The sequence below is a fragment of the Pongo abelii genome, chromosome 4, assembly GCF_028885655.2.
Source record: "Pongo abelii isolate AG06213 chromosome 4, NHGRI_mPonAbe1-v2.0_pri, whole genome shotgun sequence".
NCBI lineage: Eukaryota > Metazoa > Chordata > Mammalia > Primates > Hominidae > Pongo > Pongo abelii.
In genome coordinates, this window is record NC_071989.2 from 133,606,150 (window position 1) to 133,894,507 (window position 288,358).

Here is a 288,358-nt window from a genome sequence, read left to right on the forward strand (position 1 = left end):
TGAGGAATCATCACACTCTCTTCCACTGTGGTTGAACTAGTTTACAGTCCCACCAACAGTATAAAAGTGTTCCTATTTCTCTACATCCTCTCCAGCACCTGTTGTTTCCTGACTTTTTAATGACTGCCATTCTAACTCGTGTGAGGTGGTATCTCATTGTGGTTTTGACTTGCATTTCTCTGATGGCCAGTGATGATGAGCATTTTTTCATGTATGTTTTGGCTGCATAAATGTCTTCTTTTGAGAAGTGTCTGTTCATATCCTTTGCCCAATTTTTGATGGGGTTGTTTGTTTTTTTCTTGTAAGTTTGTTTGAGTTCATTGTAGATTCTGGATATTAGCCCTTTGTCAGATGAGTAGATTGCAAACATTTTCTCCCATTCTGTTGGTTGCCTGTAGGTTCACTCTGATGGTAGTTTCTTTTGCTGTGCAGAAGCTCTTTAGTTTAATTAGATCCCATTTGTCAATTTTGGCTTTTGTTGCCATTGCTTTGGGTGTTTTAGACATGAAGTCCTTGCCCATGCCTATATCCTGAATGGCATTGCCTGGGTTTTCTTCTAGGGTTTTTATGGTTTTAGGTCTTACATTTAAGTCTTTAATCCATCATGAGTTAATTTTTGTGTAAGGTGTAAGGAAGGGATCCAATTTCAGCTTTCTACATATGGCTAGCCAGTTTTCCCAGCACCATTTATTAAATAGGGAATCCTTTCCCCATTTCTTGTTTTTGTCAGGTTCATCACAGATCAGACAGTTGTGGATGTGTGGTATTATTTCTGAGGGCTCTGTTCTGTTCCATTGGTCTACATGTCTGTTTTGGTACCAGTACCATGCTGTTTTGGTTACTGCAGCCTTGTAGTATAGTTTGAAGTCAGATAGCATGATGCCTCCACCTTTGCTCTTTTGGCTTAGGATTGTCTTGGCAATGCAGGCTCTTTTTCGGTTCCAAATGAACTTTAAAGTAGTTTTTTCTAATTCTGTGAAGAAAGTCATTGGTAGCTTGATGGTGATGGCATTGAATCTATAAATTACCTTGGGCATTATGGCCATTTTCATGATATTGATTCTTCCTATCCATGTAGCTCCCACTTTATAAATGAGAAGACGTAGTATTTGATTTTCTGTTTCTGAGTTAATTAACTTAGGATAATAGCCTCCAGTTCTATTCACATTGCTGCAAAGGACATGATTTTGTTCTTTTTTTATGGCTGCGTAGTATCCCGTGGTGTATACATACCACATTTATTTTATCTAATCAACTGTTGATGGACACTTGGGTTGATTCTCTGTCTTTGCTATTGTGACTAGTGGGTGTATTTTTAATATAATGATTTCTGTTCCTTTTTTTTGTTGTTATTGTGAATAGTGCTGCAATACTAGCTCAGGCATATTTTTAATATAATGAGTTCTTTTCTTTTCTTTTTTTTTTTTTTTTAGATAGGGTCTCGCTCTGTCACCCAAGCTGCAGTGCAGTGGCGCGATCTTGGCTCACTGCCAGCTCTGTCTCCTGCTTTCATGCCATTCTCCTGTCTCAGCCTCCAAGTAGCTGGAACTACAGGTGCCTGCCACCACGCCTGGCTAATTTTTTGTATTTTTTTAGTACAGACAGGGTTTCACCATGTTAGCCAGGCTGGTCTCGATCTTCTGACCTCGTGGTCCGCCTGCCTCGGCCTCTGAAAGTGCTGGGATTACAGGCATGAATCACCGTGCCTGGCCAATTTCTGTTCCTTTTAGTAGATAGCCAGCAATGGGATTGCTGGGTATAATGGTAGTTTTGTTTTTACTTCTTTGAGAAATCTCTTTACTGTTTTCCGTAGAGGTGTTACTAATTAACATTTCTACCAACAGTGTATAAGCATACCCTTTTCTCAGTATCCACACGAACATCTGTTGTTTTTTGAATTTTTGATAATAGTCATTCTGACTGGAGTAAGATGATATCTCATTTCTCTGATGATTAATGATGCTGAGCCTTTTAAATGTTTCTTGGCTACTTTTATGTCTTCCTCTGAGAAATGTCTTTCTCAGTCTTCCTCTCAGAAATTCTGTTCGTGTTCTTTGCCCACTTTTTAATAGGGTTGTTTTTTTTCTTGTTGAAATGTTTGAGTTTATTGTAGATTCTGGCTATTAACCCTTTGTTGAAACATAATTTGCAAATATTTTCTCCCATCCTCTAGATTGTCCGTTTATTCGGTTACTTTAGCTGTGCAGAACTTTTGAAAATTTAATTATGTCCCATTTGTCTATTATTGTTTTTCGTTGCATTTGCTTTGGGGGTCTTAGTCATAAATACTTTGCCTAGGCCAGAAGAGTTTTTCTTAGGACTTTTATAGTCTCAGGTTTTAAAATTTAAGTCTTTAATCCATCTTGAGTTAATTTTTGTATATCATGACAAATAGGGGTCCAGTTTCATACTTCTGCATGTGGCTAGCCAATTTTCACCACTGTTTATTTTTGTTGACTTTGTCAAAGATCAGTTCATTGGAAGTATATGGCTTTATTTCTAGGTTCTCTATTCTGTTCCATTCACCTATGTGTCTATTTTTGTACCAGTACCATGCTGTTTTAGTTATTATAGCCTTGTAGTATAATTTGAAGTTGGGTACTGTGATGCCTCTGGCTTCATTCTTTTTGCTTAGGATTGCTTTGGCTATTGGGCTTTTTTGTTTGTTTGTTTGTTTCCATGTGAACTTTAGGATTGTTTTTTCTAATTCTGTGAAGAATAACATTGGTAGTTTGATAGGAATTGCATTGAATCTGTAGATTTCTTTGGGCAGTATGATCATTTAAGAAATATTGATTCTTCTGATTCGTGAGAATGGGATGTTTTTCCATCTGTTTGTGTCATCTGTAATTTCTTTCATCAGTGTTTTGTAGCTCTCCTTGTAGAGATAACTTACCCCTTTGGTTGAATTTATTCCTAGATATTTTATTTTTATCTTGGCTATTGTAAATGTAATTGAGTTCCTGATTTTGTTCTCAGCTTGAAAATTATTTGTATATAGAAATGAGTAGTTAGATTTCAAGAGCACAACAATTAAAAAAAGTTTTCAAGTTTTCATATCTAGCTTACAGACATGTATAGAGAGTAAATTAATGACTAAACCCTGGAAAAGAAATTGCGTGAAGGTAGGTAGAGAATAAATAATATAAAAGGACAATAGGGCGAATGTCTCAGAAATTATGTGCACCACATGAATGTTATTGACAATTCAAACCTAAATACCCAATTGATGAAATGATACACACTTTATTATTAGAATTGCATTTAAAATATTGATGGATAATTTTTATGTTGTAGTTAAATTAAGATCAGAAAGCTTGACCACAAAACCTAAATATAAATAATATTTATCAAAATGTTTTTCTCCCACTCCCTAAATAAGTCTACAATTTTCTCTGGTGTTGAAGTAATCTTTTGGTAAAATATTAAACATCCTTGAAGTGGTTGTAACTCTTTCAGACCATGCTTGTATTATGTAGTGTATTTATAACTGCTTAAGTTATTTATTCTGACTAAATTATATCCTACTACCAAGAGTTGACTTAGTGACTGGTAACTAGTGTGAATAGCACCCATTTTACGTATAACAGCTTTCTAAACCCTTCATATCAACAAGCTTCCCAATAGTAATAAATATTCAGGAATCACCCATATCCATCTTTCTCCAACTTCATTGATGGAAGACTCACATGAGGTATTTGCTAAACAAACAAATTCTCAAGCCTCAACCTGGACCTTCTGAATAATAATCTCATGTGTAATTTGATGATCTCCATGTTTAATGATCACCTCTGGGAATTCTCTTTTTTTTTTTTTTTTTGGAGATGGAGTCTCACTCTGTCACCTGTCACCCAGGCTGGAGTGCCATGGTGCGATCTCAGCTCACTGCAACCTCCACCTTCTGGGTTCAAGCAATTCTCCTGCCTCAGCCTCCCAAGTAGCTGGGACTACAGGCACATGCCACCATGTCTGGCTAATTTTTGCATTTTTAGTAGAGATGGAGTTTCACCATGTTGGCCAGGCTGGTCTTGAACTCTTGACCTCAGGTGATCCACGCGTCTCGGCCTCTCAAAGTGCTGGGAATACAGGCATGAGCCACTGCGCTCGGCCGGAATTCTTATGATTAGGGGAGTATGGGAAGTCCTAACCTAGGTAATACATTTGAGATTCATGGAGTACATATCTTTATATTCTCCCACCACATATAACAAAGAGTCTTGCAAATGTTTTAGTTATGTTTGAGATGATTAAAAACCACCTAATTAATACTTGTGAGTATATAGTAAACACTCATAAATACACATCTCCATAAGTCAAGATTATGTTGCTCTCCAGGGAAATATATCAGAAATTTAAACAACTGCAAGATTCTGATGACCGTTTGCTCAATTTAGAAAGAAAAAGGCTATTTGAAATAAAAACAGGTTTTACAAAAGAATTTCAAAAATATGATGCTATATCCTCTTAAAGTCATTGTAACTAGATTAAAGATACAAGGTGATACACTGTATATATAACATTTTCCCCCATTTTTACCATGACTTACACTTCCATGAAGATTAATTTGAAATGTGAATTTTGATTACTTGCTTTGCACGGAAATTCACTTAGAAAAGCTTCAGCAGGTTGAAGCACAAGTAAATATAAGGAATTACAGTACAAGAATAGTCTTATGATTTTAATAAAAATTATACAAATGTATTATTTGAATAATTAACACCAAGTAGTCAAAAATAGCTACCTATATCAAAAAATACATTAGAGTATTAATTTGCTGAAGAATTCTGGTGGGCAGGTGTACTGTTTGCAGATTTAAGAAAAAATGCACACACATACACACACACACATACACACACGCCATCAGACACAGATGCTCCTTGACTTACAATGAAGTTAAATCCTGATAAAGCCATTGTAAGCTGACGATATCAAATTGAAATGCATTTATTTAATACAACCAAACTACTAAACATTATAGCTTAACCTAGCCTAACTTCAATAGGCTCAGAGCAGCTACATTAGACTATAGTTGAACAGAATCATCTAACAGAAGCCTACTTTATAATAGAATTTGAATAACTCATTTAATTTATTGAATATTATACTGAAAGTGAAAAACACAATAGTTGTATGGGTACTTGAAGTATGGTTTCTACTGAGCATATATCACCTCCTTACCATTGTAAAGTTGAAACATTGTAAGTCAAACCATTGTTAAGTCAGTGACTCACTCTATGTGTGTGTGTGTGTGTGTGTATTACCTGCTTGCAACAACTAGCTAATAGTCTAACTCAGGGGTTGGCAAACTTCTGAAAATAGCCAGATAATGAATATTTTAGGTTTTGCTGGCCACAAAGTCTGTCACAACCGCTCTACTCTGTCATTGTAGCCTGAAAGCTGCTACAGTCAATATGTAAACAAACAAATGTGTATTCCTATAAAATTTTATTTATAAAACAGGCATTCAGCTGGATTTGGCTCACAGGCCATAGTTTGCCAACCTCTGATCTAATGGGGTAAAAAATTATAAAGTACCAGATAAAGCTTACATAATACCTATCTTGTAAGTTTATTCTCCTCCCTGTCTGTACATACCATTTCTCAGATCAAAAGGTAGAGCTCACTTTCCTTCTCTTTGAATTCTGACTTATAACTGAATATGACTAAGAGAATAGCAATTTCAGAAGAAGAAATGATGTTCTGAGACCTTGAAGTCCAGGCTTTAAGAGGAGTGGAAGTTTCTACTTTTGGCCTTTTGGAACGCAGTCACCATGCTGTGAGGATCCCAGATCATATGGAAAGACCATATAGAGGAGAACAGAGGTGCTCCAGTTGGCAGCCCTAACTAAGCTCCTAGTGGACAGCCAGAACCAACTGTAAGCCATTTTGGATGTTCTGGATGTCCAGGTTGAACCCTCCCAATGACTGCAGCCCCAGGGAGTATCACATGGAGCAGAAGAACTGACTGAGCCTAGCCAACTTGCAGTGTCATGAGAGATAATATAGTCATTGTTTTAAGTAACTACATTTTGGGATGGCTTGTGATACAGTAGTAGATACTTAAAATGTCTCACTATTGGTATTATTTGTGTCCAGTTATTCATGCCTACCAATGACTTGGAATCATAACTATAAGAACAAACTAGCAGTGTTAGTGAATCACTAAACAGCTCATGAATTTTTGTCCTCAAATTTCCTAGCCTGAGTCATATTATTCAAAATTCCATTCCGGGTATCTTGTATAACACATTCCATGAATATGTGTAATATATTCTAAGATTCTCTGAATGTGTAACTGGAGGATTCTTTAAGAAACTAAGATTACACATATTTTAAAAGTTGAAAAGTCAGAGAGTCTGTGATCTGATATGTCTGGGTCTCTCCCCATCTGCAGAAGACACAAATGAAAGCTAGACAATCTGAAATTATCCTCCTCTCTCTTACATCAAGAAGCCTAGAAAGTATAATAAAAAGACACTAATAATTAAAAATTTTGGTTGTGATAAAAAAGATACAATATATTTATTATAGGCTTACTATGTCCTGGTTGTGATTCAAGGATTTATCTGGAATATCTCATTTAATTCTCCCAACAATCTTGAGAGATATTATATTCCCATTTTTCTGATGATGAAGTCAAGACTTGGTCATTGTATACAACTATAATGAACACAGCCAAGATTCAAACCTAGACTGTTTTTTTCCAGAGTACAGATACGTATTAGTCCATTTTCACACTGCTATAAAGATACTATCTGAGACTGGGAAATTTATTTTTTTAAAAAAGATTTAATTGACTCAAAGTTTCACATGGCTGGGGAGGCCTCAGGAAACTTACAATCATGGCAGAAGGTGAAGGGGTTACAATCATGGCAGAAGGGGAAAGGCAAGAAAGGCACATCTTACATGGCATCGGTAGAGAGAGAGAGTGTGCAGGGGAAACTCAACAAGATCTTCTGAGAACTCCCTCACTATCATGACAGCAGCATGGGGGAAACTGCCCCCATGATCCAGTCACCAGTTCCCTTCCTTGATATGTGGGGGTTATAGTTAGAGATGAGATTGAGATTTGAGTGGGTACACAGAGCCAAACCACATCATTCTGCCCGTGGCCCCTCCCAAATCTCGTGTCCTTTTCACATTTCAAAACCAATCTCGTTCCTTCCCAACAGTCCCCCAAGGTCTTAACTCATTCCAACATTAACTCAAATGTCCAAGTCCGAAGTCTTATCTGAGACAAGGCAAGTCCCTTTTGCCTATGAGCCTCTAAAATCAGAAACAAGTTGGTTACTTCCAAGATAAAATGGGGGTACAGGCTTTGCCTATGAGACTCTAAATCAGAAACGAGTTAGTTACTCCCAAGATAAAATGGGGGTACATTTACATGATAAATGTTCCTATTGCAAAGGGAGCAATTGGCCAAAACAAAGGGCCTGCAGGCCCCATGCAAGTGTGTAACCCAGCCAGGGTTCTTAAAACTCCAAAATCTCTTTTGACTCTATGTCTCACATCTAGGGCATGCTGATGCAAGGGATGGGCTTCCAAGGCCTTGGGCAGCTCTACCCCTGTGGCTCTGCAGAGTACAACCCCTTTGGCTGCTTTCAGGGGCTGGTGTTGAGTGCTTGCAGCTTTTCCAGGTACATGGTGCAAGCTGTTGATGGATCTACTATTCTGGGGTCTGGGGGGATGGTGGCCCTCTTCTCACAGCTCCACTAGGCAGTGCCCCAGTGGGGACTCTGTGTGGGGGCTCCAATCCCACATTTTCCTTCTGCACTGCCCTAGCAGAGGTTCTCTATGAGGACTCTGCCCCTGCTGCAGACTTCTGCCTGGACATCCAATCCATACCTCCTCTGAAATCTAGGCAGAAGCTCCCAAAGCTCAACTCTCGTCTTCTGTGCACCTGCAGGCCAAATACCATGTGGAAGCTGCCAAGGTTTGGGGCTTGCACTCTCTGAAGCAATGGCCTCAGCTGTACGTTGGCCTGTTTTAGGCAGGCTGGAGCTGGAGCAGCTGAGACATACAGCACCGCATCCCAAGGCTGCACAGAGCAGTGGGATCCTGGGCCCGGATCATGAAACCGTTTTTCTCTCTTAGACCTCCAGGCCTGTGATGGGAGGGGCTGCCATGAAGGTCTTTGACATGCCCTGGAGACCTTTTTCCCCATTGTCTTGGCTATTAACATTCAGCTCCTTTTAACTTATACAAATTTCTGCAGCTGGCTTAAATTTTTCCCCAAAAAATGGGGTTTTCTTTTCCACCACATGGTTAGCTGCAAATTTGCCAACCTTTTACACTCTGCTTCCCCTTTAATCGTAAGTTTCAATTTCAAACCATCTGTTTGTGAGTGTATATAACTGTATGCTTTCGGAAAAAATCAGGTCACCTCTTGAATGCTTTGCTGCTTAGAAATTTCTTCTGCCAGGTACTCTCAATCATCTCTCTCAAGTTCAAAGTTCCACACGTCTCTAGGGCAGGGACCAAAATGCCACCAGTCTCTTTGCTAAAGTATAGCAAGAGTCACTTTTATTCCAGTTCCCAACAAGTTCCTTATCTCCATCTGAGACCACCTCAGCCTGGACTTCATTGTCCATATCACTATCAGCATTTTGGTCAAAACCTTTCAACAAGTATCTAGGAGTTCCAAACTTTCCCACATCTTTCTGTCTTTTTCTGAGCGCTCCAAACTGTTCCAACCTCTGCCTGTTACCCAGTTCCAAAGTTGCTTCCACATTTTCAGGTTATTTTTATAGCAGTATGCCACTATTCTGGTACCAATTATCTGTATTAGTCCATTTTCACACTGCTATAAAGAACTACCTGAGACTGGTTAATTTATGAAGAAAAGAGGTTTAATGGACTCACAGTTCCACATGGCTGGCGAGGCCTCAGGAAACTTACAATCATGGCAGAAGGCAAAGGGGAAGCAAGGCACATCTTACATGGCAGCAGGAGAGAAAGAGAGAGCACAGGGGAAACTGCCACACACTTATCAAACAACCAGATCTTATGAGAACTTCCTCACTGTCACGAGAGCAGCATGGGGGAAACAACCTCCACGATCCAATCACCTTCCACCAGGTCCCTCCCTCAATATGTGGGGATTACAATTTGAGATAAGATTTAGGTGGGGACACAGAGGCAAACCATATCAAGGTGCCTAGCATCAGACCAATAATACCACAATGCATATCTGTGCTTAGCCCAAACTTTTCTGCTGAATGTGACCCCTGCATTTTGTGACCAAATGACTAGCCATGGTGGTTGGCTAGCACAGCAGAATGGCTAGAATCAGCCTAAGAAGAGCTCACTTTCATCCATACACTCACTGTTTCTAACTTGGAACCCTGATTTACAGGAGAGTTACAGTGAGAATTCCTATCTTTAGATAAACTGAGTGGGGAAGGAGAAGAGGTGCTTTTCTGGGTGCCTCCGCTTCTGACTATTTCATCTTTGTACTTGGGCTTCAGTATTCAAACTGTCTACGTGAACAGCCGTTAATTCAGTCGACCTCAACACTCATCAAGTAGTGTATCATAAAACCCAGTTTATGCTGAAAATCCTATTCATGTGAAGTTTTGAAAATGGAACATTGGAGTTTCAGAATGGCCACTTTTGGCAAAAATAGGGCTAAACCATGAAAGCAAATGAGAAAAAAATTTAACATTTTCCCTTCATACCTGAATTTATGTGTTCCTACTGATGCTGCATTCCTGCATATGAACTCAAACTCCTCCATTACACACAGCATGCTTCTGCCGGGCCCCATCATCTTTTCAGGCCCATTCATAATTTTTGTTATTGCTTTCTTGCCATTACAAAGGTTAGTGCAAAGTACGCATCTCACAGGTCTATGGCTATAGCAAAGCTGAACAAATAATGTTCAACTTTCATTGAATACTGAATATTAAAGGGCACAATGAAAAATTCTCATCTTTTCATCCTCTGGATGGAAACAACACCAGTGTGTATAGAAAAGAAAGCTATCTTTTCTTGCCTTTCCTATTTGACTTTTATCACCTCTTCTTGATGTTTGGTAATTATTTCTCTACAAGTGCATTTTGCATGGTTCCCAGGTCCCTCCTTCAATCTGTGGCTAGTACAGATTAATGTTGTCTCAGTCTAGCTTCAAATTGCGTGCTGGTATGATTTTCAGATTCTCACTCTTAACTAAAAGAAAAAGTTTCAGAAAATTTCTTAAGCAACATTTTTATATATTTCTTGATTTGTGGTTCATCACAGGAGAGGCATAAAATTTAATACTTAAGAAAGGGTAATTTCACTAAACCACAAAAAATTAAACATGCATAAAACTTACACTCTCATAAGATAGAAATACAGGTTTACAATAAATACATATTTATTGATCGAATAAATTAAGTGTGAAAATACTTCAGTTAGCTAAAGGATTTCAAAAGTCTCCTTCTAGGCTTATGGAAAGTACATGCATGACATGATACATAGAAGTTAGAGAAGTCCTTATTTTGCCCCTTTCTTTTCTTTCTTCTTTGTGGTCACAGTTTATTGACTCTTTAAAATGATGGGATTTTACAGAATTCATACTTTTACCTTTTTGCCTACATTGTATAATATAGACAAAAGCTAAATAGTTAGTGAAGCGAAAGGCTGAGGATAGAAAGGAAACCTCATTCTTTCACTGTTATTTTTTCCTCATGTTTGTGTTTTTCTTGTCTACCAATATAGGTCCACAATGTAAAATCAATAATTGGTCAGTTTTTTTAGAACCGGATGGTTGAATCAAGGCTAGAACAATATGAATAGAAAAAAAAAAATCAGAGATGTTACCTTTATAGATAGAGCATTTCCTAGTTGTTTTAAACTGTGGTAAGCTGCAAAATCTGTTCAAGACATTTCTCATAAAAACTGCTGTAAATGTGGAATGTTTACTACGTGCCAGATATTACACTAAGCACTCACAGATGTATTTCATTTAAAACACAGGACCTCCTGAATCTATTTCTCAAATGGAGAGTCCAGATCCATTTGTTAAAACAGTTTAGTGGATCATGACTAGCATTAAAAAAAATAAATTAGATTGGAAAATAACATTGTGCATCATATATAATAATTGCAAATACTGCTTAAAATGTTTGTTTCAGTGTATGTACATGTATGTGTGTGTACATGTGTATGCATGTGTGCACATGTACTGAATCCTAATGTAAAATGTACTTTTTACTGATAGACACAATTGAAAAACTTCAAAAGTCCTGCCCCATAATGTCATAGTATTATATTAATTTTTAGAGGAAAAATAAGAACAAAATAAAAAAAATCCAGCTTTATAACTCTAACTTCCACAGTTTCCAAATGAATTAGTTTCCGCAGAGTTTTTAATGGAGACTAAGATAATGTTATTGTTGCACGTTGCTTCCTGTCTGTCTCATGGTTTGCATTTATTTAGCATCAAGGCAGGCCTAACACGGGGTGATTAAATCTCCTCCTCAGATCAGGCCATCTGTGCCATTGAGTAAGTGAGATACTTCAAATAAGTGAATGATGAATTCTGTTCCAGACTGTCCCATAAAATTATAATAAAAATAATAATGAAGTGCTCTATAATAAAAAGAAAGTCATTACAAATACCGTGCTATTGATTTCAAAGGGCAGTAATTTTAGAGGAGCTCTTTCATCTGTGTTATAAATCTCGGCAACCAGCGGAGAAAATGTCAGGATTTTAAAAGCAAACAAATAGAAAAAAAAAATGCCTTCCTGCTCATCTTTCATGCTGTTGTGAGTAAAACTAAGGTAGCACAAATATTTAAACAGATGGCTCAATGATATGCTTTTTTCTTTACTAATCATAGTTATTAAAGCACTCACTTTATTTTTATTGTGTTTTAAACGAGCAGAAAAAATCTGAGTCTGATAATGACCTTTGTACATCATGCTGCAAATTGATTTTGATGACCTTTCACTCTCTGATAATTAGGCTGGCTTCATCTCCCTCCCTCCACTCTCCAAGTGCGTGGTGCGGTGTTTTTCCTGCCTGCCCCTCCAAACCCTATTCCCCTCCCCCTAGCTTTGTCTCTCCCATTGCTGGCTTGGGTTTCTTTCTCCTCTCTGAAAGCCACAGATTCTTGAATAAAGAATGAATAGAGGTATTTAGAGGCTGACAAAAAAGAAGAATAGTTATTTTACTGATGTTTTGAATGATCAAATATCTGAATTGTCATGTAATTATGACCATTACAATGATGTCATTGCCATAGTCATTTGGCGATTGTGTACATTGTGTTGAAGACTTATTACCACATTGAATTATAACTCAGTAGTTTAATGAATTTTATAAGGGTGTTTCTTTGTGACTAATGTGAACAGATGGTAGAAGTGGAAAAGAAATAAACTATGCCTCATTTTCCTTTACATTTTCTTTGTATTATGCTCTGAAATTAAGAACACTAGACTAACACACATTTATACACATATTTTAAAATTATAACCTTTAAAAATGCACTTCATCAGATACCTCCAAACCCAATATTTACTTTCTTTAGTCTTTTTTATTTTTGCTTTTTTATTGTGGTAAAAATATAATATTATTTATTATTTAAGCCATTTTTAAATGCACAATTCAGTGGCATTAAGTACATTCACAATATGATACAGCCATCACCACTATCCATTTCCAGAACACTGTCATCATTCCAAACTTTTAGACATATTTTTAAACAACCACACATTTTTAGTCCATTAGGAAACATTTCTGTCTTTTTTACATGAGGTTCATTAAATCATATTCTTAACATAATTGTTTATATATGAATCCCTAAGCCTGAGGTTCATTATGAATGTATTTTCCTCAGGATTCAAGATTTCAGAGAACAGTTTATTGAGGAATAGTAAATACATGAAACTTTATAAGTGATAATAATATCTAACATCTCTTCTGAGAGAAGCACTAAGCTAATTACTGCACATGTTCAGGGGAAAAATTAGATAATAAAAGGTCTCTTAAAACATTCTGTAAGGCAAAGTTGCTGTTATTATTATTATTATTAAGTTGATGTTTCCTACAAGTATATATTGTGAATGTGCACCAAACCACAATAATAAGATCATAACCAGACCTAGTCTTAAGGGTTTGCAGTTGCCAGTGTTAACTCTGTTTTTTCCCCTTGACTATTAGGATTGAACCCGGGAAACTGAAATCATACTATGATTTTTAAATGGAGGGAAGCCAGTGCAGGAAGTTGGGCATACAAGTGATAGAAATCCTGAAAAGCTGTCAGGAGACCCTGAGGCAACCCAAGTATTAGCAACAACAGGAAGCCACTACGAGGCTGAAGGACCAAAGTGGTGGTGCTGTGTTATGGGAGCCCAGGAGTGGAAGTCACTTCTTGCAAACTGAGGCCCTGAAGGAGGTGTAACCATGATGAGAAATGCTTCCACAGAGAGAGAGGAAGAGAAATAATCCTGACTTCTCTCTCTGCCTCGTATGTTTTAATCTTCCTATAATTTTTTCCATTGGCCAGACCTAATCAGAAGCCACGTGATGAGGTAGCCTGGGACACACAGTCTAGAGGGAGGAGCAACTCTTTCCTTCCCAGTGTCACAAAGAGCAGAGCTGGGGAAGGGCAAGGAAGAGATACTGGGTCAAAGACCAGCACTAACTTTCCAAGTCAGGAAATACCCTCCTTTAACAAAGGCGAAAAGAGGAAAATGTAGAACGATTAATGGAAGAGATGATGAGCCGTGCTTTGAGAAAGCTTCTCAGGGAAGATGACACCTGTCACCTTTCTTATCCATGAATCTTTTCTTTTCCTCATTCCTGACATCCAATCCATAGACAAGTCTTATCTGTACACTCCAAAACATGTTTCACAGCCAACTACTTCACGACTTCTATTGCTACCATGATCGTCTCTTACTTGGATTTCTGCAATCATCTCCTAAATGTTTTTATTGCTGTTGTTCTCTTTTTAAAATTGAAGTAAAATTTACATACAACGATATGCACAGATTTTAAGTGAGTTTTGACAAACCTATCTGCCCATGTAACCAACACCTTGATCTCCTATGTCCATTCAATTCAGTCACATTCCACCCATTATGGGCAACCACCATTCCAATTTTTAACACCACAGATTTATTGTGTCTGTTATTAAATTTCACATAAATAGAATCGTACAGTGTGTATCTTTGCACATCTGGCTTTTTTATTCATTATAATGTTTTTGAGATTCATCTAGGTTGTTATATGCATTATTAGTCATGTTTTTGTCAATTTCTGATTAGAATTCCGTTTTATGAATATACTGTAATATGTTTATCCATTCCCCTGTTGATAGACATTTGGATTGTTTCCTACTTTTTGCTATGAGTAAAGCTATTATAAACTTTCAAGTACAAGTGTTTTGGGGCAATTAGATAAATCCTTAAGAGTGAAATTCACTGATCGTATGATAAATGTAGCATATAATAAAATGCTCAACTGTATTCGGAAATGCTTATACCATTTTATACTCTCACCATCATCAATATTGAGCATTCAGGTTGCTCCACTATCTTGACAACATGGTATTGCCAGTATTTTAAATGTAGCTATTTTAGAGGGTGTGAAGTGGTATCTTACTGAAGGTTTAATTTGCATTTATCTGACAATAAATAATTTTGAGATTTTTATATGCTTTATGGCCATTCATATATTTTCTTTTGTGAAAGGTCTGTTCAAGTTTTTCTTTCTTATGTACTTGTCATTTAAGTGAGTTTTAGTAGTTCTTCATATATTCTGAATATAAGTCCTTTATCATTTATATATATATAACAAATATTTCTTCTAGTCTGAGCCTTGTATTTTTATCTTATTGAAGCTGGGTTGTTAGGTTTAATTTTGCTGAAATCAAATTTTTCTTTTTTTTTCTTTCTTTTTTCTTTTGTCTTTTATGGTTGGTGCTTACTATTTTCTTTTTCTTTTTCTTTTTTTTTTTTTTTGAGACAGAATCTAGCTCTGTTACCCAGGGTGGAATGTGATGGAGCGATCTTGTCTCACTGCAACGTCTGCCTCCAGGGTTCAAACGATTCTTCTGCCTCAGCTTCCTGAGTAACTGGGATTACAGGTGCCCACCACCTTGCCCAGCTAGCTTTTGTATTTTTAATAGAGAAGGGGTTTTATCATGTTGGCCAGGCTGATCTTGAACCTCTGACATCAAGTGATCCACCCTCCTTGGCCTCACAAAGTGCTGGGATTACAGGCGTGAGCCACCGTGCCTGGACCTATTTTCTCTTTAAGAAACCATTGCCTACCCCAAGGCTGTAAGGATATTCTGTTATATTTTCCTCTAGAATTTTAAGACTTTAGCTTTTACATTTAGGTCTATGATTCATCTTGATTTAATTTTTGTGTATTATTTGAGACAGGGGTCAGAATTCATGTTTCTTTCATACGTTTATCCAGTTGTTGCAATGCTACTTGCTGAAAAACATTTTTTTCATATTAAATTGCCTCGATCTTTTGTTGAATAAAAAATAGACCTGTACGTATACACATCTATTTTTGGACTCTGCTGTTTTATTGAACTATATCTCTGTCCTTATTTCTCTGTAACTTTCTTGTTGGTGTACTGTAGCTTTGTAATAAGTCTTGAAGTAAGATAGTGAATGTTCTCCAACTATCTTCCTCTTTTTCAAAGATATTTTAGATTTTTTGCATTTCCCTGTATATTCTACAATCAGCTTGTCAATTTCTACATAAAGGCCTAGTTAGATTTCTGATTAGACTTGTATCACACATTAATTTGGGGAGTAATTGACACTTTTTCATCACTGAGCCTTCAAATCCATTAACACAGCATATGTCTTAGCTAGCTTGGGCCGCTACAACAAAATACAATAAACTGGGTGGCTTATAAACTATGAAATTTATTTCTCACAGGTCTGCTGGCAACAGGTTCTTTCAGCTTTTGTTTATCTAAAAATGTCTATTTCATGTTACATTTAAAAAAATGTTTTATTTGGAATACTTTGTACTATTTATTTGTATTTTCTCACATTAGAATGTGAGCAGTAGGAGGTTGGAAGCCTTATCTTGTTTACTTCTCTATTCACTTTACCTGGAATTGTGATTGCCATGCAGTGTTGGCCAATTTGTTGGAAGAAAAGAAGGAAGGAAGAAAAAGAAAAAAAGAATGGAAAAATGAAAGATGGAGAGAGTAGGGAAGAAAAGAAGAAAGAAAGGACAGAAGAAGGGAAGAAGGAAGAAAGGACGGAAGAAGGGAAGAAGGAAGAAAGAAAGGAAAAGGGAAAGCAAGAAAATTAATTGGCATTGCTATTTATGGCCTCTGTGAAAATGTTTGTGTTTGGCAGTTTCTTGAAACATCAGTTGTATTCATCTGGTGTTTGAGTGCCACAAATTAGTTTGCTTAAAATAGCAATAAAAAATATCTGGCAATGGCTGGGCACTGTGGCTTAAGTCTATGTAATCACATCGGGAGGCTGAGGCGGGAGGATCCCTTGAGCCCAAGAGCTCAAGACCAGCGTGGGCCACATGGCAAAACCCCAAGTCTACAAAAAATACAAAAATTAGCTGGGCATGGTGGTGCACACCTGTAGCTCCAGCTACTAGGGAGGCTGAGGTGGGAGAATCACTTGAGCCCAGGAGGTGGAGGTTGCAGTGAGCTGAGATGGCGCACTACACTCCAGCCTGGGTACAAAGCAAGACCTGTTTAAAAAAAAAATTATATATATATATATATATATATATATATATATATATATAAAATATATACACATACACATATGGCAAAAATAGGTAAAGGAAAATGCCAAATATATATAAGCCTTTAAAATTTATAATTCGTTTTAAACTACAAAATGACAATTTATGTCAACTGATCTGTGACAAAGGTGCCAAGGTCACATAATGGAGAAAGCAATCTCAAATAAATGGTGCCAGGAAAATGGAATATCCACATCTAGAAAAATGAAATTGGGTCTTATCTCACCCCATATACAAAAATCAGCTTAAAAATGGGTTAAAGACTTAAACACAAGACCTGAAACTATAAAACGACTGGAAGAAAACACAGAGGAAAAGCTTCTTGACGTTGGTCTTGGCAAAGTATTTTTTAAAATATGACCTGAAAAGTGCAGACAACAAAAGCAAAAATAGACAAGTGAGATAACATCAAACTAAAAAGCTTGATGGAAACAATCAACAGAGTGAAGAGACAACCTACAGAATGGGAGAAAATATTGCAAATCATACATCTAATTTGGAGTTAAGATCCAAAATATATATGGAACTTAATATAAAAAAAATTAGGAAATGGTCAAATAACCTGCACAGACATTTCTCAAAAGAAGACACAAATGGCTAGCAGGTAACGGGAAAAAATGCTTAACATCACTAATCAAAAGAGAAACACAAGTTACAACCACAATGAAACATTACCTCACACCTGTAAGAACGGCTTTTGTAAAAGCTTGAAATGCAATTTCCTTCTTTTCTCTCTAATTTTCTTTAAAATCTCTTCACTCTCTAAGAGTCACCTTTTTTGAATGTTTATAGCTAGAAATAATCTATCATTAGCACCTTTTCACTTTATGGTTCTTATCACTCTTTAAAATGATTTAAATATTTGGTTAAGTGATAAAATGTTTCATATTACTCGGATCTACTCTAATTTTTTAATTGGCTGGGTTGTACATTATTACACTATTTAGATATACCATGACTTAAAAAATCTGAGTGATATTTAAGTTATTCCCTGTTTTAAAATTATCATGTTTTAATATATATCATTATGTTTTTATGTAATTTGTATTTGTTTTTAATTTGTATTTGTTTCAGGGTCAGGAAAGTTAAGACATTTTCATATGCTGACTAGCTATTTGTTTCTTTTCTTATAAAGTGCCCTCTTTTGTTCATTGATGTTTGTTTTTTGTGAGTTTGTTCTCTGTTTTAAAAATTAGTTTGTAAAGCTTTTTCCCTAAATTTAGGTAACTAGCTGTGGGTCCTGTGTTTCTTGTTTGTTAAATGCTTTTTCCTTTTGTAATGTTTTAAGCTTTGCTGAAAGAGTTTTTTTTTTTTTAAGTGTTGTCTAAATTATCAAATTTATGGTTTCTGAATTTTGTGTCTGCTTAGAAAGACCATCTCTGCCCTAAGTTATAAATAAATTCAGTCACGTTTTCATCCAGTTCTTTAATGGCTTCATTGTTTACTTTAAATCTTTGATCCATCTGGAGTTTATTTTTATCTAAGTAGTGATTTGGAGATGTGGCTTTATTTTTTCCAAATGACTATATAGTTATCACAGATTTATTGAAAATTTTATCTTTACCCACACTGGTTTGAAATGCTCTCTTCATGGTAATTTCCATATGTATTTGGGTGTGTTTCTGGACTTTCTTTTCCATTGATGCTTTTGTGTATTCCTGGCCTATTACTAAAGTGATATGAACTGCAGCTTTATCGTATGTTTTATTATCTGGTACAACTCCTTATTCTTCCTCTTTATAATCCAGCTAGTTTTGTATGTTTACTTTTCAGGCTACTGTAGTGACAGTTTTATTTTGTAGATTTTAGAGTGTTCTTTTTTTTTTTTCCAAAAGAAATGATAATTTAACATTGAGCTCTTATTTCTAAGAACAAGATAAATTGCAATTTATTGAAGGCATACAGTATGTCTTTCCATAGATTCTGAAAAATTTTCACCTTGTAATGTCCTACACATTCCATATAAAGTTTGTTTTTGCAAAGATCTTTCTGTTTGGGACTGTGATTGAGATCTTTTCTTCCATTATATTTTTAAATTGGTTATTATTTATATATGAGAGTTTATATTTATTAACTATATAAATATCATAATGTCTTCATTTGTAACAGATTTCTAGTTCATTCCATTTTTTCACATATGCAATTATATTATCTGTAAACAACACTTTATCTTTTATTTTTAAATATTTATAATCTGTTTCAGATTAGTATAATTGTTTGTAGTACTGCTCATCTGGGTCCAAAATCAGATATTGCCAAGTTAGCAAAATGTTCTGATCCTCAGTTTCCTCGTCTGTAAAATGCTGAGAAGGGCAGTACTTACCCCAAAGGGATAATATAATGATCCAGCTAGTAAATGTATAAAGCAATTAGCAAAATGCCGAGAACATAATAAGCATTTACAAATGTTAATCATTGTTTTATTTTTTCTCAAAGTTAATTGCAGAGTCTAGTCTTTTATTATCATCATTAAATAATATTAATAGCAATTTTAAATGACTTTCAATGTTGATATGTGGAATGGCCTAATGGTCTATGTGCAGAGTACTGATTATAGTATAGTGAACATATAGTCTAGATTTTCCAGAGCTACTGCAGCATGTAATTTTATTATTTTAAATAAAGACAATAAATTATTATGAATCTAGATGGCACTTAATTTTATGTTTCCGTGAGATATAAATATAAGTGAATTCACAAATTGGAAAAAGAATGGTGATAGTAGGAAGCTTTGATTAATATTTCATTCTTCAATGGAAATATTTATTACTTTGCATTTATAGCCTAAGTATTTATTTACACTTTATCTTTCCTGATTTTAAAAAAGTAGGCATCATACTCAGTTGACTGATCTGCAACGTCAGTTGAGAAAATTGACAGAACCTTATATGGTGTGTTGCCCCAAAAGGATATTCAATAAATATCATTTGAGTAAAGGCACAAATAAATAAACCCAATGATTAAGAAATAAATGGACTCAGAGAGTATATATTTTTTTCCAGATTCCACAGGATGTGAGCATATGCAGTGGAAATATTGTGTTTTTCCATCCTCAGAAGAAAAGAGACAGTAGTATACTTCATCTCTTGCTAGTACAGGTAACATTCTTTATTAAGACAAATATATTTAATCAGGAGTCACTATGTGCGAAAACATTAAGTAGAGGCTTAAAATGTTAAATACTCTTTCATCAAGGAAGGTTTTTTTTTTTTTCCTTAATGCACATGTGTTAAATCTTAGTCTAATCAGCTAGTTTTTTTCTTTTACTCATGGTGGAAATTGCGGATATCTTGTTTTTACTGTAAAACCTGATTTATATGCTTCAGCTAAATGCAGAGATTTCATTTGTGAATGCTAGTCAGTGATTTATTTCATTGTTTTCTTCTTTGGACAAGTCACTGCAAAATTTTTTTTTTTTCAAGCAGGATGGCATTAACCTTTTCTGATTGCAAAGCCACTCTCCTAGCAATATCAATAATACTTTGTCATTTCAGTCAGTTACTTTACTACGTTTGATAAACAAATAAATACAGCCCTACATATCAAAAAACGAAAATGACCAGTTTGAGAATCAGCCCTTTGATAATCATCTACAACAGATTTTGGAGCCTCTGTCATATTTCAAAGAATTGGCCTTTTTCCAGTTGCTGCTGATATTGGGATTTGAGTTAATTGCCGATGCAGCTCAAACAACAGAGCAGGTGCTAGTAGAAAGAACATTCCCTGTATTTTCTTTGTTATTTATAGTCAGAGCTCTTCTCCACTAAACCCTTGAGCTGGCTTTTTAGAGCCCACTGTATAACAATTTCATTCACTTTCATGTCAACAAGCTTTGGCTTGATAAATTAAAATGGAAAAATGCTGGCTAAAGCACCACAGCCCTACGTGATTCATTTTGCTGCAAGTTTCTGGCAGCTGCCCAAGAATGACCTACTATCTTTCTAGTGTCCTTATCATTTTCCCATCTGGAAAGGGCTAAACCTTACTGTACACTGGGGAGTTAAGGGCCTGTGCAGGCTGCATTTGAAGGCCATTAACAATCATAACTCTAAAAATCATCACCCTCTTCCAGGCAAGGTTAGGACTAGACTATAGGATAGTTAGGAAGGTCAATATTTTACTTTTATTTAAATAAATACAAAAAAGGGCACAATTTCTTTAATTACCTAGGACTGCATGCTAACTCGAACTGTTATATTTTTAAACATTTTGATCTGTCTTATAATTAACCAAAGGTAATTTAGAGGAGCCCATCCTAAATTATGTAACTTCTATATTAGCTGTGAATTTACTATTAAGCAAAATTATTTATTTATTCACTTAATCTTCCTTTATACAAATGGATTTTCTTTATGGAGTCATAGGTAGGATGGCTATTTTAGTGATTATTTTAACAATTAACTATCAAGTTGCAAAAGCTATTAGGGAAAAATACCTTATTTTTGAAAAGGGAGGCTAAATGATGGAAGAATCATTATAAACTCTAATTACAAGCTTGTCCATCCAGCCCATGACCCACAGGCTGCATGCAGCCCAGGATGGCTTCGAATGTGGTCCAACACAAATTCATAAACTTTCTTAAAACATTATGAGATTTTTTTTTTTTTTTGCTCATCAGCTATCATTAGTGTAAGTGTATCGTATGTGTGGCCCAAGGCAATTCTTCTTCCTTCCACACTCCTGTTAATTACAGCAAGTTTTATCATTTATAAGTAGGGACTCTTAACTAACACTGTATGTAGATTATAAGTAAATTAAGTTTAAAACCTGATACTAACTGAGCATTTATCACCCAAGAAATTGTCGAAGCATAAATATAAGGCTGTGAATTCTAAACAATTACAACTTTTAGGAAATGAAAGCTCCCTCGTTACTCGATATTTAAACTAACAATTTAAGGCTTTCAGCAGTGAACTTATAATGCACATTGGTAATTGTTGGTCTTGTCTCTAAAGTGGAAAAAGATGTAGAGATGGCCAGGCTCTTTGACCAGCCATCATTGCTAGGGTAATGAGGAAGAACTAAACACAGAGGGCAAAGCCAAGCAAAATGCTCACTCCTTTTTTTTTTTTTTTTTTTTTTTTTTTGAGACGGAGCCTCACTCTATCATCCAGGCTGGAGTGCAGTGGCACGCAAATTATCTCCCTGCCTCCCACCCCAAACTGGTCATTTCTTTAGGAAATGTAACCACTTGCAGGGGCTGCTGGGTGGTTAGAAAAGTCCAGAAACTTGAACCTTGAATCCTGTCTGGCAATTGAAACACTGGAAGGCTGCGGAGAAAAGGAAGGGAAGAAAATGCAGTTTCAAAATTAGTGTTCCTGGTATTGAATTCTGCCTAGAAAGATGCTTATTTGGGGGTGGGGTGGAGGAGGTGGCAAAAAACTTCCAATGGGATTTTGTTTTTATAAAGGTAAACTCAAGATCTAATCCTGGAATGGAACCTGAGAGTTAAATGTCTGTGAATAATAATGAAAGAGGTAAATGTCACAGTGAATAGAACTGAGACAGTAGGGTAATTCTATAACTGTGTGGCAGATCTGAGAATGGCCTATCAGCACCTCTGTGAGGCTTGAGACTCAGGGTAGGGGCAGTAACTCCAGGCTAAGAAGAATATAGTCAAAGACTCTCCCACTGCAAGGGAATTTTCAACTTTTCATTCAGTCATTTAATTAATATTCATTCATTGGGCACCTACCTTACGCTGACATTGTCTAACTGGGCAATGGTCATAAAGAATCCTTGGGATGGGGTATGGCCCTGAGACTGTAAGAGCAGGAATGCTTACCTAATTTATTTCTGTTTGTTTCTTTTCCTTTTCTTTTTTTCATGTCCCTTCTGTACTCTTAAGCTGTTACTAAAGCTTTATTAAACCCCACAGCCTTGTTGTGGATTGTGGTTAAGAATTTGAGTGGAATGTTTTTCAGCTTAAAAGCAAAGTGACATGACAATATAAAATTGCCGATATTAAGAGAAAAAAGAGAATCATTTTATGTGATAGCAACAGATGGCCAGAAAGAATGGGGCAAGACACCAGCTTGCTAGAGTAACCAACAACCACAGAATAGAGTTGTGACCCATATTAACCCTCCTCAAAAGAGTCTCAGAAATGCTTCTAAGGAGTGCCTAAATGGCCAATACTGCCCTCAGATTTAAGCAAGTGAGGTCTTTTTGGTGCCTGGGCCTGGTTAGGCCAACCATTCCTTTGGGACGAGGTGACCTGAATCTGCACCAGGGACACATGACGCCTGGTCCATGTTTTTTTCTTTCAGGGTGTTCTCCCACCATTTTACCCCCGCCCCACCTTTAACAAGGGTTGATCAGATGCTTCTAAGGAGCATCAAGACCCTCATCTATGGGACATCCCAGGGGCCTGTGTCCAGGACCCAGTTTCTGGATGGTGGAGCTATGCAGAGTGCTTTTTTTTTCACTGGCCAGCCTGCTTTTTCCATTCAGGATCATGCAGAGTTGGGCCTAGAGAATGGTGTTGACAAGCTGACACATCCTCATTCACATGAGACACAGAACGATTTCAGCGTTCTGTCTTGCCTACCATCTACCGTTGACTTTTAAGTTTAAAATGCATGTGAAGGCCATGTGTTGGCTCTTTGAGTTTTCACCACAGCATCACCTCAAGTCCGGCACACAAAGGTGGTGAGGGGCTGCCATGGTGTTATTTACTCTGTATGTACCCTCAGTGGCACCTAGGATTATCAGTCTACCCCCTCACCAGGCAGTCTTGGGGGACGCCTGAAGAGACCAGGAGTCTCTTCAGAGGACAGAAAAGTGCTATGCAAAGCCAACAGGCCCTTCAGTTGATATCCTCTTTTGCTTCTTATTGATACAATGATGTTTTACTCACCCTGGTCTGTCTTTAGCTGTACCACATGAGGAACAGACATTTCTTGTGAGAATGAGACTGTTCTGTCCATCCTACCTAAGGGCTTTTTGCCTATTGTCTCTGCTGGTTGTGGTATATGGAAGTCGAGGGAGCAGTCAACATTGAAAATAATCAAATTATAGGAATGCTATGATTATGGCCTACTCAGTTGGGAGATGTGTAGTTCTATGTTTTTACAATGTAAATTTTTGTATGGTAAATTTAACATGCCCAGAAAACAAAAGGTGGTTTGCATTTTTTTCTGCATACCCTGGATATTCTTGTATTGTGGTCGTCATCAACAAAGCTCAGTAACAACTGTTGAAAGGGTCATTGGAAGCCATTATCCACAGAGCGCAGGATGGATAATGCAATGGTATGACTAATGATGGAACCAGCAGTAAGTGAATGGTATTAGATAATTACAGAGGCAAGAAGGTCTATATTGTTTCAATACAAGCAGTTTTTAAAGAGCGTGGCGTTATTGGTAATAATGTTGTTGCTACCTCTTTTCTCCCAGCAGGAGATATGAAATTAGACAGGGATGGCACACTTGGCAATAAAGGGACACAAGAGATGGTTCTTGTGTCCTAGCTCACCTTGGACAGCTATTATGGCTGAGGATTCTTTTAGTTTGAGCAAGTGGGCCTAAAATCTTTGATTTCAAGTCAGTCTCATGTGTACCTTTTCCTCAGTCTAATTCTTGACCATGGTGCTTGAGGCTATCCAGTGGGCAGAATAGATGAAGAAGGAGGAAAAGAAAAAAGAAGAAGGAAGAAGAAGGGAAAAAATTAAAAGAAGGAGGAGGAAAAGATAAAGGATATACCAAGGGGGAAAAAATGGTTCTTCCTAAGACAAAGGTCAAACATTTGAGAACCTTCAGGGGCCTCTGCAGGCTGCATAAATGAGTGTACAACAGATGGGCTGAGATAATAAGGAGTGGTAGGAATTCTGGCTTACTTTACATTGAGCTCCAAACAGTTATTACTATGAAAGATGCTGGGCCCAATTTTGCTAAATCTTTCAAATTTTCAGGAGAAGCTAAAATCAAATTGTTAGGTGAAATACTACTAGTTTTAAATACTGGTAACTAATTAAGACACTAAAAGTTCTATGTGAACTTTAGGAGATGTCTGGCTCACCTACAATCAGTTTGCCAGCTCAGCCCCAAGACCTGGAGAACAGTATAGGTTAGCAAGCCAATGACACCCAAGCCTTCCAAGAACAGGGAAATGCCTGTCAAGCAGGAGATACAGCAACTTTTGGGAAAGGAAATAGGAAATGATATCAAGAAATACAATCCAAAGAGAGTTGAAAATCAAGCATTCTTGATTAGTTCTCTTATCCCTTCTAAATCCCTGCTCCCCAGCACTATGGCCCTGGATAGCTTTTTGCTTCTTCCTGGATGGGCAGATGGGAATGCTGGGGTTTGGTCCCTTTCTGGGATAGTGAAAGATGGCCTGTGACCTTCAGGATGTTGTGTTAGAGACAGGGATTGAATCTAATTGCAAAGACATAATTTTTGAGGTTTTGGATGAAGAAGGATTTGGGGGAAAGTCCCCAAGGCAACTGGCCTGATGTGGACAGAAACCATTTTAAAAGCACCTCTCTTCAAGCATATGCACTCAGTGGGGCCCTGGGAAGGGTGAGGGGTCAGGTTACATTGCTTGGACTAAACCAGCCATCTTAACTACACGTCACTAGCTGGAGATATATATGTATATACACATCTCCAAATACACATACACACGCACACATACACACACACACATATATACATATACATATATGCATGAAAATTAACTATGAAATAGGTTTAATAGAGACCCTTGGGAAATCATAGCCAAAATTGATGCGGCATTTACTATAGGTTCTAAGGTCTTTTGCATGTATTAACTCATTTAAATTTCACTGTAGCCCTAAGGGGTTGGTAGTATTTTTATACTCCTTTTTCCAGGTGAAAATACTGATGAAAAGAGAAATTAATCACCTGCCCATGGTCACACAGCCAACAAACAGGGAACCCAGAAAACCCAGGCAGGTTGGCTGCAAAGTCTGGGTCCATAACTAGATGATTTATCTGTAAGAGTATATCTATCTTTTCCCTGTCGATTTACTTAAGTTGTAAAATAAAAATCAACTGCTACTCAAGGGTGAAGAATATTAACTAGGGTTGGTAAATCAGAAGAAAAATAAGATCACCAAGTTCTCTTTCTCAGGTTCAGATTGTTTTTTTAGCCAGCACGCAGAGGCGCTCTAGGGGAGCAGAGAGCAAAAGGACAAGTGAAATTCTTGCTATGGGAAATAATTCAGTCTTTCCTGTGTTGAGGGAACAGTTCAGGGAAACTCTTGGTCACTGTGGAAGTGATAAATTGGCCAGGAAAATTAAACTCTTCCCTCTTATGAACAAAGAAGAAGAAGCTAGTAAATTGGGGCTGAGATAAAGTTTGGGGTAATACTGAGGGAGAGAGAAAGTCAATTTTAGATTAGCAGATGTCACATTGGTTGAATTTAATATTTTCCTCTTTGAACTCTTCTTTTTCATAGCACACTGTGATAAACATTAAACAAAATATAGTTTTTCAGAAAAACTTTATTGGGCAACTCTATTTGCCAATCTCTGCACTGGCTTTGTAGGTGTGCTGTGAATCCTCATATGTTATTATTATTCATTTTATTGAGGATGAAGATGAGACTAAATTTAAATGACTTGCTTAAGACCACAGCTAATAAAGAGCTGAGTCAGAATTTGCAACTGTTTATTGCTACAAAATCTGCACTATTTTCATTGAATTAATTTGATTCACTCAATCCTTATTTATATGAAATATATTGAGCAGAGGATGTGCTCCAAAGCTATTCTCTAGTTTCCCCTTCTTATGCCTCTAGCTACTGAGCCCATGCACTTTTGTTATAAACCTGAATTTTCTAAGTGATAAGGATGGTTTCCCAGCAAAATAACAGTGTTTTTTTTTTTTTAATTAGGAATGAGTTTACAATTACCAGACCTTCACTAGACTAATTATCTTCTATTTAACATGCTGTATCACAGTTTTTGTAGTGGGAAATGATGACAGATTTTAAAAGATTATCTTAAAATTGCAATTCCTCTTTTTCTCTCTATAGAGCATGGCAACTGGCAACTAATCAGCTCACTAAACATGTGGCACTCAGATTCTGCCTTCTTTAGATATTGGCCACCATTCAAAGCAATGAATAGGAAGATTTTTCTTACAAGTGACAGAATGCATATTTTAAAAGTATCCATAAAGACTTTATCCAGAAAAGTAACTTGCTGAATTGATAATTTTTTTATAGTCATGCAGTGAAGTGTATTAAACATAGAGTATTTGTACATTTTGATGATAAGATTGTTCTATACCATGTCTTTTTAATGATTCTTCCAAGTGCATCAGTCTGGTTGTAAAGCTAATGGGTTGAGGTTGTCTGTGAAGAACTGGTCCAAACCCCTAGAGAAATTCTCTGACAGCACATAGTTGAAATCCTATTATGGCTGCTCCATAGCCAAATATTTGAGGCACCAATCAATGCTGGAAGTATAAGACAGAAAGAAGTGCAGAATGAGATTGAGGGCTCTTCAATACTGCCTGTTGCTCTTTCACTTTTATTTGGTTGTATGAGCATTAAATAAAATTTTAAAAAGAGGAAAAGAAAACCTTGAGCCTCAAATTGAAAAAAAAAAAAAAAAAAGCGCTTCGTCATAGGACTACTTCATCTGTCAGCATCTCTTTTATTTCCCCGTAGTAAACCGAAACATTAGCACAGTCTTGTAGATACAAGCTACAGATTCCTCGGGGCAAATTGCACACCTTTAACTCTTTAGGGAAAAAGAATTCTGTCCCGTAATTATTATTGTGTGTCAAGTTTGTTATGAAGGAACATGAACTATGTAGCTTCTCATGAGGCACTTGAAGATTAAGACCCTCAGTCAAAAGGGAAGAGAAGAGAAGAATCAGAGTTCGCAAACTTTAAACAAAATAGAGACATCAGTATTTATTACCTGTGCATCAGTGAGATTCACAATTCTTAAAATATGCAAGCTAAACAGTTGTGAAGCAGATAAAAAAGACTACAAAACATCCAAAGAGATCGCTTATATTTACATATAAAAGAAATATCACATTGATGCATGTTAGCACTAATGATTTAAAATACAGAGCACATATTTTCTCAAAACTAACAACAATCGTTAGAAATTTTTAAAGTCCTTTAAAATATGCAGTGTCAAGGGTTATGGAAACAGCACCATAAAAGTTAATATCTTGCATATATGCAAGGATTAAATTAAAAGTATTTGGTATTTGGAATGAGGCTAATATAACCTGAAGCTTAGGAAAAATATGTTTGAATACATGAAAAATGAATGTAGAAATGAAGCCAGTGGAGGTGGAAAAAAGCCAGGGCACAGGAAAAAGAAAACAAAATAGGAGAAGTGTGTCATGTAAAAAAATAAATGCTCCTGTATTATTTGGCAGCTACATAATTCACATTCATTTTATTGTTTGCAAGCCAAAATATGAATATTTTGATTTTACACTGAAGGAGATGCTGGTAGAGCAGTTATAAATAAGAAAACCGTTTAGAGACTTTATAGTCCATGTAAAACCTTACTGAACTTTTAAATACCGTTTTTAAAGGACTCAGTCAACCTCCGATTGTTCTTGTGCCAGTTTTACCCAATCATGTAACCAGTGGCTTTGGGAGAAACTCCTTTAGAGATGTATATTTTGCAGATCAGTGACAGAAAACAAACTTTGCTTTTCTTTCTTGTGGTCTGCTCCTCTTCCTCATGTTGTATTAGTCAGGGTTCTCTAGAGGGATAGAACTAATGGAATATATATATATATATATGAGTTTATTAAGTATTAATAAATATATATATGAGTTTATTAAGTATTAAGTCACACAATCGCAAGGTCCCACAATAGACTGTCTGCAGGCTGAGGAGCAAGGAGAGCCAGTCCAAGTTCCAAAACTGAGGAACTTGGAGTCCGATGTTCAAGGGTAGGAAGCATCCAGCACAGGAGAAAGATGTAGGCTGGGAGGCTAGGCCAGTCTCTCTTTTTACATTTTTCTGCCTGCTTTACATTCTAGGCATGCTGGCAGCTGATTAGATGGTGCCCACCCAGATTAAGGGTGGGTCTGCCTTTCTCAGCCCAGTCATTCAAATGTTAATCTTCTTTGGCAACACCCTCACAGACACACCCAGGATCAATAATTTGTATCCTTCGATCCAATCAGATTGACACAGTATTAACCATTACACATGTGTTAGAGGACTCTGCAGTTATCCAAAACACAGAATGAGAAACAAAGCAGTGTTGCAGATGGCGGCATACTGAAGGGGCAGCATATAAGAGCAATGAATATAGACTGTACTTATTACAGGTTCGCTTTCAGGGCTGAATTTCCAAGAAAGATGCGGATATTGTTCTCTACTTTGGGGACTGTTATTTTCCCACTTTTTTCAGAGGTTCTTCATTGTTGTGCAGATTCAGGTTATTAAGGTCAGGACTCTTCTCCTTGACTGTGAACACCACTTTGCAGCCAAGCAAGGTTTGAGGAAGACATTGACAGGCATTTTTTGTAGGGAGAAACTGTCATTTCTTAGGAGCCAGACATGCCAGGGACTTTACATGTTTTAGCAGTCAGGATCCTAGAAAGAAACAGATGGCACACTCAAACAGGGGTAAGTGAGGAGAATTCAATAAAGAGATGCTTTACAAAGGTGTGTGCAGGGTTGTTTTAGGGAGACTGGCAAAGGATGTTGCAGTGCAGAACTAGCAAAGGTAGGGAAGCCTTAGAGCACCAAAGCACCAGGAGATGGAGCAGCTGAAGTAATCCAGAGAGAGAAGGGGCTTCTTAACAAAAGCTATGACCTTCAATAGGTTGGCACAGTTTACCTAGAGAAGACCCAGCAAAAGAATGGGGGAATTCAATATCCTGACTGCTTTCCTGTCTTCTCAAAATCCTTTTGGTCTCTTCTATCTGCCACTCCAAGCTAGAAGCCAGAGGGCAAGGTTGCCCATTGGCAACCTTGTGCTCAGCTATCTAGAGCACAGAAGAGTGTAGAAGATGGGCAAGTAGAGTTGGAGAAGGAAATGAAGAATATCTAGAATAAATGTTGCACAGGGGACATAACATCTCACTTACCCTTTACCATATCCTAATAAGAAACACATTACTAATATCTGCAGTTTATGCTTAGGAAAACTTAAATCCAGAAGGTCAAGGAACTTTTTACAAGAACACACAGGTAATAAGTGACAGCACCAATATTGAAATATAGGTCTTCTCAATCTAAAACTTTTTTTTTTCTTTTTTTAAAAAAAACTATATGAAGTTTCTCATAGGAAAGTGAGAGGGTTGGTGGGGGTCGGAAATAAAAGCCCAAGAAACGGGAGAAAAACAAGACTAGCGCACAAATTTAACTATATTTATCGAGCACTGGCCATGCCTCAGGCACTTGTTTAAGCTTTTTATATTCAGCATCCCATAGATCTTCTCAACTATATGGACTAAGTACTGGTATCCCTGTTTAGAGAGGAGGAAGCAGACCCTTAGAAGACTCAGTAAGTCAACAGGGTCACTCAGGCAGAAAGTAGTAGACTCAGAACTGGAACCTATGTAGATTCTAGAATTCATACTCCTAACAATTAAATTATAGAGAATGTGGAGGGGAAAAAAGAAAAAAAATGTCCTAGTGTCTGGCAAAATTGTCCCAAACTCTCAGGTATCCTAAATGCTTTTTCTTAATATAGTAAGATCACTCTTTTCTTTCTGTTTCTATTCTGTTCACTTTGCTATTTATGTGTAATAACATCGAAGGTGATGATGGTGGCAGAAAGAAGGACATAAATGCAACTTGGGCCATTTTTTTATTTTGGGAACAACTGTGCTTATCTGAAAGGCATATTCAAATCTGAATTCACCATATTCCCTCTTAAATGTATTCCTCTTTATAAATGCTCCCTCAATTAATGGCATAATCTACATTTTATTCTTACCAAAAACCTGGAACTTTCTCATGTTATTATATTGCTATTATTATTTACTAGATTCCTCTGAATGATTCTTTAAAATCACTTTCTATTATTCTGAAAGCACTGCATCCCTTTTTAGAATATTTGTTGCGCTTCTTTGAAATCGTTTAGTTATATATGTCTCTTATCAGGCACTGTATCTTTTGCAGCTACTTTTCAGTCCCCAGTATGATGCCTGGTACATAGTAGTGCTTCAATAAATGGTTTTTGAATGACCAAATGGAAATTGGGCCTCTGTGACTTCTCTGTGTAATAGAAAGTGTCTGACTGGCAGTGAACATATTGAGAAATGGATGTCTCAGATTTTCCAACCTTTCTCTCCTAGCAAAGGCCAGATAAGGCTGTGATAGCCTGACTTCCTTTTTGTTGCTTTTGATGTCTCACCTGATGTAAGCCCTGCTGTTTTTCAAATGTCAGACTGACTTGGAGTCAACCCTTTGATTTGCTATTTCGTGGGGTTTGCAGATCCTGAGTTAGGTGCATTTTGATTCTGTCTGTTTTTATTTCCATGAACTCTTCCAGAGGACATGGGTCAGGAAGACTTCAAGGTTAACTGATGACTAACTGGCATTTTCAACCAACAAGACTATATTTTTAAACTTGCAAATACATTGGACAGCTAGTCAAATGTTTTGGCACTTGTCCCTATTATTAGTAATGATTTAAAACCAGAGGTGTTGGCAAAGAATTCTTGAATTCAAGCTACCAAAGTAGAGTTTCTTTAAGGTCAATGAACATAAAGCAAAAGCCTTTTGCTTCCAATGGAGGTGTGCACAGCTTGCACTGAAGAAAGAAGCATGTGAGACTACACTCTCCAGGCTTTTAATGCTACTTAAAATGTCTTTTCTGCCACAGAGGTAGATGCATTCCAAATCTCTCTCTGTTTCTCTCTTTCCTACAATGATAATTTTCATTGGTGCTCAGCTTATCTTTTTGCTAGCCATCTTGCTGAGAAAAGAGCCCAGCCCCTCAGCACTGCCTGGGCACTGTAGCTTTTGTTTCTAGTGGATTGTTTTCTCTGATGGCAACCTCTTGTCTTGAACTGACATTCTGCCCTGCTCACTGCTCCCGGTGTCCTCTGTTATATCAACATCTGTAGCAGCTGCTGCTTCTTTGGCTGAAAAGTCTCAATGTTTGCCTTTAAAATGTCATTCCTTCACCTCTCTCGGCACTCAGACTTACTCATCAGTTTGTTTCCAGTTGTCCTCAAATGTGTTCAGAATAAATGATGCACAAAGGACAGTTTTAACATAGCAAAGCAGCTGTAGGCAAGGCATCTCCAGCTCACCGGGCTATTCTTTCATAATAAAATGTGTCACATTGTCATTTGAATGTGTCTCTGGCACAGAAGACACTGGCTGTGTATCTGCTGTGGCAATAACAACATGTTTAGTGGTTGCCAAGCAAAGAGGGAAAAAAGATTAAATGAAGAAGGTGTAGAAAGATCAGTTAATGTGAGTTGCCTTCCTTTGCTTTTTCCTAAATTTAACTTTAAAAACTGTTGTTTATAACTGACACATGATAATTTATTCATTTTATTTTATTATTTTATTTTATTTTTATTTTACTTTAAGTTCTGGGATACATGTGCAGAATGTGCAGGTTTGTTACATAGATATACATGTGCCATGGTGGTTTGCTGCACCTATCAACCTGTCACATGGGTTTTAAGCCCTGCATGCATTAGGTATTTGTCCTAATGCTCTCCCTCCCCTTGTCTCCCACTCGCTGACTGGCCCTGGTGTGTAATGTTCCCCTCCCTGTGATAATTTTACATGTTTATATGTTTTTTTTTACATGATAATTTTACATGTTTATGGGGTACAATGTGATGTTTTAATACCCCTGTATATTGTATAATAATTGAGTTTGGGTAGATAGCCTAGCCATCACTTCAAACATTTATAATTTCTTTGTGGTGATGACATTCAAGATCCTCTTTTTTGGCTGCCTTGGAAAATACAATACATTTTTATTAACTATAGTCACCCTACTATGTAATAGAACACTGGAATTTATTCTTCCTATCTAACTGTAACTTTGTACTCAATCACTCTTTCCTCCACACCTCCTAAGCCTCTGGTAATCACTCTTCTATAATCTCTACTTGCATGAGATCAACTTTTTAAGATTCCGTCTATTAGTGAGATCATGTGGTATTTGTTTTTCTGGCTTATTTCACTTAACATAATGTCCTCCAGGTTCATCCATGTTGCCACAGATGGAAGGATTTCATTCTTTTTAATGGTTAAACAGTATTCCATTGTGTATATAGACCACATTTGCTTTATCCTTTCTTCTTTTGAAGAATATTTGGTTCCATCTCTTGGCTATTGTGAGTAGTGCTGCAATAAACATGGGGGTACAGATCTCTCTTTGACGTGCTGATTTCATTTCCTTTGCGTATATACCCAGAAATGGGATTGCTGCATCATGTGGTAGTTCTATTTTTAATGTTTTCAGGAAGCCCTATTCTATTTTCCATAATAGCTATACTAATTTACACTCCCACAAAAATGTATAAGAGTTCTCCTTTCTCTGCATCCTTGCCAGCAATTTTTTTTTTTTTTGTCTTATCGTAGTAGCCCTTCTAACTTTGAGAAGTTGGAGTCTGATGTTCAAGGATAGGAAGCATCCAGCACAGGAGAAAGACATAGGCTGAGAGGCTAGGCCAGTCTCTCTTCTCACGTAGTAAGATGATATTACTATCTCACTGTGGGTTTGATTTGCATTTGCCTGATGATTAATGACGCTGAGCATTTTTATATGTGCTGGCCTTTTTATTCTTCTGAGAAACTTCTATTCAGATCATTTGCCCATTTTTAAATTAGATTATTAGTTGTTTCAGTTCCTTATATATTTTGGATATTAACCCCTAATTAGATGTATGACTTGGAAGTATTTTTTCCCATTCTGTAGGTTGTCTTTTCACTCTGTTGATGACTATTTTTGCTGTGCAGAAGCCTTTCAGTTTGATGTAATCCCATTTGTCTATATTTGCTTTTGTTGCCTGTGCTTTTGAAGTTGTATCCAAGAAATCCTTTTCCAGTCCCATATCACAAAGTGTTTCCTCTGTGTTTTCTTCCAGTAGCTTCTAGTAGTTGTAGTTTCGGTTCTTTCTCACTGTCCTCATTATCAAGTTGGCCTTAACCATGGCAAAAAGCTAGTAATTTATCTCTTGCCTGCCGATACCTTCACCATTTCTCTCCATGGCATGTTTGCACCTTAACCACATTGAAGGCTTGCTCAGACTTCTCAAGTTCAGTGTTTTACCATCTTGGAAATTAGAATATGGTAAGATCAATGGAAAAGTTTTTTAGTGAAATATCAATTACCATACAAATATGAGGTATTATCATGCAGTAAACATGCTGAAACCTCACTCAGAATTCAAACATGGTCTCTTCTTCGGGCATAAGAACAATGTAGATCAATTTATATTTTTTAAAGCATTAAGTTAACTTACGAAAATGACATTGCTACCTCACTGCTACTAGGGCATGATTTTGAATTATTTTTCTAGTGGCTAATTGAAGAGTAATATGGATACATTTCCACTGTGTTGTCTGCCTCTTTCATGATCTATTTGCCTCATGGTTAGCTAGGGTTAAGGGTTCAGTCTGTGGCCAAGAGTAGGGTGAAGCCTCATGACCCATTTAGGTTTTAAACCTATCACTTCAATGTCATAAAAAATAACTAACCACAAACATAGGCATTAGAAAGTCAAATTCCCATCCTGGCATGTTCAGTCTTAACTTTTGAGATCAAGGGAGTTGCAAAATAATAATTTTTTAAGCCTAAATCACTCCACAAAAGTTGTCTCATGCTCTTTGTTAATATGCTTCAAATAAGAAAACATCAGCCTGCCTTTTATTGCTATAGAGCAAACATTGTGTATTGCTATGTACTAAAAGCTTTACTTAAATGCCCTGTGTTAAATTGGTTATTCCCTACAAAGCTCTACGAAATAGCTATTATTCCAGTATTACAGATGGATAAACTGAGGCATATAGGGATTAAATAACATGATAAGTGGTAGAACTGGTATTTAAGCTGAAGCTGTAGCTGCAAAGACTATGACCACTATGCAATCCTGCTCTCCACCCCCAGTGATCTTGAGCTACTGCCATCTGCAACAACAAGCACAGACTTGCTTTCTCCTTTTATTTTTCCTTTTTTGTCATGATTCTATGTATTCATGGTCCAATTCAAATGTCAGCTCTCTCAATCACTTTGCCTGGGACCCTCACCCAAATAGTAATTATAATAGTTTATCAGTTTTCCAATAGTACTTTATTCTTTCTTTTATCTTGACACCATATACTAATGCAGATATTCATCTATGTCTCTTTCTTTCCTAGCAGGCTGGGAACAACAGAGTTGTTACATCTTATATTTCCAGAATCTATATAACATCTGGCCTATAGTAAGAACCCAATAATGGTTTATTACATTAAATTGAAATAAAATAGTTGATACTGGGCCTTAGTATGAATCTGAAACATAACTGAAACATATCTGAAACACAATTGTAACATATCTGAAAACTTCATTAAATGTTATTTCATTTTACTTTGCCAAATGCCAGTCTGGTTACAAGCTGACACAGTTATACCATAGAGTTTAAAGTTGAAAGCAAAATGATTTTGTGTCTTCCTTGATTATGGCTTCCTCAGTGAACTGTTATGAAAAAAGTCGATTGTATGTTTCCTGCTAGCCTTTTTCCCATGTGCATGGAGTGGGTCACATATGTCTTCTTCTCCATGGTGCTGGTATGCTTTGGACATGGACATCATCATGAGTAGTATCTGTCTCTCTAGCTATCCATCATCATCTCACATTAGACTTTAGTAAGTCCTCCCAAAGGCGTAGAAAAGAAAAAAAAAAAAAGCAACCCCATCTCCTTGAAGAGAAGATTTCATTTATGCTTGAGGATGTAATTGACAGTTACCCTGTATTGGTCAGTGATGGGCATTCAACTTCCTCTCTTTTAATCATTTTCCACATCCATTCCATCACCAAGATATGTCAGCAAAACCTTCATGATATATCTTAAACCTGACCAATTTTGTACTACTACCACCCTAGTCCCTCTCTTGTCTGAACTTATATTTGTTATAAAATAACTTTTCTAACTTGCCGTCTGGTTTTCATTCTTGGTGTCTATTCTCCACCTGCAACCACAGTGAGAACTTGAAATTGTAAATTAAAGCGTGTCACTCCTCTGTTTTCAAACCTCCATTGGCTTCCTTCCTCCCTCCCTCCCTCCCTTTCTTCCTTCCTTCCTTCCTCTCCTTCCTTCCTTTCTTCTTTCCTTTCTTTCCTTCCTTCTTTCCTTCCTTCCTTCCTTCCTTCCTTCTTTCCTTCCTCTCTGTCTTTCCTTCCTTCCTGCCTCTCTGTCTTTCCTTCCTTCCTTCCCTTCTTCCTTCCTTCCTTTCTTCCTTCCTCTCCTTCATTCCTTCATTCCTTCCTTCATTCTTTTAAAGCTTTCTTTTTTTTGAGATGGAGTCTTGCTCTGTCACCCAGGCTGGAGTGCAGTGGCACAGTCTTGGCTCACTGCAACCTCCACCTCCCAGGTTCAAGCAGTTCTGCCTCAGCCTCCTTAATAGCTGGAATTATAGGCAAGTGCCACCATGCCCGGCTAATTTTATATTTTTAGTAGAGATAGGGTTTCACCATGTTGGCCAGGCTGGTCTTGAATTCCTGACCTCAGGTGATCCACCCGCCTTGGCCTCTCAAAATGTTGGGATTACAGGTGTGAGCCACTGCCCCTGGCCTCAACCTCCATTGGCTTTCATCACACTTAGAATAATGTCCAAAGTCATTACCATAGCTCTACATGACTTGACCCTGGCTGTCCCTTCAAACTCACTTTCTACCACTCTACTACTTGCTCACACCACGAAACATAAACTGGCTTCTCTGATGTTCCTAGAACTTGTCAAAGACATTCTTAACCCAGGGCCTTTGTACCTGCCATTCGGACCCTCTGCCTGAAATACTCTTGCCCTGCATATTCAGTGTTCGCTTCTGTTTAATTTGTCCCTGTGCCAGAAAGTAGCTTGTCTAAAAATATTTCTCTCAGACTTACTCTATTCCCTTACTTACTTTATCTTTCTTCACAGTATTTTGATTTGTTTATTATGTGTTTTCTACTAGAATGTTAATGCTCTGAGATCAAGGACTGCTTTGTTCATAATTTTATTCCTAGCAGATACATATGGTACATAGTAGATAGTCAATAAATATGTGTTGAATAAGTGCAATTTAATTTAGTTCTAGACCTAACATATGGGCTCTTAATAGCATCTTTGCTTAAGTGTTGGAAAATTTGAGTTACTCAATTTCAACAACTACTAGTAACCTTTCAGGAAAATTGTTGCAAATATTTAGTTCTTTAGTTTTTGAAGAATGTTACCGATATAGGAATAAAACAAGATTTACAGACAGAGCAATGGAGAGAATAATTGGAAAAGAGAAAGATGGAGTTCTTATTGTTTTCAACAATTTAAAGTGTGAATACTGTGTTGAACCGCTTTGAGTATAAAGATCCATGGAAACCTTGTTAATATGACTGATAAAAATGATAGGAATAGGTATTTAGATCTTTTTAAGCCTCAGTTAGTAGTCAGTAGATTTGAGGTAATGCTTTAGACTTTAAACTTTGCCAAGGTTTGCCAAATTTGCAATCCTTTTGGAAAATGTTATCTGAGCCTGGCTGGGTACCTGGGAAAGATTTATGGAAGGAGTTGAACGTTACAAATAGGAGGAGGAATTCATTGCATTCTTTGTGGGTTGCAGTTGAAGCATACTGGAAGTTACAAGCCTCTGTGTCTTTCACTTTGGATACTTGGCTGCATTTAAACTCCATAAGCAAAAATTTGTATAAGAGTAGCATCAGCTGATAAAGCCTAGACTCACATAGCTCAAACCTTTAGTTTGAATGACTCAATTGCACTGTTACTCAGTGACTTTCTAAAGGAAACTATTTAATATGCTTAGTATATCATAATACTTCCCATGTCATCTATTTTAAAACACAGCTCATATATAAGTTGACAGCATCCCACAGCTCTGACCCCAGTGGTGGTGCTGACAATAGCTGGGCAATTCACTGAAAACCACAAGATACATTTTGCACTGTGGATTTGATAATGGGTTGTATGTAGCCTTTCACTATTGGAGAAACAGAGTTACATAATTTTGGAGAAGTAAGAGACTTTACGTGGCATCTACTCAGACTCTTGCTCTTTACAATTACCAGAAACTAGTCCCCAAGCAGGGACGTGGAAACCCATTTTCATCAGCAAATGAGCTGGCCATAGAGCTGAAACTGGAACATGGTCTTCTGATTGCTAGTCCAGAGATCTTTTATGTTGGTGGGGTTGGGGAGAATACTTTATTGTAAGTTTCACCAGTGTGGGAGGCATAATTTTGGCCCCCATGGCCTTCATCTCTTGATGTTATATCTATAAATATGGTTTCTCACATGCGGAATGGGACTTTCCAGATGTAAGTAAGGTTACTAATCAGCTGACATTATCATAGAGAAATTATCCTGGATTATCTGGTTGCAACCAATGTAATCACATAAACTCTTAAAAGGAGAGAAGAGAATAGCAAGATAGGAAGTAGAAGAAGGACCAGACATGCCACTGACAGCTTAGAAATGGAGAGTTCAGGAGCCAGGGAATGTGGTCAGCCATGAGAAACTTCAACCAATAGCCAACAAGGAAATGGAAACCTTAGTCCCACAGCCACGTGGAACTAAACCTGCCAACAACTTGAATGAGCCTTGAAGTGGATCTTTCCCAGAGCCTCCATAAGAGAATGTAGTCTCAATAATACCTTGATTTCAATTTCAGAATTCAGCTGAATCATGAAAGAACCAATGGGTGTTGTTTTAAGCCACTAAGTTTTTGGTATTTATTTTTTTACAGCAGCAATAGAAAAAGGAAGTAACCAATTTGTTAAAATGCTTCTCCCATCTTTTCTTAACCTTTGACAAGTGTCCTTACAAGAGTGACAACATTTCCTTCCCTACATAGGGAAATGTTTATGAAAATATCAAATTGCATTATAACCTTCACCCATGCACTAACAGGGCTTCACCCATCTGGGGAAAGTGTCCTTCAGATCTTTCTGGAGGTCTCCAGTGGGATGGATTACTTATGTCCTCTCACCACTTGCCCCTTTCTCTCCTTCTCTGGCCCCTCTTGCCCATTTCCAGTGCTTAGTCAATGTCCCAGTACATCATGAGGTGACTGACATGCAAGATAAGGGAGATGCTGCAGGATGCTCCCCAAGCTTTGAATTCCAAGGAGCAGGAGCCTGGTTGGTTCTGCTTCTGCACAGAGGCAGGGAGAACAGCCTTCCCTGTCTCAGAGCCACTCATAGTCACTGGGCTCCAAAGCAGCTCTCCTGGTGCTTGGGGGCCTCATGAGGTCTTTTCTGCTTTCTGTGAAGAACCTCACGAGATTCCTTCATTGCCTTCCACTTTGTAGCATCTCTTTCTAGAAGGAGAATGAAAACCACTTTATAAGACATGATATAGGAATACTGCCCTCCTCTTTCCCTTGGCTCCTCACCCACTGAAACATCTCTTCTCTCAGTTGTAAAACAAAAACTCTCACCTACTCTAATGAATACAAGCCAGAGAGTAGGCATGAGTGTATGTGTGTTTGTGTGTGTGTGTAATCACTAGTGGTAACGAGCACAAATGTTCCCTATACATCTATGAATATGAGTCATTGCCACCTGATTAAAATAAATCAGACAACCTTTACAGTCTCTCCCAATATATATTGATAATAGGCATTGTAGTGGGCTGAAGGGTGTTCCTCAAAAAGATATGTCCACCTGCCAATCACCAGAACCTGTGAACATTGCTTTATAAGGCAAAAAGATGTAATTAAGTTAAAGATTTTGAGAGGAGGAGTTTGTCCTGGATTATTTGGTGGGCCCCAGATCCAATGGCAAGTGTTCTTATAAGAGTGAGGCAGAGTGGGGAATTTGACAGACACACCAGGTGGAAGACAGACAGAAGAGGAGGCAACATGGCCTTGGAGGCAGAGATTGAAGTGATCCACCCTCAAGCCAAAAAAAATGCCTGGAGACAGCAGAAACTGGAAGACAGAAGTACATGATTCTCCCCAGGTGTCTCTGACTGGAGGGAGTGCAGTCCCCCTGAGACCTTGATTTCAGACTCCTGGCCTCCAGTATGATGAGAAAATAAATTTCTCTTGTCTTAAGCCAAGGTTACAGTAATTTGTTATGGCAGCTGCAGAATACCAATATAGACAACACACTGTTAGCTTTTAAAATTGTGTAAAACACACAAAACTCCATCTGTTTTAGACACTTGTTTGTAAACAGAGGAACTTTACTACATGCAAATTAGTGTTAACACTATCAGAAGTTGTACTTACAAGATTAGGTGTAAGTATTTGTCAATGAGATCGCTCCCCTTAAAAGCCTGTAACGTTGTTGTACTGGGTGTTGCTAATCAATTTATAGTATTGAAAGCTTACTCTGAGTAGATCAAATCAATATGCCAGAAACCATAAGGGAGGGGGAAACAGTGAATACAATGAAATAGTAATAGTAATAATAATGATAATATCTGGCACTATTCTAAGTGCTTTGCATATAATACATTTCACCTTTACAACATCCCTGTGAGGCTGGAACTTTTATTATCCCACTGTACAGCACACCAAGTCACTGAGAGGTTAGGCAAATTGCCCAGGGTCCTAGAGATGGTAAGTGGCAGAGCTGAGATTCAGTTTGTACTCATTTGACTGCCACTAACCTTGGGTGATGGAGAGAAGTAGACCTCAGAGGATAGAGAAACTTTCAATTGCTGTCATGCCCACCTACGAATAAACTTCAAAAAAGTCACCACCATCTGATAATGTACTTCCTTTGTAGGATAATTTCTGCAGAGTGTGTCCAGATTCTTAGCAGACCTGTGATAATATTAATACCTTGTTCTAAGTGTTCAGTTTTCTCCTTAGGGCTGGGTTCACTCGTGGAGGACTGATGAGAGAGTGGGAGAATATTGCACCTAAGCTCTGTTTTTTCTTTCCTGTAATTTAGATATATGCAGATCTCAAAGTCTCTGACAATCAAGGCTCTGTTTCTACATAGGGCTCATGGGAAAGAATCACACACCCAGGACAAGATCCTTTTCACTGGAAGGATCACTCGTCGGGGAGGCGAAGGGGGAAAGACATGGTAATGCCTGTTTGTTTGACTTCTCCCAGACCCTTCTTTGGAGCACTTTGGAATTTCTTGGCTCGGCTGCCCCATCACAGGCAGATGTTTGAAGCTCTTGTGCTCCATGAAGGTGAAAGAAGCAGACAACCGCCTCTTTTGTTTCTCTTTGTTAAGTGTTTTTTTTTTCTGACAGTCTCACTCTGTTGCCCAGGCTAGAGTACAGTGGTAAGATCTTGGCTCACTGCAACCTCTACCTCCCAGGTTCAAGGGATTCTCTTGCCTCAGCCTCGCGAATAGCTGGGATTACAGGTGCATGCCACTATGTCTAGCTAATTTTTGTATTTTTAGTAGAGATGGGATTTCGCCATGTTAGCCAGGCTGGTCTCGAACTCCTAACCTTAGGTGATCCTCCCACCTTGGCCTCCCAAAGTTCTGGGATTATAGGTGTGAGCCACTGCACCTGGCCTCTTACTTCTTTTTTTCACCAAGCTGATGGACAAGAGGCTGTGAACTTTGATATACCAAAGAATCATGGGGTTTGTGAGGGTTGAAACTGCAGCAAACAGATGCCTTCTTTATAGCTGGAGAGGCTGTGAGCAGAGACTGTCTTGTGGGCAAGAACTCGGGATGTGTGAGACAGTGTGCCAAAACAGTTAACAGAAATTATGAAGCAATTTCGATTTATGTTGCAGCAAAAAGAAGAAGGAACAGAGGAAATTGAACTTCCAGTGAGGTCTGATAATTAAACTCAGGCATACTGACAGGGTAGCTGAACACAACAGATAAATAACTACTTTCCGGTAATTATAAGGCAGGATGGTAACATATTAGACAAGCTGGCTTGCTCGGTATTTTCAAGGCTGACATTTCGATTCTAGGGGATATTTGGATCTGTGCTAACAGATTTCTTTCTTTTTCCATACTTGCTTTTCCTTTTGCACTCCCCATTGCTTGCTGAAAATAAAATGTGATTTTAAAGTGCCACTGTTCAGCATGTTTCATGCGTCTGCTTCACCTCACATAGCCGACCTCAAAACCCACTGCTGCTGGACACAGTTGCTGAAGTGGTGTCTGCTTTTCTAAACACTGTAATTATTTAAAACATTTTAATCAGATGTCCCCTATTAGAAGAATATGGTGCAAATCACATAGTCCATTTACAATCCTTCCTTGGCCATAGACTGCTAAAGCTTTTAACAAATCATTTCATAGCACAAACACTTCTTTTCACAAAAAGGAAATGGAGGCAATGGGTTCTTGTCTAAGATGCACTGTTTTCAACAGAAATAAAGCAGACACTTCAGTCAAGGGAACAAAACCATTCTCTTTTGTGAATAGGGATCACACTCAGACATCCAATTTTCCTTCTGTCTTTGAGAATAATGTTACAATACTTTTAAAAGGGGAATTTACATAATAGAATACAGATGTTGCCCTTTTCCATGTGATGTGTAGACTGTAGATTGTATGGTATATAGACTTGATTTTCAGGCAGAAGTTTTAAAATGAGTGTTTTTTTCATTGTCTGTCCTATAATCAAACCATCTCATGAAGAATGAAGATCTGTCCCTGTGGGTCTCTAGCCTCAAGGATCTGCTGTGTCGTGACTCAAATTCCAGATGGTGTAGGTTTACTTTGTTGACCCAAACCCCATGTTTTCTTTCTTTTTTTCCCTTTTAATTTAAAAAAACTGTATCATAATTTATTAATTGCTCTTGGGGAATGAACTTCCAATGCCCATCTTGTGGGCTGGCAGGGAGAAATTTCCCAGTTCTGTTTGAGCGAGCTGTCCACTCCACTTGGCACTTGAACAGGCTAAAACGGAATGTCTTTTGTTGTAAACACCTAATTTGTTCATTTTGAACTGTCTGAGTAACTAGATCAAAGACCAGTGTCAAATGCCCAAAGCAGTGTTTGTCAGCAGTGGACTTTTTATTCTTCTTGTTCTATAGCAACTGAAAGGGAAAAAGACTCGTACTGTATTTCCACAAAAGCGTAGGGAAGCTCGCGTTGGCAGCCTCTTGCGACAGAATGAATACATGCTACTGAGTACAGACCATTTGTCTCCTGATTACAACAGACCCCAGGGGAACTGGTGTTGGCTTTGAATTCCACCTCTCTTTTACTGAGCGCCTCCTCGCCGTGATAGTTCCACCCCCAATCCTCACAGCACAGAGCGCCAGGGACTCAGATCTCTTCTCTGCTGTGGGTTTTAGTCGGCTTTCTAAATTCAAACAGGGCCCTCTTGTTTGAAATGTGTTGACTTGTCTTGAACAGTAACATAGATTTTTAAACTATTCTCATTTGGAATTCAGCGATGGCCATAATGAATGCCTTTAGTGCTCCTGTGCATTTCATATGCATGATAACAAGGGCTTCGGTGTAGAGGAAGGAAGCAGAGAATGACGACCTAAAAAGTCACCCAGTTCCTAATATTAAAAATGGTACAAAAATGGTAGAGCATATGATGGTCTTACTAGTTATGTGTGAACCTACCGGATCATTTTTCCCATTGATTTATAAGGGCTCACGTTGTTTTTCTCCCTACAGTATTGTTGTTTGGAAATGGACGAGAATGTGTCTTTATCATGCTAAGAGTACAGCTTTATTATTAGGCAGTCTTGAGGGCTGCTGGGATGCATTCTCCTTAATTACACCTATTTTCACTGATATTCCCTAAGAACTGCTCTGCTCATATTTCCATTGGAAGGCCAAGTTCAGCCTGAAAGGTTCACTTCCTACTTAACAGCAGTTGCAGTCATTAACATTTTTTTTCTTGTTCAGTTTTGCTTTATTGTTCATTTCCTTTAAAGGAAAGTAGATGATAAAACATTCGTGAAAGTTTCCTCTATTTCAGATTATCTGAATTTATTTTACACGTTCGTCTCTGTTTTTTCTTATATTCTTATTCACTTTATTTTCCACCTTTGCAGTTATTTTTTCTTATATTAAGAAAGAGGAAAGAAGCGAGCTGTCATTTGGCAGTCTCTTTTCCATTATGTTTGCACTGCTGGGAAACGCTGGAACAAAGGCATTCAAAGTGTTACTGAATGGGGATCAGCATTTAGTCCTGCTGGTGAGGCTGCAATCAGTCTGACTAGGATGAAAATGCGTGCTTTTCAACACTGGTTGGAGATGCTTGTATTTATCTTTGGAATGCATGCCTGGTCCATGCAGTCATGTGATGTGTTTTTGCCATGTCCTTATGTGTCCCAGCTTTTTCTGTGGTAGAATGGAAGAAATGGAATGTGACCCATTAACCCTTAGTCGGTATGAAGTAGTCCAACAGATACTTCTCAAACACAGAGTCCCTGCTCATGTCAAAGTCAATTTCTAAAACACGTTTTCATCCGGGATTTAGTTCCTGTCCTGTTCTAGCCAGATGTGCATGTGGAGAAGCTAGCTATGCCACTTTTGCTGACACATTGGTAGTGAACAGTTCTGGGGTCATAAATAGCAATAATGGGATGAACCAAACAGGCAGTAGGTGTCCTCAGGCCTGGAAAAGGCATAGGAGGTTAGGGTGGTTATTGAAGTCACACTATTTATGTCTCCCATATGCCAATTAAGATATGGAGCATTTCTACCACCCCCAAAATTGTATTGTGCCATTTCACAGTCAGTTTCATCCCCAGCCTACAAGTATCCCTGTAGATTAATTTTTCTGTGAACACATTTTCTTTTGAATTACCAGACCATGTCATATAATGTATATGGCACATCAGAAAAACAGATAGTACTGCTTTTGGACTTGAGGTCTTAGGTCTAATTTATATTAACACTTGAATTCATCTGACAATATCAAATGTAATCTCTGTGTGTTAAAGATTTGTTGCAAACTGTTCTTTAATTTTCCCCCCTAAACTATTTAGTACTAATGACAATTCCTGAAAAATAAAGAAACTCAGTGGATGTTATAAGTATTTGGTTTATAAACTACTAAGCAAAGGTCTTTCAAGTTAAAGTTTGAAATGGGCACAAAGGCTCCAAGGGTCCTTAGAATAAAAGTTTCATAGCACAGTTGCAACTCTTTTAAAAGCCTCTTTGAGGCTGAGTGCGTTTACGCCTGTAATCCCAGCAATTTGGGAGGCTGAGATGGGCAGATCATTTGAGGTCAGGAGTTCGAGACCAGCCTGGCCAACGTGGTGAAACCCTGTTTCTACTATAAATACAAAAAAAATTAGCTGGGTGTGGTGGTGTATGCCTGTAATCCCAGCTACTCAGGAGGCTGAGGCAGAGAATTGCTTGAAGCTGGGAGACAGAGGATGCAGTGAGCCGAGATCACGCCACTGCATGCCAGCCTGGGCAACAGAGTGAGACTCCATCTCAAAAGAAAAAGAAAAAACAATAACAAAACAACAATAGCAAAATAAAAAAAAAATCCACCTCTTTGAGAGCTTGTTTGAAGTTTCTAGCAGGGGAGGGTAGCTACTCGTATACCCTTGATGGAAGGCCGGCCCTCCTCTATGAGGGATGGTTATCCTCTTTGACTGAGCATGCAGCTTCGGGAGGGATGCACAAGGAGCAGTGAGGAAGGAAGGGGACACCCGCCTAGCCCGCCAGATCAGCCAAATCAACCCTGGCGATCAGTGGGGTGACGTGTCACAGCCAGATCACCCTCACATCCATTAACTCTTTTAAAAACCTCTTTGGATTAGCTAAAACTCTCCTTCTCTCTGTAGAACACAGTGACTAATGTCCATCATTCTCTCTCTGCAATAATCCAGCTAGTGGGCTGTTCTCAGGGGGGTTGTGCATTTGCCTCACCTGTTGAATTGGTGCCTACCAAGCATTTATTATGTTTATACTACACAAGTTTTACTTCCTGTTGTTATTATTTAATTTAATAAATATTACACCAAGTGGCAAAATATGAATGTCAGGAAAACAGTTTTGGGTTTCTCTGGAGAGAAATTTATGTCAAGGAAAGACAAAGTTTTTTTTTTTTTTTTTTTTTTTTTTTAAGAAACCCCCAAAACTTGCTATCAAATTAAGTGGATAAGACAACTATAAAAAAAAAAAAAGAGGAAATAATGTCTCTTTAAATTCTAAGACATCTAAAGAAACAATCGGAATTCAAAGCTGATGCGTCATGGAAGTTGTCTGTCTGTCTGTCTTCTCTTTCTTTCTTTCTTTCTTTTCTCTCTCTTTCTCTCTCTCTCTTTCTTTCCTTCCTTTCTTTCTTTCTTTCTTTTTTTTTTTTCCGGTTCTCCCTTTGTCGCCCAGGCTGGAGTGCTGCAGTGTCATAATCATGGGTTACTGCAACCTTTGCCTCCCAGGCTCAGATGATTCTTCCACCTCAGCCTCCCAAGTAGCTGGGACTACAGGCATGCAGCACCACACCTGGCTAATTTTTGTATTTTTGGTAGAGACGGGGTTTCACCATGTTGCCCAGGCTGGTCTTGAACTCCTGGCCTCAAGCAATCAGCCCACCTTGGCCTCCCAAAGTGCTGGGACTACAGGCGTGAGTCACTGTGCCTGGCCTGTTTATTTCTATTTAATAAACAACTATCTGGCACTTTCAGTGAGCCAGTGCTGTTCTAAGGATTTTTCATCCTCCTAACTACTGTGTATGGTAGGTAATATCCCATTTGACATATAAGGAAACTGAGGCACAGAGCAGCTATGCAACTTCCTGAAAGTCACACAGCTAGCAAGTGGCAGAGCTGAGATTCAGAACACAGGAGCTTTGTCCAGAGCCTCTTTCCTTCCCACTGTCCTATCCTGCCTCTTTTTATCCACACAGTTTATGGAACTGTCCAACTAGCACATCTACTTGCGAGGTGGGGAAGGCTGTGGTCCTTCATCAAAAGACTAAAAATAAATGAATGTCTAAACCAAATTTACACTTTAGTTAAGCTAAAATGCTTACCTTTCTTCCTTTTTAAAAATTATTTCAATAGTTTTTGGGGAACAGGTGGTGTTTGGTTACATGGATAAGTTCTTTAGTGGTGATTTCTGAGATTTTGGTGCACCCATCACCCGAGCAGTGTACACTATACCCAGTGTGTAGTCCTTCATATCTCACCCCCTCCCCACCCTTGCCCCCAAGTCCCCAAGTCCATTAGATTATTACGCCTTTGTGTACTCATAGCTTAGCTCACACTTATAAGTGAGAACCTATGATGTTTGGTTTTTCATTTCTGAATTACTTCACTTAGAATAATGAATGGTCTCCAACTCCATCTAGGTTGCTACAAATGCTGTTATTTCATTCCTTCTTGGGGCTGAGCAGTACTACTTTTTCATGGGAATTTTTTTTTTTTTTTTTTTTCTTGCTGGTTTGTCAGAGTTCCTTGTAGATTCTGGATACCAGTCCTTTGTGGATGCATAGTTAGCAAAGATTTTCTTCTATTCTGTGGGTCGTCTGTTTACTCTGCTGATTTTATTTTGCTGTGCAGAAGCTTTTAAGGTTGGTTAAGTCCCACCTATTTGTCTTTGTTTATGCTGCATTTGCTTTGGGTTCTTGGTCATTAACTCTGCCTGAGTCAATGTCTAGAAGAGTTTTTCCAATGTTATCTTCGAGAATTTTTATGGTTTCAGGTCTTATATTTCAGTCTTTGATCCACCTTGTGTTGATTTTTGCATCTGGTGACAGATGAGGATTCAGTTTCATCCTTCTACATGTGGCTTGCCAATTATGCCAGCACCATTTGTTGAATAGGGTATCCTTTCTCCACTTTATGTTTTTGTTTGCTTTGTCAAAGATCTATTTGCTATAAGTATTTGGCTTTATTTCTGGATTCTCTGTTTTGTTTCATTGGTCTAGATGCCTACTTTTATACCAGTACCATGCTGTTTGGTAACTATGGCCTTGTGGTATAGTTTCATGTTGGTTAATGTGATGCCTCCAGATTGTTCTTTTTGCTTAGTCTTGCTTTGGCTATGTGGGCTCTTTTTTTGGTTTTATATGGATTTTAGGATTGTTTTTTCTAGTTCTGTGCAGAATGATGATGGTATTTTGATAGGGATTGCATTAAATTTGTAGATTGCTTTTGGCAGTATGGTCATTTTCACAATATTGATTCTACCCATCCATGAGCATGGGATGTGTTTCCATTTGTTTGTGTCATCTATGACTTCTTCCAGCAGTGTTTTGTAGTTTTCCTTGTAGAGATCTTGCACCTCCTTGGTAAGGTACATTCCTAAGTATTTTATTTTTCTTGGAGCTGTGGTAAAAGGGGTTGAGTTATTGATTTGATTCTCACCTTGGTCGTTGGTGGTGTATAGCAGTGCTACTGATTTGTATATGTTGATTTTGTAAAGTGGGCATCCTTGTCTTGTTCCAATTCTCAGCAGATATGCTTTCAAGTTTTCCCCATTCGGTATAATGCTGGCTGTGGGTTTGTCATAGATGGCTTTTATTACTTTAAGATATGTCCCTTTTATGCTGATTTTGCTGAGGGTTTTAATCATAAAGTGACGCTGGATTTTGTCAAATGCTTTTTCTGCACCTGTTGAGATGATTATATGATTTTTCTTTTTACTTCTCTTTATATAGTGTATCACATTTATTGACTTGCATATGTTAAACCATCCCTGCATCCCTGGTATGAAACCCACTTGATCATGGTGTATTATTATTTTTTAATATGCTATTAGATTCTGTTACCTAGTATTTTGTTGAGGATTTTTCCATCTATATTTGTGAGGGATATTGGTCTGTAGTTTTCTTTTATGTTATGTCCTTTCCTGGCTTTGGTATTAAGGTGATACTCGCTTCATAGAATGACTTAGGGAGGATTTTCTCTTCCTCTATCTTTTGAAATAGTTTCAGTAGAAATTGGTACCAATTCCTCTTTGAATGTTTAATAGAATTCAGCTGTGAATCCATCTGGTCTTGGACCTATTTGTTGGCAATGTTTTTATTACTGTTCCAATCTCGCTATTTGTTATTGGTCTGTTCTGAGTTTCTGTTTCTTCCTGGTTTAATCTAGGAGGGTTGTATATTTCCAGTGGTTCATCCATCTCCTCTAGGTTTTCTAGTTTGTGTGCAAAAAGGTATTCATAGTAGTCCTGAATGATCTTTTGTTTCTGTGGTATCAGTTGTAATATCTCATTTCATTTCTAATTGAGCTTATTTGGATTCTCTCTCTTCTTGTTTAATTATTGATTTAACAGCTTTTTGTTTCATTATCTTTTGTATTTTTTTTTTGCTTCAGTTTCATTTAGTTCTGCTCTGATCTTTGTTATTTCTTTTCTTTTGCTGGGTTTGTGTTTGATTTGTTCTTGTTTCTTTACTTCATTGAGATGTGAGCTTAGATTACCTATTTGTGCTCTTTCAGGCTTTTGATGTAGGCATTTAATGCTATGAACTTTCTTCTTAGCACTGCTTTTGCTGTATCCCAGAGGTTTTGATAGGTTGTGTCATTATTATCATTCAGTTCAAAGAATTTTTAAATTTTCATCTTGATTTCATTGTTGCCCCAAAGATCATTCAGGAGCCAATTATTTAATATCCATGTATTTGTATAGTTTTGAGGATTCCTTTTGTAGTTAATTTTCAGTTTTATTCCACTGTGGTCTGAGAGAGTGCTTGATATAACTTCAGTTATCTTCAATTTATTGAGACTTTTTTGTGGCCTATCATATGGTGTATCTTGGAGAATGATCTAGGTGATGATGAATAGAATGTATATTCTACAGTTGTTGGGTAGAATGTTCTGTAAATATCTGTTAAGTCCAATTGTTCTATTTTATGGTTTAAGTCCATTGTTTCTTTGTTGACTTTTTGTCTTGATGACCTGTCTAGTGTTGTCAATGCAGTATTGAAATCCCCCACTATTATTGTGTTGCCATCTACCTCATTCCTTAGGTTTAGTAGTAATTGTTTTATAAATTTGGGAGCTTCACTCTTAGGTGTGTATATATTTGGGATATTTTCCTGTTGGACTAATCCTTTTATAATTGTATAATGTTCTTCTTTGTCCTTTTTCACTGTTGTTGCATTAAAGTCCATTTTGTCTCATATAAGAATAGCTACTCCACCTCACTTTTGGTTTCCATTTGCATGAAATATCTTTCTCCATCCCTTTACCTTAAGTCTATGTGAGTCCTTACACGTTAGGTGAGTCCCTTGAAGATAGCAGATACTTGGTTGGTAGAATTTATCCACTCTGCCATTCTGTATCTTTTAAGTGGGGCATTTAGGTCATTTACATTCAATATTACTACTGAGATAGGAGGTACTGTTCTATTCATGCTAGTTATTGCCTGAACATCATTTTTTTTTTCCGTTGTGTTACTGTTTCATAGGCCCTGTGAAATTTATGCTTTGAGGATGTCCTATTTTGATGTATTTCCAGGTTTTGTTTCAAGATTTAGTACCTCTTTTAGCATTGCTTGTAGTGCTGGCCTGGTAGTGGCAAAGTCTCTCAGCATTTGTTTGTCTGAAAAAGACTTTATCTCTCCTTCATGTGTGAAGTGTAGTTTTTCTGGATACAAAATTCTTGGCTGGCCATTATTTTGTTTGAGGAGGCTAAAGATTGGACTCCAATCCCTTCTGGCTTGAGGGTTTCTATTGAGAAATCTGCTGTTAATCAGATAAGTTTTCCTTTAGAAGTTACCTTTTGCCTCACAGATCTTATGATTCTTTCCTTTGTCTTGACTTTAGATAACCTGATGACTGTGTGCCCAGGTGATGATCTTTTTGTGGTGAATTTCCCGGGTATTCTTTGAGCTTCTGGTATTTGGATGTCTAGATCTCTAGCAAGCCCAGGGAAGTTTTCCTTGATTATTTCCTCAAATAAGTTTTCCGAACTTGTAGATATTTCTTTTTCTTCCTCATGAACACCAATTATTCTTATGTTTGGTCATTTAACATAATCTCAGATTTATGGAGGCTTTGTTCATTTTTTAAAAATTTGGTTTTCTTTGTCTGTGTTGGATTGGGTTAATTCAAAAGGCTTGTCTTCGAGCTCTGAAGTTCTTTCTTCCACTTGTTTGATTATATTGTTAAATTTTCCAGTGTATTTTGTATTTCTCTAAGTGTGTCTTTCATTTCTGGAAGTTGTGATTGTCTTTTCTTTATATCTATTTCTCTAAAGACTTTTTCAATCATATCCTATATTGTTTTTTGAAGTCCTTTAAGTTGATTTTCACCTTTCTCTAGTAATTCCTTGAGTAGCTTAATAAGCCTGCTGAATTCTTCATCTGGCAATTCAGAGAGTTCTTCTTGGTTTAGCTAGTGTGATCTTTTGGGGTGTTATAGAACCTTTTTTTTTCATGTTATCAGAATTACTTTTCTGGTTCCTTCTCAATTGGGTAGACTGTTTCAATGGAAAGATTTGGAACTCAAGGGCTGCTGTTCAGATTTTTATGTCCTAAGTGGTGATCCCTTAATGTGGCGCTCTCTCCCTTCCCCTAGGGATGGTGCTTCCTGAGAGCTGGACTGCAGTGGTCGTTATTGTGCTTCTGAGTCTACCCACCCTGTGGGGCTACTGGGCTCTGGATTGTTGCTGCAGAATGTCTGCAAAGAATCCTGTTATATGATTCACATTTGGATCTCCCAGCCATGGATACCAGCACCTAGTCCAGTGGAGGTGGCAGGGGAGTGAAGCTGACTTTTTGGAATTCCTTGGTTGTAGTTTTGTTCAGTGTGCTGGTTTTTCTCAAATGCTGGTTATGCTAGCAGTCAAATTGTCACATGGACAGACTCAGGACCTCTGATAAGCCAGGATGTTGCAGGCAGTGAAATTAGCTGTTGTTTTCTCCTTCGCAGGGGCAGGGTTGTTCTTGTATGAGTTGCTGTAATGGCTTGAGTTGATTGGCCTCCAGCCAGGAGGTGGTGCTTTCAAGAGAGCACCAGCTGTGGTAGTAGAAAGGAGATACAAGCTTACCCTATGTTGGCTAGAGTAAGTATTTGGGTTTCTCAGGTGATGGGCAGGGCCATATAGCTCCCAAGAGTTTATGTCTTTTGTCTTTGTCTACCAGGGCAGTAAACCATCAGGTTGGGGCAGGGTTAGGTGGGTCTGAACAAAAACTCACCTTAGGCAGGGCTTGCTGTGGCCACTGTGGGGGATGGGAGGTGCTTCTCAGGCCAATGAAGTTATGTTCCAAAGGGGTTATAGCTGCTTCTGCTGCATCATACAGGTCACCAGGGATGTGTAGGAAAGCCAGCAGCGACAGGCCTCACCCTTCTCCCACACAGCCAGCAAGGCCAGTCTTTCTCCTGCTGTGCCCCACCAGGAAGCTGTGCAGGGCTGAAATCTTGCCCCAGGCTACAAGCTTCCCCACTAAGAAAGCAAGTAGGGCTCTCAGGCCTCTCCCCTCCCTAACTTCCCACACTGTCAGCTGTGGCTTCTGCACTCCTATCTGCACTTCCCATTCACTCCCCTGGATGCTGCTTAGAAAAATTTGTGCTCAGTCAAAAATTATTAAAGCTCAGCTAGAAGTTTCCTTCACTCTGTGGCCCCTCCCCTGTTCTGCTGGCTTCCTCCCCAAGGGCTGCTGTGAGATAAAGCCAGGCATGGCTTCCCTGGGCTTGAGCTCAGGACCAGGAGTGCCTACAGGGCTCTTCCCGCTGCTTCTTCTACTTTCATATTTTGCTTGGCTCCCTGAATCTGTTTCAGCTGTAGGTAAGGTTACATCTTTCTCTCATGATCTGGATTTTTAGGTTCCCCAGTGGGGATGTGTGCTCAGAGGCAGACTTTTCCCCCTCTTCACGCTTTGAGAACTCACGGTTTTTCAGCTGTCTTGAAGTTTGCAGCAGCAAGCCTCTTCTTTCAAAGGGTCTGTGAATTCTTTCAGTTTTCCTGTTATGTTCCTGCTGTAGTTCTTGGAGCAAAGGTTCATGATGTGAGTCCCCACATACTGTTCTATTTGTCCAAGTGGGAGCTGCACATTAGTCCTGTCTCCTATCTGCCATTTTCCTCTCTTCCTTTTTGAATACCAGCTTTAACTCATTCTTATGTACTGATCTAATTCTGTTGGATAAGTGAGCTTCTACTCTACAAATAATGGCTCAATATCTTCCTTTACCATCAAGTTTTTTAAAAGCACCTCTGTTTATTAAATTTGTTAGCAAGGCCAGTGTTATCTACAAAATAAAAAAATTTGGATTGGATAATTTATCAGACCATTTTTAACTCATATGTTTTGTGGTCACATATGTTTAGCTTCTGGGTGGCTTTGTTAGCTTTACTTTGTTTTATGAGCACAGATGTACATACCATTGACTTTGCTCATCCATTTCATAATTGGAAAACAGAGAAACAGGTAAGTTAAATAGACCCAAACCATCTCCACTATTGGCAAACCAACTGTTGATAAGTCATTTTCTCCTGTGAAGGAGAAAAATCTCCTTTTTATTCTTATTTTTTTTTTAATTAAGGAGTAATTTATATACAGTGAAATGCTCAGATCTTAAGAAAACAGTTCCATGAGTTTTGTAAATATATACACCCATGTAACCTATACTTCAATTAAAATATATGTATCATTTTTATCACCTTAGAAAGTACTTTTGTGCCCATCTAGTCAATTTCCATTCCACCATACAGGCAACCAATTTTCTGATTTTTTCCTATTGATGAGTTTTTTTCTAAATACATTTGTTTTTAAATTGCCATGCAATATTGTACAGAACATCAGAAAAACAAATAGTATTGCTTTTGGAGTTGAAGATTTACGTCTAATTTTATAATGCTTGGATTCATCTAACAATATAAAATTTAATTACTAGTCAAATAATACTATGCCAATTTCATTCATCTGTTGAATATTGATTTTTAAAACATCTTCTGAGAGAGGAAAACATGAGTCCAAAGGCCTTGGGTTTCCACGGTTTTTCACAAGGTTTGTATGAATTTCCGTAAATAATGGAATTTCTCATGCTCGCTCTCTCTCTCTCTCTCTCTCTCTCTCTCGTTCCTCATATGCAAATTGAGAAAATCAGACTAATGGCTTCTAAGAAAGGCATCTTACAGATTTAACACTCTTTGATGCTGTATTGTTTCCTCAGAGCACTACATCTAAAACACATTATAAATCCAAAATAAGTTATTACTTTTTTAATATCCTTTGAATTATGTGGATGTTTATGTGGTTGTTGTAGAATGTGATACCTATGAAAGAAAAAAAATAATTTCACAGTCCCTTGTTCAGTTGGTATCCATTTATCTATGTTTTTAATGCTATTGCATGCCTTTAAAAAATAATGGGTGTTCTGGACATCTATTGTTGTGTAAGAAACTTCTCCAAAACTTGATGGCATCAAACAATAATTTATTACTATCTCAGTTCTGTGGGTTGACCGGATTCAGCAGGGCAGTTTTCACTAGGGATTTCTTATGTGGTTGCCATGAAATAGCAGCTAGAGGTGGCCGAATCTAGAGTAATCTGAAGGTGTCTTCATTCATAGGTCTTGGGTTGGGGCTTGGCATGGCTGGAATAGCTGGAAAAAGTTGGATATTTGTTTGTCATCATGCAGCTTCCCCACATGGCTCATTGATCTTCCTCATGGCATGGGGATTTCAAAATGCTTAGACTTTTCTTTTTCCTTTTTTTTTTTTTTTTAAACATAGTGGCTAGCTTTTCCCCAGAGTGAGTGATGTTAGCTAGAGAGACAGAATCCTGCTGCTAGGCTTCTGTGGGTCTAGCCTACGAAGGAGCCTAGTCATGAAGTATATCTTATCACCATCTCAACATTTCATTTATAATTTAGTAACTACACCTACCCTGATACAAAAGGATGGGAATTAGACTTCACTCCTGGATAGAAGGCCGGGCGCCATGGCTTACGCCTGTAATCCTAGCACTTTGGGAGGCTGAGGCGGGCAGATCACAAAGTCAGGAGTTCAAGGTCAGCCTGGCCAGCATGGTGAAACCGCATCTCTACTAAAAATACAAAAATTATCTGGGCATGGTGGTGCGTGCCTGTAATCCCAGCTACTTGGGAGGCTGAGGCAGGAGAATTGCTTGAACCTGTGAGGCAGAGGTTGCAGTGAGATGAGATTGCACCACTGCACTCTAGCCTGGGTGACAAGAGCAAGACTGTCTCAAAAAAAAAAAAAAAAAAATTGCAGTCATCTCTAATCTAACATAAAGAAGTTTATATTTTTAGATCTGTAGCCCGAGTCTCTCTCTTTTGTATGCTTAACAAACTTTAATGTATAATTAATCATTTAATAGTTAACTCATCTATAAGTCAAAAGCTCTCATAATTTTTAATTATGGAATCTTGACCAAATTTTAAACTTGGACTTTTTATCTGTAAAACATGTCCTCTCTCCCTTTCAAAAGGATTATATGAGTCAGATGTGATAACATATGTAAAAGTATAAAACTATGAAAATCATGGAAAATGTAAGTTACCATCTTGGTTATTATTAAAATAATTTTGACTCCATTTTTTTCCCTGCAAAACAGTGAAACAAAATAAATGTCTTCTTAAAGTAGTTGAATTTCCCAAGTCGGTTCTAGATACATCACCTTTTTCCTTTGCCATGAACGGCCATTCTCGCAGAGCCCTTTCCTGAACTCTGTACTTAAAATGGCCTCTGAGGCCAGGTTCAGTGACTCACCCCTGTAATCCAAGCACTTTGGGAGGCTGAGGCAGAAGGATCACTTGAGGCCAGAAGTTCAAGATCAACCTGACAACCTGAGCAACATAGTGAGACCCCATCTCTAAAAATTTTTTTTTTGAAAAAGTAGCCAGGTGTGGTGGCATGAGTCTGTAGTTTCAGCTACTTGGGAGGCTGAGGTGGGAGGATGGCTTGAGCCCCGGAGGTTGAGGCTTCAGTGAGCCATGATCATGCCACTGCACTCGAGCCTCGTGACAGTACAAGAGCCATTCTCAAAAAAAAAAAAAAAAAAAAATTAAAATAGCTTCTGACGATTGAGCTTACCATACTTTTAAAAAATAACACTAACTCTAATCTCCACCTGAAAAAATATTGCATATTCATTCATCTACCTATTTGTTTTCCATCTTTTCTAGAACATGAGAGCCTGTGGACAGAGACTTAGAGTTTCCTCAGTGCTGATAAGAAACTGGCAATTACCAGACAATTAACAAACATTTTTGAATAAATGAATGACTGAATAAATGACTGGTGTTATTACTGTTGACCCGTCTGGCATCCTAGTTTTGAAGTTTCTTTCCCTTTATAGCTCTTACAGCTTTCACTTACTTTTGCCTTCAACAATATATTATAGTTCATCTTGAAACTAGTCACTTCCTAGAGTGACTCCTTTTCTCAGTCTTCCCTGTCTAATTTTGGCCTCTTACAGCTATGATAAAACGTTGGCAATCCTTTTTGTGGCGTGTCTCTGAAATATATCTCATTCTTTCCATTTTTACTACCATTGTCTCAGGCCGGGGATTTATCATAATCTCTTATCTAAATTGTTACAAAAATACCCTAGGTAGTTTTCTTCTTCACTGTTTTCTAAAGCATTAGCATCCTAAAACGTTGATTTTTGTAATATTATTTTGCTCTTCACAAAACTTTGGGTGGTTTACCCATGGCTATGGGATGAACTTCAGGCTTCTAAATATTGTAGTCTTGTTGTGTCCTTATCTAGTTTCTGTCCACCTTTTCCAGCTGCATGGACTTCCAACCCTCCAACAATGAAAGCCCTCTAAACTGGTGTGTTTTCATCTCAAGTGGGCATACAAATCACCTAGAAATATCGTTAAAATGTAGATTCTGATTCAGAAGTTCAAGGATGGAGCTTGAGATTCTGCATTTCTAGCAAGCTCCCAGGCGATGCCAGTGCCTCCACTCAAGCCTCTGTTGGAGTACTAAGGCTCCGTCATTGAGCATAGATGCCACGTGCTTCTGCCTGTCTGTCTTATGCTGTTTCTGGGCTTGGAGGTTCTTCACTCACCTCACTGTCTGATGAATTCCTATATTCTGAAGATCTAAATCAAACACGATCTTCTTAAAGCCTTTTTTTTTTAAAACTTTTTCAGGAATAATTGATCGTATGTTTTGTTCTTTTAATATGTTTAATTTTTGTGGGTACATAGTAGGTATACATATTTATGGGGTACATGAGATGTTTTGATACAGTCATGCAATGTGAAATAACCACATCATGGAGAATGCGGCATCTATCCCCTCAAGCATTTATCCTTTGTATTACAAACAATCCAATTACACTCTTTTAGTTATTTTAAAATGTAAAATTAAGTTATTATTGACTATAGTCACCCAGTGGAATCATCTGTCTTCTTACAGTACTTTGTTGATATTTAGTTGTATATGTGCTTTTTTTTTAAAAATTGTACATTCCTTAGAGGCAGTGATGGTGCCATCACAGTTTAGTTGGGAATAAAAACCTCATACCCAAAGAAATTATTATATCATGCATAGAGTATGTATTATATAAAGTATAAAGTATGTCCACAAAATCCCCTGGAAATACAGGAGTACCTGAAACAATTGCCATATGTCTACTATGTGCTAGTTTACCACACTATATTTAGTGCATAGCAGGTATGCAATACAGATTTGTTGAAACTGTTTTGAAGAATTAAGTCCAAAAATCGACTACAAAAAATGCAAGTCTGGTTGTCCGATATTGTGATTTTCTGTTGGAAAATTTGTTAGGCCATAAATTATTTTCCTGAAAAATGTATAATATTTACTATCTTATTTAATGATCCAAAAATCTGTACTGAATCAGAAGTAGAAATGTTAAAGTAATTACATTGAGAAGTCAATTTAATGAATACCCAATATGTGAAAGCATTATTTCTATAATCTTTTTTATTGCCCAATTTATCACTTTTATTGTTCATTTACTTATGTTACATAGTTTCAGAATGAATTATAATATCTATTCCTCTCCCCCATTTTTTTCCAATATGAGCCCTTACAAAGCCACAGAAAGCTTTTGTTTGAACAGAGTTTTTATATTTGTTAAAGTGAATCTATTTGATTCTTATGTGCTTTGGATAATTTCCCTAGAGTCTTTCCTTAATTATATCATACATGTGTTAAGCAAGCACTTGCTTTCTTGCAGTCCAACTCAACTTGATCATCCAGAGTGTCCACAGACTCAAAATGTGCTGTTTACTATCACTTAATGTCTGTGGTCTTCTAAGCACAGAATTCTGAGTAGAAAAGCAAAGCCTTTGCATGATATAAATATTTGTATCTCACAAAAAGCAGGAGAAATGTACAACATGGCTGGCACAGGTCATGACATGACGTTGGCCACTCCCACCCCCTCTTCGGATGCAAAACAGGAAATAACGAATATCATTTGTTACTATTACAATGAAGTAATTTTTCCTGTCAGAATATACAGAGAAAACTCTATAAGAATGCAGTGTATGATTAAAACAACAAGAAATCTGATTTAGCTTTAGCCTCATACCCTATTAAGAACTCCCTGCACAATTTTGGCCTACATTTTAGTACATTATATATTTGTTATGAAAACCTTTAACTGAAGCTTTGCAAAATGCTTCCAAAATAGGCTTAGATCATCTAACAAATCATACATGCCAACAGAATAATGTTACTTCATAGTTCCAAGTTTATTGTGTTACAGAACTTTAAGGATCAAATGAATATAAATTTACAAAGACACTACCAATTTTCTACTTGGAGCATGAACTGAATAATTTAAAAAGAAATATAATAGTAATCCATATATTGCCCAAGGTGTTCTTAAACCTATTAAACAGAGATGAGTAAGAAAGATTGATAATGTTGAAGAGAAAGGGAGGCTTTTAAAGTAAACTCCAGCAAAGAGTGAAACATTAATGTATTGGTTTGGTTGGAAGAGATCTGGAATATCAAGCAAACTCTACTTTGTAAGCTTATATTGTATCATGATGGCAACTGCAAATTATAAATCAGACAGGTTTGTATTTCCATAGGCAAATGGAAATTTTCCTTCATGAATTTGGACAGTGTGAACCAGAGTCAATTCAACCCTGTCTGTGAATAAGTAGCTCAGTTTATTGAAGCATGATTCTTTAGTTTAAGCATAGAGATGGCTACTATCTATGCTGTGTGGGTAGCTAGCTAGCTTTGGTGTTTTTCATGGTAATGGGACACCCCATTCATGAACAACCATCCTAAAATTGTCCACAGTTGTTCTTTGCAAGGAACCAACAAAGAGGACTGTGGTCTGATTAGCATAACACATCTAGGCTTCTGTCTCTTGAGAATAAAAGCATGTGCCCCTTTTAGATGGTGAATCAGAGGCTTTATCTTTTTTTTGCTTCTAAGGGATGGTAATAGTGAATATTATCATTATAAATGGAAATCATTGGATTTTGTCTCTCTTGCTTAGATTTTTATTTGGATAATATATTGAGGGTAAAGTACCCTGAAGCAAAGAAGAATGTCTATTCCTGCTTCCCAGCCAAAGGGTGTTAAAGAGAAGGGCTTCCAGATCTGAAATACAAATAACTAGAAAATTGCAGTTTCCCTTGGGACTGGGGGTGGTGATTAGCCCGTGAGACTAGTAACAAGAAGAAGGCAAAAGAGAAAAATGCTCTGCTTGGGAGTGGTTTTGTTTTTTGTTTGTTTTATTAATTCATTTATTAATGTAACTGCAGTATGGGAAACAAAGAGCTATTTCCTTTGCTAAGATTAAAAGTTTTAAAGGAAAACTCTGCAGCCATCTAAGAAAGTAAAAGGAGGGGAGTAAGAAATGACCACCACATGGCCATCTAAGGCACCAGGAGAGTTTTCTATGTCAGCAGGTAGAAGAAAGTGTCACACAGCAGAGGCATTGCTAATGTAGGGAGAAGAATGTTCTGTCACCTCTAGTCATTTAGAGACCCAAGAGATTGAGGCATTGTGAGATATTAACACAGCATATTTGCACTGTATGGTTAATGCTTGTTGCTTTCAGTTAGATTTCTTCCAAAAGTACTGCATAGTGTTCTTTTCAGTAGGAAGCTTTGACCTATCCTATAGAAATTGTTTTGCAGTTGCTGAGTGGGGGCTTCATGTGAAAATAAAAGCACCTTAAAAAAATCACCCAGTCCTTTGGGCCAAGGTCTTCTTAACACTAGAATTAAATTATGCTAATATTAATTGAAATTCAAGGTGTTTGCCCTATATAATCCACTCATCTCTCCACTTCACTTTGCCTGCAGAAACAGTCAGACAGTAATTTTTATTAAAGCACAAACTCAAATGTAGGGTTCACTATAAAATAATTCAATGAGATTACAGAAGATATCTTATGACTAATACAAACGAGTTGGTCTTTGAACTTGTTTGATTATGAGTAGAAATGCTGACTTCAAATTCCCTTGAGATGAAAGTTTGCTAGATTGATCTGTTTTCTTTATTTCTCTTGTCTTCTCTTCCTTTTCCTTTCAGTTCCTTCTTTCCTTCCTTTCTTTCCCTCTTTTTTTTTTCTTTTTTTCTTTTTTTTGAGATGGAGTCTCTGTCACCAGGCTGGAGTCCCGTGGCACAATCTTGGCTCACTGCAACCTCTGCCTCCCGGGTTCAAGTGATTCTCCTGCCTCAGCCTCCTGAGTAGCTGGGACTACAGGCATCCGCCACCATGCCTGGCTAATTTTTTTGTATTTTTAGTAGAGACGGGGTTTCACCTTGTTGGCCAGGGTAGCCTCAATCTCTTGACCTCGTGGTCCACCCACCTCGGCCTCCCAAAGTGCCGGGATTACAGGTGTGAGCCACTGTGCCCAGCGCTTTCTCTCCCTTTTTATTTTTCATTTTCATTCTCTTTATTCTAACGTCAAAGTAAACACCAGTTCTTGGTGACTTTTTTTAAATAAAGATTTTTTTTTTTTGCCTAAATAAGACATAAGCAACTTGATCCCTCACACTTAATACATCCAGTCCTAACTTGTATTGGAGTGCTAGTTCCAAGGCCGGTGTTTTGCATATATGGTGAGCCTAATACCACAGATGGCCTCTGTGTGGATGCAGGGACCCTACATTGTAGATTATTCTGAAAGTTCTACTATTAATAGCCAGTGTAATAATTGAGCACTTTCTTGATTAGCTTATTTTGTGGAGTGGGGGGAGTGGAACAGAAGACAAAATGATTTCTTATGCCTACCCAGAGTATGGAATAACTGCAAGGCATTGCTTAAAGCTATTTAATTAAAATGACCAAAAAACACATGAAACGCTAGCAATGTTATGAGTCAGCAGTAGAAATGTTCCTTGTCAGTCATGGGAAGAATGCTGAGCTTCAACCATCTCAAGCGCATATAACCCCATTGGTTTTTCTTTTTGGCAGTCTTGGTCCAAAAAAAAAAAAAAAAACAAAACCACACCAAAAAAACCTCAAAACATTGATCATGCCAGGTTAGATTTTTACCAGGGATTTAAAGTCACCACCTCCTTCCACAGCCCTCATTCATGCTCAGCTGCTACAAATAATGGCCTAGCACGAATTGGTTTACAATCCTGGTGGACTCCTACAGAGCTAATAAATCCAGAAATACTACTTGGATGGAAACATATGATAATCACATGATGATTTTTTAAATACATTCCATAGTCTCATGTATAAAAATAAAAAACGTGCAGGGCTTAGATATCCCTTCATTGTATCAAATTAAATTGGATTTAATGCCTGGTGGTGTGTCATCCAGCTCAGACCCATTTGCACAAGGCTGTGGAGTGCAGAGCTGGTTCAGTTGAATGAATAGCTTTCTCATGACTTCACCCCCACTCTGCTGTCTCTTTTCCTGTCCTTTGTATTGTAATGGAGGACAGCTGTGGCAGTGAAGTGAATATTAACTAACCCCAATGCCTCAGCAGATTGTGACTTTAATCCCGGCAAATACCACTAAAATCAAAATTTAATTACACTCAGAGTAGCTCTGTTAATGCCTAAAAAATATTTAACAATTAGTGGTTGGCTTAATTAAGCAAACTGCCTTTCACAAAGCAACCTGAAAAGTCCTCCCAAGCCCTTCCCCCACCCCCCCTTTTTTTTTAATCCCTTAGACTAATTAGTCTGATGTAAACTCACAGCACTTCATTTACTGTTACTGAGTCTGCTGTTTAGCTGATCTAGGCTATGAGCTTAACAGCTTGTAATAGAAGGGAAGTTGTAAAAAGAAAGAAATTAGGTTCACTGCACACAGCTACTTAATAATAAAAAAAATCCTTTTAATAAACCACCAATCATCGCTAGTCATTTCCTCATTCGTGTACATATATATGTATATATCAGAATGGCTTATTTCAGTTACAATATTAGTTATGGGAGATTCAGGAAAGCCAAATAACAAATATATTAGTGAAGAATCACTTCTATCAAAATAATTATTCTGTGTTCATATAGATTAAAAAATATTATTTACATATAAATTTGGAAGAGACAGATACTTTTTTGTAAACTAAACAACCAAAGAAATAAAATAAAAAACAAATGAAGAATGATGGAAAAGTTATTAAAATTTAAATCCCATTCTCTGATTGATGCATGATACTACCTGACCTAGTCTGTTACATGTTCATTCACTCATCCAAACATCAAACGTTTATTAATGATATAATGTGACTCGATGGGATGATACAAATACATTATTGTAAATCTTTACATTGACACCTATAGAATGTTTTAAAATGCCACAACAGGAAAGTTTATATGACCTATCTACTGAGTATCATTTTCTACTTGAATTCTTAGAAAAGACCTTGCCATTAATAATTGCAAGAATAAAACACAGTAATACTTCAAAAGGTCTCTTATTCAGCAAACTAAGAAAAGAAACAAGAATCATAAAATAACAACAAAAATATTGCCATTGAGAACCAAAACAAGTCCCAGAGCTATTAAGGAGCTTAAAGACCACTGAGTCCAGCTCTATATTTTACAGAAGAAAAAAACTGAAATTCAGAGAGTTTAAGTGATTTTCCAGGGCTATATGAAGAACTATTATCAAGTTCATCAGAAGGTCACCTGAGGCCCCTCTAGGCCCCCATTCCAGACATGTTCCCTTTTATCTGATATTGGATACAATTATAGCAAGATGCATTATTTGATTTCCCAAACTGCAGCAGATTAGAAGCCACAAATTAGAGGCTGAAAGAGAATTTCTAGAGGCTTAGTGTTCAGATGCTGTGAAACATGAGAACACATGATAAAATTTGGAACCTGCTAAGCAAAAATTAATCTGGGCAAGATGGTCTCTTGGTAACACTCAAATCCAGGGGACAAATAAATGTCACAAAAAATTCTTAATTTTACAATGCAGAACTGTGCTGCCTTTGATCATCCTATTTTATTGTGTATGTGTAGTATTTGTGTGTGTGGGTGTGTGTGTGAGAGAGAGAGAGAGAGAGAAAGGAGAGAGAGAGATTCCCTCCTTCAGGGCTTTTAAGACAATACTGAAAAAGATTGAGATAATAAGCTAATTTAGTGATTTTCTTTTTGAGACTATCAAAAGAAAAATATTTTTCTCTGCTCCTAGAAAGTACCTACTGAGAGTTTTAATGTAAGTGTTATGTTCATTTTTCAATCTAGGAAATAAAAACCTGTAATCTCCCCCATATGAGATGGTTTCACCTGTATGGATTTCTTTAGGCCTTCCTTTTGTTTCATATTTAAAACTAGTTTTTGAGAATTTTGGTTGTTGCCTTAATTCAACAATTAGGAGACAGAAATGAAGAGAGCAAGTATCATTCATGTGTATGTGTCTAAAAGGATGTTAGGTACACCACACCTAACTGCCAGCACTCTGCAACCCGGTACAATTCTGTACATTTCCATTTAATTGGCAGGCTATGTTTCAAGTCTCATGGTTGGTTGAGGATGAAGATGAAATTGCAGTTCATAATACAGAAGAGGAAGTACATATGGTTTGTGATTGAGATACTTGTATTTTGACTGAAGAATTATGCAGCATCTGGCAGGTGTATAAATCCTTCAGTGGCAGCTATTTAACTTTTTAATACTAGAGGAAACAGCATATTATATTTTAAAATTGATAGCTTTGAAAAATGGGTATTAACATGATGATATAAGTGGATACAAAATCTTCTTATGGGTTTTCCATGAATAATTGTACCTTAATGGTATATGCAACTTATGTTTCAAATTCTTTTGTCTATTAGTCACATACATATATCTTTATTTCTTCTTGAATGTATGCTGCATAACTATTAACCAAATGTTCATTCACCATCAAATTCTGTTTCTTCAGTGTGTTTTCTCATTCAAAAGCATGTAACAATTCTCCTTAATGATACAAATAACCCACTTCTAATGGACTATTATGCCTCTTTTCCATTCTTGAAAAGCATTATTGCTTTCAGGTTTTTAGTTAAATGCTATACAATTTCAGAATAGTATAATACACTTAAATGATCTTTAAGTTTCTCTTTAAAAGAGCAGTAGTAAAAGCCAAACAGAAAAATTGCCAAAGTCAATTCACCTCAATTCAACTGTCAAAACTTTTCATGTGAAAAATAAATGGAAATGTTTTTCTATTTCAAGTAAGCAAATTTGTGGGTACGGGTACAGCATTCTCTTTTGACTCTGAAAATCATTTGAAAACAAAAAAGCTTGTCCATGTTTGTTTTCAATTTGCAAAAAGTCAGCTGCCTCCGTGAAACAGGCACTGAGCCTCATTATCTTGGCTAATAGAGAAAGAACTGCCCTCTCTTGGAAGGTGCAATAAATCTTTCATGTTCTTAAGTATTGCTTCACGTTCATCAGCAAGAATTTATCTAACAGTGTGCGACTAACATAAACATGTAACATCACCTCTTTCCTATTTCATACATTGCCTACGCATGCAAACACACACTCACATTCAAACTAATGTGTGCACACACACTGTCACTCCCCCAAGCCTCTACCACTAATGCCCTAAGAATGAGAAGAGAGGCCAGGCACGGTGGCTTACGCCTGTAATCCCAGCACTGTGGGAGGCTAAGGCAGGCGGATCACTTGAGGTCAGGAGTTCCAGACCAGCCTGGCCAACATGGTGAAACCCCATCTCTACCAAAAATATAAAAAAATCAGCCAGGTACGGTGGCATGCACCTGTAATTCCCAGCTACTTGGGAGGCTGAGGCAGGAGAATCGCTTGAACCCGGGAGACAGAGGTTGTAGCAGTGAGCCGAGACTGTGCCATTGCATTCCAGCCTGGGCAACAAGAGCGAGCCTCTATCTCACAAAAAAAAAAAAAAAAAAAAATGAGAAGAGAAATATACCCAACTAAATTCAATATTTGTTTTGATTTAGATTGCAAGATGATCTGTGTTTAACTGTATGGATTTATTTCATATTTGATCATGGCACAGGGAAAAAATCTTAATAGATGCTTGTAGTTGCCTAAAGTAAATAAAACCTTAACTTGTGCTTAAGATCTATAGAATAATAACTTTGGAAGGACACAAGGATCTCAACCTTTCTACTTCAGATGAATTTTACCATTCAGAACCAGTAATTTTCAACCTTTCTTAAACAGTTAACAGCATAGTGATACTTAGTTGTTTCTTGTGTCCACTTGAAACTGTTTCTATTTCCTTCTATGAGATTGTCCATGGTAGTCAAGAACAGCTTGACACTTCCTATACAATAGTGATTGAGTTACCCCTTCTCTCTTGTAGGGTGAATGGCCAGGGTTCATGTAATTCTTCCTTTTGGGACTTAAATGCTTTCCAAATCAGATGTCGCCAACTGTTCTTTTAGGAGTCATCTTTCCCCATAATGATCAAATAGTGTTTTCAGCACCAATTCCATAGAATACAGGATGTCTGGTCTTTACCAAGTCTCCTTCCCTGCTGAGTTTCTGGCTGTCTCTGAGGAATAGTTCCATTAACTAAGTCTGAATGATTACTTGTGATTTTTAAAAGCTTCCTAGCTCAGGCCACTGCTTTCTGGAGCACAGCAGCCTACCTCTTCCAGGCTGCTAGTCTTCATCCAACAACTTTTCACTCTCTAAGTAGAATTTAGGTAGTATTTCCAAATTCCTGACATCATAATCTTCAGGATTCTGGAACTAGAAATAGAAATTCCTGGAAATTCTAAGACAGTCCTGAAATAATATGTTTTTTCCATTTTTCATAATACTTTTCCTGTGTTCATGAGTGGTAATGATAATCTATGAACTATTTTTATATAAAAATTTAAGAGTTTTTATGTAAGATATAATAATAAAAGCATGATTTTCACAGCATTGTATCTTTCAGTAACATAAAAATGATCTCCACCTGGTATGGAAATTGGATAATAAAACATTAAAGAAAATAATATTTATATGAAATAAGTGACAAAAGCCAGTTAAATAATTGAGATGCCACATATATTTAATAATTAGAAGTTATATTTCTTAAGATGAAATTTTAAAACTCATAAAGCATTAATTGCCTATTTATAGTCTTGGTCTTTTTTTCATTTTTCCATTGTCAGTTTTCACAAATATTCCAGTCCAGAAAAGTTTCATGTATTTTTCAAAGACGCTGATCAAATTTGTTAAGAATATGTCCACAAGCTTCTTAACGTTACGCATTAGGATATATGTTGCTTCATGAATCTCATTTTTGTAATAATGTAAACATTTTGTTTGCTTGACATTGATTTGGATATTGTCACTTAAATTAATACTGCTTTTGTTAATAGAGATTTTAGGTCAATTTCTGAATTCCTGCTGTAATATTCCACAATAACATCTTTTTCTATTTGCATTTTTTTTCTGTTTAAGTATTTACAAGAAACTCTACCATAGCACTTACCCCATTTCTGGGGAATGCCAGAGAATATGATTAACTAGTATTCAAATAACATAACATTTAGATCTTCTAGCAAGGCTAATAGCAACACATAGAATGGTATATCAAAATTACTAATTTAAGGACTTATTTTGGTTCTAAAGCTTATTTCTTGGACCACCATTGATAGGATTGGTATAAAGTATATTATGTGAATAAGCTCATTAATATTTATATTATTTGTGAAAATGACTCACTGTTTGCAGCAGTCAGAGCCAGGAACACACTCCAACTACAAGTAAGAGTGGCTAGATGAGAACTACTTCTCTCTTATGTGCTCTTCTCCTATTCATGAAAATGTCAACCTTAACTGTTGACTCCCATGTCAGCATTCCCAGCTCTTGCTTTCAACTTGACATCAGTGATTTCTTCTAATCATACTGTCCTTATGTTGACTGTCAAGCTCCAAATCTTATAGGAGCATTGAAATGCTTGTCTCCTGTTTTCCTGATTTTTTTGACTATTTGTTTTTCACAATTTAGGAGTGTAAAAACATATACATATTCTGAGATATACTGGGAAAGCGTTTCTACATGGGAAAAGTAAACCCAAGTCATTTACATACTTATTCCAAAGCTGTAAAATAGTGATGTTGTACATGATTGTTCATCTTTTTATTTTTTTATTTTTATATATTTAAAGTGTCAAATATATAAAAATTAGAATAGTGTAATGAACCTCTGTGCATATATCATCCAGTTTCAACAATTACCAATACATGGCCAATCTTTTTAAACTTACGTATTTACTCACTCCTCCACCCCCATTATTTATAACCCATTATGGGTTATTTTAAAGTAAATCCTATACATTGTTTCATAGGTGCTAGATATATGAAAATCCACATATAAAAGATTGAAGTTGGACCCCTACCACATACCATATATAAAACATTACTCACAATGTATCAAAGACCTAAGCATAAGAGCAAAACTCTAAAATGCTTAGAGAAAAATTTTGTGACTTGGATTAGGTAACAGTTTTTTCAGATGAGACATCTGAAATACAAACAACAAAAGAAATAATAGATAAATTGGACTTCATCACAATTAAACATTTTTGTTCTTTAAAGGACACCATCAAAATAGTGAAAAAAACACATAGAATGGGAAAATATTTGCAACACATATATCTGATAAGGGTACAGTAACCAGACTATATAAAGAACTCTTCCACTTTGACAATAAAAAAGATGCTGAAAGTTATTAGTTATTAGATAGATACAAATCAAAATCACAATAAGATACCATTTCATACCCACTAGGATGTCTATAATGAAAAAGATGAACAAGTATTGACAAGGATGTGGAGAAATCAAAACTCTCATACATTTCGGGTAAAGATGTAAAATAGTTCAACTGCTTTGGAAAACATTTTGTCAGTTCCTCAAAAGATAAACATAGTATTACCATGCAATCCAGAAATTCCACTCCTAGGTATATGGTCAAGAAAATGGAAAACATATGTGCACACATAAACTTGTACATGAATGTTCATAGAAGCATTATTCATAATAGCCAAAAAGTGGAAACAACCCAGATGTCAATCAACTGATAAATGAACCAACAAAACTTGGCAAAACCATGCAACATTATTCATCCATAAAAAGAAATGAAGTATTGATACATGCTACAACATGGACAACATTTCCAAATATTATACTAAGTGAAAGAAGGCAGAATAAAAGGCCATGTGTTGTGTGATTCCATTTACGTGAAATACCCAGAATATGTAAATCTCCATAGAGATAGGAAGTAGATTAATGGTCACCAGAGCCTGTGAGGAGGAAGGAATGAAGAGTGACAGCTGTTGTGATGAGAATATTCTGGATTTTATCTTTCACAATGTTACAAACTATAAGTTAGTACTATATATACAGGGTTGAGATTATATATGTGTGCACACACACACACACACACACACACTTACACATACATGGTTAAGCCTTGAACAACATGGGGGTTAAGAATGCTGACCCTCCACATAGTCAAAAATTTATGTATAATTTTTACTTTCCAGAAACTTAACTAATAGCCTACTGTTGATCAGAAGCCTTACCGATAACCTAAACAATTAACACATATTTTGTATGTTGTATGTATTATATGCTGTATTCTTATAGTAAAGTAATCTAGAGAAAAGAAAATGTTATTAAGAAAGTCATAAGGAAGAGAAAATGTATTTACTATTCACTAAACAGAAGTGAATCATCATGAAGACCTTCAGGCCAGGCACAGTGGCTCAAATCTGTAATCCCAGCACTTTGGGAGGCTGAGATGGGAGAATTGTCTGAGGCCAGGAGTTCAGGACCAGCCTGGGCAACATAGTGAGACTCCTTCTCTACAATTTTTTTTTAATTAGAAAAAGAAAAAGATCTTTATCCTCATCATCACATTGAGTAGGTTGAGGAGATGGAGGAAGAAGAGGGGTTGGTCTTGCTATCTCAAGGGTGGCAGATGTAGAAGAAAATCCATGTATAAGTGGACCTGTGCAGTTCAAACTTATGTTGTTCAGGGGTCAACTATATATTTATAAATAATTTATGGGCTAACACAGTGAAATCCCATCTCTACTAAAAAAAATACAAAAAAAATTAGCCGGGCATGATGGTGGGTGCCTGTAGTCCCAGCTACTCGGGAGGCTGAGGCAGGAGAATGGCGTGAACCTGGGAGGTGGAGCTTGCAGTGAGCCAAGATCATGCCACTGCACTCCAGACTGAGCGACAGAGCGAGACTCCATCTCAAAAAAAAAAAAAAGAATTTATGTTACATATACATATATATTTTAGTTTTTCATCTCTGTTCATTAATGAATTATATAAATATGTACTGGGTGCTTATCCTATGTGACATGTGTCCATCGATATGAAAATCTGGTATATATAATTCTTCATAAAATATCCAATCTTGAGTATTTTGTTAGAACAGAAGAAATTGACTCAGAGAGAAACTAATACTAGAAAAATGATGCTGTTGCTATAACAAATACCTGAAAATGTGGATGTGGCTTTGGAACTTGGTAATAGGTAGCGGCTGAAACAGTTTTAAAGTGAATGGTAGAAAAAGCCTGCATTGCCATTAACAGAGCATTAAGTGTGATTCTGGTGAGGTGTCAGGAGGAGAGGAGAACTGCAGAAAAAGCCTCAGTCTTAGAGATAACTAAGTGGTTGTGAACAGAATGTTAGTAGAAATATGGACAATAAAGATCATTCACATGGTGTTTTAAATGAAAATGAGGGACATTTTGCTGGAAACTGGAGGAAAGACCATCCTTGTTACAAAGTGGTAAAGAAGATGGCTGAATTGTGTCCATGTCCTAATGTTTTGTGGAATGCCGAATTTAAGGGCAATCAACTAGGATATTTAGCAGAAAAAATCTCTAAGCAAAGTATTCAAGGTACTGCATGGCTTCTCTCAACTGCTTATTGTAAAATGTAAGAGAGAAGTAAGTTAAAGACAGAATTTGAAACAAAAAGGAAAGCAGAATGTAAAGATTTGGAAAACTTTCAGCCTGGCCATGTAAAGCCTAAAAGAACGTGTTAAGGAAAGTAAACCAAGGTCGTGTCCAAGCAATCCGCTGATAAGATTAGTATGGATAGAGGGAAGCCCTGGAAGACCTTTTGGAGATCTTTGAGGCTGCCAGTCTTATCACAGGCCCAGAGTGCTAGGACTTTTAGGGCAGAATTGTTATAAACGAGGGGCTCAGGGAGTTTGTAGAACCTCAGAGCTCAATGCCCAGGACTGTCTTAAGTCTCTGCTCCCGGCAGTCTGGTACAGGGCTCCTTGGCTGCCCAAGTTGTGGCTTAAGTGGGCCCAGGGGTATAGAGGCCATAAATTACAGTGGTGTTCACCTAGTGCTGATTCTGCATGCTCACAGAGTGCAAGAGCTGTGCAGGCATGGCTACCTTCACCTAGATTCCAAAGATGCCACAGAGAGCTGTTAGTAGGGCAATGCTTAGTGAAGCTGTGGGGGAAGGGCCTCTCCTAAGACTTCAGAACTGTAGAGCCACCAATCAGCAACTCCAGCCTGGGAGAGCTGAAGGTGCAAGACTCCAACCAGTATGAGCTGTGGCATGTGCTGTTCCTAGCAAAGTCCTGGGGATGGGACCCCCTAGGGATGTGGGTATCCAACCCAGAAGATGGGACATGGAGTTAAAAAAGGTTATTCTCAAACTTTGAGATTTAATGTTTGTCCTGTTGAGTTTTGAACTTTGTAGGGATCTATTATTGATTTCTTTTTCCAGTTTCTCCTTTTTGGAATGGGAATGGCTATCCTATGCCTGTCCCTTTATTGTATTTTGGAAGCACACAACTTACTTGATTTAACAGGCTCTCAGCTAGATAGCAATTTGCCTTGTGGTGAATGACACAAAGTTTTGAGTCTCACCCATAACTGATTTAGATGGTGTGCAGATGAGACTTTGGACTCGTTAATTAATTTTGGATTAATTCATCCAATTAATTAATTAATTAAACTAATTTGGGGATCCAGGGGAAGAGTGCTATGGTGGGAATATTTTTATCCCCTTTAAAATTCATGTTTGAACTTAATCCCCAGTGTAACAGTACTAAGTGGTATGGCCTTTAGGAGGTGATTGGGTCATGTAGGTTTTGCTCTTATGAATGGGATTAGATGCTCTTCTAAATGAGCTTGATGGAAGGAGTTTGCCATTTCTTTAAATCCCTTCTGCTATGTGAGGACACCTACTTGGCACCATCTGTAAGGAACAAGACTTCACCAGACACTGAACCTGCTGGCACCTTTATCTTGCACTTCCCAGCCTCCAGATCAGTGAGAAATAAACTTCTATTTTTTAAAAAATAGATTACCCAGTCTCAAGTCTCTTGTTATAGTAGCATAAACAGATGAAGACAATAGTTAAAGATGGGACTGTGATCTTTTTGTAGAGGAGTATAAGTTCATGCAAGGAACTCACTACAAAGGTTAGTACTTTATAGGATCAGTAAGTCACTGTTGAATAATTAAAGGCAGTATCTGGGTAGCCAATTTCCTGTGTCATCACAAAGATAGGCTTAGCTGTCACCATGACATCTTGCACTTGCCCATATTTTGGGGACTATTGGCTATTGAACAAACTGTGCTATTGGTAAAGTCCATTTATAGCAGGCAAGTATTCTTTCATTTGTGAATTTATTCACTCTATATTTACCTCCTCCAACTTTGGCTTCTATTTGTTCAAAATTGGTAGACAAAAGTTGATATGACTTATTCTGTCACCTTTTCTGGAGATATTATTTACAGTTCATTAGTAGATTTGTAGATGACACAAGTTTGACATACTAAGATATAAATTCCCAGTAGTAGTATTACAGACATTTGGTTGAATAGTGTTTACGTTATTTTCTCAAAATCATTATCTCTGATATTTTCTCAAAATCACACATCAAAGAGGATGATTTACTTCTGGGGCAACACTGCAGGTAGTTCTGCCCTGTCTCAACAATAAATACAAAAAAGAAACAACACCAACAGACTCCAAAATTACCAATATTGCATCATCAGTAAAAGTCACTGTTTGTGCAGTTAAACTGCCCTCGTTAAATTCTAGCTTCTACAAAAATGGAAAAATTATCCAGGTGTGGTGATGTGTACCTGTAGTCTCAGCTACTTGGGAGGCTGAGGTGGGAGGACTGTTTGAGCCAGAGAGACTGAGGCTGCAGTGAACCATGATCGTGCCATACATTCCAGCCTGAGTGATAGAGGAGACCCCCATCTCAAAGAAAAGAAAAAAAAAATTTCTGGCCTCCACTACCTTCTTGCTTATGCCTCCTTCAAGTTACTTAACTTCTTCACACCACAGGTTCCTCATCTATAAAGTGAAAATAATAGTAACATCAATTTCATAGTGTTGGGAGGATTTAACAAGTGAATAAAGTTAATATACCAAGCATTTAGAAGTGTCTAGCCTGTATATACAAAGTGCACAGTAAATATTGGTTTTGTTACAGTTCTTTCTCTCTTTATTTTCATTTAGGAATTAATATCTTTCTCATAAAAAACGTTTATTTCACTCTGCTCACATATTTAGGACACTTTGAAGTTCTTACTTCTCTGAGAATGATTCCAATCTTTGCTTCTGTGCAGTGACCAGCATTTTGAGTGAGAGTCCATTCTGTATTTAATAAAATATTTTTACGAAATAGTCAGAAATCAGAATACTTATTTCCAGAAATTATTTTTTAAGTCACACAAGTGTGAAGTCACAGAGACAATTCAATACAACTATGGTGTTAGGGTTAAAAATATGATGTTTGATTTGAGTTGATCAAAATATGAAGATGAAATTCTACTACACATGTAAAAAGAGTGTCTTCTTGGATTAGTCCACAAATAGCGTATGCAAAATAAGTTTAAGAAATCTAAAAGAAAATGAAACATAATAACTTTTATAGCAATTTATCTTCAAAATTAATTTTAGTAGCTCAATAGGAAAATGGAAGTTGTTTAGTTATCACTAATTGCTTACCATGTATCAGGCAATGTGCTAAGCACTTCACATGGATTATTTTATTTAATCATCAGAGTGAGCCTTTGAAGTAGATGCTATTAAAGCCCTATTATATGTGGAAAGGGAGCCCCAAAGGGATAAAGTCTCAGCCAAGATTCTAAGCAGAGTCATTGACTCCTGCTTCTGGCTTCTAAAGCAGTTTGCTATAGTGCCCTGACAATTTTTTTTTTTTTTTTTTTTTTTTTTGCTTATTGCAATATAGTCAAATGTATCCACTTTTTCTTTTATACTTATATTTTATTTCTTGTTTAATAAGACCTTTTTGATCCAAAGATTATACATGTGTTCACTTTTGCTTACTTAAAAAAATTCTTATTTTATATTTAGGTCAGAAATCCATCAAGAATTTTGTATGTGTGTTTGCAGTGTGTTGTAAGGATCTATTTTTTTTTTTCCATCATCAGTGAAGAACCAATTGTCCCAACAAGATTTTTTGAATTGTTAACCCATTTGTCAAATTCATTTAAAATGCCATTTTAATCTTAAATGTGTACATGTGTGCTTGTGTGTGTGTGTGTGTGTGTGTGTTTCTGGACTTATTCCATGACTCTAGTTGTCTGTCAGTATGCTTTTATTGTACTATTTTAACTGTAGTTTTTAAATATAATTTGCTATCAAGTAGAGGAAGTCCTTAGCATTGTTCTTTTCACATTTGTCTGGACTGTTCTCACACATGTTACAACCAGATATATTATGAGAAGCTACTCCTTGAAGGCAAGAGACCAGTCAGATTCCTCTTTGGATTTACCCACAGTGCTTGTTATTTATCTATTGTTTCTCTGCTAAAGCCCATCCTTTTATATTTTGTGCTGTGAGGTAAAATACATTTTCTAGACACTATATGAGTTTAGTTGGCTCCCTGTTTGTGGCCATGAGGCACTGGAGGGTCATTTTCCACTTGGGTTTCCAGAAGCAAAAGACAGTGAAGGCTCTCATTTCCTATTTCACCTGGTGCTCCCATCATGATCTGGTCCATGCCGTTCAGTGATCTGAGCACCAACTATGCCATACCTGCTCAGTGGCTGATGTACCATTTGTGCCTCCAACCACCCCACTCTCTGCCTTCTGAACACCAGCTGTGCCCTAATATGTTGCAGACTGAGCATCCATCGGGGGGTGGTCTCTCTTAGAGATCCCCATCCCCACTGCAGGCATTTTCCTCAGAAGTAGCCATGAGTCCACTCTCAGAGTTTCAAGCACCAATCCTATAGAGGCTTCCCCTTTAATATTCTGCTTTCTGATAACATTACAACTTCCATTTCATTTTCCCAGCCTAAAAGTTGCTGACAGCTTCCCATACTTTCAATCTCTTGTCACCTTTCCTCTTTGCTTTTTCAGAATTCCAATACCCATGTAACTAATTATCCCTAATAAATATTCTCTATCAGTAATACCTAGTGTAGTTTTTGCTTTTCTGCCTTGTCTTTGACCTATTTACCTACAGTTCCTATTTCAATGCATATTAGTAGTAAATCTGATATGTTTAAATTGAATCCTAAATCTAATTATCTATTGTAAAATTTTTCCTTGGTTCAGTATTTTGGGTAACATTTTGAATACTCAAACACTTTTATTTCATTATTTTTAATGTAATAATTCAAATAATTACAAAAACCTTTTTTTTCTTCCCTCCCTAAATTTTAATGATTCAGGATAGACTTTTTTTTTTTTTTTTTTTTTTTTTTGCACTATAGCCAGGCCAAAAGTTAAAATGGAAAATATTTGTTATTCAAAAGTATTTTTTATGAATGTCAAAGTTAATTTTGTATCTCATCTTAGAATAAGACAACATAAAAAATGCTTATTCCTTTTTTAGATAATGGTTCAAAAAAATCTTCTTGGTAGTACCTACCAACCAGACCAATTAAACTTTGGCTTATGTATATTTATGAGGCAGGCACTTTAAAAAAAAGAAAATAAGATATCTGTATGACTTAATGGGGTTTAAATACCATTAAGGAAAACTGCTTTTAAGTTTAAAAAAGAACAGATGGGAAAATTCACGTGGTATTTTGAACATAATTCCAGCACAAAGCAGAAATGTAAAAACAGAAAACAGTACAAAAAATTGGACTGAAATGTTAAAAAACAATTATGTGTACTGCACAAATTCCAGTAGTTTTACAAAAGTAAATAGTGTGGCATTAAAGGGTGCATACTATCATATAATACATATTTGTATGTTTTATCTATATCTTAAAAAGATACATATTTGCATATATACACAGCCAATCACCCACTCGACAGATGTGTTAGCAGGTTTTGATGACTTGTGCAAAACATTAAGAAGTAATTAGGAAAGCATCCAAAGCTAGTCAGCACATTAATAGGTACAGAAAGTTCATACTGGATTTCCTTGTATTTGCTAGGTACTCTCATTTTCTGAGAATGGGTCAATTCTTTTAACAGTTACAAATCAGCTTAATGTATAAAATAATCACACAGTGTCATGGATTCATGCAAAAAAGCCCTTCCTTCATTCTTTTGCTTCTTATTTGTAGACTATTTTGGGTGCAGTGATTCCATGCCATTTAGTATTTTTCGTAAATTTGCACATTCAAAAAAGCAGGTGATTAATCTCCTTTTAAATGTTTGAGTCCCAAAATGTCCAAAATGATGTATACCCAAATCTTTTCCCTGACACTAAATGTAATAAAAGCTTGTGGCTTAAGCCAAGTGAGTTGACATATTTTTTTTTGAACGAAAAATATTATTTTACCTATGGAAATGTAGTTATTAATAGAATAATAGTAGATTCTTCATTACATAATCATTTGCACTTGCTCACAGCACAAAACACGATCTTATGATACAGGATATTATGAAGAAATAGAAGGAACAAGAGACACAGAGTGACTTCTTGAATATGGTTAGTATTTCAAAACACTTAAGAATGGAATGGAGCAATTTCTGGTTACTGTTATAGCTGTAAAATCAGCTCAACATTTTAAATTGATTTGCCATTCATTTCTTTAAATTTCTACTAAAATTTTAAACAAGGTAAAGTTTAAAAATGGGTAAAAGAGATGTTTCCAAAAATTAACATGTAAATCTCTGCATTTGGAAATGCTAAAGTCAAAATTGTATATGATTATAAACGTGATCTAAAACATTCATATTACTTGGCATATTCTTATAGTCAAAGTCAAATTGTTTATTAATTAGCTATAATTCAGTTAAAGCACACATTTTTTTGAAATTGCTTTACTTCTCCACTGATCACTAGTGGTAGAGAAAGGGTCACAATTTGAGAAAACCTGTCATGTCTACCAATGGCTCATAACACCACAGAGCACAAGCAGCAATGAGATGGGGTGATTGTCTGGCTAATTGTATCATTGTAGTCTGCAGACAGTAATTCAGAAGAGGAAAAAACCTTTAGGATTTAACATATTGAGTTTGTCTCTCTATTGATCAAATTAATTGGATGATTTCCAAATCTCCACTTTACTGAGTATTTTATTGACACAACCTTTGACCGAGAAGCATATAGATTTCAAAATGCCTGTTCTTATAGCCAGAAAATCAATTTAGTTATTTTAATAAATATAATTATTTGAGCAAAATAGTTGGCTGAACAATTAAAGGATAGCTGCTGTCATTACTGGGTATGTATAGGACAGGAAACTGGAATTGAACATGGAGGAAACAGATTTTCAACACTGATGGTGCCGTGAGGGAATGGTGTTAAAGCAAAAGAACCAATATGATAATTTTGCATTTATTCAGGAACATTACATTATAAAAACAGTAGACTTCAGATGTTTATTATACATTTTTATGTAATTCAGTAACAGATAAGACAAAATATGAATTTTATACTCTTACTTCAAAGAAACATTTTCTTGAGAAGACAATGATTAAGTTATCATTAGAAGACTGTATCAAGGCTATGCTGACTTTTTCAAGATGGCATGGGTTAGTCATAGAGAGCCAGACTTCTTATGCTGGAACCTCAGCTTTACCTCTTACTACTCATTTAGCTTCTCTGTGTCTCAGTTTCCTCTTTTGCAAAATTAGAAAAATAATGGCACTTCTCTTATAAAGTGGCTGTGATGATGTAGTAAGTTAACAGCTAGAGAAGTAAGTTAACACATTGAAATAAACACTTAGAGAAGAAAGCACTCAATAAATTTTAGTGATTATTATGTTCTCATCTTGAAAGAACAAATATATCCTGTATTCATTTCCTAGTGAATTATCACGATGTCCTAAAAGCAACTTTCTAGGACATAATTTTAAGTTAAAAATGTTCATTTGATAGTTTTGATCATTTTAGCATTCATTTCTTTTACTTGATTAGAAAAATATTATTACAATACTTCCATTAATGGCATGATTAGAAGTGAGAAAAATATACATAAACATCTCTACATTAGGACAAAGGAGTAATGCAAAAAAATGTAAGTTTAACTTATTATAATCCCTGAAACTACACTGTACACAGATGACAACCATTAAGTATGAGCTTATCCAAAGATCTAACTTTAAATCTTTTAAAAGCACTCTAAAAAGATTAAATGAATTTTCTGACTACTTCTCTTATGGTAGATGTGATTCAACTACATTCAAGTGCAATAAAAACAGCATATTTCAAAAGTAACCTTTTGAGCAATATCTGGAAATACTTGCTTTTAAGTGTAATCTGAGCATTCCTAAAATGCACAATCTAAACAGTCATATAAATTTGAACATTTATTTGAAAGCTTGGTTGATTACGAACAATAACATTAGAACTAAGCCAATGTTTTTAAATTCCATGTCTCCTCAAAAATAAGCATATTCGTTCCACTGATATTTGTTCTGGGCACTGGTAATTCATATCATCATGTAATCTTTTTTAATGCCCATATGTAGATATAATATAAACTATTTGCTATTTAGTAATGCTATTTTACATAATTAAGTCATCATGGCTTTATTTTTTCAACAGAAGAATGAAAGCATATCTACACTCTATAACAGATGACCAAACTGTATCAAATTTTGTTTCCAAATGGGGACAGAAGCATTGGTATGTGTACATTTTTATTAGAGCAGAAGTGAATCCAAAATATAATCTCTTGAGTTCAATTATAAAACCCATATGCTTGAGTGAATGCATGGTAAAAATGTGCAACTTCATTACACATTAGAGGCACTACAAATTTCGGCTTTGATTCAAAAACACTCAGACTGCTAATGTGGCATATACTACTAAAAGGCTAATATCATTGCTGTGTGGAGTGATGTAAATCGGCAAGTGGAAACATCTGTATTTTCTCTGCTTTAAGAACATGGTCTTTTAATCCAAGGGCATATCTGTGTAGAGGATAAAGCCTATAATAACAAAGAGTGCTTGTATTTTGATTCCTAGTGAAGAATGATAACGAACAAAAAATACACAGGGCCATTGGAATTAGAAAAGTCATAGCTTAAACACTAGTGCCAATATAAACTTACTCTTATGGTCTGAAGTGTTCTTGCTGCTTTTCTCAGATGAATTAAAGATGAACATCTTTAGGTGGGTCTTCAGAAAACTGAGATGAGTACTAAGTGAGAAGAGCAGCCTCAAGTACCTGTAAAAGAAAAATGGAACAAATTCTACAAAATCTTTGGGTTTATAAATCTGAAGACTCAGTGAGACATCAAGAAATGTCAAGATGAAAATGTATTTTAATGGTATACAAATGGTAACTAGAGGACTAGTTAATTCTCAATAATTAGCTTATGCTTAAAAGATATGTATTCAGTAGTTCCTGTACTTAAAAACTATCTCCAAGAACAAAAGTTTCAACTTTTGTTCTTTTGTATTTCTAGAGGAAGCTAATATGAAGCAATAAACTAGAAGATGAAGTTTGAGAAATCCAAGTTCTAGCTCAATTAGCTGGCTTGGGAATCTGAAAAAGTTGAAATTCTCATTTGCCTATGTAGAAAGCAGACATACACTACCTCAAAGAACCATTGAAACTTACTGATATATGCAAATCGTTTTGAACTCATTAAAATGATTTTTTAATATGTCATGTATCACTTTATATTTTTTCTGTATTTATTCTTTAAGAGACTGTGGTGGACAGACTTGAAAGCAGCCCCATGATCATCACCTCCCGGTGTTCATGAATTTGTATAATTCCCTCCCCTTCATATGGGCAGGACATGTGACTTGCTTCTAACCAATGGATTGCAAAAAAGGGCAACAGAATAAAAGTGATTACGTGTATGTGATTCCACAAGAGTGTAACATTTGTCTTGCTAGAGACTCTACATGACTGTCTTTGAAGAGGCAGGTTGCCATGAATCCTACAGCTGCAAGGAAATAAATTCTGCCCACAATCTGAGGGTTCTTGGAAGTAGGCTTTTCTCCAGGTGAGCCTCTGATGAGACCACAGTCCTCATCAGATGGTGTTTGGTTTTTTGTCCTTGCGATAGTTTGCTGAGAATGATGGTTTCCAGTTTCATCCATGTCCCTACAAAGGACATGAACTCTTCATTTTTTATGGCTGCATAGTATTCCATGGTGTATATGTGCCACATTTTCTTAATCCAGTCTATCGTTGTTGGACATTTGGGTTGGTTCCAAGTCTTTGCTATTGTGAATAGTGCCGCAATAAACATACGTGTACATGTGTCTTTATAGCAGCATGATTTATAATCCTTTAGGTATATACCCAGTAATGGGATGGCTGGGTCAAATGGTATTTCTAGTTCTAGATCCCTGAAGAATCACCACACTGACTTCCACAATGGTTGAACTAGTTTACAGTCCCACCAACAGTGTAAAAGTGTTCCTATTCATATCTAATTATAATTATACTCCTTTTTCAATGGGGATCCGAAATTGTATAAGCTTCAAGTTCCATAAAATCTAAATTCATCTCTGCATGCAAAGAAAGAGTATTTTTAAATGACACTAACAGCTACAGTAAGATGAAGGCAGATAATGGTCCACTAGAGTAGGCAACATAAAATCACTATTGATTAGACAAGAATGATTTTAGAGGGGTGGTATGGCCAGAAAACAGAGGAAGAGAATGGAAAATGATGAGAAGTGCTATAGCATGGTGACAGTGGGTATCCACAAGTTCTGTGAACAGTTTGGCACTGAGATTTGGCAAATAGAGTAGGTGGCAGATGGAAGTGAATGTGAGGCCATTGGAGTTTTCTTTTCTGTTAGAAGTCTAACTTTGTATGCTGCTAGGAATGCTCCAATAGAAAGAGAGAAATTTATAATTTAGGTTACACAGAGGTAGCTGCATGTGGTAGCCATCCTCCAAGGTGACTCACTCCCAAGGATCCAATCTCTTGGCATTCACAACCTTGTGTGGACGTCTTCTAGTTCCATCAGGGTTGGTTTGTGTGACTAAGACTATACAACAGATGTGATGGGGTAGTAGCTTCCAAAATTGGGTTATAATAGAATATAGCTCCCACTTGGTCTCTCTCTATTTTTTTTTTCTCTCTCTCATTATTTGTTCTGGGGAAAGTAAGCTGCTATCTTGTGAGCAAGCCTATGGAGAGGCTTAAGTGGCGGAGAATTGAGAACTGAGACCTCCAGTGAGAAACTTACCAATGGTCACGTGCATGAGCTTGGAAGTGGATCCTCAGTCCCAGCCCATCAGTGCTACGATGGAAGTCCTAGCTGATAACTTGGCTGCAAACTTGTGAAAGATCTCACCCAGATTCATTCCAATTAAGCCATTCTTGGATTCTTGACCCTTAGATACTGGTGATAGTAAATGTTTGTTATTTTGAGCTGTGGTATTGCAGAATAATCATTTATGCAGCAATAGATAACTAATGCACCACAAGAGTGAAGTCCTTAAGAAGACAAACTAGGAAGTGATATACAGCATAACTGGATACACTGGGTGTTAATAGAGACAGGGATCTGTCTTTCTGTTTAACAGGAGAGAAGACAGAGCATATGGGTACGGATATACCTAAGTTGGTAGATATGTCTGCTACATTACTAGAAAATTTTATTTTTATCATTTTCATTTTCTCAAGTATGAGGCAAGATTTTAAATTGTGAGTAATTTGAAGGGAAGGTAGAAGGGATTATATGCTTAAGAACTGTAGAGGAAAAAAAAAGAAATAGTCACCATGGAGAATCAGAAAGAATACTCAGTAGAAAAATATAATAGGGCGAGGTTAGTGTTGAATCCTGTTTTGAGGTTTGTGTGTTGTATTTAAAACAATTTCAGTCAACCAATTTTGTGATTTTTTTCCCCCAGCAATATTTAGTTCCTTGGAGAAAGCATAGAGAATATCTGGGTTTAACTGAAGTCACTGTTTGCTAAATGAATGCAATGAAAGAAGAGAGGACAGGGAATTGAGGGTATTTTGCAAAGAAAGCACTTCAATGTTGGCTCTTGGAATCTCACCCAGGAAAGAGAAGGAAGAACAAGAGGACAACAGTGAAAGGGTGGTGGTGTAGATGATGAATTGGAGCTCTTGCTAAGTGTGGTTGAACAAGGTAGTACCTGAGAGGAGGAGGTAAAATGAGGTAAGCTAATGAAGGGGTGACTAATTTGAAGACAAGAATTCAGGATGTGGTAATGGAATGTGTGGCTAAGGTGGAGTAGGGCAGGGTGGGGAAATGTATTGAGGTTTTGATTAGGAGAGACTGATTAGTGGAATTAAATTAATAAGTTCAAGAGAAAAAAAAGCAACAGTGAATTCTTGAGCAGAGAATACTTGCAGAAATGTGGGATGATAGACATTAGTTAACCACAAGAGTGAGAGGGCCAAGGCTATTGCAGTGGTCTGAGGAAATGGAATTCAGAGTCTCAGTGGATGCCAAACCATCTAGAAAATGGTTCTTGTTACCTTGGCAATGGAAATCAAACCTTAACTAATGATCTTTTACTGAGAAAACTCACAAGCAAATGAAGTGAAGAGTAATTAGAGTCAGGCCATACATTGCTTCCTTAGTTTCAGCTTGCATGACAGCTTGGAAAGCAGTTTGGACATAAAAAATGGTTATCTCAAGCCTCCATGCTTGAGAGTTCTGGGGGCTGCTGACCAGAGGTTTTCCTTATTATTATTATTTTGGATTTTTTTTTTTTTTTTTTTTTTGAGACGGAGTCTCTCTCTGTTGCCCGGGCTGGAGTGCAGTTGTGCGACCTCGGCTCACTGCAACCTCTGCCTCCTGGGTGCAAGCAGTTCTCCTGTCTCAGCCTCCAGAGTAACTAGGACTACAAGTGCATGCCACCATGCCCAGCTAGTTTTTGTATTTTTAGTAGAGGTGGGGTTTCACCATATTGGTCAGATTGGTCTTGAACTCCTGACCTCAGGTGATCCACCTGCCTCAGCATCCCAAAGTGCTGGGATTACAGGCATGAGCCACCGTGCCTGGCCATTATTATTATTTTGAGTAAGCCAGTGCCATTGCATTCAGCAGCAGCCCTAAGCATAGCATAAATTTGTTGAGGTTTGTAAAATCTAGCCAGAAGCTAATTGAAATGCTGCCTCTCCTAGCCTTTACTATTTCCCAACAAGTTTGGGCTCTCCTAGAGGTAGGAGTGAACACAGTGGTCAACAACATAATTCAGCACTTGTTTAAGCCCATAGTAGGCACTTAAAATGCTGTTGGATAATTAAGTCAATAGTAAGTGTGGATTGACAAAGCAGATTTTCATTCTCATTGGGGACATATCAGAAGAGTCTAGGGATAAAAATACATATAATTTGAAAAAACACTTTGAATCTCATAATATAATTTTACATTTAGAAAATAGAAATGTGTCTATTTTTATTATAAAATAAAGTGATGCAAAAAGTACCAAAATAATATAACAAATAACCATGTATATATTGCCCACATAAGAATTAAGGAAAACAGACATAATTGAAACACTCTGAGCTTGAATCCAATCACTTCTTTCCAAGAAGTAGTAGTTTTCTCAGTCTTATTTATTATCCTCCAAGCCCTTTTTATAAGTTTTTAAATTATACATCTAAAAACAAAATATTCTCTGGCTTTACATGTTTCTAAACTATGCAAATGGCTTCATACAGTATGCACCATTCTGCAACTTGTTTTCATTGCTCTCATTGCCCTCATTATTATGTTTTTAGATTTATTCATGCTGTTGCATATAGCTCTGGCTCATTCATATTGATTGATGAATAGCTGCTATGGTTTGAATGTGTCCCCCAAAATTCATGTGTTGAAAACTTGATCCCCATTGTGGAGGTTAGGTGAGGCCTTTAAGAGGTGTTTAGGTCAAGAGGTCTCTACCCTCACAAATAGATTAATGCTGCTGTCAAGGAAATGTGTTTGTTGCAAAAAGATGAGTTCGGCCTCTGCTTTCTCTTTTGCCCTCTTTTTGCCCTTCTGACTTCCACCAGTGATGATGCAACAGGAGGGCTCTCACAAGATGCAATTGTTTGCTCTTGGACTTCCCAGCCTCCAGAACTGTGAAAATAAATTTCTGTTCATTATCCAGTCTGATATTCTGATATGGCAGCATGAAATGGACTAAAATAATAAATTTCTACCCTCTGCATCTATCATAGGGCATGTATCTGCTCTCCTGTTGATGAATATTTATTAATAGTTTTTCAATACTAATGGGGAGGCTGCAATGAGCACTTTTAGAATTTATCTGGATGAACATGACTGATAGTGAAATTGCTGGGTCCTAGGTCATGAATATCTTAAACTTTTTGATATTTTGGTAAACTGTTCACTAAAGTGGTTGTATCACTTTACACTCCCCTCCATAAAAATCTTTGTTTCTAGATATCCTCTCCAGTATTTTACAAATTTTAGTCTGATGGTTCTGAGATGGAACTTCATTATTTTAATTTAAAGTTCCCTGACAACATGTAATTTTAATAAAAACAAACTCTGGAGTGCCAAGTTCAACAAACTTTTTTTATTTTAATTTTATTTTTTAGCTGGTAGGGTAACTCAATAGGCTGTCTCTGAGGTTCTTACTGTACGAGTGAAGTTGACATGCTCCCCTAGGGAGATGTATGGAATCTCCTAAGGTGAAACATGAGGTGTTTTGATAGCTAAAGATATCTTGGTTTTAAAAGGTAGAGAAATGCTGGGTAGGAAAAGCAAGGCCAAATGGAATCATATTACTTCTATTAGTACAGGATAAAACAAAGGCAAGATTGGGGCAATTAAAAAGTAAGAAGTGATTTAAGATGAAGGGGAGAGAATGAGAATAAAACAAGCTTCTTGAAATTATGGGTGTTACCTTGGTTTCTTTTGAGTCTGCCTATTTACAGCTTATTCTTAGTTTACCCTTTAAAGTCACTGGATTATGCAATTATATCTTACTTAGGGCAAGCGGCTGCTGATAATAATCACAGAATCATAGGATTGTAGAATGGGTAGAAATCTTAGGCATTGTTTCATTTTATAAATGAGAAACTGAAGTACAAAGAACAGTTGCACAGTCATAATAAACAGGTTTTAAATAAAATTATTGGAGGAAGAGACAACTAGGGCTGTCTACTTATTGGTCCATGTTTATTGTGGAATTAGCCTGATTACCAATATTGATGAAAGAAACCCCTTCTACAACTATAAAACGATGGTTGAGAGCACAGGCTTAAGATCACAGATGCCTGAGCTTGACTCCCAGCTCAGCAAATATGAAATGTATAACCTTGATCAAGTAACTTGACTTCCCCAGCCTCAGTCTTCTCATTTGTAAAACAGGGAAAATTTTCATTCCTACTTTTTCTGGTATCATGAAGAGTAGATGAGATAATATCTCACCTTCTGGTACACAGTAAGCAATGAACAAAGGGTAGATATTATATTTTTATTTTAACACCTGAGTGTTTGAGACACAATTTAGTCATTTCATGTCCTGACATGAACTGCCAAGGGCACAAGGGGGAAGGTTTCACTAGAGCTAAAGAGGTCAGCAATGGCTAGTCTCCATCGTACAATGGCATGGGATGTCTTTAACTATATTTTTAACCTGAATTTAGTCAGTTTTTCAATGTAATCCTCTGAAAGGTTCTCTATTTGCTTAGCTATGTATTTCTCTTCTAGTGAAACTATCTATTATACAATACTTTGGAGTCTTCAGAGGAAATGGAAGCAGAGTAGTTTGTCTCCCTATGTCTCTAGTGTATTTCTTTATGGCTGGATTTAGATGATTGAATTTATCTATTTCCTTTCTACTCAAACCTTTTATTTCTAAACTGTAAAATATGCCTACCTCAAATTGTTCCATTATTTTTGAAACTGGAATGGTAGCCACTTAAAAAATAATGCTGAATCTTTTTACATATGCCATCTCTTTTATGTACCTCAAAATGCCTTAAATTTTAATAATTAATCTTACCATTATTTTATCTTGCTTTTATGTCTATTGCCAGCTTCTGTTTCAAGATAGCTGACTGAGCACATGTATACACATAAGTTAACCTTTTCTCTCTCTCAAAATCCTTCTGAAACAAAAACATGAAAAATAATAAGTCTATAATCGGTGCAGAAAAAAATGAAATATTTCATCAGTGGAGAACTATACTGAGAAAGTTGTAAAAGCTCTAAAGCTGACAGATGAGATTTTTCCCTTGACCCAGCAAAACTAAAGAACCACTCATATGGTACAAATATAATGTAGTACTGCTAAAATGGTAGGTTTTCTCAGGAGGACAGTGAGCCAGAGCCAGGACTAGGGTGAGCTGAATGAAGTGAACTGAATATAAAATTTGAGAGGGTGTCCCCCAAAAACTTGAAAATATTTTGAAAAATCAAAAGTAAGACCAAAAAATCAGTACTACTGATTTTTTGTTTTGCCTCATGCTCTGCTGTGGCTTGGCACAATACTATCAGTGATTTTTATCTTTATATAAGCTTTTGATATTTTGCATTACTTTTGGATCTTTTAAAGAATTGCACCAGAATATTATTTATGGTGATTACTGTGTGTTTTAGCTTAAGTTTTGTGCCTGAAGCAAGAACCTCACTCACCTCATGAATCTCTCGTTGGTCTGGGCTATATCAGGAGTCCCCTTAAGATCAGAGGCAGCAGAAGTGGGCTCTGAGGCCATCTTTGGATATTCATTTAAAGGTTTGTAAGTCTCTTTATCAGAGCCCACTCTTAATGTGACTGACTCTGGTGTTTGACTTCAGGATAAAGCTTGGAGATAAGTTATTTAAATAACATGACAACTTGTCCATGGGGAACTTACAGAATGGGCTTCGAGCTTAGGAAGAGAAACAGAGGAGGGGTCTAAATACCTTTTGTAATATATGAGAATCACCTGTATGACAAAGAAAATATCCCAAGTACCTTAAGAGAAAATCAACTGAAAATATTCTCCCATCCACCAGGCCCTTTCCTGCTTATTTGCTACTGATTATTTGCTACAATCAGATGGCCTGTGAACAGAACCCACATACCTTGCCTGGGGAACAGTGATATTTACTTGAGCTGGGGAAGCCTCATTTAGTCCTTGGTATAGATCAATCACTATGAACATGAGAAAAGTCAACATATCATAAAGATATACCTAACTATATAAAATGATAAACTCTCACCTTACAAAGTAAAGTTGATACCAGAAATGGAAGAAAAATTTAAAATAGATGTTCATATCCTCAGAGATTTGAGAGGATACCAAATTCATAAAATAAGAATAGGCTGCTGCATGCAAATGAGATAGTCAACGTTTGGAAAAGCTTAGTGCAAATTCCAGATAATTTCAATACAAAGCCAGAAGAGCAGTGAAATAGGTAAATCACAACCTGAGTTTAAGTTTCATAAAAAAAGGATAGTTTTATTCCTTATAGTATCTCTAACACTTGGATGAGCTCAGTGCGTGTTGATCTTATCTTGTCAGAGCAACAGGGTATAGTTACTGTAGTACATAGTGCCATCATTTTCAATTATTCTCTACCCTCTCTGTTGCCATGTGACATAAAGCACCATCTTATAGGGGGAGCTTATGTCCCAACCCCTTTGATATTAGGCTTGGCCATGTGACTTGCTTTGGCTAATGGGCAGTGAGTAAACATGAAATATACCACATTCAATCAGAAGTTTTGAGAATCTCGAGTGCCTTAGTCTGGTATTTTTCTGTTGCAAAAGAATAGCCTGTCCTTTTCAGATCTGCTCCTGCAGCCTAGATTCTGGAATGAAAAAAATATATATATATGTCATAGAGCCACAGTCAACCCGTTAAAGCTGACATAAAACCTAAGAGAGAAATGGGCTTTTTGTGGTAACCCACTCAGGTCTGGAGGTTATTTGTCATGAAGCAAAGCTGATTAATAAAGTTACTGATTGATTTTGATGTTGCTAGGAAAATTTATCCAGAACTTTTAAAATTTATAATATATGGTACTAACTAGAAAAAATATAGTTAGAATTATGTATTTCAAAACAACAAGAATCAGATAAAATGTGACCAAACAATAATTAGGAAAGGAAAAGCTAAAGAAGCAAAATAATAAGAAATAGAAAACGGAATAAGAGAAAAGTAAGGGAAGCTAGTAGAAATAAGAACGACCATTTTAGAAATAATATAAATACATTAAAATTCCTTATTTAGGTTATTGAGAAATAAAAATTAAAATCTGGTAATGTAAGCACTGAATTTGTTGGTTTCAGATTGTAACTCTTAGCATTGCAAAATTAAGTTTTAATGAAGATTTAAACATATTTATGTAACATTTGAATGCTTTAAAAAGTGCTCAACAGTAGTCATTTTCATTATCCCAATCTATTTGCTTAAGAAAAAAATAAGCCAGGTGTGGTAGCTCATGCCTGTAATCCCAGTACTCTGGGAGGCTGAGGCAGGAGGATTTCTTGAGACCAGGAGTTTGAGACCAGCATGGGCCCAAAGCAAGACCCCATCTGTACAAAAAGTAAATTTGCCAGGTGCGGTGGTACACACCTGTAGTCTTAGCTGTTTGGGAGGCTGAGATGGGAGGGTCACTTGAGTCCCGGAGTTCAAGGCCGCAGTGAACTATGATCATGCTACTGCACACCAGCCTAAGTGACAGAGTGGGAAGTCATGTCCAAAAAAAAAAAAAAGACCAAAAAAAATGTGTACAAATACACATACATAAATTTATATCTTGGAAAATCTCTGAAGATGGAACGTTTTCTCTATGATTATCTTTCATACTATTTAATTGAATGTGGCTGATTAACCAGAATAACGCTTTCAGAGATATTGAGAAGTAAAGAGGAAACAAGTGCCTTGTCTTGGTTAAGAATGAAATTATGTTCCTCAAACACCTCTTACTCTGGCAAAAACAAAACACAAGCAAAATTCACATATGCATAAGAAAAGGAAGCTCTCTCTTCTGGGAAAACAAAAAGAAATATACACAATTTTTTTTTTCTCAACAGTTTTCCAATCTCTCCTTATATTTAGAGTCACTACATAAGGTCCTGACATAATCATTAATAGCGTCCCCGTTCACTCTCAAAACTGCCCTGGTTAGGTTGATAAATTCTTACAATTCATGTGCCAGCCATACAATGATTTATTACCCCATATGTAATACGTGGCAATATAACCACAGAGATTTTAGCCAGAGAACTTTACTCTTATTCATAATAGTGTGCTATAGAATCCTGGAGGATTCAGAGAGGAAAATGGTAGGTACACAAAATGAGTCATTCATTGACCTATAATCTAAACCTATTACTGTCATTAAGTTTCTGTTTTAGTTTAGTCATCTATAAAATAGAGATAATACATAATTTTAGTAACTTCCTAATGTTCCACTAAAAGTTGGATAATATAGAAAAGAGACCATTTTGAGTATTATATAGTGCTTTAAGCATGTTAAGTACATTATAATTGCCTGATAAGCATTTTTTATGCAGCCGTAAGGTACCATTTGGTTCCCTGATCATCTAAACATTGTTTAGAGCATTTGGAGTACTTAGCATTGTCTTTTTTCTCTTTGATAACCCTGTATATAGATTCATCAAGATAATAATGTCTTGAGGCAGTAATGTAATCTACCATTTACATAGGGTAATATTATCTTTAAAACTAATTTTTGAGCTTAATTTTTATAAAAGGAGAAATCACATGACATTATTTCATTCCTATGATTTCTTTACAACATCTTTCTTCAGATATAACCTGCAAAAAGTCAGTCAGACCATTTTACTCCCTTTAGTCTGTTTCTCCCAACATAGATATAGCCTACAAACAGCTCAAAGTTTAGTTGCCAACAAAAGACATCATGAGAAATTTCTCTATTTTCCTAGAAATGAATTGTTTATGCTATTCGATAAGTTCTTATAATGATGAAATATACTCCATCTTTATTAATGACTTTTAAATTAGAAATATGCAATAAAAGCCACAATGAGGATCAGATTTTAATTTCAATTTCCCTACTATGCCTAATCTTCAAAGTCTTAAATTTTTACAGTCTAACTTTCCACCTACCCACATAGCATGGCTCTATAAACTTAATGAACAGCCTGTTTTAACATGAGTTTTAAATTATTTACATTTTAAACCCAGAATATTAGCATCTGAGGTGAGAGTTGATTTCACCGGACTCTGTCTTTGGTAAGACCATTTCTTCTCTTATTTGAAGGGTATAGTTCTTTCAGTTTTGTCTCATCCTGAATACTTTTGGAAGAAAGTAAACAGGGCATAAATATGCAGAGATAAGTCATGTTTACCTTGTTCTTACCCTGCGCAGATCACTGGTTTTACTAGTTACAAAAAACTATTTGTATTATATGAATAAGGATACTACTTTTTCAACATAATTTTTGAGACTGCTATACAACAGGACACTTTAAAGAATACCATTGTGTGCAATGATAGCTATTGGCATTGATAAGACACTCCAGAAAGTCTGAATTAACCATCTTAATTGTTGATGTATAAAGAGAAAGAGAAGAATCTTTCCATGTGGCATCAGCTCAAAGGAGCACAGAGCCAGATGGAAATATTTCTATTATAAGATAGGCATTTCACCATTTAGGAAGGTCAAAGAAAAGGCAACAAATCAGCCACCAACAGCAGGACAATTTTTCAAAAGTAGTTAGTCCTCAAGAATAACAATATGAGCAAATCGTCTACAAAACTCGAGCTCTTCTCTGGTAACTCTATGGCTGAGAACAATATCTCTGAACTGTCTCTGGTGCACTAGAGACTTCTTTAAAGCATGGCAACCTTAACAATAAAGGGTGTTATTACATCATTATTGCTGCAGTGCAGCTAATGAGAGGAAGGTAAATGTTGCTCCTGAAAGTGTTAATTCTGCATCTCTCCTTGCACCTAATTAACACCAAGAAGGCCTTAGGCAAAAGGGAAAATAGGACTCTTGGGATTAAGTAATCTCATCTCTGACTCCAAGTAAACCCAAAGATTACCTGTCAACCAGATAGAAGAAAGTAGCAGTTAGGATTTGCAATCTGATATTTAAGCCCTTCTGTGGGGAAATAGATGTAAAGGTAGAAGAAAAGGAATTTGCTTCAGTTAAGCTTCATATTTCTAGAGGGCTGTTAAATCAAATTCACAACCTCTAAGACATCTAACAAGTATTCGCTTTTGCATTTAGTAAAATTTCACATTTGGACTAAGAAGAAATAACATAAATTTTGAATTAAACAATATCTTCAAAAAAAAAAAAACAATGAAGACTTGCAACCAGATAAATAGAATGTAGCCTCAGAGGATTTAAATAATAATGGCTTATAGATAGTTAGAATCTCAATTTATGGTTAATTTATTACTTGTTTATAAAGGCAAGAAATGAGAGCTTATCTTCAGCTTTGAGAAGGGCTATCATGCAGAAAAGAGAGCCAACCTGTTTTACACGGCTCCAGAAGGCACCATTAAAATCCTTGAGTTGAGGTTTCAGTGAGCTGATGATTTTGGCTCTATACTGAATACGAATTTACTGTTTCCCACGAAGAAAAGAGCCTCCTGTCATGAAAAGTAGTCCAACTACCCATTGACCATCTGTAAGGGATGCTGTGTAAAGAATTCTTTCATTTGGTAAGATTTTGAATTAAATCGGTACTTTTAACTGTTTTTGGCAACAGAAATTTTGAAAAATTGATATCTTTCTCAGATGAAAAAGATGAAATGATTTCTTGGCAAGTAAGAATTTTTCACTGTTTGGAAAGAATATATTTCCACTTCAGCACCTATTGGGGCCCTTATGCTTCACTCAGAGCAGAGTGAAAGCTTACTCTCTGATTGAAAATAATGATCTCAAAGTACTAGAGAAGATTATTTAGTTGAAAACAAACAAAAAACCCAAAAACCTAAGACTTACTGAAAATTTCCTTCATAAACTTATAGATTCATTCTTCAAAGTAAAAAAGCTGTCAACTTCAGGTTATTATGGAACTAAGTGAGCATTTTGAACTGATGATTATGTCACAAACTGGATTCCCAGATGTAGAGATTTTCTGAACAAAGGCTTGGTCATCGTGGCAGTCAGCTCCAAGGCAGTCCCCAGTGATTTTCACCATCTGATATTTATGCCCTAGCTTGGTCTCCACCATTGAATCAAAGTTTATCAAGTAGAATACTATGGATGAGTTCCTGTGTTTTTTTCTGAGGCTAGGTCATAAAAGGAGTCACAGCTTCCAACTTGGCCTGTTGGATCATTTGCTCTGGGGAAAACCAGTGCCATACCATGAGGCCACTTATGCAGCTGTGTGGAGAAGTGCACCAGCAAGGAGCTGAGGCCTCCCACAAACAGCCTTGTGTCTGCGTGGCCTTGGAAGCAGATCCTCTAGTGTGGCCTAACCTTCAAAAGATTACACTCAGCCAAAATTTGACCAAAACTTCATGAGACCCCCAGCTAAAATAGCCCAGCTAAGCTGCTCTGAAATTCCTGACCCACAGAAACTGTGAGATAATAAGTAATTATTATCTTAAGACACTATGTTTTGTGATGATTTGTTATGCAGAAATAAAAACCAAAACACTAATATATGAGTTTCACCTAGAAATTTTGTTCTAGACACATTCACCACGTTCATGATGATTGAGGCGAGATGGCCTCAAAGATTTATAAGCTCCATGACAGCACAAGGTTACATTTGTTTTTTCACCCTTATATTCACAGTAGCTACCATAGTTCTTAGGAAAAGTTTATGTAGATTCAATAAAATTTTGTTGGATAGATGAACAAATAAACAAGATATATATTTTGAAGAATTTAAAATGAATGAGGTCAAATTGAGTCATTTATTAGTTGTTTTATTATAAATATCAAATTTCCATTTGTAAAAAACAAATACTTTTTTGAGGAAAGAGGTAGAGAATTTTCCTAAATGATTAATTGTTTTTATAAAATATAAATAACATTTGTATTATAGTCAAGGAAGGCCTTTTTAACAGGATGTGATTTAAATCCAAAGCTGTATACCAACATGTGCTTTTCCCTCTGCCTGAAATGAACCTTGCTTCCTTTCTCCAGGCTAAATTCCCTTATCCTTCAAGACTTAGTGTGGTTGTAACATCCATCTGCAGACTTTCCTGATTCCTTTTGACCGTATTTGGTATCATACTGCATTTGAAAGAATGGCATACTCAACTTTCTTTTTCAAAATAGCTTTATTATTTTTATAAAAATAATATATGCTTACTTAAGAAGAGTGAAATAATATGTTATATGACAATGACTATTGTATTAGTCCATTCTCCCGCTGCTATAAAGGACTGCCTGATACTGGGTAATTTATAAAGGAAAGAGATTTAATTGACTAAAAGTTCAGCATGGCTGGGGAGGCCTCAGGAAACTTACAATCATGGTAGAATGGGAACCAAACACATCCTTCTTCACATGATGGCAGGAAGGAGAAGTATAAGCAGGGGAATGCCAGATGCTTATAAAACCATCAGGTCTCCTGAGAACTCACTCAGTATCACAAGAACACCATGGGGTAAACTGCTCCCATGATTTAATTATCTCCACCTGGTCCATCCCACGACAGATGGGGATTACGGGAACTACCATTCAAGATGAGATTTGGGTGGAACACAGCCAAACCATATCAACTATTAAATTATTTCTTTCTGTTACTAAAGTACTTAAATAAGTGATTGTCAAATTTGAGTCTCACTCCAACAGGTCTAAAAGCAGAAGAAGGTGCAGCTACAGGTTCTTGCAAACATTTATGCAAAAAAAAATCACATTCTAAATACATAATAATAGAAGACATTTTTAAGATAAGGACTCACCTAAATACAAAGATTTGTTTCTTTCTTTGTGCCTTGTAATCTTCCCTTCTACTGCTGGTATATTGATTTAATTCTAATAGGTGTATTATTTTAATCATATTTTAGGGAAATCTTCATTTTTGCAATATGAATGACATTTCTGCCCCTGAACCTGTGTCTAGCCTCAGGTGAATTCACAAACTGGACATTCTGTAAGTAGAAACGACTATTTTCCTATACATGTAGGTTGTACACATTGATTACATGACTCATCTCTCTACTACCATGGAGTAAAGAATGAATATTCAGGATGCCATAATTATCTAGGTCAACAGACATTTATTGGACATTTGCTAAATGTGAGGCATTGTGCTAGGTAGTCAGATTGGAAAGATGAAGAAGATAAATTCCTTACTCCCAAAGAACTTAGAATTTAAGTAACTGAAAAGGAACATATCAACCAAGGCTGCTTGGCCTTTATTTTGAAGATTCTTTAGATACTTGCACATTCTCTAAGATATAAGTCCAGGACAGGAATTCTATCTGCTCAGGAAAATGCTCAGAATATTTTCCAGCTAGATTATGTGAACTCATTGACAACAGCAGAAAAGTCTCGACTCGGGCATAGTAGACTATTTGAATGCTTTGAACTCATTCTGCATACTGATGTAAAAACTTACTTGAACTCTTTCAGGTATTTAAATGACCATTTATTGAAATAAACATGAAAGTTTGATAGCAAAAACCAGTCAGACGAAGTCTGTCCTTGTATAATATAAATAGCCAAGACCATAATAAAGACCAGAAACACTTGTACATCCTTAATGTGTTTCTAAAATGGTCATTGTGAGCAACCCTGCACACATTTCAATTCTGAATGGACTTTATCAATATTCCACACATTTGGCCTGAATAAGTGGCTCCTTCTTTTAACTGGGGCATTCCTAGGCATGGTATTATAAAGTAGACAGTTGAAAGGTAAAGTCATCATAGCACGGTTGTCCGTCTGGACAAGGTCAGAAGTCAGAAATAGGCAAAGAAAATGTTAGAACTGTGAGCAGTGTGAAATGTGTATTTCTCTTGGAAGCACTGGATGAAAGGCAGGGCAGATAGGGAAGCAGGTAAAATAAAGCACTGCTAATAATTCAATTTGGTGTAACATCTACATTTTAAAATAAGCCAACTGCCAGGACTCAGGACCATTACAAACTACAATTTAAAAAAATTCCAAGTGTGTTTCTAACTAAAACATATGTAATTAAAAAATATTTCCATTTGTTCTGTGGAACTGCCTATCGAACACATATATACAGGTAAGAGAAATGCTACAGGAGACTGTTTCTTCTTTAGAAAACTGTGTTTAGCAGAGGAAAAGAAATCAATGCCTGTATTTTCCATTATGACAAAGCTCATAATTGTCCTTAAATGGACTTTTTGTACTCAAGGCTTATGATTCCAATTTGTCATTAGTGATAACTTGCATCAGTATCTAGAAAAGAGAAAGTTTCAGAGAAGACAAAAAAGTCTTCTATCGTAATTTTCACAGCCATTTATTGATGTGCACATTACTTTCATTCTTTCAACCTAAATTGAATGTAATATGCAAAATAGACTATCCGAATAAGTAGATTATTAGGAAGAAAAAGATAGCATGAGTCCTGTTCACTATAAGGGAAAGTATATTAAACAAATTATAAATAATATAATTACAAACCATTGTAGATCTACAAAGTATTTCTTGTGTGGTTTACTTAAGGATAGTATAGTCATTTAAGTTGCAAAGAATAGCCACAGAAGGAAGCATACCTATTCTACCTAAATTCTACAGAATTTCAGTAACAAAAAAAACGACAGATTCCCTTTCTAATGTTCAATGTGGAAATAAAAAGCCTCGTCCTTTGAGCTATTAAACACCATGTCTTTTGATCACTGAGTCTTCCTCTTTTATTTATTTATAGATGTGAAAGAGCAGGTAGAATTATGCACTGCAGGTATCTGAGAATTTCAGTTTCAGAAGGAACAATAAGGATGGTGCCATCCAACCCGGCTATGCCACAGGCAAGACTCACAGAGGTAAAATGAGTGTGCAAAGTCAGGAGCAAATCCGGGGCTGGAATCTGGGGCTTTTCCCATTATCCTAGGCTTGATCTAAGGTCAGCACTGTCTAAGTTAATGCACATACAGTTTTGCAGTTCTAGCAACAGAGCTCGATAAAACTACACTTGTTCTAGTGCACACCAATGAGACCATCCGAGGTCATTATTTCTGTCTTCCAAGCTCTGCAGATCAGCACACTACTGAAACCCAATTAAACTGCAAGGGGTGGGGAAACATTAAAAATGAATCATTGACTGTTTAGGGGGAAATAAAAAGACAAGGCTTTCTGAGTCAGCTGAAACTTTCATCAGCCACTGGGCATACCCTGTGAGGAAAGGAAGTCACAGGGGCCCAATGAGATACCTCTGTCATATTTTTTCTCCAGATTGTGCTTTCTTGAAGAGATACTGAATTTAAAATGGAGCTGTTTGGCAATGACAGGAGTTTAAAGGAGAGAGTTGGGAATTAGACCTTGCACCAAATAATCTACATCCCTGCAACTGGGTGCCCCGTATTTCGAGCTATTCTGGTTGGCTGAGCAAGGTCCTGCATTTTTGTTAACTCCCTTTAATTAATCTTGTCATAAGTCCTATAGTGAGGTGGATGAACTTTCAAACATTAAACAGTGGAATTACTCACCGGGTGGCTTTTCCCAAACACTCCAACCCCAATTAAAGAGCTGTATTTGGTTTGGGTTTCCTCAAATGGCGCTCCTGTTAACACTCATCAAACACAGGAAAAATAAAACAGCAATTTAACTGTGCCCGCGGTGTGAAAGGCTTGTGCAAATAATCAGCACATTTCTAACCGGTTAGTAATAGGCAGAGTGCAAAAAACAAATGACCAGATTTATACCACTGGGCAGGTCTGAAAGCAACGTTACAGCTGAAATATATTCATTTACAATTTAAAGCAAGCCTTTCAGTGAATAATTGTTTACATAATAGTGAAGAGTGCTTGTGCTGCACAACTGGGATCCATTTACAATGTGTTAACCAAATAATGCATGTTTACAAAAGATTTAGAGTTTGTTTTTGGAGAAAAGAATCGTGGTACCCTTGCCAACAAAAGCAGAGCAGTATGTACAGTTAGTAAATCTTTTCTTAGCAGCAAAATTAGCGTCAAGTTGCTTGAGCCCGTAAACTACGTCAGCATAAGTCACTCTCATTAAATTGATGTGTGAAGGTAGTATTCTTAAACAGCAGGTTGCTCCATTCTGATTTTTTTTTTTTTTAATCAGTCAAATAATGAGGTGGGGGTAGAGTTGCTTAACCAGGCCAAGGGAAAAAGAAAGTGGAATCATCTTAAAACGGCCATCCCGGATTTAATAGCCTACAACAAAACCCTAAGCAGGTCAACTTCATGGTTCAGCAATTCCTAAAAGCCTTGTCTACTTCTCCAAAGCTTATCGGTGACGGCTGGTGTATAAGAGCTCCCAATGAGGACTGATTTATAGCACTGAAGGGCTTTGCAGTGACAAAGGAGGGCCAGGGTCCTCGAGTGCTTTCTGTATTTTTAAGATCCCAGAAGATGATGTGGTTCTGTGATAGGAATCTCTTAGACTTTACCATTGACATAAACAGGTCACACAGTGCCTGCAAAAGCTTAAGCAGGAGTCAGGAGCAGTCTCTCTCTCTCCTTTTTTTCTGGGTCAGAGTCAGATTTTATCGAGTCAAGCTATCTAATTGAACACAAACCATGTGATAGGACCCAAACAGAGTGCATTAAAAATGCAACAGAAGGGGCCAGGTTTGTCCCAGGCTAGTGCTGTTACACGTGTAAGTTTCAGACATCCCCTGAATACAAAATGATATTTTTGCCCCCTGCATTGATAAAAGTCGGTCTTGCAGGGGGAAAAAATAGTAGAGAATAAAACAAACAAATCCACACAAACACACAAATCTAGGTTCTTGCTAGATGTATCTGTTGTGGAGCAATATGTTGGCTGAATAGGGAAAGTCAGGTGAGTTAAAGTCTTGTGGCAGCCTGATTTAAACAATGGCTACACAAACCAGAGCCCTGTCCAGATCTCAGGAAAGTGAATTATATATAATAACACTTACAGTTTCCTACTACTATTAGATTTGCCTTCTTACATAAATGCTTAAGTTATGATAAAAAACAGGGCCATGTCAGTTCCTTTCAGTCTCAGCACATTTGCTATTAGCATAAGAAATGCTGCTTATGGCAGAGCTAGTCGGGCTTGAAATTTCTGAATTAATGGATTTGATTTCCTCTTGAGACAAACCATCAGCCTTGCAGTAATGGAAATAGATATAGTTGGTAAAACAAATAAAAAGCTGGCATGCAGATAAAATGGGTTTCGGTTTAAAATAGTAATGTTGTAATTGAAGTGAACAATTACAGGGTTGCTCCTAGGCACAAAAGAAATACCATGAAAATGAAGTAATGTTTTTGTTAAGTATAGTCATTTCATGAAAATGTAGAGCTGCAGATGTCATTGTCTGCCAAAGGGAAAACTATACTTATTCTTCTATACAAAGATCATTTAATAACATTTGGCTAATTTTAATAATAATTGCTAATATTAACCCTATATTTCACTGGGAGTTTGAGGACAAAGGCTCCCTCCCCCGTCCTGTTCTTTCCCTGTCTTGGTAGTGAGCCAGGGAGAGCAAGTTCCTGTAAAAAGCCATTGGCAATGTGCTATCAAATCCCCACCCCCAGCAGCAGCCTACTCTTTTTTAATGTCTTATTTCTCTTTCTTTGTCAAGCATCTGTTATCAGGAATGGAGCCTGTTAGCTGGCAATTGGAGGTGCGGGAGGGACTGGAATAAAGAGGGGAAGGAGAGTGGGAACGCCAGGCAGGACAGGAAAGTGGGCTCTGGAATGTTCACATTTGATCCCCTGCACATTCTTTCTTTTTTTTTTTTTTTTTTTTCCTTTGGTCTGTTGCAACTTGTCTGTGAACCATACGAAATTCAGAATAGAAACTTCCATTTTTAGAACTTGAAATCTTTTCATGTTCATACACACACAAACGGAGGCAGCCAAGGCCACAGGATATCACAAGAAACATAAGTGTCTCATTGACTCTGAAAAGACAGTGACACAAATACACTTTCACAAAATGCTCAGCTGGGTCCCAGCCTGCCACTTGGCCCTTTCTCCCACTCCTCCGTTTCATTGCATTGCAGGAAGAGACATGCACTGTGTTTCCTCCTCAGGTTTTAGTAATTAAAACAATATTGTAGCTCTTTGAAGTTTTATTTGGAAATATACTGCGCTTTGTTCCCTCCAATGCTGCCTGGCTCACACAGCCTATTTGGCGCATTTGGCATCTCTTTATCCAAGGGAAGCGCTTTTCCCGCGGTTGCTATTTTTTTTTTTTTTTTCTTGGCATGACAGCATTGAAGAAGGCACAGAGGAGTGAGAAAATGAAAGTCCCCCTTAACAAAGGATTCAGCTGTGACTTCTTAAGAGAAAAGGTTAAATCGACCGGCTGTGTGTCTTGGAGTGAAACAGGAGAAGGGCTGCTTCCCTTTTTACTCACCGCCAGTTAGAATAGTTCATTTCCTAAGGCAGCCTACCTGTGACAGTCACAGGTGACCTCCCAGCCTGCTAAGCTCGGATGATTTCCCCTTCCCATTGCCCGAGTGCAGCTCCTGCCAGAAGACAAATGTACTGCAAGCCGAAGACATATCTGTAGTGCGGAGGAAAAGCAGCCTGTCTACATATGTCATTTTAAAGCCTCGCACGGAGATTTTACTGCTTTCTTCACACTCTCACACTTACATAAATACACCCACACAGTACAGGCAAGTTCCCCAGACTCCCAAGCATTTCTCTCCCATTAGGAGACATTTTAAAACAAATTAGCACCCTCCCCAAAAGCCTATTGGCCTAAATGTGTTTATTACTTTGTTTGCTGTTTTAAAAACTCTTCCTAAAGGCGTCAAACAAGGCTGGGGAGTTCCTACAGAATTAAGCACACCCTTCGTCTGTTGAGGAGTATACACATCTGACAAAGACTGAAATCTCTCCTTTTTTTTTTTTTCCTCTTGACACAGCGGCTGGTGACACATAAATGTACTTTTTTTCCTTTGACAGAGTAATAAAAATCTCATTATCTCTGAATAGGCAGCAATTTCGTTATCTAATCTTTTTACCAAAAGGTTAGTTAATTAATCAGAAACAAATCCTGATGATTATTTCAATAGAATTAGAAAGACAAATCACCAGAGTACAGCTAAATAGGGCAGGCCTGCGGTTTCACCTGCTCATTGCCATGCAGGCCCCGTGACTGTCAGGGCTCCTCCAGGCAGACAGCCTCCGGAACAGCAGCCAGCAGATGGCTGCGCCGAGCGGCCAGCCTGCCTCCGCTCCAATGCCTGTGATCCCATTACCTCACTGAATCCGTTACCACGGTAACTGTTAAATTGCTGTGAAAGGCATGGTAATAAAGTAACCTGTCACATTGGCAATAAAAGGAGCAGAATTTTCCTGTTCACTGAACTTTGCAGCTCATCAATACTCACTTGATGGAGAAATTCACCACTACTCCTGGGTCAGCCACAGGAATCTTTCCATAAGGCTTCTGAAATGCAAACGAAAGTTTATGTAAACACAAGAAAAGATAGAATTAAAAGCTGGATTCTTAGCTGCACAGAGCAAATGCTTCTTTTTCTGTGCAAGGGCTCTGGGAGCTTGAAGAACATCAGATTGCTCCCTTTGTTGTTGTTGTTTTTTAATTTAAAGCATGCTAGATAAAAATAACCTTTGCTGGGGAAAGACAGCTGTGATTAATTCAAGACTGGGAAAACAAAGCACGAGGAAAAAAATCTTTTGTTCCTAAAATCTGTCTTTCTTTTTTCAGATGCTACCTTACTGGCTCTTTTCATTAAAGGGTCAGGGTGCTTTAAAAAATGATTTGGATTTGAGAGTTTTTTTGTTTGTTTGTTTGTTTTTTAAGAATGGAGAGCCTTGGTTTTCATAAGCATAAGGAGTTGAAAACAGCAAGCCCCCTTCCTCCAGCCCACCCTAACAGTTAGGGCTCATCACTTCTAACTGCAAAGAGATGAATGTGTTCTGAATGTATGGTGTGGTTCTGTCTCCCCCTCCTTCTATAAATGCCCTTCAAAGATTTCTATGTCATGGACTCTAGTGGTGACACTACCAGGTATAAGATTTACTAGAGTTAATTGAGTGCGGTTCTTTGAAGTAAGAAAGGAGAATAGCCAAATACTTTCTCAGTATTAAAGAATAAGCAATAAGTAGAAAACCCTATTTACCTCAATTACATTTTGCAGCCAGACCTACAAACATACATGGAAAGTGGGAGTGGGGTATATCTATGCAGCCCTCATTACCAGGCATTTGCAGACTTCACGCTTTTGGCTCCATTTGGTGCTGTCATTAATTAGTCAGTATTAACCTTAGAATACTTTAGAGCTTGCCTATTGAAATAACTTTGGGCACAATCCTTTTTCTCCCTCCCTCCCTTTCACTAGCAAGTGCTTACAGCTTGTTAATAAAAAACTGACAGTATTTCTTTGACCAGCCGGCAGCAGACATAAACCGTACTTCTAGTTGTAGCTGCAACCCATGAAAAGAAATGCCTCCAAACAGGAATCGTCCTCATTACAGGGTGCCCAGCATGGAATTACTGCAGAGCCTCACTGGCTGGCCACATCAGATAGAGCCTTTGATTGGCATCTTAGACAGGATGGAGCTTTTAGGAATGAGGTGGCAGTGTGCTGCACATTAAAAAGTAGATGAGTTAGTTTTCAGTTAAAATCAGGAAAATGAAGGCTATGGCTTCATGGTATCCAAAATTTGTTTAAAAATGGAAAATATTTTCTATCCTGTTGAAAGCAATTCTTAAATATAAAGTCACAATACACATATATACATACACAAACACACAATGTGAATTGAATTGTAAAATGTGTATTCTACTACTGATATTTAAAGTGTTCCCTGTAATTATACTTCTCACCCTTCTGCATTTTCATACGGTTACAAGAAGGAGAGAAAGAAGTAGAATTACAGAGGTAATTACTTGTGAACAACCTCCCCTCCCCCCAGTCATATGCTGCCATCACTATGAAGGTTTTCCATGGGTGTCAGGGAAGGAGGCTGTCTTTTTCTCCACCAGAGATTGTCCAGCTAAATTTGGAAGAATAAGAACTAGTTTATATAATAGCTAAAAAATGAGCTAGATCTTTAGATCAGGTGCTGTAAATACCAATGGTGCCACGAGAGTTACATAAATGTGTGAGGTGGGTTGGATGTGAGAAAATGGAAGATGGTGGCCTTGTCATCCACTGGATAATCTATTCCTTCTTTAAAGGGGACAGTATTATTTAACTGCCATCTACTCTTTCCATGTAGCTAAGGGGAGTCTCCTGTCATCACATCTCTTGACTTTTCAAGAGAGTCAGGCCCAGATAAAAACTTGAATCGAATTATATTAGTTTGCTGGAGCAGCAATAACAAAGTATTACAACTGAGTAGCTTAAACCAGTGGTCTCCAACTTTTTTGGCACCAAGGACTGGTTTTGTGGAAGACAATATTTTCGTGGCCAAGGTGGGGGCTGCCAGGTGGTTTTGGAATGAAAGTGTTCTACCTCAGATCATCAGGTATTAGATTCTCACAAGGAGCACACAACTTAGATCCCTCGCGTGCACAGTTCACAGTGAGAATTCAATGCCCCCACTGATCTGACAGGAGACGGAGCTTAGGTGGTAATGCTTGCTCCCCCTGCCACTCACCTCTTGCTGTGCAGCCACTTCCTAACAGGTCATGGGGACTGGTTCAGGTCCATGGCCCGGAGTTGGGGACCCCTGCCTTAAACAACAGAAATTTATTTTCTCACAATTTTGGACGCTGGAAGTTCAAGATCAAGGTGTCAGCTGGGTTGGTTTCTTCTGAGGCCTCTCTCCCTGGCGTGCAGATGTCTTCTCTCTGTGTTTTCACATGGGTTTCCTTCTGTGTCTTTTCCCTGATCTCCTCTTATAAAAACACCAGGCATTTTGGATTAGAGCCCACCCTAATGACCTCATTTTAACTTAATTAATTCTTTAAAGACCCTATCTCCAAATACAATAATGTTCTGAGGTACTGAAGGTTAGAACTTCCAATAAATTTTAGGAGAACACACAATTCAACCCATAACATCAGTGTATGCCAGGCAAAACTTTGTTCCAGGGTAAATCTTGGCAATGATAATAATTACACAGTACTTAACAATGTGAAAGGCATGGTTGTGGGCCTTTTAAATGTATTAACTTACTGAATTCTCACAGCATCCTTATGAGGTAGGAAATATTATTATTCCTATTTTATGGTGATACATTAAGGCACAGGGAGATTAAATATTTCACTCATGCAGCATCTGGTGATGCTGGGATTGAAGTCCAAGCAGTATCTAGTTTGTAGTTTGTGTTTTAGCTGGGTCAGAGCTTTCATGGTGACAAAAGACCTACTATGACCTTGAGGCTGTACAGTAGAGGCACTCAAGAGCTAAAAGTTAGAGTTTTGCAATTGCCAGAAATGCAAATAATCTTTTTCAAATCAGGTTTACATAAAGGTTCTGTGGATGCACACCTATTCTCACAGAATGGGTTTGGCCATTCTGATGAATCAACTGGATTTCTGCTGAATCAACTGGATTTGAAGTAACAAAGTACTCTTTATCGTCTAGAGAAGGTTCAGAGACTGAAAGAAAGCAAAGTTCCTTAAATTAATGCTTTGGAGCCAAACATATCAATAGGAGTCTCTGAGTATCTGAGATAATTACTAGGACAAAGTTTGGAAATTTCTGGAAATGCTGTAATTTGTGTTTGTTTTGGTAAGTGTTGTTGCTACTTTTCTTTTCAGCCACCATTAGTATAAAAATTAAAACTGAAAAAAAGGTTTTCATCTATTTTCCAGATCTATAAACTAAGAATAATCTGGAGAGGTCAATTCCTAATTAGAACCTAGTTTGGGAGACCAGGATCCTAAAACTCAGTGGTAACTCCAAAGAGTAAAAATCTACCCCAGAGTTATACATGAAAGATTGGAATTTTACAAGGAGGTTTGCATTTTAAAACTGGTAGCTGAGATTTTACCAGGTGAGGATACCTCTGTGCATCTTTCTGACATCTTTCTATTTATTTTTCCTCTATCACTCTTTTTCTCTCCTTTCTCTCTCTCTCTCTCTCATAGTTATGTGGAAGGGTAAAGCAATAAGAAAAAAATGGATTTATTCACATTTTCTCTTCCTCTTCCAATGAAATGAAGTAATTTCTCCACAGGGCCGATTATGCCCAGTTAATTGATTTTCTTAATCAGATATTTTGGAAAAACAATTGAGCTTTGTGAACTTCTGGATGTTTTTCTCACCTGAGATTTGAGAGGCACACACCCACTGTTCTTTGTATTTCTAGACTATGTAATTGGAGCACATATCAAGGCAATCTTTTCATACCTTCTATTTGCATGTAATTTTCCTCCTTGAGTGATTTTTTTTTTTCCTCACTTCTTGTGTGCTTACACTAAGGCATTACAGGGAATGACAATTCTGTTTGGAGCCTGTGAAACATAGCAATTTGAGGCTGTAATGCCTAAAACTGTTATCGCAGGTCCAAATGGGACTATATTATATAATTGTGATGTGTACCAACTTAGAGCAAACTCTCTTTTTCTTAATGTAAAAAAAGACATTTGATTTGCTAACCAATTATGCGATCATCATAATCAGCATTTATTTTAACTTGGCTGAAATCATGTCCAAAACTGAAGAGAAGCAAGTATGAAGAGAGTGGGGATAATGAAGGGAATAAATAAAACAATTTTGATAGGATGTATTAACCTAAGAAATACAGAGATGTTTTTGAATTACATTTTTCCTTCAAATTCTCCTTGAATCAAGATGTGATTTTAAAAAACTATTTGCTAGCACTTAATATATTTAAATTTCCAAGAGTATTCTCCTAGTCTATTCTTTTTCCTCCTAGTTACTATTACTACAATTTGGTGGCAATTGTAAGGTGACAAATTAACTCTAGTGCTTTGGAACAATGGTGATACTAAAACATCTCAGCTTCCCTCTTAACCAGTTTTCAAAATAAAATAGTTATGCTATGCAAGGAAGTGGCTGAAAGAGCACATTTATGTATGTATTTGTGTATGATAAAAAGATTGGGGCGTGTGTTATATTATTCAATTAGTTATGGGTAGCAGGATCCTGGGTAATTTTTTAAAACTCTGTTTGTTATTTTCAATCACCAGATATAGACATATATATAGATGACTACTCCATCTCTGTCTCCAGCTTCAACATCTTGAAGCCATCAGCTCTTACTGTCTCTTATTTAGATATTCTTAAATTGGAGTTTAGGTAAACTAAAAGATTCCAAGCTGAACTGATTATAATATCCCCAGATTCCTCTAGTTCCCATATTTCTACTCACATAATTATTTTCCTTTCAGCTACCCAAATCTAAAGCCTGGCAAATCTAACTCTGGGTTTCTGGTCTCTTGTTTCTCACAAGTAATCAGTCAATTCTAATAGGTACCATCACCTCACAGTCTATAGATCACAGACTTCCCCTTTGTTATCTGTAGGACTAATACCCAGTTCTCTGTTATTTCTTATGCTAACTGTCGTAATAAGCAATCAATTAATTAGTCAGCTAGCTCTTAAAACATATTTTCCCTCTCAAGTTAAGACATTTGTAAAGTTTTAGACACAGTTCTGTCACAACCTCACTTGAGGGTAAACATATTATCAGATAGAGGATTTTTCTTGGATGTGCTAACTAATGGTAAATAATTCTCCAATCTGTAAATTATTTTTGTGGGAACTATAGGCATTTTGAGCCATAATCTTCATCCAGGATGATTAAGCCTGCATAAAAATTCCAAGTAGTGCCAATTTGCCATACCTGGTATTCTAAACAAGCTTTTTTTTGGTTTTCATACCATTCACTAAAATGTAAGATAATTTAGTGAAAGATTAAAAGAATTATTTTATAAAGCTTACCAATACAGCCAAATCTAGTAAGTATTGTAATGGAAATCATTTTGATGTTCAATGGGCTTGATAAAGGAAGATGAATTTGTTGAAACTCAACCATGGATGAAAAATGAATTGTGACATGGCAAACATTGCCCACATGAATTTCTAGGGTCAGCTTTGTAGCTGAGTACCTGATCAATGAAAGTTTTACTGTAAAGAGCCAAATGGATCAAGTCATGGATCGCTTTCTTCACCTCTAAGCAGTTCACGACAAGGTATTTTTTAAAAAATTTGTTTTATATGAACGACACAATCTTTCTATTAAGAGGAATATTAGGTCATTGAATTATTCAGAAACTGAATGGTTATATAATAATCAAATGTAGATATTCTGCTCACTTCCTGTGTCTCTGGTGGCTATTAAGAAGGCAAGGAGAAACTTATTCTTCCTATGGGATGCACTTCCAACTTTCTTAAGAAAAACATCAAAGAAACATATACCTATTTTTCTGCTTCAGAATCCACCAACATCATCTGAACTCAGCAAAGCCACAAACCATAGGAGATCTTCCACACTGATTAAAACTTAGCTAAGGAGGTTATTACTACTGAATTCCATTCTACCCAAAATTCTCTACATTTTGCATGGAAATTTAAACATAAACATTATTTACAAAGCCATTAAAATATTCAAATGCTATTTATGTTCTCTTTTTCTGCTTCCAACATAGAAACAAAAATATTTAAATTTTTTGAAATTCAAACCAGTGATGATTATTGAATTAAAACCATGTTTAGAACTTTTTAAAACTTTAGTAACATTTTTTGTTTCTGTTTTACAATCAAGAAGTCCAGAATGGGAAAATAAGTTGTTGTTGGTTTTTTTTCTTAAAGAAAAAAACCAACAAAGCATATATGGGCCTTCTGAGAAAATAGCCTTCGTATCCTTATTTATGAAGAATTTTTTTGAAAGAAAACGGTAGGAAACCCTAAATGATAATTTGATCTTCAGGCTGTCAACTAACTCTGCCCAGACTATCTTTCATTTATATATGTGTGTGTGTGTATATATATATATATATATATATATATATATGAAATGTATATATATGTATATATGAAATATATGTGTATATATATGAAATATATATGTGTATATATATAAGTATATATGTGTATATATATGTGTGTGTGTGTATATATGTGTATATATGTATATATATACACTCAGCCTCCTGAGTAGCTGGGACTACAGGCATGTGCCACCATGCCCAGCTAATTTTTGAATTTTTAGTAGAGATGGGGTTTCACCATGTTGGCCGAGATGGTCTCAATCTCTTGAACTCATGATCCACCTGCCTCAGCCTCCCAAAATGTTGGGATTACAGGCATGAGCCACCACACCTGGCCTCCATTAACTTATATTTTTAATTTTACATTGTAAGGATGCTGACAACAAAGCTTTTTATCTTGAAATGTAATGTTATCTCACAGAAACCTAACTTGAAAATTTATGGAGACTTTGGCTGTGTTCAAGTAGTTCTTTCTCTGTGTTAGCTTTGGAAAATATTGGTTGGCAGCTATATTTTTACAATCTTATTTATATGTAATAGAGCAAGTAGAGGGTCATAGAAATCTAAGCTTGGAGCCATCTCTACCTGTATGGAGGTATCTCATATATCCCTTGAATTAAGGTAAGTATTATGTATTCTATATGTGTTAGTAAAGCAATTAAAAACATCATTTTTCTACTTTTGACTTTTTATTTAAAAAGATGATTAAGGAAATAATCAATAGCAAGATCACTGAAGGAAAAAAGTCAATAAACCCTCTAATGATTTTCAATAAGTGGTTTAATTTTGAGTGTAAATACAAAATACATTTTAAAATCACATACTTGGAAAAGTGTCCATATTTCATATTTACTATACTGTGTTAATTTATATTTGTGTTTTCATTCTAGGAATGAAAGTACATACAAAGCCTCAGGCTGAAAAGTTCTGATTATTAGCAATGATAGTAAGGATTGTTCATAATATACAATATTGAACAGAGAAAAAAATCTTAGATTTTTATTGGCTCTGCTGTTTTGCAATACAAATGCAAACTCCCTAAATAAATGAGATGTGTCAAGTAGTGCTTTAAACACGGCCTCTTACAAACATAGGGAATGATTATTTCTGCAAGTTTCAGTTTGCAGCAGCACCATATGCAGTGGCAGCTGAGCACTGGAGCTTGGAGACCAGGGATCTTTTGGAACCCAATAAAGAAATTGTGACTTGCATGCAAAGTGCTAAAGAATCACTTTTCCTTAGTTCTAAATTATGCTGAGACTTCAAGGGGATAAAAAAGACAAAGAAACATATTGCATTTCCAACCTGATGATCTTTAACAGAGAGCTAAGCAAATTAAGATGAAATTAATTATATGTAAAATATCCCCCCACCCTAAATTTTTCAAATAATATTGAAAAATCCTTCTTTTCTGCAGCAGGCAGTGTAGTGTCAGCTACATGTCTTTGCTCATTAAAAAAAAAAATCATTTTTTTTTGTGTCTTCTCAACATTATCAAAAGATTCAAAACCATGGTGAAAGATGAAGGAGAAAATTTATTCCTCAGGTGTTGACTCTGTTTCCAAGTCACTCAAGCATTGCTCCATTGCTCTGTGTCAGCCTCAGAACACTCAATTCAATTATAAGCTGCAGCCATGAGGGATCATGTTTTAATCTGTGTATAAACAAAGGAATAAAATAAAAACATCACATTTACAAATTCTAAAGATGCTGCTTTTTATAATCTGAAACCAGGAATTATTGCAATCATATTACTTGATTCCCATGATGGGAAGAAATAGGGCACATCTGCGTGTAAAGCCAGGCATCCCTACTACAAATGACGTACAATTAATGTGAAAATCACCACCCACTAGAAGCAAAAGGAAGACATCTAAGAATGCCATATAGTCGTGTATTTAACAATACCTGTCATGTATTAAAAGACGCACATTTTCACATTATTGCTTTTCTAAAGAACCTGATTCATTTAGTTTCCCGAAAATAGGAAAAGAATCAGAAAAAGTAAGCTCAGTTTTCTAGCCATAGTCTAGCCCCTTTTAGGTACGTTTCTGGAATTTAAATGCAGGACCATAATTCTGCAGGATTTTTTTTTTTAAATAAAAATTGCTTTGGGGAAGAATGGTTGCCACCGTCAGTGAGCTAATATCTAGATGTAAATAAGAACCCATAAAATCCTCTCACAATCTAATGACTTGTTGTAACCCACCTGCCGGCTACCTGAATCATTTGGTATACCTCAATAAAAACTGTATTACTTTAACACTAAATGTGATTAAGACTTTATGCTGGCACTTAATTATAGCTCTCTGCACTTTGTTTTTGTTGCATTTCCTTTGAGCATCAGTTTTGCATATTTTGAAAAACAACAAGCTAACATCCAGGAAGAGATATTAGAAATAGTATAACATAGCCCAGGGGTCCCCAGTCCCAGTGGGCTGGTAAGAACTGGGCCTCACAGCAGGAGGTGAGCAGCGGGTGAGCATTACTGCCTGCGCAATGCCTCCTGTCAGATCAGCACTGGCATTAGATTCTCATAGGAGTACCAAACCTACTGTGAGCTGTGCACGCAAGAGTTGCCTGCTCCTTGTGAGAATCTAAACTAATGCTTGATGATCTGAGTATCTGAGGTGAAACGGTTTCATCTCTAAAGTATCCAACCCCCAGCCCCCACCTCCCACCCCCACCTCCCTCTGCCTTCTGTGGAAAAAATGTCTTCTACGAAACCATTCCCTCATGCCAAAAAGGTTGGGGACCACTGACATAGTCTATAAATAATGAGGATTATTTTTTCAAATTGTGGGACAAACACAAAACTCTCACTGGCTTCTATTTCCCTGCAACATTCCAAGTGAAGGAGAATTCTTCTATCAGAAAATGATCAGTCTGCAGTGTTGGCATACTGGTATTTGACCATAGAGGACTGAGGAGTCTCATTTTTACATGACCTTTATTTCCAGAAGGGGTATATTTATTTAATTTCTCATAGAAAAAAGTCTCATAGAAAAAAGTCTATATAACCAGATAGCTGCATAGCCAGATGACCTTTTATTTCTCCTTCAAATAGGTCAAAATGAGCAGTGATTCCTGTTATTGGGAAATAATCAATCAGTGTTTTTTTTTTATCTTTTTTCTTTTTTTTTTAAGAATAGAGTGTTATTGTGAACTTTTGTCTGTAACAGAGAAGTGATATTTCATTCATGTTTGAAAGATATTCCCTCAATGTTTAAATCAATAATCAGCCAAATGGGAAGATTGCAACCATGCTTGGTGCAGACTTCCTACCATTAGTGCCTATCTTTTTGGACCAGAAGAACTTAACTGTGTTGGTCACAGTTGGTAACTGTGTTGCTTAGGGTTGGTCAAGCCATTTAGCTGGGCTGTATTTACTAAAGTCTGATAGGCAATAGAACGAGACCAATACATGTCAAAAATTCACGTTTGAAGTGAATCTCAACCATGGCTGAGGCTTACATTTGGTTTCTTCCCAACTGTAAAGAAATGGAACAACATCTGGGGAGATTATCCAGATACACATTTTGATATTCCACTGCAACGTACGGTATTAAAGGAATGCACTTTAAACAACTGTGTTTAAAAGGGGGGACAATTCAGTTCTCTTCGCTGTGTAGAAATGGAAAATATTTCACCTCAGTATTTCTCTTATATGTGTATGAGATAATGCTAATACTTATACTCAATAAATAATATGAGTGACATAAATTAATATGGGCATAAATGAATACTAATGCCTAGAGAAAATGAGTGATTTGCCTTGCTTTATTGATTGGTTTACAAATTATGTTTACTGTCATATAGAAATTGTGGCTGCCTTGAACATGGCTAGTTAACTTGCTACATTAATCTGATGGTAACAGAACTTAATTTCTCTGAGTCTTATCCAAAATAAACATGCCTGAATTTCACCATGGTGGTAGTTCTGAAATGTTCCCACTTCAGCAAAACTATTAATATCTACTGCCCAAAAACATAATTATAGCAATAACTCTCCACTAAGAAATTTAATTAGTACTTCTAGGTAGAGGAGAGTACAACTTTAAGCATAACTTAAACTTTCAACATGGCTCAAAAATGTCAAAAATCACTGCTTAAAGAAAACCATATAACTCAAAAGCACCCATTCAAGATCTTGCTATAAATAAGTGCTCTATATCTGCCTTATCACCAAATAGAGTTAGGATAGAGGTGTGTTGTTGTTGAAGTGTGGTATCAAATTGACTCCAGTATTTGAAAGGCAACTTTTATTGAAAATTGAAGATAACCTCTGAAAATCTTGAGTTATAAACAATCTGAGACCTCTGCCCTTTTTGTTGAAAACTTCTGTGTTATATGCACCACAAGAGACATATTTACATCAAAAATGGAAACCCTTGAGCCTTGCTCAGTTAGTACAGAAAATGCAATCCAACTTCCTTTGGTTGATGTTTTATTAATAAAAATTGAAAAGAAACCTTCCATGAACTTGTAATTAGTTTACCATGCAAAGTGTTGACAAAAGCTCAAGTTGAACGCTCTGGATTTCCCCCATGCTTGGCTGAATGAGAACAGTTCCTGGTGGCAATCATGCTGGGTCATGAAACTAATTGTGCTTTGTGAGGGTGAAAATTCTCAATTTCCGAGCAGGGGACACTGCTGCATGACGGATGAATGTTAGAAATGTGGGATGCTGTGCTCTTTCATCTCTGTCACTGGATATTTATTCTGACTCGGCTTCTAAATTATTCATTTTCTTTAAGCAATCAATATTAATAATCTGATTTGCTCCCTGGCATTTTTAGTCACACTTCTGTTTAACTGACTGTAAATAAAGGTCACTTGGAGGCTTCCTGCTGCTGTTCAGAAGGTCCTTGCCTAATTAATTCCCGACACTTTTTCCCTATGACTGTGATTAGCAGTTGCAATCAGGTTGAGCAATTAGCTGCCTCCTTGCACTGTGATTTGCTCAGTACGGCCCCCAAGATGAGGTTCCATTCGGTCATTCAGTCTTTACTCTAAAAAGTAGCTTGAGTAGGGAGGATTTATTTTTCACTTCAAGGTTTACAAATTTGCAGATAATTATAGAGGAGATCATTAAACCCATCTGCCAGCTGCTTTAGTCATCTTCCTGTTTAGGGTCCTCAAATCCTGAGCACCTTGGGAAGAGTGCAGCTTGCTGGTGTTCTGGAACCAGAAAGGTTGGGGCTGCAATCCAGGCCTCCCCACTTACAAGCTCTTTGACCTTGGGCAAGTTATTTACTATCTCTGTCAATTAAAAGAAGCCCTCCCTCAGGGTTTGTAGTGAATATTAAATGATGCTAAATTCACAAATGGATTCAACAAATGTTTATTAAGAACCAGAAAGTTCTGGGTACAGGCTGTTTTGTAGAAACATGGTATGATGGTGGTAGAGAAAGAGAATGAATATGTAAGCAAACAAGTATATCCATAAATTGTGACTAACCTTGTGAAGGAGAAGAACTGAATGCTATGGGAGAGAGCATGTAACTTTAGATTGGGTGGTTCAGGAAGGGCTTGCTGAGGAAGAACATTAAGTTGTATGTGTTCCAGGAGCAGAAAGAGTGTGTATGTCTGCAGTGCAGTGAACTCTAGCTCAGCAGGTGGAGGGCACGGTAGGAGACAGAATTGAGGTGGTATCTTTGGCCAGCTCATTCATTCAGGGGACAGAATGACAGAGTGGTTGTGACTGGATTCAAATCCCAGGTCTGCCATTTATTAAATTCATGACACTGAGCAAATCATTTAACCTCTTTATGTTTGCTTTTCTTACCTCATAGGATTGTTGAAGGCACTAAACAGGATTAGATGAAATATTCAAACAAGCTTTGAAAACAGTAAGCACCTAGTGATGCTAAATATTATCATTGGATACTGATAAAAAGTTTGTATTATGTTGAGTATGATGAGAGGGCTCTGGTGTGTCTTTAAATTTTTTTAAAAGTCAGGGTGACTATAGCATGAAAAAAAATATTGAAAGAGAACAAGGTGAAAATGAAGATTCTGATTGGAAGGCTATATTCTTGCTCTAAGTTGACAAAGTGGAAATGGAAAGATGCAAAAAGAGATAACACAGTCGATGTGTCCAATATACAGTAAGAGTTCAATAAATATTAGTTATCATCACTCTGATAATTCACTCACCCACTAATTGCCCTTTATGTTCTTGTGTCAGGTAATGATAGGTACTTAGCTTTTACTTAGATTATACATTGCTTAATATACGAGAAGTGTAATCATTCATCTAAATTATTTGTTTTTAGTTATCCTAGTAGTGTCACATATATGTGAGAAAATGGGTTATATGAGCATTCATTTTGGGCATGTTTCTAAAAATATGAAGAAGCTGGGAAGCAGCCTAAAAGGACTATTCCATGTGTTATGCCAAGTTGTGGCTTGTAATGAAGTAGCTCAAAACCGGCAGAACGGGAAGTGGGTGATAAGTAGGGGTGAGAAGCATGAGGTCTGAAGTGGTGAAGGACAGTGATCCGGGTTAGGATGGAGGCAGGACACACTATGGTTGGGAGCAGGTAAGATTCAGGAATCAGGAGGATGCAAATGAGGGGCAACTCAGGTTAAAGCAGTCAAGAGGTAGGATTCACTTATATTAATATTCATTCATTTAACAGTTATTTGTTAAATGCTTACTCTATGTCTATTCACTTTTCTGGGACCTGGGGATTCAGACACAAAGGACAAAAATCTGTGGCCTCATGAAGCTTACATTCCTGAAAGTGAAAGCAGATAACAGGTGGTAAATTAGTAAATTGCTATGTCAAAAATGATAAGAAAAAATACAGTAGAAATAGACTACTATTTGATGGCTTTCACATACGCTGATGAGGTAGAAGCTAATGGAGGGTTCTGAGAGGAGGAGTGACATGATTTATGTTTTAAAATGATTCCTCTGGCTCGGAATAGACTGTAGGATCAAAGATCAGTTAAGAGGTTGTTCTAAAACTCTGATGAGAGAAGATAGTGACTTGAACATGAATGATAGCAGCAGAGGGGCTGAGAAGTGGCAGGATTCTGGATATAGTTTGAAGATAGAACCAATTGGATTTACTGCTGAATGGGATGTAGGATGGGAGAGAAAGATGCAAGTCTTCAGCAGTGTGCTAGAACCAGCTCACACCAGTTAAGAAGAGCTGATTGTGCCATCTCTTCTTAATTCTACTCACAGTGAAGTCATAGTTAGCTTAAAAACATAAAATGAGAGAATATTTACACTATGGAAATCAGTAAGTACTCTCTCTCTCTCTCTTTTCATATGTGTGTGTGTGTGTGTGTGTGTGTGTATATATATATATATATATATATACACACACACACACACATAGTTGACCCTTCAATAACATGGATTTGAATTATGCATGTCTACTTACATGTGGATTTTTTTTCAGTAAATATATTGGAACATTTTTTGGAGATTTGCAACAATTTGAAAAAACTTACAAATGAATTGTGTAGCCTAGAAATATCAAAAATTCAGAAGGTAGGTATATCATGAGTGCATAAAATATATGTAGGCATTTTTCTATTTTATCTTTTACTATCATAAAATATACACAAATCTATTTTAAAAAGTTGCATTTTATCAAGAATTACACACACACAGACTTTACATGGTGCTATTTAGTCAAGAGAAATGTAAACAAAGATAAAGAGGCACTACTGAATTATAAATGCATAAAATTAACTGTAGTACATACTGTACTACTGTAATAATTTTGTAGCCATCTCCTGGTGCTATTGCGGAGAACTCAAGTGTTACAATATCTGCTTAAAATACCCTGTAATGCTAATGATCTCCACATGAGCAGTTTGTCTCTCTGGTAAATTGCTTATTGCCATAAAAAGTGATTCTCGTGGTTCTCACATATTTTTCACTGTATTTAGTGCAATACTGTAAACCTTAAATAACACCATAGGACCCATATGGAGTGCCAGTAGTGTTGCTGAAAGTGCTCCCAAGAAGCAGAGAGGAGTCATGACATTACAATAAAAAAGTTGAATTGCCTGATAATGCACCACAGAATGAGATCTGTAGCTGTGATTGCCCACTATTTCAAGATAAATGCACCCAGCATATGGGCCACTGTAAAAACAGAAAAGGAAATTCATGAAGTTGCCATTGCATCCATACCATACAAGAAAACTTTGCACCTTTTTTGAAATATCATTTTATCTCATAATGACAATGCAGCTTTTATGTGGGTACAGGAATGCTATAAGAAAGGCATATATATAGACTCCGATATGATGTGAAAAAAGCAAAGTCATTATATGACAACTTAAAGCAAAAGGAAGGAGAAGAATCTAAAGCTAGAGAATTTAATGCCAGCAAAGGATGGTTTGATAATTTTAGAAAGAGGTTTGTCTTAAGTAATGTTAAGATAACAAGAAAAGAAGCTTCTGCCAACCAAGAGTCTGCAGACAAATTTTTAGACACCACTAGGAAAATCATTAAGGAGAAAGGATATCTGCCCGAACAGGTTTTTAACACAGACAGGAATGTTCTATTTTGGAAAAAAAGTGCCACAAAATACATTTATTTTTAAGAAAAAAAAAATCAAGCATCAAGATTTAAGCAGGAAGGGATAGGCTAACTATACTCTTCGGTGTAAATACGTTGGCTTTATTATCAGAACTGCCCTATTTACAAAGCTGCTAACTCCTGAGTTTTGAAGGGAAAGATGAACATCAGATGCCAGTCTTTGATTGTACAACAAGAAGTCTGAACAATGAGAATACTTTTTCTGGATGGGTTGTGTTGATGCTTTGTCCCTAATGTCAGGAAGCACCTTGCCAGAAAGGGTCTGTCTTTTAAAGTTCTGATATTGAACGATGGCCTTGGCCATCCAGAACACCATGAGTTCAAGACTAAAGGTGTCGAAGTGCTCTATTTACCCCCAAAGACAGTATCTCAAATTTAGCCTCTAGATCAGGGGCCACGGATTTTTAAGGCTCATTACACAGGGTACTTATGGAAAGTATTGTCAATGCTATGGAAAAGAACCCTGACAGAAAAAAAATCATGGAAGTCTGGAAGGATTACACCGTTGAAGATGCCATCATTGTTATAGAAAAAGCCGTGAAAGCCATCAAGCCTGAAACAATAAATTCTTGCTGGAGAAAACTGTATCCAGATGTAGTGCATGACTTCACGGGATTTATGACAGAGCCAATGAAGAAAATCATGAAAGAGATATGGCCAAACAGGTGAGAGATGAAGGGTTTCAGGCTATGGATCTTGGAGAAATTTAAGATCAAATAGACACCACACCCAGGGGAATGAACAGAAAGTGGCTTGAGTGACTTGAGAACATTGTACTTTTCTAAGAAAATCTTATCATTAAATGGCTGAAGAAGGTACCCATTTTTACTTATGGCATTGGAGCTTCCTCTTTTCCTGACAGCTGCAAGCCGAAGTATGTGTCCCTCTGCAAGAGCAGATTTTCTTTTGCCTTTCTGTTCTGTTGAGCTGTTCATTTAATCTTGCAGGGGATCTGACAGTTTTCTCTGGCTCCACAGCACTCACTGAGAAGCCCCAAAAGAGAGAAGAAAGAATGCTGATGGCAGCTCCCATGAAGAGATCTGTTATGGGCTGTGTGAGCAAAGTCTGCCTGTTTCCCAAGTGTCCAACACTCAGAGTTTAGGACTAGAAGTAGCAATTCCAACATTCTGTCTTTATGACAGTTTAGCTAATGACTGTAAGTGTTCAGCATAACCCGTTTGCTGGACAGTGGATGATTCATATCATTGAGATGTGCTATAGAAAATGTCAAGTGCTTTTAATTTATGGACTGCCTATATAGTTCATGTGGCTAAATTTTCTTCTTGACACAGAGAACAGGTGATGGGTATTCTCAATATACCCTATGTGAATAAGAAAAACATATTGACAGTATACGCAATATTGCCCTCAAATGAACTGATTTTCGTGCACATTAGATAAAAGATTCTATTCACCCAATTGGACTTCTTCTCTAGTGACAAAACAAGACAGAAGACCTGCTAGAGAAGTTGCTTCCACATGGGACCCTGTCACTAATGGAACTTATCACCACTTCCTCACAAACACTGTTCTTAGAGCTCATTTCCAGAGGGCCCTCCTTTTCTGTTCCAATCTCTCAGGCATTGACAACTTGATCCTGTCCATTTCAGGTCTCTCCTGTTGGCAGACATCTGCTTGGCCTCTCTAATGATACCCACAAATATCCTATAATCACAGGTAAATAAGAGGCTAATGAAGATTCTGGATCCAGGACTAATAGGAGTTCTTTGTCCTGCAGTATTTTCTTTTTTTTTTTTTTTTAAAAAAAGCATATTATTTTATTTTATTTTATTATTATTATACTTTAAGTTTTAGGGTACATGTGCACAATGTGCAGGTTAGTTACATATGTATACATGTGCCATGTTGGTGTACTGCACCCATTAACTCGTCATTTAGCATCAGGTATATCTCCTAATGCTATCCCTCCCCACTCCCCCCACCCCACAACAGTCCCCAGAGTGTGATGTTCCCCTTCCTGTGTCCATGTGTTCTCATTGTTCAATTCCCACCTATGAGTGAGAACATGCAGTGTCTTGTTTTTTGTCCTTGCAATAGTTTGCTGAGAATGATGATTTCCAGTTTCATCCATGTCCCTACAAAGGACATGAACTCATCATTTTTTATGGCTGCATAGTATTCCATGGTGTATATGTGCCTCATTTTCTTAATCCAGTCTATCGTTGTTGGACATTTGGGTTGGTTCCAAGTCTTTGCTATTGTGAATAGTGCCACAATAAACATACGTGTGCATGTGTCTTTATAGCAGCATGATTTATAGTCCTTTGGATATATATCCAGTAATGAGATGGCTGGGTCAAATGGTATTTCTAGTTCTAGATCCCTGAGGAATCGCCACACTGACTTCCACAATGGTTGAACTAGTTTACAGTCCCACCAACAGTGTAAAAGTGTTCCTATTTCTCCACATCCTCTCCAGCACCTGTTGTTTCCTGACTTTTTAATGATCACCATTCTAACTGGTGTGAGATGGTATCTCATTGTGGTTTTGATTTGCATTTCTCTGATGGCCAGTGATGATGAGCATTTTTTCATGTGTGTTTTGGCTGCATAAATGTCTTCTTTTCAGAAGTGTCTGTTCATATCCTTCGCCCGCTTTTTGATGGGGTTGTTTGTTTTTTTCTTGTAAATTTGTTTGAGTTCATTGTACATTCTGGATATTAGCCCTTTGTCAGATGAGTAGGTTGCGAAAATTTTCTCCCATTTTGTAGGTTGCCTGTTCACTCTGATGGTAGTTTCTTTTGCTGTGCAGAAGCTCTTTAGTTTAATTAGATCCTATTTGTCAATTTTGGCTTTTGTTGCCATTGCTTTTGGTGTTTTAGTCATGAAGTCCTTGCCCATGCCTATGTCCTGAATGGTATTGCCTAGGTTTTCTTCTAGGGTTTTTATGGTTTTAGGTCTAACATTTAAGTCTTTAATCTATCTTGAATTAATTTTTGTATAAGGTGTAAGGAAGGGATCCAGTTTCAGCTTTTTACATATGGCTAGCCAGTTTTCCCAGCACCATTTATTAAATAGGGAATCCTTTCCCCATTGCTTGTTTTTCTCAGGTTTGTCAAAGATCAGATAGTTGTAGATATGCGGCATTATTTCTGAGGGTTCTGTTCTGTTCCATTGATCTATATCTCTGTTTTGGTACCAGTACCATGCTGTTTTGGTTACTGTAGCCTTGTAGTATAGTTTGAAGTCAGGTAGCGTGATGCCTCCAGCTTTGTTCTTTTGGCTTAGGATTGACTTGGCGATGTCCCGCAGTATTTTCTGTGAGGATAAACATCTATATTTGCACAGTCTAATGTGACTGTCGCTAGGCACATGTGGCTATTGAGCAATTAAAATGTGGGTAGTTTGACTGAGGCTATGAATTTTTGTTATATTTTACTATAATTAATTTAAATTTTTAATGACCAAATAGGCCTAGTAATTATCATATTGTATTGCCAATAGAGAGGTAAGGCCTCCTGGGCCTTTTTCCTGAGCCTGAGAAATCTATTTCAGTTCTTAATGGAAACTCGCAACATTGAGATGTCCTCTAGGAGTTGCAGTAGACAAGACCCTGCTCAAAGAGAAATTTATTGGCCCAGCAGTTGGACTTTGAGGACCCTGTATCCACTCCATCTCGAAGGTACCAGCCCATTTATACATCTTAATTGTCCTAATATTAGGTTTGGAGTTTAGGACTTGAAGTTGTTTGACTCCAGGGAGCCTCATTTTTTGTTCTATTTTAGGCCAATTAATCCCTGGGGTGTGATCTATAAATGTGAATGAATGACACCCTCTGAAGTTGTGCGACATTGGTGTGTACACAAGATATTTGTCAATTATCTAGACTCAAGATAATTTGCTCTCCAGCTTTTTGGGCTCTCCTGCTTTCTCACATAGTCATGAGTCAGGGAAGGGGAAACAGTGCTAGAGGCAGAGTGAGGTTGTGGTATCCCATCTGAACTGTGACTGCACCTCATCTTGGATAAGTTGCTTTTTACCCTCCCTGTGTGTGTACATCCTGTCCAATTGTCTCATCCCACATGTTTCTCAAGATAGGGGAATATCTGAAAGCCAGGAGTGATTTACTGTGTAGTCCAAGGCCAGTAACTCAGCTTTCTTAAGCCAGCACCTCTCTTGTTGAGATTTCCTTTGTCTATGGACTTATGATAAAGAACACTGGCTTGGGAGCCTCATGTTCTGAATTCCCTAGTCCTGGATTTTCCATCTTTTTGGTAACTCAGCTTCTCTGAACTTCAAGTTGGAATAATCAAATAAAATGATGGATGTGCAATATTACTAAATATGTTATTAGGAGCAGAAACAAAACTTTCATGGCTATAGGCTTTGATTGCTCTCTTTAGGAATAAAAGTTTGCTTCTGGAGGTCCATGATATAAGATATAGGGTAGGGTCCAGAGACTGGAATGGAGCCAGGATGAACTATACTGCTTCCTCTCTCCACCACTTTGGAGAGACGAGTGGTGGCTCACAAGTGGCTTTAGTGTCTACTCTCACTACAACTGTGAAACAGGTTCACTGTGAACTGGTTACTAACTTATCTGAGGCCAATGAGGCAGAACACCACCATACACAACAAATTAATGAAGTGGGTTTATTAGTTACAGATGGGCAGCAAGAGACAACAGAAGCCTAGGACTCATTGTGAGCTGATCCTCAAGGCTCAGGAAAGCTACACCAGGGTGGTTGGAGATTTGACTGCATGTGTTCCACTTGCACAACAGCTGACTGACTCTGAAAGGTAGCCTATTCTGGGTGTTATATCTTGGTGGTCACAAGACCCACTTGGCTAAAGCATTGAAGGACAGACTGTTATAGAGTGTGGGGGGACCAAAACAGAGCCCAAGTGTATTAGTTCATTCTTATGCTGCTAATAAAGACATACCCAAGAGTGGGTAATTTATAAAGAAAAGAAGTTTAATTTATTCATGGTTTTGCAGAGCTCAGAAGGCCTCAGGAAACTTACAATCATGGTGGAAGGGGAAGAAAACACATCCTTCTTCACATGGCAGCAGCACATCCTTCTTCACATGGCAGCAGTAAAGAGAAGTGCACAGCACAGTGGGGGAGGGGGAAGCCCCCTTATAAAACCATCAGATCTTGTGAGAACTCACTCATTATCATGGGAACAGCATAAAGGTAACCGCCCCAATGATCCAATTACCTCCCACCATGCCTAAAGACAGCCATGTAGATGTTGTTTTCATGCTCAAAGAAAAGCCCATAAACACTTCTGCCATGATGGCACCAGTGTGCTCTGTAGTCATGATATGGTTTGGCTGTGTCCCCACCCAAATCTTACCTTGAATTGTAGTTCCCATAATCCCCACGTGTCCTGGGAGGGACCTAGTGGGAGGTAATTTAATCATGAAGTGGTTACCCTCATGCTGTTCTCATGATAGGGCATGAGTTCTCACAAGATCTGATGGTTTTATAAGAGGCATTTTCCCCTTTTGCTCAGCTCTTCTCCTTCCTGCCATCATGTGAAGAAGGACGTGTTTGCTTCCCCTTCCCACCATGATTGTAAGTTTCCTGAGTTCTCCCCAGCCATGCAGAACTGTGAGTCAATTAAACCCCTTTCCCTTATAAATTACCCAGTCTCAGGCAGCTCTTTATAGCAGTGTGAGAACAGACTAATCAGTAAATTGGTACTGAGAATAGTGGGGTGCTGCATTAAGATACCCAAAAATATGGAAGTGACTTTGGAACTCGGTAACAGCAGAGGTTGGAACAGTTTGGAGAGCTCAGGAGAAGACAGGAAGATGTTGGAAGGTTTGAAACTTCCTAGAGACTTGAGTAGTTTTGGCCAAAATGCTGATAGTGATATGGACAATGTTGTCCAGACTGAGGTGGTCTCAGATAGAGATGAGGAACTCGCTGGAAACTGGAATAAAGGTGATTGTTGCCATGCATTGGCAAAGAGACTGGCAACATTTTGCCTCTGCCCTAAAGATCTGTGGAACTATGAACTTGAGAGAGAAAATTTAGGGCAGGGATCTGGCAGAAGAAATTTCTAAGGAGCAAAGCATTCAAGATATGACTTGGATGCTGTTAAAAGCATTCAGTTTCATGTATTCACAAAGATATGGTTTGGAATTGGAACTTATGTTTGAAAAAGAAGCATTCCACAAAGAATCTCCGTGGAATGGAGCATCCCTTGATCACTGGAACTAGATCACTCAGATATTCGTTTAGCTTTTGAGTCTTTCCCGGATAACTGACTCTCCAGATGTTGCTTGATTGCAGTTAAAGAGATAAAGGGGTCCTTGGACTTCACTCTTTCCCTGAACAGTTATCTTCTCTCACAGTCTTATCCTCTGGGGCATTGCTAATCTATGGCCAAAGTCTCTTGGAGCAAAACTCCTACTCTCATCTCTCAGATCATTTCAAGTGCTCAACTTGTTGTCAGCTTTGGGCTGCTCCTATAGATTGAGAATTCTGCCAGGTTTTGTCCATGATGCTGAGTGTGAGCAGCTGAAAAATTTGTTTGCAATCTTCTTCAGTTTGAGATTGTTTTATGAACAAATGACCAATATCATGTCAAGGTCATCTAGCCTTCCTATCCCACGGGAGGGGTAGCAGGGGAAGTGTGAAGACTGGGTCTCTATCTCCATGACCTACTTTGGTGTTTTCCCCAAGGAGCTTGGCAGTCTCATCTCTAGAGTCAGTCTCATCTCTAGAGTCAGTCTTTGAAACATGGGTGGTTAACGAGAGAATGGCAGACTAGAGAAGAGGCCAGTAACAGTTTGAAAAATTTGCAGCCTTACAATGCAGTAGAAAAGAAAAACCCATTTTCTGAGGAGAAATTTCAAGTCAACTGCTTTCCTGGGGAGGGCCCAGGGACCCCCCCCTAATCTATGCAGCCTTGGGACATGGTGCCCTGCATCCTAGCTGCTTCAGCTCCAGTCATGGCTAAAAGGGGTCAGTGTAGCTCAGGCCATTGTTTCAGAGGATGCAAGCCCCAAGCTTTGGTGGCTTCCACATGGTTTTGAGCCTGTGGGTACACAGAAGCCAAGAATTGAGGTTTGGGAACCTCCACCTAGATTTCAGAGAATGTATGGAAATGTCTGGATGTCCAGGCAGAAGTTTGCTATAGGGGTGGAGCCCTCATGGAGAACCTCCGCTAAGGCAGTGCAAAGGGAAATGTGGGGTCAGAGCCCCCACACAGAGTCCCCACTGGGCACTGCTTGGTGGAGCTGTGAGAAGAGGACCACTGTCCTCCTAACCCCAGAATTGTAGATTCACTGATGGCTTGCACTGTGCAACTGGAAAAACTGCAGACACTCAATGCCAGCCCATGAAAGCAGCTGGGAGGGCGGCTGTACTCTGCAAGGCCACAGAGATGGAGCTGCCCAAGGCCATGGGAGCCCATCTCTTCCATCAGTGTGCCCTGGATGCAAAACATGGAGTCAAAGGAGATAATTTTGGAACTTTAAGGTTGAGTGACTGTCCTATTCGATTTTGGACTTGCATGGGGCTTGTAGCCCCTTTGTTTTGGCGAATTTCTCCCGTTTGGAACAGGTGTATTTACCTAATGCCTCTACCCCCCTTGTATCTAGGAAGTAACTAACTTGCCTTTGCTTTTATAGGCTTGTAGGTGGAAGGGGCTTGCCTTGTCTCAGATGAGACTTTAGAGTTGGACTTTTGAGTTAATGAGCTAAAAGACTTTGGAGGACTGTTGGAAGGGCATGATTGTGTTTTGACTTGTGAAGACATGAGATTTGAGAGGGGCCAGGGGCAGAATGATATGATTTGGCTGTGTCCCCACCCAAATCTCATCTTGAACTGTAGTTCCCATAATCCCCACTTGTCGTGAAAGGGACCTGGTGGGAGATAATTTAATCACGGGGGCAGCTACGCTCATGCTGTTCTTGTGATAGTGAGTGAGTTATCACGAGATCTGATGGCTTTATAATGGGCTTTCCCCCAACTTCACTTGGTCTTTATCCTTCCCATCACGTGAAGAAGGATGTGTTTGCTTCCCCTTCTACCATGATTGTAAGTTTCCTGAGTCCTCCCCAGCTATATGAGTCAATTAAGCCTCTTTTCTTATAAATGACTCAGTCTTAAGGAGTTCTTTATAGCAGCATGAGAGCAAACTAATACAATTGACTTGATAAGACACAAGAAGACAAGACCTGAATCAGGGTTTGTATGTGTCTGAGGGGCAAGAAGGGTGAATAATAACATTTCTATTCTTTCCTACAATCTGGGCCATTCTTTCCCTTTTTTACTGTTTTGCCTGTTTTCCATTTACTCCACATCCAGCCTCTTCTTGCCCTATGCCCTATCTTTCCCCAGGTACTGTGTGTCTTCACAATAGACATTCTCACTTTTTATGGTTGAGAGAACCTTGTGCTCTGCAATGATGTCATCAAGCCATGCTCCAGGAGGAAACTCTGTGGAAAGGTTTTCCACCTCAAGGTACCCACCCAGTGGGGAGAAATAATTGTCTTTTACAGTTTCCTCCCAGACAGATTAACATGAGACATCTCTAAGCAGCATCTGCCCTGTTCCTAGGCTATGCCCTCACTGGTCCAGTATCCATCACTGCAATATCCTCCATATTCCCAACACATACACACCCCCAACCAATACCTGCCCTGTTCTGTGTTCTCTGTGTCTACTGGCCACCAGCTCCTAGTATAAATGTAAAAATCACTGTTTGCAGGAGAATGTTCCTGTCCCTAATTCCTTTCAGGGCTGCACTGTCATGGGATGAGAGAGCACACCTTGGCCACAAATCAATGATCATGGTTGTAGTTTTGAATCCAGTTTTAATCTAGTGGCAAAAGAATTATCTACATCCTATTTGAGGACATACAGGCTTTTTGTTGTTGTTGTTTTGCCCAAGCCTATAAACAGTGAGTTCTCCTTTCCCTCCTGTCTTTGCCAGGATCTTTCTTCTGCTCCTTTTCTTAGGCCTTCTGCTCCATTTCTTAGGCCTTCTGCAATCTGGGCAAGAAAAAACAGAAAAGGGATATTGCTCATCACCACTCCCTCCCTGGGTTCCTAATGGCCAGCAGTTGGCTAGCCCAGGTAATCACACACATATTCATGCATATGTTCCACTCGTGCAGAGTCCGTGTCGTTGCTGGTGTGGAGATGGAAGGAGAAGGGAAGTAAACCTGTGACCAGGGTCACTGAGCATGAGCCACTTTCATTTGGGTCTGGGAGGTAAACAGGCCAACAGAAGCCTACTTGAGAGTGTCCCTGCCACACACACAGAAAACTGCAGCTTTTGTGTTCTCCACTTCTCTAGGGCATATATAAGGGTGGAACACAGGTGAGTGGTTGGCCGCAGCACATTTTCATTAAGGCAAAACTAAGAGGTGGGGAGCAGGTCCACCTCCCATCTTCATCAAGAAGGAAAGGGGCTCTGGGAGGAGCCAGCTAATTCTTATCACAAGATATAAGGCCATGGAGTTCTCCCCATAGTCATGAACTTATGCCTAATCACCCCCAAACTCTCAGTTTCCACACTTGTGATATGTAAAGCTACTTGGTCTCCTGCCCTTTCTAAAGTCTTAGTGAAGAATTGCTGGCCCTATTCTATCTGTGTACCCCCACCTTCCTCCTATAGATGTTCGAGGAGTAAGAGAAAGTCTGGTTTAGCTAGATTTGTGACTAGGTCTTATTTAATTTTCTCACTTCAATAAGCCCCTAAATGCTTTTATCATAGACTTTAAAAATAATTCTTTTGGGAAGCGATGATAGTATTATAAAAAATAAAGTAGTTAAAACGTGATGTTTGATCAGATGTAAATGAAAGAACCAAGAATGGAGGATGTACATACATTGCTGCCATTAAGCTACCTCCATGACCTTGGTAACATTTTAGAAGCCAAAGCAGGCACTCAACAGAAACTAAAGCTGATCCCTTCCTTTCCCAAAGCACAGGCTCTTAGATATCCCAAAGCTAGAATCCAAACACAGCACAGACAGAAGACACCACTCTCCTACAGGAAAAACCAATCTGTTTGGAAAGAATGAACATCCTTGTTTATGAGAAACAAGGGAGGTGCTACTCTGTGAACTCATGTATTTTCTGTAACTGAACTGAAATTTCTTTTTGAAATTTCCCTCTTAAGAGTGAATGAAGAAGATTTTTCTGGCTGAGGAGAAGAGACTCATCCCCAAAGATAGACCCTAGGGTAGTGGTGAGGGCAGCCTGAGATTCTCAGCATTCTTGTCCCTAGCTGGCAGAGCCTGGCTGGGAATATAGGCTCCCAGGAGGGCATGGAAGGAGATGGCTCAGGCAAAGTTGCTGATCCTTGGATTTTATTATTTTTCTGGGGTATCTGTCCTGGTCTTTGTCCAGTTGTCTCTGCCATGGCAACTGTGGTATCAGAGCCTCTCTGATGGCTGCAGACTGTGGCATTGATCACTTTCCCCTGCTCAGGATAGGCAGAAGCCTGTAATCACAGGAAGGCCCCTCTATGAGTTCTTACCTGAGCGTAGAGTTTTTCCTTGTGCTCACTTTCTTCCCTTATATGAAGTCCATGCCTCAGTTCAGTTTGGTCTCTAGAGTCAAGCATGTGAGGGCCAGAACCCTGCACAGAGACTGACAATGACATGAGTTTTTCACAAGAGACTTTCTTGTTCTTTGTTTTCTTCCCTTAAGGTAAAGCCACTGAAACATGGACCTCATGCTTTTTCTGAGTTTATTATTTAGAGATGCCTATTCCTTCTGCAGCAAGAGTTGGGGTAACTTCTGATAAGGGTCTTTGCTAATTCCCCCCCATGTACATATGGCTCTTCCCTCTGGTGTGAGTGGCTTCCAACCCTGCATCCCCTGCTCAATCTTCTGCTTTGAGTGTTCTGGGATTCTTTGTCTTCCACTGTGGCTAAATACTTATCCTAGCTCTTCCCTGGTGCCTGAGGCTTAATGATCTAGGGCTCATGCTTCCCAGGATGGTATTGTTCTCCATGTGCCCCTAAAACATCTAGGAAGCTGCCATATTTACACAGGAATGCAACTCTGAAAACGTAGAAGCCAAATTATCTGAGGTCAGGGTTACTTCAAGGGGACACTTCCAAGTGCCACTGAGGCTGGCACTGCTGCTCTACTTTCAACTCACACACTAACTCACTGACAAATTGTCTATGAGGTATGGCTCTCTGGGATCTTCAGCAACCAATCTCTTTGTGGAATGGAGCATCCCTTGGTCACTAGAACTAGATCACTCATATATTCATTTAGCTTTTGAGTCTTTCTCAGATAACTGACTCTCCAGATGTTGCCTGATTGATTGTAGTTGAAGAGATAAGTCCTTGGCCTTCACTCTTTCCCTGAACAGTTGTCTTCGCTCATATTCTTATCCTCTGGGACATTGCTAGTCTATGGCTGGAGTCTCTTGGAGCAAAATTCACCCTCTCATCTCTCAGATCATTTCCAACCAATGCTCAATTTGTTGTCAGCTTTGGGCTGCTCCTGTGGATTGAGAATTCTGCCAGGTTTTGTCCATGACGCTGGGTGTGAGCAGCTGAAAAATTCGTTTGCTATCTTCTTCGGTTTCAGATTGTTTTATGAACAAATGACCAATATCATGTCAAGGTCATCTGGCCTTCCTATCCCATGGGAGGGGCTCCAGGGGAAGTGTGAAGACTGGGTCTCTGTCTCCATGACTTGCTTTGGTATTTTCCCCCAAGGAGCTTTGCAGTCTCATCTCTAGAGTCAGTCTCTGAAACATGGGTGGTTAGAGAGAGAATGGCAGACTAGAGAAGAGGCCAGGATTGTGTCTCTCTCATCTGAAATAGTTTTATGGATTCAAGGACCTTAAAGGGCAAAGCCTGCCTCTGCTGCCCCCAAAACTACATAATATGAGCTTCTAAATCAGCTGAATCCTTGGATTGGGGAAGAAATCCTCCCATAAGGAATTCACATGACTTTCCTGGCCACTGAGTGTAATATTTCTGGTTTCCATGTGAGTATGAGACTTTCCAGGACTGGGCAGTGGATAGTAGGCAGCAAACTGAAGACAACCCACATACAGGCTCTCTACCCAAAATGGTCTACCCCAGTGACTTCCCAAGTTTACTTGGCAGGTATATTTTTTTGTTTGTTTCTATTCCAGGTTTTTCTATGAGCGTTTTGATCAGCCATTCCCTGCGTGACTTACTTACTTTTTTTTTTCCTCAGAGTTTTCCTTCAGAACCTTCTGTGTTTAGCTTCTGAATCCCATGGCAGGTTATTTTTTGGTCCCTCCTCAAGGTATGCCTCATACATCTCTCCAGGTCTTTCCCTACCTGGATCCTCACTAGCTGGGACCCTTATATGGCAGCCTCCTGGGTGCTTCTATTAATATACAATCTTGATCTTTCAGTATTTGAATACAGAGGGCTGTGAGAGCTTTCCTTGGTTATTTCCCCCAAGGCTGCATCAGTGCCAGAGGTGCTTGGATGATGTAGGGCTGGCCTACCTGTTGTTGAATAAATTGTTATTGAAGGTAGTTCTCCAGCTGCTTCTGGATCTGTTTACTGATTGATTGTACATTCTCCATGAAGGGTGCAGCCTGCCACATAGGCCTAAAGACAGGGCTGTATGGGGGAAGGTTGGGCACTGAAGAAACAAGGACTTCCGGAGGTCCATGGACCAGAGAAGGTAACAACATGAACTTCCTAGGTTCTTTTGCAACAAGTGCCATTTTAGATGTTGAATTTTCATTGAGATGAGAGACTATCTATCTCTTTCTTGGTGCTAGAGAAGGATATGTCACACCCGAATCCATACTGATCTGGAGAGTGGGCAAGGCCTTCCCTTTAGCTAGATCCAATCTCTTAAGAGAGCAGTTGGATTTATTTTAAACAATATTGTTTGTTTTGAATCACTCATTTGATGACTTCTTCTATGATAGGCCTCCTGATTTTTGGCACTTACTTTCTCACTTTCACTAAAATTCCTCATGGCCTCTCAAATCCTTTAAAAAATCAATAATGAGGCCATATTTTTGTCTTATCTACCTAGGATAACCAGGCATTTAAGAAAGTTGTAATACAGCTTCATTATTAAGATTATTAACTGCTTTAATTAAGCACTGTGTAATTTCTCTACCTTCTCAATTCTTTCTTTCCTCAATTCTCACTTTTTTATTTCCTTCCTCAATTCTCCTTTATTTTCAATTCAATTCTCATGAATCTGCCTTGGCTCAGGACACCCAGACCTTTTCCATCCATATATGTAACTTTACCAGAGTTGACAGCTCCTTTCTTTGCTAGTTTTCTTCTGTAGCAACAGCTTCTCAATCGTCCTCTACTTCCAAAGGGCCTATCCCTCAAGTCTCACCTCCCATCTTCTTTGTCTTCACCACTGGAGGCCTTTCAGTTTCAAAAACTGCTTCCATATACCCTAGCATTATTTGTATGGCCATTTATGTCTTGATTCTAGCCCTGACTGACCCTAAAGGCCATTTGCAAAGCACTCTTCAAAATCTGAATAAAGATGAGGTAAAATATTTTAAAACAGCATTCCAGGTGAGAAAAAGAGACTATGAAAATGGTTCATTGCTTTAATCTTCAAAAATGTCAATATTGTAAAAGAGACACAAAGCTGACAACTGCTCCAGATTAATGGAAACTATAGATATGATAACAATACAGTACATGGTCCCAGACTGCACCCTGAGCTGGAGGAAAAGAAATTTTATGAAGTATATTACTGGGGAGGTAAATTTATAAAATTGAAGGAGTCGACACATTAAAGTTTCATGTTAACATTGAATTTAATGAATTGTGTATTGTCAGGATCACTGAAACTTATGCTATTTGCATATGATATTCAAATACGCACATTATAATATTACAACCCACTATAGGAAAAAAAAATTATTCAAACTGAATCGATCCATTGACACCAACTAGATACGCCTAAATCTTATTTGATTGATGATGCATTTATGTGTAATACTAGAAAGGAGGTACAAGTCCAACATGCATACTAAAATCCAACAATACTATCTTACAGGAAGCAAATGTTGAAGTGAAATAAATATGTCTTGAAATTAATGAAGTTTCATTTAATTGAAAATATATTTTACACTAGTTCAATGTTCACATTTAAACTTAAATTAGTAAATTTAAAAATTTAAAACTCCATTCCTCAGATACCCTCTCCACAATTCAAGTGCTCAATGCCACATGTGTCTAGTGGCTGCCATATTGAACAGCTCAGGTCTAGAAGAAAGCATGAAGACTACTGCCTCATCTGTCCCTCTTCTCATTCTCCTATGGTGATTGTAGTCATGTTGGAGAGATGGAAAAGAAAAGATCGTGGAGTTGTTCCTTATGCTTTAATTCATAATTTCTGATAAACAAGAGAAAAGGAAGCATCTATTTTGGCACAAAAAGGAATGGATGAGTTAGTGTGTTGTCCATTGCATCTCTTTCCTGTAGGCAATTTCTCATGCCTGATGTGTTTCTGAACCTTTCTTGATGAGAGGAGTGCTGTTATCATCATCACATGGTAAGGCAAAAAAACCCACAAAAAAACTGGCTTTTCAAAAACTAATAGTTGCACTAGGTTGCTTAACCTCTCTCAGCCTCATTTTGCTTATACATAAAATTATTAAACCCTTGTCTTATTCATGTCCCAGGTCTGTGTATGTATGAGGTAATAATATTTTGAAAACAATCAAGCGCTCTAAATGTTAAATAGAGCAATAACATTACACCAATATACAATATATAGTTTTTATTTTCATGGTTACCTCTCTTAGCCGACACAAGGCCCGTTTCTTATTCATCTTTTTTTTTAAAAATTTCAATTCATTGCTTATTTTAGACATAGAAAAATTAGAAAAAATTAATGAAAGACACCTAAGAGGAAGCAAATTTTAATATTGTATTGCATGTGCTAGAGGTCTGTTTTCTTTTTTCTTTAAAAAAAATAATGTGCTAGACATAGAGTAAAAGCCCTTCCATTTATACCATTTTTCTTCGTCCTCCTTGAGGTAACTATCATTATGAAGTTGGTGAATATCCTGCCTATCAAAAGTCTCAGGCTTTCATGAGGCAGTATAGCATGGTATTGAAGATCATAGATGCTGGGGCCAGTGCTGCCACTTTTTAATCATGTGACTTAGAGCAAATTACTTCTCAGTTCCTTCATCTGAAAAATGGAGATAACAGAGACTAATTCATCCAGTTATTATGAGGATAAAATTTATTCATGTTTCTAAAAGTTCATATTAAGCTCTGCGTCTTAGCTATCATTATTATTATTACAAATATTTTTCCATGTGTATGGTCTATGTTTATATAAAAGGTAGCAATGGTTTTTCTTCAGTCAACATTACGTCTTTGTGATGTACCCATGTTGATATATTCAAACAGAGTGAATTAATCTTTACTTATTTATAGCATTCTACTAAATGTTTATATCATAGCTTAGATTCTTTTCTCACTGACTGATAATTTTACTGTGTCTAGTGTTTTCATTATTATATCTGGAGAATCCTTGTATATAGTTCCTGGGATACATACACATCCTATTCATCTTTGTATTGCAGAAATTAGTGTCTTTCCAGACATAGTAAGTGTGGATGAGTCATTGTTAAAGTGAATTGACTTTTTATGTATTTACATCTTGGCTAAGCCCATGGTGAGTTCTCTGAGATAAGAATGATGGGCACAAACTGGATGCTCAATAAACTGCTGAGATCTGGGACGCATGAGGTCAGGCACATGGCTGGCACAGCCAATCTTCCATACGTGAGAGGTTAACATGCTGAGTGAAGGACCTATGTCAATTATTTGAGGAGCATGTGACAATGAAAGTCTACTTGAGCAAAAGAGGGTTGTTTTTAAAAGATAACCTGTAGGTGACACTCATATTGACATGCCATCATTCTTGGCCTTCTTTAAAGTAGATTTTGATTCTTCAGCTTGGAAAGACAGGGATATTACTCTAATTTTCATGATGAATTGGAATCGGCAAGCCTCAAAGTTCTAACGAAAGAGGGATGCAGAAAGAACTCTTTGCAGTTTCCCAGTGATATCATGCCATTCCATGCCTCCAAGGCTTTGCCCGATTCCTTCTGCTTAAAATGCCCTTCCTCCCTGGTGAGCCTCTAAACATCTGTAAGAAGCCTTCCAGCCTGGCCTCAGGTTTCTTCATATCATAATGCACTTTTCATATTAATAAATAGTTAAATATTGAAAGTAATTCTGCCTCTAGAATTGATGACTAGCTTATATTGAGCCAACTGTTCTATCAAGAATAACAGGAAGAGTTAGATTAAAAAAATACCTTTTGTTTTAAGACACTGTGGAGCGAGGCAGCAAGGACTGGCAGGGTAAAGGGACTCTGGAGAAGGAAAATCCATTAAGGTGAACATGACATTTTGCACTGCTTTTCCCTTTGGAACATTTGCCAATTTATAGGTAATAAAGCTCCACAAAAAGTAAGGAGATTATAAATACAAAATTAATGCTATTGGTTACCCTTGAGGAAAAGGCAGGGTGTCTTGAGATAGGGCACAAAGGAGGTTTTTAAAGAACAGACTGTATTTTATTTTTTAAACTGGACTGTGATTAGATTGCTAATTGGTTCATTATTTTTCTTTAAATTCTCATATTTATGTAATATATATGTGTATATATACAAGTATATAATATGTTCTGCATCTGCATTTAGCAAAAAGAAAAAAAAGAAAGTAAAAGAAAGCAGGCCCTCAATTAATAGCTGTTATCCACAGAGAACATATTCCAGACCCCAGCACAATTGTGTATGTCAGCAATTGCCTCTGAGAGTTGCCAGAAAGCCTGCTTCTCACACCCATCGTTAGTAACTTCTGTTATTCCCCAGTGGTAATAGAAATCTCTAGGGCTGGAAGCTCCAAGTTGCTAATTTGTAGGGTTCTCATCCTTAAAAACTGTTAATCAGAAGCACAAGTATTAAAATTGCATGTATGGGCTCATTTAGGGGAGATTATGATATAATATCAAGAAGGTAATGATTAGGTATGGAAATAGAAGAAAGCATGAAGAGTCCAATTGTTCAGAGTCACCAGCATATACAAATTCTTACATCCATATAGCTTTCTACATATACACAGATAATGATGTGTACATACATAAGGGATTGTGGGTGTGAAAGTTAGGAAGAACAGATAAGAATAAAATTTGATTAGGAAAGGGTATGCAGATGCTCATTAAGTTTATGAAGAGATATACTTTGAGTTAAAGACAACATAAAGAAGTAGACAACAATGAGTAGGGAATAAAATGTAGAGAAGGAAGGAATCAAATAATCAATAAAGCTTACATTGCTTTAGGGGAAAAACTCTACATGAAACAGATTTCTTTTGGAAATGAAAATAGAAGAGGCTGTGGTTTAAACTACAAATTTCATCTTGCTTCCAGATTTCCAAGAGTTTTTCCTTCATACCCTGTGATATGGTTTGGCTGTGTCCCCATCCAAATCTCATATTGAATTGTAGTTCTGCGTGTGTTGTAGGAGGGACTCAGTGGGAGGTAATTGAATCATAGGGGTGGTTATGCTCATGCTGTTCTCATGATAGTGAGGTAACTGAATCATGGGGGTGGTTATCTTCATGCTGTTCTCATGATAGTGAGTTCTCATGAGATCTGTTGGTTTTACAAGGGGCTTTTCTTACTTTGCTTGGCACTTCTCTCTCTCCTGCTGCCATGTGAAGAAGGATGTGTTTCCTTCTCCTGCTATGATTATGTTTCCTGAGGCCTCCCCAGCCATGTGGGACTGTGAGTCAATGTAACCTTTTTCCTTTAAAAATTACCCAGTCTCGGGCACACTTTATAGCAGCATGAGAATGATGAGAATGGACTAACACATCCTGCCTTATGAAATTGGTAAAGAATGGCCTTGGGAGAAAACTGTTACCACCAGACAATTGCCTTTTGACTGGGCACACACCTTTGTTGTCTCTATGGTTCCTTAAGGTCAATATTGCTTAATATATAATGCTTCAACTCAGAGAATGAGTAACTCCAAGTGTAACCACATGGCAGAGTTATGGATATTACCTTCAACAATTGTTAAGAAGGAAGAATGCTTGATCTTAAATCCCTAGAAAAAAACATAATATCTAATATTTCAGATATTTGTCAGTAACCCCTAGTTAATTCGATATTTAACTTTGGTGAAATAAATATTATTCTTGGAATAATATTGGAATAAATATTTTTACTGAATCTGAGAAACACAATCGAAATCATCCAAACCAAATGTCTCTTTTTTTCTTTAAAAAAAAAAAAAGTGGAGGAGGGGTCTCCTAAATGAAAATGATGTACTAAAGATTACATAAAATACAACATAAAAATTTTGTAAGGGGTAGACAGGAAAGCAATGAGCCTTTTGGGTCAGTAGTAAAAATACAAGCACCCATTATGCATACAAAGAATCTATCCACATAATAAATATATAAAAATGTACATGTGCATGCAAAGGAGGAGCTTCGACAAGTAATTTCTAAAGAGAGAGATTCACATCAGAAAATCATTCTTATTATGTTTCTCTCATCAGACCTTTGCTGGCATTTTCTAGCTGAAGGATTTATTTTTACACATTATCATGTATGTTCTCTCCTTGTTTTCTTAGAGACCTTAGGCAAGGTCAAAGAATTAGCATTACCCACTAAAATTTGGTAATTCCTTACTGTGTGAATGATTTCAAGAGGTGTTGCAAATTTTTTAGCAATTTGAAACAAAATTAATTAATTAGCATTTACTTTAATTTTTACAAGCACTTAAAATATTTGCCATATGATTTTTTAGGCAGAAAATAAGTTGTGCTATTAATTTTAAAGGTAAAAAAAGCCTGTTGCAACCCATTAAACCACCCTCCCATCTCCATTTAACAGCAACTTCAAAAGCTAGTGCTAACAGAAATATCCTGTGTCCATCTGATATTTCCACTTCCCTAAAACATAGTGGCTTAATAAAAGTATTTATTATCTCACAGTCTCTGTTGATCAAAAATTTGTGGGTGATTGTTAGGGTGGCTCTGGCTTGGAATCTCTCATGGTGTTGCAATTAAGATGCTCACTGAGATTCCAGTGGCCTTTTGAACCTGTAAGATCCACTTCCAAGATTGTACACTCCTATAGCTATTGATAGCAGGCCTTTCAGTTCCTCCTTGATTGTTCATAGAAAGCTTATGTTCCTTGCCACATTGCCTTCCTCATAAGGCTTCTAAGGCTTCTTGAGTAGTCTCATGTCATGGCAGCTGGCTTCTTCAGGGGCAGGTGATCCAAGAGAACAAGACAAAAACTACAGTGGCTTTTATAATCTAGCCTCAGTACTCATGCAATATCATTTCCACAATATCTTATTAACTACTGTTTTAGTCTGTTCTTGCACTGCTATAAAGAAATCCCTGAGATGGTAATTAATAAAGAAAAGAGATTTAATTGGCTCATGGTTCTGCAGGCTGTGAAGGAAGCATAGAGGTTTCTGCTTTTGAGGAGGCCCCAGGAAGCTTCCAGTCATGGCAGAAGGCGAATGGGGAATGAGGGGGGAATGAGGCTCCCATGGGGTGGGAGCATGAGCAAGATAGAATAGGGGGCGGGTGCTACGCACTTTTAAACAACCAGATCTCATGAGAACTCTATCATGAGAACAGCACCAAGGGGATGGTGCTAAACCATTTATGAGAAATCTCCCCCATGATTCAATCACCTCCCTCCAGACCCCACCTCCGACACTGGGGATGACAATTTGACATGAGATTTGGGTGGGCACACAGATCCAAATCATATCAACTACAAAATCAGTATTACTCAATGTGGGAAGGTACTACCCTTTTTGGATAAATTAGAGGTCATCTTGGAGGCTGCCTTGCACAGTGTGCCCTCTGTCTCACAATGATTCACATATTTCCTACATCCAGTATACACTGAACCCATGGTCAAGACCCCCCTGAAAGCCCCATTTTATTATACCACCAGCTCAAATTCCAGAATTTGTCATCTAAATAAAGGCCTCATAACTAATGATACTTCTTAGATATAATTCCTTGAATACAGCTCCTCTAGTATGGTTTCTTTTGATCATAAGATCTGTGTACTATAGAAATAAGTTATCTGTCTACCTGTACACCCAGCACATAATGGTCATGGGATAGTCCTAGGATAACAATTAAATATACTTTCATTCAAAAAGGGGAAAAATGAGAGGCATACGGGTGTCATTGAAATCCCAACAAACCAACGTTGGAAGTTCCTTCATTAGGACTCAGTTGTATTCCTGTCTGGGAATAACTGTATGGCTCTTCGCTCTGCTCTCTGGGCTCTTGGTTCCATCCCCTCAATTATCCTTCTTCTTCCATGAAAAATAGTCTATGTTTACAGCTGCAATGCTTTCTCAGCCTTCTAGTCAATAGAATCTTGAGAGTCTAGAGGCATTTGTAAAAATTTTATATTATCTCTATTCCTTCCGGTCCAAGCTGGCAGTGTTTCTGTCAATCTAATAATTAAAAAACAAAACAAAACTCTGTGGGCCCATTGTGAATCGTTTGGAATTTAATCTTTTTATAAAAGCCACACCCACAAACCTATTTAAGATCACCCTTTCTCTACCTCAGCCTTTTCTTGAGACTGTGGAGGGGCAACACTTTCAAACTTCTTAAAAGTCTTACTGTTTGATTGAAGGTTCTCTGAGGTGCCACCTTAACTCTTCCAAAGGTGTTAACAATGATTTTTACTGCTGCCCCCTTGGCTTTATCCTTAGATCATGTTTGCCTGACAGGCCATTGGGTTTCATCTTTGCCGGGAAATCATTTCTTAATTTTAGTATTTTTGCCATCTGGAAAAATTTTCAGGACCATCAAGTCTTGTCTATTTTTTGTTTAACGATTTTTTTAGGTTATCTCTTACCTCTTTCATTTTGCTGTAATCAGGAAGAAGTTTGGGAAAACTCCTTAGCACATCATTTTCAATTCATTAACCACATTTCTCCTTTCCACATGACTGCAGGTAATGGTGTTGGTAAACTTTCTACCAATTCATAACAAGAATTCCTTTTCCCTCATTCTCCTTTAATGCCTCCTCAAAAGCCCTCAGGCTTCCCCCTACAGTCTGCTCAAGGACTGTTTGTTAGGTTTTCACTCTCCTCCCTTCAAAGTTCTTCCACATTCTTCCCACTGCCTGGATTCAGAGCTACTTCCACATATTTAGGTATTTGTTACAGCATTAGGTAGCTATTGTTGCTTAACAAATTACCACAAACTTATGGGTTTAAAAATAACAAACACTATTTCTGATTTTCTGTCATTCATGAATTTAGAGGTGACTTAGCTGGTAAGGTCTGGCTTGATGTCTGTCTTATAGTTGCTGTCAAGGTGTTAGTGTGGGCTACAGTCATCTGGTGCTAGAGGGTTCATTTCCAAGATGGTTGATTCACATGATGATTGGCAGGAGGAATCTGTTTCTTCTTGACTCTTTTCAGGAGGTTTTAATTGAGGAATTAAAACGCATATGGTCCTACCCATGGGATTTCCACAGGATTTCTTGAGTTTCTAGCAATATGGAAAGTGTCTTCATCAACAATGATGGTCAAGGAGAGTAAGATAGATGCCTCAATATCTTTTATGACATAGCTTCATAAATTACACATCATCATTTCTTCATTGGCCTGCTGGTTACACAATGTTCAACATGGTAGGATACCTCACAGGCTTAGGTCTCAAGATGAAGGAATCATTACAAGCACAAGGATAATTGTTAGCACAAGGATATTTGCATTTGCTTTTGCCTCAACTTGGGCCACCTTTTCATCAGATCTTTGCAAAGGTGATACCTCACCATTTAGGTCTCTGATCAAATGTCACCTCTCAAGACATTCTTTCTTTCCCACCGTATTTTATATTTATTTTCTCTTTTATATTATACTATTTTACTTTCTTCGTAGCTTTTATTGAGATAATGGCTCAAATGTTTTTGATTACTTATTTATTTTTCTTTTTTTTTGGGTTTGTTGTCTGCCAATAGAACTGTAAGCTTCTGGAGTGAAGGAACTTGTCTATCTTTCTCACTGTTCTATCATCAGTGCTTAGAATAAGGCTAAGAGTTAATAAATATGTGTTCAATGAATGAAGAAATGCACTCCACATGAATTATAAATTACGTTTCTCTTTATAATAGTCTATTTCAAGAAATAATTGAAGCCAATACAGAAAGACTATGGCATTATCCAATATGGAACAATATACCATTAACAAGGAGCAAGTTCTGAGCTGCTTGGGCAGCTCAATGGAATGTTTTATAATTATTTAGATTCTTTTAATGTTTTCAAAGTGGAGCCACATGAGAATGAATTTTTTTAACTGAGCAAGATTTGAAAGGCCCTGCCTGTTTCTGCAAGAACCTGAGACTCATGCTAGAGTCTTAAGGCACAGACTACGCAGGTTACAGATCAATGTAGAATACCATGGGCATAGTGATGTGGACATGGTAGAGGGCCAACACTTTTCAGAAAATATTAAGAGACCATCTGGCAGAGTCTCATAGAATGTCTAGCAATTGGGAATGTAAAGGAAAGTAAAACACTGGAAACCACTGAATAGCTATGTAATAACATCAAGAATCTACGGATGAGAATCAACAAAATTGAGCAATATGAGGATAGAAAAATTTAAAATTGTCTACTTGTTATTTCTTCACCCTGCATTCTGTCAGATAATTTTATCAACATAGACGTTGAGTTTTACATATTAGTCAGGATGTGTTAAATGGAAACCACAGATACACAACTAAAACTAGATTAAACACATACAATTGTTTTTTGTATGTAGCACATCAATCTTCATAATAAAAACAACTGAGAAAAACTGGAGAAAACACAATAAACATCTGTTGGAAATGTTAAGCCATCAAAACAGCCAGCCCTTGATAGGCCAACATCTTAGTGAGAAGAGGAATTCACTGAAGTGAACATGACATTCTATGCTGGGTTATTTTGTTGCTTCAATCTATTTGCTGATTCATAACCAGCATTGCTGACAACTAATAAATCAAGCAGAAAGAGTCTACTGAGATGTACAGAAGCTGAACATAGCCTTCAGCAGTCTCATGGGCTTAGGGAGAAAAATTTTGTCATTCAGGGCTAGCAAGGCAGCTCAAGGTTGGGAGGGGGCGGTCACAATTTTGAAGAGCAGAGAAACTCAGAGAAGTAAACCTGACAGTGTGAGATGCTTTTCCCTTAAAGAATCTGTCATTCATAAGTGAAACAGACCAAACATCTGGGGAACTGAGCAGATAACAGTTGCTAAGTGCCTAAAGATCTAAGTATACTTATCAGTAGTCCAACTGTGATGAGAGATAAAAATTGGAACTAAAAGCCTACCCAAATTAAAAGATCCTAGTAAACAGTCCAGGCTCCCATTGAGACTTCTGAGCTATAGATAGATCAATCCTTTAAAAGTTAATTGTAATATGCTGTGGGTCTCCTATTAGGTGTGTGTGTGACTCCTATTAGGCATCCATTGAGTTTCCTGGATCTGAATTTCTATTTCCTTCCCCAGACGTGGACAGTTTTCTGCCATTATGTCTTTGAATGTATTTTCTGTTCCTTTCTCTCTCTCTTCTCTTTTTAGTAGTCCAAAAATATATACATTATTTAGCTTGATGGTGTCCCATAAGTCCTTCAAGCTATCTTCACTCTTTTATATATTTTTCTTTTTACTCTTCGGATTGAATTATTTCCATTGATCTGTCTTCAAGTTTTCCTGTATTTTATTTTGCTTGGTTTAGTTTGATTTAGAATCAGAATCCCTCTATGGAATTTTTGAGTTCAGCTATTATATTTTTCAGCTTTATGATTTCTATTTAGTATTTTTAAATATTTCCTTGTTGTTGAAATTCTGTTTTTTAAGCATTGCTCTTTATACCTCAGTGGCCATCTATATGACTGATTTTTGAATTCCCTGTTAAGTAAATCACATGTCTCCATTTCACTACAGTTAGTTTCTAGAGATTTATTTTGTTCTTTTATTTGGAACATATTACCTTGTCTCTTAATTTTTTTTGATTTTCTTGGTTATTATCTGCACATTAGATAAGACAACCACCTCTCCCAGAATGAAATATGATCCCAAATCAACTTAGGGTAAGCCTGGATAAAGCTGATTTATTCTAACATCCTGGGTGAAGCTAAAAAGAATCTTCTCTTGGAGGAAAGCCACATTTCCCAAGAATTTTAATTTTTCTTTAAAAAAAATCTCACAAGGCATAAAATTTATTAAAAATTCACAAAGCATACCAAGAGATAGAAACAAGCGGAAAAGCAGACAACAGAAACAGTCACATAGCTGATCCAGACATTAAAATTATATTGACTGCATTTTAAAATAACTGTGACTATTATGTTCAATAAAGAGATAAAAAGAGAGAAAAATGGTGAAGAGGAGGCAAGATTAACTTGCAGCTCCTACTTGGACAGGCAGAGCAGCATATGGAGACTCAAATTATGAACTTTTGTTCCCAGAACTACCACAGAAACATACCAGGAAAGCTGGGAGAATCCACAGATCCTTTGGAGGAAGTGGCTTGCTGTTGCAGTCTCCTTGAGACAGCCAAAAACTGTGAGTACTCAAAGTGTGAGAGGGGGAATGTCTACCCCAAACACATATTCTCACTGGGGAACCTGAAGGTCCAGATCATGGGAGAAGGATTTGACCTTACCTGGAGTTGAGATGAATTTAGAGAGCTGAGCGAAATGTAGGGGTACAAGAAGCAGCAGGAAGAGCTCTGTAGACACTATTGGTCCCCAGGGAAACAATTCCTGACTTTCAGGGGTCCTTGGGGAGGGCTGCCAGTGGAACTGTGGAAAAACCACAGGGAGAAGGAAACTTCCACATAAATTTTGTAACAATTTTGACCAAATGCATGGTGTCCTGGACAGAATCCGGGGCGGGGGGAGGGGTGAATGGGGAGTGCAGATACAAGCACAGAAACTGCTGCAGGTGGGAGGTGTGAAATCTGAAAGCCCTGCTTACCTTCTCAGTCAGGAGGCTTGTAGCCTGGGGCAAGTTCTCAGCCCTGCTCACCAGTTGCCTGGAAATGAACTCGGTACTATTGAGGGGGGACAGTGGGAGTGAGACTGGCCTTTTGGGCTACATGGGAGCTGGATGAGGTCTGTCACTTCTGGCTTTCCCCCATTTCCCTGGTGACCGCTACGATGCAGCAGAGGCAGCCATAATCTCCCTGGGGACATAACTCCATTGGCCCAAGAACCACACCCCCTTCCCCCATAGCAGCTACAGCAAGCCCCGCTCAAGGAGAGTCTGAGCTCAGATACACCTAACCCTGCTGCAACCTGATGGTCTTTCTCCACCCACCCTTGTAGCTGAAGACAAAGGAAATAATTTCTTGAAAGGTCTATGGTCCCACCTACTACCTGAGAAACCCAAATACTTATCCAGGCAACCCTAGGGCAAACTTGCATCTTCCCTATACTACTGCAGCTGATGCTCTATTGAAAGTGCCGCCTCCTGGCTGGAGGCAAACCAACACAAAACCAGCACAGTAAACAAAACTACAACCAAGGACCTTCACAGAGTCCAGTTCACTCTCCTGCTACCTCTACTAGAGCAGGTGCTGGTGTCCATAGCTGAGAGACCTGAAGATGGATCACATCACAGGACTCTTTGCAGACACTTCCCAGTACCAGCCTGGAGCCTGGTAGCCCCACTGGGTGGCTAGACCCAGAAGAGAAATAACAATCAATCACTGAAGTTAGACTCTCAGGAAGCCCCAACACTAGGGAAAGGAAGAGAGCACCACATTAAGGGAGCACCCCATGGGAAAAAGGAATCTGAACAAAGCCCTTGAGCCCTGGATCTTCTCTCTGACATAGTGTATCCAAGTAAGAAAGACCCAGGAAAACAATCCTAGTAATATGACAAAACAAGGGTATGAAACACCCCCAAAAGATCACACTATCTCACCAGTAATGGAGGCAAAACGAGAATAAATCTCTGAATTGCCAAAAAAAGAGCATTTAGAGGGTTGATTATTAAGCTACTTATGGAGGCATCAGAGAAAGGTGAATATAAACTTAAATAAATTTTTAAAAAGATACAGAATATGGACAGAAAATTATCCAGAGAAATAGATAGCATACGTAAAACACAATCACAACTCCTGGAAATAAAGGACACACTCAAAGAAATGCAAAATACACTGGAAATTCTCAGCAACAGAACTGAACAAATAGAAGAAAGAACTTCAGAGCTTGAAGACAAGGCTTTTGAATTAACCCAATGAGGCAGAGACAAAGAAAAAAGGATTAGTCCAACAGCAAAATATGACAATCCTAAATATATATGCCCTTAATGCTGGAGCTCCAAAATTTATAGAAGAATAACTACTAGACCTAAGAAAGGAGATAGACAGCAACACAACAATAGTGGGGGATTTCATTACCCACTCACAGGACTAGACAGATCATCAAGACAGAAAGTCAACAAAAAAACAATGGACTTAAACTATACCCTAGAACAAATGGACTTAACAGATATATTAACAGAACATTCTACCCAACAACTGTAGAATATACATTCTATTCATCAACACATGGAACATTCTTCAAGATAGAACATATGATAGGCCACAAAACAAGTTTTAATAAATTTAAAAAAATAAACATTATATCAAGCACTCTCTCAGACCACATTGGAATAAAATTGAAAATCAAATTCAAGAGGAACCCTTAAAACCATGCAAATACATGGAAATTAAATAACCTGTTTCTGAATGACCATTGGGTAAACAATGAAATCAAGATAGAAATTAAAAAATCCTTTGAACTGAATAATAGTGACACAACCTATCAAAACCTCTGGGATACAACAAAAGCACTGCTAATATGAGAATTCACAGCACTGAAGGCCTACATCGAAAAGTCTAAAAGAGCACAAATAGACAATCTAAGCTCACACTTCAAGGGACTAGAGAAACGAAAACAAACTAAACCCAGATCCAGCAGAAGCAAAATAACAACAATCAGAGCAGGACTAAATGAAATTGAAACAAACAAACAAAAATACAAAAGATAAATGAAACAAAAAGCTGATTCTTTGGAAAGTTAAAATTGATAGACCACCACCAAGATTAACCATAAAAAGGAGAGAAGACCCAAATGAGCTCGATTAGAAACAAAATGGGAGATATTGTAACTGATATCACAGAATACGAAAGATCATTCAAGGCTACTATGAACACCTTTACGCACACAAACTAGAAAACCTACAGGAGATGGATAAATTCCTGGAAACATACAACACTCCTATATTAACCTGGGAAGAAACAGAAACTCTGAACAGACAAATAACAAGCAGCAAGATTGAAATGGTAATAAAAAAATTGCCAACAAAAAGTCCAGAACCAGTCAGATTCACAGCTGAATTCTATCACAGCGACCTTTAAAGAATTGGTACCAATCCTATTGACACTATTCCAAAAGATAAAGAGGGAATTCTCCCTAAATCATTCTGTGAAGCCAATATCACCATAATACCAAAACCAGGAAAAGACATAACAAAAAAGAAAACTATAGACTAATATCCCTGATAAATATGGATGCAAAAATCCTCAACAAAATACTAGCTAATCAAATCCAACAGCATATCAAAAAGATAATCCACCATGATCAAGTGGGTTTCGTACCAGGGATGCAGGGATGGTTTAACATATGCAAGTCAATAAATGTGATATACCACATAAACAGAATTAAACCAAAAAATCACACAATCATCTCAATAGACACAGAAAAAGCATTGCACAAAATCCAGCACTTCTTTATGATTAAAACCCTCAGCAAAATTGGCACAGAAGAGACATACCTTAAGGTAATAAAAGCCATCTATCACAAACCCACAGCTAACATTTTACTGAACAAGGAAAAGTTGAAAGCATTCCCTCTGAGAACTGGAACAAGACAGGTATGTCCACTTTCACCACTTCTATCCAACATAGTACTGGAAGACCTAACCAGAGCAATCAAATAAGAGAAAGAGATAGATAAAGGGCATCCAAATCAGTAAAGAGGAAGTCAAACTGTCACTGTTCACTGATGATAAGATTGTATAGCTAGAAAACCCCAAAGACTCATCCAAAGTGCTCCTAGAACTCGTAAATGAATTCAGTAATCTTTCAGGATACAAAATCAATGTATACAAATCAGTAGCACTGCTATACACTAACAGCAACCAAGCTGACATTCAAGTCAAGAACCCTTTTTACAATAGCTGCAAAAAAAAAAAAAAAAAAAAAAAGAACTTAGGGATATACCTAACAAAGGAGATGAAAGACCTCTTCAAGGAAAACTATTATTAAAAAAAAACAAAAAACAACACTGTTGAAAGAAATCATAGACAACTAATTGTTTGGCTCTGTGTCCCTATCCAAATCTCACCTTGAATTATAATCCCCATAGTCTCCATGTGTCAAGGGTAGGACCAGGTGGAGGTAATTGAATCATGGTGGTGGTTTCCCCCATGCTGGTCTTGTGATAATGAGTGAGTCTCATGAGATCTGATGGTTTTATAAGTGTCTGGCATTTCCCCTGCTTGCACTGCTCCTTCCTGTCACCTTGCTTCCTCTTTGCCTTCCATCATGACTATAAATTTTCTGAGGCCTCTGCAGCCATGTAGAACTGTGAGTCAATTAAACCTCTTTTCTTTATAAATTACCCAGTCTCAGGCAGTTCTTTATAGCAGTATAAAAATGAACAAATGCAATGACACCAGAAAATGGAAACACATCCCATGCTCATGGATTGGTAGAGTAAATATTGTGAAAATGACCATATTGCCAAAAGCAATCTACAAATTCAATACAATTTCCATGAAAATGCCACTACCATTCTTCACATAACCAGCAAAAACAATCATAAAATTCACATGGAACAACAAAAAAAGCCCGCACAGTCAAAGCAAGACTGAGCAAAAAGAACAAATCACATTACCCAACTTCAAACTATATTATAAGGAAACAGTCGAAAAAACAGCATGGTACTGATATAAAAATAGGCACATACCAGGCATTGTGGTGGGCACCTGTAATCCCAGCTACTCGGGAGGCTGAGGCAGGAGAATCTCCTGAACCTGGGAGGCAGAGGTTGCAGTGAGCCAAGATCACGCCACTGTACTCCAACCCGGGCAACAGTGCAAGACTCTGTCTCAAAAAAAAAAAAAAAAAAGGCACATAGACCAATGAAACAGAATAGGGAATCCAGAAATATAGCCAAATAATTACAGCCAAATGATCTTTGACAAAGCAAACAAAAACATAAAGTGGGAAAAGGACACCCTATTCAACAAATGGTGCTGGGATAATTGGCAAGCCACATGTACAAGAATGAAACTAGATCCTCATCTCTCACCTTATACAAAAATCAACTCAAAATGGATCAAAGACTTAGATTTAAGGCCTGAAACCTTAAAAATCATAGAAGATAACATCAGAAAAATTCTCCCAGACATTGGCTTAGGCAAAGACTTCATGAACAAGAACCCAAAAGCAAATACAACAAAAACAAAAATGTATAGATGGGACCTAATTAAACTAAAAAGCTTCTGCACAGCAGAAGAAATAATTACAGAGTAAACTGACAATCCACAGAGTGGGAGAAAATCTTCACAAACTATGCATCTGACAAAGGACAGTTATCCAGAATCTATAAGAAACTCAAACAAATCAGCAAGAAAAAAACAAACAATCCCATCAAGAAGTGGGCTAAGGACATGAATAGACAATTCTCAAAAGAAGACATACAAATGGCCAACAAACATATTTTTAACAGCTCCACATCCCTAATTATCAGGGAAATGCAAATCAAAACCACAATATGATACCACCTTACTCCTGTAAGAATGATAATAATAGAAAAAAAAATAGATGGTGTGGATGTGATGAAAAGGGAACACTTTTACACTGCTGGTGAGAATGTAAACTAGTACAATTACTATGGAAAGCAGTGTAGAGATTTCTTAAATAAATAAAAGTCAATCCACTATTTGATTCAACAATCTCACTTTTGGGTATCTACCCAGAGGAAAAGAAGTCATTATACAAAAAAGATACTTGCACATGCATGTTTATAGCAGCACAATTCACAACTGCAAAAATATGGAACTAGCCAAAATGCCCACTGATCAATGAGTGGATAACTACTACTCAGCCATAAAAAGGAACAAAATTATGGCATTCACAGCAACCTGGATGGAACTGGAGAGCATTATTTTAAGTAAAGTAACTCAGGAATGGAAAACCAAACATCATATGGTTCTCATTTGTAATTATAAGTGGGAGCTAAGCTATGAGGATGCAAAGGCATGAGAATGATATAATGGACTTTGGAGACTCTTTGCAAAGGGTAGGAGCAGGGTGAGGGATAAAAGACTACACATTGTGCACAGTATACACTGCTAGGTTGACGGGTACCCCAAAATCTCAGAAATCAGCACTAAAGAACTTATTCATATAACCAAATATCACCTGTTCCCCAAGAATCTATTGAAATAAAAAATTTAAGTAAAAAGATAACAAGATGAAGGCTTTCTGCAAAGACAGATCTATTTTTAAAAGAAAATTCCAGATTTAATAAATGCTATAATTAATGCATTTTAAATTTCATCCATTATTAATCTTATTCTGGATCTATACTACTATAATGTAATATGATTTCCTATTATAGTAACAACTTGTGGTTTTAATTTTCATTTAGCTCACTGCATTGTGAGACTATGGAACAGTTGGAGAAGCCATGCAGTGTTTGTATATCCACTTTGGAAATTTCTGGGGTATTTTGTACATTTTATTTTTTTAATTTTTAATTAAAAATTTTTTTGTAGATACATAGTAGGTGTATATATTTATAGGGTACATGAATGCTTTGATACAGGCATGCGATGTGAAGTAATCACATCATGGAGAATGGTGTATCCATTCCCTCAAGCATTTATCCTTTGTACTACAAACAATCCAATTACATTTTTAAAGTTATATTAAAATATACAATTAAGTTATCATTGACTATAGTCATGCTTTGGAAATTTGTCTAGAAGTATCTATTAAGCACTTATGTACATAACCTATGACCAAAGATTTCTGCTCCCAGGCGTTCATCCAACAGAAATGCACAAACACATGCACCAGAGGGAAGCTCAAGAATGTGCATAGAAACACTTTTTTATTGCCAAATGAAAAACAAGCTAAATTCTCAACCACAGTAGAATGGATAAATCGTGGTATATTTACACAAAGGAATACTGTGTATGAAAACAAATAAAACTACATGTATCTTTATGGATAAATCTCAAATAATATTGAGTGACAGAGGCAAGGCATAAATGACTATGTATTATATAATTTCATTTAAATTTAAATGTATTTCCAAAGTGGGAAGAGCTAAGTTATGATGGAAGAAGTCTACCTGTAAGGAGGAGAGGGCCAATGACTGGGAAAAGCTATAGTGGGGCTTCTGGCCATGGGTACTGCTCTATTCATCAATCTGTGTAACGATTTCACTGGTAAATTCATTTTGTAAAAACTCATTGAACTGTACACTTATGACTTTTATGTATATGGAAAACTATTTAGAGAGAAAAAAGGATGAGTGGAGTGTGACAAGAGAAGCAAAGATTCAAACCCAAGAAAGTCCAGATAAGATCTGGACGTGATCCTTGGCTCCTACTATCTCCCTTTGTCTTTGCTTTCATTTCTCTGGAGGCTAGTTGTTTCTCTTGCCTTTGGTTTTCTGAGGTATTTTCCAATAATCCCCCCGCCCCCTGTATTTCTGTTGTTGTTGTTGTTATACTATCTAAACAAATCTGGAAGGTGTTTCCTTAACTTGGGGCTTTTTGAAAGAAAAAAAAAATAAACAAGGATTTGCTAAGAATAATCTGGACCCACACACTGAAATAGAGTTATACATTTTTTATTCTACCTACTAGTTACCAGAAGTGACAAACTCTGTCATCAAACTCTGACACATAATCCCTGAACAAAACAATTTATGAGAAACTTTAATGGAAACATAGCACCAAAACGAAATTTTCACAGGTATTTTAAGAGCAATTTAATTACTTTTTAAGGGCAGATTAACTGAAGTATATTTAACTAAAATTACTATATTATCTGAGCTTTTTTCATTCAGAGAATCAATTCAAAATAAGTAAATGTTCCATTGTCCAACCCCTAGAAAGAACCTCTGGAGATTTTGTTTTAAAATGAAACAATGAGGCTGATGAGAAAACAGATAAATTAGGTATATACTAAAGTGGCTAGATGTATGTGTTTATGATGCAAGGCTGTTAACAGTGACATTAGAATAGTTCATGGTTTGGGAGGATTTTCAGAGTCAAATGATCAGCTACATTCGACTACCTTTGGCCCCACATGTATTTAAAATAATTTAATTTCAAAGAAGCTTTCAATGGATTAAGTTTATCTGAGAGAGTCTTAACTTATGTGGCTTTAATACAGGTGACTTTGTTGGCAAACCTCAGTTGTTTTGTCTGTAATAGATAATTTACAGCAAGGCACTAACCCCAGTAGAAAATAAAGATACGCAAAAGCATTGCTACCTTGAAATTCCTGAATACTAGGTCTTTTACTTTGTAAAGGGATTAGTCTGCTGAGTTGTAAGAGGCTTATTTTGGCTTGTTATTAATTTAACATTTCAAAGCATCTATTCACAAGATTATATTTAATTAAATATTAATGTGCAAAAGTTTAAGCCACGTCCGCATATAATATCTCTATCAATCCTCAAAAATTGCTACACAAAAGGAAGAATGGATGTTATGCTTACTTTTTCAGAAAGAAAAGTGAACACTTGAAAAACTTTGGGTACTTGGTTTACGGACATGTTTTTTGTAATGGGCAGGACCAGGGATCAGCTGCAGGTTTCTTCCCTTCTAATAAAGCACTCTTGTCAGTAGATAGTTTTGCTATATATTAGATAGATAAATATTGTACAAATTGATTTAGATCCAGTCTCTTTATAAGAATGGACTTTTCTCCATGTAACCCACATCTGTTATTAAAAACATTTTAATACAAATTCATGCACAAATTTTATTCATATTCTTTTTTATTATTAGAATTTATAACCTCAGGTCAACAAGTAACTTATGTCATTTATCTTTCTACCCAGAAATAGGGCAACTTAATATTTTCTATATCAATGGCACACAAATTTTCTATTTGTCTGCTTTATTGGTCCCAAAGAAGACCACTAAAGTGTGAAACTTCTATTGTGTGCAGAGTGAAACGACTGTAGGATATCCCTACTATTATGATTCATGGAGTGAAGAATATTAGAATGTGAAATGTTGGTTATTTCCTTCACACATTTTCTTTTTCCTCTTTATTCTTTTTCTTTTTTTTCCAACCCACTGGATCATTTGAAGCTTCTATTTTCAACTGTCAATTTGTAGTTGATTTTATTGGATCCCTGAGTTTCACCTTTCCCTACTTTTTACTGAACGCTTTCTTCCTTCCCTGGTCTATGTTGCACCCAGTACACAAGGACAGGGGAAAGAGTCAAAACAACCACCTCGATAATAAGTTAATACTCTCTCTTTAGGGCAAACAGCCCAGTTTTGAAACAATTGTCTTGCTAACCCTTTCTTCCCATTTCCCACCCCTGTGAAGAAGCTTTCCCAACATTAATAGTGTGACACTCTCTTGGTTAGATTTGGTCTACCTTATATTTCACTTACTTATATTTCCCATCTCATTCTCTTGGTGGTTCAGCACCTGAAGGCAGAGTTCTTGTCTTGCTCTACATCTAGCAGAGTACCTAAGAGAGAAACTTGAATGAAAGCTTCTTCTGTAAACCTAATTGTTCAAGCCCTGATGAGCCAGTTTTTGCTTTCTCCAAATATTTGTCATTGTTGCTCGCTTTCTCTCAACTCCTTCTCAAGTATCTGGTTCAGTATTTCTTATTGGTCAATGAGAGTGGCTTGAACTCTTACTATGTAATTCTTCTCCACCAAAGAATTTTATTCTGAGATTTGGAGGTGGGGTGGGGAAGAAGGCAGACTAGACAGAAATCATGCACCCAAAAATGTTTAAAGGTTTGTTGCTAAGAGAAAATTGTAACTATGTCATATTCAAGTGTATTTTTAACCTCCTAAAATGTGTTTCTCCTTTTCCTAATCACAAAAGCCAGTGTAAACTATTTAATTCCACAATTACAGGATGAAGAACTAAAAACAGCATAGCCTGAGGCAAGAAGTGAGCATCCTCACACTCCATCCTCATTAGTGAGGATAAATGTGTCATCACTGGGCAGCCCATTATGTGTACCTCATTTGTGTATTAATTAAACAGAAAGCTTGGTGGTAGCATGAATCTATATAACAGAAAACCATACAGTTGTCTAACTTCAAAAAACAGTAGTAAAAAAGCATTTTTATGTTCTAATTAAAAAGGCCTATATTTTAGTATTGCGCGCCGTCGCACATTATGTTCATGGCTCTCCGTCTCCCATGCTACCTCTGAACCACGTTACTACTGTTAGAACACTGGTTTTTGGATAGGAATTGAGGAGCAGAGGGAGGAAGGGAAGTTTTTCAAGAAGAAAAGGGATTTCCATTGTTTCCAGGAAACTGCTAAAATATGTATATGTGTGTGTTTTCTGAGCATTTCTCACACGTTTTCAAGGCTCAGTTTCCCACCTCTGATTTTTTTCTCCATTTTCTGCCTAGCCTGCTCATTGCTAGCGTCAACAGATGGGATCCCCCAAATGTGAGAAAGTGTGATTAGACAGTGACTTCATGGGACAAATGGAGGACTTCTTTGCAAATGGGAGAGGAAAGTATTCCTATATCCATTTCAGAATGCGAAAGCAGAGTTTTTGCTCAGATTTTTTCTCCAAAATTATGGGAACTGATTCAAATGTAAAACTTGGCAACATCTTGTTCTTAAGATGATGCATAAACATTGATTGCCTCATATGCTTAAAGGAGACGTTAGGAGTTTTTTCCTTAGGACAATGAGAAGCTAACCAAAAAGCAACGTGTTGGAAATGTACATGTTAAATTTCCATGGTACCAGAAAGGAAGACATATAGAATATTGGCTACTGCCCAGTGACTCTCTTTCACATGCTTTCTGCTCCTTGTTGTGAATTTAGAAAAGGTTTTCATTTTTGTGTGGTGTGGTGTATAGTTGGGCTCTGCCATACATATGATTTGAGACATAAAGGACAAAGGGGGTTCTTCCTTCATATGAGGTACATTTTAAAATAAGAGAAAGTGTGAAGTATTGTTCCCTTATTCTTCCAGGACCATTACTTACTTCCATCAGTACAGCAATTTTGATTGTGTCAGGATATGAACCATTTTGGGAAATGGGAGCTAAGTGCTTTTTAGGTTTAAATATTTAAATAAATAAATGGAAATCAGGAAAAAGTCATAGTTTCCAAGTGAATAAGATCATTTCTTAAAAAAAATGTAGAGCTCCTTAGAACTACAGCTGTAAAACTCAGGCATTTTCATATTTATGGTGTCTTTTGAGACAAATATTTTCATTTTACTGTGAAATTTGTACAGATAATTAAAACTTCATGAAGAAACAGTGATTTCTATCCAAGTTCTCATACTTAGAAATGGAATTGTCCCCTCACTTCCATTCTTACTCCATTCACTCTAGAGAAGAAGTGAAACTAGTACTGCCAGCCATCTTTGACATCCAGAATTCCTGGAAATCAGCTTAGCTTTCAGTCTACACATGACTGAAGATCTCAGCCAATAAAATTACGTGTATAATTGTGTGTTGTGACTTGTGAAAGTCATTTTTTATGACCTTTAAACTATATTCATGGTATCCCTAGAAGAATACTTCTTTCAGACTAGTTATACATGAATCAGCAAAGTAGACAAGGTAGGATATTAAGTTTAAAAATAAATGTAAGGCTAGAGGGAAAAATATTTCTTCTCCCACAGAATTATACCCATTAGTGACCTTTAGAGTCATCATCTCCATCTTTTTGCACCTATCCTTCACCCCACTTTTGCCTAAGGTGTTTTAATTTGATCTTTGTTGTACATGCTACTCAAAGCCCTCAGATGATGACAATAATCAAGACAAATGAGAGAAAATCTGAAGCCATAGTGGGCTCTTAACTGTCCCTCCACCTGTGTGAAGAAAAGAAATGTGGTTGAAAATATTCTATTAGTCTTTCATATTTTCTTTTCTTTAAAACCCACCCCACTCCCTTCCTGGGAATTCATTTGTCGGAAAAATACTGTATCTTCTAAGTATTGTTTTTAGATAAACTGGTTTTTTTTTAATACAGCTATTAAAAAGAAATTCCACTCCCCTTCTATCCTAGAGAAATGATTGTTGAATTTGAGTAGTCACACTGGGTACATTTAAATGGAGGCTTCCAATTCAAAATATTGTTTTTCTTCAAAACATATTAAAATTACTTGCTACAGACTATATGTTATAAAAGAAAAGTTAATCAATAAAAATGGCCACTTTCATTTCAAAGCAAAGCTTGCTGTTCTGGAAAAAAACCTCTCAGTGAGAAGTAACACACTGCCAAATGGAAAGCATGAGAATCATTATTGTCATTTTACCATTTCTCTCCACTCTTAAAGATTCTCTGAAGCAACAGGCAAACCTGATTTACTTTTCTATCTCTTACCACAGAACTATGGGGAAGAACTAAACTCAACTACAGTCTGTTCTTTGCCTTATGTAAGCTGTTTTACTCCCATCGTAATCACCGATAGTGACCCTCTTTCCCATCTGTTGATTTTTTTTTTTCCTTTGCTGAAACAGTGCTTTGGTTTCAAAAATACAGATCTCAAAATCATTAACCTAGAAAGAACCTGGCCTTCATTCACTTCGTTTATGAGATGTTAAAGCAGTCTCAAGGGTTTGCTAAAATAAACTAACGGGCTGTAGAGGAGAGTAACACACCATCTGGCCAAGGCAGTGAGGCTGAGAATGGATAGCCTAGGTAATTACTTTAGGTGAATCTATTACAACACATGGAAATGACAGAAAGGTTGGATATTTTCTTTCTTTGCCCTGTGAATCTTCCTGTGGTCTGAACGATGGAATAGTCAGCTGGAACAAAGAGGAATCCAGGGATAATGTAGAGAAATGATAGTATGAGTGATGGGACCAGTAGTAAGAGACATCAATGACTTACGATTCCACTAGACCTCTGCTGTTCAATGAAGATGGAAATTTTCTGTTTATGGAAAAGACTCGCGGAAAGAACTTTGTGTAAATATGCCTATATACATTGAATTACACAGTACACTAAAGAATCCAGTTAATGTAAAAGGAAAACTGTATTGGAATAGATTTATGCCCCATTAATCTAGATTTTATAAACATGGATACCTTAACTGTCTCTGAGATCTCTTCAGAAAGAACTTGCCTTGACTCAGACCTACATTTTATTAATTAAGAAATGCCTCTTGAGGCAAACCTGCTTATAAATGGGCCACCTGCTCTCCATCTTTCAGAATTAGGACATATCTCTATCCATACTACCTCCATCTTCTCATTTCCCCCCACTTATCAGCCCACTCTGACAGAGCTTCTGCCCCAGTCATTCTACGCAAATAGTTGCTTCCTGTTTGCCAAATACACAGTCAGGCAATGTTACTTCATACTACTTGACTTCTCAGCATCTTCCAACGCAATCGTGTCCTCCTTCTCAGGATATTCTCCTTATGTGTGCTTTCAGGGTGCTGTACCTTTCTGTAACAGCTTTTCCAGGCATTTCCCCCCTTTCCATCCCCTAAATATCGATCTTCACAGAACTCAGTTTATAGGCCCTCTCTGCACTCTCACTAGGTAATCATCTTTTCTGATGACATTAGAAACCATCATTATACAACACTGAAGAGGTTAAGTAAATACCCTAGGGTCCTGAACTGAGAAGGGAAACAGCAGTATGAAGGTGTGATGCGTCCTCTAGCTGTATCCACTGACAAGACCTAGCACCAGTGATCAACCCAAAATCAATGAGTAGCCAGATTGTATTCTTTAAATGCCATTTTTCTACTAAAAAAAACTGGGGTTCCCAAGAGAAGTGGTTGACTGTAGGTATAAGGAAGGAAATGTGTTAAAATTGTCCGGAAACTAAATTAAGAGGCTTTTTGAAACACCAAATGAAATAATAGACCTAAGCAATGATCCTCAATGGCTGCTAATGTCCGAAAAAGCAAGAAAACCAAACGTTTTGTGCCAATATGAATGTTTGTGACCAAAAATAATTAAATCTGAGCCTGCTAAAAATCTACAGATGTAAGTACAGTGGTTCTGCCTTATCTGTGGTTTTGCTTCCTGAGGTTTCAGTTACCTGTGGTCAACTTTGTTCTGAAAATATGGAATAGGAAATTCCAGAAATAAACAATTCATAGGTTTTAAGTTGCACATCATTCTGAGTACCATAATGAAATCTCACACCATCCTTCTCCATCTCCATCCAGGACACAAACTGCTCCTTTGTCCAACGGATCCACCCTGTAGATGCTACTTGCCTATTAGTTACTTAGTAGCCTTCTCGATTCTCAGATTGTCACAGAATCACAGTGCTTGTGTTCAAGTAAACCTTATTTTACTTTATAATGGCCCCCAAGGCATGAGAACACTGTAGCTAATTTCTAAATGAAACCTTATCATACATATGCATGTGTAGGAAAAAAACACAGTATCTACAGGGTTGTGTACTATCTGTCATTTCAGGTATCTACTGGGGGTCTTGGAATGTATTCCCCACAGATAAGAAGGAACTACTGTACTAGTTTACAGAAAGAAATGGAGAAAGACAAAATAATGGGAAAAATGACTCTATGGTGATGCAATCAGAAAAAAATCCAGTTTGTAAGACTCTCTACCAGACCAAGAATTTAGTTTATCCACAAATAAATTGCAAGAGAAAGAGGGAAGCAAAAGCCTATAGATCAAAAGAAATGTAAGAAAAAATAGACTAACTATAATGTAAGCACTTTATTCCAACCCTGATTCAAAAACAATCTGTAACTAATAATTTATGAATAGTTAAGGGAATTGTGACACTGACAGAATATATAATATTAAATAATTGTTACTTTAGTTGTTATAATGATATTGTGACTATATTTTTATAGAGTGCTCAACTTTTAGAAATCCATACAGACTTACGATGCAAATTATATATCCAGGAGTTTATTCAAAATAATCTAGTATGTTAGCAGCAGTGGTGGGGAAGAGAGGATAGGGAATGGAGGGTGCAGTTTAAACAAGACTGGCCATAAATCAATGATTGTTTAAACTGGGTGAAGGACACATTGTATTGGTGTCTTTTGTGTGCCTTTTAATCTATAAAAAAAAAGTTTTTTTAAAAGACCATATGCTCTTGTTAACTGAACTTATATAATTAGTCCTGCTCTCCTCTGACCACAGAAGTTGTATATGCTTATACCTTGACATCTCAGTATCACTGGTTTATAGAAATCTCAAACTTACTATACGCAAAACACAACCCAAATTCTCCAAGGTCCACTGAAATAACAAGAGCAATAAAACCTGTGTTTGTGTGTGTGTGCAGAACATGCAGGTTTATGACATAGATATATGTGTGCCATGGTGATTTGCTGCACCTATTGACCCATACTATAAGTTCCCTCGCGTCACTCTCCACCCCCCAACAGACCCTGGTGTGTGTCATTCTCCTCTCTGTGTTCATGTGTTCTCATTGTTCAACTCCCACTTATGATTGAGAACATCCAGTGTTTGGTTTCCAGTTCCTGTATTAGTTTGCTGAGGATGATGGCTTCCAGCTTCATTCATGTTCCTGCAAAGGACATTATTGCATTACTTTTTATGGCTGCATAGTATTCCATGGTGTATATGTACCACATTTTCTTTATCCAGTCTATCATTGATGGGCATTTGGGTTGGTTCCATGTCTGCTATTGTAAATAGTGCTGCAATAAACATATGTGTACATGTGTCTTTATAGTAGAATGATTTATATTCCTTTGGGTATATACCCAGTAATGTGATTGCTGAGTCAAATGTTATTTCTGGTTCGAGATCCTTGAGGAATCTCCATACTGCCTTCCACAATGGTTGGACTAATTTACATTCCCACCAGCAGTGTAAAAGCATTCCTATTTCTCCACATCCTCACAAGCATCTATTGTTTCCTGACTTCTTAATAATCACCATTCTGACTGGCGTGAAAGGGTATCTCATTGTGGTTTTTATTTGCATTTCTCTGATGATCAGTGATGTTTAGCATTTTTAAGTATGTTTGTTGGCTGCATAAATGCCTTCTTTTGAGGAGTGTCTGTTCGTATCCTTTGTCCATTTTTTGATGGGGTTGTTTTTTTCTTGTAAATTTATTTAAGTTCCTTTTAAATTCTGGATATTAGACCTTTGTCATATGGGTGGTGATATGGTTTGGCTGTGTCCCCACTGAAATCTCAACTTGAATTTTATCTCCCACAATTCCCACGTGTTGTTGGAGGGACCCAGGGGGAGGTAATTGAATCATGGGGGGGTCAGTCTTTCCTGTGCTATTCTTGTGATAGTGAATAAGTCTCACGAGATCTGATAGCTTTATTAGGGGTTTCTGCTGTTGCTTCTTCCTCATTTTCTCTCACTACGGCCACGTAAGTAGTGCCCTTCACCTACTGCCATTATTCTGAGGCCTACTCAGCCATGTGGAGCTGTAAGTCCAATTAAACCTCTTTTTCTTCCAAGTCTTGGGTATGTCTTGAATATGGACTTATACAGTATATTTGTACCAGGAGAGTGGGGTGCTGCTGAAAATATTTCTGAAAATATGGAAGCAACTTTGGAACTGAATAAAACGTTTGGAACAGAGTAAGAGGTTGGAACAGTTTGGAGGGCTCAGAAGAAGACAGGAAAATGTGGGAAAGTTTGGAACTTCCTAGAAACTTGTTGAATGGCTTTGAACAAAATGCTGATGGTGATATGGACAATGAAATCCAGTTGGTCTCAGATGGAGCTGAGGAACTTGTTGGGAACTGGAACAAAGATGACTCATGTTATGTTTTAGCAAAGACACTAGTGGCATTTTTCCTCTGCCCTAGTGATTTGTGGAACTTTGAACTTGAGAGAGATGATTTAGGGTATCTGGTGGGAGAAATTTCTGAGCAGCAAAGCATTCAAGAGGTGACTTGGGTGCTGTTAAAGGATAAGGGAAGGAGAGAATAAAAGTTTTAAAAATTTGCAGCCTATGTGATAGAAAAGAAAAACCCATTTTCTGGGGAGAAATTCAAGCTTGATGCAGAAATTTGCACAAGTAGCAAAGAGCCTAATGTTTATCCCCAAGACCATGGGGAAAAGGTCTCCAAGCCATGTCAGAGACCTTCATGGCAAGCCCGCTCAACACAGGCCCAGAGGCCCAGGAGGAAAAAGTGGTTTTGTAGGCTGGGCCCATGGTCCCCGTGCTGTGTGCAGCTTAGGGACTTGGTGCTCTGTGTCCCAGCTGCTCCAGCCTTGGCTGAAAGTGGCCAATGTATAGCTCAAGCTGTGGCTTTAGAGGGTGGAAGCCTTAAGCCTTGGCAGCTTCCAATGCTATTGAGCCTGTGGGTACACAGAAGTCAAGAATTCAGGTTTGGGAACCTCCACCTAGATTTCAGAAGATATATAGAAACACCTGGATGCCCATACAAAAGTTTGCTGCAGGGCTGGGGCCCTCATGGAGATTCTCTGCTAGGGCAGTGTGGAAGGGAAATGAGGGGTTGGAGCCCCAACACAGAGTCCCTTCTGGGGCACTACCTAGTGGAACTGTGAGAAGAAGGTCACCGTCCTCTAAACCCCAGAATGGTAGATACACCAACAGCTTGGACTGTGCACCTGGAAAAGCCACACATGCTCAAAAGCCAGCCCATGAAAGCAGCTAGGACGGAGGCTATACCCTGCAAAGCCACAGGGGCAGAGCTCTCCAAGACAATGGGAGCCCACATTTTGCATCAGCGTGACCTGGATATGAGACCTGGAGTCAAAGGAGATTATTTTGGAGCTTTAAAGTTTGACTGTCCCACGGGATTTCAGACTTGCATGGGGCCTGTAGCCCCTTTGTTTTGGCCAAATTCTCCCATTTGGAATGGCTATATTTACCAAATACCTGTTATCCCATTGTATCTAGCTTGCTTTTGATTCTACAGGCTTATAGGTGAAAAGGACTTGCCTTGTCTCAGATGAGAATCTGGACTGTGGCCTTTTGGGTTAATGCTGAAATAAGTCTTTGAGGGACTGTTGGGAAGGCATGATTGGTTTTGAAATGTGAGGACTTGAGATCTGGAGGGGTCAGGGATGGAATGATGATATGGTTTGGCTGTGTCCCCACCAAAATCTCAACTTAAATTGTATCTCCCAGAATTCCCACCTGTTGTGGGAGGGACCCAGGGGGAGGTAATTGAATCATGGGGGCCGGTCTTTCCTGTGCTATTCTCGTGATAGTGAATAAATCTTACGAGATCTGATAGGCTTATCAGGGGGTTTCCGCTTTTGCTTCTTCCCGATTTTCTCTTGCTGCCACCAAGTAAGAAGGCCTTTTACTTCCTGCCATGATTCTGAGGCCTTCTCGGCCATGTGGAACTGTAAGTCCAATTAAACCTCTTTTTCCTCCCAGTCTCAAGTATGTCTTGAAAATGTACTAATACAGGTAGATTGCAAAAATGTTCTCCCATTTGGTAAGTTGCCTGTTCACGCTGATGATGTTTCTTTTGCCATGCAGAAGCTCTTTAGTTTAATTAGATCCCTTTGTCAAGTTTGGCTTTTGTTGCTTTTGGCATTTTGTCAGGAAGTCTTTGTCCATGCCTATGTCCTGAATGGTGTTGCCTAAATTTTCTTCTAGAGTTTTTATGGTTTTGGGTTTTACATTTAAGTCTTTAATCCATCTTGAGTTAATTTTTGTATAAGGTTGTAAGGAAGGGGTCCAGTTTCAGTTTTCTGCAAATGGCTAGCCAGTTTTCCCAGCACCATTTGCTGAGTTGAAGATCCTTTCCCCACTGCTTGTTTTCATCAGAATAAAACCTGTTTTTTTCCTAGTCTCTCCCTACTCGTACTTTTTGCAGCATACACTCAGTTGCTGGGTGTCATCCTTAATTCTTCCCTCTTCCAAGCCTCTCCACCCAATCCAACATCATGATTGTTAGCTCCACCATCAGCAATCATTAAAATAAGTCCAAATCCATCTCTTCTGCCCCTTCATAATCTAGGCTACCATCATCTCTCACATAGACTACTGCCATAGCCTATTAATTCATCTCTCTTTTCTATACTGGCCTTAAATATAATCATTTTCCACATAACAGACATAACGATACTTTAAAAATGTGAATTGGATCATGCTTAAAATCTCTTAATTGCTTCCCATTACATTTAGAATAATATCTAAATGTACCCTGTCGTCCAAGGCCATATTTACCTCTTATACCTCACTCAGTGGCAGCTCAATGAGCTCCAGCCATGTGAACTTGAATGGTCCAAGTCCCCTCACATATGGAAGCTTTCAGCACATGCTATTTCCACTGCTAAGAATGCCACTTCTATGATCTGTTCACCCTGGGACTTTTAATTCACAAGACCCTAAAATCTTTCCTCTTCACCCTTTATTTGCCATCAGAGCACATATTTCATTTTTCATTGTACTTATCTTGATTTATAATTACACACGTATTTGCTTATATTTTAATTACCTGTGTCCCACTGAACCATGAATTCCACAAGAGAATCCAATTTCAGTTTAGTGCATCAATATTGAGTGTTGTCTAGCACATAGTAGGAACTCAATAAATATTTGTTAAATAAAAACAGAAAGATGGATAAGTCCTATTACAAATTGAATATGATGCTTGTGTTCCAAGTTTTAGAAAGCAGACCATTTGGAAATGTAAATATTTAAGTATTAATGTTCATTTTTAATGTGGTGAGAATTTTAAAGAACAATCTAATTGGTACATGAAGTTAAGTCTAACACTCATAGTAACTCACGATTTAATAATTCTGTTCAGGTATGCTCAGGTTGAAATTGAAATCTTATTTCCCATGTTCATTTTTAAAATCTCACCTGCACCTCAAGGAAATAGTTATAACAGAAAAGAAGCTAAATGCTATTTGAAGCTTAACAATTTGCTTTTTTTCAGATTTTGTGTAAAAGTGCCTCAGGGTAAATGGAAAATGTTTGTTTCCTCATCTTAAGTCATGTAGCTCTACATTATTTAAATGTGTTTGAAGTGTAATTTAATCTATATTTTGAAATAAGATTTTTACATATTTACCATAAGAAGCAGCACAGTTCTGAGAATGTGGGTTCAGTAGAAAGCAGTATGTGTGGTCATAGAATCATCATCTTAAGGACCTTTACTTCAATTCTTTCTGTGACATAAAGGAAGGAGCCTCTCACAGACATCTGAAATTCCTGGCACAGGCCATGTGAAGTAGGACTGTACATCCTAAGAGCAGAGGTGCAACTCCATGGAGATAGTGATCTAGAATTGGGGAGCAGAGGGTAGAATCTAGTAAAGGTCTTGAGCAGCTCTATCTCAGACACTTGTACTGGAAGAGGATGGAAAAACAAGCAAAAAGTAGAGTTCACTTGAAGAGTTTAAACTCCCAATGCAATGCATACATTTATAGCACATTCAATAAGGAAAGATAATATATGTTTCTGTCTTTTAAGTTATACCATTTTGTTCTAGGCCAGTAGTTCTTAATGTTGAACACGCAATTGAGTTGCCTAGGCAGTTTTAAAATTCCAATGCACAGACCATATTCTAGACCTATCAAATCAGATTCTTTGGAAGTGGTAAGAATTTTTTTAAACTCCCCAGCTGATTCCAACGCATAGTCAAGATAGCACTGTTCCAGGGTTTTCTCAGAGAAGGAGATGATGTAGATGATTATAAAATTCACACACACACAGACATTTGCTCACATGATTGTATATTGAGAATACATTCGTTATTGTGTGTGCAAAGCCAGATGCAGAATATTAGCTGATATATATTCTTTTATCATTCTCCAAAATCCTAAAGAATTATAAATCTTTATCTCCCTCAACATACCTCCCTAATGAGAGAAAAGTAGAACAAGTTGTACTAAAATGTTTTAAATATGTATATTTATCTTCCCAAATTTAAACATCCAAGTACATAGATACATTGATACATAAGTCCAGTGTACCTCTCCTGGCAATAGAGAAATCTCCCCACTTTGAAATGTCTTCATCTCCCCCTTTCCCTTGTGGCCTCTGAAGTTCTTTGACCCAGCTCCCCATCTGATGGTGGAGTAGGAGAAAGGGGCTAGGTTTTGATTCCACTGCGTAGCAACAGGGGTTAAACAAGGGCCACTCTGTGGTTTCGCCTCAATGTGGTACGACTTCAAGACAATAAAAATCCTACACACTGACAAGATTCATTGCCTTTGGCCTCTCTATATGTTCTGGGTTTTGTTCGTGCCAGATCTGAGGACAGAGAGAGTGTGAAAAAGGTAAAAAAAATCTTAGGCCACCATACTCAAAGGTGTAATTATGTATTTAATTTCTGCCCTTTTCACTTGTTTATGAGTTTATGAAAGGAAAGATCATATCTGGTTCACCACTGTACCCTGCAGTTGTGTGAGAGATTGGCAGATAGCAGGTCCTTGATGAATAATTGCTGACTGAGTAAATGGAGGAATAATTGAGACCAAAAGAATTCCACTTTAAAAAAGGAAGTGCCATATTGAATACTACCAGTACGTTATGTAATAATTCAAACACAATTCATGCTGTTCAATGTATGAATTGATACATAACTGCATTTCCACCTTTCTGGTAATATGCCATCACTTTGATGATCTTTTTATACAAATCTAATTTGTATTATAGTTTCAGTACATATTTAAAAATTTGGTTCATTTTTGTTTCTAGTAAATACGCATAACCTAGTTTCTCTATTTTTTCTTTTTGTATTTATGAAAAAAATTAGTTTTCTGACTCATTTGTGTGGTCATTTTTGCTACATTCTTTAATCCAAATTTGTATTATATATTCCTTTGGTCTTCCAGTGACACATTATACTTTTAAGTATTGTTATGTGGTTGAATTAGATTAAGAAACTCTAGGTTAAATACATTATGGCACATTAAGTGAGCAAATATGCGATAGTCATTAATTTTGTTAATTTATGGCCATGTAATGACATAGAAAAATGTTCATTACCTATTAAATGAAAAACGAAAAATGAAAGAACAGCATCTAGAGTATAATAGCATTTCTATAAATAAATACATTCTTATGGAAAATTAAATGACTATAAAAATATACCAAATATACCAAAATTCTAAAAGTAATAGTTTTTAAGTTTCATCATTTTATCAATCTTACCTATAAGTCATCTGTAGCACTTTTCAATAATAAAGAGAAAAATCAAACTATTACTTTAAAATTTGTCAAGGCACAGTGGCTCATGCCTGTAATCCTAGCACTTGGGAGGCAGAGGAAGGTGGATCGCCTGAGGTCAGGAGTTCAAGACCAGCCTGGCCAATGTGGTGAAACCCCCATCTCTACTAAAAATACAAAATTTAGCCAGGTGTAGTGGTGCTCGCCTGTTATCCCAGCTACTCAGGAGGCTGAAGCATGAGAATCTTTTGAACCTGGGAGGCAGAGGTTGCAGTGAGCTGAGATTGCACCACTGCACTCCAGCCTGGTGACAGAGTGAGACCCTGTCTCAATAAATAAATAAATAACAATAAATAAAATGTATTGCAGATATTATAGTTCATTCCACCATGCTAAAAGTAATAAAACCTCATAATCAGTCATTTAAATAAATGACGTACCTAAGGCATTTTAAAAAGTTGAATAAAAGGAGACATAAGGCAGTTAAAAAAGTTGAATAAAAGGAGATTATCAAAATCACCATATTAAAAATGGAGAATGCTCTGCAATCCATTGCCAATATTGGATAATTTGTCCACTGACAATGCAGATAAAAAAATAAAAATATGTTGGCAAAATATGGGCAGATTTCTCTCTATAGGCATTCCTGGATGCAAAGAATTAGGTGGCTTCTCTTAGATTAAGTATATTGAAGAGCTGTTGTCATCTAAGGAGATACATGACAAATTAGGTTACTTCTGAAAATGTCTACACACACACACACACACACACACAAAATTGATTTAAAAAGAAAAAGCCCTATAGGAGAGGTGGGCAGAATGACAAGGGAACCAGGCTTTCTGCCAGCATTTCCTAGACAGGAAAAATACCTCTTGAAATATTCATGAAACACTTCTTATCCAAGCAATTGGAAAAGATTATAATACATGTTTTAGAACAAGAGTCTTTCAAAATGAACCTTTACTCCACAGAATGAGGATCAGCAACTTGCAAAACATTCCAAAGATAACACATGCTTTGATTTTCTTGGGCTGTCTGCTGCTACCGTGTTTTCTCACTTAAGCAGACCCCAAGACACCTACCATGACTGTCATCCGGTACAACCACTGGCTTGCAGTCATTCCTCTTATCCCCAAGCTCCCAGAAATCATTCATCAATATTTTGTCAGCACTTCTGTGCCTGATCCACAGGATGCATAAAGCCCTTGACACACCTCCCTGGAAAAGTCTCATCCCTAGACCGTGGCACCTTTCCTTTGTAATACTGAACACAATTACAACTTTACATAAACATGTCTAATTGTTGACGTAATATTTATCTTCCCTCTAGACTGTAAACTTCATGAGGGGCAGTGTTGTGCCCAATTTTGTTTATCATTATGTAATGATATCCTTCATAGGGCTCAACCTGCAGGAGTCACTCCATAAGTGTTTGCTGAATAGTTAAATAAATAAATCATTCTGAATGAAGGGGAAAAATGTGGCCCCCCAAGCAATGGTGCCAGAGTAAATTATATTTGTGATATTTGTAACTGTCAAGAATGAGAGACCACCAAAAGAAATTATCACGTTTTTATAAAATTATCTGAGCAGTGAATAATTTTTATCATACGAGACAAATTATGAGAATATATAGCAAGGTTATGAGAGGATTCTAATAAAAGGCATTAGGGCTTTGAAGTGAGCAAGGATGAAGCAATGCATCTGGGGGGAAAGTTCTAAATTTTATAAATAATGTACTGCAAATTATTGATTAAGTCCAGGAAAGAAACTATGTGTTAAGAACTGTTTTATAAAGATGAGAGGGCAATAGTATATGACTACCAATCAGGTCAAAGGAGGCTGGACTAATAGATGAATTATACTTCCTTAAACATAAGAGCTATCAACAAATGTCAAACTATCAAAGATGTCATCAACAAATGAAATGCAATATATAAAATGGGAAAATATATTTGTAGTACATGTAATTGACAACAGACGCATATCCAAGAGTACATAAATAACTCCTATAAATCAATAAAGAAAGTGCAGAAAATACAATTAAAAACTGAGATAAGTCCCGAACAGGTAGTTCACAAACACACACAAAGCTCTCCCTATAATAGATAAACATCGGCTATCTAGGGGGAAATTTTAGAATGGATAAAGTTAAAAAGATTGACAATGCCAAATGTTGACAAGTATGCAGAGCAGCTGGCATTCTTATGCCTATTTTTGGAAATGTATCTGAACCTAGTCATAATCCATGACTCAGCAATTCTACTTCAAGGTATACACCCAACAAAAATGAGTACACGTGTACAACAAAATGCAGATACAACAGACTTTATGGTAGCTTTGTTTGTATTAGCCCTAAACTAAAAATAACCCAAAAGTCTATAAACAGAATGGATAAACCATGTTACAGTCATACAATGAAATACTATGCAGCCATGTAAAAGAAGTTTCTGCTACATGTAATAATATGGAGGAATTTCAAAAGCATAACATAGATCAAAGAAGCTAGACACAAAGAGTACATGCTACATTAGTCCATTCATGCCAAGCTAAGAAACAGTCGAAAATAACCTCTGTCTTCTGTGTTAGAAATTAGGATAGTTGTTCCCTGTATGGGGTAGTGTCTGGAGAAAAGGATAAGAAGAAGCTTCTGATGTTTTATGGGTGTTTTTTCCTTGATTTGGATGGTGGTTACAAAAGGATGTTCACTTTATGAAAAATCAATTGAGCTGCACACTCACGATGCTACAGCTTTCTGTGGATTTATTATAGTTCATTAAAATGTTTATATTAACAAATAATATGCTAGACTGTATCACAGATGCCATAAGGTAGTGCTTCTCCAGCTATGCTTCAAAAATAAGCTGCAAGACAGAAAATAACAAACAAGTTGGGAAAATTGTCTTACTAAAAATCCTGTGGCTTATTCAAATCATGTTTTCACGCTCACTTTATCACAGATCCTTAATAACAACTATTTACATTTCTCATAGTTATTGTTCTCTTACTTAGGAAATCATGACTATAAATACACCAGAATTTGCAAGGTTTCTACAAGAACGGACAGGCTAGAAACTAGGACCAAAGACTTCAGTGAAACTAGCAGTCAGGAGAGAGCAGCCAGGTGAGCAATTTAAATGCCAAAATTCAAAATATAATGGGGACAGTGCAGCTTATCAGGTGTGACTGCAAGCAGCTCAAGTAGCAGAGAATTAGAAAAATGGAGCAAAAAAAAAATTACTTCACTTGAAAATTCCTCTGAATCATCAGGCAGGGCTAAAGGCTATGGCCAATATTTTCACCAACAAGAAAGTTTAACATCAGAGTGGTGCCCATTACTCCATGCCAGTTTGTCTTTGAATTCTTTGATGAACTATAATAAATCCACAGTCCACTGGAACCCTAATAGATATGATAAACCAAGACCTGCAAATAAAAATCACAAAACACAAAACCCTATGATGAATCAGGGCCTGTAAATAAAAATCAGAATGACAGTTATTCTTTTTTCAATTGACAAGTAGTCATTGAATGCCTACTCTGTGCCAGACATGGAGTGTGCAGTAATAAGCCAGAAAACTTGGTTCCTTGTCTTTATAGAGTTTTGCAGCAGTAATGCATATTAACAGAATAATTGCAAGTATATATTAGCAAAAAGAAATACTGGATGATATGGAAGCCTCGAGGAGTTACTGATACCTAATTTGTTGTCAGGATAAAAGTTGGACAAATAATTGTATTATACTATGCATTGCAGAAGTTTCAGAGAATAACAAATTACACAATGAAATAAAAGCTAAGCTTTTAGGACCTTGGGAATACATTTCTATATGATTAGTGATTGTTCTGTATTTTTAAAGCTATGTTGCTCTGCACTAAAGGATTTGGTTTTTGGTAGGCTAACACATATTTTTACCTTGGGGTCAAAAGCAAGAAAAATATGCATTAAATTATTGAAAAAGTGAGGAGTGTGTATGGGTACTTGAATCCCAGATAACGTCTGTCCTGGCCTCTTTCAGATCAGAAGCAGCACCAATGAGGACAGGGGTATTGTAGATGACATGGGATACACACGGAAGTAAGAAGGGACAGAAAATGGCCTAACTGTTGCGTAACAGGTTTGGGGGAGCCTTGGAACATGAGTTAGAATACTCTAGCTCCAGTGTCCCAGTAAGAGTCAAATGGATGTTCTTCTGAGACAGCTTCTCTGGTCTGTGTCTCTTGGGTTTTTCTATCTTGCTCCTACTGTGTTAGTTACTATGACTTTCACTCTCCACCTCACGGCATGTACTCCCTCATTGCTATTTTCTCATGTCTTCTACTTACCACTTTCTATCTGCGTCTCATTTTCCATTCCACTCTACCCTATCATCAGATCACTTCTTCTTTGTGTTTCACATTCAAACATACCAAGAAAGAATTGTACTGGGACAGTTCTTCACTCTCCAGAAGAAAATTTACCTGTTGACCAAGTTCTCCAGCCAGATTACCTCTCTGATGCTAGTTCAGCCCAAACAAATAGGAGGAGGGGAACCGTTGCCCAAGGACAAAGCATGGTGGTGCCTGCTGGAGGAAGTATCAGTGTTAGGCTCTGCCTTCAGAAGGGAATAGCAGTGTGGCACACAGTCAGAGCATTCAGGCTTGCCCAGGAAAATGCCATTGTTCACCAATTAGGTAATAGAAACATGATTTCTGTTACTATAGCCATTGGTCTGGAGAGACCTGAGTCAGGACTCAGCAGGGATGAACTGCAAATAAACATGGCAATAAGTCTGTGTGACCTCTTTAGTGTGACTTTACCTTTCACCTTGAGGAATATGAGGCTGCTTAGCAAAAAACATAACTGACAATCTCTGGATTAAATGGATAAATGTGTTAAGCCTATTATGTAAATCTATTTACTATAACTTCTATGATAAAATATGTAATCCGTAAGAAAAATCACAAAAGGTGATAAAATGAGTAGAGGCAAAGTATGCTTAGAAATGACTTGGATGTAGCAGTTTTAGGAAAATATGAAGGCCTCCCACTGCAATGAATAGTACAGAAGTATGGAATTCTTGGAAGTAGCAAAATTTGTACATATAGGTAAATTCAATAAATTTCCAAGTTAGCTTGAGGAATTAGGATAAGAGCTAGAACTATCCTAACCGGTTCATGAAATTTTATTTATTTTTTGAAAAGGTGACTTATAAGTTGGTTGTAATGAACAGAGAAGTAGATGGATGAAAATGAAAAAAAACTGGCTCATTCTCCATTCCTGGTCCTAAAAGAGGATAAACTCCTTGTCCTGGCATTCTTCTTGGTGGAGGTGGCTGGCATTAGGGTCTGTGTTATAATCTTTGTTAGCCCCTAATTGCTCTAGTCTGGTCCACGTCACTAATTGATTCTTTTAATAAGAGAAGACAAGGATGCTGGGTCAGAGCTCAAATATAATCTGAGCAAATACTTCTGTGGTTCCATAATTTGACCAGGGTTCAGGGTTTTTACAATACTCAGTTCCTACTCCTTTCTATCAGAGTAGATCTTCACCAGTCCTTCCTCTAGAGTTTTATATTCTCAGAAACAGAAATCCGAATCTTATTGTTTCCGCTGCTGTATCTTGCTTAAGCAAAATTTTACTTAACTAATGTTGAATGCCAAAAATACTCATGGCCAGATTATAAACCAGTAAAAAGCATATCTAAGTTCTCTGCTCAAAAGAGCATATTAAAAACCCTAACCTACTCAGTATCTTGACATGTACAAATTTAATATGACTCATCTTGCCTTTCTTCACAAGAAACGATCACATTCTTCATTAGGGAACTGCTTATACAAAGAATCAGTAGTTAGAATTATGAGCCACAAATCCTTAAAGGGTCATCATGAGATATTGAGCAGTCTCATACTAAAATCCTTAGGACATGGGATCCTACTCCAGCTCTACCAATTATATCTCGATGCATTTAGACAAGTCAGGACTCAGGAGTATAAATACTCTTTGCCTCTATTTTCCCAATCATAAAGTGAAAATAATAATAAAGCGAATTCACAGGTTTATAGCAAGTATTAATTAATGAAGGTAGAATGCTCACACTAGTGCCTATCATCTAGTAAGCACCCAATAAGTGTTTTATTAGTTGGAGTACAACCTTAAAAGTATTTAAGAATTTTATTAGAGAACAAACATGACAGTTCATGAACTATCTCTGTTATCATCAGAGACAAAATAATTGATTGGACCCAAGGCCTGATATGGTACAGTGACTCATGCACTATTAAGTTTCCAGACCAGAGGCTTAACATAATTCAAGTTGTCTGTGCATTCTTGTCAAAGAAGAACCTAGCACTGTCCACCTAGCTCAGCAGCAGATACAAAGGACCCCTTACAGGGAAGACACGATTTGGTGTTTTCAGAGGTGAATAAAAATGGCATTGCTTATATATCCACAGAGACATGAATTCTCCTTTTGGGCCACCCCAAAGATGAAATGACATGTACAAAGCACGTTGCATAGCTTCTGATGTAGAGTAGGTGCAGAATACAAGGAGGGAACCATCATTTTCCCATTCACTTACATTTTCTGAAGTAAATGTATGAAGAGACTAAATACACATCTTGTAGCATTTTTCAAAACATGTTCTAAGAAACATTTTCCTCTAACCCCTGAACCTCCACCTCAACCCTTACCCTCACTGGCGAAGATTTCAAAGTTTACTTAGTTTGGGAAAAGTTGTGTTTTCATGTGTAGGATGGAGTTTACAATGCTCAGAAGCATCTTGAAAGAAAGCTATTTTAATCTTGCTTAGATTATCTGTTTATCTGTTGGCTTCCAGCAGCATTCACTGCTTTGCTGGGAACTGCATTTACCTGGTTTTCTTGCCAAAGGAAGGAACTATCGAAAACTGGAAGGTACAAAGAGAGAAGAATCCAGTATGTTCTTATTTCACTTTCAGTGGTGTCTCTTTCAGGGACTGTATCTCCACAGTGGTCCCCTCTGGTTCTGAGACCACTGGAAAACTCTTCCCTCCATGGTCCTGGCTCCCAAAAGACAGCCTCAGAAGGGGTCTACTATCTCCTTCTGAAAGCCTGTGGCTCTGGAAATACCATTTGATGGTAGAGGCAGTTTTTGCTTTTGCCCATCTCTGGGCTGCTCCACAGGTCTGTGTGTCTTTTCAGCTCTTCTCAACTTGTGTTAACAAGTTCCTAAGTTAAAATCCCTCCAGTTTTTCCTGTGATAATATTAGAACTCTGATAATACCATGAGTATAACAATGCAGAAGGTTTTGTAACAAAAAACTATTGTCATCATTACTGGGGATATTTTGAGCTGTTGGGACATGTCTAAGTCACTCAACAGACAAAGCAGATTTGGATGGGTCAGACAATTTGAAAAAATACATACTTTATATTTACATGATTTTTTTTGGTTGACTATTTCCCTTGATGAAACTAAGCAGTTGTTAAATAGATGCCATCCCACTTTGTCCTATGTAGTCTGAGCCTTCATCTTATTTCAAATAATGACTTTTCCCAAAGGAAGTGTCTCCTTTCAGGATATCATAATAAGCTAATGGACATAGTGATCAATGTTGTGTGCGGTGGAACATTAGAAATGTGCCATAAAATATGGAAAACAATTTAGCCACTCTCTAATGCAGGCAATTCTTGTAAAAACTATACATGAAAAACATGTACCCAACCATTTTTTTCATGCCTTACGACAAGATTAGATGCAATAAAAACCTTGTCTTAGCAAATCAGCATGTTAGAGGATGCTGTCAGCAATAACTTTGCAAAGACATGTCCATTACCAAAGAGGGGCATTATCCTAAATTTACTCTCATTGAAGATTGATGTCTGCTATAAGCCACCATCTGTCTCTAGATTCCATGGGATTATAATGCTGCCACTCTGCACAGTGGGGGAGATCTGCGGCTTTTTTTCTTTCTGCTTTTTCTTTTCAAATTTGAAGATGGACAGGCAGTTGTCAGAACAAAACGACAAAGTACGACTGACCATGTGAAGTGTAAGGATCAAGCCCAGAAAAACACTTTTTCCTCTTAAGATGCAGAATGCATCAAATGAGTTTTTGAATGTGACTACCTCACAGTGATTTATCCTAGTGAATTATCAGCTATTTTGTAATGAGAAGGTATATTTCAGCACATCTGATCAATTTCACAAACTACCCAAACTAAATAGCTTATAGTGACATTTTTACCAAGCAAATAAAGATTTTCTTGTTTTGAGTATCTTGTTGTTGTTGTTGTTAAAGGAATAAAACTTGTTAAAGCTTTGTATCAAAGCTACTTATCTATTGAATAGGAGTCTCCCAACTTTCTCAATTACTCTCCTTTATCAGCAACGTTTAACTATTCAGCTCCAATAAATGTTTACTAATAAATTATATATAAACTATATACATATATATGCTATAATACCTATGTTATATACATTATAAAATATATGAAGCAATAAAAATACAGAACAATGAAATACAAATAAATGTACATAGAAGTTTGAATATTTTTACCCGTAACCCATGAGCCGTCTCTACTAGACTGCTGGGTTAGAGCTCACAGCAGGCAGGCCATGTCGAGAATTCAGTTTTGATGCAGAGGTCCATTTAACTTGGATCTTTTGAGGTTAGGGTTACCACATAAAAATACAGAACACCCAGTTATATGTGACATACTTAGACTACAATTTTATTTATTTTTCACCTGAAATTCAAACCTAATTGAGCATCCTGAGTTATTTATTTATTGACACCAACTCTAGTTACTGTCCAAATGCCTGTGTTTCCTCCTAATCCTTTTCCTGCTTCTTCCTGCCTATTCCCTTCCCCAACTCCCTCACCAGGTCTGCAATTGTTGTCTATTGGCACAGGGCTGACAGGTATAAGCCATGTGCTTTACTATAATTTCTTTAAATGATATTGTCTGCAATGTGTTCTGTTTTGAGGTTTATCTCACCTGGTACCTCCCTAAACAGGACATTGCAAAGCCAGTCTTTGTATATCATTTAAGTTGATTGTGTGCATGCACATGTAGTTCTGCCTGAATTGGTTCATTTATCAATTATTTATTCAAAGCCTAATATGTTTTAGGCAATGAGCCCAGTACTTGTGGCATTAAGAAGCATAGGGCATGATTCTATTTCCCTCAGAATAAAATCCAACATCCTAAAAATGATCTATGTGGCCCTACATGTCTGGCCCTGTGATGGCCATGAAAATGTACCCTCAACTCTCAGGCCATATCTGCATGGCCCATCTCCTCACCTTCAGATCTTATTCTCAAATCCCAATTTTTAAAAACGGGATTTCCACATACACACGTGTGTTTATTGCGGCATTATTCACAATAGCAAAGACTTGGAACCAACCCAGATGTCCAACAATGATAGACTGGATTAAGAAAATGTGGCACATATACACCATGGAATACTATGCAGCCATAAAAAATGATGAGTTCATGTCCTTTGTAGGGACATGGATGAAACTGGAAATCATCATTCTCAGTAAACTATCACAAGGACAAAAAACCAAACACCGCATATTCTCACTCATAGGTGGGAACTGAACAATGAGAACACATGGACACAGGAAGGGGAACATCACACTCTGGGGACTGTTGTGGGGTGGGGGGAGGGGGGAGGGATAGCACTGGGAGATATACCTAATGCTAGATGACGAGTTAGTGGGTGCAGCACACCAGCATGGCACATGTATACATATGTAACTAACCTGCACATTGCGCACATGTACCCTAAAACCTAAAGTATAATAATAATAATAATAATAAACAAAAACGGGGTTTCGATTGGTTACCTTTCTAAAATGATACTACTTCTTATACTTAACATTTCTTTTTATTACTTTATTTTCTCATTAGCATTTACCATTAACCACCTCTATATTCACCTGTTTACTGTCTTTCTACCCTACTGGAATATAGATCCCACGAGGACAGAAAGTTTCCGTTTTATTCACGGCTGTAGAATAATGCCTGTAAACAGCTTAGTTAGAACAGTGCCTGGAGCAGAGTAAATGCCCAATAAATACTTGTCAAATAAATGAATCTCTGTCCTCAAAGAGTCAGAGGTCCTATGGAGGAGACCCACAGCCATGAGATATTAATACCTTACTCCAGCATTTTAAGGATGGGAGGGCAGAAATACAAGGCAAGGGTGATGCTTATGCCGAGTCATAAAAGTTCAGTCAGGCAGAACTTGGGGGCATGCCATTCAGCAAACAGGTCACAACAAGGGGGCCAAAGACAGAGGTAGGGAGTGTCAAGAATGGAAAAAGAATGAAAGTGAGAAGGAGAAAAAGGAGAGTTTTTCAAAAGAGGAGATAGGAAAGTCTCCAAGAACAAATTGCCTACTGAATAAATTAATCTAGAACCAATCTAGTTCTCATGGCTTCTGAAGGTAATAATTATAATTATATATAATTTTAATTTAATGTTTGTTACATATCAGATTTATTACTCTATTTTGAAAAATTTATCCCCCATATAGAGTAGGTAATTCCATATTTAGAGGTGAGAAAATGGAGATTTGACAAACCTCAGAATAACTTGCAAATAAATATTAATGAGTGACATAGTAGGATTCAGAACCTGAGAACTTTGAGTGTTTTCCTTTATACTACGCATTTCCCCCCACCTGGATTCCCAAAGCACCCTATCTGTACCTTGCTAAGCACAGTGTGTAACCTCTTTCTTATTTGTCCTCTTTTTATACAAAGATGAATTGCATAAATTCTGATTTTGATATTATAAAAGGGTTAGTATGCTTCAACACAGGTCACCAAAATTGGATGAATAAAGCATGCTTCTGGATCCCAACTTTCTGGCTTAATTCTAAAAACAAATTGAGGTTGAGTCTCCAGCACTTGCATTCAGACATTGTTTTATTAACCTCCCTAAGGTCCTGACTATGGACCTTGGTCCAAAGTAGCGTTTTTTCCACCTTTTTTTCATTATCACCCTCAGGGAGCTTTTCTAGACATTCTCTTCCTAATCCTGCCTTCTCCTGTCACCCTGGCCCTGCCTCAGAAACTTTGCTACAGATATACCGTATAACTGATTATATACTGTGGTCCTTTGGAAGCCCAAGCCATTGTAATATCTAATATTTAAGATCATTTTGGCCCCCAGAAACTAATGTTCACTCCTTTAGGGCTGATATAGCTCCTGTTGACTTTCCACAGTGTAATTGATCTTTCATACCTAAAAACATCTTAAGAGTATAAAATTATTTTAGCAACTGACTATTGCTATAGTGGACAGGCTGAAGTCAGGTGTCCTGAGCTCTTGTTCTGGCTTTGCATCTAACAATCTGTGTAATCTCAAGTAATTTCAATTTTCTGGTTTTTGGTCACTTTAATTGTAACATAAGGGGCTACACTGAATTAACTCCAAAATCTCTTGAGTTGAGAAACTTTATACACTTATGTAATGATGTTATGAATCCTGTTTGATGGCTACTTTTCTAGTTTGATTTTGGAAACTACGTAGTTCATGGAGTTAAAGGCATATATTAATGGCTTCATTATGAGAAATCCATGGTACTTTTTGTGTGTTCTGTGTTTGCATTATAGGACAGCAATATTGTATTTTCATAGATGTCTTGATGAATATTATGAGATTTTATTTCCTTGAGGGCCTATGCAATCTCATAGATGGAGGCCTGCATAATCTGGCATCATCAGAGAGATGATTTCCTTCACAGTTCTGGGTCAGAGGTACAAGCATTCATGAGATCTTAGCTGTGTCGCTACATGAATTAAAATGGAGTAATGAATTTGTGCTGTGTTCCATGGCTTTAAGTTAGACTTGACCTTTGAATCACATTTAACAGAGTACAATCATAAGTCACAAATCAGAAAGGTTTAAGTAATGTTCTCTTCTATGAAGGAAAACTGATTTAATCCAATTTGATTTTATATAGTGCTCAGAATTTAAGGAACTCTAAAATATTGCTGTGAGTTACAGAAATCTATTACAATGTGAGAATGTTAGAATTTGGAGCATTTCATAAAATTTTAGCATGCACATATACAAATGAACTTTATTTGTATACATTATATAATGCATTCCTATTTTGACAGGTGTAGCTCATTTTAGTAACTGGAAATAGCAAGAATTAAATAATCAGAGAATTAATTTTGAGTGCATTAGGGAGCTTCTTTATTCAAGAGAACGCTACTAGAAATTCTTTATAATAAAGAATTATTTTATATTATAAATAATTTACTTTATTCACTGTTTCACAAATTTGTGTTCTGTGGGACGTGTATTTGGAGAGGGGTTCCTGCTTGAATTTATCCAGGTCTTTTCTAACTCCTCTGCTCCCTTCTTCATTTCCTGCTTTATCAGAAAGGGGGAAGTTGCTTTTTACAATATTTCTTGGAATGATTTAGATTTTTAAGATTATTTAGAATAACATATACACATGTGAAAAACCTTTTTTAGACTAATATTGATTAAATATTTTAGTAGAAAATCTTGATGCTTTGATGATAACAAAGTCTCTGTCTCTTTACTGGGCTGTACTGAAGAACATTTCATCAAAGGTGAGAAGAAGAACAAAATAAGTGCATGAAGAAAATACGATACTTCACTCTTCCACATGTGTATTGAGATATGCTCACAATAAGTCTGCAGTATTTGAGATTTTCTTTTAACTTATAGTACATCAATATATTCTACTCATCACAAAAATATATTAATTTACCAACCCACTTTGCACAGTTGAATTTGGCAATGTGTTATTTATGTTTGACATTATTATGTGTTATGTGTTATTTAAATGTCAAATGAAGACAAAAATTTTCCCAGAAGATTATTCTTATATGCAAAAGATTAGTTAAATATATTCACCCATTAGACAGGATTAACTTCTTTTGGTTTTAATCTGATGAACTAGTTCTTATCAAACTTAACCATTGCTTATTTTTGGAGAACTGTCAACTGTAAGGTTTATTTCAAATTCATAACACGGTGTACTAAATAGCATATTTGCATCTTATAAAAATTAATGTAAAATATAGATCAATCATACAAATCTAGTAAAGTAGTTTGACACAAAAAGGATGGCACAAAACTGAGTGGTTATTTGGAGGTAGCAAGACTAAGGGGAGACTTTATTTATTTCATTTTATGTGGTGCAAGGTAGACCTGAACAAATTCATAAAGAAAGAGGTATGGTCAGTAGAAAGAAAGCAATTAGGGATTCAAGCGAGAAAACAAGTAATAGTTGGGTCAAGTTCCTTTACTAATTGGGATAAAGATGAGATCAAAGATCAAGGAGGAGGGTTAGATCATCAAAGGTGAGAAGAACAAAATAAGTGCATCTTTAGATCTCATCTAAAGATGACATCATCTTTAGATTTTAGGATACTAGATAAGGGGAAGAGAGGGATTTGAGCTGGAAAGGAAGTCTGGCTCTAGCACAAGTCTTCTCAATAATGGGCTGATGACTGAGTTTGAAGTTTATGTTCTGTATGATCCTCAGAGCACAGCAGTAGGATCTGTTGACAGAAGATACAGGGCACATATTATACTGCATCCCAAGAAAGAACTGTCTAGCAATCCTTCCTGTCTATAAATAGAGAGTGATCTCAGAAATTATTGGGTTCTGACTCTTGCCACATGCCAGGGAAACCTACTTGGCAGATTGCTATAGGGAAGATTCAAACATAAAGCAAGAAAGGTGCATGTCAGGCTGAAAGAATAAAAGATTTCAACCACCAGTAAAGACACCCAGAAGGCCAGTTAAGGAGCACCTAGTCTTCTTATGATGAATAACTTTCTTCAACAGACTAGAAAAAAGAAGCAGAAAGTAAGTAGAATGGTGAATTTTTACAAGAATTATTAGAATAATGGCAATTGAATACAGTAACAATTAGAAGGGAAAACAACAAAACTAGAAGTAAAATAATGACCTGGAAGAATGTGGTTGGAAGGGTTAAAAAACCAAACACCTCCAGGATGAAAAAGTTTATAAAAATTACCTCTCTGAAAGGACTTTTCTCTTCCTGGCATCTTGTAATTTCTATTCTTAAGCAGTTAGTTATTCCCTAACCTGCCTGATCAAGTGTTGTCCAAGAATGTACATAATAAATTTATCTAAAACCAAACTGGAATAACTCTAGTTATGAACAAGTCAGTACAATTCTGTTTAGGAACAAGCCTTTAGGAGCAGCAATCTCATTATACTATCATGGATAGGGTCAGTGGGTTGAAAAGATATCCCCACCCCCCAAAAAAATCTGACATATTTCTTGACAAGTTTTTAATTTAAGATTTATTATCCTTTGCAAGTTAAATGAAACTCTTAAGGAAAAAAACAACCTGAAATAAAGTGACAGTTGCATAATAATTAAATTGTAAATATACTTGAACCATGTCTAAGTTTAAATTCCTTCTCAATTGCCCTGATACTTATTTTTCCCCTTTAATTTAAAACAAGATCATTACATTGGAATGTGCTAAAAAAAATGGATAAAATAAATTTGTATCAGTTATTTCTTCCATTACTGATGCACCATTCAAAAATATTTTGGATTTCGACTGAAGACAGAAAACTGGAACAATAAAGTGTGGGCAGGAGGTGGCGGCAGGCATACTTCATCAAAGGAAAAAGTCTATCAAGGACTTTCATTAAGAGCATACCCTCCTCAAAATATTTGCCTGCTGAACCTGAGATGACATGTGGAAACAAAACTCAAGATAAGACAGGCTCTTGCCCACTTACAACACTAATAAGAATTTAGGCAGGTACTCCACCTAAGAGAGCCATACTTTTACTCCCACGGAGATAAAATTTGAGATTGTACAGACCTCATCACTCAGATTTTGCAAATAAAATATCATGGTCCACAAGGCCAAAAACTGTAGATAAATCATGTCTCCTATAGTATATGACCCTTACATCTGCAGCTCTATAGATACCATTTGTCATTTTTAAAACAAATGTTTTAGTGTTTGGATAAGATAGGAGGAAAACCAATTTCTGTGATAGTAATGTACTGGGATGTCAGCACATAACCAACCAATGACTAATACAAAGAGAATGGGGAGGGGATGTGCTGCTAATTTGTCTTGACTAGCTGTAGAAATAAGCATGCATTTAAATCATAAGGTGACGGAATTTTATCAAGACTGCAAAATCATGGTCTTTTCCTTAGAAAGTACATATATACCTGAGTAAAAAGATGAGCATTTGTTTTAGGAAAAATTGAGAATTGTTTCAGGGGCATTCAGCTGTCACCCTCATTGAGCTCCTTTGTTTCTTCTTTTCTCTTCTTCTGAAAAGCCATTATTAACCCAGTAAAAATAAGGATATTGGTACTTATCTGATCAACTCAATAATGAAAAACTTTCTGTCTCCCTCCAGGCAATGGAGGATTTCAATGGGAGGTGAAGAAGAAAGGAAAGAGGTAGTTGAGCTGGGTAGCTATTTTTCTTACCACACTTATCAGATATCACCAAATGTCCATCTTATTAAATATTGTTTATATACAATTACTACCACAGGTTTTTTAAAAGGAAAGAACTGCCTGAAGTAAGAATTGACTCTCATAACTTGTTCAAGGAAGCACACTTTTCTTCAGCTAGATTGTAAACCCTTCAACATAAACATCTAATTACACATTTCTCTCTATGGTCCAATACAGTCTTGTTCATACAAAGAAAAATGCTTGAAAAATCCTTGTAAACTAGATTACAGAGTCTGCCAAACCAAACTCCTTCTGATCACTGTTATCACTGCTATTTCTTTGGTGTCATTTTTTTTTTTTTTTTTTTTGAGACGAAATCTTGCTCTTGTCCCCCAGGCTGGAGTGCAGTGGTGTGATCTTGGCTCACTGAAACCTCCGTCTCCCGGGTTCTAGCAATTCTCTTGCCTCAGCCTCCTGAGTAGCTGGTATTACAGGTGCCTGCCACCATGCCCGGCTAATTTTTGTATTTTTAGTAGAGACGAGGTTTCACCATGTTGGCCAGGCAGGTCTCGAACTCCTGACCTCAGGTGATCCACCCACCTTGGCCTCCCAAAGTGTTGGGATTACAGGCATGAGCTACCGCACCTGGCCCCAGCCTCTCTTTATGCTATATTTTGAAGGCCAGTTCTTTGCAGCCTATTAGGACAGCAGTCCCCAATCTTTTTGGCACCAGGGACCAATTTCGTGAAAGACATTTTTTTCCATGGACTGGAGTGGGGTATGGTTTCCAGAAGAAACTGTTGCACCTCAGATCACCAGGCATTAGATTCCCATAAAGAGCGCAAAACCTAGATCCTTCACATGCGCAGCTCACAACAGGGTTCGTGCTCCTATGAGAATCCAATGCCACCACTGATCTGACAGGAGGTGGAGTTTAGGTGGTAATGCTTACTCGCACACCACTCACAGTGTTGGGGAAATGCAGCTCCAGAAATCTTGGTGTCTACCTTACAGGTACAGGAGTTGGCAGTCTATAGCACAGTTAAACCAGATTGATGACATTCTATAACGAGGAAGTGTTCATCATCTGAACTTGGCACAGAAGCCACATTTCTGTTTAATATAATATGTGACATACTTTTACTCATACATAGATTTATTCTACTTTAGAATGAATTATTTTCAAAATGGTTTCAAAATAGTTTTCTGTATGAAGGGTATGTTGCCTTGCGGAGTCTGACCCCCCTGGGATCCCCAGAGGGATCAGGTAAATCAGGTCATCTAAATTGGCCACCCATGTGAGCACTCAATATGCAATTCTTAAACATAAAACACTCTTTATACTTTTTCTCTAAATTATATACAGAATATATTATATGATTACCCTAATTGAAGGTAATTCACCATCTAAAACCGTAACTAATGATCTCTTTGAGACCAGGCTATTCTGGGGTAAGAAAACGTTTTGAACTTGGACTCTGGTAAGATTTGCACAATTTTGTAAAAATGTGCTAAAAAGCCATTGAGTTGTATACTTAAAATGATTGGATTTAGTGATACGTAAGTTATATCTCAGTAAAGCTGTTTTTAGAAAAGTAATTTGATATGATTTCCTACTTAAGTTCAATATTAATGAGGTTTTCCAAGCAGATTTTATGCTCAGCTAAATTTCATGTCTATGTTAAATATAGGTAGGGGTTCAGTAAGTGCCTTTTATGATTAAGCTTCCTTTCACATATCCCATCTCACCCAATTTGGAGGATTCCATATAACAGACCCCCCCAAAATCAAACAAGTTCATAGTTTTCCAAAGCAACTTGAGTACTACAGAGAATAAAGTTTTAAAATTAACCCTAAATATTTATGTAGCATGGTGATGAGAAATCATTCCCTATTTAATTTGATAACTCCACAAAAGGAAATGAGGGCAAAATCATTGTTTCAAAGAGAAGAATGTTGATATTTCTGTGTATTAGGATGTATAAACACTTACATAGCAGAGTAAGCCTAGTTTAATGGGGCAGACTACATTGGATGGTAGACCAACCTGTAATGCACAGACACACATCTGCACAGGAGGTGGTCATCAGTGGATTCTGGCCACAGGTAATAGGCAGATACCCAGACAGACAAGTAGTTGTGTTAGGTATGTCCCAAAGTTGAGTTCAAAGCAGTATTGTTGGTATTTAGGAAAGAAATCTAAGACTAACAAGACAGTTTACTGAGATAGAGAAATGGCTGCAATAATAAAAAGTAGGAAGTCATTCTTAGTGGATTAAATACCACATAGAGGCTGACTACCAAGAACAATGGCAAAATCTAAATTCTAATACTAAGGCAGAAGGTCAAAGTGAGCTAAACCACAGGCTGACTTGAAGTTGATTTGCCTAAGATATTTACCTAGCCATTCTTAAATTCATCCTGATTTGGTCCAGAACCCTGGCTGGGGATTCAGGTAGGGGCTAGGTGGCCCCAGCTGTAGGGAATAGAAAGCCATGAAGCTGGGAGCCCGATGAGTTATCATAGCATCTATAACTGGAATGGGCAACCACTCAGTCATAGATTAACAAGACATGTAGGTTGATTGGGACCTGCTTACTTCTCTGCCCTTCCTGTATGGCAGAAATTGTGGCTTAATTCTTCTCTTCTCTCCCTTTTTACACATGCTTTGTGGAGTTTGAAGTGGATACTTTCTAAAATGTACTTGACTGCTATAAAATTTGGACTGGGCAACACCTGTCTATAATGTCCAGCTGAATATGCTCACCACTTTCAGATATTTGGAAACAAACGTTCTATGACATGGTATTCATATTTATATCCAAGGCTTAAACTTAAAAAATTTAGAAAACCATAACATGGAGCAAATAGTTTGGCGATTCATAAACTACGTTAAAAAACTGTCAATCTCTCTCACTCTCTCCATGAACTTAGGTCAGATAATGATAATCAACTCCAACCCAGTACTACTGTTCAAGCAGACCTGTTCATGCACACAAACCCACAGAGACTCTACAAAATGAATTCAACAGTTCACCACCCTACCAATATAAGAAAAACAAAAAGAGACAAACAGAAAACTAAAATCATAGTAGAATGAAAATTCTACATACTTATAGGCTATGAGTCCCCCAAACCAGAATGAAAATATGTAGCGTGAGTGTCCAAAAACAATTCTGTGAGTTAATAATACAATAAATCAGGCCCAGATGTCACAAACACAATAAATCAATTGAAACTGCCAAACCACTTCTCTCAACCTACTGGATTTAATTAAAACCACCACTTGGTTCATGAAAGGCCTTCTAATAGAGCCGATAATATCACTCTGGCTCAACCATCCACCTAACCTGATGTGGGAGACACAGCATGTTAAATTTTAATCTACAGGCCTGTTAAACATGGCAGGGCTTAATACACATCTGCAGTGATGGACTGTCATTCTTCCAAGCCCTCCTCTCATCCTCCTGAAGTACTCATTTAGAATGCTATCCATCTGCCTTTGCCCTTATAATATGGTAAGTGCCAGATAAACACTATAGGAATATTGACTTTTTGGTCGTTGTTTTTTTGTTAAAAATACAGCACAGTCATTGAAAACAGACCAGCATATTTGATCAAATGTATGAAACAAAGGGTGGCACTGTATTGGTGGTTTTACATTTTTTAGTGAATCTTCCCAAGACATCCTAACTCTAGCTTCATGTCTATAAAGATCTGTTCCCAAAGAGCCCATAAATGCCACTCAGGAGAAGGACAGAAAGAATAAGAGAAAACAACAACAACTACAATGAAACACTCACAAACTATTATGAATTCATGAAGCTGACAAAGGGCACAGGCTTGAAGGCATCTTCTAGGACTGGAGGTTAGAAATCTCACTGGCCCCTAAATAGAAAAGATCCCTTGAGTTTACTGCAGAAAAGACACAGAGATACCCACTCACGAGGTTGTTTTAACTTGAAGAATCACGTTATTCATCATGAACAATCTCAAAACGCAGTCAACAGAAGCCTTCCTGGCAGTTTCCTTGTGTATACTTGGCTCCATTTTATAAAGACAGAACAGACTATGTTTGGCATTTTTGCCTTGAGTTATTGACATGTTTTAGATTATGCTGTTTTATGTCCATTCTTAATAGAACAGAAATCTGCTACAAACGATCTTTATTAACAGACTGCCTCAGGTGCTGAGCAGACTCTCGATTTAACAACATCTCCGAACAGACAGGCAGAGAGCTTGCTAATAGGCTTTTCCAACCCTTTGGCTTCTGTGAGATGTAAGTGGATTATGGAGGTTTGTTTGTCAGGCTATCTTTTTACATCACTGTCTGAGTAATTGCCACAAAGGCCTATTGCTTTGCCCTAATTAACAAAATGTACAAAATCCTAAGCATAGAACTTTTATTGATTAGCCATCTTCATGGGAAGCTTATGAACCCCCATGACTCCTGGCCCAAGACAGATGCTCTTCATCATGTCACACACTTGACTCCAGTCTGTTAATATATCAGGGACTTGTCTTAGCATTTTCAGCTACTCAGAAAGTGCCAGAGAAAAACACATTTATTGGTTGTGGTTTAAAAACCAGTAGCTTTGGCATAAGACAACTTGTTAAGCAAATTTCACCATTTGTTTACTATGAAACTGTTTTAATACTATCAGTTCTACTTTTTTCCATGAAAATTGATCCTTGAGAAGGTAATTTCAATAATAAAAAATACATGGTTAATAAGTGAGAAAAAAATAAGAACAAAACGTGACTTGAAGGAAGTAAAAAACACAAAGAAGAAATAAGAGTTAATTTATTGTTCAGCCACTTTTTGTTAGCTCAACAATTATTTTGGCCAGGTGCGGTGGCTCACGCCTGTAATCCTAGCACTTTGGGAAGCCGAGGTGGGCAGATCACAAGGTCAGGAGTTTGAGACCAGCCTGGCTAAATATCATGAAACCTCGTCTCTACTAAAAATACAAAAATCAGCTGGGCGTGGTGGCACACACCTGTAGTCCCAGCTACTCGGGAGGCTGAGACAGGAGAATTGCTTGAACCCAGGAGGCAGAGTTTGCAGCGAGCCAAGATCATGCCACTGCACTCCAGCCTGGGTGACAGGAGGGAGACTCCGTCCCAAAAATAAATAAATAAATAAAATAAAATAAAAAAAATAAAATAAAATAAAATAATTATTTCAACAAATATTTCAGGGCATGTGTGCCAGAGGACTATTTTAGGCACTCAGATGAACTAGGGAGGAAGAACTAAGGAGACAGTCCTTGCTTTTGCAGAGCTTTTAATATTGAAGATGAGACATTCTTTATACTTAATTTTTCTTAGTAACTCAGTAAAAAATCCATAGGATAAGAAATTCTGCTTGAGACTTAGAAGGTAAAATTGACCATGGAAAATTAAGCCACATATGTCATTTTGTATGCAACATTCACTAGGTACATGTTGTAAAAGGTGCTATAGACACTTTTTGGAGTTTGAGAAGACACAGGACCTGCTTTTAAGGAACTCTAATTTAAAATGGGAAGCAGAACAAAAACATATTTTAATGTGCTTACACACATAGATGGATTAAAAAGTTTTGACAAAATTTGCGTGTGTTTTTTAAAAAATTTAATATCAACCAGGTAACCAGGTAATGATTGCATAGCAACAGATACATTAGATCCAAACAGTTAAATGGGTTTTAGTTGAGAACTGAGCTGGAGCAACATACGTAGGATTGAACTAATTCAGAAAACTTAAAGGCCCCGAGGCTAGATTGTATTTATTTTCCTTTTTGTTTTTCCGGGATTAAAGGGTACACAGCATTTTTTTTCTAAATCTGAAAAAGATATCATTTATCTAATCTTAGGAAATTGTGCTGAATTTGGGGGAAGTTTTATCCCAAAGTTTAAACATAGAGCTTTAAGCACATCCATAGGCATTCATTAACACAAAATTGAATTCAGGAGAAATGTGATGAGAACCTGACATGTGTCAAGCCTTTCTGCTGTATGCTAAATATTTATGATAAATGTCATAGCAGCTGTCTTCAAACATAAAAAGCAAACATCAGAGCAGTGTAAGCCTAAAGGGTTAGGCAGGTCAAGGTCAACGGGCTAAACAGAATATGATGAGTGGCTATTGGGTTTTCTTCCATCTACAGGGAGAGATTATACCAGGAAAAGGTAACCTCTACTGTACCAGCAGCTCCTTCCATTAGCCACTGGAGAATTAAAATAAAAGGTAAAGATGGCCTTCTTTTGGATCCACAGCAGTAATAAGAGCAACACCAATAATTAACACAAGCTATTGTTTGTTGAGGGCTAACCTTGTTCCTCATTCCCTCTGTTAATGGCTTACATTCATAAACTTCTTTAATCTTAAAAAGAGCCCTGCAAAAGTAGATATTACCACTCTCTCCATTTCATATGTGAGGACACAGACAGAGAGTAGCAATTTGCTCAAGATTGCCAAGCCAATAAGGATTCCCTGAGTATTTAAACCTAGAAGTAAGTCTGAAGCTTAGCCCCTTATTCATGGCACTACATTTCCAGGGACTTGATTGATGCATTGGCATTTTTGGTGGTTTGGCGGGAGGGAGGCAGTGATTCATCACTCTTTCCCCAGCCCGTTGTTTTCCCCGGGTTTTGCAAGAGATCATGTTTAAGGTAAACTGGTTATCACCTGCCCTAGACGCTAGTGATTTACAATTATTTCTTTATTAAGAAAATGCTTGGTGTGTGAGTGGTCTCTCTCTGAAAAAATGCCAACAGAGAGGCCTTGTCAGATTTTTGGCAGAGACACATTTAAACACATAAAAACAAGTTTAAACACTATCATTTATGCATAATTCTTTCTTGGCATCATCTCTCACTTGCCACAATTTGCAGCCAGAAAACATTTATTTCTACTTTTCTTACTCTAGAAATAATCCAGCCTTAAGTGGATCTAATTCCTTCCCAGAAGAGAAACAGCCTTGTCAGGACTTGGTTGTGTGTGCTGTGTTTGAGGCATCAAGGTTTCCATTTACGGCACAGCTGCACGGACTCCGAAATCTGGTGCTAAGCCAGAGCTCTGTACCCACTGAGATCTGTAGTCTGGAATGATAAACACACAGCTGCCTGTGGCGAGGGCCACAGGCATAATAGATGGCCACATCTCAACCAGAGTCAAGTGAAGCCTACACAAATCATTAATCCAACTGCTTATATGTTAAATATCACAAAATGTGTACGAAATGGTGAGCTATCTCCGTGGAAGGAGGGGAAAATGGCAGAGGCAATTTAAGGAAACGGGAGAGTAAGTGGCTGTAAGTCCTCTGCAAAGTCCTGCTCTAGAGCTGATTTACTGCCACCAAGCCCTCTTGCTGCAAATAGTTCATAAAGCCTATGACCTGAGTACTTGCCCACGGGACCACAATAACATTTATCTAGCATAAATTAATGTGTTTCAACCACTAATTCAATTTGGCTGTCTCATTCTTCTGGTTTTGGCAAAGCCTAGCCTTGCTATAAAGTCACTCCGTGACTCACACGAATGGCTGTGTTTGTTAAGGAGTCACACACCACTAGGAACAAAGAGTGCTATTAGTTGAGTAGTCATAAAATATACCTCCCGAGCACATTTGGAGCTGTGCTAATTGAAACTTCCTCTTTAGAGGAGCCTGATCAAAACCAGCTGTAGGAGTCAAGCAGGAACAGATTTCAACATTACATTAAAAGCCCAACAAATTCAGTAAGAGCAGCCTCTGAGAGAAGAGAGCATTCCACCCTGAACAAATGCTCTAATTGCCTCCTGACATGCTGCAAAGAAAGCTTGTGACCTGAGCCTGGAGAGCTGTGGAGAGAAACTTCTCCATAAGATTTGAAAAAAAGCAACCTCTAGGGCAGTTCTCCTCATAAAATTCCAGATCTGCCAACATTCTCAAGTAACACATGTGAAAACCCATAAAAGCTGAGTGAATTTAGGAAAATGAAGTGATATATTGTTCTGAAAGGGGAAAAACAGAGCTTAAGTATTTTCAATGGTAATATGACCTTTTATGGACATCCCTTTAGTATTAAAAACAAAAACAAAACCTCCAACTCACAGAGGAACAAACACACAAAATACAAATAAGAAACAAAAGCCTGGATGAATCACAAAGAAAAGACACAGAGTGTATTTAAAGACAAAAAGTGAGAACTGTCTCTTCCTTTTTGGCGGCTTGTGAATTTCCTCTTCCAAGACATAAGGGCTGCATTCTGCCAACGTGTATAAAATCAAATGCATCCGTAGGTTTGCTGAAAATGTGGAATAATCGTGCATTTTCTGTGTTTGCTTTACTTGAGGGTGGTTTAGCCATTTGTAAAGGAAGCAGTCATTGATATATAAATATAAATAGCAAATCTATCCATCAAATATGTGAATTATATTTAATTTAGATGAGTGGAATGCCTGGAAATGTTACAAGCAAGTTTTGCATTATAACACCTTTAAGTAGCATATAAATTAGAAAGGATTGCTGATCTTTATAATTTATTTACTCATCAATTTAATGGAGTATCTAATTTTGGGGCTATGTCACACTGATTCTTAAAGATACAGGGTGGGGGAGGTTTATTTACATAGATATAGAAAGGACCATTATGTTTTATGTCATAAAAGAATGAGTGACTTATATGTAGTATATGAATTATAATGATTATTCTGGAGGATCTAATTATAGTCCCACAAATAATAACCATGAAAGATGAAAGATGCTCCATTTTTGTCCTTTTTTGGGGACTGTGTTAAGAGGCTAACCTGTCCTTTCTCCTTTTTGTTTCTTTTATCCCAACAGAAGGTATTAAACTAGTAATAACTCACTGGGTTTAAGGCAAAACAAAAACAAAAGCACCCACACAAAAGAAGAAATTATATGGTTACATAGTCATGTAACTCCCTGTTTCATTTTTATGTTAAAAGCTTGTATTTAGAGTTTAACAGACTAGCATAAAATGTGGCCTTTGGTGCGTGTGATGTGGTCTTTTGAATTTGTGAAGATACCAGTGGAAAGTATTTCTGTTGCTGCTTTAGTATTCATCTGGCTTGTCAGATCCTGAATCATTCTCAAATGCATAGTGCAATTCACATTCCAATGCTATGCCCCTGATTTTATTTATCTTGCTTATCCAAGTACTATAGACATTAGGAAGTCTTAAATTTAGTGATCTTAAACTGGATAGAGAAGGTTGAAGAGTTGGAAAAAAAATTCAAAAGATAATTCAAAATTAAGTGATGAAAAAAAAACCATGTAAAATATGGCCAAACATAAAAATATTCTGATTTAAAACAGAGTGAAGAAAATAGTCATTATCCCAGCTTATCTCAATTTTACCACTAAAATATTATTTAAAAACTCAGAAAAGTTGAATTCTCGTGTTGCCACCAAAACTAGACTCAAAGTTAACTAATACCACAATGAAGGAGCTTTCAATTATCTTAGAATTAAAACAACAAAAACTAAAAATGACTTTCAGGTTCCATATAGTTAGAAACTGTGGAGATCAGTCCACTCCAAAATGGTTTGAAGACCTTTGCTTCTTCCCTACTGCTTTACCTCTGGTTCAGAAAATTGTCCTTACTAAAACCAGTTAGGCAGCTGTTCTCAGGACTGAGGGAGTTTCATTCTGAAACAGCATAATACTGTCTCCTCCTTCCTTTCACAACATCTGTGATTTCTGACTGTGAACAGAAAGAGATTGTCCACTAAAACTCGCAGAAATCCAAGCCGAGAGTCAGTGAGTTGCTTTGGGAGGTGGTGTTGAACATTCAAGAATTAAAACGCAAAGCAAATGCAGGGTCAGGACCAAGCAAAAAATTCACCTCAGGCCAGCAGGATGGCAGAAAGACAAAATTTGATAAACTCTGGGAATTAGATTAGGAGTTAAACATGATCTTCTCTGTAGGAGGAGGAATAGGCCAGAAGCCATGAAGATGTCCAAAGGGTAAGCCCAGATAGATATTTCTTTATTATAAGACACATTATTAAAATCAATCATGAAGTAATTACCAGAGAAATGCAAATCAAAACCACAATGAGATACCATCTCACACCAGTTAGAATGGTGATCATTAAAATGTCAGGAAACAACGGGTGCTGGAGAGGATGTGGAGAAATAGGAACACTTTTACACTGTTGGTGGGACTGTAAACTGGTTAAACTATTGTTGAAAAGAGTGTGGCGATTCCCCAGGGATCTAGAACTAGAAATACCATTTGATCCAGCCATCCCATTACTGGGTATATACCCAAAGGATTATAAATCATGCTGCTATAAAGACACATGCACATGTATGTTTATTGTGGCACTATTCACAATAGCAAAGACCTGGAACCAACCCAAATGTCCATCAATGATAGACTGGATTAAGAAAATGTGGCACATATACACCATGGAATACTATGCAGCCATAAAAAAGGATGAGTTCATGTCCTTTGTAAAGACATGGATGAAGCTGGAAACCATCATTCTCAGCAAACTATCGCAAGGACAAAAAACCAAACATCGCATGTTCTCACTCATAGGTGGTAATTGAACAATGAGAACACTTGGACACAGGAAGGGAGACATCACCCCTTGTTGTGAGGTGGGGGGAGGGGGGAGGGATAGCATTAGGAGATATACCTAATGTAAATGATGAGTTAATGGGTGCAGCACACCAACATGGCACATGTATTCATATGTAACAAAACCTGCATGTTGTGCACATGTACCCTAGAACTTAAAGTATAATAATAAATAATAATGAAAAAAATACTGTAAAACAAGAAAAAATATTTGTAATCTTAAGGATACAGATGAAGAGCAGACCTCTGAGTCCATGAACTACAAGAACCAAAATATTAATTGAGCATATTGTTTGGGAGCTTCATGTGACAAAGGTAGTTGGTGTCTCATTCTTCCTGGGCTGGGCATCTGTAACTGTATTACTCAGACTCCCTTATAGATACATGGTCAAGACTAAATTTCTTCGGTGGAATGTAAATGAATGGCTGTTACTGGATTAAAAACTACAACAAACAAACAAACAAAACCTCCCAAAAACTCTTGCCCTGGACATCCACTTTTCTATTGATTAGAAAAAGTACCCTTGGAAAATAAAAAAGGCAGAGCTCTCCTGCATGATGATAGAATAGGTAAATAGTTCTGACAAGGAGACTGACTATTGGAGTAGAGATGAGGGTAGAAAAAAGCAGAAAAAATAATTAAAATAAAAGAGAATGTACAATCTGGACATTTTAAAATAATTATCTTTGCTTGAAGATATCTAATAGCTAACAAAACTGTGAAGAATTTTAGGAATGAGATCAATGAAAAAACAAGAAACCCAGATAAGTGAGCCCAGTGCTTGGAGACAGTTTCTCCCAATAGCAGCTGCCAATTCTAAAAGTCAAGTGAGAAGCTAAGAAGCTAAGCAGAACAGTGACTGACTTGCAAAATGATAGGGACAAAAATTGAAGTCCGGGGATCATGAAGGGTTAGGATACCCACACACTTTGTGCTAGAACTCTGAAGGCCCTCCTCCATCCCCTAGTGTGGTAAGGCTGATGTAGTTGGAACCCAGCTGTCGCAGGGACTTACACCAGCCTCCAGTCACTTTGATCCAATTTTAGTGACCGCAATGATTCCAGATTGCTAGTGCCACTAGTTGTGTGCTAAAAACAAACGTAAAAAATTACATTTGTCCTTAAATGATTGATTTTTTTCAAATGAAGCTTATTGAGGTACAATTTACATTCAGTTAAATTCCCCCTTTTCATTGGACAGTTCTATAAATTTTGACAAATGCATACACTAATTTAACTGCCGCTATGATAAAGATATGGAACACGTCTGTCATCTCCCAAAGTTCCCTCATGTCCCTTTGTGATCAACCTGCTTCCTCCACACCTTGCCCATGGCAGTTACTGATTTGATTTTTGTCACTATGGTTTTGTCCTTTCTAGGAAGTTGTATTAATGAAATCCTGCAGTTGTTGCCTTTTGAATCTGTGTATTTTCACTTAATATTGTACATTTGAAATTCATGTCTGTGTTTGCATAAAGCAATCATTTGTTCTACTTTGTCACTAAGTAGTATTCAGTTGTATGGATGTACAACAGTTTATTATTCATTAGCTTGTGGATATTTAAATGCTTTTCAGTTTTTGGTATTTTTAAACAAAGCTGATAAATTTGTTTTTGTACAGGTTTTTGTGTGAACACATACTTTTATTTCTCCTGGGTAAATTCCTAGGAGTGGGATTATTGAAGCATATTATATGTTTAAATTTAAACTGTTTACTGTTTTTCCAAAGTGGTAGTATATCATTTTGCCTTCCTACCAATAATATATGAGAGTTCTGGTGGTTTTGTATACTGGCTAGCAGTGGGTGTGGTCAGATTTTTTTTTTTTCTTTACAAAAACAGAAAAACAGCTATTCTAAATATGTAGTGGTATCTCTTTGCAGTTTTAATTTTCAATTCTCTCATGACTAATGATGTTGAATTTCTTTTCATTTGCTTATTTTCTGTCAGTTTATCTTCTTAGGTGTTCAAATCTTTTGCCTATAGTTTTAATGTTTTGCTTGTTTGTTTTCCTATTTGGATGTGAGAGTTCTTTATATATTCTGAAACAAGTTTGTTTTTTTAATCAGATATATGCTCTGAAAATATTTTATCTTAGTCTATGGCTTGCCTTTTCATTGTCTTTTCAAAGCCTTTGAAAGAGTAAAATATTTAATCTTGATGAAGTCCTATTTATCACTTTTCTATGGTTTCTGCTTTTTATTGCTCTAAGAAATCTTCACCTAACCCAAGGCCACTAAGATTTTTTCTTATGCTTTCCCCCTCAAAATGTTACAGTTTTAAGTCTGTGATCCTTCCAGTTAATTTTCATTCAAGATGTGATATATGGGTTGAGGTTTTATTTGCATATGGCTGTCCAATTATTCCAATAACACCTATTGAAAATACTAATTTATTTATTGAATTGCCTGGAACCTTTGTTGCAAGTCCATTGACCATATATGTGTGGTTCTATTTCTGGACTGTTTGTTTAGTCTGTTCCATTGATCTTTTTCTTTGTCTTTTCACTTTGTCTCACTGTCTTAATTGCTGTAGAGTTTCAGTAGGTTGGGTACTATTAGTTCACCCACTTTGATTTTTTCCATTTTTTGGTGGGGAGTGTTATTCTTTCTTTGCTTTTTCCATTCAAGCTTTATAATTAGCTTTTTGATTTTCTCATGAAAAAGTGTGTTGGTATTTTAATTGGGATTACATCAAATCTATAGAACATTTTTGGAGAGAATTAGCTACTCAACAATATTCATTTTTCTAATCTATGAAAATTGTTATATATATTTTGTTAGATTTCTCACAAAGTATTTCATATTTTGATGTTATTGTAAAAGGCACTGTTTTAATTTGTTTCTAATTTTTCATTGCTAGTATATTGAAAATAATTGATTTTTATATATTAACTTTGTCCCCAGTGATCTTTTGAAACTTACCCATCAGTTCTAGGAGCTGTTTTATACATTCCTTAGGATTTTTAATGCAGACTGTCATGTTATTTGTGAATGGAGGCTGTTGTATTTCTTCCTTTCCAATCCAGATGCCTTTTATTTCTTTTCCTTACTTATTGCAGTAGCTAGTAACTGCATTGAACAGAAGTGAAAACAGTAGACATTTTTGCCCTAGTATTAATCTTATGGGGAAAGCATTCAGTATTTCACCCTTAAGTATAATGTTAGCTGCATGTTTTTAAAATCAATGTTTTTTTAGTTGAAGAAGTTTTCTTCAATTCATATTTGACTGAGAAAATATTTTTTCAATATCATTAACATATTCAATTTTGTCAAATACTTTTTATGCCTCTGTTGAGATTATATAATTTTTTTTAGCCTGTTGATATAGTAAAATATATTGATTATTTTAAAACATTGAACCTACTTGGCAATGTATGGGATACATTCCACTCGGTCCTGATATATTATTTTTTCCTATGTTTCCAGGTTTGATTTGCCAGTTGTTTTGTTGAGAAATCAATTAAAAAATAATTGTTCATATACAATGTCTGGTATTTAATAAAAATAACTATACTCATAAAGAAATAATTCAGCTTGAGTGAAAACTAAGACGAATTACAGACAATGAAAATGCACTCAAAAGGACTCTTAAAGCATTAACATATACATAATTTTAAAAATCTACACATAATATCTTCAAAATAAATGAAAGACAGGGTTTGAAATTTTGGCAGAGAGCTGAAGGGTTGTGAATCTGTACCATTTCTCTTAGCTCTTTACCCAATAGCTTGTTTGTGCTAGCCTGCTAACATTCCTCTAACACAGGCGAGGTGAGCCTGATTTATGTGAAGATGAGGCTAGCCAAGACTATTCCAAGGCAATGCGGGAAAGAGACAACAGCAGAGCTTAAAACTTTGCTTCTCTGACAAATCCCCTCCTATCTCCTGACTTCTACTCCCGCGTACTCTATAACATCCTGCCACTATACACATAATCAACACAAATAGATGTTAGTGTCCCTAAAAGACTCTGAAGATTTTAAGATTTGGTGTTATCTTTCAGTTTCTATTTCCCTTCAGAATTGGTCTTGGCGGAGACAAAACAAGATGAGAAGTGTACATTTTGTAGTTCCTGCATTTTCTGCACATATGGGCAGGAATACTTTTTGTGCTTTCACTAAAAGACAATGGGAGATATGGATGTTTTATTATCACAATGATTCCTCCTCTTTTCTCTTTATTATTATCTTTCATACTTGCAAATTGTTTGCTGAGAACTTTTTTTTTTATTTTATGAAATTCAGGTTGAATATGCCTGATTGTAAGAACTCTGTTATTTGAATGTTTGTTCAACTTTTATTTCTACATCCTTGAAAATGGGAAAAAAAATCTAACATTTACTGATGGAGAAGTGTGCTGTGTTTATAAAATTCCAGGAAACTGAGATTGAATACAGCACAGTAAACTAAAAACAGAAAAAATAGAAATGAAGAAGAAACAGTAAGAAAAAGAGCATGCATAATGATCAAATAATTCACGAAGTAATCTAGATAATCAATAATCTAATAACCAGATAATTAGTTGTGGTGTTAATAGCAGTTTTAATATCAAGTACAATATCAGATATAGCATTTGTAGTATAGCATGTGTAATACACTACTTATATATAGATGTTCCACTGCTACTATCAGACAAAAGGGAATTTAGGCTCTGTGACAGTCAGGAAGTTATGCCTTCCAGATTTTCCTTCAAAAGAACTTGCTGCCAGGGGAAGAGGTGAGATAATTGACTGCCAGCCTACAGCTGTTGCATCTTCAGATCCCTCATGGGATTCATGCCAAGGCCATTCATTCTGAACTGCACCCAGCTAATGCCTGAGCATGGTGAAGGTATTAGGGCAAGACTATTTCTGCCCAGTATGAAACTCCTCTAAAGGATGCCCTGGAGAACATCACATGAAGCCGTTTCATCGATAACATCATGCTGATCAGGTGGATGAGCACAAAGTGGCTGGTGCGCTGGAGGCCAACTGCAGAAAATGATATTCTAGCTCGACTGCTGTGGCTCTGAATTTCTCAGGTCTCTTTATAATTCTACTTCTACTTCATACTTTGAAATTCTATGGGTTTATTACTGATTATTTTCTAGGTAGATCATTTCTATCTGAGTAGCTTACAACCTTGAGCACCACAGCCCACCCCTTGGGCCATGCAGATCTACTTCTCCATGAGAGTTTGAAGAGCAGTAACTCTGTATTTACCTTGAGCCCCTTTTCCTGAGAAGGAAACAAACTGCATATTGAAAGCTGAAGGATTTATAGAAAATTGTTAACAAACTAAGTAATAGATCATTCTTACTTTAAATCCGTTATTTCAGTGACTAAAATAAAAGGAACACAAACACTACCAGTATTAATAAGCATTAGATTCAGCTGTATATGCCTAAAAACCTTAAAGACACAGCAGCTTAAACAAGATAGCAGTTCATTACGTACAAATACACATACACTTTTCATGGCTGGCATGCCAGGTCAACTTTAGAGTGTCTTCAGACAGCCAGGTTCTAATCTTTTTCCACCACCATCTTCAGTATATGGGCTTCCATTTTCAAGTTCATATTATGGCTCAATATGGCTGGCGGAGCTCTAACAATCATATCCAATGTGCCACACACAGAAGGAAAGGAGAAGACTTAAAGTCCACACCTTCTCTTTTAAGAGAACTTCCTAGAGATCTCTTGTAGCACTTCTGTTTATATCTCTTTGACTAGACCCAAAGCCATCATTTCACGCTTCAATATTGTCCACGCATAACGTCATGAGAAGCATTTCACATGAGAGCACAACAGCCCTCCCAGAGCTAATGGCATGGTCACACCTAGGTAAGAGTGAGCAGAAAATATGCTGGAATATCATCAGAGATCTCCTATCAAGAAAGAAAGAAAAAATATAGATTGAGAGAGATATTATGAAGTAAGTAGATGTCTCTGCTGTACTAATCAAATTATTTTCTGAAACTAGTAAAACTTTGATACAAAGTTGATATTACTTAGTTGTTAACAAAATCAAAACTGAACAGGACATACAAGAAAAGAAAATGTAGATACATTACACTAATGAAAATGCATGCAGATAAAATATGAGGAAAACAAAACTATCTCAAAATAAATAATAAATAATATGGCTTTACCAGTGAAGGTTTGTCCTAAGAATTCAAGCACCAATAATAAAATTCACCTCATTAAGTGATTAAATGATATGAACCATGTGATAATTTTAATATATACAGAATTTTGGGGTTAAAATAAAAGTGATTAATCTTTAAAAATATTTGCAAACTGTGATTAGGAAGTGTTAAAGGATCTCTATTAAGAACCTATAACAGACATTATACTTAATGGTTAAACTTGAACGCATCCTCATTGAAAGACAGATAAAATTAAATATACCAGTTGACACAATTCAACGTTTTTACAAAAGCTCTAGCAAAGGTACAAATATGAAAAAGAGGAATAAGAATTTAAAAGAGAAAATGTTTAATAATTTCTGTTTGATATGATTATATACATATGAAATAGAATCCCAAGTGAAGAAACTCAGAAATGGAAAACCAAACACTGCATGTTCTCATTTATAAATGAGGACTAAGCTATGGGTATGCAAAGGCATGCAGAGTGGTGTAACAGACATTAGAGACTCAGAAGGGGAAGGGGTGACAGATGAAAAATTACTTATTGGGTACAACGTATACTATTTACACTAGAAGCCCAGACTTCCCCTCTATACCATTCATCTATGTAACCAAAAACCGCTGTACCCCTAAAGCTATTGAAATGAAAGAAAGAAAGGAAAAGAAAGGAAGAAAGAAGCTCTAAAGATGAGTTGTGAGAACTGAAGTGAATATTTAGTAACTGTGCTGGAATCTAGGACCAACATTCAAAAATCAAGGGTACCTCCTTAGGAACCCATTAACACCCAATATGATAATTTATCAAAGAAAGCATACCATTGATAATAGCAACATATATTTTAAGATAAATATAACTAAAGATGCATAGTACATGAATAAATTATAATATTTTATTTTTAAATCATAACTTTTTAAAAGCCTGAATTAATAAAATATAAGATGCTCATGATGGGAAGACTTAATATTTAAGGACTACTTTTTCCCCAAATTAAACTATAAAATTAATGGACTTCAAGGAAATACCCATGTATTTCTCTTTATCATTAACGTGACAAGCTAATTTGAAAATTCAGATGGAGGAGTAAGGGCCAAGGCAATCTTGAAGAACAATAAGGAGAGATAATTTCCCTAGGAGACATTAAGACATATCAAAAAGTTATAGCAGTTATGACATTCCAGATGATAGCATAGACATGTAGACAAATGGGTCAAAATAGAGGACTCAGAAATAGAATCATACTTAATTAGGAAATTATTATTTGAGAAAGACAGAAAAATTATTATATATTCACTAATTGATGATGGGACCATTGTCTATTCATATTGAAAAATTAAATAAATTCCTACCTTGCATAATAACAAAAATAAAATTAGGTAAAGACCTAAATTTGAAAGGGAAAATTTTGAATTTTTTAGAAAGAAACAGAAGAGAATGTCTTTATGACCTTCGGATGGAGAACGCTTCCTTAGGTATGGTTCAAATACCCCTTACACAAAGAAACTTACTGATAAATTTTTACTACATTGAACTATTCTTCAGTATGGCGCCAGAAGCAAAGTTAAAGGTAAGTTACATGCTGGAAGAAGGTATCTGAAAAATGTAGAAGCAACAAAAAGACAGTATTTAGAATATAAAGAATAAAAATGGGTGAATGTTATAAAAAACATTAAAATTAAAAATGTTTTAATTTTAATTAAAATTAAAAATGTTTTAATTTTAATTAAAATTAAAAATGGGTAAATGTTATAAAATTAAAAATGGGTAAATGTTATAAAAAAGTAGTTCACAGAGCAGACAACTAGAATGATTCCTATATATATACTCATATGCATAGATAGATCTAACCTCATTTAGAATCAAATAAAACTGAAGCAATGATGTCATACCCATGATGTTAGCATATATCTTAAAAGTGTGAGAACACTCCAATCGTTTGCAAGGATGGAGGAAATTTGAGTTTCCAGATGCTGCTTTTGGGAATTTAAATTGGTACAATTATTTGAAGAGTATTTTGATAGTATCTAACAAAGTTGAACAACAGATGAATGCTTCCAATCCAAGAATTCTACTTGTTGGTTTACATCCTAAAGGAGTTTCCTATTGACACTCCAGGGTGCAGGACCATGCCTTTGTTCAGTGCAGGATGTTCAGGTTTCTTGGCCCTTGGCCCCTGCCCTTCTAACCAGTAGCAACCTGTGTTGCGGGGTCCATTGTATCCCTATCCCCTAATTCATATGGTGAAGTTGTAACCCCCAGTACCTCAGAATATGACTGACTGTATTTGGAGAATGGGGTCTTAAAGAGGTATTAAGTTAAACTAAGGTCATTAGGGTAAGGTCTGATCCAACATGACTGGTGTCCTTATAAGAGGAGGAGACAGGCACAGACATATTACAGAGGGAAGACCACGTGAAGACACAGAGAAGACAGCCTCTACAGCCACAGAGAGAGGCCTCGAAAGAAACCAATCCTGTAGACACCTTGATCTCAAACTTCTAGCCTCTAGAATTGGGAGAAAATAAATTTCTATTCTTTAAGCTACCCCAGTTGCAGCACTTTGTTATGGGAGCCCTAGAAAACTAATACTTTGTCATCGAAAGAATGCTTCTTGCCTTTCCAAATGCTCCTGGGGTGGCACTGCCGTGCTTGAGAAACTCTGCTATAAATGATTCCTATCACAGCACATGTACACTAAAAAAACATGATTTTTATTACAGCTGTTAAAATGAACAAACTCAATTGTATATGTTTCATAACTGAGAAATCATCCAAACATAAGATTGGATAAAAAAAAATAAGCTGCAGTAGTATAATATACATAGCATATTATCATTTATGTAAGGTGTAAACATGAAGAAAAACTGTATGTGTTGTAAATCTATAAACATCTGGCACAATATAAACACCTAGGTGAGGAGTACTTGCACCAACTCTGGATTTCTGGGATGAGAGAGAAGAGAATGGGGTGAAGAGCAGGCTTAGGAGGACTCCAAAGTGGCCTAACTGCTTCTGCAGAATTTTATTGCTTTTAGAAAAATATAAAGCAAATATGGCAACATTTTGACATTTGCTAAATCTTGATAGTAGGTAAGTGAGTCTGTGTTAAGTTATTCTCTTTAGTTTTCTGAATGTCTTAAATCTTCAAAAAAAACCAAGAAAGAGGTAATTCTATATGTTGTTATTATAAAACAATCCAGATTTAGAAACACAGCTTCCTTCCCATCGAGGAATTTACTTTTAAATTATAGGTAATAGCTGGGAAATTTTGCAAGTTATTTGGAGGATATGGTTTGTTGCATCTCCCCTCATTTACTCCTTCCCCTTTGTTTGAACTCCAGCTAATCCAGCAATTCATGTGCTTGCATTCTCTGCAGCTGTGCACTAATTCTAGACTAAACCCCTCAAATTAGCAATGGATAATAATACACTAATTAAAACTGGAACACAAAGCAGTTTTTCCAGAAGCTATGTGAAAAAACTCACTGATTATTATCTGTGTATACTATAACAATTTTAGAGGCTCATTACTGACGCTTAGAAGGAAATACACTGAGATAAACATGCTCAGAGTTGCTTCTTGAGTAATATTGATTTTACTTCTCAGCTTTGGAATGTGCACAAATGTCACTATTTCTGTATCTCCTGCCTCTTCCTACCAAAAAAAAAAAAAAAAAGCTCCAGAACAAATACCTCAAAACAACATAATAACCACAACAAAGTAAAATAGATAGTACATTTAGAAAAAACTTGGTATTTGGAGTACAAAATGATCTCCTCAAGGCTATGTACTTATGGATTGTAAACCAATTTGATATTTGCCTGGTCCCAGGTAGATGAAATAATATGAGTTTCCTTCTTAAAATTAAGTAATTCTAAGTTGCATTAGTTCTTTAAATTATTGAGCAATAAAGATAACTGAAAGTATGTATTTCTCTGTCTTAAGATAGACGAATAACTCTGAAAGCCCTTAAATATTTAGAATTATGGAGTGTTTATATCCTTGCTAAACCAAAATAAAATGACATATGACTCAGCCATATAATATTATACTTAGCTATCTGATCATTATAACAGAACAGACTTAAAAATACTGAGAATTAACAAAGTTTATGCTTGTTATTATGTTATATAGAAGAGTTTCCAGGTTCGCTGAACTGTACCTCAAGAAACATATTGATGCATTCTCTAACTCTACATTTAAATCACTGTGTGTACAAAACACTTCTTATTCTCTGAGCTTTAATAGCTATCTGTAAGATAAAAATGTTAATATGCCTTTTCCACTATTATTTTTTCTGTTCAAAACAGTTTAGGAGACTGGCTTCATTGATTATAAAATGATGTACAGGAGCTCTCTGTTCTTGAAAGGAAGGGGAGAAGAGAGGAGAGAGACGGAAGGGGAAAGAAGAGAGGAAGGGAGGAACTGGACCAGAGCTATTTGAAGGAGTCCAGGTAAAAGAAGACTGTAGCGGGTACCACATTGTTAGTAGTGGAGGTGAGAAAAGCGAACAGACTGAGGGATAGGATGGAGAAAGAACCAACAGGTCTGTGTGTTGCTGATATGTTTGTGTGGGTGTTGGGAAGTCAAGAAGAAAGAAAATACAGAAGCCTAGGATTCTTCTGAGACTTGCTTTGAACAAGTGGGTGGATATAAGTTATTTACCAATTTAGGAATGGTGAGTAAAGAGAAGTTTTGGTAATGTGTAAATAAAGAGCTGTGTTTTGACTCATTTGACACTCATTTGAGATGTATTTTAAGCATTCATGTAGCAAAATCAACTAAGCAATTGGGTATTTGGATTTGGAGTTATAGGAACAGGTACGGCTAGAACTCTAGATTTGGGAGTCATCAGTACAAGATGATATTTAAAACATGTGCTACTCATTAGGTCACCCACAGAAAACCTGTAGATAGTGAAAAGAAAGCTCAGTATGTCAAAGAACTATAATGTGACCATGCCGTGCCTAGATGAGAGTGGCTAAATTGGAAAGGAGTAAGATTGAATGGATCATATAGTGTGGCTTGCCCATTTAGCCACAGAGTCAGTGTCTAAACACCCTGACTTATTGAAGCAATTAGAAAAGCATGGCTTTTCCATAAAATGATATTTATAGTCTCTCAATACAGAGGGGAACTTTTTTCCTGGTGGACTTTTAATTTCCCTGAATTACATAACACCAGAGATCAGTGGTCCTAATTTTGAATCAATTTTGGCAATAATTTAGATGGATCTTGTACTATCCCTTTTCTGGCTTGCAGGAGACTTTGTGCCTTTTGAAGTAATATGGCTATTATTTCTCTCTTGTCAAGTGTGCAATAGGTATTGCCACACATCAGTGAACCACTGAACCTAACCCATTGTATCTTTCTGTCATGTTAGCATTAATGGCAAGTGTGAGCAAGACCCCTGGGGAGGACAGGCTTTGAGGACAATTTGGATTAATATGCTAAATTATCTAAAATAAATAGGGACTCCATGTGTAATTTTCATTTCCTAAGCCCTGCAACAATTATAGTTATTCCACTGAAATGTCTGTAGCAATGAGATCAGTGACAAAAATAGTGCTTGAAAAACAAGAGCAGAAATGGCAAACATGTTATTTATTTGCTTAAATCTATTATAATGGGACTGGCAGTGTTAGTCTCATTAACAGAGGGACCTTTCTTTCCACACGCCAGCTGGAATAATAAAGACAGCTATGTGACATTTAAAATGCAGTTGCTCTGCTATCTGTAGATGATTCTGTTTCTGATACTTACTGATCACAGAGGAAAGAGATCTGAGTAGAATGTAAACCATCTTGTTCATCATCTGCATTCCCAACAAAGATAGCATTAGGGTTAAATGCTATAATATGGCAACAAGGATATGCTGAAAAAGTATTTATGTCAAAATGCTTGAACATCTATTTGAAGCAATTCATGCAATTGTTCTTTTGCCATGTGACCATCCAAGAGTTGGTAGAAATACATCTGTTGTGTTTTTCTTGAATAGGCAAAAATAAATTATAATTAGGGGGATACTGCTTTGTGCACATAAATATACTGCATCTTTTGAAATTAGTTGTTCCAAACAAGTGAAAAGATGCAGATTTCCCTCTTTGAATACTTAGTGAATGCAGGCTCATTTTGATGCCTTTGTTTTAATGATGAAGTGATGATCTTGAATTGAAACATACCTGTAGAGGTTAGGCATCATATGACAAAGTGAGTTTTGGGATAAATTTAAGAATCTGTTTTATTCAAAATTCTTTGCATTAAGGATTTGTTTTAAACCTCAAATAGGCAAATACTACTCAGTGATTTTCAATCCCTTCTTAAGTGTTCCAACATGGATTCCAAAATGAGGGGTTTTAGGGGGGATTTTTGAACCTTCCATTTTCTCGGTCAGATGAAAAAATTAGGAAACTCAGAGGCAAATAATGGCCTATATAATATATCACTTGGGTGGCCAAGCTTCTCCAGACCTCCAAGGTTCAGGCTAGAATTTTAATGGGTTCTAATCTTACTTGACCCAATTCATCTGTTTCCACTAGATATCTTTATCCTTTACACACTAAAACCATGGAATGAACTGTAAATCATCAGATTATAAATTTTTATTCTGACGTTTTTAGGAACTACATTTATTCCACTTTTCTGCGTATGTAATGAGGTCTTGCTAGTTTTTTATTTTAGAGGCGAACAGCTATGCAATTTTGACTCATATGCATAGTACCAAAGCAGGAATATAAGTCCAGTTTTCTATGTAAAAAGCTATACTCCAATATTATTAGGATTATGAGGAGTATATAGTTTTTTAATCCCTCTCTCTCCCCTCTGATATATATACATACACACACAAATACACACCACTTACACTCAGTATTGCTGAAATTAAAAGTTAGATAGAATGCCTCAAAAGTAAGATAAAAAAGAAAAGCAAATAGCATTATTAAGAAATGAGCAGAAAGAGACTATCTAAAAGAAGAGAGTGTCTCTCATTCTCCAAAGCCTTTCTCTCTCATCCTATCTCCATACTAACATTAAGAGATCATTAGGGGTGCATTTCATTCCCTTTGATGGATCAATTTCATTGGTCCAACAAATCACATACAGCTGACCCTGGATTGAAAAGCATCTGCTGGAGCCAAATTCCTGAGGCTTATTTTCCCAGAAACTGGTTGGAGAGGATGCTTCCTACCATAGAAAATCACAATAAACTATGCTCCCCTTGTGAATATTCACAACACGTAGCTACTAAAAGCTCTAAGAAGCTCTGCTGTAAACCCTTTTAACTACTTCTAACATAGAGTTTCTTAAATATGTCTCACCATAGAGCCTTTAAAAAATTACTCCTTATTAACATCTACCAAGCTAAATGTTGGACTGGAATCATGATTCTCAAACTTTAAATTAGGATAAGAATCAACTGGGCACATGTGGGGTACTTGTTAGAAGTTTAAATTCCTGGGGCCTACTTTCGCAAAGTCAAAAAGCCTCATTTCCAACAAGCATTCAGTTGGATTCTGATGAAAGATGTCCATAGACCACAATTTAAGACTTACCATCCTGAAAACTAAACTGAGGTACTCTTAGTAAAAGTCAATGCTGAGGTAGGCTCTGACCATGTAACCACACTGGTCTTTACCGGGCAATATGGGAGCCATTCTTATTCTACTCAGAATTACACTCTGTGTTACAAAGGGAATTGTCATTCCTGATGCCAAGAATGTACCTTCAAGAAATGGTGGCCTCCCTTAGGCTGGTTGGTCCCGGCCCCCAGTTATGCTTTCAACAAACATTTGTCATTTACCTTCAACGTGTTTTACAGTTTACATATTCAATCAAATTGTACTTGAATGGCATTGTACATGATCAGTAATATGCAGGAGATGCACAATGACAGAGAAAAGCAGAAATGGCATGCCGCTTCTGGATATGGTGTGATAAAGGAAGTCTTTACAAAGGAGGTAAAATAGAAACCGTCTTGATTTTAGCAGACTGAGCTAAGATGAAATGTCTTCAGGGCTAGGGACTATGTGAGTGTATAGTGTGTACTAGGGAAAATATGGGTCAGGGCTCATTTAGAGTAACAGTAGATGTGAGAGAAGCCTGGAAAAGCAGTTTGATGGCAGATTGTAGAGAGGCAATAATTTTCTCTGGAATATTTGCTAGACAGTGAGAATTTGGTAGAAGACGGGATTTTAGGTCTCTATTGAGATTAATTTGAACATTGAATTTAAATACAGAGATTTATGAGAATTGTGCGGAGCATTCCTAAGATAAAGGGGATAGTTACTCTGTATGTTACCAAATGACACTGTTCTCGGTGATTTAAAAGAACAGGAGAAGGAAAAGTTAGACCACTAGTATTTTTCTACTCAGGTTTAAATTGTAAAACTATGGATTAGGTAACTCCTTGAGAACCTTTCCTGTCTCTTTGGCATATGAATAGCTATCTTTATGACGTGGTTCTTCTTGAGGATATGAAATGTCTCTGATATAGCAGATTAAATGTCCTCTGAATATTTATTAAAAACCTTGTGTGCATAAAGAGTGGGACTCAATACAGAACTAGCACTGCAACAAATGATCTACTAAAATTAAAGACTTTTAATTTTAGCCACAGTGAAGTGTTACATTCTGCCTACTGTGTTTTAATTTTAGGAATTTTTTTTAATGCAGTGAATTTTTCTACTGTTTGAAGATCTAAATATAAAATTCAGTGATATTCATGAAAATCTAATTCTAAGGCAATGAATATAGTGGAAATGCGAAGTATAATAAAAGTTGGTAGAAAACTGAAACACAGCCATTCTTTTTAGAGAAGATATGGAATAATAGTGGACCATATTTAAAGTATAATCACTAACACAGCTTGGTGTACTAAAATCGACAGTTGATTAGAATGAACAATTAGGAAATACACTGACTTTTATTTTGCAAATAAGACTTGGGAATTATTAAATCATGGATTCATATTTTGGATACTAGAACATATATATTTTATGATAGATACAAAAAAGCAGAGTTTACATCCTGGGAAATGAGCTAATGATGTGTAATTAAAATAATACCTATCAATATAGCTCTAGCTAAGTGGCTGATAGTTTTTAGCTATTATGCAGTCTACTGCTGAGAAATTGATTAGGTAATTGCAGAATGGATCTAATTCAATTGCTGATTGAAATAATAAAATGAACTGTTTCCTGAGCTGGTCATACTAGTTATCTTTTAACCAAATTAATTGGGTTATGCATTAATTACCAATTGTTTCACACTCCAACCCTCTACCTCCATCACATACACACAATAGATCTGCTTGTTTTTCTAGATTCAGTCTTGGTTCTTAGAAAATATACTTCATCTTGAAAGAAGATATGGCATATTTCGAAATATAGGTGGGCCTTGGAGCCCTGCATAATAAACATGGATATGATTATAAAGCACTGAGCTTACCACCTGTTACAGATTGAGAACAATCATTATTAGCTATTGCTATTAATATTTTCCTTAAAGAAAAAGTAATGTGACAAAACAAAGCAGTTTGGTTAAATCTAGAAAATTGGATTTTAAGAGCCACCTACTCTAGGAAACCTGTTCGGCTTGTTCACATCTACCTTCCTTCCAATTCCTTTATACAACACAAATAAGAAAAACCAACATAGGTCAAGATCAAAGAATCCCACTAACACACCCAATCAGTGCAAGTATATACTCAGCAAACATTTCTTCTCCCTGTGTATGCGATGGTTTGGCTGCTCATTCACAGTAAGACAGTAGAGGGTAATGGTATAAATATGGGTTCTGGAATCAGACTGCCTGAATTTGAACCCTGGCTTCTCTGTTTACCAGAAAATTACCTAATTCTTCTGGGCTTCAATTTCTGTTTTTGAAAAACAGAGATAAAATAGTACCTTACATGATGGTTGTGAGGACTAAATTAAAATTAGCCTTGGACATAATAATTACTCATAAAATGTTAACTTATTATGTTTATTATTATTATAATGCTTTTTCTTCAGAAAATGTATGTTTGGAATATGATGTTATGAATCCATAGTATTCATGAATTTTCTCTTCGACCAGATATAAACATTCCTTACTCTTCAAATTAGATTTTTATCAAGGAAAAGTGAAGCTGAGGAATAAGCAAATTCTGAATGATTTTTGTTCCCGTAATTATTTAACATTGCTAATTCAAAGAAAAATTTTAAAACTGGAGCCTGAAATAAAGGTATTTTGAGAGGTCTTTCTAGGAAGTATGTATGAAAGTCTCAGGAAAGGTAGAAAAAAACAAAATGTGAAATCAACATCAAATACCCACAACTTAGAAAAATTAAACTTTCCATGACTAAATTCTAAAAATTGGCTTTTATTCATAGTTTAAATATTATTAAAAGAAATGCGTACTTTACAATAGATCTTTTCTAATTTTCCTTTGACCAATGTGACGTTTTGAGCAGTTACTTTGATATGTAGATATCTCTGCATATAAGGATGATGGGAATGCGTCACCTATAATAGGATTTGATTATTTCAAATACAATTTCAACACGTACACATTTATCCTTTAGATTACTTCAATGAAAATATGAGAAAGAAGTACGTAATTTTGTCCTAAAGAACCAGTAAAAAATCCACCTCAGCTTGCTTTAAAATCTCTCTTCAAGTTATTTTCTTATTTGACAACTAAATCAAACAGCCAGTGCTCTTACTTTCTTTGATCTAAACAATTTTACAGAGGCTACCTTGCAAATGTCCCAAGAGATGAGCCTGCTCACAGTGAAAAATGTACTCAGCAGGAAATTCACTTAATGATAATGATTATTCTTCTATGTAATGGACATTTCATTGTCAGTAAAGTGTAATATTATTCTGTTGAAAGCTTTACATATGCAGCCAGCTCCAAAGACACACTAGTTTAACCTGCATATCTCATTTTCCAGTTCTATCAATCATTTGTCTTTTTGCATATTCAGTGAAAACCTTTCATGCTTGATACACGGATTGCTTTATGCTAATGTTGTTGCTTTTATGAAAAAATCTCCATAGTTTGTATGGATATATGGATTCATGAATACATTTCACATGATATCTGGTGGTAGAAGGTGGCATCTATTGTTTTGCCATGTATGAGTGTATAGCTAGAGATTACTACTTTTAATTAAGCAGTGAATTACCACATTTCTACTTCTTACAATTGCAAAGTTTTAACATGGGCGTTTTCCAGTCAGTAGTGGTTCAAGACACCAGTACAGTATTTGGATGGCTGACTAAAAGGTCTCTCTTAGACACACACGCAAAATCTCTGTATAGGTTTTACAGGATCTGCAATGCCACAAAGCGTCTTTGTTTGTGTGTTTAGTATTAATGGCCTGCTTTCTCTTCAAAATATAAATACTCTGGAACACAAAATTGTATCACCTCCACTTTCAGAAGTTGTTCCCCCAAAGCAAGCAAGCCCCAAGCTACATGACTGTCCGCTTCATCAGTCACAGGCACTGAAATAAGGCAAAAGGCTAAAGGAGAATTAATACGTGAGAATCCCTGAGCCCCGAAAGCAAACCTAGAATTCTTCCCAATGAAAACGTTAAGCAGAGGGGTACACTTAGGACCCGATTAAGAAATGGATAATGTATTGCTGTGTACAGTAGCCCCCCCCCCGAATCCATTTACTCCTGGTTTCATTTTCTGTGGTTTCAATTTCTGCAGTCAACCACAGTCCAAAATTCTTAAATGGAAAATTTCAGAAATAAATAATTCATAAGTTTTAAATTGTGCACCATTCTGGGTGGAGCTAAAATTTCACGCCATGCCATGCCCCATCCCGCCCAGAACGTGAATCTTCCCTTGACCAGTGTATTCACATTTAGATGATCCCCACCCATTAGTCACAGTTATCAGATTTAAAAAATATAATATGTATAGGGTTTGGTACCATATGCAGTTTCAGGAATCCACTGGGAGTCTTGGAATGTGTGCCCTGCAGACAAGGGAGGGACTATTGTATAAAGATAGACAAGGGAAATATAGGCAATTTATTAGTGTGTAAATATACTACTCAAATCAGTATTTCTATTTCAGTAACATATAACCTCATGGGGATATACTTACATACAAAGTGCAAATATGTGAAATGTTCTTACTAAAGCACAGATTTCATTATAACTTAGATACACCTATATCCCATATTTATGTAATTGTATTTTAAGTCTCTACTGTTTAGTGCACATACATAATGGGGTCATATATATATATATATGTGCATGAACATGTATTTTACATACACTACTGTTCAACACACACTATTGATTCTTTTTTTTCATTTTTTTAATTTTACTTTAAGTTCTGGGATACATGTGCTAAACATGAAGGTTTGTTACATAGGTATACATGTGCCATTGTGGTTTGCTGCACCTATCAACCTGTCATCTAGGTTTTAAGCACCTCATGCATTAGGTATTTGTCCTAATACTCTGCCTCCCCTTTCCCTCCACCCCCAGACAGGCCCTGGTGTGTGATGTTCCCCTCCCTGTGTCCATAGTTCTCATTGTTCAACTCCCACTTATGAGTGAGAACATGTGGTGTTTGGTTTTCTGTTCCTGTGTTAGTTTGCTGAGAATGATGGTTTCCAGCTTCATTCATGTCCCTCCAAAGGACATGAACTCATGCTTTTTTATGGCTGCATAGTATTCCATGGTGTAAAACACACACTGTTGATTCTGTGATCTCATTTTCAAGGGACTGTTTTTTAGTTAACAGTTACAACTTCTTATAGATATCTTAGCATTATCATTCTCATTTTTCAAAGTAAAAAAAACATTCTAAAATAATTTAAAAACAAAGTAGTCACATTCAAGTTTTTAAAAAAAATTTTCACATGTTAAAAAATGATAGCAAGCTGTATTAGTTCATTTTCATGCGCTAATAAGGGCATGTCCAAGACTGGGCAATTTATAAAATAAAGAGGTTTAATGGACTTACAGTTCCATGTGGCTGGGGAGGCCTCACAATCATGGAGGAAGGTGAAAGGCACATCTCACATGGCAGCAGACAAGAGAAGAGAGCTTGTGAAGGGAAACTCCCTTTTTAAAACCATCAGATCTCATGAGACATATTCACTATTACGAGAACAGCATGGGAAAGACCTGTATCCATGATTCAGTTACCTCCCACTGGGTTCCTCCCACAACACGTGGGAATTAAAGATGAGATTTGGGTTGGGACACAGCCAAACCATATCACAAGCTATCTTAGAAAATAGTCACTATTAAAACCTTTTATGACAAGATCTAAATCTATAAAGCTCTTAAATGGAGGAATTGGTGGAAGATGAAAGAAATAAATGAATAAAATGCTACGGTTAATAACAAAGTTTGACCAAATAGAGTAATTGAAGGGAAACAGAAAACATAATTTTGAAAAGCCATTAAAGAAACTTAAACCTGCACAATGGATAATATTTCCCACTAAAGATACTGAATAAATCATTTGGCTACAAGTGGGATTTGAGTGAGATAATGGAAATTTGTGTGTGTGTGTGTGTGTGTGTGTGTGTGTGTGTGTGAGAGAGAGAGAGAGAGAGAGAGAGAGATTGGAAGAGAATACCTTAATAAACGTGATAACCTTTGGAAGAACTTTTAATATCTGTTATATCGCAGGATCTAAGAGGGTAGATTTCAAGTGTGGCTACTCCCAATTTTTATAGGCTACTATTTGGAAAATTGAGTAACACTGAAAGCTTTTACACTAGTGATATTGTATATTTCAGGACATGGGTTCTATTTTCTAAAATAGAGCTACCCAAATGCATTTCACCATGGAATCTCTTTAAAAACACAATACATTGCTGAAATACTAAAGGAGATGATGAGATATGATCTACTTTTGGATTAAAGTTGCAAGTAAAATAATGGTATCAGAGATAAATTTATTCTGTGAGTAATGCTCGAAAGCATTTCTATTTTGATAACATCAGATAATGTTACCAATATATGCTGAAATAAAATAATTCATATAACAGTGACCAGATCTTACCAAAAAGATTACAAAGTAAATGCTTCCTAATTCACAATGCCTAGATTGAATATCATGTATCATATGCTCCCTTGTCTGATTTTCTGGCATTTGAGGGTTAAGTACAAAATTTTTAAAGGTATATTTTAGCACAATATATATAAATATCATTAGCAATTTTTTACATTTGTTCCAAAAGAGTATTGTTTTTTATGAAAAGATATATTAGGAAGAATTCAAATAATGCAGCAAAATATATACAGTTTAAAAAAATAAGTCCTCAAACTATGCTATCCAGAAATGACTATTAACCCTGCGTACACTTTATTCAGACATCTCTCCCAGCACATAAACCTGAAATATTAGATAGGTAGGTAGATAGGAATATCTACATGATTATATAAAAATGGGATTATGCTATTTTTATAATTCTTACTAAGGTATAATTTATATGCAATAAAATTCACCAACTTTGTACACTTTTATGTGCTTTGACAAATATTTAGGGTCATGGATCTCCTACTACAGTCATGATATTGATCACTTTTGTCACCCTAAAAAAGTTCCCTCGTGTCCCTTTGCTGTCAGTTCTATCCACTGTCCACTCTGTTCTGTTTTCTGCCACTATCGTTTTGCCTTTTAGGGATATTCACAAAAAGCAAATCATAGAGCATGCTGGCTTTGTGTCTGGGTATTCTACTTAGCAGAATGCATTTCATAATCATCCATGTTGTTGCACGAATTCCTAGTTCATTCCTTTTCACTGCTAAGCATTATTTTGTTGTATGGATATCTCACACATCCGTACATTCATACAGCAGTTATGGAAAGTTTGCAGGTTTTTCAGTTGTTGCAGTTGTTTTCAGTTTTGGCTTTTTATAAGTAAAGCTGCATTTGAGAGGATTTTGAATGGATATATATACATGTATACATATGAATAATTCTTTAAGTAAATACAAAAAAATTGGTATTTCTGGGATATATGTTATAGATCTATTTAACTTTTAGGACACTGTCACATTGTCTTTCCAAGAGGCTGTAAAATCTGGCATTCTAACCAGCAATATATGGGAATTCTATTAGCACCACATCTTTGATAACACAATTAAATTTTCATTATTCTGGTGAACATATGGTAGTTTCTCACTATGGTTTTAATTTACATTTCTATAATGACTACTAATTTTGAGCCTCTTTCTATGTGCTTATTTGGCATTTGTATAATTCTTCGGATGTGGCCATTTTGTTGTTGGGTTATATATCAGTTTTCTAGGGCTACCCTGAAAGTATCACACATGGTTGGGCACGGTGGCTCACGCCTGTAATCCCAGCACCTTGGGAGACCAGCCTGGACAACAAAGTGAGAATCTGTCACTAAAACCAAAGTTACTAACTAGATGTAGGTTTTACAAATATTTTCATCTAGTTTGTGGCCTGCATGTTGATCTGCCTTAACATTATATTTTGAAGAGCATACGATTTTAATTTTGATGAAGTTTTATCAGTTATTTTATCATTTCTGAATTTTGAGTCCTACCTAAGAAATATTAATATTTGCTAAAACAAGAACACAGAGGTTTTTTTCTACATGGTCTTCCAGAGGTTTTATATTTTCAACTCTCACATTTATAAATGTGTAATACATTTGGATATGTATAGTGACTTTTCTGAACCAATTCTGTGAAGTCTAATTTTCAAAATTGTGTGTCATTATGGAAAAGCCTCCAGGAGAGAGACCCTATTCCCACAGGGCATACACATGTAGAGGGGTGTTTTGGGGGAATGCAGTGCAGAGGACATCTACATAACAATAAGAGTGGAGTTTCCTGTGTGAGTAACGTGGCCTCGTTAGGAGGGCACACGCCCCTAGTTCAATGTTTGTTAGGTTATCATTCTCTTCTCTTAACTCAAACTGCTAAGAGACCCCCTTGCTTAGCTACTGAAAGAATATGGCAATTTACAGCAATTAACAGGACTGACCTAGTGTCTCTTCTTTTTTGGTAATGTTCCACACATAGAGCTCATTATTTCATTTTCACAGTAAAAGGACCAGAGTAAGCAAGGCCAAAATCTCGTGGAGTTAATTAGACTTCTGCTCTTTATTATTTGACAAATTTCCTCTTTTATCCTCACTTCCTTAATTTTACCTCTTATAGTTTATTTTCACATGAAACATTTGTTTCAAATGAAATCATCTCAGTTAGAGAAGTGATAAGCAAGTGGGAAATGGAACTGTATTTCAGTGGCTCCAGAGGCCAGCTCTCTGAGTTTGCAGTCACTTTGAGAGCACAACTTCATACAGGCAAATAGAACATTTCTGTTTAGGAGATCCCAACAAAGCAAGCAAAGTGTTGCAAGAAAGAATTTTCTAGCTCTGCATTCCCTGAAAGCTTCCAGTAAGTGGAAAAATTGTTTCTCAACAGATGGCATTCAAAAATTTTTCTTATGAAATCTGTGTGATCAAGGATTAAGGAAATGTTGCAAGGTTCTGTTTCTCTATATTTGGATCCTAAATACTGAATAATGGTTTTGTTTGTTTGTTGTTGCTCTACTTGTTTTAATTAGTCCATATTTTTGACTTAAGTCTTTTAAAGCAAATTTCATTCATCATGTCATTTCTACCCTTTGTTCTTTAGCATGCATCTCTAAATTTAGGGACATTTTCTCATATAACTGCAGTTTATGTTACATCTTTCAAGACAAATTAAGAAATGTTTCATATTAAAATTTCACTAATTGTCTTAAAATGTCTTAAACTGGTTTGTTCTAATTGAGATTCAAACAAGGTTCTTATGACTCTTGGATCTCTATAAACTATAATGGGATTTTCGCCTAATGTTTTTATATTAGGTTTTGAAGAAATCAGGTCAATAATTTTGTAGCTTTCTATTCTAGGCATTTAATATGCACTGGATATTAATACTAAGGCTTGATTTAATTCAGGTTCATGTTGGACAAGAATATCATATTTCATTGGCGGTTCTCTGTTCTTCATAACATATAGTATTAGGAGGACAATATGTCTGGTTATCATATTCATAGGACATACTGATGATACAACTATGCAGACTATTTGTATATTTGTATTCTCCCCACTTTCTGCCTCTTGTTCTTATCACTTAATGATATATTCTGGAGAGCAATTACATAGAAACCACCCATATTTCCTTGTATGATTACATAGTATCCCACTGTAAGAACATATCATGATTTACTTAAACAGTATCCTCTTAAAAAATGTTGAGGTTATTTCCTGTATTTTGCTACTGCAAATAATACTGCAATTAACTACCTAGTTCCTTAGTAGTTTTTCTGGTGTATTTTTGAGATAGTCATATAAGCGAGTTTTGTATTAAAGAATAAACCCATATGCAAGTTTGCTAGATTTTGCCAGATTTACAGAGGGGTGGTAATATTTTGCATTTTGACCAGAAATTCATGAGAGTGTGTGTCACTCTGTAGTCTCACTAGCCAAGTATATTGTCAAATTCTTGGATATCTGCTAATCTAATATGTGAGAAATGGTATTCCAATAAAGTTTGAATATATTTTTGCTTATTATATGTTAGGTTGAAAACATTGTCATATGTTTAATAGCCATTTTTATTTTGTCTCCTATGAATTGCCTGTTCATCATGTTTGCACAATTTTTTTTACTGGTTTCTTGGCTTTCCTCTTCACAATCTCTAGGAGCTCATGGTGTATTAGAGACATTAGCCCTTTGTGACATATGTTGCAAATATTTTTATCTGCTTGGTATTTGCTTTTGACTTCACTGGTTTCCTTTTGCCATACAAAAACTATTTTTTAAAATAGATGTAGAATGTATTAATCTTTCCTTTTGCCTCTAAATTTTATATATTCTAGTGAGAAATATATTCACTCCAGATTATAAATATATGTACTCAACTGTTGCTGTAGTTTTTATGGTTTAAGCTTTGTTTTTTATATCTTGGTCCATTTGTAATTTAAGATGTAAGACATGAGGCACTCAGGCAGTTTCATCTCTTTCCAAACAACAATGCAGTGTTCCACCATCACTCATTTAAAAGCCCATCTTCTTCCTGCTGACTGGAGATATAACTTTTTGTCATATGTGAAATTTGTATAAATAAGTCCTTCCTTCCTTCTCTCTCTCTTTCCCTTTCTTTCTTGCCTTTCTTCTTCCTTCCCTTCCTTCCTTTCCTCCCTTCCTTCATTTTTCTCTTTTTTTCTTTTTCTTCTTTCTTTCCTTCTTTCTCCTTCCTTCCTTTCTTCCTCCTCCTCGTCTTTTCTTTTCCTCCTCTCTTCTTTCTTTTCTTTCTTTCTTCTCTCTCTCTGCTTCCTTCCTTCCTTCCAAAACTGAGTACCTCTTTTGATATTTAGGATGTTTTTATTGTTCTAGCATTCCCTTTATGCTATCGCACTTATATAGTGCCTTAGTTTGCTCTATTATTTCTAAATAAAGCTGACAAGTGTAAAGATTACCAAAGCATCAGCCATAGAGCATTTTTTTAAAGCTGTGACAATTTTTAAGCAATCAAAAGATTTTCCGGACAGAAGCCCGTATTGGAAATGTTTATTAACAGTTTTAGAAGGTAATCACTGAGGAGTTATAATTTTTACCTTTTGCTTTTATAATGAATTTTTGTAAGATGTTTGTAAGTTGTAATTAATCACATTAAAATTATATTATTCACTTTTTTATATTTAACTACATAAAAAGCTTTCTTAGAAAAAGGATAACAATCTAATTTCACATATCCCTTCACACGTCAAAAACATTTCTGTCTCTGCATGTGATTGTGCGTAGCGCATATAATCAGATTTATTCCTTCATACAGAATGTCATACTTTCCTAACAGATTTTTATACAAATTTTTGTATGTGGAAAAGCATTGCTTTCTATTGACTGTCTGGAACCTTCACTGTAAAACAAAATTGTGTCATCTTAATGTAATTAAATTATAATTGAGGGCACAATAATTCTAATTTCACAATCCTTTTATGGTGAATCTAATTAATAGCATTTAAAGGTCCTTAAGCTTGTATTATGTTTTTATTATCACAATACTCCCACAGAGCAATAGTAAGCCCCAAAGCCTTTGAAATATGATGGAGATTTTCAGTGACCTCAAACTGCCTTAACACTTGTAATTTCATATCCCAGGTAATTGCTTTAATGCTCTCTGCTAGTACTTTTGATACCATTTACACACTGTGGCCTCTTCCACATATGTTTGTCCAATGACCCTCACTAAATCATACAGTCACAGTGCCTTGAGAAAAAGAGAGGACAGTAAAGCTGAGGATTAAAATGAAAGCCAGCTTAAGACTGATGAGAGAAGGCACAGCTTTGTGTCCTGGGCACCAAGATCCCGACTGAAGAGCTACTTGGTGGTAGTGGCAGAGGTCTGGAGTAGAAAGCCTTGGTGCCACAAAGTCAGAAGGTTTCAAAAGCTACATTTATTTTCTCCTCTGCCGTACCATACAGTGGTAGGCCTCATGAGAACAGCTCTGGAAGACCAGCCCTAATTTGCCTGTTAGTTGCAGTCCTGACCACACATCAGAAGAGATCCAAGAGTAGCTGCATTTAAAATTAAAAGTAGTTTATTTGCAGTAACATGTCATTTTTAGTAAATAAGCCAAGCAAAGGAAGACAAACATTGCACGTTCTCACTCATATGTGGGAACTAAGAACGCTGATCTCATGAGAGTAGAGAGTAGAATGATAGTTACTTGAGACTGAGAATTTACCACTACTGGGAAGTTGTGGGGAGAGAATGAAGAGAGGCTGGCTAATGGGGACAGATATACAGTTAGATAGAAGAAGTAAGTTCTAGTGTTTGATAGCATAATAAGGTGACTATAGTTAACAATAATTTATTGTATATTTCAAGATAGCCAGAAAAGAAAATTTGAAACATTCCCAACCAAACATGATAAACTTTTGAGGTGATGGATATTCTAAATATCTTCATTTGATCATTATACATTGTATGCATGTATCAAAATATCACATGTACCTCATAAATACGTATAATTATTGGCCAGGTACATTGGCTCTCACCTATAATCCCAGCACTTTGGGAGGCCAAGGCAGGTGGATCACCTGAGGTCAGGAGTTTGGGATCAGTTGGGACAACGTGGTGAAACTCCATCTCTACTAAAAATACAAAATTAGCCAGGCATGGTGGCACATTCCTGTAATCCCATCTACTTGGGAGGCTGAGGCAGGATAATCACTTGAACCACTTCACTGATCATTAGAGAAATGCAAATCAAAACCACAATGAGATACCATCTCACAACAGTCAGAATGACTATTAAAAAGTCAAAAAAATAACAGATGTTGGTAAGGTTGCAGAGAAAAGGGAACACTTATACACTGTTGGGGGGAGGGTAAATTAGTTCAGTCATTGTGGAAAGAAGTATGGTGATTCCTCCAAGAGCTAAAAGCAGAACTACCATTCATCCCAGCAATCCCATTACTGGGTATATACCCAGAGGAATATAAATCATTCCATCAAAAAGTCACACGCATGCAAATGTTGATTGCAGCACTAGTCACAATAGCAAAGATATGGAATCAACCTAAATGCCCATCAATGACAGATTGGATAAAGTAAATGTGGTACATATACACCATGGAAGACTACACAGCCATAAAAACGAATGAGATAATGTATTTTGAGGGAACATGGATGGAGCTGGAGGCTATTATCCTTAGCAGAATAATGCAGGAACAGAAATCCAAATACCATATGTTCTCACATATAAGTGGGAGCAAAGTAATGAGAACTCATGAACACAAAGAAGGAAACAACTGACACTGGGGTCTACTTCAGGGTATAGGGTGAGAGGAGGGAGAGGAGCAGAAATGATAACTATTGGATACTGAACTAAATACCTGGGTGATGAAATAATCTGTTCAGTGAACCCAAGTGACATGAGTTTACCTATGTAACGAAGCTTCACATGTCCCACTGAGCCTAAAAGTTAAAAAAAATAATAAAAACTTTTCAGTGACCAAGTATATATGAGAAACATAACATGTCCTGTACCCATTGTAGAGTAACAATGTACATTTCATTATGAAGACCTATGCTAAAGAAATCAGGGTAGCCAATTAAACCTATGGACTAATTTTAAATATAAAATTTAAAAGAGATGTCTTTTCTCTCCTTTATTATACTTTTTATCCTCCTGTGGAGCTAATATTACACAGAGCATATTCTAAAAAATGCTGGTTGGAAGATTTTCCAAATTTATACTGTACTAAAGTTTGTAGCTGCATCACATCCCTTTGGAGGTGTAGGTGGGTGTAAATCAAATCTATAAACCTTTGCAGTTAGTCTTTTGAGTGCCTCAAAAAGTGTTTCTGCAAATATCAACTTAATAAACAGACAGCAACATCTGAGTTTTCATTACGATGAAGTCCATAAAGTCAGTCTGTAGCCACTAACTAAGCCACACATATGGTTAATTAGAAGCATCATAAAGCTTTATTGAAAAGCGTAATATTTACATCAAAGTTAACATTTGAGTTATGCTGGATTTGGGCTACTGTGAAGGCTAAGATTTAATGGTAAGAATTAGCATGTAGTGGAGATTATTACAAGATTTTCACTCAAATTATTAATATCCAGAAAATGCTCGCAACAACCAGAAAAGGGAATAAGATGATGGTATTACTCTAACTTTTAAAAACTAATATGCTATTTTTTGACATTGAGAACCCTATGCATTACTTACATTTGTGTGTGCATATGCATATTTATATTTGTGTATAAGTGGGTGTGAAGTCACTCAGTACTTCAAGTCCCAATGTTTTCACTGGGCATGCTCCTAACTTGTCATAATGTGGATAATAAACGCTGGTTGGAAGATTTAACTACCAAGTACTTTTGAGGTTATTTTCTAAAATGTAAAGTTGAAATCATGTTGGCTATTGTTATTTGCTCCTTGGGAAGTACATATAGTCTCATTTAAATATGGTATTTCCTTTTGCTGCCTTTTTGGACACCATTGACAATTGTTAAAGATACTTAAGTCAGTTTTTGTCTTTCAAAAAATCTGTTACTATCTTGGGAATAAGGTTTGTATTTTTTTTTTTTTGAAAGACAAAACTTAAGACGGTTTTGTCTTCCAATAAACTTTGTTACTATCTTTGGAATAATGTTTGTCTTTTGTTTTGTTTTGCTTTGTTTGAAATTTTCTCCCCCAGTGCAGCATTGATTACAAAGAAGGAATTTCATAAGTTCTATGACTTCTTGAAGGTCCCAGGGCTCATGGGTCTCTCCTAAACATAATAGAATTTGCGGAAATATACAGGCAACAGCTAGAAGATTGAACATTTTACTTTTCATTCAGTTGATAGATACTCTAGGATTTTTATTGAAATGTAACATAGATAAGTACACGAATACAACAATAAAACTTGACTAATTTTCACAAAGTGAACATACTATGTGACCAAGACCCAAAACTTGAATATTATCAGCACAAATCCCTCCATGTCACCATCAGTCACTATCTCCACCAAGTAAACCATCATCGTGACTTCAGCATATAGTTGCATCACAGAATTATATAGTATATTCTCTTCTGGGAGGATTTGGCTTCTTCAACTAAATACTGATTTTTTTTTTGAGATTTATCCGCAGTATGTGTACCATTGGCTTATTTTCAATGCTGTGTAACACCATTCCTCTGTAATTTGTTTATCCATTCTTCTATACATGAACATTTGGATTGTTTACACCTTTTGGCTTTTACAAACAGTCCTGCTGTAAACATTCTTGTGCATTTTGGGGGGCATTCCCTTTGAAGTAGAACTACTAGGTCTTAGGGTATGAAAAAGGCTGGGTAGAGTAGATACTGTGAAATTCTTTTCTGGAGTGATTTTATCAATCTACTCACCAACTTTGTAGGAGAATTGAAACTGCCCCATGTGGTCACCAACACTTGATAATGTCGCTTGAACAATTTTAGGCAGTATGTTTTGTCAGTTCAATTATTGTAATTTTTGAAATGTAATTCTCAATCAATTTTAATGAAGTACAATTTAGATACAATAAAATGCATGCATTTAAAGTGATGTTGATAACAAATTTATACATCTGTGTAATTATCATATCAATACAAACAGGGAACATATCTATCACTCTCGAAAATTCCTTTGTGCCCCTTTTTAGTCAATGCCCTCAACACTCACTGCAGGAAGCCATGACCTGATTTATGTCAATGTAGAATAGTGTTGCTTAATGTTAGACTTTACATAAATTTAATCATACAGTATGTACTCTTTCATATCTACTTCTTTTATTAGAAATAAAGTTTTTAGTTAATCTATGTTTTTATGCATATCAGTAATTCATTTCTTCATATAGCTGAGTAGTATTCCATTATATAGATACATACCACAAGTTGTTTATCATCCACTCACCTATTGAAGAACTTTAAAGTTGTTTCAAATATTTTTGTGTTAACAATAATGCTGTTATGAACATTCACATATGCAAGTCTTTGTGTGGTTATCTTCATTAAGTGTATCATATGACAAGGGTATATTTAATTTTACAAGAAAATTCTAGCCTCTTTTCCAAAGTGATTATACAAAGTGATTATAACATTCTAGACACTCAACAGCAATATATGAGTCATAAGTACTCCACACTTCTGCCAACATTTGATATTGACAATTTTTTAATGTTAGCCATTCCAATTGTGCAAATTTGTGTTTTGTTATGGTTTTAATTTGCATTTCTTCATGAGTAATTATGCTGAACATTTTCAAAGTGACTTTAAACATTCTACTGGTGATTTGTTAATCTTCTCTTGTGAGATGTTCTTTTTAATCTTTGGCCCTCTTTTTATTGGGTTGTTTGCCTTTATATTATTGACTTGTAAGAGCTCTTCATATTGTCCTCTTAGAAGTCCTTATTGGATACATGCACATGTAGAGTAAATATATCTTCCCAGGTTGTAAATGGCCTTTGGGTTTCCTTTAGCAGACTTTTGAAGACACAGAGGATTTTAATTTTGAGGAAGTTCAATTTATATTTTCTTTTTTGCTTAGTGCTTTTTCTTACCCCCAACACAAAAAAAAAATCTTTGCATACTCCAATGTATGAAGATTTTCTCCTGCATTTTCCTCTAGAATGTTACAGTTTTACCTTTTATTTTTAGGTAATAAAAATAAATAATCTAATCTATTCACCAATGACCTATTTAAAATTAATATTTATGTAGAGTATGAGATAGGGGTACATGTTTTATTTTTTTTTCATATGGCTATACAGACATTCTGGCATCATTTATGGAAAAGACTAATTTTATCTCATTAACTTATTGGTGCTTGGTTAAAATTTAATGAACCATACATGGCTTTACTTCTGGATTCTATTCTGCTCCACTGACACTCTATGTCTTTCTACCAATAATACTTATCAAGATTAATTTAACTTTAGCTTTATAGAGATCTTCAAATTAGAAAATGTGATTGCTTTAACTTTATTCACTTTCAAAACATTGTTGGCTCTTCTATGTCCTATGCTCTTACAAATTCTACAAATATGTCTGCTTACATTTTGATTGGGACTGTGTTAAATCTACATAGACTTTTCGTGGGAGAATGAATTAGTTAACAATGTTGAATCTTCTAGTAAACTCTTGAACAAAGTAAATCTCAGCATTTATTTATGTCTCATGTAAGTCCTCTGAGAAATGTTTTCAGTTTTCAGTATAAAAATTCTTCGTATTTTTGTTAAATTTGTTCCAAAATATTTTGAACTTTAGTGCTACTAGACATGATATTTCTTTTTGAGTTTCAATTTTATTTAATAACTTCATCCCCATTATTTCTTGCTAGTAAATGTAAATACTATTGTTCATTGTATATTAGTGTTTGTTCTGTGATTTTTACTCAATTTACTTATTTTTTCTAGCAGGGTTTTTTGGTAATTTTTAAGGATTTTCTCTGCACATTATCATATCATTTCTGAATAGAGACTGCTTTATTTCTTCTTTTCGAAGTTTCTAACTTTTATTATTTTTTTCTTTTTTTTACTATACTTTCTAGGACCTCCAGTACAATTTTGAAGAGAAGTGGCAAAAATGGACATCCTTTATTTTTTTTCTCAAACAGCACGGTACTGGTACAAAACAGACATATAAACCAATGCAACAGAATAGAGAACCCAGAAATAAGAACTCATACCTACAACTATCTGATCTTCGACAAACCTTACAAAAACAAGCAATGGGGAAAGATTCCCTAGTCAATAAATGGCGCTGGAATAACTGGCTACCCATATGCAGAAGATTGTACTGTACAAAATTTAGCTTATACCATGTACAAAAATTAACTCAGGTGAATAAAGACTGAAATTTAAAACCCCAAACCATAAAAACCCTGGAAGACAACCTAGGAGATACCATTCAGAATACAGGCACAGGCAAAGATTTCATGATGACGATGCCAAAATAACTGCAACAAAAGCAAAAATTGACAAATTGGATCTAATTAAACTAAAGAGCTTCTGCACGGCAAAAGAAACTATCAACAGAGTAAACAGACAACCTACAGAATGGGAGAAAATTTTCCAAACTATGCATCCAACGAAGGTCTAATATCCAGCATCTATAAGGAACTCAAACATATTTATAAGAAACAAAAACAACCTATTAAAAAGTAGGCAAACGACATGAACAGACACTTTTTAAAAGAAGACATACATGCAGCCAACAATCACATGAAAAAAAGCTCAACATCACTTATTATTCGAGAAATACAAATCAAAACCACAATGAGATACCATCTTACAGCAGTCAAAATGGCTATTACTAAAAAGTTTAAAAAATAACAGATGCAGGCTAGGTTGTGGACAAAAAGGAATGCTGCGCTGTTGGTGGGAGTTCAAATTAGTTCAGCCATTGTGGAAAGTGCTATGGCAATTCCTCAAAGACCTAAAGACAGAAATACCATTTGACCCAGAAATCCCACTACTGGGTATATATCCGAAGAAATATAAATCCTCTATTATAAAGACACATGCATGTGTATGTTCATTGTGGCACTATTCACAATAGCAAAGACATGGAATCCACCTAAATGTCCATCAACGATAGACTGGATGAAGAAAATGTGGTACATATACAGCATTTAATACTATGCAGCTATAAAGAAGAACAAAAGTATGTCCTTTGCCAGAACTTGGATGGAGGGGGGAGGCCGTTATCCTTAGCAAACTAGTGCAGGAACAGAAAACTAAAGATCACATGTTCTCACTTATAAGTGGGAGCTACATGATGAAAACACAAGGACATAGAGGGGAACAACACACAGTGGGGCCTATTGAAGGGTGGAGAGAAGGAGGAGGGAGAGTCAGGAAAAATAACTAATGGGTACTAGGCTTAATACCTGCGTGATGAAATGCTCTGTACAACAAACCCCCATGACACATATTTACTTATGTAACGAACCTGCATATGTACCCCTGAACTTAAAATAAAAGTTAAAAATAATCAGTCTTTTATCCCTAAGTATGATGTTAACTGTAGAATATTTTATAGACTCACTTTATCAGGTTGAGGAAGTTTCATTTTATAACTTTTTGAGAATTTTTATCAAATAGGATATCAAATTTTATCACTCTTTTCCTGCAAGATTGAAACAATTATACGATTACTTTGCTGAATTTTGAGTTAGGCTGATTTTTTTTCAGAGCTTGCACTAAGCTTGCATTCTTTAGATGAAACCCTTTTGGTCGTGATTTCTTAACTGTTTATATATTGCTCGATTTTATTTTCTAAAATTTTAAATGATTTTTACACCTTCATGCCGAATATTGGCCTGTAATTTTATTTTCTTGTGAAATTTTTGTCAAGATTTTATTTCATGGTTACACTTCCTCATAAAATTAGTTTGGAAGTAATCTCTTCTCTATTTTTAAATATATTTTGAGTAAAATTAGTCTTATTTCTTCCTCAAGTATTGGTTAACACAGTAGTAAAAATATGTGGGGCTAAATTTTTTTATTGTGAAATATTTTGATTATGAATTCGAATTTATATTTTTTCGCTCAGTTTGGATTAGTTGTATTTTTCAAGGAATATGACCATTTCATCTCAGTTATCGAATTTATTCACATGAAATTATTTATAATATTTTCTATTAACATTTTAATGCCTGTGAAATTTGTAGTTATGTTACCTTTTATTTATGATATTTAAATATGATTTCTCTCCTTTTTGCTTAATTAATCTTGCTAGAAGTGTATGAATTTTTAAACTTTTCAAAGAACCATCTCTTAGCTTTAATTTCTCTATTATCTATTTTATTAATATCTGTTCCTATTTTATTATTTCACTGCTTCTTCAAATGGATACTCAGGTCATTTGTTTTAACCTCTAATACATTGCTATGGTTTGAATGTTTTTGTTCTCTCCAAAACTCATGTTGAAACATAATGACTGATGCAATGAATGAATTAATGCCATTACAAAGGGCTTGATGCCAGGAGTTTGCTTATTCTTCCTCTGCCCTTCCACCTCCCGCCATGTGATTACATGGTAAGAAGGCCCTTGCCAGATGCTGGCACATTGATACCAAGCTTCCCAACCTCCAGAACTGTGAGCCAATATATTTCTAGTCATTATAAATTACCTAGTCTGCAGTTTTGTTATAGCAGCACAGAACAAAGAAATACAGATCCTCCCTGATTTAATGTTGAGGTTATGTTCTGATAAACTCATTGTAACTTGAAAATATTTTAAGTTCAAAATGGATTTAACAGATCTAAACTACAGAACTTGATAGCTTAGCCTATCTTAAACATGCTCAGAACACTTACATTAGCCTACAGTTGGGCAAAATCATCTAACATCAAGCCTATTTTCTAATAAATCTTAAATAATTTTCAAATATTTCATGTAATTTATTGAATACTGTACGGAAGGTGAAAAACAGAATGGTTGTGTAGGTGCTCACCATTAATTTACAGAGTTGAAAGTCCACTGGACTTGAAGCTTGAGACATTAAACTAAAATCTATTGCTGGATGATAAGGATGCTACAGCAACTGGGTTATCAATTTCTTTCTCTTCTGATGAAACTTCAGAATAGTTGGTAGAAGGCACTGATTTAGCAGGCATAGTGTTCTTTAGAAAGACATCGAGTATTGGTTATTTATCCTCATGATTGCTTAGCTGACTGGAAACTATAGCTCACTTGCACCGCCCAGCATCAGGAGATAGTATTATACCACATATTACTAGCCTAGGAAAAGATCAAAATTCCAAATTTCAAGTACGGTTTCTACTGAATGTATATCACATTTTCCCCATTGTAAAGTAAAAAATTGTAAGTTGAATCATAAGTTGGGGACCATCTGTACATTAATTCAAAGCTATAAATTTCCCCTTAAGCACTGCTTTGGCTATATTCCACAAATATTCATATAATTATTATTCAAGTCAAAACATTATAAGTCCCCTTACGATTTCTTCTTTGACCCATGGATTATTCAGAAGTGTATTAATTTTCTTCCCAATACTTGGGTCTTTTCTGTATATAGTTAACTCTTGAACAATATGGGTCTGAACTTTGTGGGTCCACTTATACATGGATTTTCTTCCACCTCTCCCATCCCAGAGACACAAGATTAACCTCTCCTCTTCTTCCTCCTTCTTAGCCTACTCAGCATGAAGATGACAAAGATGAAGACCTCGATGATAATCCACTTCCACTTAATGAATAGTAAATATTTTTCCTTCCTTGTAATTTTCTTAATAACATTTTCTTTTCTGTAGTTAACTTTATTGTAAGAATACAGTACATAATGTTTTTGTGTTTTCTGTTGGCACATTATATATTTTTCCAATCACTTGGTTTCAGCTTACTTTTGTATTTATGTTTAAAGTGCATCTCTTGTAGGAGAGAGATAACTGGGCCCTTCTTTTAAAAAAAATGCTGACACTGTCTTTTATGTGGAGTGTTTAAGTTATTTATATTTAATGTATTTTTATATGATTAGGATTCAGTCCCACATCTTACTATTCATTTTCCATTGCCCTTTATGGGTTTTCTTTGTTCCTCTATTGTTTCCTTCCTTCCTTATTTTGAGCAAAATAATTTTTTAAAGTTTATTTCATTTTCTTGACTTCCCTACCTCTTTATTTTCTTAGTGGTTGCTCTTGGGCTAAGCTATACATCCTTATTTTATCAATGCGCATCTTGGTAAATATTTCAGCACTTCACACTTTCACCACTCTATACTTCACATCTGACACTTCATACTCCACACTTTGTATTTCTCACTTAATATTTCACAAATATTGAAATAGCGTAATTTTATTCACCCTACCCTTTGCCCTTTGTACTACCGTCATGTCTTTTGTTTCTACTTACCACATGAACTCTGTGTTATAATATTATTTTTGCTTTAAACCATTAGCTGTTTTTTAAGTAAATTACAAAGAGAGAAATCAGATTTTAAAGTTTCCACACTTATTCAGCATTTTCTTGGTATGTATCATTCTTTCTTGTTAAATATGAGTGAATTTCCATCTGGTATCATGTTCATTCAGACTAAAAAATATCTTTTGTGTTTCTTATATCACATGCTGCTAAAGATAAATTGTCTCATCTTTTTATCTAAAATGTCTTTACATCTTTTATGTTTTTGAAGAATTTTCATTCTAGTCTCTATTGTTTATGGTAAGATAGCAATCATATCTCATTTATATTATCATTGCCCTCTATTTAATGTGCATTTCCTTCTTCTGGTTACTTTCCATGTTTTCTTTTTAATTCCTATTTCCAGCAGGCTGAATATGATGTGCTTAGGTATGATATACTTTGATCTCTTGCTTAGGGTATACTGAATTTCTTGGAACTGTAAGTAGATTTTTCTTCCACCAAATTTGGTAATTTTATTTTCATTTTTTAACTTTTATTAAAAATTCAGGAATACGTGCACAGACTTGTTCCATAGGTAAATGTGTGTCATGGGGTTTTTTGGTACAGATTATTTCATCATGCAGGTATTAAGCCTGGTACCCATTAGTTATTTTTCCTAATCTTCTCCCTCCTCCCACCCTCTACCCTTTGATAGACCCTAGTGTGTGTTTCCTTCTAAGTGTCTGTGTGTTCTCATCATTTAGCTCCGACTTACAAGTGAGAACATGCAATATTTGGTGTTCTGTTCCTGCATTAGTTTGCTAAGGAAAATGGCCTCCAGATCCATCCATGTCTCTGCAAAGGACCTGATCTTATTATTTCTAATGGCTGCAAGTTTCATTCATTATTTCTTCAAAATTTTTTGGTCAGTCCTTCCTTCCTTTCCAATATTTCTGACTCAAATATTACATATTTTACATCATTTGTTACTTCTCCCATATTTGAGTCTTTGATTATTTTAAAAATTTTTGTCAAAAAGAAATGATCATCAGATTAGAGAAGATCTCTGCCCTTAAGTTCACTAACATTTACCATCTATACTTTGTTAAGATCATACTGTAAACATTTTTATTCATTTATTATACTTTTCAGTTCTAGCATTTTCATCTTTGTTTTTTTACAGTTAACATTTCTCTTTTGAAATTTCCTCTGTTGACTCATTAAAACTATTTTTTTCCATATTTGGCCTGATTTGGTTTTTTGTTGCTCTGTCATTGTGGAGAAATTGTTCCCAGGAAGATAATGTCATCTCTGAATCACGATATATTAGTCAGTTTTCATGCTGCTAATAAAGACACACCTGAAACTGGGTAATCTATAAAGAAAAAGAGGTTTAATGGACTCACAGTTCCATGTGGCTGGGGATGCCTCACAGTCATGGCAGAAGGCAATAGGCATGTCTTACATGGCGGCAGACAAGAGAAAATGAGAGCCAAGCGAAAGGGGAAACCCCTAATAAAGCCATCAGATCTCATGAGACTTAATCACTACCATGAGAACAGAATGGGAGAAACCACCCCCATGATTCTATTATCTCCCACCAGGTCTCTCCTACAACATGTGGGAATTTTGCTGCGTGGCTAAAACTTACACTAAAATGTAAAGAGAAATGATAATGCCAGGCATTCTTGTCTTGTTTCTGGTCTTAGGGGAAGGTTTTAATAGTGCACAGTGAAGTATAATGTTTGCTGTAAGTTTTTTTTTTTTTTTAAGTCAGATTAAAGATGTTTCTTTTTGTTTCAAGTTTGCTAAGAGTTTCTATCTTGAATGGATAGTCAGTTTCCTCAAATCATATTTTCTGCATCTTTTCTCTCATTTCATTATGTGGCAAATTACACTAATGGTATTGTGATGTTAAATCAACCTTATATTATTAGAATGACTATGTTTGACATGAGATATTTTGTTTAGATTTTTTTGCAGCCATGAAATGCCCTATAATTTTGAGTAACGTCAAGTAACTCAAAGTAATATCTCGTCAGATTTTAAATGTTGAGGTCATGCTGGTGGTAAAGATCATCTCTGTGTCTTTTTCTATTATTTTTTCCATTTTTGCTTTTGACCTTGTGTTTGTTTTTTGCATACCTGGTAAATTCTGATTGAATATGAAATATTATACATGAAATTATTGAGGATCTTGATGATTAGACAGATAAAGTGAGGTCAGATTACCTCAGTCAAACCAGGAGCTATGTTGGCACCAGGCTAGATTATATTTTTTGTAAAAACTGTGTCTATCATTGGTTCACATTGTCCCCTTGTGTATTACATAGTACTCTGGATTTCAACTGAGAGCCTGGGTTGTTTACTAGGGTCCCTTCTACTTGGAAAAGTCTAATCAATATATATTTTTTTTTCAGCATGTTGAGACTACAGAAATCTCATTCTGCTTTTCAAAAGCTTTCTGCTTACCTTCTCAGCAATTTTCCCTGTGAGGTTTATATATTTGGAAAATGTATTTTGAGGAAAACCACAAGTATGAAGCTCAGTTCTCCACATCTTCCTTCCCTCTGGACCTTAGTCCCTTAAGTCCTAACTATATTGGCAGTCCTAGACTTTAGACTCTAATTTTTATCTCCCTAGCCCTGTGAAGTTGCCAGAGGTATAGCTGGCTGCTCAGATTCTTATCTGTGGGCCCATTCGCATGTCTTTAGCCTTTCCATCTTTGCCAACTATCAACAGATACAACTATGAGAAAAGTGGCCAGCACAATGTGAGTTTCCCAGTCTTTGATTCCTTTAAATCTATAATCTTGGCTCTCTAATGCTTGGTTGCCTTAGCATTTCTCTGATGCCTTCAAACAGAAGATTTATACTTTTTTTTTTTTAAATCTAAGCAGGGAAAAATCTTCTGCTGAATGGTAATTCACTATATTTGAAATTGAAAGTTGTTCAATCCAGGAATTTAATATTTTGTCGATAAGTCCAAAGAATTGATTGCTATAGATTTATTGCTATGAATGAGATTCAAAAGTGTCTTTGAGGGAACTGTCTCATATGATACATTCTGTCTTATAGTGGGGAAAAGAAAGTTTTGGGACCCCAAAGAGCATAATTTTGCATTAATAGAATTACAGTATTTATCAGAACTTGGAAGTATTTACATGCATTTTTGTTCTCAATTGTGCAAATACTTTTTCCCTCTCAGTTATAGACAGTTACATAGCAACATGACTATTTCAATATTTCTTCCTACATTGGGGATGAGATAGTTTATTAATAGTACTTTAATTATTACCATCAAATGAATACATTATCTTCTCTTCCATTCCCTCTCTCATGTTTTCTCTGTAGAGACTGATTTTTAGACAGAAAACATCATCTCTGCATATTCATACTGATACATAAGTGAGTTACACAGGAGAATGAAATGTAAATGAAGATAATGAAACCTTTATGACCAAGAAATGGCATAGTATTTATGTCGTAGTTCTTGACAAATAAGCAAAGTAGGGTGTTTGTTTAAGCAATATATCCCAGGAATCACACATCATATCAACAAGAGGTTAACTTATTTTTGTATTAACTCAACACATAAGAGTATAAAAATTTTTGAAATATATGGAAATATTTAAAATTCTAGCTTTAAATTATGGAAACAGTTCCTAGGTATATTAAGAAATTGTTTATTATGGTAGCTAATAATGAAGTGTGAGTTATAATGCTATCCATACCACAAGAAAAACTACATTAAAAGTAGTGGCATTGTAAGAGTACATCAAGAATCACTTTAAAATTGGATCCATAGGAATGCAGAATTTTTTTATATCTTTGTGGTATGCATTATTTTTTATTTCATTATAATGATTTACCACTACAAGGGTAGGGAAAAATAATTTATTTCAACATTCTTACTCATTAAAGTGTTGGGAATAAAAGAATCCAATAAACATCGGCTTTTTAAAAATAGTCATAAGAGGTTTTTTTGTGTTGTATCATCTATGAATAATTTCTCCTTTATATACACAAATTCTATTTAACTGAAAATTAGAATAATTAACAAACAGCTGACCAAAAGTTTTGATTTTTCATATTTAAAGTGTAAACATTTTCTTTTCTTAGAAAATGATATTTATTAGACATTAAAGGCTCCTAAACAATGTTAAAACAATTTTTAAAAATTTCCAAGCATAGCTCACATCCTTTTGTAAATATTTTGATTCTTCCTTGTACTCAAGATTACATAAATCTCTAAAGGTGGCATTTTCCTAACTTTTGAGTATGCTGCTACTATAACTTGGATATATACAGCTTTGTATATTGTGATTGATGTTGAAGCAGTTTTCCTAAAGGAGCACTCTATTTTATGGTTTTCAAATTGTTATCCTACATATAATTGACATTCCCAAGCACTTTATTCCTTTTGTCTTGGTTGACTACCCCTAAAACATTTATTCAACAAAATTTTTTTTTTCAAAAAAGAAGAAAAAGAAAATCCTGATACCCTTGTCTAACTGAGAATTCATAATCAATTTTATTCAGAAATTGTTCACGTGAAAATTTCACACTAGCAATTTCTAAGGGGTATTTGGGAGGGCACATCCAATCTTCCCCAAAAATAATGCAACCTGCAAAAATAGAATAAGTTAACTTGGCATGAAACAAATGAAAGCAACTTCTTGGTAGCTGATTTTGAGGCATTGAGAGAAGTATTTTATAATTATGATTCTGGTTTATTTAAAAGTCAACTTTTTTTGTGGAAGAAATAATGGATGTTGTATTTACGAAGGACTTTGCTGTTCACTTTTATTAGCATAAGTCTTGTATTCAAATTGAAAGGATACTCCTAAGAATATCAAATCATTAAGTTTAAATAAATTTTAGTGATTTTTTTCTGCACAGCTGAAAACATTAGTAGTTTAATGTCCGAACAGAAATTAAATTCAGGAGCAGAGAGCAAGATCAATTATACATGATTCTAAAAATACTTAAAGGTATAAAAACAAACTGGAATTTCTAGTTTAAAAAGGCAGAAGAACATTTTTCCTTCCTCTGCTTCTTCAACTTTCACCACAACAAAAAACAACTAAATAAAGAAGAAAATATTCTATCACAAGGGAAAGAAGCAAATTTTTAAGAAAAAAAAATTAAGATCAAAAATTGCCAAATATTGTTAAATGATAATCAAAATGAGGGATCACAGACAGTGTATAGACTTCCTCAAAGTTAGATGATACAAAAAATCATCAGGATTAACTAGATCGATTATTAGATGAGACCTAGGGTTGTCTCTAAAAATGAAAAATCATCCCAGTAGAGATCCAGTTTGATATCTCAGAATAGTGAGGAAGCTAGAAATAAAAGATTAAAAAAAAGTGTACCAAAAAATCCCAACATCAAAATAGAGGCTGCAGACTTCTTCAGATTTTCAAATTCTTCCTGATCCCTAGTCCACTCCATGCCCACTTTGACCCCACATGTCTTTCCATTAGCAGCTATTAACATTCAAAGATAAGTAATGTCATGCAAGAAGGTCACAGGCACACACAAAGTGCCACACAGTCCTAATATAACATAGCATTTACTAAGGAAAATTTTACAGCTGGAGAAATAGCAGGGTGACTGCAGCCCCCAAAGTCCCATTTTTCTCTACCATAGGGTGGGCATAGATATTCTGTATACATTAAAACCAAGGTTCTAGGAGAGAGGGTGTGACCTGATCAGCACACTGGACATGCAGCTGAGCACTCCGAGGCTGAGTACCTAACACTATGGTATGTGTTCATGGATGTGCCTAAGATGGAGACTACAGAACACTTTGTTTCTCTAAGTCAGGAAAGGACACATTTTTAGGTCAAGGGTCAGATAGCATATATTTTATATGGAGAGAGTCTTCACTGGCCATATGGCCTCTGCTCTGTTGCAACTACTCAACTCTGTTGTGGTAGCACAAAAGCGGTCATAGACAGTACATAAAAAGTCGGGCATCGCTGTGTTTCAAATAAACTTTACTTATGGATACTAAAATTTGAATTCCATATAACTTTCATATTTCAAGAATTATCATTCTTCTTTGCATTTTTTAAAACCATATAAAAATATAAAAACCATTCTTAGCTCAGGTACCATGTAAAAAACAGGCAGCAGGCTGGGTGTGTTTCATGGGTTGTGGTTATAGTGTTTCCTGATCCCTTTACTAAACAATAAGAAATATATCAAATTATCTCTAGGTCCGGAAACTTCACTAGGGAATATGCATAGTGAAGTCCAAGTCATACAAACCAAAAGCCCTGGAAATGATCTTACATGTCAGGAATGCTGACATGAGCCAAAGGCCTTGGCTCTCTGAAGGCCAGTTCAGTCTACTGAACTAGTTCTCAGCTAAGACATCAAAAGGTAGAAGGAAACGAGCCTCTAGAGCCGTCCAGACTGTCTCTCATCAGGTAATAATCACAAAAGCTCCAGAATAAAAACCACTCATTAAAACATGTTTGTTATAGAGGATAAAAAGGAAAATTATGAAGCACTTAAAAAGAAAAATGAAGGAGCAATATCATAAAAAGAATTAAAGAAACACAGGTAAAGTCAGAAAAATAGAAATAAGCTATAGATGAGATAATACTTTAAACAGTGGGAAAAGAGTTATACATGTTCAAAGTAAGGGATATAATAGACAGAAATGGTTGAAAATGAGCCTATAGATCTTAGGAAAGAAACGCAAGTGAATAAAAAATATGATGGTTCTAAAAGTCACTTTAAAAATAATGCACAAAAATAAGCATCACTGAAAACAAAATCAAAAGTGTAGTAGATGGAGTGTAACAAATTACATAAATAAAACAGTAGAAAACAAAACACGAACATGACTATGGAGAAAATTATGGATACAGCAAAGGATATTGAACTATATATAACTTGTGTTTCTAAGAACAGAGAAAACATTACAAAATTCAAGTATGCAGTTAGGGTAAACTTCTCTGAAATATGGCAGGCTTAACTCTACAGATTGAGTCTCATGATGTTGCAGGAAAAATGGATACAGAGGGACTGATATAAGTGCATGCATTTTGTAAATTCCCTGGTCTTTAAGGATAAAGGAAGAATCGTATGGACCTTCATAAATGAATGAACAAGCAAGTCATATACAAAGAGGAATATCAAGTGGTCTTTAGAGGTCTCCAAAGAAATATTCAGTTGCAGAAATAGTGTAGTGATGTCTACACGTTTCTTTAAAAAGTTAACTATTACCACAAATTTATATCTGAGGAAGTTGTCCTTCATATTTAAGGTAAAAGGTATAACTTCTCACTCTTATATAATAAAAAATGCCAAACAGGAAATGACAGAAAATTTTTAAAACGTAGAAAAATAGAAACTGTTGAAAACAAGGCTCGGGGAGAGTTGAATCCACTTATGCTAACATTGAAGATTAGAGAACTAAAGTATTCACAGTTATACAATCTAATGTGCATGTTACACTTTTGGAAATGTTAAGATGACAATATAATTAAAAGTGGAGATTAAAAGAGCAATGTGGGAGGAAGTATGAGTGGTATTTTCCTCATAGTTCTAGCAGGGAGTCAAATATTTTTCAAATTTGAAATATATAGTTAAAAATAACTCTTTTTAGACATACAAGTGCTCAAAATTTTACCTCTCATGTACACTTTCTCAGTAACTATTATTGGATATGCTCCACAAGAAGGAAGAAGTAAAACATGAAAAAGAGAATTATCAGATCAGGAAACAAGAGACATGGAATGGATAACTGTCACATATGACAGCCCAATCCTTCACATTCTAATGATAGCATAAGTTCCCACATTCTGAATCCTATCTTCCTGGAGGTGGAATGCGGAAGCCTTGCTTTTCTAGCCACCTGGCAGCTAGAGTGCAGGCACATGGCCCAGGACTTACTAAACAGAAGCTTTCCTGGGAGTCTTCTATTCCAAAGCAAAGAATGTAACACACCCAGCTGTATTTAGCTGTGTTGTTATTGTCACTGTTATTGTTGGGTTGGTTTGTTTTGTCTTAGAATGATGGCCAGAGATATGTCCAGCTTTTACTTACAAGGTTATCAAGTAGTATTTCTGACATTTTAGATGTGAATGACAGCAGTGCTGGTACTCACTTCTTAATCACATTGGAACTTGATATGCTTCTGTGTATTTTTCATTGGCTATTAGCCATAAACCTGGTCCTCCGGCTCTCTCAATTATTCTGTATTATCTTTTAGTATACAGAGAAAACTTGTTAAGATAAAAACAACCCAAATGTTATTATTCCCAATAAAAAGCTGGCTTTAAAAGCTACTTCTACATCTTGCATACATACATGTGTATGCAGCACGCACATGCACACGCACACACACACACAAGCTTCAGTAATTCTTAGGTCTCAGCTCAGTTTCCTTTTCTTCAAAGTCAAGTAAAATTAAGCTTAAGTTCACAATACTTTACATGATACTATTTCATTGTCTAACCTATTCTTTAGGCTGTTTGTTGAGTGATGGTTGGTGAGATTTACAGTAAATTTTTGTCATCTTTTCTGTAACTTTCCATTTTACTTTTTCTTTTTCTGGATTTTTAAACATATGAGTGGATATTTTTTATAAAAGGCATAAAATACTTATACGACATTTTACGTAAATGAACAGTTTCCTTCAGAATATTTATTGCACATTTAAGAAATATCTTCCCCTGTGCGAGCAATTCATCATATGTGGGTGCAGGCTTGCGTGTGAGTGTGAGTGTGTTCGTGTTTGTATGAGTGTGCTTTTGTGTCTATGTGTTAGTTAAGGATCATCGGAAACTAGTCCGCTATTAGACTAGTTTTTTTTCCATTCTTTATTATGTATTCATAACCTCATCTATGTACCTGAACAGAATTTGAGAAATGTAGAGGTCATAAATTCATATGCCTATTTCTCATCACAGCAAAAATTTAAACCTGTATATACACATATATTTTTATATGGCACATATGGCATTTCAGAAAGAAGATAAGACAATTTTATATTCATTATTCTAATATGCCAAAGTTTTTCTCTTCATAAAGAAACTAGAAAAAAAAGAGAGAAAAACATACACATTTATTTTCTTCTCAGCTCCAAAAAGTCATGAATATCTACAGAGGCTTATCTCCCATAGTAATATGCAATGCTAAGTACTCCATACCCAAGAACAACCTGAAAGAGAGATTGCACTCTACATAATTATGCAAATCGATCTTTTTTTAAAAGTAAAAAGCAGAAATGACAATATGCTAATATGGCAGCAGCACTGAATATGATGAGGATTATTAAAAACAAAGTGTTTGTTCATGCCCAGAGTCTTTTCTTACTTAATATTCTTTTATAGCACACAAACCTCCAAAGGAAATATTCAAAAAAGGCTCCCAAATCATAATTACCATAATTATACTTTTTCATCTTAAAATCCTTTACACACCCCTGGAATAAATATTATATGTCGTATATAGTATCCTAATTAACGTAAATGTTCGAAGAAATGATGCTTTGATTGCTATTTGCTACATATTTTAGCTAATGAGCCAGAACTACACAGTGTATAAGTGTGGTATGTGTCTATTTATTATTATTAGCATAGTGACTTTGACTAGCCTTAATTAAAAATCTGCATAAAATGATTCTATCCCATTGTATACAATACACCACAGGAATGCCTAACAAAAATTAATATTGGAAGCAGTGAATGATTTAGACTACTTACCAAAGAAATGTTTTTTTAAAAAAAGCTTTCAAAGGAGAGAAGCCTTGTAAAAGTACATCTGAGATGAGCAATAGCTGCAAGCTCTTTGCTCAGCCATGTGAGTGTGTTGTTTAATTATGGATCAAGTTCAGTCTTTAGCTCCTTGACCACTGTGGATTACTCTTTCCATTTTCTTCTATGAGATCATGCTGAGCTGGGGTGATACACAGATAAAAGTTTGCTGTCATTCATTTGCCTATATTCTCTGGAGAACCTCAAAAATGAGAATGAGGCAAGGAGGAGGATACCTTTGGAACACTTTGAATTTGAGTAAAAAGATAAATTCAATTTGTATTATTCCAGAACAAAATACATTTCACTCTGAGCAAAAGATTTGAGAATCAGAGATAATACTGTTTTGTGAGTTTAGATCCATGAAAAACAGTGACCAAAATACAAAAATGAATTTGTAATTTTGCTGCTAACACGCATACTTCAAAGAATAGCTGAAGACATTATTTGTATAATGGTGGCTGATGGGCAAATCAACTGCCATTTCTCTGAAAAATAGAGTGGTAATGGAAAAGGGAATTTGGAAATGTTAAGATAATACTATTTAATGTCTGGCTTCTTCTTAAGGGGAAAATATTTTATTTCAAATAGTCAGAATTTCTGGTTTTTAACTAATAATAAATAAAAGTAATTTACTATTTTTTCCCCGAAGGAGGCAAACTTGCATGAATGAAGGATTTTTAAATGGTGAGTAAATCTGTCAGTTCCCTTTTACCCACTAACTAGCCATTCTTTTCTAGTCAATATCTTAGGGTTTTTTATTACATACCTACAAAACGAAGTGACTAACTAAAACACTTTGGAGGCCAAAAATATTGTGATTCTAAGACTGTCTGAATTTGTCTGTAATTCTTCTTCCATCCTCTCTCTCCAATCAGGTTTTTGCTTTTCCTACTTTGAATCTGCTCTTGCTAAGATACACGATAATTTTCACTTGGCTAAATCCAACGATCCATTCTCAGTTTTCTTATTACTTAATATAACTCCACTTTCTTTCCACCCTTATAACTGCAAATTCTACACTCATTACTACAGTCAAGATGATCTTTCTCCTCCACCTCCCTCCCTCCTTCTTTTCTTTCTCTCCCTCCTCCTATTTCTCTTCTTCAACGTGTCCAGTTCAATCAAGTTTTCTAAATTTTTTATTATGGCAATGTAAGTACAATAATGCAAACATATGCAAAATAAGTAGAATAATATAATGAATTGCAATTGAATACCCATGTACTCATCACCCAGTTTCTGCAATAATCATCATGCTGCCATTCTTATATCATTTTTAGTTTTATACACTTTAAAACCTGACTCTCAGTTATTTTATAATAGAAGTGAAATTTATTTACTTTGAAATACACAAATGTTAGCTTCACAATATTAAAAAATAGACATACCTTAGTAACCTCACTCCTCTATCATCATATAGAACATTGTGTCTCCCTACAAAGACCCCAAGTGTTCTCTGGTCAATCCTCACCTCCCAAGACAATCACTTGTCTGATTTTTTTAAACAATGGAATTATTTTGCCTCTTCTAGAATTTCATATAAAAAGAGTTAAAGAATATGTACTCTTTTGTATCAGGCTTCTTTCACCCATCAAAAATGTCTGTGAGATTCATCCGTGTTGCGTGTATCAGTAGTTCATTCTGTTTATTGCTGAGGAGCAGTCCATTGTGTTAATTTATCACATTTTCCTATTATGGATATTTGAGTTTTTATATTCTTAGCATTTCCCTTGAATATATAGCCAAGAGCATAAGTGATTGGTTAAAGGATAAATGTATGTTCAACTTGAAGATAAACAGTCAAAAATTTTCTTCGAAGGGTTATAATATTTTACATTCCCAACAGCAATAAATGAGAGTTCTATATCTCCAACATTTGATGTTGTCAGTTGGGTCTTGTCTATTGAATATAATTTACATACAATAAATTTTAATCTGTGAGTTTGACAAATGCAAAGAATTATGTAACCACTACCATAATTAAGATATGGGATATCTCAATCACTCAATAAAGTGTCTTAAGGTCCTCTGTAGTAAACCTTTCCTTAGACTTTGGAGACTACTGAGCAGTCTTCAGTCCTCGTATTCTTGTCTTTTGCAGAATGTTATGTAAGTGGAATCGTATGTATCATGTCTGACTTCTTTCATTTAGAAAAATGCAGTTGTAATTCACCCATATCAGCACATATATCAGTAATTTGTCCTTTATTTTTGCTGAGCAGTTTTCCATGTAATAGTTATCCATTCACCTGTTGAAGGACATTTGCGTTGTGTTCAGTTTTTGCCAATTATGAATAAAGCCACTATAAACATGTGCATACAGGACTTTATGTGAACATAAGTTTTTATTTCTCTTGGATAAATGCCTAGGACTTGATTATAGGTTGTGTGGTAAGCATATGTTTAACTATACGAGAAACTGCCAAACTGTTTTCCAAAGTGACTAAAGCATTTTGCATTCCTACCAACAATGGTTAAGGATTCCGGTTGCTCTGCAACTACATCACCACTTGGTACAGTCAGTTTAATTATTTTTTTTTAAATTTTTAGTTATTTCAATAGGTATATAGAGTTATCTCATTATAGTTTTAATATCATTTTTCTAATTGACTAATGTTGAACATCTTTTTATGCTTTAATTGCTATCTTCATGTCCTCTTTGGTGAAATATCTGTTAAAATTGGTTGCTCAGTTTGTATTGCATTTTTGTTTTCTTTATATTTTCTAGATACAAAACATTAAAACATTTTAACTCAATCTATGTTTTAAATTTTCTGTATCTTAATAGTGTTTTTCCTAAAGCAGACATTTTAAATTCTGTTAAAGTCTGATTATCAGTTAAAGTCCAACTATCAATGTTTCCTTTAACAGATTGTGGTGTTCGTTTGTTTGTTTCTTTGTTTTGTTCTTATTACATCTGAGAAATTTTCACTTAAGTAAAGGGCATTGAGATTTTTTCTTTTCTCTTAAGAATTTTATTGTTTTAAGTTTTTGATTTACATTTTTATCCATTTTTAGTTTTCTATGTCATGAGACATGAGGCACAGGCCAATGTTCTATTTGTTGCATGTAGTTATGTTGAATCACTCCATTTGTTGAAAACAGAGCCTTTCTCCATGAATTGCCTTTGTACATTTGTAAAAATTCAATTGACCATATATGTGGGCATTTACTTCCACGCTATTCTGTTTCTTTTATCTATGTGTGCCTGTTCTTCCACTGATAACACATTGTCTTGGTTATTGTAGCTTTTTAGTAAGTTTTGAGATTAGAGAATGTGAATCATCTTTGTTTTAACTTTTTCAGCATTGATTTGGCTATGCTATTTCCTTGGCATTTTCATATACAGTACATTTTAGAATAAGCTTATCAATTTCTACAAGAACATTATTAAGAGATTTGTTTAGAATTATGTCACATCTTATACCAATTTGGAAATAAGTGACATCTTAAAAATATTGAGTATTTCATAAAATACTGGCAAACAGAATCCAGCAGCATGTCAAAACGTTTATCTACCATGATCAAGTCGGTTTCATCCCTGGGAGGCAAGGCTGATTCAATATATGCAAATCAATAAACGTAATCCATCACATAAACAGAACCAATGACAAAAACCATATGATTATCTCATAGACGCAGAAAAGGCCTTCGGTAAAATTCAACACCCCTTCATGCTAAAAACTCTCAATAAACTAGGTATTGATTGAACATATCTCAAAATAATAAGAACTATTTATGACAAACCCATAGCCAATATCATACTGAATGTGCAAAAGCTGGAAGCATTCCCTTTGAAAATCAGCATAAGACAAGGATGCCCTCTTTCACCACTTCTATTCAAAACAGTATTCAAAGTTCTGGCCACAGAAAGAAATAGGCAATCAGGCAACAGAAAGAAATAAAGGGCATTCAAATAGGAAGACAGGAAGTCAAATTGTCTTTGTTTGCAGATGACATTGTTATATATTTAGAAAACCTCATTGTCTCAACTCAAAAACACCTTAAACTGATAAGTAAATTAAGCAAAGTCTCAGGGTACAAAATCAATGTGCAAAAATCACAAGCATTCCTATACACCAATAATAGACCAGCAGACAGCCAAATCATGAGTGAACTCCCATTCACAATTTCTACAAAGAGAATAAAATACTTAAGAATACAACTTACAAGGGACGAGAAGGACGACCTCAAGGAGAACTACAAACCACTGTTCCAGGAAATAAGAGAGGACACAAACAAATGGAAAAACATTTCATGCTCATGGATAGGAGAATCAATATCATGAAAATGGCCATACTGCTCAAAGTAATTTATAGATTCAATGCTATTCCCATCAAACTGCCATTGACTTTCTTCATAAAACTAGAAAAAACTTTAAATTTCATATGGAAGCAAAAAGTAGCCCATATACCCAAGACAATCCTAATCAAAAAGAACAAAGCTGGAGGTATCACAATACCTGACTTCAAACTATACTACAAGACTACAGTAACCAAAACAGCATGGTACCGGTACCAAAACAGATATATAGACCAAGGGAACACAACAGAGACCACAGAAATAACACCACACATCTACAACCATCTGATCTTTGACAAACATGACAAAAACAAGCAATAAGGAAAGGATTCCCTATTTTATAAATGGTGCTGGGAAAACTGGCTAGCCTTAAGCAGAAAACAGAAATTGGACCGCTTCCTTACACCTTACACAAAAATTAACTCAAGATGAATTAAAGACTTAAATGTCTTTAATAAAACCATAAAAACCCTAGAAGAAAACCTAGGCAATACCATTCAGGACATAGGCATGGGCAAAGACTTCATGATTAAAACACCAAAAGCAATTGCAACAAAAGCCAAAATTGACAAATGGGATCTAATTAAACTAAACAGCTTCCGCACAGCAAAAGAAACAGCACAGAGTGAACAGGCAACCTACAGAATGGGAGAAAATGTTTGCAATCTATCCATCTGACAAAGGTCTAATATCTAGAATCTACAAGGAACTTAAACAAATTTACAAGAAAAAACAAACAACCCCAGTACCATGCTGTTTTGGTTGCTGTAGCCTTGTAGTATAGTTTGAGGTCGGGTAGCGTGATGCCTCCAGGTTTGTTCTTTTTGCTTAGGATTGTCTTGGCTATACGGGCTCCTTTTTGGTTCCATATGAAATTTAAAGTAGTTTTTTCTAATTCTGGGAAGAAAGTCACTGGTAGCTTGATGGGGATAGCATTGCATCTATAAATTACTCTGGGGATTGTAAATAATTCTACTATAAAGACACATGCACACATATGTTTATTGCAGCACTATTCAAAATAGCAAAGACGTGGAGTCAACCCAAATGCCCATTAATGATAGACTGGATAAAGAATATGTGGCACATATATACCATGGAATACTATGCAGCCATAAAAAATTATGAGTTCATGTCCTTTACAGGGACATTGATGTAGCTGGAAACCATCATTCTCAGCAAACTAACACAGGAACAGAAAACCTAACACTGTATATTCTTGCTCATAAGTGGGAGTTGAACAATGAGAACACATGGACACAGGGAGGGGAACATCACACACTGGGGCCTGTGGGGGGGAGGGGAGGGGAGGGAGAGCATTAGGACAGATACCTAATGTAGATGATGGGTTGATGGGTGCAGCATACCACCATGGGACGTGTATACGTATGTAACAAACCCACACATTCTGCACATGTATCCCATAACTTAGAGCATAATAAATTTTTTTTTAAAGATGTAAAAAAAAAAACAAAAAAAACAAAAAAAACAAACAACCCCATCAAAAAGTGGGTGAAGAATATGAACAGACACATCTCAAAAGACGACGTTAATGTGGCCAGCAAACATATGAAGAAAACCTCATCATTACTGATCATTAGAGAAATGAAAATCAAAACCACAATGAGATACCATCTCACACCAGTTAGAATGACGATTATTAAAAACTCAGGAAACAACAGATGCTGGTGAGGATGTGGAAAAATAGGAATGCTTTTACACTGTTGGTGGGAGTTTAAATTAGTTCAACCATTGTGGAAGACAGTGTGGCAATTCCTCCAGGATCTAGAACCAGAAATACCATCTGACCCAGCAAAGCCATTACTGGGTATATACCCAAAGGATTATATATCATTCTACTATAAAGACACATGCACATGTATGTTTATTGCAGCACTATGTACAACAGCAAAGACTTGGAACCAACCCAAATGCCCATCAATGATAGACTGGATAAAGAAATGTGCCAGATATACAGCATGGAATACTATGCAGCCATAAAAAAGAATGAGTTCATGTCCTTTGCAGGGCCATGGATTAAGCTGGAAGCCATCATTCTCAGCAAACTAACACAGAACAGAAAACCAACCACCACATGTTCTCACTCATAAGTGGGAGTTGAACAATGAGAACACATGGACACAGAGAGGGGAACATTACATACGAGGGCCTGTCAGGTCAGGGAGGAGCAAGGCGAGGGAGACCATTAGGACAAATACCTAATGCATGTGGGTTCAAACTTAGATGACAGGTTGATAGGTGCAGCAAACCACCATGGCACATGTATACCTATGTAACAAACCTGCATGTTCTGGACATGAATCCCAGAACTTAAATTCAAAATAAATAAAACAAAATAAAATAGAAAAACAATTTAAAAATTTAAGTATTTCAATCCCTGAACACTTTTCATCTCTCCAGTTGTTTAGGTCTTATTTGATTTCTGTCATCACTGTTTTGAAATTTTAAGCATATACATTTTTCATATATTTTTAAATATATGATAAGTATTCTTATTTGTGATATTTTAAATGGTATTTTTAAAATTTCAATTTTCAACTGTTGTTAGTGTATATAAATATAATTTATTTTTGAATATTCAACTTGTATCCTTGGGCTTGCTAACCTCATCTATTAATTCTAGGAGTCTTTTGTAGATTCGCTGGATTACTTATGTATACAATTATGTTGTTGGCAAAAAGAGATCATTTTCTTTTTTCCTTTCCCATTTGCCTATCTCTCATTTGTTTTTCTGTGTTTTGTTTTGTTTTGTTTTATATTTTGCCTATTACACTGGCCAAACTCTCCAGTGTTGTGCTAAATAAGAGTGGTGAGAATGGACTTTCTTGCCTTGTTCCAAAACTTTGGCAGAAAGCATTCAGTCATTCAGCAGAAAGTATCAAGTTAGATGTAAGTTCTTTGTCAATGTTCTATATTAAAGTGAGGATGTTACCTTTAATTCAAGTTTGCTGAGAGGTTTTTTTTTAAATTATAAGGGGATATTAAATTTTTTTAGGCCAGGCGCACTGGCTCATGCCTGTAATTCCAGTTCTTTGGGAAGCTGAGGTGGGTGGATCACCTGAGGTCAGGAGTTCAAGACCAGACTGGCCAACATGTTGATACCCCATCTTTACTAAAAATACAAAAATTAGCAGGGCATGGCGGCGGGTGCCTGTAATCCCAGCTACTTGGGAAGCTGAGGCACAAGAATTGCTTGAACCTGAGAGGCAGAGGTTGCAGTGAGCCGAGGTCATGCCACTTTATTCCATCTTGGGCAACCAAGTGAGATGAGACTCCATCTCAAAAAAAAAAATTTTTGTTTCAGATGCTTCTTCTGCATTTATTTTGAAGATTATTTGGTTTTACTTCTTTAGTACGCTGACATGGTGAATTACTTTAATTTTCAAATGTCAAACAAAACTTTCCATTTTTCATATAGACCCCCTTGGTTCATTCATTCATTTAATTGTGTAAATTTAAGATGTCAACATGTTTTATTATGTGCGGTGAAATGATTACTACAGTCAGGCAAATTAATATATTAATAACCTCACATAGTTGCTTTTTTGTGTCAAGAACATCTAAAGTCTATTTTCTTTGCAAATTTTCTGTGTACCATATAATACTAACTATAGTCCTCATGCTCTACGTTAGATCTCCAGACTTATTCACCTTATATAACTGCAAGTTTATACTCTTTGACCTATATCCCTCCATTTCCTCCTCTGCCCTCACACTGCTAACCACTGGTCTACTTTCTGTTTCAATGTATTTGACTTATTTTAGATACCACATACAAGTGAGATCCTACAGTATTTTTATCTCTATCTGAAAGGTCTTTACATAATGACTAAAGGGTCAATTCAACAAAAAGATATAACAACTGTAAGTATATGTGCACCCAATGGCAGACTGACTAGCTATATAAAGCAAATATGGACTGATCTGAAAGGAGAAATTGACAGAAATACAATAGCAGTAGGAGACTTCGATGCTCTACTCTCGGTAATGATAGAACAGTGAAACAGAAAATCAATAAAGAGTTGACATGAACAACACTATAGATTAAATGGATTTAATAGACATGTACAAAACTTTTCACCCAACAGCAGAAGAACATGTATTCTTCTTCAGTGCACACAGAACATTCTCCAGGACAGATCATATGTTAGGTCACAAAACAAGTCTTAACACATTTAATAGGTTTGAAATCATACCAAGTATCTTTTCCAATCACAATGGAATGAAACCAGAAATCAACAGCAGGAGAATAGGAAAACTCCCAAATATGTGGAAACTAAATGACACATTCCTGAAAAACCACGGGTCGAAAAGAAAATCAAAAGAGAATTTTAAAAACCTCAAGATAAAAACAAAAACACGGCTTACCAATACTTACGGGGTGCAGCAACAACAGTACTCAGAGGAAAGTTTACGATAAAAAAAATCTACACTAAAAAGAGAAGAAAGATCTTAATTAAGCAACATAATGTATAAAAGAACTAGAAAAAACTAAATTCGAAGTTAGCAGAAGGAGGAAAGAAATAATAAAAACCAAAGCAAAAGGAAATCAAATAGAGAATTGAAAAACTATTTAAAAATCAACAAAACTGAGTTGACTTTTTGAATAAACAAAATTGAGAAACCCTTAGCAGGACTAAGAAAAAGAGAGAAGACTCTAATAAGTAGCCAGAAATTAGTGATATTGCAATGGAAGCCTCAGAAGTAAACATAATCATAAAAGACTATTATAAACAATTACGTGCCAACAAATGGCATGTAACACAGAAGAAACGAATAATTTCTTAAAACATAAAACCTACAGAGTAGAAAAACAAATGAACTGAAACCATTTTTTTCCTCTGCTCTTACAATACGACAATAAGCAACACAGAAGATTTCTGTGACCAAAGGTTTGGGGATTTCTTCCCATACACCAAGCAAGAAAGCAGGTCTGCAATGGGCACCAGCTGGGTGTCCTCCAGTTCAGTTCTGACACTGTCTATCTGGAGAGAGCATCAGATCCCACAGGAAGAGGGCTTGGTCCCTCAAGAACCACCACCCTCCCAACCCCGCACTTTCCCGTCAGTTTCAAGTCTGGGCCTCTGGGACTTCCGATGACTAATTTCAAGTTGGGGTTCCCACAATCTCTTCTTTCAATTCAATTAATTTGCTAGAGCACCTAGCAGAAATTAAACATGTACTTATGTTTACCAGTTTATTATAAAGGATATTACAAATAAACAGCCAGATGATGAGATACATAGGGTGAGGTCTGGAAGGGTCCTGAGCACAGAAACTTCTGTCCCTGTGGAGCTGTGGTGCACCACCCTCCTTGCATGTGGATGATTTTTTGTTCACATTCCTGAAAGCCTCTGTGTGTGCAGCTATCTGGAAGCCCTCCCACCCCAACCCTGTCCTTTTGGGTTTTTATGGAGGCTTCATTATGTAGGCATGATTGGCTAAATCATTGGCCACTGATGATCAACTTAATTTTCAGGCCCACTACCCTTGCTGGAGGTTGGGAGGTATAGTTGAAAGTACAAATCCTCTAATCATGCCTTGGTCCTTCTGGTGACCAGCCCCATCCTGAAGCTACCTGGAGGCTGCCAGCCATTAGTTAATCATAAGTTTACAAAAAGACATCTCTTTGGAGATTCTAAGGATTTTAGGAAAAGAGTATATTGTATGCCAGGAAATGAGATTGAAGACCAAAAATATACTTCACAACATCACATCTACCAAGACTGAATCCAGAAGAAATAGGAAGCCTGAGCAGATAAATAACAAATGGAGACTGAAGTAGTTATCCAAAACCTCCCAATAAAGAAAACCTAGAACCAGATCAGATGACTTCATGACTGAATTCTACCAAACACTCGAAGAATCAATACCAAGCTTTCCAATCCTCTTCTCTTCCTGAAAAATAGAAGTAGAAGGAATATTTTCAAACTCATTTTATGAAGCCCGCATCAGCCTGACATCAAAGCCGGACAAAGATGCCACAGGGAAAGAAAACTACAGGCCAATATCTCTGATGAACATAGATGCAAAAATCCTCAATAAAATACTAGCAAACCAAATTCAACACTACCCCATGACCAAGTGAGATTTATTCCTGGGATGCAAGGTTGGTTTAACATATGCAAATCAAACAAGCTGATATACCACATGAACAAAATTAAAGATAAAAACCACATGATCATCTCAATAGATGGAGAGAAAACATTTGATGAAGTTTAACTTCTTTTGGGATTAAAAACTCTCAACAAAATAAGTATAGAGAAAATTTCCTCACTATAATAAAGGTCTTTTTATGTATTACTGTATTAGATTTACTATGTTGAAGATTTGTGTCTATTTTCATAAATAAGGTTTGTCTGTAAGTTTTTCTTGGAATGTCCGGATTTATTATCAAGATAATTTTGATTTTAAAAAATAATGAGTCCTAAAGTGATTTCTTCTATTTTATGTCCTTAAAGAATTTTTGGCCAGATGCAGTGGTTCAAACCTATAATCCCAACACTTTGGGAGGCTGTGGCGGGAGGATTGCTTGAGCCCAGAAGTTTGAAAACAGCCTGGGCAACATGGTAAGACCCCCATCTCTACAAAAAATTAACAAAATTAGTCAGGCATGGTGGCACACACCTGTGGTCTGCTGCTTGGGAGGCTGAGGCAGGAGGATCCCTTAAGTGAACAAACATTCAAACCATATCACATTTATATGATTTTTCTTTTTGTTTTCTGCTTTGAATTTTGTTTCCTCTGTAATTATTATTACATTTCTTTTTCTTTGAGTTTACCTTTTTTTTTTTAGTTTCTTAATGTGAAGACGTAGGTCATTGATTTCAGATCATTCTTCTTATAAACTTTCATAAAACATAAGCCATATATTAACTGTCTTTCACAAATTGTTATTGTTTTTGTCTTATTCATTTTTTAATTCACTTTAAAATTTTCATTGTTACATTTTGTCTATGATTATTTAGAAGTATGCGTGTTATCTCCAAATATTTGAGAATTTTTAATATATTTTCTCTTACTGTCAATTTAATTTTACTGTGGCCAGAGGGCATATTTTGTGGAATTTCCATTTTTAAAACATTTGATAACCTTATCTGTGGCCCAGAATATGGTCAATTTTGGTGGATGTTCTATGTGCATTTGAAAGGAATGTATATTCTGCTGTTAGGTGAAATGTTTCATAAATATCAATTAAATCAAGTTGGATGATGTATTGTTCAGGTCTTTTTTAAATCCTTACTGCTTGTCTGTGGACTTGGTCTAATGATTACTAAGAAAGGAGTGTTATCGCCAGTGAAGTCTGTCAATTTGTTTCTTTTTCTTTTTAGTTCTATCAGTTTTGTTTCACGTATTTGCAGCTTTGTTGCTTTGTGCATGCATGTCTAGGATTTAACCACTTAATCTTTATGTAATGTCTCTCTTTATCCCTGATAATATTGTTTTAAAGTCTATTTTATCTGATATTAATACAGCCACTCCAGCTTTTATTAGTGTTTGTGCCATACATATGCTTATTTTCTCGTATCTATGACTTTATTTTTAAAGTCAATCTTTGTGGATAGCATATAATTGGATCTTACTTTGTAAATCTAATCAGAGTTTCTGTCTTAATTGGTGTTTAGACTCCCTACATTTCATGTAATTATTGATATCAGTGGACTAAAATCTTCTATCTTGTTAGTAGCTTCTATGTATTTAATTACAACTTCGTTTTTTCTTCATGCTTTTGGTTTGACTATTTTAAATTTTCAATCTCCTCATATCTTTGTAATTAATGTGTATCTCTTCAGACAACATAAATTAACTTACCATATTTTATTCAGTCTGAAAATCTCTGACACTTATTAGGAATGTTTAGTCCAAACTTATATCTAATAAGTTTTTTTGATATGATCAATTTAAGCCATTTTGTTATTTGTTTCTATGCCCAACATCTAGGCTTCCTCAGGACAGTTTTTTTTTTAACTTTTTTTTTTTTTTGCATATGGGATATAGTCTTTTGTTTCTTTTCTTGTCAAAAACTGGACATTTTAAGTACTACAATGTGACAATTCTGGAAATCAAATTCTCTCCACCTTTTCAAGGTTTGTTGTGGTGGTTTCTGTGTTTTATTGTTGTTGCTCTTTGTCTAGTGACTTTTCTGGACTAATTTTGTGAAGTCTAATTTTCAAATTTGTGTGTGGTCACCAAACTATGTGCTTGGTTAGCTTAATGGTCAGCTAATGATTGGGCAGGTATTTCCTTAAATGCTTTGAATCAATGCCTCCCCTTCGCTGAAGGGCACTGTCAATTTACAATGCTGCCTTCACCTTCACTTTGTGCTTATGCAGAACCTCAAGGTGAACCAGACATAAGAAATTTCTGCCTTCTCATGTCTTTCCCTGAGTATCTGTGTTCTGGATCACCTTCCATTCATCCATTTGGTGAGGAAGGGATCACTCCGCCTAAATAGCACAAGATGGCTGAAAACATGACAGCTGACACTGGCCAGATGAGATTGACAGCAGTTTATTAGTGCCATGTATGCCGTGTGCAGGAGAGGACACCTCTCACCATGCAGGGCCACACAGGCTTGCACTTGGATAGAGTGAACAAGCAGGGACTTTGGGAGCTGAGCTTTGCAATAACAAGTGGCCGGGGTGACCTCTGGTTCCCATAGGAGGCTGTGATTGGCTTGTTTGAATGATTTAGCAAGTTGGTAAGGAAGTGAAATTGGTTAGGTTGAGAACTGAGTGAGGTGTGGCTGGTTCAGATGAGAGGGCAAGTCGGTGGGTGGGGAGTCTTTCCTGCTGTTTGGTGGGCAGCATACCTGGTGAGAGGAGGGGAACTCACAGCTAGGCCTGTCAAGGCAGCATGTGATATTGCATCTTAAATTCAGGTCTTACCCTACAATTTGCAGATTCCTGCACAAGCATGTGGCTTTTTAGATCCCCCCAAAAATGCATAAGCTTTTCAAAGTCCCAGTGGACAGATTTTCCTTTTCTATTATTGTACTAGTCCCTTGTTTGTAAAACTGTTAATGCCCCCCAGGCCACTGAGATGTTGAAAACTTCAAAGTTAAACAAATGTTGCTTATTATTTTTAACAAACATCCTATGGATAGGGCTTTTCCCATTGGGTGAATTCTGGTCAGGTCAAATAAATACAAGCTCTGCAAATTGGGTTTTTACAGAGAGCTATCATGTAATTTTTTAGTGAGAAGTATTTTAGGGGACCTTCAAACAAGTTTTGTCCTACAGTGGCTGCTACTGGTTTTCATAGCTGTCCGACAGTAGCTGCTACTGGTTTTCACAGCCATGGTTGCAAGGCTGATAATTTTCAAGGCTTCCACTAAGCTGGAAAGACAAGGATGGATATAAGGCAAGTTTATCTACTATAATCTTACTATTCATACCAAGATTCAGCCATGTTTCTTGAATAAATGCTCTCACATTGTTGTAAGACTGATTAAAGAGTTCAGAAAATGTTTATTTTGACTATTTACCACTGTCCTTGGTGTTTTTAATGGAGAAAAATGTTTTCAGAGGTTTTTATTCTGCCAGTTGGAGGTACTTCTCTATAACTGACTTCTGTAGTTAAGTGAAGGACTTATTCCCAAAAACCTGATTTTAGCTCAGGTTTTATAAATTGCTCAAGTGGTGCAGAAAAAAATAACAAAAAAGAACCACACTTTGATGCATCATATTTAAACAGCTGAAAACCAAAATCAAAGAGAAAGAGACAGTTATTAAGGCATTCGGAGAGAAAAAAAAACTTTACAAACAAAGGAACAATGTTTCTCATCAAAAAGGGTACATATCAGAAGACAATAGAGTGACATCTTTAAAGTGAGGGACAAAACAAAAAGTCAACCCAGAATTCTATTTTCAGTGAAAATATCTTTCAAAAACAAAGGAGAAGAAAAAAAAAATTCTAAAAGATAAAAGCTGAAAGAATTCATTACCAGGAGAATGCTGAATATTGATTCTATCTGTGAAAGTTATTTTTTTGTTCTGTTTCTCACAATGTCTTTTTAAAAAATTTATCTGCATTTCCAGATAAATTCACATGTAGTTTTAAGAAATAATACAGAGACATTCTGTATACTTCATAGCAAATTTTCCCCAAACATAAGATCATGTAAAACTATACTATAATATTACAACCATAATATTGACATTGGTACAGTCGAGACAAAAAGTAGTTTCATCACCAAAAAAGATCCCTCATAATTCCTTTTAACAGCAATACCCACCTCCTTCCACCATTCCTAACCCTTGATAATAATTAATCTATTTCCCATTTCTACAATTTGCCATCACAAATTTGTTATATAAATGGAATCAACATAACTTTCACAATGGGCTCTTTACACAGAGCATAATTCTCTCAAGATTGTTGTTGGATGTATTAATAGTTAACTGCTTTTTATTACTAATATTCCATATATTCCATGCTACAGATGTACCACAATTAATTTACCCATTCACTTATTCTGAGACATCTGGGTTGCTTCAAGTTTGGGGCTATTTTGAATAAAGGTGTTATGAACATTTGTGTACAGGTTTTCATGTGAGAATGATTTTATTTCCCTGTGATAAATGTCCCAGAGATCAGTTGCTTTGCTGTGCTGTGTGATACTTGCACATATGGTATGATAGAAAACTTCAAACTGTTTTCCAGAGTGGATGTAACACTTCACATCTTCATTAACAGTGTAAGATTGGCACAGTTTCTATATATATCACCAACATTCTGTGTCATTGCTATATTTTATTTTAGCCATTTTTTAAAGGTGTGCAAAGATACCTCATTGTGGCTTTAATTTGCATTTCCAAAGTATCCTTTCATGTGCTTATTTGTAATCTGTATATCCTGTTTGATGGAATTCTCTTCTATCTTTATTTTCTAACTGGACATTTGGTATTTTTATTTTTGAGTTTTGAGATTCTTTATGTATTCTAGATATGATTCCTTGGTCAGTTATTTGGTTTGCAAATATTTTCTCCCATTATGTAGCTTGTCTTTTCATCTTCTTGATGAGTCTTATTCAAGCAAACTGTCTTAACTTTGATAACATTCAACTTATAAATGTTAACTTTATGGGTAGGGCTTCTGTGTAAAGTCTAAGAATTATTTGCCTACTCCTAGGTCTTGAAGATTTTTCTCCTGCTGTTCCTTCTTTTCCCCAAAAGTTTTAGTTTTAATTTTACCTTTTACATTTAAGTATGTGGCCCATTATGAGTTAATTTATGTATAAGATGTGAGGTTTATTTTTAGGTCTTTGTTTATTTTTTACCTATTGATGTTCCAATTGTTCTAGCAGAAGTCTATTTCTCGTCTACTGAATTACCATGTTCTTCTTTAAAAATTAGTGGGTCATATTTGTGAAAGTCTATTTTTGGGTTCTCTATTCTGCTAAATTGATTTATTTGTCTATGCTTCTGCCAATACCACACTGTGTTGAGTACTGTAGCTATATGTAGGTCTCCATTTGGAGGACTCCTCTCATTTTGTTCTTCTTTTTCAAGATGTTTTAGCTATTTTATGGCCCATGTCTTTTCATAGAGATTTTAAAATTAGCATATCAGTATCTATAAAAAGCCTTGCTGGGATTTTACAGGAATTGCATGAAAACTGTAGCTCAATTTAGGAAGAATTGAGATCTTTACTATACTAAGTCTTCCAGTCCATTAACATTGGTAGTCTCTCCATTTATTTTGGTCTTCTTTATCATTTTGTAATCTTGCATTTTGTAATTTTCCAGATATTGATCGTGCACCTTTTCTATTAGATGTATAATTATTTGGGGGGAGATATTGTAAATGGTGTTGTTTTAAATTTCTGTTTCCTTGTGTTCATCATTAACATATAAAAGTGTAATAAATTTTTATGTGTTGATATTATGTATTGTGACGTGACACTTTGCTGGACTCACTTATTAGTTCTAAGAGGTTTGGGGGATTTCTGTAGATTTCTTGGGGTTTTCTACATAGATAATTCTGTCATCTTCAAGTAGGAATAGTTTTATTCCTGCCATTCTAATCTGTATGCCTTACATTTATTTTTCTTGCCATGTCTGTGTCTTAGGAAAAAGCATAGTCTTTCACCATTAGACATGATGTTAGTTAGGCTCTTTGTAGAAGTCTTTTATCAAGTTGAGGTAGTTTCAGTGTGTTACTAACTTGTAGTTTTTTCACGGACGACTGTTGGTTGTTCTAAATGTTTTATCTATGTCAGTTGATATTATCACATGATTTTTCTTTTTTAGCTCATTGCTGTAGATTATAGTGATTGATTTTTGGATTTTGGACCCACCTTATATACTTGGAATAAATTCCACTTGGCCAGGTTGTAAATCTATTTTTTTTAATATTATACATTTTTGAATTTGTAGGAGAGAAGTAATATTTTTTCCTCTCTCATAACAAGGTTATGTTATGGTTCATGGCTGAGACACCCATAATAAAAGGCAGATTAACAAGAGAAAAGCATACAAATTTATTTCATACAAATTTCATGTGACATAGGAGTCTTCAGAAGTAAAGACCCAAAGAAATAAGGAAATTTGTGTATTTTTATGTATAGTTGTGTAGAAGCATGATTGGAGGATAAAAGGGTATGATCTAATGGTAATAAACTGGGGGAACTTAGCAAGACCCATTTGTTCAGGTTTCCTTGGCATTCCTTTGTGACATTGCTTTTCACTGGGTACAGGCCAGGAAACCTGTCACATGAGGGTCTTCAGAAGAGAAAAGGTCATAGTGACGTTCCTAGGTTTTATGGCCTGCATCAGGAAAGAAAGGCAAGGGGAAGACGAAAGGAGTCTTCCTGCTTCTGCGGTTTTCTCAAACGCTGTGGTGCCATAATTTGGGGTAATATGTTCTAAACCTCATCAGATTCAATTTGCTATTTCAGATATCCCTACACTTAATGATGAAGTTATTTCCTGATAAACCCTTTGTAAGTTAAAAGCATTTTAATTCAACTTACACTATTTCAAAAAAAAAAAAAAACCAAGTTATGATGGGTTTATCAAGATGTAAATCTATTGTAAGTGGAGAAGTATACTAAATGCGTCTCACTTTTGCGCCATCCTAAAGTTAAAAAAATCACAAGTCAAGGTACCATAAGTTAGGGACTGTCTGCATTTGCTGAGAATATTTGTGTCTAAGTTTATGAGATTCTACTCTTCTTTTACTGTACTGTCTTTGCCTGGTTTGGGTATCAGGGTAATACTGGCCTCATAAAATAAATTGGGATGTGTCCCCTCCTCTCCTATTTTCTGAGGAGAGTGTAAAAATTTTTGTTAGTTCTTTGAATGTTTGGTAGAATTATTCAGTGACATTATATGGGCCTGGAAATTTCTATAGTATTCTGGGAGCTTTTAATTATGAATTAAATTTATTCAATGGTTATAGGACTACTCAGATTCTTCATTTTATCCTGGTTGAGTTTTGGTAGTTTTAGGTGTTTGAAAAATTATCTCATTTCTTCTAAGTCATTGAATTTATGAGCATAAACTTGTTCATAATATTTTCTTCTATGCTTTTAATGGCTTCAGGATCTCTAATAATATCCTTTCTTTTATTTCTGATGTTGGTGATTTGTGGTACCTCTTATTTTTGTCAGTCTTGCCAAAAGCTTATTTTTGTTGATTTTTTTTTTTTTGAGGAATCAGCTTTCTATTTCATTGATTTTTCTATTATTTTTCTATTTTGAATTTTATAGATTTCTGCTTTTTAACTTTACATTTATTTTTTCTTCTTGTTTAGAATTTATTTTGCCCTTCTTTTTCTAGTTTCTTGAGTTAGGAATTTAGGTTATTGATTTGAGACGGTTTTACTTTTCTTCTGTAAGCATCTAGTACTATAAATTTCTCTCAGCATTGCTTTAGCTGCATCCCACATATTTTGATATGTTGTATTTTCATGTTTTTTAGTTTTGTAGAGGGAACTAAAAGGAAGTAAGCTTTCCACAATTCATTCAATGTTAAAAAGTTGGTAATAGAAGATTGATGATATAATATGCAAAGAAATCACGAAGAAAGTTATACAAAGCAACACATTCAATAATACTATAAACAAATAAAGGTAAAATCCTAAAACAATTCATGTAACCCATAACAAGACAAGAAAATCGAGAAAATGTTTTATTTCCTATGAGACTTCTTTTTTGATGCATGTGTTATAAGTATCTTGTTTAGTTACCAAGTATTTTGTTATTTTATCTAATATAGTCACTCTTTTTAAAAAAATAATGTTTCCATGCTACCATTCTTTTCCTTTCCACCTCCTTATATTATTGAAAATAAAACATGCTTCGTACAAATAGTATATAGTTGTGTTGTGTTTTTCTTAATACATTTTGCAAATCTCTACCTTTCAATTGATTAACTGAGACCATTTACATGTAAGATTATTATTGGCATGTTACGGCTTAATTCTGTGATTTTATTCTTTGATTTTTGTTTGTTTCCTATTTCTTGTTCTTATTTTTGATTTTCTTTTCTTGTTATGGATTACATTAATTGTTTTAGGATTTTAACTTTATTTGTTTATAGTATTATTGAATGTGTTGCTTTGTATAATTTTCTTTGTGGTTTCTTTGTGTACTACATCATCATTCTTCTATAACCAACCTTTTAACATTGAGTGAATTGTAGAAAGCTTACTTCCTTTTAGTTCCCTCTACAATCCATATTTTTAAATATTACTATGCTATGTATCATGTGGTGATATAATTTTGGTTTTAATCTTCACATATGACTTAGAAAATCCATGAAAAGAACAGATTCTTCTATTTCCCCACATTTCTGCTCTTATAAATTGTTCTTTCTTTCTTACTGATGTTCCAAGATAGATTTTTAATACTTTTTTCTTTTCTGTTTGAAAAACTCCCTTAAGCCATTCTGTTAAAAACAACTTTTAATTTTTCTTCATCTGAGATTGCCTTTATTTATCCTTTCATAAAATGTAGTTCTACTGGATGTAGAATTCATAGTTGACAGTTGTTGTTTGTTTATTTATTTTTTTTGTTAGCCCTTGAAAAATATACCACTTCCTTCTGGTCTCCACGGTTTCAGATGAGAAATCCACCAGCATTAAAGATAGTGTTCCTCCATAGGTAATGTGTCTTTTCTCTATAGTTGCTTTTAATAACTTTTCTTTGCAGTTCTCAGAAGTTTAATTATATTAGGTCTTGGCATGGTTTTATCTGACTTTATCTTATTTGGAGATCACTTTTCTTCTTAGATCTATGGGTTTACCTCTTCTACCAACTTTGGGAAAATTTTAGCTATTATTTCTTTAAATATTCTTTTAGCCTCACTCTTTTTCTCTTCTTATTCTGGATGCAGACATTACACATGTCAGATCTATCATTGTTTCCTTCTGGTCCCTGAGGGCTCTATTCACTCTTTATATATATACATATATATATGTATGTATATACACACACACGTATATATATTATTTATATAAATATATGTATTTATATGTGTGTATTTTTCCATTTTCTTGTGGATTTTTCTTCAATTTTATTGATTATATCTTTTGTCATCTCCACTTTACTATTTTTATTTCTATTATTGTATTTTTCAGTTCTATAATATCCATTTGGCTTTTTTTTATAACATATTTTTCCTGAGATTTTCTAATTTTTCGTTTATTTCAAAAGAATTTGTGATTGCTGTATTCTTTGGCTTGTAGCTCCTTTCTCCATATCAAAGCCATAAATAGCATATCATCTTCAAATTCTCTTTGCTTCCATCATGACATAGCCTTTCCTTTTTAACTTTGATCCTCCTACCTCCCTCTTATAAGGACCCTTGTGATTATATTGGGCCTCCCAAATAATTCATCATACTCTGCATCTCAAGATTCTTAATCACATCTGCAAAGTTTCTTTTGGCATGTAAGATAACACATCCCAGAGATTAGGATGTGGACATCTCTAAGGGCACATTATACAGCCTGTCGTATCACCTTTCAGAATTGTCCTCTGGTTGTCTCTTGTATTATCTCCAAGGATTATAGTTGCACTTAGGGGTGAGGAGCAGGAATGGATGAGTATACACAATTTTGCTTTGACTGGCAGCATGATATTATTTTTGTCTCTAGCTTTGTTATATATTCAAACTTTATAACTACTTCCTTATTGTGTTTTTTAATTCAAGTCATTGGTCAAAATATTGAACAATACAAGGCCAATCACAGAGTGTTACAGAACAGTTTGGAAATGTTTCACTCTGTTTTGGTCCTCTTGGGGTATGTCTGGAAATTTATGAACCCATTTGTTTATACCATCACCAAGTTAATCTTTTTCCATATTTTCTCTAAAATAAAATAAAAATATAATAAAAGAGAAATTTTGCAGAATGCGCTGCTGAAATCACGAGTATGGTATTTTCTTGATAAATAGACTAGTTAATCCTATGAAAAATAAATTCTATTAGTTTTTTATTACACTTTTTTTTTTCAGTAGGCTGTAAACATCATTGTTTATCTAAATCACTCCAAGTTCTCTGCTTCATAAGACATTACAGAATTATGACAGAAATAATCAGATCACTGTTCTGAAATTTCCCAAATCCATCTTTTTTCCCCTTTTGAGATTTTGGATCAGTACTCTGATTGCACCTTTGAAACTTCTCCACTTTGATCCTGAACATTATTAATGACAGTTCTAACATCAGATCTGCAGATTCTTGCTTCCTTTTGGCATGTCATCCTTCTTAGACTGAAGTGAGATGTAATTTTAAAAAACCAATTCTCTTTATTAATTTCACTTTCTGTCTTGGTATTGAAATTTCCTCTTTAAAAGCTATGTTTATTCTGCCACTCTTCAATTTTCAAAATCATTCTTACTACCTGAACTTTTCATCTATTTATTTACTCAACTTGTGTGACACACTTGATAGGTGATAGGCACTGTGCTAGCCCTAGGGAATATAAAGATTAATCAGTTGATAATCTGGTAAGCTTTCCTGTCATCTGTTCATTGTGCCATTTTCCCTGGGCAATGATCTTGGCCCTCCTTTGTTCATAGTCTGTCTCTGAACACGGCTTGCAAAGCCTTTTCCTTTCTTTAGCTGTTTCCGCAAGCCTCAGCCCTCTGTCCTCTAACCTTTCTGACACTGTTCTTCTAAGTCCAGGCTGTGCTTCTGTTTTCATTCCTGGCTCTGTGCCCCTCCTTCTACCTCTTCTACATGTCTTTTTATATTCCAAGCTTTTGAGAAAGCTTCCTGCACAGTTAAATCAGTTCCTTTAGAAGTCCTTTCTTTTCCATTTGAACAGAGATTGTATAAACTGAAGTTCATTTTTTCTACCACACCCCTTGAGCAATGTTCCCTTTTAAGGCTCATACAAAGGACAAAACTGCTTTATTTTTCCTTTAAGTTCTTTTGAAATCTACTTTTAAAAAATATCTTAGTTCCATGTCTGGCTTAAGCAAGTATTTATTTTCTTCAAAATGACAATCTCCACAGTACTTATCCATTTCTCATCATCAATACTTTTTCTTTTTAATCAGAATGAAGTTTACAGAAGCAGCATCTTTATTTCTTCATTTGTTTTTCAAAAGAAAAAAAAAGTCTTAGGTCCTCTTTCTTCAGCACAATGAGATTCCCAGATGGCTGAAACTGATCATGATTTTTATCCTAATAATTTTTCATTTTTTTCTGCTGTTTATAGTAAAAATCATGTTTAATGACAATCTTGATCATTTTCTCTAAATGCCTTTTCTAAACAAAGACATAAAAACTATTCTTCTACCAGTACCCTTCCCTAAATATCATAAAATTTCTGCAAATACAAACAGTCATGTCTTTTCTTCTGGCTCTACTTACTGCAACCCAGCTGTCTGCAGAGCTACCCACGGGGTTTATTATTTTTGGCTTAAAAGCAAACCTCTAATTATTAGTATAGGCATAAGTTCTCCTTGCTGACAATTTAAGATAAAGTAAATTGGAAGTGACATAAAAGGGTGTGTGTGTGTGTGTGTGTGTGTTAATGTGTGTTAATGTGTGTCACCAAGATTCTTTCTTGCATCCTGAAAAGTCCCCTCTGGATGACCAATACCAGCAACCATTGCGAGTAACTCCATGCTGTTAAAAAGTGGGCATTCCCATGGATTTGTAAAAGTGACAGATAGAGCATGTGATTGTAAATTAGCAATGTGAAGCTAGTCCCAAGGGATCTCCAAGCAGGTTCCCCCTACCTCCCACTCCCCAGTAATTATTTGGCTGCTTCTCAAGCATTTAAACATTTCCTCTGACTTGCTGCAGTGATTCCTCTGGGCTTTGTTATATCTCTTTATTCTCTCATTCTCCTTAATTTACAGTAATTCAAACAAAAAATATATTAAACATAGGAAATTATCTTTACCTAATTGTTCTTATCTTCACCTTTATTAGCTCTCAATAATTATTTTCTTTTTGGACACTGTTCATATCACAGTGGTCCTCTGATTTTAGTATGCATAAAAATCACCGGGGGTGGGCCGGGCACGGTGGCTCACGCCTGTAATCCCAGCGCTTTGGGAGGCTGAGGCGGGCGGATCACGAGGTCAGGAGATTGAGACCATCCTGGCTAACACGGTGAAACCCCGTCTGTGCTTCAAAAAAAATTAGCCGAGTGTGGTGGCAGGGACCTGTAGTCCCAGCTACTCCGGAGGCTGAAGCAGGAGAACTGCGTGAACCCGGGAGCGTAGGTTGCAGTGAGCCAAGATCGCGCCACTGCACTCCAGCCTGGGGGACAGAGCAAGACTCTCAAAAAAAATAATAATAATAAATAATAAAAATAAAAATAAAAATCACGTGGGGTGCTTATTAAAAATGCAGATTTCTAAGCCTCCACCCAGTGATTCTGATTCAGCAGGTCTGGCAAGCAAAGCAGCCGATGTGTCTGTGTATTTCATGTGATCCCCAGGTCACCATTATGCAGGTGATCTGTGAACTCATTTGAGAAGCATTAGATTCAAATCTTAGTCTCTTTTCAAGCTTAAATGATGTGTTTCTAGTTTACACTTTTCTTTGAAAACATTTGTAATAGTGATGATTGTCATCTTTAGCTTTGTAATTGTGGTTCAAACCACATTGAAGCTAGCTCTGCCGAGGCCTGAAACATTCCACAGTGTCATAAGGAAGACATAGCATGTGAGAGGCCCAGAGCAACACTAATCCTAGGCTCTGCGGTTCATCTTCTCCCATTTTATGTCTGTGGTGGGGTCTGTTTAGAATGCATCTCAGCCCACCCTTGATAACAGCAACATTTCACTCTTGAGAGGTTCCTCATTTAAATATTTTATATTAAATTAGATATTACCTTTATACATAGTCATATTTTTGAAAAATAGCTTGTCAATATAAAATATTTAAATACTATTAAATTTATAAGGCAACTAATGCTATAGCACCTTAATCAAAAGCAAAATGCCATTTGATGAAATGGCATGACTTCGAAATGCGTAGAGACAAACTTTGGCCCAGACTAAATGTCAGCAGTAAAATACTTGGTAATGAAATGAGCAAGACCAAAGGTCGGGCTTCCATAAAAATCCTATTCTAGCTCCAACTTCATTTTAAATCACTTCAGATTATGTATAGTAAGTTGACTATACTTTCAAGTGAGATATCCTTCCTGTCAATTTCAAGCTGGGTATTGCTTGTGAGACACAAATGTTTCTGGACTGGGAAGCTACACTTAGTGTCATTTTCCTCTTTCTCTTCTTTTCAGTTTATGAAAGTCTCCCTTGGTGACTAGATCTCTTTTTAGAAGAAAGTTCTGCAAAATAGCCTGTGATATTTTATAGAATAAATGAGTGACATGTGGTCTCATATGTGCTGGTTTGCCCAGGGGAATTCCAATTTATACCATGCTGTAGATAAACTATAACTTAAATATTTTTAGCTCCCATTTTATTCTCCAGCATGCCCAAATTTGGAATATAAATCACATGGCCACTCTACTTATGATCAATACATAGAAGTCTTTTACAGTTTCAAGTACTTCTAGCCTGGCAATGAAATGCTTATTAATTCCAATGGAAAAAGCTAATGATTATATTGTTCAGTCACAGGGCCTGAATAAGGTCAGAATTGTCTCTACCATGTTATAAAAATAATCATATAAAATTTTCAGTGCAGCTTATTATGACAAATGATCAAGTTAGATCATGACATTCTTTTGCTTGGAATCACCTAGGTCAGTACTTCTCCAAATTGAACATGCATGAGAATAACTTGGAATACTTACTGAAACACAGATAACTGGGTTCTACTTCCAGAAATGTTGGTCTAGGATAGGGCCTGCAAATTTCATATTTCTAATAATTTCTCAGGTGATACTAATGATGCTGGTCCAGAGACCACACTTTGTGACCCAATGACCTGATGGCTTCCTGCTTCACTCAGAGGAAACGCCAAAATCATTTAATGGCCTAAAAACTCTAACGATCTGGCTGACAGCTACATATCTGACCTAAAACCTCTACCCTGCTTCCTCCTTTGAAGTCACACTAGCCTTCTTGCTGCCTCAAGAGTAAGCAGGCCCTCTTCTAGCTGCTCCTTCTGCCCGGGGGGATAGCCCTCAAGTATATGAATGGTGTACTTCCTCACCACTTTCAAGTCTTTACTCATACTGTCAACAAGACTTCCTTTCACCACCCCCCTCAAAATTGAAACCTAAATCCCCAGATCTTTTATCCTGCTCAAATCTTCTTTTTCCCCCCCACAGAAAATATTGGTTTATAATATTCTGACATCATTTACTGTCTGCAATCCCCCACCCCAATATAAGCTCTACAAAGGGATCTTTTCTGCTTTGTTTACTAATGTATTCCAAACACACTGATGAGAGCCTGGTATACAACAGGCATATTATACATGTTTATTAAATGAACAAATGCATCACTACTTTCAGTTCTACCTTTGCACATGAATAAGGCATGTGATTACTAAAAGACTACTATGGAATCATAAGACATTGTGTAAATGTATGTAAATATGTGTATATATTTTTAGGATTAGAATTGAATGCTCAGACTTTTGACTTGCAACTTTGTCATGTACAAACATTTACTCATCAAATTTGTAAAACCTATCATAATGTTGCTTCTATGAAATGTTTGTGTTTCTCATTCAGCACTTAAATATTACATCCTTTATTTTAACGCATTCGCTAGTCATTCACTTGCTCCTTGCTCTCCATCCACTTGGTCTTCTGCCCCCTACCATTATGTTTTCAAAAGTCTAACTTTAACTGTTTCTATGGAAACTGTTAGAGATGTACTTTTGTAATGCACACGAAAAAGAGGGAATAGGAAAAAATTGATTCATAAGTGTCCCTTGCATTTTGCACTGTTTCACAGCTCGGTTAGAACTAATTCTGTGAATACCACTCTTCTGAAGGTTAGAGTTAGCTAGAAGGTTAGAAAGATCATTCTTTCATCAGGGGAAATGATTCGCAAGTTTGTAAATAAATATCACTCAATTCTTTTGTAAAATTATTTGTAATCACTGGTTTTCAAAAACCCATTTGTCTTTTGATTTGATTTAAAAAGCATTTCCTTTTTATCCCAAAGTCTCTGTCACTGCAAACATCCTCATAATCCCATCCTCACTCCCAATGACCCTCAGCAAAAAAATTCATTATCAATTTATGTTTCACTCCTGTTTGTACCTACACGCACAGCAAAATTTGGGGCATGATTTTTTTTGAAGTCGATTCAGTTAATTTGGCAATCTATTTAAAGCATATTATTTTTCTATCACTTCCATCAAAAATATGTCACTGGAGTTCCTCTTCATGTCTCAGGGGAAAGAAAATATTCTTGGGAGAACCTGTATCCAATCAGAGAGAAAATAAGCTCAGCAATTATAGGCATACAGACTTCCTAGAAAAAAAGAGAGATTTTTCTTTAATGGTTTAGCTGCTGTCATCAATTATTTAAAGCCCAATGTAGATGTTGTAGTTCTTTAAACTCTGCTATTTAACTGATTTGGGATTAATGTGTTAGCACTGGCCATAAGCTACCTCACCCTGCATTCACTGTAAACTGCTCCCTGCTCTGTAGAATAGAGTTCCCCTGGCTCTCAATTAACTACTCTGACCATGCTGCAGGAGAAGCACACTGATGAGTAGTGCAAAGTGGAACAGTAAACACATTGATGGCTCTTTTTTATTTGACACAAGGTTTGGGGATCTCAGTGGGTATTTCTTTTTTCAAATTCACTTTGTAGCAGCTAGAACATTTTCTAAATGACTATTTCTCTTAGAGGAATATTAATACAAATATGACAATGCTATCAATATTTTTGACTCCTAATCATTCAATGAGAAGAGCATACATTAAAAATAAAATAAAATATAATAGGGGAAATCCAAGAAATTTAGTGACCCATGGTGTCCGTACGATTTTGTGGGATTTCATACCTGAAAAGACCTTTTCAAGATCTTTGAGCTGTTCTGGCTGCCTGTCTCCAAAACTTTTCTAACTGTTTCACCACCTTTTTTTGTCCTCAGCTTGGAAACTCTGTTGTTTTATCTTAGCCTTTCCATACAGGTGCCTTGCTACAATCTCAAATAGTAAACAGATTGAACTATTGTGATATTTGCTAAATTTTCCATTCATTATTAAAAGGAATTATTCTAAGACTTTCCAGTGCTCAGCACAGTGCCTGACACTATATACTGCACAAATAGATTGCCAGCGAATGAATAAAAATTTTATTATATCTTTTCTTTCTTTGAAATTTCTCGTGACAATAGAACAAACTGAGTATGACTTTTGGGAATAAACCAGAGTAAATAATTAGGTTACTTCAATATCAGTTATAGTATAATTCTGTGCAAATACTGACTTGTTGAAATAAGTAAAATTACTTATTTCAGTGATCTTTCTGATAAAAAGATTCTTCCAAAGAAATCATCAAGCAAATACATTATAGAAAATTAAATGAAGTCCCTTCTGTCTAGATGTTTTCTGTAACATCCAGAGAAATCATTCCATATTTTCTAGAATGACTTGGGATTCACTGGCTCTTCGTTGGAAGGTCTGTGCCTATCTGGGTGTTCAGTTCCTCAGAACTTTTCTTCTGTGTCTGGTTTAATTGCCATCATTTTTCCATGAGCCTTTCATAGCCTAATTCTAGTCCTTGACTGTTTTGTTTAGAGGTGGTGGTAGTGAGGAGATATTAACTACTACCAAATACATGGGTAATTTGTTAGCAATTAAATAGTATTTGCAGCAACCTGGATGGAGTTTGAGATCATTATTCTAAGTGAAGTAACTCAGGAATGGCAAACTAAACGGACCCTTGGGAGTCGGGGGGATGGTTGGGAGGCGGGTTAGGGATAAAAGACTACACGTTGGATACAGTGTACACTGCTTACGTGATGGTTTCACCAAAATCTCAGGAATCATCACTTATGTATATAACTAAACACCACCTTTTCCCCAAAAACTATTGAAATAATTTAAAAATTAAAAATAAATAAAAATAAAGCATCTTTGAAATTTTTAGGAAAAAAAGAGCGATGCTTCTCTTTCTTCTTTTTTCTTCTCTCACCAATCAGGATGATATACTGTCCTCCAAACAAAAGATCGCTTTATGCTCATTTGATTATTTTTTGTTTTATGTCTCCATTTTTTAGACTAATATAAAGCAATTATAAAGTGGTTTTGTTCAGATGATTGGTTGTCTTTCGTTCTTCCATCTTCAACTCAGAATTCTGAACATTTTCTTCAAAACATGCCTAGGATATACTTTAGGTTTTTTTGTTTGTTTTTGTTTTTTACCATCCAGTTTTCTGAAGTCCATGACATAGGACATTTAACATTTTAAGAAACCACGCATTTTCTAACAATAAGCCCCCCAAAGAGGCACTCGTAGGTAACTGAACTCTTTTGCTTTTATCGCCTTTAATACTTTTTCTCTTTTCCTCATTAAATCAATAAATGGCATAAATATCAAGGGTTATTTTTTAAGTGATACTGTATAAAAGACAAAAGATTTTGAGAACATGAATTTAAAACCAGTATATATGAGTATTAATAAACTTTATAGAATCTCTGGATGGATATCTTATTTCAGTTTATATTTTAGAGCTCAGAATCCAAACCACCCCTATATAATAAACTGAAGAACTGAGCAGAAGTAGGTAGTAATCTCAGCACAACATGAGCAGAGAATCAGAGTGAATAGGAAACTGAGAGATACACTGAACTAGCACCTATATCATTCATATGAATAGATGGAGACCAAGAAAGACTAGCTTTAAATTCCTGTCAATAATTATTATCTGAGACAAAATTCCCCTAAACTATGCACTGGTTAACTCTTGCTATTTTTTCTTTTTTCTGATGTGGCTAACATTGGTTTGTAACAGGCACTATTCTCAGCTATTTTAATGAACTTATTAATTGAGTCTTTACAGCATTCGATGTGATATAGGTGTGCCCATTTTAAAGAAAAGAAAACTGAGTCACAGGAACATAAAGAACTTGCTCCCAGTCATACAATTAATAAATGGCTGAGCCAAGACACAAACCTAGCCAGGCCCACTCTAGAGTATGTGATCTTAACCTCTACACTTCTCTTCATCATCATTAGTAAACTTATTAGTCTCCTATCGCTACTGTAACAGATTAGGTAGCTTAAACAACACAAATGTATCATCTTACAGCTCTAGAAATCACAAGTCCAAAATGGCTTTCACTGGCTAAAATCAAGGTGTTGGCAAGCCTGCATTCCTTCTGCAGACTCTAAGGCAAAACCTGTTTCCTTTCCTTTTCCAGCATCTGAAATCCAACCACATTCTTTGGTTTGTGGCTCCTTACTCCATCTTCAAAGCCAGCAGGTAGTACTTTTAAAAGTCCATTTCTGGCCAAGTGCGGTGGCTCACGCCTGTAATCCCAGCACTTTGGAAGGCCGAGGCAAGTGGATCACTTGAGGTCAGGAGTTCATGACCAGCCTGGCTAACATGGTAAAACCCCATCTCTACTAAAAATACAAAAATTAGCTAGGTGTGGTGGTGTGCACCTGTAATCCTAGCTACTCGAGAGGCTGAAGCGGGAGAATCACTTGAACTCGGGAGGTGGAGGTTGTGGCAAGTCGAGATCACGACACTGCACTCCAGCCTGGGCAACAGAGTGAGACTCGGTCTCAAAAAAAAAAAAAAAAAAAAAAAAAAAAAAGTCAATTTTTGTCTGCTTCCATAGTCACGTTGCCTTCTGTTTTTAAATTCTGATCTTCCTTCCTCCTTTATAAGAGGAAGGACCCTTATAATCACATTGGGTCAGATAATCCAAGATCATCTCCTCTTCTAAAAATCTTTAGCTTAGTCCCACCTGTGAAATCCCTTGTACCACGTAAGGTAACATATTCACAGGTTTGGGGGGATTAGGACAGGGACATTTTTTGGAGGACATTATTCACCCTACCACAGTGAGTTGCAATTAATTTGAAACAAGAGTACCCAAATTACATGTGGCAATTAGAAGTGACTATTGTGACTGTCGATCTCACTCTCTCTGAATTATGAATCACTTCTTAAATAAAACTCAATCAACACTATCTCTCTTTTCTATAAGGAAACATTGTGATATTCTTAGATAACATGTAATGCACTTCATGGTTATGGCTGTTATTTTTAAGAAGACTATTCTTGCTTGCTTCTGGACACACAGAGACCCTAAGCCAAAAGCTACACAGCCAAAAGGCCTCGCTGTACATGGAGAGTCTCCAATATAACAATAATCTATTGCCAGATCTGACTTCATTGATGTGAATTCCAGTGCTAAACCTGCACACATCTCAAGATTATAGATGGCAGATGGATGGCACTAAAGATACCATTATCTCCTTATCATTTTCTAATGTCAGATGTAGAACATTTGAAAGATCAATTTGAGAGGTGGGGTAGTACACCAAAAACTCCCCTGGGGGGAAAAAAACACAAAATTTAAATCTAAGTCCAGCAATGAGATGTTATTAGAAATTTCCTCATATGCAAATTAAATACAATAATTATTTTTCTTCTTATTTCTCTCTGTGGAGAATGGAATCATAACAGTTATGTATGTTGGAGGAGAAAGCAGGAAGTGGGAAAGAGTCATATTACGAGGTCTTGTTGGGAATAGCTCCTGCCTGTGGCTTCTGTACAGGCTCCTGCAAGTATTCAAAACAGGGGGAACAAGGCCACTCCAATATTACCAGTACTCTTTGTGACAGACATTTAAAATGTGTACTGCATAAAGAGTGTCTTTACATTTGTTTACACATACACACACACACACATATGCACTGATCTCTTTGTTGTGCTCTAGAAGAATATATCTGTTTCTTCACATAGTATTTTCAAAAGACTTTAAAAAATTTTGGGGGGAAACCAGTCAATCAGTTTAAATAATGGCCTATTTGAAATTTCCCTGATGGAGTATTCTAACATGCCCATTCAGAAAACTGTACACAACTGCAGTCAGAGAAAACAAATACAATTTGCTCTTACAATGAAGTAGCTTAATGCTTTCCTTAAAGGTGTAACTTGATTAATTTGTTTTATGAGGCTAAGCAGGATGATCCAAGAAGAAAGGTGCCATGTAACTACAGCACATTATTATTCATTATAATAAAGGCCATGGTAATAACAACTCAATAATAGAATATTAATAGACTTTATAGCAATGGAACAATGGAATTTCCAGAAGGCAGCAAGCAACTTTAAAGAAAATCGGATAGAGACCTCTCATGGCAAGAAACGAATCTTGTATATCCCAGGAAAAATGAAACGAAGATTGGCTATCTTTCATTCTCTTCCAGCTTTACATTTACATTGGCAGCAGAAGCTCACATCTGTGGAAGAACACCCATGCCCTTTCCCAATGGATTCAGGAAGAAGTTACTCCTATCAGCTTGTGTTTAATGTTATGAATCAGACTTACTTGTCAGCATCATGGTTCATGACAGTGAACAGAGAGAGTGTGGAGCCTGCATTTCTGTGGGTTGGGAATAGATTAGAGTATTTAGACAGCTTTCATATCCAGTCTTAGCCAGTCTTGCTGGATAAAAAAGAAACTTCAGAATATTCTCCAGATCTACTACAGACTCAGAGTGAGATCCAGGGAGATGAATCATTACTTGCTGAAGGCAAGTGTCAGGAATATATCATTGAAGACTCCATGAGCAACCTTGATGAAAAATTCAGTTCTTGTATGTGAATTAAAAATGCACAAAATCCTAAACAAAAATTAGAGATCTCTGTTGGAGAGATTTTCTATATGTCTGTCCTAATGGGCTAGTGAAAAACTATCTTAGGGATAGAACATTTATGCACATGTATATAATCCTTGCCATTGAATGAGGTGACAATTTTTCCTTATTCAGCAACAAATGTCTTTACCCATGGTTTGAATTCCACTCTTAGTAACCACACCTGATGACATGGCCCTAAATTTACTCTCTTTGGCTACTCAACAATTATTAGGTACCTATGATGTGCAAGGTATTATGAGCTAGGTTGTAGAGATACACATTCTAAAGAAAGCATAAGCACAAAAATTGCCTGAGATTAAAAAGTATATACTTGCCCCCCCAAAATGTTATAGTAAACATAGTGTGCAAAAAGCTTGAGAAACAAAGGAGGGCATTTCCGAGGAGGTCTGATGGTGAGAGAGGTTGCTTCTGAGGACTATCATTTGAATTTGGTTTTGTGGAACGATTAAGAACTTGACATTTGGACAAAAAGGGAAAGGAAGAAGAGGCATTTTTGGTTAGAAGAATCGTGCATACAAAATCATGGAGCAAAATAGAATGGGTTATATTAGACGAATAGCTAGTGCATCAGAGTGCTGGAATTTAGGACTTATTGCTGAAATGGAGGACAAAGGGGGGATGAAACTAAAAGAGGTGGTGGGTAAAACTTGCTAAGACATGAGAATTTTAAACTGTTATGTATTTTTTTTTATTTTTTATTATACTTAAGTTGAAAATGCCAATGGAAAGAGGTTAGGAAGCAGATGACAAAAGAATTGAGAAGAATTGTTCTCCAGAATGAATGAGGCCAGTGAGAATGAGAGGCAAGGGAAGGAATGAAATTGGAAAATATGTTAGAAATGAAATTGAAAGTATTGAGTCATGTAGATAACAGACAAAAGAGTCTGGATTTTTCTCAAGTTACTCTGTAAACAAGACTGCTTTTAGGGAGGAAGGTAGTGGAGTGCCAGAGAGATGGTAAAGAGATTGGCCTGAAGCACATTGAGAGAGTGCATCCAGGTGGAGATGGGATCAGCTTGAGCTTGGGGTAAGTTCTGGACTGACTGAGGACTTGGGAGTCAGCAACACAGTGGTAACCATTCATGCCAAGGCTATAATAGACTACCCAGGAGCACATATTGGCAGAGAAGGGAGTAGAATACAAAAAGCAAGTCCATGCTAATGAGAAATGTGTAAACTTTGCTCTGCTCCTCCACTGAGTCTGAAAAGAGGAAGAGCATGGATTTGATTCATTGACAATGCTGACTCCTCCAACTCTCTTGGGTTCCTTCATGTGTCTTCTACACTTATTATTTACACAGACATATGAGTATATCAGACTTTACTGTGGCATTCAAGGATACAAGTTCACAACATATGAAGCAAAGATTTCGAATCCATCATTGTTCAAGAGAAAAGCAGTCTAGAAGCTAAACCTTTCATGAAGTGTATTCTCAAGATGACACCCCCATTCCTAACTTTGCTCAACATTCTTTCCAAGAGAGTCTCCCCTAAATATGCTACATGGATTATAGCTGTCTTTTAAAATATAGAACTTACTTCCCAAAAGGTTTGGTCTTCTCTTAGGAATACTTCCTCCTCTTCCAGCAAAACATTTCTGCACATCTGAGTTATTTAGTCTAAAATAACACACCATGTGGGACTTAGATGAAATAATTCAGGGTGAAAATAAGCATTCCGAGTCTAGTCTTCTTTGATTCTCTTTATGAGTTTGGTGTGTACATATAGCTCTTGCATTCTTTGAGTGTCCAGTGAATAATTGTTGCTACCTTCCTATCTCTTAAGTTACATATATCAGAAAGTGCTATTTATTCTTCTGGTTTCACTAATATTTAAGAATTAGTTAAACAGACTGAAGAGAAATAGTCAAATGAAAAAAACAAGAAATGAAAGCTTCAACAGGCTTGTATTCAAGAGTGGAAAGTGCAGCAAGAAGAATGAATGAATTGAAGTTGAAAATAAGTTGCAGGATAAACCTTGCAGCCAGTCTAAGGGCTTGTTATCATGAATCCCAGAGGCATTTGGTACATAATATAATATTATTATACTTAAGTTGAATCTGTTTCCCACCTCTGACTTCAGAAATGTGTTTGGCCTGTGTTGTAATAGCCTGAGAAACTGAAGATAAAGAATGAAATTTTTGTTAATGCCTGAGTGTTCCCAGTACACTTTTTTCTCTATACTGTACTTGTGAAAAACTGATATTGATTAAATATACCCGGTCCAAATGAGGTGCTTAAGATAGGTCAAGCTACACCATGCTGGATCTAGAGGTGCAGTTAAGCTTCCTTCCAACAATTCTAATATGACCCTCCCTTATTCTCAGAGATATCATCAGTAACTATTCCTCTCATGGTACGGATATAATGACTTGCACCTGCGCCTGTCCTGGTACATGTTTCTGATCTTGCCACATATCCCAGTGGTACTGACTTCCTTCTGTTTCTTTAGAACAGATTTTCCCAAGTGGAGTCCACACCAGGGCTTTTCCTCCATCCAAGCCTCTTGCTGGCATTTGTTAAACCAGTGAAAGCCAAATTATACAGGGGTGAGGAGCAATTGCAACAGACTGATGTGAAGATAGAAGTTGATGGCAACGGGAAAGGGAAGGATACATTCAGGGGAAGAAATTTTAAGATGAGAAAGATTTGAGAACGTTTGTAGTCTGAGATAAAATCATCAATGAAAGAAGAAAGTCACAAAGATACTAAAGAGTCAGGTTATAATTGATGGTTCAGGAACACAGGAGGCAGTAGGGTTTGGAATGTGGACTTAAGAGGAACTATCCCAAATTGTTTTTCCTCTGCCCTGAGAATGAAAGAAATAAACAAAGTACGATAACATTTTTAGGTCTGTCTATTACATGTCTCAGACTGAAAGAACAGCCATTTAAGGATAGAGGCCTGCCTTACCCACCCGCACCATCAGGGTCTGTTGGTCTCTTCCCTTGCTATACAAAAGTGAAAACCTGGGCTCTTTAAAAACAGAACAAAGGAAAAGAGCTTTCCAACAAGAAGCCAATGCTTCAGTTGCTAAGACAGAACAGAGCACCAACTATAATACATTAATATACTGTATAGGTTGTTGATTTAGCAGTTTTGCAATTATTTTAAAAATATGGCCATTTTGCTTGTATACTAGCATGAAAAAGAGCTGAATCCAGAAGTCACTTAGAAATATGACTTCCTTCTATAAGAAAGAAAAGGCTTGATAAAAAGAGAAGGGACCTAACCTACAATTGTGGTTGAATGAAAAGCCTACCTTTGCAGGATTATAGAACTAAAAGTATCCTGCTCTTATTTGGATCACTGCATAGCAGCTTCATGAATTTGAGAGTTGTAGAAATCAGGGGGAAAAAGAAGTGCTAGAATAATTTTGTACCAAATTAACCACCTTCAGAAATGCCTAATTGAAATCGATACCAGAATTGCACAGGCTGGAGTGCAATGGCACAATCTCAGCTTACTGCAACCTCCGCCTCCCAGGTTCAAGCAATTCTCCTGCCTCAGCCTCCCAAGTAGCTGGGAATACAGGCCCTCACCACCATGCCCAGCTAATTTTTTTGTATTTTTAGTAGAGACGGGATCTCACCACGTTGGCCAGGATGGTCTTGAACTCCTGACCTGGTGATCCGCCTGTCTCGGCCTCCCAAAGTGCTGGGATTAGAGGCATGAACCACCGCGACTGGCCAATAGGGCCTTTATACTAAAACATTACAACCACTAATCAGTAAAATACATATAGGTATCTGAGGATAGGAAGGGAGGAAAGAACTTTGGCTCTGACATTGAAACTTAATAAAGGTACTCATCATCCATGCCACCACAGCCCCACCTTAGAGCCTTGTTCAGACCCATGACTGATCCTGCTTTCATTCAATTTGTTATCAATATTTATTGAAGCCATGCTGTGTGCACATGTTGTGAGCAGAGCAGAAAACATCGTCTTTAAGTGTGCATGCTCCGAAGGTAGAATATATGGGTTTAAATCCTGTGACTTTGGACAGTTTATTATATACTCAGTGCATCGATTCTCTCATCTGTACAATGGAAACAATAATATCAAATATATTTCTGAGGAGTTTGTGAGAATTAGGTGAGTTCATGTATGTAAAAGTGCTTAGCACGGTGCCTTGTTCATAACAAAAACTGAGAACATATTATTTATGGACCATGGCATTTACAAAGTAGTTTAATCTACACCTCTGCAACCAGGAACTTACAATCAACATAGGGGAGGTGGGATGGCTAAGAAGTCCCAATAATAATAAACTTTTAGGAGTTGTAGTTCCAATGGATGGAATATTTGTGCTAGAAAAGGAAAGGGGAAGACAAAGAAGAAAATAATTTCTAGCTTGGATGATAAAGACCTCCAGGGAAGATACATTTTTAACTTAGTCTTTACACTAAGGTATGTAAGCTTTTCCCTTCCCTTCATTCATGTAGCTTTCTTAGAATCTTTCTTGGCCATAAATCCCTTCAGTGGAATATGATGCCCTTTACTCAGTTAACTTAAATGTCACCCTAAATAGTTTGTAAATGGACAGGCAATATGAACCAATGGAGCTATCCATGAAGATCGGTGTAGAGCACTAAGGCAGGGCTATGTCCTCTGCTCTGATTGGTTCCACAGACTCCTGGATGCAGCCTTTGCATCCTTCCAGATAAGGCTTATTTAATTCTTTTTCCAGTCACACCCTCGTAGACTAGGCTGATTTATTTGACGGTAGAAATGAGATGCTTTGGTGTGAGTCATACCAAGGTATGGGGGAAGGAAGAGCTGAGCTGCCATATATAAACTTTCCAAATAAGCTCAAATGCTAGGTGACCAGGAGCTGGGCAGGAGCTGAGTCTGTCCATGGGAGAATGCATGACATAGGGAGGGGCCATGCTGCTCCAGCTCACAAAACAGCCTGGGAGGGCTGAATCCACAGTGCTGCCTTCATCTAACATGATGCTCTGGCTCAGGGTGTATGTGACAGGAGCCCTGCTCCAATGCTGTTTTGAGAAAATGAAATCTGTGTTGTGCTTGAGGATCATGCTCCAATGTTATCGCTGTCATTTCAACACATGGCTTTCAACCAAGGGGCACACCAGATTGGGGCCTGCTCCAAGGCCCATTACAGACTTTCTTTGTTTTCTGTTTAGTAATTCCTTTATATGGCTAAAAATACAGATATAGATAAATATATAGATATAAATTTAATGTAAATTTCCAAACCTACACATCAGATAAGGGTATGGTATAATGACCATCCATGTACCCATTACCCATAACTTCAATTATAATCAATAAAGCAGTTTTTTAAAAATTCCCTCAAAATACATTATCTCGTTAGGGAGTTTAAACCATAATCCCAAAAGACACAATCCTGAGCATCATTATCCTGAATGCTGAAATTCTGAAAGATCAAAATCCTAATGTCTAAAATCCAGAACATCACAATCACAGAATAGTTGCATCATGTTAGGCAGAAATATTACCTTGTTATTATTTGTATGCAGAGAAAATGGATTTCAATTGCATTCCAAATCATAATAACAGATTTGAAATTAGGTGTGATCAAGGCTTCTAAAAGTTAATTACAAGGTGTTACCAGTAAAGTCTGTTCTTTGTTTTTCTTTTGATTCAGCACAACGCATCTGGAGGAAAATTCAGATGAGTAGATTGGCCATGCAATACAACAATTAAAAAAGCTTCAGTTTAAAAATAGGTCATTTGCCTGCTTTGACATTTTTTCTACCTGATGACATTACAGGAGCTTTCAATGAACTAAAGTTGCATTTGCCTGAAGAAGCTAGAGAAGTTACTGAGTGGTTCAAAAATAATGTGCACCGTAGAGTAGAAAGACACTTGCCCAACGATGTTGCTGTTTAACCACTTGTATTGTTTCTGTCAAATCTGTGGTCTGCATATGAGTTCATGTGGAATGGATTTCCATGTACCCAAAACAACACAGAAACAAGGCACAAGAGATGAAAAAACTTAATAGGGGACATTCATGTTCTTGTATATCTAATCACAGAAGACTATCAAAAAGAGCAGAGACACATAGGAAATGAATGTAAACTCTTCTCTGAGGACAGCGATGTCCTAAAAGAAAAAAAGTAGCTATTCATCATGATGTAAGACTTCAAATTATAGTTAATGATCATGAAAGTCGACCAGCTCTTATGGACTATATCCGTGCAATTGCCCATAATCTACCTCTGTAATACACTTTTTCATATGTCAGGTTTTCTTTTTAGTTTTTCTTGTTTTGGTTTTTTGTTTTAGTTTTTTGTTCTTTTTCTTTTTGAAAGTTTTTTCCCAAATTTTAAATTGTCACCATTATTATTATTATTTTTTTACAATTTTCTCTTCTATGTGATCTTAGAATTATTTCCAATACTGGAGGTATAAGTTGTATACAGATTTTCACAGAGTTATAACTCATTTTATGCACTTTTTGACTCTACAAAAGTGCATCATCAGGCTGGGCGTGGTGGCTAACGCCTGCAATCCCAACACTTTGGGAGGCTGAGGCGAGCGGATCACGAGGTCAGGAGATCGAGACCATCCTGGCTAACACAGTGAAACCCCGTCTCTACTAAAAATACAAAAAATTAGCTGGGCTTGGTGGCGGGTGCCTGTAGTCCCAGCTACTCGGGAGGCTGAGGCAGGAGAATGGCGTGAACCCGGGAGGCGGAGCTTGCAGTGAGCCGAGATTGCACCACTGCACTCCAACCTGGGCCACAGAGCGAGACTCCGTCTCAAAAAAAAAAAAAAAAGTGCATCATCACAATGTTGATTTTGTGTGCAAGCACTGTGTGTGTATGTAAAACCACTGAAATTTCTTCAATAAATGAAGAGATATCCTTTTGTATATCTGTGTTTGTGAAAGATAAAATTTCTCAAGATCTCAGTTCTTTGGATGACTTGTGCGGTGGTGATGTGGTAGTGACCTATCTTGATTTTTTAAATTGATCTCATCAAAAGACTTAGGTTGTCCATCAAAGCATTTCAGAGGACTGCACTTACAAAGCTGAGTGCACGCAGTTAAAAACCATAATGGTATGTGTCTATACACTTTACTGTTTGACTTATATTTTTTCTTTTTTTCTTTTTTTTTTTTTTTTGAGATGGAGTCTCGCTCTGTCACCTAGGCTGGAGTGCAGTGGCGCAATCTCGGCTCACTGCAACCTCTGCCTCCCGGGTTAAAGCGGTTCTCCTCCCTCAGCCTCCCTAACAGCTGGGATTACAGGCACCTGCCACCATGCCCAGCTAATTTTTGTATTTTTAATAGCGACGGGGTTTTGCCATGTTGGCCAAGCTGATCTCAAACTGCTGACCTCAAGTGATCCACCCTCCTCGGCCTCCCAAAGTGTTGGGATTACAGACATGAGCCACCACATCCAGCCTGACCTATTTCTTTGTGAATATAGTTTCTCTGCTTATAACTCCTATACTCACATGACTCGTTAGTATACCTGAGTGTTTATGCTTATAAAAATGTGTATGTTACTATTACCTATTTTATTTTGTAAAGTAGCCTCTGAAGTATTCTATCATGTTTCTATGTTTCCCCCCAAAAATTCCCTTTTAAAAATGTAAATAAGTATTTTTAAAATAATCTTTTAAATTATTTTTTCTAGAATTATATGTTGGGGATTTTGATCTTTCAGCATTTCTATGTTCAGGATTATGGTGTTTGGGACTGTGTCTTTCTGGATTACGATTGGCTCTTGCCAAATATCTACTTTTAGCTATCGAACTCTGTCACCGCTATCTTCCTTCCTAGACAGAGAACAGCTTGAGGGTCAGAGTGTGTTTCAATCTCCTTTGGATCATACCATGGCGTGGTGTCTAGCTCCATGATCAGCCAGTTGAAAGTTCTTAAAAATTACTGTTTATTGAATATTTAATTGAGTTTTAAGTGCTATGTGTTAAAGCATCTATAGAAGAAATTTTATTCCTATGATTATAAATTATGAAAAACCATGCAAAACAGCAAGATACAATTTCAAATATGATCCTTTGGAATAAAATTTGAAAGAGCTATGAAACACAATCTAGGAAGTTTAGTGGACATACGAGTGCTGCAGTTCTTTCAGGCCAGACACCACATCTTCTATCTCTATAGATGCACCTGCTTGGTCACCAGGCACTATGTTGGGTATAGAATACTAGCATTCAGGCGGTTCCAAGATGGCCGAATAGGAAAAGCTCCAGTCTACAGCTCCCAGCGTGAGCGACGCAGAAGACAGATGATTTCTGCATTTCCAACTGAGGTACTGGGTTCATCTCACTGGGGACTGTTGGACAGTGGGTGCAGGACAGTGGATGCAGCACACCGAGCATGAGCCGAAGCAGGGCAAGGCATCGCCTCACCCGGGAAGCACAAGGGGTCAGGGAATTCCCTTTTCTAGCCAAGGAAAGGGGTGACAGATGGCACCTGGAAAATCGGGTCATTCCCACCCTAATACTGCACTTTTCCAACGGTCTTAGCAAACAGCACACCAGGAGATTATATCTCGTGCCTGGCTGGGAGGGTCCTACGCCCATGGAGCCTCGCTCATTGCTAGCACAGCAGTCTGAGATCAAACTGCAAGGTGGCAGTGGGGCTGGCGGAGGGGCGCCCACCATTGCTGAGGCTTGAGTAGGTAAACAATGCCATGTCATGTGCAGTGACACACATAGGCTCAAAATAAAGGGATGGAGGAAGATCTACCAAGCAAATGGAAGACAAAAGAAGGCAGAGGTTGCAATCCTAGCCTCTGATAAAACAGACTTTAAACCAACAAAGATCAAAAGAGACAAGGCCATTACAAAATGGTAAAGGGATCAATCAACAAGAAAAGCTAACTATCCTAAATATATATGCACCCAATACAGGAGCACCCAGATTCATAAAGCAAGTCCTTAGAGACCTACAAAGAGACTTAGACTCCCACAAAATAATAATGGGAGACTTTAACACCCCACTGTCAACATTAGATAGACCCATGAGACAGAAAGTTAACAAGGATATCCAGGAAGTGAACTCAGCTCTGTACCAAGCAGACCTAATAGACATCTACAGAACTCTCCACCCCAAATCAACAGAATATACAATCTTCTCAGCACCACACCTCACTTATTCCAAAATTGACCACAGAGCTGGAAGTAAAGCACTCCTCAGCAAATGTAAAACAACAGAAATTATAACAAACTGTCTCTCAGACCACAGCGCAATCAAACTAGAACTCAGGATTAAGAAACTCACTCAAAACCGCTCAAATACATGGAAACTGAACAACCTGCTCCTGAATGACTACTGGGTACATAACGAAATGAAGGCAGAAATAAAGATGTTCTTTGAAACCAACGAGAACAAAGACACAACATACCAGAATCTCTGGGACACATTCAAAGCAGTGTGTAGAGGGCAATGTATAGCACTAAATGCCCATAAGAGAAAGCAGGAAAGATCTAAAACTGACACCCTAACATCACAATTAAAAGAACTAGAGAAGCAAGAGCAAACACATTCAAAAGCTAGCAGAAGGCAAGAAATAACTAAGATCAGAGCAGAACTGAAGGAAATAGAGACACAAAGAACCCTTCAAAAAATCAATGAATCCAGGAGCTGGTTTTTTGAAAAGATTAACAAAATTGATAGACCACCAGCAAGACTAATAAAGAAGAAAAGAGAAGAGTCAAATAGACACAATAAAAAAATGATAAAGGGGATATCACCACTGATCCCACAGAAATACAAACTACCATCAGAGAATACTATAAACACCCCTATGCAAATAAACTAGAAAATCTAGAAGAAATTGATAAATTCCTGGACACATACACCCTCCCAAGACTAAACCAGGAAGAAGTTGAATCCCTGAATAGACCAATAACAGGCTCTGAAATTGAGGCAATAATTAATAGCTTACCAACCAAAAAATTTCCAGGACCAGATGGATTCACAGCCAAATTCTACCAGAGGTACAAGGAGGAGCTGGTACCATTCCTTCTGAAACCATTCCAATCAATAGAAAAAGAGGGAATCCTCCCTAACTCATTTTATGAGGCCAGCATCATCCTGATACCAAAGCCTGGCAGAGACACAACAAAAAAACAGAATTTTAGACCAATATCCCTGATGAACATCAATGCAAAAATCCTCAATAAAATACTGGCAAACCAAATCCAGCAACACATCAAAAAGCTTATCCACCACGATCAAGTGGGCTTCATCCCTGGGATGCAAGGCTGGTTCAACATACGCAAATCAATAAACGTAATCCAGCATATAAACAGAACCAAAGACAAAAACCACATGATTATCTCAATAGGTGAAGAAAAGGCCTTTGACAAAATTCAACAGCCTTTCATGCTAAAATACTCTCAATAAATTAGGTATTGATGGGACATATCTCAAAATAATAAGAGCTATTTATGACAAACCCACAGCCAATATCATACTGAATGGGCAAAAACTGGAAGCATTCCCTTTGAAAACTGGCACAAGACAGGGATGCCCTCTCTCACCACTCCTATTCAACATAGTGTTGGAAGTTCTGGCCAGGGCAATCAGGCAGGAGAAGGAAATAAAGGGCATTCAATTAGGAAAAGAGGAAGTCAAATTGTCCCTGTTTGCAGATGACATGATTGTATATCTAGAAAATCCCGTCGTCTCAGCCCCAAATCTCCTTAAGCTGATAAGCAACTTTAGCAAAGTCTCAGGATACAAAATCAATGTGCAAAAATCACAAGCATTCCTATACACCAGTAACAGACACACAGAGAGCCAAATTTTGAGTGAACTCCCATTCACAATTGCTTCAAAGAGAATAAAATACCTAGGAATCCAACTTACAAGGGATGTGAAGGACCTCTTCAAGGAGAACTACAAACCACTGCTCAACGAAATAAAAGAGGACACAAACAAATGCAAGAACATTCCATGCTCATGGATAGGAAGAATCAATATTGTGAAAATGGCCATACTGCCCTAGGTAATTTGTAGATTCAATGCCATCCCCATCAAGCTACCAATGACTTTCTTCACAGAATTAGAAAAAACTACATTAAAGTTCATATGGAACAAAAAAAGAGCCTGCATCGCCAAGTCAATCTTAAGCCAAAAGAACAAAGCTGGAGGCATCACGCTACCTGACTTCAAACTACAAGGCTACAGTAACCAAAACAGCATGGTACTGGTACCAAAACAGAGATATAGACCAATGGAACAGAACAGAGCCCTCAGAAATAACGCTGCATATCTACAACTATCTGATCTTTGACTAACTTGACAAAAACAAGAAATGGGGAAAGGATTCCCTAGTTAATAAATGGTGCTGGGAAAACTGGCTAGCCATATGTAGAAAGCTGAAACTGGACCCCTTCCTTACACCTTATACAAAAATTAATTCAAGATGGATTAAAGACTTTAATGTTAGACCTAAAACCATAAAAACCCTAGAAGAAAACCTAGGCAATGCCATTCAGGACATAGGCATGGGCAAGGACTTCATGTCTAAAACACCAAAAACAATGGCAACAAAAGCCAAAATTGACAAATGGGATCTCATTAAACTAAAGAGCTTCTGCACAGCAAAAGAAACTACCATCAGAGTGAACAGGCAACCTACAGAATGGGAGAAAATGTTTGCAATCTACTCATCTGACAAAGGGCTAATATCCAGAATCTACAATGAACTCAAACAAATTTACAAGAAAAAAACAAACAACCCCATGAAAAAGTGGGCGAAGGATATGAATAGACACTTCTCAAAAGAAGACATTTATGCAGCCAAAAGACACATGAAAAAATGCTCATCATCACTGGCCATCAGAGAAATGCAAATCAAAACCACAATGAGATACCATCTCACACCAGTTAGAATGGCAATCATTAAAAAGTCAGGAAACAACAGGTGCTGGAGAGGATGTGGAGAAATAGGAACACTTTTACACTGTTGGTGGGACTGTAAACAAGTTCAACCATTGTGGAAGTCAGTGTGGCGATTCCTCAGGGATCTAGAACTAGAAATACCATTTGACCCAGCCATCCCATTACTGGGTATATACCCAAAGGACTATAAATCATGCTGCTATAAAGACACATGCACACATATGTTTATTGTGACACTATTCACAATAGCAAAGACCTGGAACCAACCCAAATGTCCAATAATGATAGACTAGATTAAGAAAATGTGGCACATATACACCATGGAATACTATGCAGCCATAAAAAATGATGAGTTCATATCCTTTGTAGGGACATGGATGAAGCTGGAAACCATCATTCTCAGCAAACTATTGCAAGGACAAAAAACCAAACATCGCATATTCTCACTCATAGGTGGGAATTGAACAATGAGAACACTTGGAAACAGGAAGGGGAACATCACACCCCGGGGCTTGTTGTGGTGTGGAGGTAGCAGGGAGGAATAGCATTGGGAGATATACCTAATGTAAATGATGAGTTAGTGGGTACAGCACACAAACATGGCACATGCATACATATGTAACAAACCTGCACGTTGTGCACATGTACCCTAAAACTTAAAGTATAATAAAAAAAAAGAATGCTAGCATTCATATCAATAAATGAAGAGATATCCTTTTGTATATCTGCGTTTGGGAAAGTTAAAGTTTCTCTAGTATTCTATAGAATACTAGAATTCTATACCCAAGATAGTGCCTGGGGACCTACAGGGTGCTCAGTAGATGTTACTGAATAAGAATTAAAACAAGGAGAAGCCCTGGGTTTTGGAGGCAGTCAGTCTGGCATGTGAATCCTAGCCTGATATATGTTATCCATGTGACCTTAAATATTCTGTTTCTTGTTAGGCTATTTTCCCAGGACAATGACGCGTTCTTGCTCTATATTTACATAAATAAGTGACCTAGTGACCTTTCACTGGACAAGGAACATTTGTCTTAAGGTGATTTTCTTTCTTTGACATCACCTAGAATCAGGCAGCAATCTGGCTGGCTAAAAAGGGAAAGCACACATAGAGAGACACACATATAAAAATTTTATCTCTGACAGGCTCCACTGTGTTTGGCAGCCAGTCATGCTTCCATTCTTGTTTGGCCATATAGGCTATGTAGCTGTTTCTATTTGTGGGTGTATCTTACACTGAAAACTCCCAACCATTCCAATCAATGCTGCTCTCTCTCCTCATCTCTGTACCCAAGCAGCAGGATCCTAGAAGTGAGGAACTGCTTTTCCACATCCAAGCCACAGGGTTCCCTGAGTCACTGTCAAATCTGTTTCTCCCAGCACTCAACCACCCTCTGCTCTCACCCCTGCCCCTCTGTCACTTTTCTTCTGTGTTAGTTAAGTCCATAGCTCTCACCCCCACAAGATTGAATGTAAGGGTCACGACCTATTCATCGACAAATGGCCTAGAATAAAATGCATAGATATAGCAGAGCATCTGTGTCCTAAAAAGCCCAGTTCAATGATTCACAAGCCCTGCCCCACACTCCTACAGCAAGAGAATAATCTCTCTAGACATGCCACTCTTGCATTTGCACGCAAATGTGTAATTGCTTCCTATTGCCTCACCTATCGAATTTATATTCTTCAACTTGATTATCTAGATATTCTGCCAAAACCCTTGACTCTCTTTTCTCATAGCTGAACTCACTGGTATTGCTCACTTCTCTCACAGATAATCTATAAGCCACAAAATCTAAGCCCATTCCCATTTCTTCATCCAGAACATGCCTCTTTCTCTGGGCCATACACATTTTATTCCCTCTCTCTTTTCTCTACGAGCATACTCTGCAGATCCTTTCAAACGCTCCTGCGTAAAGGAGAAACCACTCACTTAGCTGCTCATTCTTTACTCACAAAGGCCTCAGGCCTCAAGCTCATCCTTTAACTTTTATTTCTCTTTTCAGCAAAGAGTGTGTTGGTACATTCACCTTCCCTCCCTAGGTTGACCAGTTTTTCTAACTGGACCCCAGACCTTTGAAGGTTGTCACTTTTTCAGCTTGCCAGCTGCACCTAGTACTGAGTTATTCATCAGGAATATGCCCAGGAAGTGTTATTGACTGATACGCAGCAATGAATTTTTGTTTTTTTTTTTATGATAGAGACTCCCGCCAAAAGAGGAATGACTTCCTTCGCTGCAAGTTGTGGTTGTGGTTGTTGTTGTTAACCATGCAGCAAAATAATATATTCCTAAGTTTGTTTTCTTCAATGTTTTACACTACTAAGATTAATAAAAGAAATGCTTTTAGGCTGTTGCTTCAATTACAATATACTAGAAAGTGCTAGAGGAAAACAGAAACAAAAATCTATGGCTATGGGGCACTTCTTGAAATAAAAATGTCTTGCCCTCTCTTTATTCTGGAAAAATAGGAAAAGAAAAATACTCTGTGCTGGCAAGGGGCAAGTTCAGGCATCTAATGGATCTTTTTGTCAGCTGTCATTTGTTTCTACCGAGTGCTACATACCCTTTACCGTAGATGAATACTCCTTATGTCTACAGAAAGACCCAGGGTGGCTCCGGGTGCGTTGTAGGCATTTCAAAGTCATTCTTCCTCTACATCTCTGCCTGTGTTCAAGTGCCTATTTTCAATTTGCAGTTGTGCTGGGAAAATGTTTTGATTCTTGATTTAGAATGTGCACTCCCAGAAGGTTCCAAGAGAGTTTCAGGCAGAGAGATAAAGCTTGTCTCTTTATGCTGCTTTCTAGCATGTGCTCTGTGGCAATAATACATACCCCACACTGTGCTTATATCCCTGGTTTTATGAAAGTCAGTCCAATGCCTATTTGGTGAATCTTTTGACATGCAAGTACTGTTCCCTGAGGAAGAAAGTCAGTTGCAGCACTTTCTCTCTCATCCTCTCTTTGTTTTCCATGTTATACATAATTCTTAGGAAAACTGTAGTGTGAAATGCACAGGAGAAACTAAAATCACAATGAAAAAGTCAGCTGTAAACAGTATATCTGACATTGCTCACTACAGTAAAAAGATCCCATTTTATGAAGATAATAAGGCTCAGGTTGTATGCTTTGAGCTACGGTGAAACAAACACAAAGCATCAACCAGCTGAGTCCCAAATTACCTAGGCCAACTGAGGACCCACAGACTTTTTTCCCAGGTGATATGATGGCAAATAAATCAAGTTCAAGAAAGCTGAGTGAAAGTTCAAATACATTATATGCTAAGGCTGTTAAGCCAAAAACATACAGTCAAGACTCTGTCTGTAGCCAGGGAGTTTGAGCTCACCTCAAAAACAGCCTTTCATCTAATAAAATGTTAAACAGACTTCCAAAAATTTTACCACTGTTGCCAAAATCTATCTTTCATCGCTTGAGCAAATTGCTGTAAACTTGTTGGAGAGGATTTTCTATATTTATGCAGAATGTTGTCATCTACATGTTGGTATTTGCTAGATTTTATTTCATAACATTTTTTTCCCCAATCAAACTAGCTGGATTGAATTTCAAAACTGAGCTCTCTTTTTAGTGGTGGTGGAGAGGGGGGAGGTTGTAGAGCACCAAATCAAAATCTAATGAAGTTTCTAATGATCAAATAAATAATCTCTTGACATTTATTGCCATGTTTGGCAATCTGCAGAAATGGAATAGAGTAGATATGCATACAGCCCCATTTCCCATAGATTTACATTATACTACCACACAGAATTAAGCTGACATAAGCTCTTTAAGACTCACTAAAGCAGCAGATTTTACACAACTTGTTTAGAATTTTTTTTTCCTTCTCCATGATCCCATATTCCCTGAATAACTCTTTCTATCCATTTTCCATTCCTTGTTCTTTTGAGAGGCCTGCTGGAGCTTCCCCTTGATGTCATTTCAGGCTATAACCCTGCAGTTTGAGTTTATCTTAGCTGTAAAATGCAACAGTAATTTATATGCTCCCTTACTCCTGCCTCCTCTGAGGCACTGGCTGCCAGCTGTCTACCCAGCAGTTTAAAGAAAGAGCTGTAATGAGCGAGAGTGCAGCAGGAGAGGGGCGGCGCCACATCACATCAGAGGCTTTTATTTCTGCTTCCTCAGTGAGCACTGGATCCACATAAACGGCATTTTCTGGCGCTGACTGGCTGCATCATAAAGTCCTTCCTCCCCTGCACCTCCACCTTCCCTCTCTCGCCTCATACCAGCCTTATGGGGACAGGCTTCATCATCTCTTCCTTTTATTTCTGACTTAAGGAGAACAGAGCAAAAAGATGAGACAAAGCTTGGGGCAGCTGTGATGCTGCAGTGTAGGGTATGAGATCCTAGTGCAAACCTTGCCCCTCAGCACCAAGAATATGCTTTTGGAGCTGTGAGACAAAGCTTCCCAAGAGCTTGATGCACTCAACACCCTTAGATTCTTAGCTGGGCTATTGGGCTATTGAGATGATTTTTTTAAAAATGTGATTCAGTTGAGGTTAATCTCTTTTAAAATAATCCAATAGTAGGGTTATTTGCCTTGATTTTAGTAAAAAAAAAAAAAAAAAAAAAAAAAAGGACAAAGCCATTTTAGATTAGTTCTGCCTCCAGAATCTATTCCCCTGGCACTCTCTTTCTCTCCCATTTTCTGTTTTTGGGGGTATGTAAAATATGCCCCTTTTCATGCACAGGAACCCACACAAGTTCAGGGAGTACAATTCAGCATAAAGCAGCCACAAAGGAGTTTTCTTTTATACTACTAAAATTAGACAGCTCTCTTTTGCCAGTCCATTGAAAAAAATCCCAATTTAACAAAAGGAAAGGAAAAGATTTTAAAGCCTGTCTATATGTTTAATATTAAGACCGGCACTAGGTAGAAGATAGAGCTACACACTGGCAAAGGATCGGCTCCTTTTCTGTGATATTCCTGAATGTGTTGACTATTAACATCTCCAAGGAAGACCTTGTCACTTTAGGATTCTTATCTCTCACATTCCCTTTAGCTTTGTGTAATCTTGATTTTTGTCCAAAGCTGGTATATCTTGGCAGAGACTGGCAAAGCAAAAGCTAGGAGCTGTGTTGAAGGAGGCTGAGCTTCAGATCAGTGGATCAATCTGAAGGAAGGGTGTGAGCAACAGTTAACTCTTGCAAGTACTGGTCCTTCCTTAATTCAGTCACAGCAGAAAGGTTTTAATATTTTACTTTCTTTGGTCAAGTTCATGGCCACAATTATATTTTCTACTGAGAAATGATTTACTAGTCTGACAAAGACTTCAAATATCTTTTTTGTGACTCTTATTATTTATTCTTCTATAGCTGAAAAAATATCAGAAAGGTTCTTATGTTTAGAAGATGTAAATTTCCCTGAGGTTTCACAGCAAGGATGGAAATAATAGCTTCTTTCTAACATAATAGCATTGCAATGTTTCATTATAACTATAATTTGGGGTAAATTTACAAAAAAAAAAAACATGAGAAAGCTAAATGGAATGTACTGTCTTTCTCTATTAATCCTTCCATACTTTCTGCAAAAGATATTTTGAAGTCTCTCCAGTCTTTCTCTTCATTTCTCTTCAAATGGCATTAGATTTATGTAGAAGGAAAATAGATCAGAAAGACTCATGTATTTTTGGTGTTTTCTAAATGCACAACACACCGCGATTTTACTATTGAAGAATTGAAATGCAAATGTACTTACTGTTTCTAAGGCTTTTGATGCATAAAGATCCTGGAAGCTACTTCTACTACAAGAAATTATCTAAGAAATAATAAAAATACAATGGAAAGCCCAAAAGGGCGTAACCTACCCTACTTACATATTAACCTGGAAATAGAGCAGCTTTCCAGGCCCAAAGCAACATGAAATACAATGGCTGGAAAAAATGCAAGAGAGGGAGAAGACACCTTTCCTACCACCTTTAGGAAATATTTTGAGCATAAATCATCATACAAAGAAATCGTATCTCCTACTTTTTTGGTTTTAGTGGGGGTTGAGCCAAGTAAGAGGATAACAGTGATGGGGAACCATTGCTAATTTAAACTAAGGAAGCAGCTGAATCATTGAAATTTATGTATATGTTGACATATTGCAAACAGCATTATAAGAACGCTGTGTTTTAAACTTGGAAGTGACGTTTGATCCTTCTAAGCCAGCATTTGTCTTTTAATAATATTTAAACATTGATGATATATGTGAAATAGATCATCTTTATACAGAATTAGACTTTTCAGCATGTAAAAAGTTTAATCCACTTTTTTATATACTAGACTTGGATATACTCTATATTAAAGTATCCCAATTAAACAAAACCAAAACAAACAAAATCTTCAACTCCTTGTAAAGGTGTCAATCAGCACAATTACTGCTTTCTAGCAGGAGGACTTTGTGATCAGAGCAGAAAGAAAGATGCTACAGGATAAAAGAATAGAAATGATCTAAAAAATATGTCAGGAGTAGACTCCACTAGAAGGTGACTAGAAAAATGGATGAATTAACCATTTCAGAAACATGCCCTTTCTCTTGGTTTTGAGCAGGATTCCTAGAGAAAATGACTAGATAAATCAAAGTAAATGGCACCAACCCTAGAAAATAATACACAAAGAATAATGGCATAGAGGTTGGGCAACAATCAAGATGACACAATTATTTTTTCTGAATTTAACGTAATTTTACTAAGAGTGGTTTGAGGCTACCCTAAAAAGAAACTCTTCAGCAATATATGACATGATATGAGTCAAAGCTTTGCCCACTCCCAGTTGGAAATTTGCCCTGTAGATTAACAAGTCACTTTTAGCACATTCTCACCATATTTAGCAGTGAATTATCCATTGCAATTGCTGGCATAGTAAATGCTGTCATACAGACCCAAGTTTCATATCACTGGGGCTATTATCACACCCCTCTCCCCATGTCACTAAGTACTAATTTATCCTGACAATGTGACATTCATCACAAGCTTTTTCTAAAAATTCTATAATTTTGGTTCATATTTTTCTAACCTATATATGCTTGGAATATTTACACACACACACATACATACACGCAGCCTAACTTTGAATGTATTCTTCTGTAGAATGGAAATTTCATTTTGCGCCTGAGTTAACTGAACAGCAATATGAACCAAATGATTTTCCTTCCCACAGAAATGTAACAGGTAATAAAGCTGTCTTTGTAGTAAACTGAAAACTCACTATGTAAAAAGCACTAATTTGGTGACTATGTTAAACACACATTTATATAAAATAGTTCCGGCCCCAGAGGAGCTTGTAACTAGTGTGGAGGCAAAAAAGCTTATAAAACTTGGAAAGTAGCCAGCCAAAGTTAGTAATAAGTACCAAGTAAGTAGAGTAGAGAATAAGGGCTCTCAAACTTCAGAGGAGGAAATCGTTTTGGATTGTGGTGGCCTGGGAAGCTTTTGTGCAGCTGGTAAATTATGAATGTAAAGTAGGAGAATGGAAAGGCCTAGGTAAATAAGAATTATGGGAAAGGCATGCCAGGCAGGAGGCAATGGGATCAGTAAAGAGTAGAGAATGCTACAGATGAAAGCAGAGACATGAGCATGAGAAAACAGTCTGTTTGTTGAAGTGAATGAATGGGCAAATATTTATTAAAATCCTACAGGTATAAAGCACCATCCTATTTGTTGAAGATACAAAGGCAATGAGGTCTTTGACATTCCAGGATCCCTAACAACAGAAGCCAGCTCTACTGGGCAGCATGATGTCATAGAACAGGGAGATCATGGCCATCAGACAGCCCCAGGTTCCATTCTGGCTCTGTTATCATAGCTATTATTACAGCTCCCTGTGTTTCATAAAACAATGAATACAGAACCACATACATCATAGCAGGGGTCCCCAATCCCCAGGAACCAGGTTCCATCCTGGCTCTGTTATTTATTATGGGACCTTGCACATTGTATAAGTATTTGGAATCTCAGATTCTTCATGTACAATACTGGCATAATGATGTTTGTTTGTTTTATTTATTTATTTATTTATTTATTGAGACAGGGTCTGGCTCTGTCACCCAGGCTGGAGTACAGTGTAGCAATCTCAGCTCACTGCAACCTCTGCCTCCTGTGCTCAAGCCAACCTCCTACCTCAGCCTCTCGAGTAGCTGGGACTACAGGTACACATCAACATACCTGGCTCTTGTTTGTATTTTTTATAGAGACAGGATTTTGCCAAGTTGCTCAGGCAGAACTCCTAAACTCAAGTGATCTGCCCACTTTGGCCTCCCAAAGTGCTGAGATTACAGGAGTGAGCCATTATGTCTGGCCTCTTCTTTAAGTGTGTTACAGGAAATAAATGAGAAAATGTGTGTAAGTGGAAAGACTCAGTAACTGGCATATGGTGACCATCATATAAATCATATCTATTATTACAGCTCACTGTGTTTCACAAAACAATAAATACAGAACCACATACATCATAGCAGGGGTCCCCAATCCCCAGGAACCAGTATACACAGCAGGAGTTCAGTGGTGGGCAAGCGAGTGAAGCTTCATCTGTATTTACAGGCACTTCCCATTACTCGCGTTACTGCCTGGGCTCCACCTCCTGTCAGACCAGTGGTGGCATTAGATTCTCATAGGAGCTCCAACACTGCTGTAAACTGCGCATGAGGGGGATCTAGTCTGCAGGTTACTTATGAGAATCTAATGCCTGATGATCTGTCACTATCTCCCATCAACCCCAGATGGGACTATCTAGTTGCAAGAAAACAAGCTCAGGGTTTCTACTGATTCTACATTATGGTGAGTTGTATAATTATTTCATTATATATGACAAGGTAATAATAAAAGAAATAAGGTACATAATAAATATAATGTGCTTGAATCATCCCAAAACCATCCCTCCACCCCATCTGTGGAAATATTGACTTCCATAAAACTGGTTACTGGTGCCAAAAAGGTTGAGGATCACTACATCACAGGGACCAAACCAATTTAACACAAATTCATTGAGGACCTATGATGTCCCAGGCATCATGCCAGTTCAGTTACAGGCTGAGAACATGGAGTACATCTTGAAGGCACAGAACAAGGAGGCAGTCTAGAAGAGTAGTTATGAGCATGGGTTTTGAAAACTTTTGACCTGGACTCCAGCTCTTCAGATTTCTAGATTGCAACCACAGACAATTTAACCTTTCTGAACCTCATTTTCCTCATCTTTAAAACAAGAATAATAATAACAACTACTTCTTTGAGATTTTGAGAGAAGTCTATGATAAAATATATAAAGAGCACATAGAAAGTGCTCAAAAAATGTTATCTGCAATTGAGAATGTCCCATGAACTCATGTTCACTCTCTGCTATATATACCCTCCTTCTCACCTCTCTTTTATGGGTTTGGCAGACTGATTTCCAGCTAGCTTTCCTCAATGGAAGGAATAAGGTCTGGGGAGATAGAAAGAATCATGTTAATAGTAATAAAATACAACAAGAACAGCTAATGTTATTGAGAGCACATTGTGTGCCAGCAACTGTTCTGAGTGCCTTCCATGTATAAATTCATAGTAATAGGTAAAGTATTTCAGTAAAATATTTATTTGTACAGATTGTCATTCTAATGAATTTTATGTCATTGAAAAAAAGTTTTAACCAAAAATAATACTGGCACAGAAAAAATTTTGGCTGTCTGCCAACAGGGCAGGGCAAGGAAAGAAGCAGCAGAATTCATCTGTTTTATTGGGCTATTTTGTTTCTACTGAATCCAATTGTACTGTGGTGAAAGCAAGATAGCCACACTTGTGAGAGAAAGAGGAACTGTGTGACAATGTCAGCCAGCAGTTTATAGTAACAAACCAAATGAATACATAAACTGATGGAGATACCCAGTGTTCCAGTTTTCACACCTGGTCAGTCTCTGCATTGTAATTAACAAAATGAGAAAGGGCATGTTGAAGCAACTAGACTGTGGCACCCTTGAATATTAGAAGTTAGACGTGGTATTCAATGTTAACCTGTTTCATCAAGTTGTCAGAAATAAAAAAGCTTCATTCAGTAAGCTGCATGACTGCTGCTCAAAACTGCATGCATTTTTAATTGAGTTTTTTGTTTTTTCTTTTTGCAAAATGAAAATAAGAAACATACTAGAGATAATATTTTATTGCATCAGTAAGTGTTTGTTTTTTTAAGAGTTTTCTAGATTACCATAACAATTTTGCTTAGAAATACTGCATAATAGAGCTTTGGACATTTGAAACTTTTTTTCAAAACATTATACATTTGGACTTACAATCCACACTGATCCTATAACTAATGTCCAAAACTGCAGGACATAATTTTCTTTCTCTTAAAATAAGACTTATGAAGCCATCTGAAATAGCTCTGGACCTCAAATAATATTTAACAAGCAATCATATAAGAATTAAAAGAAAATGAATAGGAAATATATCATTAGTAGTTCTTTTACAAGTATAGAGAGCTTTCAGAGTGAATGGCCAATTTGTTTGGCAAGATGACAAGGCTGGGTGCTGGCCCAATCCTATTTCACAAAAGCCTATTTTGCAATAATTGCGGGATTCTGACAGTAATCCTAATTCAACACTTACCTCATTCTAGAGTTTCTTTTGGAAAATACATTGAGTGAATGATCTAAGTCTTAGAAGCCCCAACACATTCTGTGTTTAATCAGTCACTCTCAGCCACAAAGAAATGTGGCCTCTGTCTTCAGCAGGGAATATTTTCTTGGCCAGAACTAGACCTCAGGGTCCAACTTAGAGATAAATCCATAAAACTATCTATATAGAATTTCCCTGTTAGGGGAAAAAAAGTGGAGAAAAGTGAGGTTTAAGATTGCATTTATTTTCCTTATAATTTGCTTCTGTATTTTCCAGGTCCTGCCTTGCTTTTCTCCTTTTTCTGTTTTCCCAAATTTTCGTGTTCAACATGACCAGTCTTTTCATTTTCGTTAGTTTCTGCTTCATCATATGCTCCTTACAGTGTTGTTTTCTCCTTTCTGTTTCTAGATTCTCAGATCTATTTTGGGACCTAACATATGTGTGTATGTGTATATGCATCTATGTGCATATCTACAGATTTGAAATTAAGGTAACTTCAAAAGGTAGAAGTTGGAGAAGGTAACCACAGACAAGGAGGTCATGGTCATGATGTCTAAGAGCCATTGTCTGTTGACGAGGAACCAGAGACTAAGAGGGCACTCTCAGCCTTCAGTCATCTGTGGGCTAGGTGCAGAGCCAGAACTTGATCCTAGCTCTCTTGACTCCAAGAACTTGTCTGCTATGCAATGCTGTAGTCTTTTGAAAAATGTCAGAGGAAGCATTAATAGAAATACCAAGATTAATTTCTTATGCTGTACTTCTTCCAACACCAATTCACTCATAGCATGAATGTGTAAGAATAAAGGAGTAAGTGAAGGTTGAAGCTTAAAAGATAAACAAAGAAAGGAAGCAAACACTTTAGAAGAGTCAAATTATGTTACCCAAGCCTCTCAGGCTTAAGCTTCAAGAAGTGAAGTCAGGCAACACAGAGTTACCACTCAGTTTAGAATTCCTCTGAATTCCTTTAATCCCTTAGGCCACTTAAAAGGAAATGATCTGACTGTTCTGCATCTGCTAGTGATTGAAGGCAAATGGGAAGCAGTGCGCAAGTTCCCGTTCAAGAAATATATAGTGCACACGGCTATTGTGAAGGTAAACACTGCAAATCGCAGCCAACCCAATCTGACTAATAAATGCATAGACACCTCCAACATATGGGGAACTGATGCTTGAGCAGACACAGAAGGTGTTACCAAAATCGTGCCAAAGAGACAAAATGAAAATAATTTATTACATAATGTGTGTGTGTCAGTTCCTATGTTATCCTCAATATTCAGTCTGTTATAAAGAATAGAGGGTTATATTTACAATGAAGCTCTCCTGAGAGCTTCCCTATCTTTTCCTCTGCATTGGTTCTCTAAACAGTCTTCCAAGGACATCGATGTAATGACGTAATAGAAGTCTGATCATCTAGGGAAACTTTATAGGCATTTAACCAACATTACTGGCATGTAGCATTGGTAAGATTCCCATATGGCTTGTAATGGGCTCTAAGTAAAAATAAAATTTGTGTTTACCAAGGGGTGCTATCCATAACAAAAGGAAGTAGTTAGGCCAAACTATTTGCACTTACCCTACTGGATCAATCCATAAATTACCACAAGATGGGTATTTATCCCTTCTCTGCATGCTCATGTTAATAACACTTTATCCTGCCCACTGTGAACTAGAAAGTCAGGCCCCTAAAGAGGAG

At 36.7% G+C, this 288,358-nt stretch overlaps 2 long non-coding RNA genes across 2 annotated transcripts; both read left to right on the top strand.

Annotated features, from left to right (window-relative positions):
- The first annotated feature begins 19,711 nt into the window (after positions 1–19,711).
- On the top strand, positions 19,712–219,942 carry LOC134761494 (uncharacterized). The gene is made up of 3 exons (XR_010140172.1): positions 19,712–19,833; positions 139,421–139,517; positions 218,529–219,942. It is a non-coding gene; the product is annotated as an uncharacterized LOC134761494 (long non-coding RNA).
- On the top strand, positions 30,250–55,966 carry LOC103890708 (uncharacterized). The gene is made up of 3 exons (XR_008525483.2): positions 30,250–30,366; positions 40,775–40,912; positions 55,833–55,966. It is a non-coding gene; the product is annotated as an uncharacterized LOC103890708 (long non-coding RNA).
- Positions 219,943–288,358: the final 68,416 nt, after the last annotated feature.